Source organism: Spermophilus citellus (assembly GCF_964194105.1).
Source record: "Spermophilus citellus genome assembly, chromosome: 2".
NCBI lineage: Eukaryota > Metazoa > Chordata > Mammalia > Rodentia > Sciuridae > Spermophilus > Spermophilus citellus.
Genome location: NC_138183.1, coordinates 128,503,088 through 128,791,445, shown reverse-complemented (window position 1 = coordinate 128,791,445; position 288,358 = coordinate 128,503,088). Strand labels below are relative to the sequence as shown.

Here is a 288,358-nt window from a genome sequence, read left to right as displayed (position 1 = left end):
GTTTTTGGTTTTTTGTTGTTTGTTTTGTTTTTGTAAGTGGGGTAGTTTTCCTCGTTTCCCTTTCAGAGGATTTGTCACTGATATACAGGAATGCCTTTGATTTATAGGTGTTGATTTTGTATCCTGCTACTTTGCTGAATTCATTTACTAGTTCTAAGAGTTTTCTGGTGGAATTTTTGGGAGGGTCTTCTAGGTATAGAACTATATCATCAGCAAATAGTGCTAATTTGAGTTCTTCTCTTCCCATTTGTATCCCTTTAAGTTCTTTCATCTGTCTAATTGCTCTGGCCAGTGTTTCAAGAACTATGTTAAATAGAAGTGGTGAAAGAGGGCATCCCTGTCTTGTTCCAGTTTTTAGAGGGAATGTATTCATTTTTTCTCCATTTAGAATGATGTTGGCATGGGGCTTAGCATTGAATGCTTTTATAATATTGAGGTATGTTCCTGCTATCACTGGTTTTTCTAGTGTTTTTAGTGCTGTATTTTCTCAAATGCTTTTTCTGCATCTATTGAGATAATCACGATTCTTGTCTTTAAGTCTATTGATTTGAAGTATTATGTTTATTGATTTCCATATGTTAAACCAACCTCACATCCCTGAGATGAACCCCACTTGATCATGGTGCACTATCTTTTTAATATGTTTTTGTATGCGATTTGCCAGAATTTTTGAGAATTTTTGCATCTATGTTCATCAGGGATATTGGTGTGAAGTTTTTTTCCTTGATGTGTCTTTGTCTGATTTTGGTATCGGGGTGATACTAGCTTTATACAATGAGTTTGTAAGAGTTCCCTCCTTTTCTATTTCATGAAATAATCTGAGGAGTATCATGTTAACTATCCTTTGAAGGTCTTGTAGAACTCAGATGAGAATCTGTCTGGTCCTGGGCTTTTCTGGTTCGGTAGGCTTTTGATGGTGTTCTATTTCATTGCTTGAAATTGATCTGTTCAAATTGTGTATGTCCTCTTGATTCAGTTTGGGTAGATCATATGTCTCTAGAAATTTGTTGATGTCTTCAAGATTTTCTATTGGAATATAAATTTTCAAATTATCTTCTGTGTTTTAGTAGTGTCCCTTGTGATATTTCCTTTTTCATCACGAATTTTAGTAATTTGAGTTTTCTCTGTCTCTTCATTAATGTAGCTAAGGGTTTATCAACTTTATTTATTTTTTCCAAAGAACCAACTTTTTATTTTGTCAATTTTTTCAATTGTTTATTTTGCTTCAATTTCATTGATTTCAGCTCCTATTTTAATTATTTCCTTTCTTCTACCACTTTGGGTGTTGATTTGTCCTACTTTTTCTAGGGCTTTGAGATGTAATGTTAGGTCATTTATTTGCTAACTTTTTCTTTTAATGAATGAGCTCAATGCAATAAACTTTCCTCCTAGCACTCTGCCTTCATAGTGTCCCAGAGATTTTGATATGTTGTATCGGTGTTCTCATTTACCTCTAAGTATTTTTCTAGTACCTTTTTATTTCCTCCCTGATTTCTTCTGCTATCCATTTGTCATTCAATAATATGCTATTTAATCTCCAGGTGTTGAAGTAGGTTCTATTTTTTATTTTATCATTGATTTCTAGTTTCATTTTGTTACTACTTTACAATCTCATAGAATGCAGGGTAGTATTTCTATTTTTGTGTGTTTGCTGAGAGTTGCTTTGTGGCATAACATATGGTCTTTTTTGGAGAAGGACCCATGTGCTACTAAGAAGAACGTGTATTCACTCAGTGATGAATGAAACACTCTATATACATCCATTAAGTCTAAATTATTGATTGTACTATTTAGTTCTATAGATTCTTTGTTTAGGTTTTTTTTGGAAGATCTATCAAGTGATGAGAGAGATGTGTTAAAGTCATCCAGTATTATTGTGTTGTGGGTCTATTTGATTCTTAAAATTGAGAAAGGTTTGTTTGATGTACACAGATGCTCCATTGTTTGGGGCATATATATTTATGATTTTATGTCTTGTTGATGTATGATTCCCTTAAGCAGTATGGATGTACTTCTTTTTTTTAATTGTTGGTCGTTCAAAACATTACATAGTTCTTAATATATCATATTTCACAGATTGATTCAAGTGGGTTATGAACTCCCATTTTTACCCCGTATACAGATGGCTGTATCACATCAGTTACACTTTCATTGATTTACATATTGCCATTCTAGTGTCTGATGTATTCTGCTGTCTATCCTATTCTCTACTATCCCCCTTCCCCTCTCCTCCCCTCCCCTCCCCTTTTCTCTCTCTACCCCCTCTACTGTAAATCATTTCTTCCACTTGTATTATTTTTCTCTTACCCCTCCTTTCCTCTTATATGTAATTTTGTATAACCCTGAGGATCACCTTCCATTTCCATGCTATTTCCCTTCTCACTCCCTTTCCCTCCCACCTCTCATCCCTGTTTAATGTTAATCTTCTTCTCAAGCTCTTCGTCCCTACCCTGACCTTGGTTACTCCCCTTATATCAAAGCAGTCATTTGGCATTTGTTTTTTAAGGATTGGCTAGCTTCACTTAGCATAATCTGCTCTAATGCTATCCATTTCCCTCCAAATTCTATGATTTTATCATTTTTTAAAGCAGAGTAATACTCCATTGTGTATAAATGCCACATTTTTTTTATCCATTCATCTATTGAAGGGCATCTAGGTTGGTTCCACAGTCTTGCTATCGTGAATTGTGCTGCTATGAACATCGATGTAGCAGTGTCCCTGTAGCATGCTCTTATTAGGTCTTTAGGGAATAGACCGAGAAGGGGGATAGCTGGGTCAAATGGTGGTTCCATTCCCAGCTTTCCAAGAAATCTCCATACTGCTTTCCAAATAGGCTGCACCATATTGCAGTCCCACCAACAATGAACAAGTGTACCCTTTTCCCTGCATCCTCTCCAGCACTTGTTGTTGTTTGACTTCCTAATGGCTGCCAATCTTACTGGAGTGAGATGGTATCTTAGGGTGGTTTTGATTTGCATTTCTCTGACTGCTAGAGATGGTGATCATTTTTTCATGTACTTGTTGATTGATTGTATGTCCTCCTCTGAGAAGTGTCTGTTCAGGTCCTTGGCCCATTTGTTGATTGGGTTATTTGTTATCTTATTGTCTAATTTTTTGAGTTCTTTGTATACTCTGGATATTAGGGCTCTATCTGAAGTGTGTGGAGTAAAGATTTGTTCCCAGGATGTAGGCTCCCTGTGTATCTCTCTTATTGTTTCTTTTGCTGAGAAAAAACTTTTTAGTTTGAGTAAGTCCCATTTGTTGATTCTAGTTGTTAACTCTTGCGCTATGGGTGTCCTATTGAGGAATTTGGAGCCCGACCCCACAGTATGTAGATCATAGCCAACTTTTTCTTCAATCAGACGCCGTGTCTCTGATTTAATATCAAGCTCCTTGATCCATTTTGAGTTAACTTTTGTGCATGGTGAGAGAAAGGGATTCAGTTTCATTTTGATGCAAATGGATTTCCAGTTTTCCCAGCACCATTTGTTGAAGATGCTATCCTTCCTCCATTGCATGCTTTTAGCCCCTTTATCAAATATAAGATAGTTGTAGTTTTGTGGATTGGTTACTGTGTCCTCTATTCTGTACCATTGGTCCACCCGCCTGTTTTGGTACCAGTACCATGCTGTTTTTGTTACTATTGCTCTGTAGTATAGTTTGAAGTCTGGTATCGCTATACCGCCTGATTCACACTTCCTGCTTAGCATTGTTTTTGCTATTCTGGGTCTTTTATTATTCCATATGAATTTCATGATTGTTTTATCTATTTCTACAAGAAATGCTGTTGGGATTTTGATTGTCATAGCATTGAACTTATAGAGAACTTTTGGTAATATTGCCATTTTGATGATGTTAGTTCTGCCTATCCATGAACAGGGTATATTTTTCCATCTTCTGAGGTCTTCTTCTATATCTCTCTTTAGGGTTCTGTAGTTTTCATTGTATAGGTCTTTCACTTCTTTTGTTAGGTTGATTCCCAAGTATTTTATTTTTGGGGGGGATATTGTGAATGGAGTAGTTGTCCTCATTTCCGTTTCAGAGGATTTGTCGCTGATATACAGGAATGCATTTGATTTATGCGTGTTGATTTTACGTCCTGCCACTTTGCTGAATTCATTTATTAGTTCTAGTAGTTTTTTTGTAGACCCTTTTGGGTCTTCTAGGTATAGAATCATGTCATCTGCAAATAGTGATAATTTAAGTTCTTCTTTTCCTATTTTTATGCCTTTAATTTCTTTCGTCTGTCTAATTGCTCTGGCCAGTGTTTCGAGGACTATGTTGAACAGAAGTGGTGAGAGAGGGCATCCCTGTCTTGTACCAGATCTTAGAGGGAATGCCTTCAATTTTTCTCCATTCAGAATGATGCTGGCCTGTGGCTTATCATAGATTGCTTTTACAATGTTGAAGTATGATCCTGTTATCCCTAATTTTTCTAGAGTTTTGAACATAAAGGGATGCTGTACTTTGTCGAATGCTTTTTCTGCATCTATCAAGATGATCATATGGTTCTTATTTTTAAGTCTATTGAAGTGGTGAATAACGTTTATTGATTTCCATATATTGAACCAGCCTTGCATCCCAGGGATGAATCCTACTTGATCATGGTGTATAATTTTTTTGATATGTTTTTGAATCCGATTCACCAGAATTTTATTGAGGATTTTTGCATCTAGGTTCATTAGATATATTGGTCTGTAGTTTTCTTTCTTTGAAGTGTCTCTGTCTGGTTTAGGCATCAGGGTGATGTTGGCCTCGTAGAATGTATTTGGAAGTTCTCCCTCTTTTTCTATTTCCTGAAATAGCTTGAAAAGTATTGGTGTTAGTTCCTCTTTAAAGGTTTTGTAAAACTCTGCTGTATACCCATTCAGTCCTGGGCTTTTCTTAGTTGGTAGTCTTTTGATGGTTTCTTCTATTTCCTCTATTGTTATTGGTCTGTTTAGGTTGTCTATATCTTCCTGACTCAATCTGGGCAGATCATATGACTTAAGAAATTTATCGATGCCTTCACTATCTTCTATTTTATTGGAGTATAAGGATTCAAAATAATTTCTGATTATCTTCTGTATTTCTGATGTGTCTGTTGTGATATTGCCTTTTTCATCCCGTATGCTAGTAATTTGAGTTCTCTCTCTTCTTCTCTTCGTTAGCATGGCTAAGGGTTTGTCAATTTTATTTATTTTTTCAAAGAACCAACTTTTAGTTTTGTCAATTTTTTCAATTGTTTCTTTTGTTTCGATTTCATTAATTTCAGCTCTGATTTTAATTATTTCTTGCCTTCTACTTCTTTTGCTGTTGTTTTGCTCTTCTTTTTCTAGGATTTTGAGATGAAGTATGAGATCATTTATTTGTTGGTTTTTTTCTTTTTTTAAGGAATGAGCTCCAAGCAATGAATTTTCCTCTTAGAACTGCTTTCAATGTGTCCCATAGATTCCGATATGTTGTGTCTGTGTTTTCATTTAACTCTAAGAAGTTTTTAATTTCCTCCTTAATGTCTTCTATAACCCATTGATCATTCAGTAACCTATTTTTCATTCTCCAAGTGATGCATGATTTTTCCTTCCTTCTTTTATCGTTCATTTTCAGTTTCATTCCATTATGATCAGATAAGATGCATGGTATTATCTCTACTCCTTTATATTGTCTAAGAGTTGCCCTGTGACATAATATATGATCTATTTTTGAGAAGGATCCATGTGCTGCTGAGAAAAAAAAGTGTAACTACTTGATGTTGGGTGGTATATTCTATATATGTCAATTAAGTCTAGGTTGTTAATTGTGTTATTGAGTTCTATAGTTTCCTTATTTAACTTTTGTTTGGAAGATCTGTCCAGTGGTGAGAGAGGAGTGTTGAAGTCTCCCATGATTATTGTATGGTGGTCTATTAGACTCTTGAACTTGAGAAGAGTTTGCTTGATGAACATAGCTGCACCATTGTTTGGGGCATATATATTTATGATTGTTATGTCTTGTTGGTGTATGGTTCCCTTGAGCAGTATGCAGTGTCCCTCTTTATCCCTTTTGATTAACTTTGGCTTGAAATCTATTTTATTTGATATGAGTATGGACACTCCTGCTTGTTTCCGCAGTCCATATGAGTGGAATGATTTTTCCCAACCTTTCACCTTCAGTCTATGTATATCTTTTCCTATCAAATGCGTCTCCTGTAGGCAGCATATTGTTGGGTCTTGTTTTGTGATCCATTCAACTAGCCTGTGTCTCTTAATTGGTGAGTTTAAGCCATTAACATTTAGGGTTATTATTGAGATATGGTTTGTTCCTCCAGCCATATTTGTTTATTAATGTTACTAAACCTGATTGTTTTCCTCTTTGATTACTTTCCCCCCTTTACTGTCCTACCTCCCACTGATGGTTTTCAATGTTATTTTCGATTTCCTCTTCCTGTAATGTTTTGCCAAGGATTTTTTGAAGAGATGGTTTTCTAGCTGCGAATTCTTTTAACTTTTGTTTATCGTGGAATGTTTTAATTTCATCTTCCATCCTGAAGCTTAATTTCGCCGGATACACGATTCTTGGTTGGAACCCATTTTCTTTCAGTGTTTGAAATATGTTATTCCAGGATCTTCTAGCTTTCAGAGTCTGTGTTGAGAGATCAGCTGTTATCCTGATTGGTTTACCCCTAAATGTGATCTGCTTCCTTTCTCTTGTAGCTTTTAAAATTCTCTCCTTATTCTGTATGTTGGGCATCTTCATTATAATGTGTCTAGGTGTGGATCTCTTATGATTTTGCACTTTCGGCGTCCTGTAGGCTTCTAGGATTTGGGATTCTGTTTCATTCTTCAAGTCTGGGAAGTTTTCTTGTATTATTTCATTGAATAAATTGTTTATTCCTTTGGTTTGGAGCTCTGTGCCTTCCTGTATCCCAATGACTCTTAAGTTTGGTCTTTTAATGTTATCCCATATTTCTTGGATGTTCTGCTCATGGTTTCTTAGCAGACTTGCTGAGCTGTCTATGTTCTTTTCAAGTTGAAATACTTTGTCTTCATTGTCTGATGTTCTATCTTCTAAGTGATCTACTCTGCTGGTAGTATTCTCAATTGAGTTTTTAAGTTTGTTTATTGCTTCCTGCATTTCTAGGATTTCTATTTGTTTGTTTTTTATTACCTCTATCTCCCTGTGAAATTGATCTTTTACTTCCTGGATTTGTTTATTTAGTTCCTTGTCAAAGTGATCTTTCATTGTCTGATTTTGCTGTCTCATGGCTTCCTTGAGACTCCAGATCATCTGAAGCATGTATATCCTGAACTCTTTATCTGACATTCCTACTGTTGCAGCTATTACCTCTTCTAAAGTTGAGTTGACCTGCATTGCTTGTGGTCCTTTCTTTCCTTGTCTTTTCATACTGCTCGCATTTCTTTCTGCTTGGTGAAACTGTTGTGTTTTTGAAATTTTCCCCCTATTTATTTATATTGCTCTTGTATAGTTGGGAGATCTCTCTTGCAAGGCGGGTAGTGGCTGTGCTCCTCCTCTAATTAGGGTGATCTATTAACCACGCTGGTCTGCCCCTGCGGGCGTGGGTGGCGACTCTGCTCTGCCCCCACTCCAATTGTGGTGACCTAACTACCATGCCCTCGGGTCGTTGGTCCTGATCCGGATGTGGGCGGCAGCTCTGCTCCGCCTCTACTCCAATTGGTGTGACGTGTCTACCACGCTGGTCGGCCTTTGCCTGTTCCGCTGGTGGATCGCAGTTCTGCCTACCTTGCGGGCTCGGGCGGCAGTTCTGCTCAGCCCCACCTCCCAGTGGGGGTATCTGACTGCCTCTCCAACCGGTCGCTGGGCCTTTTCCGAACGCGGGCGGCGGCTCTGCTCCACCCCCACTCCAACCAGTGTGACGTGACTGCCTCGATGCTACTTGTCCACCACACTGGCAGGCTGCCGGGCCTGTCCTGCCAATGGGTCGCAGGTCTGCCTACCTTGCAGGCTCAGACGGCGGCTCTGCACAGCCCCCACTCCAAATGGGGTGACGTGGCTACCTCGCCGTCGGGTCGCTGGTCCTGTTCCAGGCGTGGGCGGCTACTCTCCTCGGCCCCAGCTGCAGTTGGGGTGTCGTGATACCACGCCGGCGGGTCGCTTGGCCTGCTCTGGGTGCAGGTGGCAGCTCCACTCTGTCCCCCAGGCCCCCACAGCACCCAGCAGGACCCGGACCGAGAAGCAGTCCCCACAGGTTCCCCAGCCCTGCGCCAAAGCAGCTATGGGAGCCAGAACCCGGCCTCTCCGATCCCGGCCACGCTCTGCTAGGAGCAGGCTCCACAGAGCGACCCCCGCGGGTTCCCCAGCCCCAGGCCAAAGCAGCCCCGGGAGCCCGAGCTCGGCCGCTCCAAACTCTCCCAGCTCGGTGCACGCTTCGCTAGGAGCAGGGTCAAAGACGCAGTCCACGTGGGCTCCCCAGCCCCGGGCCAAAACTGTTCTGGGAGTCAGAGCCCAGCCGCCCCTCAGTGCACGTTCCACTTGGAGCTGGCCTCAGCACGCAGTCCCCGCAGGTTCCCCAGCCCTGGGCCAAAGCAGCCCAGGGAACCAGAATCCGGCTGCTCAAAGCCAGGCGCACGCCTTACCAGGAGCGAGCCCCAAGAGGAGTATTCTCCTCAGGTTCTCCAGTCCCGAGCCTGAGCTATCTGTCTGCGAGACGCAGGCATATACCAGCCTGAAATCACCTGTTCCGTAGTTGAATGAGCTGAGATCAGTAGAAAGCAGGGATGATTACATCAGCTCTCCAAGATGGCGGCTGGTGTCCTCCTCTGTGGTCCGACCGGTGTCGAGAATCGAACTGGACCGCTTCTCTCCTCTGTCTCAAAGCCAGAACTCAGCACTAAGCACGGCCATTGCACCACTGGCCGGAGCCCCCAGAATCCGCATCGCTGTACTCCCGCTCCAGTACCTCGCCGCTACCCAGCACGCGCCCCAGACTCCATCCGTGGGGCGGTCCGCTGACCAGGCTCTGCTACCCTCCTTGCGGAGAAATCGCCCGCGACCGAGCCCCCGCAGCCGAATCCCGCGCGATGGAAATCCGTCCTCTAGATTCTGGAGCACCTCGATTTCACTGGAAATTCCCAACAAGGTAGCCTTCAGCCGTTTCACCTCGTCTTTCTCCCGCACAGTGACGCGGCGCACTGGGGTGATGCACTCCCATCGCCGCCATCTTCCGACCTTCTGGATGTACTTCTTTATCCCTTCTGACTAACTTTGTCTGATATGAGAATGGAAACCCCTGCTTATTTACACATTTCATGTGAGTGACATGTTTTTCCTCAACCTTTCACCTTCAGTCTGTGGATGTCTTTTCCTAGAAGGTGAGTCTCTTGAAGACAGCATATTTTTTGGTCTTTTTTAAAAATCCAATCTGCCAGTCTATGTCTTTTCATTGATGAGTTTAGTTCGTTAATATTTAGGATTATTATTGAGATATGATTTGTGATCCTAGTCATTTTGGTTTACTTTTGGTTTTTAACTTGACTTAGTTTCTCCTTTGATTGACCTTTCCTTTAGTGTAGTTCCTCCCTTTGCTGGTTTTTATTGTTTTTTTTTTTTCCTCCTCATGGAATATTTTGCTTAGAATGTTCTGTTGTGCAGGCTTTCTAGTTGTGAATTCTTTTGACTTTTTTTTTTAATCATGGAAGGTTTTTATTTCATCTTCAAATCTGAGGTTTAATTTTGGTTGGCATCCATTTTCTTTCATAGCTTGATACATGTTTTTCCATGATCTCCTGGCATTGAAAATCTGGGTTGAGAAATCAGTTGAAATCTGAATTGGTTTCCCCCTATATGTAATTAGATTTTTTTTAATTTAATTTAATTTTTTTTTTTTACTCTCAGGGCCTTTAAAATTCGATCCTTGGGGCTGGGGCTGGGGCTCAGCAGGAGAGCGCTTGCCTCGCACATGTGAGGCACTGGGTTTGATCCTCAGCACCATATAAAAATTTTAAAATAAATAAATAAATAAACAATTTTCTATCCTTATTCTGTGTATTGGTCATTCTTATTATAATGTGCCTTGGTGTGAGTCTGCTGTAATTTTGTACATTTGGGGTCCTGTAAGCCTCTTGTAGTTTTCCATTTCATTCTTAGATTTCGGAAATTTTCTGATGTTATGTCTTTGAAAAGATTGTGCATTTCTTTGATTTGTATCATCACACCTTCTTCTATCCTGATAAATCTTAAATTTGGTCTTTTCATGTTATCCCATATTTCTTGGAATTTCTGTTCATGGCTCTTACTATCTTTACTGTGCAGTTGACTTTATTTTTGAGGGTGTATATTTTTTCTTCCTTGCCTGAAGTGGTCTTCTAAGTGGTCTAGTCTGTTGGTGATACTTTCCATTAAATTTTTAATTTGGTTTATTGTTTCCTTCATTTCAAGGATTTCTGCTTGATTCCTTTTTATAATCTCTGCCTCTTTATTAAAGTGATATTTCACTTCCTATATTTTCTTTCCAATACCAACCTTTATGTTGAAGATCAGCCTAACTATGCACCTTCTAAACACCTTCCCTGACATTTCTTCTACTATGTTATCTATGAATTCTATTGTTGGAACTTCTTGGTTTGTTTAAAGTGCTTTGTTCCCTTGTTTTTTCATGCTGTGTGTGTGTTTTCACACCTAACAGTATGGATCTGAGGCAGTACAATTTCTACCCTGTAGTCTTATGGTGTCCCTAAAAGCTTCCAGTAACTCACCTTTAAGTGGGAGACCAATATTAACAGCACCTAATGTGTTTGCACCTTTAAACCAAATAGATCCTATTAAGGTGTCTACAGTTTGTTGCAATAAACAGAAATGATGGGTTCAATTATTGTCTACAACATAAACAGTAAGTTTGCTAAAAGTGTCTACCATTTCAAATGATGGACAATGAGGGAACAAAAGTAGTGTAAGATGTGATGTTTATGAGGGAGAAGGGAAGATGATAGAGATAAAACTTTATAGTAAGAGTTAGAGAGGAATTAATTGAGGTTGGCTGTTAGTATAAGAGAAGTGAGAAAGAGAATCCAGGCAGACAGGTGAGAGAAAAAATATGTACAGATTTTTTTTAAGGAAAAAAAGTAAAAATATAAGAATAAACAACAAAACTGTAATATACTATTCAGACATCCCATTTCTTAATAAATTGATGCATGAAAAAATATTTGGGTTCAAAGATGGTAGAGATGTGAGAGAAGGCCAAAAAAAAAAAAAAAGGAAAGTCTCAATGGAAAATTGAATAATTGCTTCCATTGGCTTTCAAAAACTTTCTCAGCTTCCCTTCTCTTCCCATAGGTGGGGTTGTCTGAAGTTTGAAGGTAGCTCCAGTCCATTGGGGCCTGACTGGTTGGGTGAGTGAGCAGATAGCAAGATGCTCTCACACCCTCTTCCAGTCTCCCTACCCATTGTATCCAGCCCCTTCCATCCCCACACACTTCAGGACTCACTGAGCTAGAGAGAGCCCAGTTTTCTCCAGTTTCTCTAACCTGTGCTCCCCCTAGGGAACTGCCCCTAGTTTCTGGCTTTCCACAGGCTTACTAGACCCAGACTGGCCCATGAAATCCTGGCTGTCATCTGGAGCTTCCATATAGGAGCTGAGTGCCCCCCCCCGCCCAGCTTTGAGCAATGGAAATGCAGAGACTGGCTTCCCTGTGCACTGAAGCAGGAGGATCCCCATCTCCGCTCAGCAGGGGAGTAAGACTTTGGAAGTAGGCTGCCTTCTTGTTCCTCTGTAATATTACCTCTTATTTTCTTTTTTTTCTCTTCCCCTCACACCATCATATATGTAATTTTGTATAACAATGAGGGTCTCCTTCCATCTTCCATGCAATTCCCCTTCTCCCTCCCATTCCCTTCCACCTCTCGTCCTTGTTAAGGGTAATTTTCTTCTCATGCTCTTCCTCCCTACTCTATTTTGAGTCACCCCCCTTACATCAAAAAAGACATTTGTCATTTGTTTTTTAGGGACTGGCTAACTTCACTTAGCATAATCTGCTCTAATGCCATCCATTTCCCTGCAAATGCCATAATTTTGTTATTTTTTAGTGCTGAGTAATATTCCATTGTGTATAAATGCCACATTTTTTTATCCATTCATCTATTGAAGGGCATCTAGGTTGGTTCCACAGTCTAGCTATTGTGTATTGTGCTGCTATGATCATTGATGTGGCAGTATCCCTATAGTATGCTCTTTTAAGATCCTCAGGGAATAGTCCGAGAAGGGCGATAGCTGGGTCAAATGGTGGATCCATTCCCAGCTTTCCAAGGAATCTCCATACTGCTTTCCAAATTGGCTGAACCAATTTGCAGTCCCACCAGCAATGTATAAGTGTACCTACTTCCCCACATCCTCACCAGCACTTGTTGTTGTTTGACTTCATAATGGCTGCCATTCTTACTGGAGTGAGACAGTGTCTTAGAGTGGTTTTAATTTGCATTTCTCTGACTGCTAGAGATGGTGAGCATTTTTTCGTGTAATTGTTGATTGATTGTATGTCCTCCTCTGAGAAGTGTCTGTTCAGGTCCTTGGCCCATTTGTTGATTGGGTTATTTGTTTTCTTGTTGTTTAATTTTTTGAGTTCTTTGTATACTCTGGAGATTAGGGCTCTATCTGAAGTGTGAGGGGTAAAGATTTGTTCCCAGGATGTAGGCTCCCTATTTACCTCACTTATTATTTCTCTTGCTGAGAAAAGAAAAAAAAAAAAACTTTTTCGTTTGAGTATGTCCCATTTGTTGATCCTTGATTTTAACTCTTGTGCTATAGGTGTCCTATTAAGGAATTTGGAGCCCAATCCCATGAGATGGAGATTAGGGCCTACTTTTTCTTCTATTAGATGCAGAGTCTCTGGTTTGATTCCTAGATCCTTGATCCATTTTGAGTTAACTTTTGTGCATGGTGAGAGAGAGGATTCAATTTCATTTTGTTGCATATGGATTTCCAGTTCTCCCAGCACCATTTTTTGAAGATGCTATCCTTTCTCCATTGCATGCTTTTAGCACCTTTGTCTAATATAAGGTAGTTGTAATTTTGTGGATTGGTCTCTGCGTCCTCTATTCTGTACCATTGGTCCACCTGCCTGTTTAGTTTTTTTGTTTTTTTTTTTTTAAGAGAGAGAGAGTTTTTTAATTTATTTTTTTCAGTTTTCAGTGGACACAACGTCTTTTTTTTGTTTTGTTGTTGTTGTTGTTGTTTTATGTGGTGCTGAGGATTGAACCCAGTGCCCCTTTTACTTTCTAAGGTGGAATATTCCGCCGAATGGTTCCCCTCAATAAATAGGGCTTCAGAACATGCTCCTCCATCTTTTTTGTCTGCCTCTCTTGCTTCCCTTGTGGGAGCTGGGGCTGAGGAGCCACGGATGAAATGCCCCAAGAAAAAGGCACTTTCTGTGTCTGTGTGATTATTTAATAGCCAGCCCAATTCAAGTGGAGTGACCCTGACTGATTTAGTCACGTGTCAAGGCAGTGGACTGGGCTTTAGCTTCCCCAGGCTCTGCCTTGCTTTAGTCCCAAGATCTCAATGCCCTTTCAACTTGCAAAGAGACAGGGATATGCTCACACAACAGAGTGGCCCTGCAAAGAAGCAGCCAGATGGTGGCCACTAGCACACCCAGCAGAAAGACCTCAGGTGCAACCAGACCTGTAGATACCTGGACCATATATCTCCAGTCCCCGGCCAGTGTTCCCAGACTGAGGCAGCCACGCCCTGAGATGGCAGCAGTGGCAGCAGCAAACTTACAGGTCCTGGCTGGTGTCCCAGGTTGGCAGCAGCCATGTGTAACCAAACCTGCGGGTACTATGACAATGAACTTCCAGGCAGCAGGGGGCAATGGGCAGTGGGCAATCTAATGGTGGTCTTTGGGCAGTCTGCAGGCTAATTGTGGGCAATCCGTGGGTAGACATGGAGCAGTGAGCCATGGGCAGGCAATGGGCAGGCAAGAGGCAGGCAAATGGCAGATGATAGGCAGGGTCAATGAGCCTATGTTGATAATCTTGATACTAAGTATAAAAATACAAAACACTCAATTATATGCTATGTATAAGAAACCCATATTTTGCTCTTGGTTTATTTTGATTTTTAATGAAGCCCAAGATAATACTTATTCTATTTTTTTTTTATTTCTGTTTGCTACTGCTATTTACTGAAAGTAAAAGAGAACTTATGTGGCTTTTCTTTTTCCATAAGCCACCTCAAGCTTTCTAAATTTGGAATATTCAATCAATCTGAAGGGAAAAGGGAGCTCTAGGGAAAAGCTCTACGGAGAAAGGGAAGGCTACTTTGATAATTGTGTCCTAGTAGGTGATTAACTACTTGTACAATTACCTCTCAGTTTTAATACATTGTGTATAGACTTTAATTAAATGTGAGAGTTCCCTTCTTAGAGCAAGTGCATGCACCGGGTGATGTCATGTTCAGAGTAAGTGAAGGGAGGGAAGCGAGAGTAGCAACCAGTTCACCTAGCAGTACTGATCCTCAGAAATCAGTCAGGGATAAAATACTTGGGTCACTGGTGACTCAGAAACTGCATTTCTAAGATTGCTGAAGAAAGCAAGTTCCATAAAGTAGTCCTCAGGTTTGTTTGTTTTTTTTCCCCAGCAAGGACTTTCTCAGCCAGCAGGTCTTGCTCATTCTAAAACAGAATCACAGCAATAGTGCACAGTCGTCTCTTATTCCAGACCCTCATGAAGAAGTTCAGAGCCTTCTGCAGGCTGTTAGGTTGTCCTCCCATATGAATGCATTGAAACTGCTGCTGACCACCATGAAGGTGATGGCACTCACTTCATTGCAGCCCTGGATCCGTTTGCTGCAGTCATCACACTGGCCACTCATATCCTCCACATGGAAGTTAGCTTTGTCTATCCATAACTTGGTCTCAAGGATCCCAGAAGTTAGTACACAGCATTAGGGTAGGTCCTGGATGCCTGGCACAGTGGGCCTACTTGCCAACTCCATCTGTCAAGGAAGAACAACAGCACAGTCAGCTGGTACTGGTTGGAGCACTAAGCAGGCACATACTCCCCATCCTCCCATACAGCCATGGCCTGCTTGTAGAATTCAGGTGTGAAAAGTCAGGCATAGTCATCATGCTCAGAATGCAGCCCACTGGGAACTGGTTCTCCACTGGGGGCATGAGCTTGTTCATAACAATCATGATGATTCAGTGCCTCTTTCAGGGTGTTTTTGATGTCCTGCTCTTTCTCAACCCTCTCACCATGACTATTGCTCCTTGCAGCCTGCAAGTCCTCTCCATGAAATCCATTAATATGCAGGATCCTCATCTGCTTCACAAGGGTTTCATTCCAGATTCTCCAGAACCCAGCAGCAGTTGGAGCCTGGATACCTGTTTGTTCCTCTGCAGCTGCTTCTCAACTTTTTGGTTGTCTTTATACTGAGCCTTTGGCTCACTGCTCTGGATTTCAGCCTTATTATTCCTAAGGCAGTCCAAGGGTAAAGTTGACCAGGCACCAGCTGGGTTTTCACCAGGAGTGTGCTAGGCATGCTGCAAGTGTGCTGGCAACATGGATCAGACAGAGGGGTATGTGCTGCTCTAGGACCCCTGAGCTGTCACCAACCAAGATATACAAGAGCAGAAGCAGAATAAGCTGCTCAAGAAATCCATTTTGAACACAAAGACACAATCATGTTAACAGAAAATGGTGGGGGAAATTCTACCATATTAACACCAGTCAAAGGAAGACTAGAATGGCTATCACCACTAGTATTTTACATTATTTTGGAATATATCTCACTAATGCTATAAGGCAAGAAAATTAAATAAATAATATAAATATAAATATAGGGAGAGACTTCTTTTTCATTGATGGTATCACAAAATTATATATATCTTAAATCCGCACTTTATCCCACTGATATGACCACACAGGCTACGACTTTAGTAACAACATTGATACTGGTACCGTTGATCTCTTCAACTAATACCTATTCAGAGGAAGTTCCTATAGTGGTTGCTGGATTCACTTTGCTTAGCACATGTTCATTACATCATCTGTCTGGTCTAATTTTTACTGCTTGATTCCTTATGATACATAGCTTAATAGCTTCCTGATTTGCTTTGATTATAATTGGAGTTGGAAATTTACCGTATCCTTCTTGGGGAAGGAGGGCAGTAACTTGAATGATTTTAATTGCTTGTTGAATAATGTCAATGTAGCTTCTCAAAATTTACAAAGAAAAAAATGTAATTTTGAAGTTCAGCAAGTTTGTTGATGAGAAATGCTGTATCTTGTTTGACACCTAGAACACCTCTTCCATTCTCCATTCCAGGGAAACACAAAGAATGTCCACTATATGTGTTTTAGCCAAGATTTCACACTCTTGCCTCATCAAGGCTTTTAACAACAGGTATTGCCTTAAAAATTACAGAATTGGCAGATTTCCTTTCTCTGTTTCTTGGTACTAATAAACCAAAGAAATTTTAAGAAGAAATAAAAACAAAAGCCAGACTGGTGCATTATTTTCTCTGAATCCTCTAATATTTAAAACATCAAATTATACCCTCTTTTTTTTTTTTTAACTTGGTACTGGGGATCGAATCCAGACAGGGGCACTTTACATTCCCAGACCGTTTTTTTTTTTTTTTTTTTATTTTGAGACAATGTCTCACTAAGTTGCTGAGGCTGGTCTCAAACTCGCAATCCTCCTGCCTCACTGAGTGAGCAAGCCTCCTGAGTCACTGGGATCATAGGCATGTACCACCACCACTCCTGGCCTTCTGCTTCATTCTCAACTTCTTTCTATTCTTCCTGCAATCAATTGTTTATTCCTCCCTTCTCATTGATAATTATATTCCTCTATTTCTAACGAACATATTTCAAATACAAAAATTCAAAAACAGCATATATATATACATATATATACACTAATGTATGAATATTTATTTTTAAATATATATGATTGTTTTGAAACTTTTACTTTAGATCTAACAGGGAACATTTGTAATATGCTTGCTCTGTGCCAAGCACAGTAGGTGCCATGTAAATATGGATATATTCTCATATAAAGTACATATATTTTAATTATCACATCAGCCCTATGTGATAGATATTATTATCATTTCCATTTTACGGATGGAGAAACTGAGATGTGTAGAAGCTTGTACTGTCACACAGCTTATAACTGGAAGATTTAAGAATAATCTACCTGCCAGAGTTCATGATTTTTACCTTTGTACTATATCCTGCCTCTGACTAATACAGAGGCTAGGAAATAAACTATTAAAGATAATAAATGCAACTGTACAGTTGTAACTAAGCCATCTTTCTTCCACTCTTTCTGTAACTGTAAACAGAAGTGCAATCACCATTTGAACCCAGGTAGAGGCAGTTGACATTCCCAGACCTATTGTGGACTTGTGTAGAAATACCCTAGAATATATTAATACTTAATTTAAATTTAAGTAATTTAACTTACTCTTCAAAGAAAATTATACCAGTCAAAATTCTCCCAGCAATGAAGGAGGGTCCTATTTTTCTTATATCTTTATATTTGGTATTATCAAACTTTTAATTTTTTTAAACCAATGTCTAGTATCTTAATACACTATACATTTTTCTAATTTCTAGTACCTCTATATAATTTTCATTTGGTTTCCTTATTTGGAAATTTCCTGTTTATATCATGTATCAAGTTTTCCATCATGTTTCTCATTGTTGATTCACAAGAGTTGCTCGTACATTCCAGCATTATTCTCTAATCAGTCTTAGATATTGTAAATATATTCTCCCAACCTATCATCTGTGTATTGACCTTAACTATGGGATTCTTAGTCTAATAGAAGCCTATAATTTGAAACAAACAAAACTTTTTTTCCATATGCTTTATTTATTTGAGATCTTAAATAGTCACAAAGATATCCTCATTATAAGCTTTTTAAAATATGTACCTTTATACCTTTAACCCACCTAAAATCGACCTCTATAAATAAGGTAGGGGCATAGTAGGAATCCAGTTTTGTTTTGTTTTGTTTTGTTTTGTTTTGGTGGGGGATGTCTTTTTAATTTACTTTACAGTAGAATGCATTTTGACGTTTAGTACACAAATGGAGCACAATTTCTCATTCTTCTAGCTGTACGTGATTCAGTCACTCTAGTAAGGAATCCAGTTTTTACTTTCCTAAACATGGTTCGTTTTTCCAGTGTAGTCTACTGAGAATTGATTTGTGGTATCACCTTTACCATAGCAAGTGTCTACAAAGAGGTGAGTCTAGCACTGAACTCTCTATTCTGTTCCATTAGGCTGTTTGTTAATCCCCATTGAATTGCCTTGGTCTAAAATCAGTTGACTGTTAACATTAGGATTCATTTCTGGACTCCCAGTTCTGTTCCACTGAGCCATAGGCCTATCCTTACACCAGTTTCATACTGTCTTGATTATTATATTAAACTTTAAAATCAAGCAGTATAAAACCTCCAACTTTTTCATATGTAATAAGGCTATCACCCAACTTTTAAAAACATTTTATGATCAAAAATTGTTAATGCACAGAAGTTAAAGAAAGTGTAAAATGGACAGACTTGGTGGGGCACACTCATAAACCCAGCAACTCAGGAGGCTATGCCTCAGTCTGGCTGGGCACAAAATAACCAAGCCGCCATGAGGCACTTGTAGGTTCAAAACAGGAACTCCTTTATTGCCCGAACTCCCACGAATGCCACCCATGCAGCCCTTCCAGGAACACCACCAACCGGAAATCCCTCCTCCGGAACTTCCCCAACAAACGAGAGAACTCCAAAGTAGCGGGAGCTGGAGGCAGACAGCAGGGGTCTAATATACAATTGAATACACAGATCAACATAACCATCATCATCTCAATGGCTCGCTGGTGTCACCTCTCAACCACTCCCTTCTGGCAAAAATGCCATGCGTCATTCCCACTCAGCTGTGGCTCTCAGCAAGGCTAAGTTGGGAGGATTGCAATTTCCGGGACAGCTTGGGCAACTTAGTGAAATCTTGTACCAAAGTAAAAAATGAAAAGGGATGGGGATGTAGCTCAATAGTAGAGCACAACTTGGGTTCAATTCCCAGCACCAAAAATAAATAAATAAATAAATAAAGGTGCAAAATGAACTTTAAATAGCCATCACCCAACTTCACCTATACTTTTCCACACCTTAACATTGCTAGTCATCATTTTCAATATGTTTAATGAGGCATAACATACATATCAGTTCACCCATTGTAAGTATACAATTTAATGAGTGTTAGTAAATTTATAAAGATGAACAACTTCACCACAAGAATTCTTTATATATATATATATATATAATAGATACAAGACATTTTAAGACATTCAACTTAAATATAGTTTATCCTAGTATATACCTTGTACAGCATTTTCACTTTATTAATGACATATTTTGAGTTTTTATTTTTGATAAAGTCCAAGTTTTTCGTTCATAGATCATGCTTTTGGTGTGGATAGTTTGGGTCCTTTCCAGTCTAGCCAATGCATTGTTATGCTCGAATTCAGGACCCCCAAAGACCACCAGAGACCCAAGATCGATGTAAGCAGCAAAGAGGTGTTTATTGCGAGCTAGCTCGGTCCTCCGCGAGCACACATAGCAACTGGTGACGCTGAGAGGCCCCGAGCCCAGGGTTTGCAGCATTTTTATACATTTTTTTGGAGAGGGCAGGGACTTCACATACATCATAGCAAATCATCACACACCGCGGGAAAATCAAATAACAACTCTAAAACATGATTAGCACATTCACTGGCGGGAACAAGTTGGGTAGGGGTGATTGGTCAGAACAAAAGGGGTGTCGCGACCCCCCTGCCCGCAAGGAAGACGCAACACCGGGAATCTTCTTACAGCTGTTTATTCAAGCTCTCGAGAGTTCTTCTAATCTCCCAGAAGCCCCTCCCAGCCTTAATAAAGTATCCAAACACCCAATGCGAAGCTGCCACGTGGAGCTTTCTCGTAGGGTGTCAAAGAACCATGTGCCAACTCTCCCAAAGAAGGAGTTGTTTATCACAGACCACCACAAGGCCAGCGCCATCTTGTAATGGCGGCTCGCCACAGTTCCCCCCTTCGTTTACTAAAAACAAAACAGGCAAGAGTAGAGGTGAATCGCCATTACTCATACGAAGCCTTCAACCAGGAACCTCATCAGACCCAAGCAGGTCAGGACGTTCCCACATGACCGTTATTGGCTGAATATGAAAACAGACACCACAAAGCTGTTAAGGCCCTGTGAGCTGGCCTCCTTGACGTGCATACAAATCAGGGCTGGATCCAAGCCCTGGGGGCCGGGGGGAATCCACTGCCAGCAGTTTTTTCCTTCTGTTTATAGCACGTCAAAGGGAATCAAGTAGCCCCTGTCTTAGGTCGTTCACTGCCCTTACATTGCTTACCCGTCTTTGGGGAGGCCCCATTCCCCTGTCTTAGGTTGCAGTGCAAGCGTGAAAGTTGCCCGTCTCTGGGTACTACAAGATCAGCTCGTTGTTGCCAAGGCGTTTAATGGTATCTACTCAGCCAGTCATGATTAGGTCTCTGAGGCTGAACTGTGGCTGTATAGAAATACAACGACAAACAAGTTGGCAACACCCTAAAAGAAAGGCACGGGTCATAGAGCGATAGAAAAGTACTAGCGTGGAAACCCATCTGTGTGCAATGGCAGTAAAGCCGGCAGAGTGCAAGGGCTTTCCAACACTAGGAGAATAACAAGGAAGGACATGTCGTTCCCAGTGCAATGTCCGTAAAACTTGGGGTGCAACGACCATGTCAAAGGTTTACTGTTTAATTTGTGCAAGCCAAACTTGAGGTGAGTTGCCAGTTTCCAAAGCTGCAAGTGCTTGTATAATCATAGCTTTATCGCGAGCATTGCGGGCCTTAAGGCGGCAGAGAAACCACAAGCAGAGAACCATACCGAAGCAACACATTGCGCCAAAAATGCCTACCCCCACCCACTCTTTAAAAAAGGAAAAGGCAGAAGATATCCAATCAGTGAATTGACCCAACGTTATGGGATCAACGTGGGTACTATTCAAGACAGCTATCTGGGTTAGTTGAGACTGGATCATGTCTTCCGCTGCCATGGACCAATTTCCGGCCAAGTATTCTCCGATGATACGGGAGGCATTCCTGGAATCATTAAATCTGACAGAGGTTATGCATAAATGTGCACGTTGATCAACACAGCCCAAAAGCACCAAATCAGCCAATTCTTCTACCTGAGCTTGGAGTAAATCTATTCTTTGGTTGGCAGCTAAGATCCCTGACAAAATATGTTGATTAATTGCATTTTGGGACTCAAGTATCATAGAAGTTTGTTGAACAACTTGATTAACGGAGGCAGCAGTCTGCACTTGATTGGCCATGGCCACTCCGGCCGCGACCGCTGCAGCAGCAGATACCGCCACGGCTGTCACTATAGCAGCTGTGATTCCAAAATCCCTGCGGACTCTAAGTAGCTCAACAATGGGGAATTTATCAGGGTCCGCAATAACTGGGATTGGAACAAAGGTTGGAATTTTCATAACCACTGCTACAGCCGAAGAACCATCCCAACATTCAGATAAGAAACAATTAACATTAAAACAATCCAGCATTTCTGACGAGGTGTCATTAGCCAAAAGGAGTAAGAACGGAGATTGAACACAAACCGCTGCAGGGGGCAATGTGGCATTATCCAACAGAGAGTTGAACGAAACAGATGTGAGTCTACTACCTCGCTCACTCTCGTAAACAGTGCCAGAAACATTAGCCAACCAACTTTTGGCTCCCAGCAATTGAGCCAGTGCAGAAATATCAGCTGAAGCCCCCTTTGTGTTGGAAATCAGCCATTGAAACCAGGACCAACCCACTCCTGTAGAGGAGTTGGCACTGTTGCTAAAGTCATAAACATACCTCTTAAGAGAGGGGGAAAGGGAGAAACCTTTAGCAACTTGACGTTTCTCCCAAGAATAATCCTGACAAGGCGTGAATGTTGGGGGGAAACCAAGATTAGGGGTACAGTAAGGAGAAGCCTTAAAATGAGTGGCATAAGGAAGTCCACTAGAATATGGGGGCATTGGAATTAGTACCTCGGAGATACTAGCCAAGGTAGTTATGGTTAAAGCAGAGCTATTTACGGAGGTTCCTGAGCCTGATTGTTCCCCTGAGACTACTTGGCCCAATACAGTACTGAGAATGCTCCCTGAGACTTGACTGGACTGCAATGGATTGTCCCAGTTAGTCAAATTCTTGGCCTTAAGACGGATACAATGAGCGTTCCCAAGGCCTAAACAAAACACTCCTGTGAGATTAACTTGAGATTGATTGTAAATGCGTTCCACGTCCCCTCTAGGAGAGGCACAGGGCGCAGACATCTCACACGAGGTAGAGAAAAGAGTGGGAAGGACACTGGAATTACCGTGAACCGGCATCGGCATTGGCCAAGCCCGTGCCACCGCCCACCATTGCATTGGTGTCGTCTGTGTCATCGGCATCAGCACCAGAGCCAGAGCACTCAGCAGAATGAAGATCCTCATCACGGGATTGCTGTGGTAATTCTTGTTGCTGAGTAGCTGGCGTCAGGACTCTTCTTGTCAGGCGTTCAGGGACCCACAATGGTTCCGTGTGATCCTGGGGAAAAACACATACGGATCCTCGTGCCCATGTCAGCACGGGGTCGGGGCCGTTCCATTGGCCCGTAAGAACATCTTTCCACTTAACATAGCCAATCACAGAGGGCTGAGGGAACACATGTCTATCGGCCGCAGAGCGACCATGAATATCCAAATTCAAAAAATTAATAGTAAAGAGAGCTAAGGACAAGCATTCTTTAGGAGTATGTCCAGCTCCTATTCCCCCCTTTTGTTTTTGTAAAGTTTCCTTTAAGGTGCGATGAGCACGCTCAACAATGCCTTGTCCTTGAGGATTGTAAGGCAGACCATGAGTAAGTTGCACTCCCATAGTAGAACAAAAGGACGTGAATTGTCTGCCAGTATAAGCAGGTCCATTGTCAGTCTTAAGGGACGTGGGCGCACCCCACGCCGCCCAGGCTTCCAGGCAATGAGTGATGACATTACGTGCCTTTTCTCCTGATAACGCAGAAGCATGAATAACTCCAGAGTACGTATCAACAGAAACATGGACATACTTGAGGTTGCCAAAGTCAGGTATATGTGTCACATCCATTTGCCAGACAACCAGTGGCTTCAACCCCCGTGGGTTCACTCCATAAGTAGGGGGATGAAGAAATGTGACACAATGGGGACAGTGCAATACTATCTGCCGAGCATCTGCTCTAGAAATGGAAAAACGCCTGCGCAGTGTTAAAGCATTAACATGGAAATTTTGGTGAAACAATTTAGCCTCTTCTAAGGAGGAAGCCAAACAGATCAACTGACCTCGAGTGGCTGAGTCCGCACAGGCATTACCCTGTGATAATGGACCAGGGAGAGAGGTGTGAGCCCGGATGTGCATTGGATAAAAGGGAGCAGTGCGGCTACAGATAAGCTGTCGAAGCTGATTAAAGTAAGCAGATACATTACGGGCATCACTAATAGCTCCCACAGCCTCTAGGATTTTTAGTGCTTGCACCACATAGATGGAGTCCGAAATGAGATTAAAAGGAAAAGAACACTGTTTAAACACCTCAATAACAATTTGCAGTTCTACCCATTGTGGATTTCCAGGAGCAAATTGATGCTGGACAGGGGGAGAATCATTAATGACATAAGCTCCCATTCCAGACTTGGAACCATCAGTAAAAATATTAACAGCCCCCGGAATTGGACTGGATGAAGTTACTTTAGGGAAAATAATAGGATGTTCCTTAACAAAATGGAGTAACGGATGAGAAGGGTAATGATTATCAATATCCTCTTGAAACGAACAACATAGAATAGCCCAGTTATCTAGAGTAGCACACAAAACATTAAGTTGAGCTTTAGTATAGGGTATAATAAGAGAAGAAGGTGATTGTCCGAAAAATTGAATGCTTTGTTGAATCCCTTTAAGTGCTAATGTTGCAACAGCATCAGGATAATATTCTAAGGATTTTCCTGGGGATACATGTGGGTGTATCCATAGCAAAGGTCCATCTTGCCATAGTACTCCAGTAGGCTGCCGCATAGTGGCAAGCACACATAATTGAAAAGGTTTATCACTCTGGAGCCTGCATAAAGTGGCATGTTGTATAGCTTCTTCTACTGTCATAAGGGCCGCTCTAGCCTCTTTGGTGAGGCTACGAGGGGAAGTAAGATCTGGATCACCTTTAAGAGTAGCATACAAAGGCTGTAGTACAACATTAGAAATATGTAAATATCCTCGTATCCAATTAATATCTCCCAGCAGTTTCTGAAAATCATTTAGAGTTTGAAGATCCTGAGTTCGTATGGTGATTTTTTGTGGTTGTAATTTGTCATACCCAATTGTTGCTCCCAAATACTTAATAGAATCTCCTGTTTGAACCTTTTCAGGTGCTATATGCAGCCCACATTGTGCTAACAACTTCACGAGGTCGTCATAGGCCTCATGAACTGTTTGTTCTGATTTAGCAGCCAATAATACATCATCCATATAATGAATGATCTTGATGGAGGAGTACTTTTGTCTGAGGGGCACAAGTGTCTTCCCTACATACATCTGACACATTGTGGGACTATTAGCCATTCCCTGCGGCAACACTATCCACTCAAACCTTTGATCTGGTTCCTCGTGGTTACACGAGGGAAGGGTAAAGGCAAAACGCTGCGAGTCTTTAGGATGTAAAGGAATAGAAAAGAAACAGTCTTTAATGTCAATAACAATAATGTGCCAGCCTTGAGGAACAGAAGAGAGCAGAGGCAGCCCTCTCTGAATGGGCCCCATAGGTTGCATTTGAGCATTAACCGCTCGTAGATCATGCAGTAGGCGCCACTTCCCTGATTTTTTCCTAATGACAAATATGGGAGTATTCCATGGAGAAGTAGAGGGTTGGATGTGACCCAAGTCAAGTTGTTCTTTAACTAGAGCATGGGCTGCTGCCAGTTTAACCGAGGGAAGAGGCCACTGAGGCACCCAAACAGGCTCCTCGGTGAGCCATGTTATGGGTATTTGAGCCTCAGCGGCCCCTAGGAAAAACCCAGACCAAATCTGTCAAGCTTTTGATGACCTTGTACAGGATGCTTACGTCCCTGTAAATGTTTTCCTAGTCCTAAACCTGGCCTATACCCCATATTGTGCATAATTTGTTGGGACACTGGGGAATAGTCATTACTAAGAGTGAACCCCATGTCTTTCATCAGGTCACGGCCCCATAAAGAGATAGGTAAATTAAGTACATAAGGCTGAAAAGTACCATGATGTCCTTCCGGGTCCTTCCAGGAAAGATGTCTACAGCTAACCTGAGGAGCCTGGGCATATCCAAGTCCTCTCAGAGATTGATCAGAAGTCTGCACTGGCCATCCCTTAGACCAGTCCTTAAGTGCAATGATGCTACGATCTGCACCTGTATCAAGTAAGCCCACAATTGATTTACCTTCTATGCTTAATTCCAAAGTAGGGCGATTACTCATATCTAGTGACAAATAAGCACAATTCCCTCCGGTGGTACCAATCTCATTCCCTGTCCGTGACTTTGAGTCTGCAGGGAAATGATCATGTAAACTAGGCAAAACCAGTAATTGAGCAATCCGATCTCCTGGGGAGATGGACACAATGCCTTTTGGAGCTTCCACCATAACCTTTACTATCCCTACAGTATCAGGACTTATGACTCCAGGGAAAACATGAAGACCTTGCAAAATGGAAGATGCACGTCCAATTAGCAAACCTACAGTGCCAGGTGGTAGAGGCCCTTTGAACTCAGTTTCCACCAATTGGACTCCCATCTTAGGTGTTAACACGAGTCTGGAGGTGGAACAGAGGTCCAATCCCGCGGCACCTGTAGTGGCTCTCCGCGTTTCATGGGATGGCGTAGAGATGGCCATGTCTCGGGTTCGGGTGTGACATTCTCCACTGCCCCATATATTTGCGGGCCCTGGGGTCGGGGGCCCCGTCGGCCGTTTTTTGGCCCAGCTGAAATAAGCTGTCCATGGATGTCCCTCACTGATGTACACTCTTTTGCCCAATGCTTCCCCCTTTTGCACCTTGGACACAATCCCGGTGATCGAAGGCCAGTGGAAGGGCCACCGTGAGGAGGTCCAGTAAAATTGACATTTTTGGGACACTCACGTCTGATATGACCGGGTTGACCACAATGGAAGCATGTTCTGGCGGCAGGATTGCCCCCTTTTGCAATCCGAAGGACAGCAGCTGCAAGACCTGCATTAGTTAAAGGCCCTCCAATCTCTCTACACACTTTCATCCATACTTCTATGCCTTTGTTCTTATAAGGAGCGATTGCTGCTTTACATTCCTTGGTGCATTGCTCAAAGACCAATTGCTTAACAAGGGGCATGGCTCTATCAGGATCCCCAAAAATCTTTCCAGCAGCATCCACCATCCTTGCTACGAAATCTGAAAAGGGTTCTGTAGGGCCTTGTAAAATCTTGGTCAAATTACCAGACACTTCTCCTCTATTTGGAAGTGACTTCCATGCCCGAATGCAAATGTTATTAATTTGATCATATACCTCAGGAGGGAATCCTGTCTGTTGATTAGCAAATCTACCTTGCCCCAAAAGCATGTCCTTATCCCAATGAGGATGTCCTGCTGCATGGTTTTGGGCGGCCTGCTCTATTGCGCCCTCTAGCATAAATGCTCTCCAGTCCAAATACTTGCCCGGAGAAACACAAGCCCGAACAAGGCTAGCCCAATCAGAGGGAGTCATACAGAATCTAGACAGACTCTCCACCTGAGTTAATGTGAAGGCGGCATCCACCCCATAAGTGCGTACAGACTCTGCCAGGGTCTTCACAATTTTGAAATCTAAAGGCTCCGAAAATCTTCCCCTATTCTCATCCTGAAAAACTGGATAAGCAAGACCCATCTCAGCGTTAACAGCCTTCCATGTTTGAGCATGGAAAGCTCTCCCCGAAACATCCCCACCATACGGCGGTGGGTCCGGAGGATCACATTTCTTGAGCCCCGGTCTATCTTCGTTCCCTTCTCCAGCAGCTAAACTCCCTAGCTGGCGAGACAGCCTCCCAAGCTCCTCCTCCTCATCCTCCTCTTCTTCTGACCCGCTTCCACATGGGGGTGTGCGCAGCGCACTGAGATCTGGATACAAGCGTTCCCTCCCCTGCTTCTCGCTCCGCACACTCCCATCCTCCTGAGATATCTCACTGCCTGCTGTCTCCGATTTCTCCTCATGTAACTTTTCTAAAACCTCCTGTCCTTTAGCAAGTGCGTCATGACATCTGCCATCTGTGAGGCAACTACGGACTATCTTCCAAAGGGGAATCACCCCACCCTCCAATATGCCCTGCTCACAAGCAAAGTCAAGATCCTTGCCCAATTTATCCCAACAAGGCATAGTAAGGCTGCCCGAATATGCAAACCACGGTGCAGCAACATCTACTTTCTGCAAAAATCTCTGTAAGATACTATGTTTCACTTTCAGGCCTTTGGAACGTAACAGGCCGTCTAGTGCCAGAAGAAGCGGGCTTGAAGATGTGACACCCATGACACAGCAACAGAACAGATACAGAGGACAAAACGAAAGTACACAGAAACAAAAGAAAAGTACACAGTGCAGCTGCAATAAAATATGAGGCTCTCTCTGTCTTTGTAGAGGAGCTGACTCCGCTTTGATTGCGGGTCCCACTAACCGGGACTATCAGGTCCCGCCCACCGGGACTATCGTGTCCCACTCACCGGGACTGTCGGGTCCCACCCACGGGGACTATGGGGTCCCACTTACCGGGACTGTTCAGTGCACCACCTCTGACGACTTGCAAGTTTTGATTTTCCCGGGTTTCGGCACCACTTGTCGCGACCCCCCTGCCCGCAAGGAAGACGCAACACCGGGAATCTTCTTACAGCTGTTTATTCAAGCTCTCGAGAGTTCTTCTAATCTCCCAGAAGCCCCTCCCAGCCTTAATAAAGTATCCAAACACCCAATGCGAAGCTGCCACGTGGAGCTTTCTCGTAGGGTGTCAAAGAACCATGTGCCAACTCTCCCAAAGAAGGAGTTGTTTATCACAGACCACCACAAGGCCAGCGCCATCTTGTAATGGCGGCTCGCCACAAAGGGGTATTGGTTTGAACTGATTGGTTTGAGCCAAGAGGGGTGTACGTGCTGAACTACATGGTTTCCCAATGTTATCAACCACCATAAACTACTGGGAGGGTCATCTGGCATCCCAGGTATTTCCCTGTCTCATGCTGATTGGTGGCTGCTAGGGGGTTGCTATGGGTCCCCACCTAGCCTGACTGAGTTATTTGTAGAGAAACAACTTAGCAGGGTGGGAATGTGCCTAGGAGTGCTCTGTGGGTTTTTCCAAGGACAAAGGTCATGTCCCTTTCTTGGACGGGCTTTGCTCTGAGGTAGAGGCTGGTTTTTCAGCATCTATGTGGAGAATTTATCAAGGCCCAATGCCTGCCTCATATTCCAAATCATATTAAACTTTTGATCAGTCTCCAGTTCATTGCTTGTACCAACAAGGTCTGTAAATTGGAGGTAGCTAAGATACTGGTTATCCCCAAGCTCAGCAATTTGGGCATTGCTGAGGATGGGTTTTTCCATGTTTCATTAAAAGTTGAGTCCTCTCTGGCAATGAAGCTGTGTGTTTTCATAGCTGGCACACTCTGGTAGAAATTCCCACTCCACAGAGGTGAGGGAAGGGAAATAGGAGTACCCCCAGAAAATATTGCAGGAGACCCCACTGCTTTTGCCTAAAGTTCAGTTTTTATTCATATCCAGTTCTAAATTGGTTATATGCCTTTAGGCAGCTTCCAGAGTTTTAGAAATGGTTGTTTTAGACAGCTCAGCCTAGCTTTATCACAAGTTTATATATGATAGAATTTCATGAGCTCTAAGCTTCACCAACCAAGAATCTCATCCACTTGCCTCCCTCTTGTCAGCTTTGTACTTTTTTCCCCAAAAATTGTCTAGTTTTATTTTTGGAACTTTGCTCTTCATGTAAATTTTTTAATGGATTTGTTTTCCTCAAAGTCAATCTAGCAAATCTAAAATGGTGGTTGGAATTGCACTGGTGTTTATGAATTAATTTGGAGATAATGGTCATCATTATAATCTTAAATCATCTTATCTATAAACATAGGGTTATCTCTCCACTTAAATCTGCTTTTAAAGTCTAAGGTATGGGGTTAAATTTTTCTCTACAAATATCTAGTAATCTAGTAATCTAGAAACCTAGTAATCTCTAGGTTTTTTAAATAATATTTTGTTGTTCTTTTGAATAGATTCTTATTTTCTATTATTTTTAAAAATAGTTAAATGAATAAATCATTCTATTTATTATTCTCACACATTATTTTGTACTTTCATTGTGTATGTATGTGTTTATAAGTTCATATATTTTATGTTTATATATTTGCATTATACTGTAAATCTGCACTTTTAACATTCATCACTTTTGAGATTGATTCATAGGGCTGGGGATGTGGCTCAAGCGGTAGCACGCTCACCTGGCATACGTGCAGCCCGGGTTGGATCCTCAGCACTGCATACAAAGATGTTGTGTCTGCCGAAAACTAAAATAAATATTAAAATTCTAAAAAAAAAGTGACATTCCAAAGAAGGAATGGCAAAAAAAAAGAGAGAGAGAGAGAGAGAGAGAGAGAGAGAGAGATTGATTCATGTTGACACATGAAAATCTGGAGCTTTCATTTTCATTCCATTTTAAATTAAAACATGGGTTATTTATTCATTTTCCTAACTGGGGACAATGAAGATATCACCATTTGGGGGCTACAGGCAAATGATGCAATGGCCATTCTTGAGTGTGCTTCCGAGGCAATTATTATTGTCACTATACTGTACCACCAGAATCCCCCACTGAGGTGTATATGCCCCCTAGCTCCTTGACAATCCTTTCCAGAAATTTCCCTCAGTGAAAGAGAGCTTCCTTGCCAATATGCTCCTTTCCCAGGAGTAGAATATATCTAATGACTATTTGAGACATAGCTATTAATTTCTAGTCTTGTCACCTCAATTCAGGACAACTCTGAATAGCAAAGCTTCAGTGATCCTCACAGGGTTGCAGATTCTTCCCTGCTTCATTTTGCATCTGTCCCTAGTCCCACAGGTGTTCCTATAAAAAAGAATTCCCTGTCTTCTCAAAGACCATTATCCATCTCAGGATCTACTTCCTGGGAAACCTGACCCATAGCAATTGGAACCAGGAGAAGTCTGAGAAGGCAGAAGGTAAGATGGAGTTTGAATCATTTACTGGCCAGTTGGCAAAAGGCTTCTGTTATGGTTTGGATCTGGAATGTCCCCCTAAATCTCATGTGTTAAAAGCATGGTTCCCAATGCCACAAGGTTAAGAGGTGGGGCCAGGCACAGCGGTGCATGCCTATAATCCCAGTGACTCTGATTCAGAGAGCTGAAGCAGGAGGATTGCAAGTTCAAGACCAGCCTGAGCAAGTAGCTCAATGGTAAAAATGTCCTTGAGTTTGATATGCAGTACCAAAAAAAAAAAAAAAAAAGTTCAGAAGTGGACTTTTTAGGCAATGGTTAGATCAAGAGGGCTCTGACCTCACCAGTGCATTAATCCATTGATAGCTGAATGGACTACTGGGAGGTGGGACCTAGTTGAAGGAAATAGGTCACTGGGGACATACCCTGCAAGAATTTATCTTCTCTGCCCTTTCCTTTATCTCCATCCCTCTCCCTTCTTGCCTCCCCTCTTTTCTCTCTGGTTCCTGGCTGCAATGAGCTGAGATGCTTTCTCCACCATTCCTTTCCACCATGATAATTTGCCACACCTCAGGCCTAAATGAAACAATGGAGTTGGCTGACAATGGATGGAATCTTCTGAAGCCATGAGTCAAAAGAAAACTTCCTTCCTCTAAGTTGTCCTTGTCAGGTGTTCTGGTCAGCTTTTTGCTGCTGTGACTCAAAGATCTGACCAGAACAATTGTAAAAGAGGAAAGTTTATTTGGAGGCTCACAGTTTCAGAAGTCTTAGTCCATGGAAGGCTGTCTCCATTCCTCAGGGCTCGAGGTGAGGCAGAACATCAGGGTGGAAGAGAAGAGTGTGACAGAGGGAAGCAGCTCAAATTGTGATTACAAAGCAGAGAGAGGGGTCTCCACTTGCCAAATACAAATTATACCCCCCAAGCCACGCCCAAATTCCCACCTCCTCCAGCCACACCCTACCATTTCAGTTACCACTCAATGAATCCCATCATGGGATTAATTCACTGATTGGGTTAATGCTGTCACAAACCAATCATTTCTCCTTTGAACCTTCTTGCATTGTCTCACACATGAGCTTTTGGGGATAGCTCATATCCAAACCATAACATTCTGCCGCTGGACCCCCAAAGCTCACATTTATCTGATAAGGCAAAATATGTTTAGTCCATTCCCAAGGGTCCCCATGGTCTCAACAGTTCCAAGATTGTTCAAAGTTAACTCCAAAGTGTTCTCTGAGGCTCAAGGCAATCTCAAATTGTGAGATCCTGTAAAATTAAAGGTAAATTACAAGTATCCAATATATAATGGTATGGAGTTAAAATTTCCATTCACAAAACTAGGGACATAGAAAGAAGGAATAGGACCAAAATAAGACTGAAATCTAGCTGGGAAAATAAGTCCTGTAGCTCTAAGTCTGGCATCTGAGGCACATGGCATTGTGATATTCTCTCCAAAGAGCTTGAGTAGCTCTGCCCTGTGTCTTTGTTGGTTGAAGCCCAAGTGGCCTTTCTGTTGGCTTGTCTCTGCTCAATTCCTGCAGCTTTTCTAGGATGATGTCTCATGTCACTGGCATTTCTTAATCTTGGGAGTCTCCACTGCAGCTTTGGCTTCCTCCTCAAATCTCCACACCTTATCTTCTCAGGGCATGCCCACAGGGACTCCAACCCTGCTGCACTTTGCCTGGTTTCCAAGACCTTCCTTTGAAATCTTGATAGAAGCCTCCATGATGCCCTAACTCCAGCATACTGTATTCCTGCAGAACCAGCACCCTGTGGTAGATGCCAAGATCTGCCACTATCTCAAGCAGTAACCAAGCTTCCAGGGACCCTGGCTGCCTCTGAATGTGTGGGTGGTTGAGCACATTGAAAAAACTTCCTAGGCCCCCTTGTGCAAGCAGGGTATCCCACTGGTCTCAAGAAAACTTTTACTCCCTTGAGCCTGAGATGGGTGTGGTCTTGACAGCTCCTGAGATGTCCCCAAGCCATCTTTTTCATTGTTTCTAGGCAACATCTTTAGCATTTCTTGTGGTAAGTAAATCTTTAACAACTGCAACTTCCTTAGCCACAGTTTTAATCCCACCTTTCAAGTCCAAGTTTTTCAAATCTTCCTGCTCTACTTTGTGCTCCTGGATATCACAATAAACTTGGCTAAAAGCCACCAGCAATATCCATGCCACTACCTGAATGCTATGCTGCCTAGGCATTTCTTCTGCCAGATTAAATAGTCCATCACTTTTTTCCCTAATTTTTTTATAGTTGTGTAAGGACAGCATGCCTTTATTTTATTTATTTTTAAGCAGTGCTGAGGATTGAACCCAATGTCTCACACATTGTCTCACATATTGTCTCACAGAGTGCTAGGCAAGCACTCTACCACTGACCTACAGCCCTGGTACCAGTCCATAACTTCTTAAATCAGCCTCACAGCAAGTCTCAGAACACAGGTAAAATGCAGACAACTTCTCAGCCAGAACATAATATGAATGACCTCTAGTCCAGTTACCAATAGTGCCCTCCTTTTCCTCTAAACCCTCTTGAGCCCTGTCTTCACTGTCCACCCTCCTATTGGCATTCTGATCTTCTGAGCTCCCACCAAAATAGGCCATTAATCTCCATTTACAACAATTTAAGACATTTCCAGCTTGCACTACTAAGCATCTCAAAATCCTTCCCACCAATTCCAAAAACACATGAACCATATGGTCAGGTTAGTCACAGCAATGACCCCACTTTTCAGTGCCAATTTCTGTTTTAGTCAGCTTTTTCACCTCTGTGACTAAAGGATCTGACCAGAGAAATTGTAGAGGAAGAAAAGTCTATTTGGAGGCTCACAGTTTCAGAAGTCTCAGTCCATATACTGCAGGCTTCATTGCTCAGGGCTCCAGGTGAGGCTGAACATCATGGTGAAAGAATATGGTGTAGGGAAGAAGCTCACATGGTGATTAGACAGCAAACAGATAGGTCTCCAGTTGCCAGATACAAATATACACCCCCAAGCCATGCCCCAATTCCCACCTCCTCCAGTCACACCCTACCACTTTAGTTACCATTCAGTTAATCCCTATCAGAGGATTAATTCACTGATTGGTTTAAGATTCTTACAACCCAATCATTTCTCCTCTGAACCTTCTTGCACTGTCTCACATATTAGCTTTTGGGAGATATCACATTTAAACCATAACCTTAGGTATTTTGGTCAAAACAACAAAAATCTGAATAACACTAGTAATATGCAGATTATGGATAATACTGAGAACAAAGTAGCAACACAGTTGTTACACTTCATTGGTAGTTAGCTGGATGTCTTAGTCTGTATTACAAAATATCTGCTGATGGGTAAATTTTTCTGCCAGGCACAGTAGTGCACACCTGAACTTCCAGCAACTCAGGAGGCTGAAGCAGGAGGATACCACGCTTGAGGCTAGCCTGAGCAATTTAGCAAGAACCTATCTCAAAAAATAAGGAGTAGAGATGTAACTCAGTGGTAGAGTTCCCCTGAGTTCAAACACAAGTACTGAAAAGAAAATTTTTAAATTATTTTTTTACTGGGGATTAAACCAGGTGTGCTCTACCCAGCCCTTTTTTTCTACCCAGCCCTTTTAATTTTTTATTTTGAGACAGGCTCTTGCTTAATTGCTAAGGTCTCATTAAGTTGCAGAGACCAGTCTTGACTTGAGATCTTCCATTCCCAACCTCCTGAGTCACTGGAATTGCAGGTGTGCATCACTGTGGCTAGCCAAATAAAATTTTTCTGCTCTGCAAAAGATGTTGTCAAAAGAATCAAAGGTCAAGCCATAGACAATGTGAAAACATTTGCAAAAGACATAACTCATTTTAAAAAACTGTTATCAAAAATATACAAGGAATTCTTAAAACTCAACAATAAGGAAACAATATGCAGTACTGGGAACTGAACTCACAGTTCACATATGCTAGGCAAGTGCTCTACCACTAACCTGCATCCCCCAGCTCTAGTCTAATTATTTAAGTAGGCCAAACACCTTGACAGATTCCTCATCAAAGGTAGATAAGTAGCAAATAATTTTGTAAACAGATGCTCTAGTATGTCCTCAGGAAAATGCAAATTAAGATAACAATGAGATATCTTTGAACTCTTATTAGAATGGTTAAGATCCTTGTCTGCATTTGTTGACAACAACAAATGCAGACAAGGATGTGGGCCAACAGTCACTTTCTGGATTATTTTTTCTAAGTTTTCTTTTAGTTTGTTAATTGGTCTATTCTTGTGCCAATTCCCACATTACCTCTGTTACTGTGAGTTCATAAAGGTGTTGATGAGTCTACTTTAGCCATTCTTACCCCTCTTACACTTTCATATTTGTCATAAAGTTGTGTTATTGTTTATCTCTTACACATGTTAGGGTCTGTAAACAAGTCAAGATGGCGCCTGGCATTTTGCCAGAGGGAGTGGTTTGTGAAGTAACGCCAGTGAGCCATTAAGTGTAGAGATACCTTATTGGTTGACTGCTGTATCTAGTTTATGTTAATTAAGATAAGCTGTGTGTAATGTATATATACCCCTCCTGTCCTACAATAAACGGCTCCCACTCCTGCTGTATCAATGTACACAAGTTGCTCATCACCCCCCCCTCCCCCCCGTTATTTTGCTGCAGCCAGACTGCGGCACACACACACACACACACACAAATCCTCTGCTAATTGATTGATATTGCATTGCATCTATACATTAGTTTGTAAAATATGAACATTGTTACCATACTGAGTCTTTCAATACATGAACATAACATATTCCTCCTTTATGTACAACTTCTTTAAACTTTCTCAATATTATTTTAGAAAATTCAGTGCAGAAATCTTCCACATTTTTTGTTGACTTACTTATTGCCTGAATCAATTCCTTGTTTCATTAGGAATAGCTGAATTGGAATTTTCTAATTCTATCATTTATTAAGCATTTATTAGCTAGAATTCTTCTATAAATAAAAACTCTCCCTCATCCTCTGAGACTATTTCATTTTCCTGATACACAGTTCATATAAGAAAGTCAAGATATGTTCCTAGTTCTTTTCCCTAATAACTAATTTTTAAACAAATAATTTGGGGCCCCAGCAACTTCCAAAAATGTCTAATTAGTTTTGTTTTGTTAATAATTATTATCTTTCTATTTTGAATACCATTATGAACTGATGGCTTTCTATGTATTCAGTATGTTCCCATAAATTGTCGGCATTTTGTTGAATTTTCAAATTGTTCCATCTTTAGACAGAATGTCCGTTCGTGCTAGCTCCTGGACTTTCTTGACAAACTCCTATCTTTACCGAGGTTTCCTTAACTCAGAGACTGAGACAGTGATTGTGTGTAGGTAGTATATTGGGGAAGGCAAGCAATGTGGGGAGTGTCAGCAGGAGGAGGAACAAACTGATCACCAGGACTTTTTTCATTTTTTCTAATACTTTTTGAGGAGCTTTTAAAAACATTCAAAATTCTCTGTCAAAGAAGACAAAAGGTTGAAGCATTTGTCCTTTGGCTACTACTTCTTACCAATCAAGATTAACCTGATAGGCCCTTATTCCCCCCAAATTCCCAATTGTACAGGATAACCCTTGAGTGGGTTCCAACCAAGTTTCTGCACTCTACACAGCTTTAGAGAAGTCTCAGGGCAGGAAGCAAGGGATCTTCAGCTCAAGCAGACAGAAGGTGCTCTCTGTACCTGGACAAAGCCTGTAAAAACTGATTAGAAATTAGAGATGGGACAGAGAAGATGCTGGAGTGTCACACAAAAGGCAATGAGTGCTGTTCACTTCAAGCTCCTCATGCCTTTATTCTGTTAACTCCACTACAGAGCTTCCTGCAGTGTAGTAGATAGACCCAGTTTCTACAAGGACTCCATGTAAGAGATTAATGGAACAAACTGCGGTCTCCAGTCCATGATTGGGATAGCCCTCATCTACCATCAACCTGGATTCCCTCACCCTCGCTCTCACTTCAGAAGTAACACACTTCTAAAAAGAACTGTCTTTCCCCGGCCCTCTTTCTGTCTACTGTCACTCCAATGGAGTAACCAAGGTTGTTTTCCATGCCTTCCTTTTATCCTTATACACATAACACATAAAAGGGAAATTAAGAAAACATGTGTGCAGTATGACCTCATTATTGTATAACAAGTGAACAAACAAAAATGAAAGAAAATATATACCAGTAGATCTGACAGGTATATATATATATATATATATATATATATATATATATATACACACACACACATATATAACATTCCATTCAAAAACAACAGAACATATATTCTTCTCAAGTGCAAATGGGACATTCTCCAGGGTAGAACTATATGTTAGCACACAAATCAAATCTCAGAAAATTTTAAAAAGGTAGATATCATAAAAGGTTCTCTGATAACAATAGAATGAAGTTAGAAACAAAGAAGGAAAACATGAAAAAAATCACAAATTTGTAAAAAAAATTAAAACATGTTTATATAATCATAATGTATGAAAGAAAGAAAAAGAGATTTTCACTCTCTGCTTGCTTCCTGGTTCCTGCTACCTCTAGACTTCTCTCACGGCCTCAGTACAGGAAGAAGGCTGAGAAGACAGAGGAGATCACTAAGGCAAAGGTCATCAATCTTGGTGGTAACATGATCTTTGTGAAGATCATCCACAAGGCAATCCCAGCCAAATCATTTTTAAGGATGACCAATGCCTTGTTTTCCATGACATTTAGCCTAAAGCACCAACATATTTTCTGGTGATACCCCAAAAGCATATATCCTAGATTTCTGCAGAAGAAAAAGATGATGCAAGTTTTCTTAAACATTTAATCATTATTGGTAAGAAATATGCTGCCAAGATGGGCCTGAAGAAGAGTTATCAAATGCTGGTTAGTGAAGGGCAGATGCAGGAAGATCTCTGTCATATTCATGTCTTGTTCTTGGAGGTCAGCAGATGAATTGTTCTCCTAGTTAAGAATGTTTGCGGAATAATTTCCCTGTCTCTAGGCAAAGATCAAGTTTGTAAGTTCCAAAGTGGTAAGTAGCACATTTATTTTTGACTATATATGGAAAGATTGGAGAAATAATTTTTTAAACCTACACATGCAAAAAAAAACATTGTTGCATGGTTAAAACAAATAAAGAGCAAGTGAAATTAGAAAATTCCTAAAGATGATGAAAGTGAGAACCCAACATACCAAAACTTATGGAATGGATCAAAAGCAGGCCTGGGATATAATTTTGTAGCTGAAAACACTTAGATTTTTTTTAAAGATTGCAAGCCAAACACTTAACTTCACAACTCAAGAAACTAGAAGAAAAAGAACTCCAGACTAGCAGAGAGAAGGAAATAATAAAGATTAGAAATAAATAAAACAGAGAAAAGAAAAACATTCGAGAAAATCAACAAAACCAAAAGTTAGTTCTTTGAAAAAGATTAATAAAAATTGACAAAATTTAGATTGACCAAGAAAAAAGAGAAAGAAGACTCAAATTCCTAAACTCAGAAATGAAAATGGAGATGTTATGATTGATTCTACATGTATAAAAAGTAATATAAAATAGTACTATAAATAGTTGTAATCCAACAATTTGGATAACTAACAACAATTGAAGAGGAGGATATACTCTGAATGTTTTGTATCTCTTCCAAAGTTTGTGCCAAAACTTAATCCCTAATGCAACAGTATTAGGAGGTGTGGCAGGTGTGATACAGACTTGCATTCCCAGCTACCCCCGAAGCTGAGGCAGAAGGATCACTTAAGCCCACAAGACCAGCCTGGACAACATAGCAAGATTGCATCTCAAAACAAAAAGAGGTGTGATCTTTAGTTGGTCATTGAGCCATGAAGACTCTGCCTCCATGAATGGGATTAGATGCTTTTATAAAAGGGCTTGAGGAAGGTAATTCATCTCTTTTCCCCATCCTTCCCTTCCACATGTGAGGTTACAGCGTCCTTTCCTCTGGAAGACACAGCAACCAAGCATCATCTTGAAAGAGAATTGGGCACCTCACTAGTCATTAAACCTACCCATATCTTGATCTTTTTAAAATTTTTTTATTAGTGCATTATAGATATACATAATATTGGGGGTATATTTTGACATAATTATACAAGCATGGAATATAATTTTTTAAGCATAGAATATAATTTTTGCTCAATTCATTCCCCAGCACTTCCCCCTTTCCTGTTCCTCTTCCTTCTGCCTGTTCCCTTTCCTCGATTCTGCTTGTCTTTTATTTTGTTTATAATTTTTTCAATTAGTGCATTATAAATTTAAATAAAGATGAAATTCACTGTGGTGTTTTCACATGTGTTCCTAGGATAATTTTGTCAGTTTCATTCTACCATTCCTCCTTTTCCTATCCTTCCTCCCTCCCCCTCATCACTTCTTCTACTCCACTGATATCTCTTCTATTTTCATGGAATTCCCCCTACTTTGGTTTTTTTTTTTTTTTTCTTATTTTGGTCTAGCTTCCACATATGAGAGAAACATTTAACTCTTGATTTTCTGGTTCTGACTTATTTCACTTAGCATGATAATCTCCAGTTTCATTCATTTACTGGCAAATGCTATAATTGCACTCTTCTTTGTGGTGGAGTAAAACTCCATTGCGTTTATATACAACTCTGTCTTTATCCATTCATCTGTTGACTAGCATCTGGGCTGATTCCATAACTTGGCTATTGTGAATTGCACTGCTATAAAGATTGATATAATTGCATCCCTATAGTATGCTGATTTTAGATATTTTGGATATATACCAAGGTATGAAATAGCTGGGTCATTTGGCGGTTCCATTCCCGTTTTTTTGTTTTGTTTTGTTTTGTTTTGTTTTAGGAACATCCACACTGCTTTCCCGAGTGACTACTAATTGCAGTCTCACAAAAAATGCTTGAGTGTACCTTCCCCCCCCCATTTTCAATAGTGTTTATTATTATTTGTATTCTTGATAATTGTCATTCTGACTGGAGTGAGATGAATTTCAATGTAGTTTTGATTTGCATCTCCCTGGTGCTAAAGGTGTGGAACTTTTTAAATGTATTTGTTGTCCACCTGTATTTCTTCTTTTGAGAAGTGTTTGTTTAGATATTTTGCTCATTTATTAATTGGGTTAGTAGTAGTAGTAGTAATAGTAGTAGCAGCAGCAGCAGTTGTTTTTATTTCTTTATATATTCTAAATATTAATCCCCTGTCTGAGAAGCAGGTGGCAAAGATTTTCTCCCATTCTTTAGGCTTTCTTTTCGTGCTCTTAATTGTTTCCTTAGCTGTGCAAAAGTTTTTAAATTGATGCCATTCCACCTTATGAATTATTGATTTTATTTCTCACACTTTAGGAGTCTTGCTAAGGAAGTTGTAGCCTGTGTCAATATGCTGGATTGTTGAATCTTCATTTTATTCTAGCAGTTACAAAGTTTATTGTCTAATTCCTAGGTCTTAACCACTTTGACTTTTGTGCAGCATGAGAGGGATAGAGTTTCATTCTTCTATACATGAATATCCAGTTTTCTCAGCACCATTTGTTTAAAATGTTATCTTTTCTCCAATGTATGTTTTGGCACCTTTGTCAAGTATCAAATGACTGTATCTGTGTAGATTTGTCTCTGTGTCTTCTATTCCATTTGTCTTCATGTCTCTGCCACGTGACCAGCACACTAGCTTCATACTAGAGGTCCTAAGCATAGAAGTTAACTAGTGAGATCAAAATAAAGACACATAAACTCAATTTACCTTTTTCTTGCCCAGTTCAGAGACGGCCCTTCCTGGCTCCTGCCTCGAGCCATCTGGTGGGGTAAGCGAGGTTTACACAAGAGACTAGCAGGAGAAAGGGGAGAGCATGCCAGAGAGTGGGCTTTTACTGGGGAACAAAAAATTCAGGGGAAAATTCCATCCAATGAAGGTCAAGGGGGACAGCATTCCAAGGTCAGGGTCAGTGATTGGTCTCAGGGTCAATGGTCAGTCACACCCCCACACGGATGGGCTCTCTCACCTAAAGAGGGTGGGGATAAGTTCTGACACAGCTGGCCAGAATGCCTCACACCCAATTAGGGAGGTGCCCAATCACGTGTGAGAACAGCTTCCCACACATGTCTTTTTGGTGCCAAACCTATGCTGTGTTTGTTACTATAGCTCTGTAGTATTGAGATCCAGTATTGTGATGCTTCCAGCATTGCTCTTCTTGCTCAGGGTTGCTTTGGCTACTCTGGATCTTTTATTCTCCCAAATGAATTTTAAAACTTTTTTTCCTAGTTCTGTAAAGAATGGCACTGGTATTTTAATGGGGACTGAATGAATCTGTATAACACTTTTGGTAGAAGAGCCATTCTGATAATACTAATTCTGCCTATTCAAGACCATGGGAGGTCTTTCGCTCTTTGAAGGTCTTCTTCAATTTCTTTCTTCAGTGTTCTATAGTTTTAATTTTAGAGTTCTTTCACCTCCTTGGTTAGACTTATTCCCAAGTTCTTGTTTTGTTTTGTTTTTTGTTTGTTTGTTGTTGTTGTTGTTGTCTGTTTTGAGGTTATTGTGAATGGGGTAGTTTTCCTTCTCATTAGAATCATCATTGGAGTATAGAAAAGTGATTTATTTATGTATGTTGATCTTGTATTCTGTCAGTTTGCTGTATTTGTTGTTAGCTCAAGAAGTCTTCTATTAAAGTTTTTTGGGTCCTCTAAGCATAGGACCATTTCATCAGCAAACGGAGATAATTTGATTTCTTCTTTTTCTATTTATGTCCCCTTAATTTCTTTCTCTTGCCTAATTTCTCTGGCTAGAGGTTCAAGGACTATGTTAAACAAGAGTAGTTAGAATGGGCATTGTTGTTCCTGCTTTTTAAAAATTTTTTTAAAATAAATGACAGTGGAATGCATTACAATTCTTATTACACATATACAGCACAATTTTTCATATCTCTGGTTGTATATAAAGTATGTTCACACCAATTTATATCTTCATACATGTACTTTGGATAGTGATATTTATCACATTCCATCATCCTTGCCAATCCCCTGCTTCCTCCCTTTCTAGAATTCATCTCCCACTCCTCTGCCCTTTCTAGAATTCATCTATTCCTCCCAGACTCCCCTTCCTTCCCCATGAAGAGTCAGCCTCCTTATATCAGAGAAAACACTCAGCATTTTTTGGGGGGTGGGGGGATTGTCTAACTTCACTTAGCATTATCTTCTCTAACTCCATCCATTTGCCTGCAAATGCCATGATTTTATTATCTTTTATTGCTGAGTAAAATTCCATTGTGTATATGGGCCACAATTTTTTTTTATCCATTCATCTACTGAAAGGCATCTAGGTTGGCTCCACAATTTAGCTATTGTGAACTGTGCTACTATAAACATTCATGTGGCTGTGTCCCTGTAGTATGCTGTTTTTAAGTCTTTTGGGTATAGACCAAGGAGAGGGATAGCTGGGTCAAATGGTGGTTCCATTCCCAGATTTCCAAGGAATCTCCATACTGCTTTCCATATGGGCTGCACCAATTTGCAGTCCCACCAGCAGTGTATAAGTACACCTTTTCCCCCACATCTTCATCAACACTTATTGTTTGTCTTCATAATAGCTGCCATTCTGACTGGAGTGAGATGATATCTTAGAGTGGTTTTGATTTGCTTTTCTCTAATTGCTAGAGATGATGAAAAATTTTTCATATATTTGTTGATTGATTGTTGATTCTCTTCTGAGAAGTGTCTGTTCAGGTCCTTGGCCCATTTGTTGATTGGGTTATTTGGTTTTTTGGTGCTTAGCTTTTTGAGTTCTTTATATACCCTAGAGATTAGTGCTCTATCTGATGTGTGAGGGGTAAAAATTTGCTCCCAGGATGTAGTCTTTCTATTCACCTTACAGATTGTTTCTTTTGCTTAGAAGAAACTTTTTAGTTTTATTCCATCCCATTTATTGATTCTTGGTTTTAATTCTTATGCTATAGGAGTCTTATTAAGGAAGCTGGGGCCTAATGCCACATGATGAATCTTCTATTAGATGCAGAGTCTCTGGTTTAATTCCTAGGTCCTTGATCCACTTTGAATTGAGTTTTGTGCATGGTGAGAGATAGGAGTTTAATTTTATTTTGTTGCATATGGATTTCCAGTTTTCCCAGCACCATTTGTTGAAGATACTATAGACACAACATATCAAAATCTCTGGGACACTATAAAAGCAGTACTAAGAGGAAAATTCATTGCATGAAGTTCATCCCTTAAAAGAAGAAAAAGTCAACAAAAAAATGATCTCATACTACATCTCAAAGCCCTAGAAAAAGATATACAAATCAGCGGCAAAAGCAGTAGATGGCAAGAAATAATTAAAATGAGAGCTGAAATCAATGAAATTAAAACAAAAGAAACAATTAAAAAAGTTGATAAAATGAAAAGTTGGTTCTTTGAAAAAATAAATAAAATTGACAGACCCTTAGCTATGCTAACAAAGAGAAGGAGAGAAAAAACTCAAATTACAAACACTACAGAAATACAGAGGATAATTAGAAATTATTTTGAAAACTTATACTACAATAAAATAGAAAACATAGAAGGCATCATCAAATTCTTAAGTCATATGATTTGCCCAAATTGACTCAGGAAGATATCCACAATTTAAACAGACCAATATCAAGTGATGAAATAGAAGATGCCATCAGAAGATTACCCACTAAGAAAAGCCCAGGACCAGATCGATACACAGCTGAGTTCTACAAGACCTTTAAAGAAGAACTAATACCAATACTCTTCAATTTATTTCAGGAAATATAAAAAGAGGCAGCACTTCCAAACTCATTCTAATGAGGCCAATATTACCCTGATCCCAAAACCAGGCAAAGACACATCAAAGAAAGAAAACTTTAGACCAATATCTCTAATGAACATAGATGCAAAAATTCTCAATAAAATTCTGGCAAATCAAATACAAAAACATATCAAAAAGATTATGCACCATGATCAAGGGGGCCCAGGGATGCAAGGTTGGTCCAATATACAGAAATCAATAAATGTAATTCATCACATCAATAGACTCAAAGATAAGAATCATATGATCATCTCAATAGATACAGAAAAAGCATTTGACAAAATACAGCACCTTTACACGTTCAAAACACTAGAAAAACTAGAGATAACAGGAACATATGTCAACATCATTCTAAATGGAGAAAAATTAAAGGTGTTCCCTCTAAAAACTGGAACAAGACAGGGATGCCTTCTTTCACCACTTCTATTCAACATGGTTCTTGACAATTAGACAGATGAAATAAATTAAAGGAATATGTACAGGAAAAGAAGAACTTAAATTAGCACTATTTGCTAACAATATGATTCTATATCTAGAAGACCCAAAAAGCTCCACCAGAAAACTTCTAGAACTAGTAAGTGAATTCAGCAAAAGTAGCAGGATATAAAATCAACACCCATAAATCAAAGGCATTTCTGTATATCAGTGACAAATTCTTTGAGAAGGAAATGAGGAAAACTATTCCATTTATAATAGCCTCAAAAAAAAGATATTGGGAATCAAATTAACAAAAGAGGTGAAAGATGTATACAATGAAAACTACAGAATCCTAAATAAAGAAATCAAAGAAGACCTTAGAAAATGGAAAGATCTACCTTGCTCTTGGATGGGCAGAATTAATATTATCAAAATGACCAAACTGCCAAAAGCATCATACAGATTTATTGAAATTTCAATGAAAATCCCAATGGTATTCCTCATAGAAATAGAAAAAGCAATCATGAAATTCATCTGGAAAAATAAGAGACCCAGAATAGCTAAAGCAATCCTTAGCAGGAATAGTGAAGCAGGTGGCATCACTATACCATACCTTAAATTATATACAGAGCAATAGTAACAAAAACAGCATGGTATTGGCACCAAAACAGACTTGTAGACCAATGGTACAGAATAGAGGACACAGAGACTAACTCACAAAATTACAATTATCTTATATTAGACAAAGGTTGTTCCTGTTTTTAGAGAAAATGTTTTCAGTTTTTTTGCATTCAGTATGATGTTGGTTTGGGACTTGCCATATATAGCCTTTACAATTTTGAGATAAGTTCTTTCTCTCCCTATCAGAACTTGATCTTAATCTTTCTAGCCTCCAGAACTATGAGTATAACTTTTTGTTCTTTATAAATTACCCAGTCTCCAGTATTTTATTATAATAGCACAAGTAAGAGCCAGGTGTTGTGGTACATGGCTGTGAGTCAGGAGGCTAAGAAAGGAGGGTTGCAAGTTTGAAGCCAGCCTGGGCAATTTAGCAAGGCCCTCAGCAACTTAGCAAGACCCTCTCTGAAAATAAAAAAATAAAGATGTGACTCAGTGGTTAAGCACCCCTGGGTTCAATCTCCAGTACCAAAAAAAAAAAAAAAAAAAAAAAAACAGCACAAATGGACTAAGAACAAAAATCTATATGAAACAGGCAAATTGCTAAAAACCTACAACCTGCCAAAACTAAATTATGAAGAAATATAAAATCTGAATAGACCATAATTGTTATGATTGAATCAGTAGAGACCACCTGATAAAGAAAAAGCCTGAACTTAATGATGTCATTGGTAACTTGCTGGCTCGGATTCCCCCTGGCCCCCGGGGCTTGGTGCCGGCCCTGGTTTCTTGTGTGCACGCCAAAGAGGCCAGCTCCCAAGGCCTTGAAAGATTTGTGGTTTCTGTTTTCATATTCAGCCTATAACAGTCATGTGGGAACGTCCTGACCTGCTTGGGTCTGATAAAGTTCCTGGTTGAAGGCTTAGTATGAGTCGACAAGAACCACTTGTCCCCCTCCGTCCTTGCTCTCGCCTACCAGTAACTTTCCATTCTATCTGCAAGAAATATATAAGGATGAGCTGAGATAATAAAGTCAGTCTCCCCCTGGATGAAGAACCTTGGTGTCCTGTGAACTCTTTTAATCCCGACGTCTCCCGCCGGACTCGGTCCATTTTGCCGGACGCGGCAGTAACTTAACCAAACAGTTAAAGAATTAATGCCAGTTCTCAAACTCTTCCCCAAAAGAATTTGAAGAGAAGGGTATGCTGCCTAACTCATTTTACGAGGCCAGCATTATTACCCTGACACCAAAGCCACATGAGGACACTACAAGTATCAACCAATATCCTTGTAAATATTAATGCAAAATCCTTACCAAAATATTAGAAAATTAAATTCAACAGCATATTAAAAGGATTATAAATTATGAATTAGTGAGATTTATTTCTGGAATCCAAGAATATTTCAATATTTAAAAATTGTTCAATATAACATAACACACTAACAGGATGAAAGGATAAATGGCACATGATCATCTCAACTGATGCAGAAAAAGCACTTGACAAAATTCAAACCCTTTCATGATAAGAACACTCAAAAAGCTAGGAATAAAACTTCAACATAATAAAGACTATATTTGAAAACAACTACAAGTAACCTCAGATTCAATGGAGAAAGCTTTTCCTCTAAGATCAAGAACAAGACGTCTATGCCTGCTTTGGCTACTTCTATACAACATAGTATTAAAATCAAATTGCTTTTCTAGAACAATTAAGCAAGAAAAGGGAGGGGGAATCTGAATTGGAAAGAGAGAAGTGAAAGGATCTTTGCTAACAGATGTCATGATTTTATGTGTCCCAAACCATAGACTGTTTAAAAAAAAAAAAACTGTTAGAAGTAATAAATAAGTTCAGTGAAGTAACAGGACCAAAATTCATCAATCAACACTCAAAAAAACACTTGTGCTTCTGTACACTAACAATTAAGAATCTGAAAAGGAAATTAAGGAAACAACCTCATTTACATTAACATCAAGAGGAATAAAATACTTAGAAATAGGCATATTTACTTTAAGGTTTAGCTCAGTGGTAGAGTACATGCTTAGAATATGAGCAATCCCCCAGTCTCTAGGAAAGAAAGGAAGAAAGAAAGAAAGAAAGGAAGGAAGGAAGGAAGGAAGGGAGGGAGGGAGGGAGGGAGGGAGGGAGGGAGGGAGGGAGGAAGGGGAAGGAAGGACAGAAAACTTATGATCAAAGAGGGAAAAGACTTGTGGAGCCAAGCCCTTGTCACAAAGCAGCAGAGCTGTGGACTAGGAGGGCTGGGGCACGGGAGGCAAGCACAGGGCCACTGCCACCCAGAGCCCATCATGCTGGTGTGGGCCTGAAGCCCAGTAGCTAGGGCACACACACCTGTGGACCCTGGTGGCCTGACACTGGCTGAATAAGCAGCAATAAAACAGGAACAGGTGCAGACCCGAGTGGTGATTGGAGAGCTAACCAATAGTGCTGGTACTTTTCCAAACACTGATTAACATAAATTTGGACCAACAGCATTGACCTGAGAGCTATTTGAACCTCTAGACTAGTACACTTAAGGAGCAACCTTCTCTCCTCCTGCCAAAATTTAAAAAAATAAAATAAAATAAAAAAGGGCTGTGGATATAGTTCAGTGATGAAGCACGCCTGGGTTAAATCCCCAGTATCAGAAAAAAAAAAAGTGCCAGCAGGTTCCATATCTGGGGAGGAGCCTGGTCTCTGATTCAAAGGTGGAGTCTTGTTGTGTGGCCATTCAATGAGGAAAGGACAGTCTTTCCAATAAATAATGCTAAAGAAACTGGATATCCACATACAAAAGAAAAAACTGAATTCTTTCCTAACACCATATACAAAAATGAACTAAACACGTGGAAAAATAAGAATTCCATTTGAATCAAATGTATGATATGTCAAGATCATTGTAACGTTTTGAGCAACTAATAAATAAAAGAACTAAAAATAGACTAAAGATCTAAATGTAAGCACTAAACCATAAGCCTCTTACAAGAAAACATAAAAGAAAAGCTTCATGATAACGGATTTTACGGTGATTTCTTGGATATAGTACCAAAAGCATAAGCAACAAAAGCAAAAATAGCAAATTGAACTTCACTAAAATTAAATATTTAAATATTTTTTACATCAATGGACACTATCAACAGAGTGAAAATGAAACTCATTGGATGGGAGAAAAGATTTGCATATTATATATCTGAATAGGAATTAATATCCAGGCTATATAAGGAACTCTTAAAACTAAACAAAAGCAAAATATCTAATTCAAAAGCAAAGAACTTGAACAGATATTTCTCCAAAGAATATATACAAATGCCCATAAAGCACATGAAATGATGCTCAACAGCATTAATTGTTAAGGCAATGTAAATCAAAACCACAGTGAGATACCACATTATACCCATTAGGATAGCTTCTCTTTAAAATAGATAGATAGATAGATAGATAGATAGATAGATAGATAGATAGATAGATAATAAAAGCTGGTGTATTGTGGAGAAATTAGAGTCCTTGTGCACTGCTTGTGGGAATGTAAAATGGTGCGGCTATTATGGAAAACAACAATAATTCCTCACAATCTTTATCATAGAATTACTATTTGATCTAGCAATTCCCCTCCTGAGAGTATCAACAAAATGACAGACTTATATATTTGTATACCAATGTTCATAGCAGCATTATTCACAGTAGCCAAAATATAGAAACAATCCAAATGACCATCAAGAAATGAATGCCTAAATGAAAAGTTGTTAAAAAAAAAACATATAATGGAATATTATCCAGCCTTGAAAAAGGGTAAAATTCTAATACATGACATTGCATGGGTGAAAACTGAAGGCATTATACTAAGTGGTAAGTCAGACATAAAGGACAAATAGTGTATGATTCACTTACGTGAAATTCATGTAGATAGGAAGAACACTGGTTGTCAGAGGCCAGGGGAGTCAGGAATGTGGAGTTATTGATTAATGGATGAGTTTCAGTATGGAATGATGAAAAAGTTCCAAATGATGATGGGGAGTGGCAATGATTGCACAACAATGTGAAGGTACTTAATGTCACTGAACTGGATGATTAAAAATAGTTAAAATTGTGAATTTTATGCTATGTATATTCTATAACAACAAAAAAGAAAACTATAACTTTTTTAACTTTAATAATACATAATATCTCTTTTTTGATCAATAATTATAAACCTAATTCATCATTTTCAATGCAATACATCATAGAAATATACAATTTGCCATTGAAAGGGCTTGCTATAATATGTTTAACTATTCCCATATTTTGAATGACATTTGGTATTATAAACAATGCTGCAATAACAATCTTTAAAATTATTACTATCTAGGGGCTAAGGCTGGGGCTCAGTGGTAGAGCACTTGTCTAGCATGTGTGAGGCACTGGGTTTGATCCCCAGCACCACATAAAAATAAACAAATAAAATAAAGGCATTCTGTCTATCTACAACTACAAAAAAAAAATTCTTATTATCTAGAGTCCCCAAATGGTGATTACTGGACCAAGTAAATGATATATTTAGATTTTTCTTTAACCCATTTTTAATTTTTGTTTGTTTATGGTGAAAAGCAGGAGGGAAGTTATTCTAAATTATTTAAGATGTGGATTTAGCTTCATGTAACAAATTTTATTCTTTGTGGAACAGATTGGAGGTAGACATTATAGGACTAATGCAGAGGCTATTGCATGAGATCATCCAATAATCCAGTCTTCTTTCATCCACATATTTTACCATTGGTCCATAATGTTTAGCCACCGTGGTCCAAGATTGGCTCGGCGCCATGCCCATATCCCTATCATGAGAGTAGAAGGGGAGAAAATGAGCACATTCCCTTCCTTTCAGGACACCCACCACAGTATCCTATCTCCCTTTTCCTCTCAGCCCATTAGTCTGAATTTAGTTATCTAACCTCTTCTAGCTAAAAGCCTGGCTGGGAAAATAGTCCTTATTTGGTCATGTGCCCAACTAGTAACATGATGGCCAAAGATAGATTGAATAATGAGCAATGATCTTCCAAAAGAACAGTCAATTATACTGGGGACTTTATGAACTAAAGCATTTCCTATTAAATTAAAAGTTGTTTACCAAGGTCTTCATAAAAGACTGTCTCTAGACACAACTTTGTTTGAATTTTATATTAAAATAGCTTGATAATAATGATTAGCTGGTATTATATTATTTTATAGTTGATTTAATAGTAATTTACCTTTTGTCAGCTACTTACTTGAAGCTGTTTGATTTGGGTTATTTTTACATATCATGTTAAAGATAGTAAAATTTATATTTTAAGTGGTTTATCCTAATACCACAATATTATAATTTGAGGCAGAAATTATTTTCTTAGTTCTAATTTTTTCCACGTTAAGAAGCATCTCTACCCACCAGTAACTATACAATTAAGACGTCACACATTTGTTTCATAATCCTAGCCTATGAGAAAAATAAAACATTAGTAAAGAGCAAGACCATAGAAGAGATCTGGTGTCAGAGAATAGCCTTGCCCAGGATGACACACACACAGGACTCTAACATATTATTCATTTCAAAATCCATAGGCATGAGCAAGTATCAGAGTTAAGCCTGGCACTTACATCAGTTTGGGAACAGATTTAATCACCATGTCTCATCTTGGCATGTTCCACCCAGGGATTTTAAAATAGATGAAAGGGTTGAGCCTTGGATGTTTGTCACCTTGGGAGAGGCTGTTCTCTGTCAGGCATCCCTCCTATGCCCTTTCTCTTCAGGAATTCAAATGATGCTCTTCTGAGAATCTCCTGGCTCTGGCACATCATGCATCTCAGATGTATGGTTTCATTATTCTTTTAACCAAAACCGCACAACTTCCTAGTCATCTTCTCCCATGAGGTCCCATTCATTCTATTTTACAGAGGAAAGATCTGCTACAGGAAATGCTCCATGGTGTCTTTCTTTACTTTATAGAAAAGAAAAGTTATTTGATCAAAAGTGGCACTTGAGCAGGGCACAGTGGCACACGCCTGTAATCCCAGTGGCTCTGGAGGCTTAGGCAGGCAAGTCAAGCCAGCCTCAGCAAAAAGCCAGGCGCTAAGCAGCTCAATGAGACCTTGTCTCTAAATAAAATACAAAATAGGGCTAGGGATGTGCCTTTGTGATCCAGTGCACCTGAGTTCAATCCCTGGTACCCCTCCTCCCCACCAAAAAAATAAATAAATAAAATAAGTAGCACTTGTTCTACTCTGCTCTTGTACATCCTTTGCCTTGCTCTACAACCAAAACACAAACATTAGTTTCCACAAAGCCCTCAACAATGGAATAAACTGGAAGGCATTTTAGAACTCTAGATCTGTGGTTCTAGACCCTGACTTCTTAGTATCACCTGAGAAGTTTTTAATAGACCTCTGCTAGCATTCCTCCCAGGGGGACTTATCAGTTGGTGTGAAATAGAGACAGCTCTCTCATTCTTTCATGTCCTCAGGAGGGGAGGAGCAACAGAGCGATGCAGAGGGAGGTTAATCTCTTAGTTCCAGATGCTACAAAGATTCGCAGCATCTTATACTACAAAGAAAGTCGTGCATACCTTCGTAGAAAGCAAGTTCCTCCCAGGGCAGAAACTCTGTCCCCTTCGAGCACACAGAACTGTGTCCGTCTGTCAGATTTGTTGTTAGAAGAGCACGTGGCAGATTTGTTGAATGAATTAATGAATGGAGTGAATGAAAGAGCGAACTATGTGACACTCAAAGTTAACTATCAAGTTTTACCCAGAAAAAGAAACTTGATTCTGGTTCTCGGCTGGCTTCCAGTGTGTTTGCAGTGGTTGCTTGTCCTGGGAAGCTGGCTTCCATACCCGCTGAGTTCTCGCTGTCTCTCAGGCTTTGTGATTCTTTTGCGTTGTAGAAGGTTACAGTCGGACACAGTCCACCCAGGAACCCGCTCCTGGTGAAACACCTTAGGGAATACCTTCGGACCAGATGGTAGGAAGGAACGGAGGGAAGTGCAGTTCCGGCGACTGGAGGTCCTATGAGCTGGCAGGTGCGGGGAAGGGCGATCAAGGGTGGAGAGAGCTCACGTCCGCGGGCGGGGCCCACAGCTGGCCGCCGGCTCCTGCACCTGCTCCGCCACCTGCCGCTGCACTTGGCTTGCGGGCGCTGGCCGCGGACGCTTCTGAGGATCTGAGCTCAGGTCAGACTCCCGTTGAGGGCAGGGAGCTCCCACTGTGAAGAGGGGCTTGGACTGGGATGAGGGTTACGGACGGGAGCTCGGGAGTGGGTCAAGAAACGGGGAAAGGAGCTCAGGGAGGGGAAAGAGCCCCCTGGGAAGGGCACTGGGACCGAGAAGTGCTCTCAAATTTGGAGAGGTCTTGCACTAGGAAGGGGCGCTGGGATGGGGAGGAGGACTCAACTCCACTACGGGAGGGGCGGGAGGATGTTGGTGTCGCCGAGGCCGAACTGAGAGCGCCTCGGGGCTGGGAAGTTTCCAGAGGTCCCACCTGTGCTCCGCGCCTCGGTCGCATGGCCGGCCCTGAAATGAATATCACTCAGGGTCCCCCAACGAATCAGGTGGACTACGCTGCGTGGTGAGAGGAAAGTATGAAGCCCCTGGCATCCATCCTGTGCCGGAGGGTCGCTCAGAGGTCACCCTGCCCACAGTGATGACAGGCACCTGAGCCAAGGGACCTGGAGCTGTTTTTAGTCAGCCCTTGTAGCTGTGGGAACTTGTATCCAACGGCCACTCCTTGTTAGCCAGGATCTACTAATACTTGAAACAGACACTGTCCTTAGTCCCAGAAGTCTGGTATCTAATAATACGGGGCGATAGATAAAGTTCTTCCAGCCGCTATTATAGAGCAATAGGTAGAAAAGCTGTCTGGAGCAGAGGGTGAATTTAACCGTGGAGGAGAGGTTTGAGTGAACACTCTCTGGGTCCAGAAAGATGAGGTAGCACCGAACGAAAGATTTTTGGCAGAACAAAAGGTTCAGCCAGCGAACCTAGCGCTTTATGAAATAGAAGTCATTTTTAAATTTTAGGGCACGTCTTTCTCCTAAAACTCACAAAAATGGCCATATCCTTTACATTCTGGTTGGTACCTGCCATTTTCTTCCTCTCCCTCCAAAACTTCCGAAATTGGCCTCCCAGGCATCTAATTGGCTCCTTCAAGTGGCACAGTCTTCTAAACCTAAAGGCTTACACCATTTTATCAGTAATTATTTTAATAAATAGTATGGTTTATTGCCCATAAGACACGTGTGCTTATTTAACCAATTGTGCGCTATATTTAGCAGAATCTGGGTATTGCACCTGCGTGCAGAGACTGAAGTGGTAAAGCACAGTACACACAGTGAAACATAGATGGGGGGCCCAGAGCCACTTCAGACTTGGCTATTCATGAGTAAGTTTCTTGGCTTAATAACAAACAGGGTGATCACTCTCTGTTCCTACAGTTTCTAGACAATATGTGGAATTGATATTAAGACGCTATTGAATATGGCCCCTTGCTTTTACCAGAGGAGGGAGTGCCTTAGATAAGTAGAGGGTGAGACATTATCTCATTATTTTTTGGTATTATAGGAGCCAAGCATTCAATTTCCTTCTTTCTAAAGAGCTTGATTTCCTCTCATTTCTTCTGTGGAAGATGGAAATAGAAGCACTACTTACTTTTCCTCAAGCCACACATTTTTCCTTATATTCTGTGGGTCCCAGCCCCACCCTTCTGCTGGATGTTGGTTGTGATGACTGAGGTGAAGCTATTAAATCTCACAAGTGGCAACAATTATTCCATTTGGAGTCTCCCTCTGCTATATCCTTATTTATGACTCTGGCTTAATTGAACTTTGAGACAGGATTTGAAGAGAGCTGGAGAGAAAAAGAGGCAAAGAGGAAGATTTCCATTTCTTATCTCTTCACCACTTCAAGATAACAGTGGCTGCCATCCTTAATTGTTCAAACTACAGATGTTGTCTATATTGGGTATAATCAAAGGACTGTCTCTTCCTCAAATGCATTTGCTTGTTGAAAATGGATGAGGGCAGTTTTATCATATGTAAAGCCACTCCCATAGCCAAAGTCCCTGCTATTACAAAGGTTTTTAACTGTAAAAAGCTGAAAACTGAGGTATCAACAAATAGGTGCATACATAGACACAGTTTATATCTATATGTTTCTACAGGCAGGTCATAAGATAAATACTAGATTATTCACATATTAGACCATACTGAATATGAACAATTAGAGACCCCAGGTAAGTACTTAATCCCCACACTTCATTTAATTTTTAAAAAATTTGTGTGTGAGTGGATAAGTGGGTTAGCGTGTGTGTGTGTGTGTGTGTGTGTGTTGCTAGGGGTTGAACATAGGGCCCCCCGTTTGGCTCTACCACAAAGTTACATCCCTAACCCCAACTTTTCTTTTTCTTTTCTTTTTTTTTTTTTTTTTTTTTTTTTTTTTTTTTTTTTTTTTTTTTGTGGTGCTGGAGACCAAACCCAGGGCTTCAGCATGCCAAGCAAAGGCTCTGTCACTGAACTACATACCCAGCTTTTTTACTTGAAATCTTAGCTTCCTCCCTTTTAAGAGCCAGCACTCTCCCCAAAACCTTCACTGGAACTAGAAACAAACAAAAAGAGATCACTTAAATTTTAGCTGTTTTTTGTTTCTTTTTACCTATTCTCTTGTGTAAAAATTAGATAGACACAAGGCCCATTATTGGGGAGGCTAGAAAGTCAAAAGATCTATCAGCCACCTACATGTGATGCATATTGAGGCCACAATCTTTCCCTTGCTAGAATCTAGATGTTATAAGCCATTATCAGTATCTTTCTGGTAGTCAAATCATAACGAGGCTTTCAGTATGCAAAGTGATTTCTATAAGCAACCCTGTAAGTTAAGAGCAAACAGAGGCATTGTGTATGTGGCCCAGGGCTGTCAAGTTTATTAAATAGCTGAGCCAGGACCCCAACTAGAATTTCTTCCAGAATACCACTGCTCCCACTAGGGTATTTTTGTTGTCAGTGTTTGCTGTTTGTCTAATTTTGTGATGGGGATTTGTGATTTGTTTCTCAACATTTAATATATTCTCTGACTTGAATTTAGAGCCTAAATTTAGAGACACTTTGGTCCATTTCATGCCCATCTTTGTTCAATGTAATCACAAAATATCTTAGAACTAGGTATACTTAAAGACTATCAAGTAAAAAAAAAATTTTTTTTCAAAAGGTGATTCCAGAAAAATTAGGTAAGTACTCCATGTTGCTTTGTTATAGGGACAAAGGAGGCAAGGCCCCGAAGATAGCAGGAAACAGTTTTATTTGGCTGCAGTCAGGTTCACAGCTTTTGCTGTAATCAATTAGTCCCCTGAACCCTGAGTTCAGGTAGTTTCAGAGTTTTATACCCAGCATGTGAGGGGAGGGGCTCGGAAGTTCACAGTCTGCAGAAGTTCACATAAAAACAGCTTTTTCTTTCACTGTTTTGGGCAAGTTAACACTTCAAGGACAACACCTGAAAAAGGGAGAGCTTCTTCTCCCCTTTCTTTTCTACCCCTGCCAGCTGTTACCATGGATCCTAATTATAACTTATCTTAAAAATATAGACATCTCTGTGAAGCCCCAGCTCAAGGCCAGAGGCCTTGTTTGCACATTTCTACAAACTACTATACTGGGATATGTTTGTGAAAAACTAGTAAGGGGTGTCCAGCACCTGGAGTGCTGGTATCTTCTCGGCCAGTGGCCAAGTAAAACAGGGCAACACAAAAATAAGAAGTTTATCTACATTGAACTCTTTTGCAGAGACTCTTTTGCTGACAGTCCTAAAATCAGTTTGGGTGAAGATTTCTGGAGAAGCCCAATTAAGTCTTTTTGGTGGAGAAAGGGGGTGCCAATTCAGCTTCCCCAAATCTAATTCGCTAAAAAGTTACAGGTAAAATCTAGGTCTCCCAGAATTCATATTATTCCTCTTTCTGGCATGTGGTCCCTTGGGAATATAAACCAAGTAACTATTTTGATTCACTCTATTTATTTAAAGTCTATTGGTTTGAGCCATAGTCTTCCTGAATCCCATGCTCCTTGACTTATGATGGAGTTATGTCATCATGAACACCTTGTAAATTGAAAAATATCATGAGTCCAAAATGTGTTTACTGGGCTGGGGATATAGCTCAGTTGGCAGAATGCTTGCCTTGCATGCACAAAGCCCTGGGTTCAATCCCTAGCACCATATACACACAAAAAAATTTTTTAAACGCATTTACTACACATAACCTCCAAACATCCTAGTTTAGCAACACAGAACAATGTAGAGCATGGTTGTTTCCTTTTGTGATCGTATGGCTGACAGGGAGCTGTGATTGGCTGCCACTGCCCAGCATCAAACAAGAAGATCATATTGCATATGACTAGTCCGGGGCAGATTAAATTAAAGAACTGAAGTATGGTTTTTACTGAATGTGTCTGACTTTTGCTCCATCATAAAGCTAAAAAAATACTAAATTAAACTATCATAAATTAGGGACATTCCCTACCTATAGATCCTTCCAACTGTTTTGTGTGCTGTGAAGTAAAGCACCTTGTCTGTGTGGCCTCCTAAGTGATTCCTAGCACAGTGCCCACTAATAGGCACTCAATAAAACATGTTGAATACATGTAAAATAAACATTTGAACAAGTATGAGATGGCACTAGAATTTCATTTAGTTATAAGAAATAGAAAATCCTTCTACAACTGGCTTAAACAAGCAAAGAGGTTTTTTTTCTTTTTCTTTTTCTTTTTTTCCCCCCCTCATATAACTAGAGATCTGGATGTGAGAAGTTGGGAGCTAGAAAAGGTATTCCAGAATGTCATACAGAACAGGTTCCTTCTTTCTTCCTTAACCACTGTTCTTTGTATGTAGCTTTCATGCTTGTCTCATTGGAGAGCTTAGCCTGCATAACAGCAGAAAGAAGGGCAGAAAGCAATGCACCAGATGAGTTGGTCCTTTTTAATATTAATTATTGTTATTAATTAGTATCTTTCCTGGAAACTCCACCCAGTAGAATTCTTATATTTCATAGACTGAAACTATGTCACATAGCCACTCCAACTGGAAGGGAAGCTGGGAAAATCTACTGTTTGGCTTGGTTGTGTCATCAGTACAGCAAAACTGGAATTCTGTCAATAAGGAAGAGGTAAATGCATATTGGGAGTGAATAACTAGCAGTATCACCATTATATACTTTATGAGTCAGAGACTCCTTGTTTCTAAATGAGTCATTTGGTTGGTTTGATTTTTGTTTGTTTGTTTTATAAAAAAGCAATAGATAATGCAGTGAGACTAGGGGAACTTTTTAAAATTGTAGAATCTGAGGTCTACCCCCAAGAAATGCTGACTACAGTCAGACCTCCACTTCTGGGGTTCCCCATGTACAGATAAAACCAACCACAGATCAAAGGTATTATAAATATACAGCAGAGTGGGGTAGAGTTCACCTGTAATCCCAGTCTCTCCTCAGGCTGAGACAGGAAGATTGTAAGTTAAAAACCATCTTGGGCAATTTAATGAGATCTGTCTCAAAATGAAAAGGGCTGAGGATGTAACTCAATGGTAAAGCACTGGATACCTGGATTCAATCCCCAGCACTGCAGAAAAATTATGTATCTATTATATATTACATATAATACATTATATATATTTATACAATTTTTAAAAGTTCCTCTAATATTATATTATACATAAATAATATTATATATAGTATCATATGTATACACACCACACACATAGTATTATACATATTGAACTGTTGTACAGGCTTTTTTTCCATGTCATTTTTCCCTGAACAAAGCAGTATAACAATTATGTGCATACTATTTGTATTGTATTAGGTTTTTAAGTAGTCTAAATATACAGGAATATGTGTATAGGTTAGACATTTTCTTCAGTTGCATAAGGTTTTGAATACCCATCACCAATTCCTGCTTAAAGTTTGACAGAATAAATAACTCTCCAATAAACATCAAGTAATCAAAGTAATCAATCACTCTGATTTTTTCTCTCGAAAACATCCCCAGTCAGTCCTCTATTCTCAGAGACTGGTTATTCTCGGGCTCCTAGTTATACTGCACTTCCCCTCACTGCCATGCTGGGAATCATGCTGAATTCCCATTTCTTAGATACCAATTCCTTGGTTTTACTGAAACATAGCTTTCTAATAAACAGCATATGGAGGCAGAGGCACGTTTACCAAGGAACTGAGAAAGCTCATGGAGCCCCTAAGAGTACTGTGAATTGCTTCCAGTTGCCCAGTGAAAGAGAAAACCAGGTTGCCATAAAGAAGCATTTTAGATAAATTTTCTAAAGAGATATTAAAAAGAAAAATCCCTCCATGGTCCTAGTTTGTTGTGATTTCTTTTCTCATTCTAAATAAATATTCACTTTATTCCTAATTTTGTATTTGTAATTTTAAGTCTTTTTTTAAAGAGGGTTCCCAAAATCATATGAGTCTCAGTCTCCCAAAGACCCAGCTGCTTTTTGAGACCTTGCACATTTAAGATGCCACTTTGCTTTCTTCACACTGGATTAATGGTTTGGGATATTAATTGGAAATAATTCTCCTTCCAAATTTTGAGCACATTTCTCCATTTTCTTCCACTTTATTGGGATGCTATTGAGAAATTTATGCCATTCTAATTCTAGATCCCTTGGACTTTGTTTGAATTCTGGAATTTTGTAGGATTTTCTTTTCTTTATTCCTCATATTCTGGTATTTAGTGATGCTGTTATTTGGTGTTGGGGCTTTTTTTTTCCATTGGTCTAGTTACTTTATAAGCATTTTCTCTTAAAATTATATTCTTCAGTCCTGAGTGGTTTTTTTCTCTCTTATATAATTTTTTCTGTTATCTCTTTCTGAAGCTTACATTACTTAGATATTGGATCTTTGATATCTTCTATTTTAAAAAATATATCTTATATTTCACTTCTAATAGAACTTCTAGTCTATTAAACTTTACTTTCCTACCATGATATTTTTAATTCCCAAGAGCTTTCATTGGTGGGGGAAGAGAGTACTCAATTTTCTTTTTATAGCATCCTGTTCTTATTTCACAAATATAGTATCATCTCTTTTTTACCTGAGAATTTTAGCTCTGTATTTTTTAAACATTTTAAGAGATTTTTTTTTTCAGTTACCTACAAAGTGTGTGGTTTCTTTCAAATACTTTTTTGGACATTGATAGACCTTTATTTAATTTATTTATTTATTTATTTATTTATTTATGCAGTGCTGAGAATCAAACCCAGTGCCTCATACATGCAAGTGCTCTATCACTTAACCACAACCCCAGCCCCATGTGTGTTTATTTTTAAAGTGACCTTTTCTATAATTTTTGGTTCTTCATTTCACATTGCAAGCTTTATTAAAATGATCATGGTTGAGAATAATGTACATGGTCTATGAACTTGGCTTGTAGATTGGTGGACTTCATGTGGTGTAATTAGACACAGCAGGGTTTTGGATGGCTTAACACTAAATGTCTCTAGCAACTCTTTAATGTAATCAGTTTTCAGTAGAAAAATCCCATCTCTAGCAGTTATTCCTGTTTGAGAAAAGGCCATTAATAACTTAAATTTATTTATTATGTAATCTACTTAATAGTAGAAGATCTTGTGAGGTGTTACCTTACTATAGCACATGTCTGAGATAATCAACTTGGGATAAGTTTATTTTGGCTCATAGATTCAGAGGTTTCATTCTGCTTAGTTGCTTTGGGCCTGTGGCAGCAAATCATGGTCAGAGCAAAACTACTTTTTTAATAGCTAAGATGTGACAGGGGCTGGGCTTCCACAATTCTCCTCAAGGGCACACCTCCAGTAACCTAAAGACCTCCCACTAGGCCCCACCTCTTAGGTTCCACTACCTTCAGTAGCACCAAGTTGGGGACCAAGCCTTGAACACACAGGCATTTAGGGAGCATTCCAGACCCAAACTATAGCAAGTGAATAAGTAGTATTCCACTACTCAAAACTGAAGTTTTGTCTTAACTCTTTTTCCACTTTAATGTTACTATGAACCCAGGGTTGTTTTACCACCAAACTACATCCCCATCCTTTTTTATTCTTTATTTTAAGATAGGATCTCACTAAGTTGCTGAAGTTTGCCTTGAATTTGCCTCAGTCACATGAGTCGCTGGGATTACAGGCATGTATATTTTCTTTCTATTGAAAAATACAAATAAAAAGCCCCAAGATTTTAAGGCAATGAGAGCTCTTTGAACACATGTACAACTAATTATTTTGCAATAACCTTTTGCAAGGTATTTACTACCCACTTACAATGATGTACTTATTAATCCTGAATAAATTAGGGCCTTCAGGGATACTCTTCATCATGTCAAGCTGTTTAGAAGAAAATTCAATTAAGATGGAAAAGTATAATATCATAGCATTTCTCTCTAAGAGATTATATTGGGAAAAAAATACTTTCCTAATACTTCTAGAGAATGTCTTGGCAATAGAATTTAGGAAAGAATTTCTGCATTTTCTGAAGGTAAAGGTAACTCTCCAAATCTGTACCACTTCTTCCTCTGTGCATTCTGACATGTGATCATTAATTATAGAACAGCTATATCACTGTTTATGCTGGTAAAGTTTTCAGCCTATGAAGGGACCAGATAATATGTACTATGGGAACAATTCCTTGCTTTGCTTTCAAAGACCTCTTAATTGGAAAGCATGTCATTAGTTACTAGATTTTCTACTATGGATTTTACCTTCTTGGGCATCTTCAAAGAGGACTATAAACTCCTGGAAATCCCAGCCCCTGGTGTTGTTATCTCTGTTCCTCAACTGTATACATTAAAGCCTTATGCGTAACAGGCACTCAATAAATACTAAACTAAATTGACCCTATTATTCATTCTAAACTAGCCATTCCTATTTGTCCCTTGCTATTTCCTGTTGTCTTTTATATCTTTTTACTTCACGTCCCCTCACTTGCTGCCTCAAATTTGATGGCATGTAACAGCCACAAAAGATTTGGAAGATCTTAAGCTAGTAGGACTCTAAATAGAATTTCTAGGGATGAAACTGTCATCACCTTACTGAATTCATAATTATTTTTCAGGTTCTCACCAAACATGTTCCTTCATTAAGCACAATTCTATTGAGACTCTTTTCTTTCCTCAGCTTACAAGCCTTAACTATAATATTTCCTTCCACTCTCTTTGGTTCAAACTGTCTCTTTGATCTGTCATAGTATTATTTTTCTGTCTCCTCCCCCTACCTTTACCTGCCATCTTGTTTATCTCGTACAAAGCACAATATTGTTCTAATTTCAGAAGAGTTACCCTGCTAATCATGAAAACACCTTTTCAGATCTAACTCAGACTCAGGATGAAAGTCCACTCTTCTGAATATTCCTGAGACCATTTCTGCCTTGGTCTCACTGGGGTTGTTTAATTTATATGGTCTGGATATAGTGCTTCTCAGTCATTGCCACTAAGAACTGTGAACATGGAGGCTTGGCTGAGAACAGCCTGGCATAAACCAAAATACCTCTCTTCTTCTCTCCACCCCTGCCCTCTCCTTTCCTCCCCTTCTCTCCCCTCTCCTCTCTTCTTCTTTCCTCTCCCTCCCTCTCTGTTACTTAAGATTGAATCTAGGGGTACTTTACCACTGAGCTACATCACTAGTTCTTTTTTATTCTTTGAGATAGGGTCTTGCTTTTAAGTTGAGGGGAGAGGGGCTAACCTATACACAAGTCTATGGAGGAATAGTACTAAATGATCAAAGGATTCATCTAGCTCTACAAATTATGTAAGTCAAAATTCTCAGATAAAAAAAGAGATGATACCATTTTTGTGAAATAAGAACAGGATACTATAAGAAGAGAAATTTTAGAATTGAGTACTCTCCTCCCTACCAATTAAAGCTCTTGGGAATTAAAAATACGATGATAGAAAAGTAAAAGTTTAATAGAAATACTGGAAATATTAGAAGTATTAGAAGTATCAGAAGTGAAATATAAGATACATTTTTAAAAATAGAGAATATCTGAGATCCAATATCTAAGTAATATAAGCTTCAGAAAGAGATAATAGAGGAAATTATATAAGAGGGGAAAACACTCAGAACTGAAGAATATAATCTTAAGATAGAAAATGCTTATAAAAGTAACTAGAACATTGAAAAAAAAGCCCCAACACCAAATAACAACATAATGAAATACCAGAATATGAAGAATAAAGAAAAAGAAATCCTACAAAATACATGATTTTAATATGACATTTGTCTGTCTTCCATTACTATAACAAAATAGCTGAAGCTGGGAAAGAAAATAGGTCTAAGAGTTGGGAATATAGCTCATCTGGTAGAACACTTTCCTAGCATATGCAAGGCCCTGGATTCAATTCCCAGCACCACAAAAAGTAAAGAGGTCTATTTAGCCCAAAATTCTGGAGGTTAAGGTCATGATGCCAGCGTGGCTCTAGTCAGGACTCCAATGACAGGACAGGAAACCAGAACGTGAGAAGGGCCCAGTAACAACAAGCCACTGGGCCCAACCCATGAAAGTTCTCACCACTCTTAACATGGCCACACCGAGGACCAATCTCCCAATGTGTGAACCCTTGAGGGACACCAAAACCCTTGGGGGACCCAAACCATATCCATGACATAATACATAGAAAGTGATAAAAATCAAGGTATGTACAAGGTACAGAGGTGGGGCATATGCCAAGTCTGGAGGTCCACAGAGGACTTTCTAGAGGAGATAAAGCCTGAGTACTGGAAACTGGATGAAAGTACCTCAGGTCAACAGAAATTTTAAAAAGGTAAATAAGGTGGAGGAAAGACATGAGCAGAGATACCCTGTAAGGTTCATGATGGGGAGAAATGGGAGTTGAGGCTGAGGAAGAGTCCTGGACATATGCAGTGCAAAGGGATGTGGGCTGCCTCCTGTGGTGGTTAGACAATGGAATATTTTACATTCTATAGTAGTAAATTCACATTGTAGATGATCACTGACAACAGGGTGGAAGGAGGACTCGGGGACAATAAGACCAGAGGCATCGTAATAGTTCAGGCAAAAGACAGGAGAGCCTAAATTAGATAATTGTTGTAGAAATTAAAAGGAAAAAGATAATACTAGAGTATTTGGATAAATGAAATAAGCAGAATTTTGAGTGTATGGGGAACTGGGACCCTGTGGGGAATAATGAGGGAAGAAGAGGAGACCAGGATGATTCTCAGGAATGTGGTTTTATGTGATGTTAAGCCATCCTGAGTTTGGGATATGGGAAGAGAAGCCAATTAATGGGGAAGGAAGATGGTAAGTTCAGTTTGGGCCCTGTTGACTTTGAAGGGTCTAAAAAACATCTATGTGTTAGTCTGTCTATAAGCAGGTAGTTGGATATATAAGTTTGAAAATTAGGGATGAAGTCAGGTCTAGAGACACAGTTATGGGAGACACTGGTGTGCAAGTGGTACTTAATCTACGGCTATGAGTTCTTGCGTGGAGAAGAGGAAATGGAAGTAAGATAATGCACATGATAAGAAGGATTGTTTGGTAAAGTAGCAGGCCTAGCTAGCACCCACCTTGTTTACTAATGTAAGTGCTAAACAAGTTCACTGATAATAGATGTAAAAGGAAGGAAGAGAGAGAGGGGGAAAGAAAGGGGGAAAAGGAGGGGAGGAGGAAGGAAGGAGTGAATATGCCTGAACTCTTTTCTAAGAATTGAAGAAGGCAGAGAGCCCATTCTTAGAGATATGTTTCTCAATGGCCTGGCATCTTAGAATTTTTACTCAAGGACTTCGGAGAGATCTTTGATTAGCATTGCTCTTAAGTCTCCAGAAAAAGAATTCTAAACTAAATGTATCTTTGGCTAAGCCAAGTGGGAGATATTGTTAATTACTAAAAAATATGTAACTTTTTCTGATTGTTCGAAAAACAAGCAACTGGTCAGTCTCCGAGAAAGGAAACCCTTTTCACTCTAATGTACACTACTGACATGTCAACTGCAATGCAGTGTGGTAGGTGATATCTATAACCTGCACTTGACTCTCCCCTTATCACAGCTGAACTTGCTCTAATTCCTACACTTCATTTTTGTGATATATTAATAAGGGGACTTTAGAACTAGAAAGGGCCATGGAAATTTTTTCTTCCAAACTACCCATTTTAAAAAATAATAATTATGCTGCAAAGGTTGTGTCTCACTAAAGGTCAAAAAGAGTTCACAATAGAACTTGGGCTAGAAACCAGATCTTATTACCAGAAGGCAGTGTTCTTTTTAGATGATGACAAACAATGGAATTTAGCCCAGCTTTGTTTTTCAGTCCATAATTTAGGATTCCAATAAGATTGCTTAATTTTCACAACAGTTTGAAAGCAGCAAGGAATGGCCCAGATCAAGCACCACCCTCTTTATGAGTCCTTCAGATTCTCCTATGAGTTATGCATTCTATTCTATGTGCCCAAGGATTGCTATAAGTAAATCTCACGACATTCAATCTCTGACAATTATACAGTTCTCTATTAGATCATGAAAAACTTTTTTTTTTGTACCAGGAATTGAACTCAGTGCCACTTCACCACTGAGCCATATCCCTAGCCATTTTTATTTTTTATTTTGAGATAAGGTCTCCGTAAGTTGCTTAGGGCCTTGCTAATTTGCTAAGGCTGGCCTTGAACTTCCAATCCTCCTGCCTCAGCCTTCCAGTTCACTGAGATTGCAGATGTGCACTACTGAGCCCGTTTTATAAACTTCTTGAGGGTAGGGTTACTTCTTATTCATTTTATTATTTTCTTGCAACCAGTATAATCAGGTATTTAATTAGAGAGAGAAAGAGAACAGGGCTGAGGCTATCTTGTACTTAGATAACAACTATTGCTCATGGTAGTTTTATTCCATATCATAGTGAAGTCATGCCCAAGCAAGGTTCAACCTTTTATTCTGGTCTTTTATTCTGACCTACTGAAGCTACTGAACAGGGCTATCTATGCCTTAGATGAAGTTCAGGACCATGACCACAGTCACATCATCCTCTGAGCAAGAGAAGACTTTCAACACTAAACTTAGGCTTCCCCTGCATTCTGTTACTAAGCAGCTAGTAGAACAGGAAATGGTATTCACTTTACTATTTTCAAGGTAACAAAAAGCTGAGTCAGGTGAGGTTGACTGTGTTCCAAAGTAAACTCAAACAGAAACCATCTGAGTGTTCCTGCTAGAAAGGACAGACTTGGAAAGTATAAAAACCATACTCTGCAGCAAAGTAATATGCTATGATCACCACATAACCTGCTTTAGCACTAACCAACACATATCCCATTCCTACCAAAAAACCCCTGCCCCCTCCAAAATTAGGTGATGTCAAATAGTCATTTTTTGCTCTCCTGAGGTCAGTGACTAAAAAGCAAAGGGTAGTAGTCTAACTTAAACAAGTATACTTCTCTGAGAATTCCAGGTTTCTTCCCCATAAACACCAGGACTAGGTACAGAGCACTAGATTTGGAAAATAAATTCCCACTTATAAAACACTCTGGTCAGCTGTTAGATATTTTCAGTTAATCCTTACAAGATCCCCTGAAGGTAGGTATTAATGTCCCTGTTTTAGAAAAACAAGTATGAGATTCAGGGAGGTTAGGGAACCAAGATTTTACCAGCAGAAATGACAAAACTAGAATTAAATTTAGGTCCGACACTCCATGGGTTGATATTCTATTATATGACTATATTTCCCCCTAAAGGAAAATTTAGGAACCCAGTTTCCTTTAGGAAAATCTAGGAAACAGAATGCACATGTACTAAAATAATACTTGATTTAACTCTTTTCTAACTCAGCCTTCCATGGGTCCAGGTGTGAATTGGTTATATCTTTCTCCAGAGACTCTTAGGCACATAGGACCCTAAGATCTGATAGATTTGACTTTTAAGTATACTCTTTTGGTCAGTCCTAATCCAACACAATTTTAAGACATAACATATGGGTAGGCCCATGGAGGATGATACAAGGTTTTTCTCAGTAAGGAAAGCAAAGTGTTATGTAAAGGAAATAGGTAATATTATCTACCCAACTCTACCGCAATTGTCTCTAGCCTTTATATATGTTATTTGCTCTTCCTGGCACTCCACCCACACTGCCTAACTACACTTGCTTGTTTTTCAAGGAAACTTTCATGACACTTTCCTGTAATCTTTGTGCTAGTTCTCCCAACTGAATAGGAACCCTCCCTCTGTTTTCATAACATTCAACAGACTCTACTAAAGTATTCATTATATATGTCATAATAGTTTATTAATTTAAGCAGGTTAAAGACAAGTTCCTTCTTTGAAGATTCATGAAATCTACTTTCAAGAGTGGAAGGGTAGATAAGGTGCCAATATAATTCACTGAGTGGGGGGTAGAAGATAAAAGAACAGTCTTTCAACAAATGGGTGAGACACTTGATATTCATCAGTAAAAGAATGAAGTTTAATCCCTACCTCACATTGTATATAAAAGTTCATTCAAAATGGATCATTGACATAAATATAAGAGAGCTAGGGCTGGGGTTGTAGCTCAGTGACAGAGCACTTGCCTCGCATGCCTGAGGCACTAGGTTAAACCCTCAGCACCACATAAAAATAAATAAATAAAATAAAGATACTGTGTCCATCTACAACTGAAAAAAATATTTTTAAAAATATATAAGAGAGCTAAAACTATAAACTCTTAGAAGAAAACATGGGAATACATTTTCATGACCTTTGGTTAAGTAATGGTTTCTTGGATGTGATACCAAAAGCATAAACAAAAGAAAAAAAACAGATAAATTGAATTTCATCAAAATTAAACATTTCTGTGCTTCAGGAACTATCAAGAAAGTAAAAAGACAATTGATGCTGGAGGTGGTTATCCACACCTGTAATCCCAGCAGCTCAGGAGGCTGAGGCAGGAGGGTTATGAGTTCAAAGCCAGCCTCAGCAATGATGAGGCACTAAGCAACTAAGACCCTGTCTCTACATAAAATACAAAATAGGCTCAGTGGCCGAGTGCCTCTGAGTTCAATCCTCAGTATCCCCCGCAAAAAAAAAAAAAAAAAGACAATTCATGCAATGAGAAAATATTTTGCAAATAATTTATCTGATAAGGGACTTGTATCTAGAATATGTAGAGAACTATTACAACTCAACAAGAAGACAAATGACTCAATTTAAAAATGGGGGCAATAGACTTAAATAGGTATTTCTCCAAAGAAGATATGGAAAAGCTCTATAAGCACACTTAAAGGATGACCAACATCACTAATCATTAGGGAAACAAAACAATCAGATTCGACTTCATACCCTCTAGGATGATTAAGATTAAAAAAAAATACAAGACATAAATGCTGGCAAGAATGTAGAGAAAACATCATACGTTGCGGTGTGTAAAATGGGATTGGAAAATGGTACAGCCACTCCGGAAAAGTCTGGCAGTTCCTCGAAATATTAAACTCTGAGTTACCATTGGCCTAATAGTACTAGGTAGATACCCATGAGAAATAAAACACATGAATACACATAAATATGCACATAACATCATTATTCATAACATATGTTCACATATAAAGAGGTTCCTATTCAGCTAGGGAAAAATAGGACAAAGATTATAGGAAAATGTTATGAAAGCTTCCTTGAAAAACAAGCAAGCGTAGTTAGGCAGTGTGGGTGGAGTGCCAGGAAGAGCAAATAACATATATAAAGGCTGTTCACATATAAATATGCACATATCATCATTATTTATAACAACCCAAATATTCATCAACAGATAAATGGATAAAATTATGATATATCCATACAATGCAATATTATTAATAAAAAGGAATAAATCATTGATGCACACTAAAATATGGATGAACCACATAAGAAGTATGTTGAATAAAAGACACTACATGTTGTGTGATTCCATATGATTGCACTTATATGAGATGTCTAGAATGGGAAAATCCACAGACAGTAAGCATACTAGTGATTTTCAAAGGCTGGAGGGTTGGTAGGAATGGGAAAATGACTGTTAATGTGTAAGAGATTTCTTTTTGTTTTGGCAAAAAATGTCCTAAATTGTTTTGTTGAAATCTTAGTTTAAAATTAGATAATGGTAATGATTGTACAACTGTGACTATACTGAAAACACTAAACTGCACACTTAAAAGATTGAATTTTATGGCATATGAATTATATGTCAATAAGAGTGATACTTTGCACTAATGAATATTATCAATGCCATTACTGCAAGAGTAGGTTTATTATCAAGGGAATGGGTTCCTTATAAAAGGATGACTATAGTGTCCTCTTGCTTGCTCCTTTTTTCTTTCACCTTGTCTTTGTCCTTCCACTCTTCTGTCATAGGATAACACAGCAATAATGCCTTTGCCAAATGCCAGCACTTTGATACTGAACTCCCCATCCTTCAAGAGTGGGAACCAAAAATTTCTGTTCATTGGGTAATTTTTAATGTCTTGCCTCAGGTGTTCTATATCGAAACACAAAATGGACTAAGGTAATTATGGACAGAATGTTGGCAGAAATATTAATGTTAAAGGTACTTCTACTGATATCTTGGATAGAAATGAGTAATGTATTATTGGAAACTGGACTAAAGGTGAGCCTTGTTTAAAGTGTCAAAGAATTTGGTTGAATTACAGTCTAGTGTTGTAGAAAGTAGAACTCATATGTAACAAACCTGAATATTTAGCAAACAAGATATCCAAGCTGAGTGTTGAAGATAATGGTCTGCTTTCTCTTAGCTGCTTATAGTAAAATGTAAGAGAAAGATAAGCTGAAGAGGGAATTTTTAATGAAAAATGAACCAAAACTTGAAGATTTGGAAAATTCTCAGCCTATTCATATGGCAAATATATATATGTATATGTATATATAGAGAGAGTGAGCGAGCGAGAGCGCGAGAGGGGGGGAAAGAGAGAGCAAGCGAGAGAGCAAATTCTGAAGAGAATATCAAGGGTGTGGCTGGATATCTAAAAAGATTGCCAATGTGATTCATGGTTACAATCAACTTTGTCAGCAAAAATCAGTTACCGGATATGTGGAAGACCCTCTTATCTAATTCTAATGGGTTAGACCTCTGTGCATTGTATGGGAGGATGGGTTAGTTTATTTTCTATTGCTATAATGGAATACCTGAGTTTAGGTAATTTTTAAAGAAGAGGTTTATTTTGGTTCACAGTTCTGAAGGCTGGGAAGCCCAAGATTAGGTAGCCACATGTGGTGAGAGCATGATGTGGCTTCACAGCTTTGGCAGAAAAGTAGAAGGGCAAGCAGGTACATTAAAGGGGTAATAACCCATTCATGAAAACGGATCAAGTCCCTCAAGAACAGGTTGCTATAAAGCAAGTCTGCCCCTTGTGCTTTCAAGCTTGCACTCACTTTTCCTTTCTGCCTTCCACTATGGGATGATGCAGCACAAAGGCTGTCACCACATGCTAATGTCTTTTTTTTAATTGGTTGTTCAAAACATTACATAGCTCATGACATATCATCTTTCATACATTTGACTCAAATGGGTTATGAACTCCCATTTTTACCCCAAATACAAATTGCAGAATCACATCGGTTACACATTCACATTTTTACATAATGGCATATTAGTGACTGTTGTATTCTACTACCGCTCCTATCCCCTAGTATCCCTCCCCCCCTCCCCTCCCATCTTCCCTCTCTACCTCATCTGCTGTTGTTCAATTCTCTCCCTTGTTTCCCCCCCCCTTCCCCTCACAACCTCATATGTAATTTTTTGTAACATTGAGGGTTTCCTACCATTTCCATACGATTTCCCTTCTCTCTCCCTTTCTCTCCCCCCACGAGTCTCTGTTTAATGTTAATCTTTTCCTCAGGCTCTTCCTCCCTGTTCTGTTCTTAGTTGCTCTCTTTATATCAAAGAAGACATTTGGCATTTGTTTTTTAAGGATTGGCTAGCTTCACTTAGCATAATCTGCTCTAATGCCATCCATTTCCCTGCAAATTCCATGATTTTGTCATTTTTCAGTGCTGCGTAATACTCCATTGTGTATAAATGCCACATTTTTTTATCCATTCATCTATTGAAGGGCATCTAGGTTGGTTCCACAGTCTAGCTATTGTGAATTGTGCTGCTATGATCATTGATGTGGCAGTATCCCTATAGTATGTTCTTTTAAGATCCTCAAGGAATAGTCCGAGAAGGGCGATAGCTGGGTCAAATGGTGGATCCATTCCCAGCTTTCCCAGGAATCTCAATACTGCTTTCCAAATTGGCCTCACCAATTTGAAGTCCCACCAGCAATGTACAAGTGTACCTTTTTCCCCACATCCTCGCCAGCACTTATTGTTGTTTGACTTCATAATGGCTGCCAATCTTACTGGAGTAAGATGGTATCTTAGTGTGATTTTGATTTGCATTTCTCTGACTGCTAGAGATGGTGAGCATTTTTTCATGTACTTGTTGTTTGATTGTATGTCCTCCTCTGAGAAGGGTCCTTGGCCCATTGTTGATTGGGTTATTTGTTATCTTATTGTTTAATTTTTTGAGTTCTTTGTATATTCTGGATACTAGGGCTCTATCTGAAGTGTGAGGGGTAAAAATTTGTTCCCAGGATGTAGGCTCTCTATTTACCTCTCTTATTGTTTCTCTTGTTGAGAAAAAACTTTTTAGTTTGAGTAAGTCCCATTTGTTGATTCTTGTTATTAACTCTTGGGCTATGGGCGTCCTATTAAGGAATTTGGAGCCCGACCCCACAATATGTAGATCGGAGCCAACTTTTTCTTCTATCAGGCACAGAGTCTCTGATTTGATATCAAGCTCTTTGATCCATTTTGAGTTAACTTTTGTGCATGGCGAGAGAAAGGGGTTCAGCTTCATTTTGTTGCATATGGATTTCCAGTTTTCCCAACACCATTTGTTGATGATGCTATCCTTCCTCCATTGCATGCTTTTAGCCCCTTTATCAAATATAAGAAAGTTGTAATTTTGTGGATTGGTCTCTGTGTCCTCTATTCTGTACCATTGGTCCACCTGCCTGTTTTGGTACCAGTACCATGCTGTTTTTGTTACTATTGCTCTGTAGTACAGTTTGAAATCTGGTATCGCTATACCTCCAGATTCACACTTCCTGCTTAGAATTGCTTTTGCTATTCTGGGTCTTTTATTTTTCCATATGAATTTCATGATTGCTTTATCTATTTCTTCAAGAAATGCCATTGGGATTTTGATTGGCATCGCATTAAACCTGTAGAGAACTTTGGGTAATATCGCCATTTTGATGATGTTAGTTCTGTCTATCCATGAACAGGGTATATTTTTCCATCTTCTAAGATCTTCTTCTATTTCTCTCTTTAGGGTTCTGTAGTTTTCATTGTATAAATCATTCACCTCTTTTGTTAGGTTAATTCCCAAGTATCTTATTTTCTTTGAGGATATTGTGAATGGAGTGGTTTTCCTCATTTCCATTTCAGAAGTTTTGTTGCTGATATACAGGAATGCCTTTGATTTATGTGTGTTGATTTTATATCCTGCCACTTTGCTGAATTCATTTATTAACTCTAGCAGTTTCTTTGTAGACCCTTTTGGGTCTGTTAGATATATTATCATATCATCCGCAAATAGTGATAATTTAAGTTCTTCTTTTCCTATTTTTATGCCTTTAATTTCTTTTGTCTAATTGCTCTGGCTAGTATTTCAAGAACTAAATTGAATAGAAGTGGTGATAGAGGGCATCCCTGTCTTGTTCCAGATTTTAGAGGGAATGCCTTAAGTTTTTCTCCATTTAGGATGATGCTAGACTGAGGTTTAGCATATATAGCTTTTACAATGTTGAGGTAAGTTGCTGTTATCCCTAGTTTTTCTAATGTTTTGAACATAAAGGGATGCTGTACTTTGTCGAATGCTTTTTCTGCATCTATCGAGATGATCATATGGTTCTTATCTTTAAGTCTATTGATGTGGTGAATAGCATTTATTGATTTCCGTATATTGAACCAGACTTGCATCCCAGGGATGAATCCTACTTGATCATGGTACACAATTTTTTTGATATGTTTTTGAATCCGATTCGCCAGGATTTTATTGAGAATTTTTGCATCCAAGTTCATTAGAGATATTGGTCTGTAGTTTTCTTTCTTTGAAGTGTCTTTGGTTTCTGGATCAGGGTGATGTTGGCCTCATAGAATGAATTTGGAAGAGCTCCTTCTTTTTCTATTTCTTGAAATAGCTTGAAAAGTATTGGTATTAATTCTTCTTTGAAGGTTTTGTAAAATTCCGCTGTATACCCATCCGGTCCTGGGCTTTTCTTGGTTGGTAGTCTTTTGATGGCTTCTTCTATTTCTTCCTTTGTTATTGGTCTGTTTAAATTGTGTGTGTCTTCCTGACTCAATCTGGGCAGATCGTATGACTTAAGAAATTTATCGATATCTTCACTATCTTCTATTTTATTGGAATATAGGGTTTCAAAATACTTTCTAATTATCATCTGTATTTCTGTAGTATCTGTTGTGATATTGCCTTTTTCATCCTGTATGTTAGTAATTTGAGTTCTCTCTCTTCTTCTCTTCGTTAGCATGGCTAAGGGCCTGTCGATCTTATTTATTTTTTCAAAGAACCAACTTTTAGTTTTATCAATTTTTTCAATGGTTTTTTTTTTGTTTCAATTTCATTGATTTCTGCTCTGATTTTAATTATTTCTTGTCTTCTACTACACTTGCTGTTGTTTTGCTCTTCCTTTTCTAGGGTTTTGAGGTGTAGTGTGAGTTCATTTATTTGTTGGTTTTTTCTTTTTTTGAGGAAAGAACTCCAGGAAATGAATTTCCCTCTTAAAACTGCTTTCATTGTGTCCCATAGATTCCGGTATGTTGTGTCTGTATTTTCATTTATCTCTAAGAATTTTATTTCCTCCTTTATGTCTTCTGTAACCCATTGATCATTCAGTAACATATTGTTCATTTTCCATGTGATGTAGGATTTTTCCTTCCTTCTTTTATCATTGATTTCCAGTTTCATTCCATTATGATCAGATATGGTGCATGGTATTATCTCCACACCTTTATATTTACTAAGAGTTGCCCTGTGGCATAATATATGGTCTATCTTTGAGTAGGATCCATGTGCTGCTGAGAACGTATATCCACTTGATGATGGTTGATATATTCTATATATGTCAGTTAAGTCTAGGTTATTGATTGTGTTATTGAGTTCTATAGTTTCTTTGTTCAGCTTTTGTCTAGAGGATCTGTCTAATGGCGAGAGTGGTGTGTTGAAGTTACCCATAATTATTGTGTTGTGGTCTATTTGACTCTTGAACTTGAGGAGAGTTTGTTTTATGAACATTGAAGCACCATTGTTTGGTGCATACAAATTGATAATTATTGTCTTGTTGGTGGATGGTTCCTTTTAACAGTATATAGTGTCCTTCCTTATCCCTTTTGATTAACTTAGGTTTGAAGTTGATTTTATTCGATATGAGTATGGCCACTCCTGCTTGCTTCCGAGGGCCATGTGAGTGGTATCATTTTTCCCAACCTTTCACCTTCAGCCTGTGTCTTTTCCTATCATATGAGTCTCCTGAAGGCAGCATATTGTTGGATTTGTTTTTTTAATCTAGGTTACTAGCCTATGTCTCTTGATTGGTGAATTTAGACCATTAACATTTAAGGTTACAATTGAAATATGGTTTGTACTTCCAGTCATGTTTATTTATTTATTTTAGTTTGGCTAGTTTTTCCTCTTTGGTTATTTTTCTCCCCCTTTACTGAGATACCTCCCACTGTTAGTTTTGGGCGCTATTTTTCAATTCCTCTTCTTGTAGTATTTTACTCAAAGTGCTTTGCAGTGCTGGGTTTCTGGCCGCGAATTCTTTTAGCTTTTGTTTATCGTGAAATATTTTAATTTCATTGTCAAATCTGAAGCTTAATTTTGCTGGGTACAGTATTCTTGGTTGGAATCCATTATTTTTCAGCGTTTGAAATACATTGTTCCAGGATCTTCTCGCTTTCAAAGTCTGTGATAAAAAATCAGTCGTTAATCTAATTGGTTTACCTCTGAATGTAATCTGCCTCCTTTCTCTCATAGCTTTTAATATTCTCTCCTTGTTCTGTGTGTTGTCTATCTTCATAATTACATGTCTTGGAGTTGGTCTATTATGGTTTTGAATGTTTGGGGTCCTGTAGGCTTCCAGGATTTGGCAATCCATTCCATCTTTCATCTCTGGGAAGTTTTCTAGAATTATTTCATTTAATATGTTGTCCATTCCTTTGGTTTGAATCTCTGTACCTTCTTCTATCCCAATGACTCTCAAGTTTGGTTTTTTTATGACATCCCATATCTCTTGAATAAATTGCTCGTGAGATTTAAGCATCCTTTCTGTGTTGACTATATTCTTTTCAAGTTGATAAACTTTGTCTTCATTATCTGATGTTCTGACTTCTACTTGATCTAGTCTATTTGTAATATTCTCGTTTGAGTTTTTAATTTGGTTTATAGTTTCCTGCATTTCTAGGATTACTGTTTGATTTTTTTTTTTAGAGATAGAGATTTAAAAAAAAAAATCAAACATGCTAATGTCTTGAGATTGACTTTCCCAGCCTCCAGAACTGTGAGCCAAATAAATTTGTATTGTTCATAAATTATCCAGTCTGTGGTATTGTTATAGGAAAGGAAAACAGATTAAGACCTTCAGATTTTAATTTAATTGCATCTTGAAAGATACTACATAAATTCAGTCACATTTGGGGTACCAACAGTTAGGGACTCAATATCTGAATTTGGATTATAATTTCTGTCATTCTTATGACACCATAAGAAGTGTTTTGGTTCATTTTTCATTAAAAATTCCCTCTTCACTTTATTAAATCCATCGCCTCTGGATTTAATAAAGATTTTCCGTACTTTTTTTCCATACATTTTTTTTCTTAACTACATAAACTTGAGTATTTTACCCCATGTTAACCTAGTATATAATTCAGAATGTTAGGTTATGCTGGATCAAAAGTAGCCCACAGTTTTCTAGCTCATTATAACTTTTGTTTCTCTCATGCCATGTATTCATCATGGTTTCCTTGGGGTTCTGCTCCATGTTTTGTCCCTCTGGAATGTGGACTGTATGAGCAGGTACCCTAGTGAACACTGACAATCAGTGTGGTAGAGAGAAGAGTGTTCCAGGGAGTCTTGAATTGACAATTGCATGCTTCAGTCCAAGATAACATGTGACAGGTCTACTGAAAGCTCAGTGACCATACTTAAGGCCCAACACCCCCACTGACCAACCATAGGGGCCAGAAAGTATAATCATACCAAATCCTGGAAAACAAGATGACTCAAGTACCATTAAATACCTTCTATACTCTTCCATATTGCTTTCTTGCTCATATAATCTCTCTCACACACACACCCTATATATACATATATAGGATGTGCCATAATGTCATATATATATATATATATATATATATATATATATATATATATGACATATATGTAATACATATTATATGTAATATTACACATAAATATATATAAATATGTACTTAATATTATGTATATATGAAGCACTGTTGTTTCATAAAATAGGATCAACAGTATTTTTTTTGTAGTGGGGATTAAATCCAGAGGTGCTTTACACTGAGCATATCCCAGTGCTTTTTCACTTTTTATTTTTATTCTTGCTAAGTTGGTTAGGGCCTAAGTTGCTGAGACTGGCCTTGAACTTGTAATCCTCATGAATCAGCCTCCCAATTTGCTAGAATTACAGGCATGAGCCACTGAACTGGGCCACAGTAGTCCTTTTTATCTTGCTTGTCTCAGCCAATACCACCTTGTGGGAAACTGTCCAAGACAGGTATACATCTTATTCTTTTCAATGGATATATATTATTACATGATGATGATGATAATAATATATAATTTATTTAGTCAAAAGTATGTTTAGAACCAAGTAGTTTTCCAGGCTCTTTGTGATATTTGATAGTCTACACATTTTGTACTCTGTCACCATAAATTGAAATAATTTGGCTTCACCTGTTTCCCTTGCAATGCAAGTCAAGTCCCTAGTTCTCAAGTGCAATTCTTCCCTTTTTCTAATACTCCCACTCATATAAACACATCTCTTCCTACTGTCCTCCTCTAAAATAAGCATAAAATCCTGCTTTACTTCTTTAAAGCACTATATCAACATGTTTTATTTTCAAATAGGAAAATGGCAGCAACCATAACTTCTCCTTTCCTCCATATACCATTTCCTCTTCTATGCTTCTCCTTCCCAGTTGTTTTTTTATTTGTTCTTTCTAGATATATACAACAGTAAAGTGTATTTTGACATATCATACTTACATAGAATAAGGAAAGCTTGTTCCAATTGGGATTCCATTATTGTGGTTGTGTATGACGTGGGGTTATGTTGGTCGTGTATTTATATATAAGGATAGGAAATATGTCTCATTCATTCTAATGTCCTTTCTATTCCCATCCCTTCTCCCTTCCCTTCATTCCCCTTTGATAGTCCAGTGAACTTCTAATTTTCCCCTCCCTTGTTGTGGGTTAACATCCACATATCAAAGAGAATTCCTCCCTTTGGTTTTTTGGGACTGGCTTACTTCACTTGGCATGATATTCTCCAGTTCCATCCATTTACCACCAAATGCCATAATTTCATTCTTCTTTATGGCTGAATAATATTCCATTGTGTATATATACCACAGTTTCTTTATACATTCATCTGTTGTGGGGCACCTAGGTTGGTTTCATAGCTTGGATAATGTGAACTGAGTCGTTCTAAACATTGAAGTGGCCACATCACTGTAGTATGCTGATTTGAAGTCCTATGGTATAAATGGAGGAGTGGGATAACTCCATTTAACAAGGGTCAAATGGTGGTTCCATTCCAAGTTTTCTAAGGAATCTCCATACTGCTTTCCAGATTAGTTGCACCAATTTGCTGTCCTAGTAGCAATGTATAAGTGAAACTTCCCCCCACCCCACATCCTCACCAACATTTACTGTTACTTGTATTCTTGATAATTGCCATTTAGACTGGGGTGAAATGGAATCTCAGTGTAGTTTTGATTTGTATTTCTCTAATTGCTAGAGATGTTAAACACTTTTTTAAAAAAATATTTTTGACCATTTATTTTTCTGTGAGATGCCTGTCCAATTCCTTAGCCCATTTATTGATTGGGTTACTTGTTATTGTCTTTTTGTTCTGTTTGTTTGGTGTTAAGTTTTTTTTGAGTTCTTTTGTTTATCCTGGGTATTACTGCTCTGAGGTGCTAGTGGTAAAGATCTCCTCCCATTTTGCAGGCTCTCTGCTCATGTTTTTGATTGTGTCCTTTCCTGTGAAGAAACTTTTTTAGTTTGATACCATCCCATTTATTGATTCTAGATTTTACTTCTTGCACTTGAGGACATAAGTTCCTAACTGACAAGGTGAAGAGTTGGACTTACATTTCCTTCTATTAGGTGCAGAGTCTCTGGTCTAATGCCTGGATACTTGGTCCACTTTTGAGTTTTATGCAGGGTGAAAGATAGAGGTGCAATTTCATTCTACTACATATGGATTTCCAGCATTCCCAGCACCATTTGTTGAAGAGGCTATCTTTTCTCTACTAGCCTTTGTCTAGTATGAGGTAACTGTATTTATATTGGTATGACTCTGTGTCTTCTATTCTGTTCCATTGGTCTCCATGTCTATTTTTGTAACTATAGTCTTGTAGTACAATTTAAGTTCTGGTATTATGATGCTTCCCGAGTCACCTTCCTCACAGAAAATTGCTTTGGCTATTCTGAGCCTCTTATTTTTCCAAATGAATTTCATGACTGCTTTTTTTTTCTTTGTAGAAAAGAACTTCATTGGAGTTTTAATAGGAACTGCACTAAATCTGTAAAGCACTTTTGGTAGTATGGCCATTTTGACAATATTAATCCAAGAACATGGGAGATCTTTCCATCTTCTAAAGTCTTCTTCAGTTTCTTTCTTTAGTGTTTTGTAGTTTTCATTGTAGAGGTGTTTAACCTCTTTTGTAAGATCATTTCTTTGTTCCCCACCTCTTTTTCTCTGACCTTCAGCCTTTTCTTCCATTCTACTTTTCACAAATAAGAGAGAATGTAGATTGGGAAAGCGGTTTAAAAACAAAGAAAATCAGGTCAAAATCTCAATAAAATTATAGTTTTGGGCTGGGGTTACGGTTCAGTAGTAGAGTGCATGCCTCAGATGTGTGAGGCACTGGGTTCGATCCCTGGCACCACATAAAAATTAAAAAATAATAAAGGTATAAAAAAGTGTTGACATTTTTAAAAATTATAGTCTTTTTCCAATGATCTTCCAAGATACATAATGAAAAGAAATAATTGGCCAAACCCTCCAGCTTTCTGGGCTGCCAGATTTACCTCCAAGTTGCTACCTCTCCAAAACATTTTACTTTCCTTTTACACTTCCATCATAACTCATATATCAAAAAAGAATAAATATATTGAAATTAGAAATTTGGGGGAACTGTCTTTGTTAAAGTATTTTCTTACTTTTTTTTCCTGTTTATGACTTTATCATGAGTGGAAGATTTTTTTTTAATTTTTTAATATTTATTTTTTAGTTTTCGGCGGACATGACATCTTTGTATGTAGTGCTGAGGATTGAACCCAGGCTGCACGCATGCCAGGCGAGCGTGCTACCACTTGAGCCACATCCCCAGCCCGAGAGTGGAAGATTTCATTGTGTATCTGTGTATATTTGCACATCATGAAGCATTTGCCATTTCCAAATATTGATTTTAAATAAATATTTAAATTATTTTTAAAGTTAGAACTTCTCAGGGCTTGACCTGTTTAGTTATCCAAAGTATTAGAAGTCTAAATTTTTCTTGTTCTATTTGAAGTTAGTTATTCCCTGGTTTTTCCTGGGAGTAAAAATGAACCATCACTGGGCTCAGTGGCATATGCCTGTAATCCCAGCAGCTCCAGAGGCTGAGGCAGGAGAATCACATGTTCAAAGCCAGACACAGCAAGAGCGAGGCACTAAGCAACTCAGTGAGACCTGTCTCTAATTAAATACAAAATAGGGCTGGGATGTGGCTCACTGGCTGAGTGCCCCTGAGTTCAATCTCCAATATCCGCCCCCCCAAAAAAAATAAAACTGAACCATCCCATATTTCTATCACCTGGTCCACAATATGGCTAATCTAATGAATTAATTTGTGAAGGGAGGACATCTACCTCCCCTACCTTTTCTCCCCAGAAAATCAGGGTACTTAGTCTTCCATGAGTTCAATCCCCAATCCCAGGGACAAAAGAAAATGTCTTTGAACTTTTAGTTAATAAAAAATACATTTGGATTTATTTTTTCTGGTTGATCTGACACAAATATTTATATTTTGCTCTACTATAAAAAGGACTGCTGTGGCCTAAATGTTTCTGTCTCTCTCATTTCAAAATCCTAACCCCCAAGGTCATTAGGCCCCACTCCAAAACAGGGGGATTTTGAGGCAGGTGATAAGATCACATGGATAGAACCCTTCTAAATAGTATCAGTGCCCTTCTAAAATGGTCTCAAGGGAGCTAATTCACCTTCCACCATGTAAGGACAGAAGGAAAAGGCACCACCTATGAACTGGTGAGCAGTCCTCACCAAAGCATCTCCTGGTGCTTTGATCTTGGATCTTCCATCTCCCAGAACTGTGACAAAAGAAAAAGAAAAACTCCCAGCCAAGAATAACTTACCAGGCAAAGATGGCCTTCAAAAACAAAGGAGATGGCTGGGGATGTGGCTCAAGCGGTAGCGCGCTCGCCTGGCATGCGTGCGGCCCGGGTTCGATCCTCAGCACCACATACCAACAAAGATGTTGTGTCCGCCGAGAACTAAAAAAATAAATATTAAAAAAAAAATTCTCTCTCTCTCTCTCTCTCTCCTCTCTCACTCTCTCTTTAAAAAAAAAAAAAAAAAAAAAAAAAAAACAAAACAAAAAAAAAAAAAACAAAGGAGAGGGGCTAGGGATGTGACTCAAGCAGTAGCTCGCTTGCCTGGCATGCGTGCGGCCCAGGTTCGATCCTCAGCACCACATACAAAGAAAGATGTTGTGTCCGCCAAATACTAAAAAATAAATATTAAAAAAAATTCTCTCTCTCTCTCACTCTCTCTTTTAAAAAAATTTTAAAAAATAAATAAAGGAGAGATAAAGATTTCTCAAGCAAAAGATGAGAGAGCTTATCGCCTCTACAACTACTTCATAAGAAATGCTAATGGGAGCTCCAAGGTCCACCTTCAGGCTAAAACAAAAGGTTGATAATAAGTAACACAAAAACATATGAAAGTATAAAACTCTCAGGTAAAAGTAAATATGTAATCAAATGCAGAATATTCTATTATTGTGATAGTGAAATATAAATCACTTATATCTCTAATGACTAAAGACAAAAATATTTAAAATAACTATAGCAAAAATAATTAGCTAATGGAAATACATAGTAAGCTGTAACATTCAAAACAAAAAGTGGGAAATAAATGTAGAATTTTCATCTGAGATGAAAGATAAATTGTTATCAGCTTAAAATGAGCTGATTTGTAAGCCTCATGGTAATGACAAAGCAAAAACCTATGGTAGATACACAAAAGGTAAGCATATAATCAAAGAACACCATTATAGAAAGCCATCAAGCCACAAAGGGATGAATAAAGGAACAAATAATCATTAAAACAGCCAGAAAACAATGAGCAAAATAGCAATAGGAAGTCCATACCTTTCACTAATTACCTTAAATGTAAATGGATTAAATTCTTCAATCAAAAAACACAAAGTAGCTGAATTAGTTTTTTAAAAAAATAAAAAAAACAAGATACTCTCTTCAGCTTTAAGGACATACATAAAATGAAAATGAAGATATTCTATACAAACAGAAACCAAAAGAAAGCAGGGTAGCTATAGTTACATCAGACAAAATAGACATTAAGTAAAAAACAAACAAAAAAATATAAAAAGTGACAAAGAAAGACATCATATAATGATAAATGGGTTAATTCATCAAGATAATATATTAATTATAAATAAGTATGCATACAATATTGGAGCACCTAAAAATATAAAGCAAATAATAATAGATATAATAGTGAAAAAAGACAGTGATATAATAACGGGGGACTTCAATACCCCACATTCAATAATGGATGAATTATTAATACAGACAAATAATAAAGAAGCACTGGACTTGAACTACACTTTAGACCAAATTGACCTAACACAGAAATTCAATTAACAGTAGAACACACATTCTTCTCAAGTACACAAGGAACATTCTCCAAGATAGTTAGCTCTCTTTATCTATGGGTTCTGTATTAGAGAATTCATTGAATTATGGATTAACAACCTTTGGAAAAAAATTGTGTTTGTACTGAACATGTAGATTTTTTCTCTTGTCAGTACTCCCAATACAGTAATAACAACTATTTACTCAATATTTACATTATGTTAGGTATTACGGGCATTCTAGAGATGATTTAAACTATTCAGGAGGACGTGTATAGGTTACTATGCCATTTTATATAAGGGACTTACATATTTTGCTATATGCAGGGGGTGCAAAGGCATGATTATAAAATATACTAATGGATAGCCTTTGTGTTGAAAAATGATAAAATTATAGACTTATTCAAATGGCTAGGAAGGGATGAAGAGCACTGGAAATGGCAAATATGTGATTAAGTATGAAAGTATACACAGACATCCTCTGACATAACAAAGGTCAGTTTAGGATTTTTCAAATTTATAATGTTGTGAAAGTTATATGCACTCAGTAGAAACCACATTTCAAATTCTGAATTTTGATGTTTTTCCTCGATAGTGTTATGTGGTGATGCTGCAGCAGCAAGCCACAACCAGCCAGCCACAAAATCCTGGCATCACCAACCAATATCCATACTCTGAATGTGCTGTGTTCAGTAAATTTCAAGAGATATGCAACATTTTCTTATAAAATAGGCTGTCTGTTAGGTGACTTTGCCAACTGTAGACTAATATAATTGTTCTGATTGTGTTTAAAGGAGGCTACATCACAGATTGTTTAGTAGCTTAGATGTATTAACTGCATTTTGAACTTACAATTTTTCATTTGTGAGGGTTTTTTGGTACGTAATTCAATTGTAAGTCTAGGAGCATTTGTATATTCATTCTTTGAAAAATACAAAATTATTTCACAGTAATAATTGCAACACTGTTGGACTGTATGTGTATGTAAGAAACTCCCTTTTCATTGGAACAGTTTAGTCCGTTCACATTAATGGTTTGTGTCTTTGTGTGTGTGTGTGTGTTTATATTTATGGTATAATTAGTTCATTACATATATGTATGTATGTGTGTGTAAGAATATATATAGGCATGAAGGGAGGGTAGAAAATGAAGCCATGTTGGAACAAAGTTGCAATTTTTAGTATTAAATAGAGTAGAATATAATAAAGATTTTTACTATAATCCCTGGAACAAGCACTAGAAAAAAATTAAATATCGCTCCAAAAAGAGGAATTTAATGGCATGTTATTATTAAATTATTTATATGTTAACTCTCAAAAGACAGCAAGAAATGAGGAACAGAGGAATAAGAAATTAAATTCCAGACATTCTAACATCAGGAAAACAGCATTGAGAGACATAGAAAATAAAATGACAGATGTGATATAACCACCTCAATAATTATATTAAATATGAACAGGCTAAAAAGAAAATAGAGATTGTTAACCAAACCATGCAAATTCTCAAAAAAAAATCTCCCTTTTATCTGTGTACATTTTTGAAGAATAATAGATAAATATTAATGGAGGTAAATCAAAAAAGGAAAGTAAATGACATCCAAGAAACAAGAGCCAAAACAGGAACAATGTGAAAGATGGTGCTGGATTCTCTAGAATAGTAATCAGCTCAGTTCTGGAGAACTTTGTCTCTAGGAATAAAAGAGAGCTGATAATGTCTAAAACTTTTATTTGGCAGACATTTGATAGATCTGTTAGTTCTATGGATAAACAAAGTGAAAAGAATAAGGGAAACTAAACAAATAAAAAACAAGGCAACTATTAACTCTGGAAAATAAAAGGTGAAGAAAACAACCCTTGATATGCTAATTGGTTAAGCAGCCATTCATTTCCTGATCACTTACTGAGTGCTCCCTGTTGCCTGGCCATGTTGTAGGCACTGGTCTGACAGCAATAACAAAATAGATCAAACTCCTTCTAAGTGACTTACATTTTAGTAAATGGACACAGATGCTTGAAAAGGAACCTGTCTGTAATATAAGTGATTCATAGGTTAAGGAAAATCTGCAAGTATATATGGATTGAAAAGTGGGACATACCTGCTATTTTCCACAGAATAGCCAGGGAATAAAGTGACACTTGAACTAAGACCCATGTAAAATGAAGGAGAACCACTGGTAGAATACCATTTTAGAAAGAACAGATAGTTCAAGGACCTAACACAGGAATGGACTGTATTCAACTGTTTGAAAGAACAGAGGGATGAAGGGTGGCAGAAGATAGCTGGGTATGATCAAAAAGTTAACCCAGGGCCTTCCTGGCCCTGATAAGGACTTTGGATTTACAGAGCCATATTAATGATAATAATGATTGAAATAACATGTATGTTGTAACCAGTATGAAAATAAAAGGATAAAAAAGAGGGAGGAAGTTGTAGGAGAACACTAGGAAATTGGTAGATAATACCTAGCAGTGATAAATTACTAGATTGCAACATGCACACAGTAGCTATATCTATGGATGTAAAACCAGAAGAAACTGCTGAAAAAGTTGAAAGTGGCTTCACTAGAGAGGCAAGGAGGGATGGAGCATGAAACTGCTACTCGTCATCTAAGTTTCTCATAATGCTTGATATTTTTAAAACTATATGCATTTTTTTTAATTGTGAAAGAGCTTAATGTTAGGGCAGGGGAGATCCCTTAATTGTCAATGTGGAAGATGTGAAAAGGTCCTGAAAATCTAGTGGGTGATAAAGGATGGGCCAACAGCTAGGGCTAGAATGGTTATTGTGTTAGTCAGCTTTCTGGTGCTGAGACAAAGACATCTAAAATAATCAACTTAAGGGAGAAAAGATTTATTTTGGCTCCCAGTTTTGGAGGTTCTAGCTCATGGTTGGTTAGTTTGTTGCTTTTGAACCTATAGCAAAACAGTATATCACTGCAGAGAACACATAGTATAGTGAAGCTGCTCACAGCATGACAGCAAAGAGGAGGAAGAGGCTGGGATCCCAATATTCCCCTACAGTGCACTCCCAGAACGACCTAACTTTGTCCCACTAAGCCCCACCTCCTGAAGGTTCCACCACTTCCCAATCGTGCCAAGTTGGGGACCAAGACTTCTGCTCATGGGACTTTGTAGGATATTCCAGATGCAAAGTATAAAAGCTGTATAGATGACGGGCACTTTATGTTCCTAGGGAATCTTTTTTTTCTGTCAGTCTTGGTCTATCTTCTACTCCTATAACATAATGCCACAAACTAGGTATTGCAGAACTTTTTTTCTTATAGTTCTGGAAGCTAAGAAGTCTAAAGATCAAGGCCTCAGCATATAGTGTCTGGTGAGGGCTGCATTCTCACATGTCAGAATGGCAAAAAGAGGGACCAACCCCATTCATCAAAATCCTTTACAAGCATACCTAATCCTATTCATGATGGAGGAACCATCATTGCCTAATCACCTCTTAAAGGCCCCAACTCTTAATATTACACATGCTGGCAAACACCTGAATTTTGGAGGGCACACTTTCAAACTATAGTAGTCACCCAAACTGTTATTTTCCTCTTAAGTTACATATTTTTTATGCCCCAGGGAAAAATAAACATTTTTCTTCTTAATAAATTCTAGCTAACACTCCTAATTTCTGTCCTATAGTCTCATGCTACTGTAAAAGAGATAAAAGCAAATCATGCCTGAAGTCTTTTTTAGAATGAGGTGATGTTTATATGATTACTTTGATGTATATAAATTTGAATCATATTGACCATATTCTTCATATGCCCAAAATCTTGTTTTCCAAATTATTTTCAAATTAGATGAAAAATGGCATTGTAATGCCATATACATATCTAATTGAGATTTGTCATCAATTTGTATTTTATGAATCATCTATTCATGTCTTTTGTTCATTCATCTTTTTTATTAATTTGTAAAAGCTCTCTAGTACAATAGCCATAGAGCTGTTACAAACCATATATACCTTATACCTGCTACAAATACCATATAGCTGCTACAAACTTTTTTAAACTGTCTTTTTGATACATAAAATGCTTATACAACTGAATTTTTCTTTTTCACTTCCCTCCTTTGTTTATACTTAGAAAGATTTCTTTACCCTGAGACCAATGAATATTTACCCATCCCCCACTGCAGTTTTTACAACCTTAGGGTTAGTAATGATCTCTTCATCACATAACTCACCTTATGAACAAGACTTCAGTGACAGAACATAAAAGCTTATTTGATAAGAAACAGCTGACCCTTCTTGATGTGGCTCATGATTTGGACTCCTTAGGCATGTAATTTATTTCTTACCAAAATATATATTAATATGTCTTGTTGAATGATCACTAACAGCTGTTCCTAATCGTTTAGGTGTCCTAGAACACTGATGGCAAACTTCAAAGGCCATGCTCTCCCGGGGAGCTTCTTCTTGATAGTTGGACTGTGGTGGTCAGTGAAGTACCCACTGAAGTACTTTCACCAGAAGGGGAAGAACAGCAGGCTCAACCATTATTACCAGCGTCTAGAGGTCATCGAGGCTGCAGTCAAGATTCTGTTTTCAGTCATTGGTAAGAGCAGGGTCATTTGGTCTGGGGAATCTTCACATCATACCAGAACCTTTAATCCATTTTCTGGGCTCTGTGAAATAGATGTTTCACTGGCAGAGACAATACAACAAGGATTTTCAAATAGCCACTAGGTTGTTTTATCATAATACCCACTGGGTATATTGTTAACAGAGTCTTAACATTGTATATAGACTATGAAAAACTACCAAATAAACTATACTCTTTGTCCTAAAAGGACACTGGTTTAGGAGGTTGTTGAAGCAAAACACATACTGTATGAAAAAGATATAAAAAAAATAGCCAAGAACTACATTAAAGCAGAGTAAACTTATGTACATGAACTAAAAAGTACTAAATTGAGTTTACAGTTAGTTTAGGAAAAATCATTTTTCCTCATTTGTCTTTCCCTCTAGAAACTCAGGGTAGTTAACTACCATCTGGTTGGCATGCCTTCCCTCCTCAAATCGCAAGCAACTATAGAGGGGGGAAGTTTGCACAGGGGGGCTAGTAAGGTAAACAGTGGGACCAGACTGAAAAAAGCCAACAAGGAATGAGCACTGACCATAGTAAGGGTTCCTCCTCAGAATCAGCCCTGCACTGCATTAAGTTAATTAAGGCTCTTATTCTGCAATTGTGCTTGGCCACTTGCCATCCTTGGCCTAGTTTTCCAGGAGGGAATGAAGCAAAGACAATAACTTCCCTTGGAGTAAGCAAAGCTCACCCAGCTTTGCTTGCTTACCTAGCTGAGATTTCCTGTTCTCAGTTCAGACATCAGAGATCTTTCTGGAGTTGAGAAATGACTGGGACCGTAATGATTTACATAGAAGAGATAGCCTCAATTTTGCCTAAATAAAGCTAGAAAAATTGTATTTGGCATCTCAGCTGGGTGAAAGTGACACGTGTTCAACAGCTATCTCTTGAGTTCTAACCATGTGTGAATGTTAGAAACACAATAAGGAACCATATTCCACTCACAAGGCTTCTATTCTGCTGTCACTGCTACTTCACACAGGTCATTTTCACCAACTTCCTGAACAGTTATAAATTAGTTCAGAAAGGGACTGTTTTGAGAAACAAAGTTTTGGGGAACAACATCCAGAAATGTTATGATGGAGGACTCCCAGGCTTCCACAAGAACATTTTGAGTATAAGACAAATCTTCTAAGAGGTGGTAAAAGTACATGGGACAGACAGGTACTGAGAGCTGTGCTGGGTTACAGCAGCAAAAACTTCTGGCCCTGCTTACTTCTTGGATACAGTATGGCAAAAAACAAACAAAAAACTGTAGCACCTTCACCCTGTCAGTGTACTCCTCCAGGGCTGGAGGAGCCTGCAGGTTACAGAGCTTGCTTGGTGCTGATATGGGAGCTGCTGCCCTCCCTTAGGTTTGTACAAGGATCTTCATCACAGTCTGTCTTTGGGGATATCTTTCACTGCTGACTTAGCAGAGGAGCCCAAAGATTAGTGATCAGCTACATTCTCACTTAAGTGGTCTGGCCTTGTGTTCACCTTAGCTTGGAACAAATACACTGGAGGCCTGTGTATGGATGCATTTCTATTGCTTATCCTTCTAGACCCACAACTCCAAAAAAGGAGAAACAAAGGCCAGTTACCAAAAAGATTACTTGGCCAATCTTATTTTATGCTGAAGGAGCTACATTCAAGGCAGCAAAGCATAGGCAACCCTCACCCACATCTAGACTTGGTTCATGCCTGTTATGGTTTGGATGTGAGATGTCCCCCAAAGGCTCCTGTGTGAGATGCAAGAAAGTTCAGAGAAGAAATGATTGGGTTGTGAGAGCCTTAACCCAATCAGTGAATTAATTCCCTGATGGGATTATCTGGTGACTGGAGGAGGTGGGCATTGGGGACATGGCTTAGAGTATATATTTTATATCTGGAGAGTGAAGTCTGCTTCTCTGCTTTCTGATTATCATGGGAGCTGGTTCCCTCTGCCACACTCTTCCAACCATGATGTCCAGCCTCACCTCATCCCCCAAGGAATGGAGCCTACTGTCTGTAAAGATTGAGACCTCTGAAACAGTGAGCCCCTAAATAAACTTTTCTTCCCCTACAGTTGTTCGTGTCAGGTCTTTCAATCACAGCAGTGAAAAAGATAACACAGAAATTGATAACAGGTGTGGGGTTCTTGCTGTGCCTAACCTAATCATGTGGTTCAGAAGCTTTTTGGAATTTGTGGGTGGAATTTTGAGATGTTTAGCAGTGCAAGATGGAAATGTTTTAAACTGTTGTAAACAAAGATTAATGGCCAATTCTAGTGGGAGCTCAGAAGACCAGAATGCCAATAGGAGGGTGGACAGTGAAGACAGGGCTCAAGAGGGTTAAGAAGAAAAGGAGGACACTATCGGTAATTGGACTAGAGGCCATCCCTGTACTGTTCTGGCTGAGAAGTTGTTTGCTTATTGTCTATGTCCTGAGACTTTCTTTGAGGCTGATTTTAAAAGTGATGGAGTTCTTAATCTAGCAAAAGAAACGTCTAGGCAACACAGCATTCAGGAAGTCTCATGGGTGTTACTGGCAGCTTTTAGCCAAGTTTATTGTGATATTCGGGAGTAGAAATGTTTAAAGAACTTGAAAGGCAGGAGTAAAACTAGGGCTAAGGAAGTTGCAATTGTTATAAGACTTTACTGACACTAAAGAAATGCTGAAGACTATCCAGAGGCAATAAGAAAGATGGCTTGAGGTTATCTCATGAGCTGGCAAGCCCACACCCACCTCAAACTCAGAGGAAATAAAAGTAAAAATTCTCTTGAGACCAGTAGGGCACCCTTCTTGCACAAGGGGGCCTAGGAAGTTTTTTCAACATGCTCAGCAATGCAGACATTCACATGCTGCTTCAGCAAGGGTCCCTGCAGACTTGGCTACTGCTCAAGATGGTGACAGTCTTGGTGTCAACCATGTGGTGCTGGTTCTGCAGGAATTCAGAATGCTGGAGTTATGGGGTCATGGAGGCTTCCACCAAGATTTCAAAGGAATGTCTTGGAAACCAGGCAAAGTGCAGCAGGGTCAGAGTCCCTGTGGGCATGCCCTGAGAAGATAAGGTGTGGAGATTTGAGGAGGAAGCCAAAGCTGCAGTGGAGACCCCCAAGATTAAGAAATGCCAGTAACATGGGACATCAACCTAGAAAAGCTGTAGGAATTGAGCAGAAACAAGCCAACACAAAGGCCACTTGGGCTGCAACCAACAAAGCCACAGGGATGTAGCTACACAAGACCTTTGGAGAGGACATTATGCCATGTGCTCCAGATGCTGGACACATAACTATATAGGCGCTGTTTGCCCAGCTGGATTTCAGTCTTGCTTTGGTCCCATTACTTTTTTTCTGTGCCCCTATTTTTGTAAATGGAAATGTTTACTCAGTATTTTTATACAATGGATACCTGTAAATTGCTTCTAACTTTAGAAGCTCACAATGCCAGATTGCCTTGAGCCTCAGAGAAGACTTTGGACTTGAACTTTGAGCAATCTTGGAACTGTTGAGACTATAAGGACTCTTGGGAATGGACTAAACATAATTTGCATTGTCTGATGAATGTGAGCTTTTGGAGGCCAGAGGTGGAATGTTATGGTTTGGATATGAGAAGTCCCCCCAAAGCTTATACATGAGACAATGCAAGAAAGTTCAAAGAAGAAATGATTGGGTCATGACAGCATTAACCCAATCAGTGAATTAATCCTCCTGATGAAATTAACTGAGTGGTAACTTAAGTGGTAGGGTGTGACTGGAGGAGGTGGGAATTGGGGTGGTGACTTGGAAGTATATATTTGTATCTGGCAAGTGAAGGCCTCTCTGCTTTCTGATCACCATTTGAGCTGCTTCCCTCTGCCACACCATGATGTCCTGGCTCAACTTGAGCCCCCAGGAATGAAGCCTGCTGTCTGTGGATTGAGACCTCTGAAATCACGAACCCCTAAATTCTTCCTCCTCTACAGTTGTTCTGGTTGGGTCTTGTAGTCACAGCAGTGACAAAGCTAACTAAAACAATGCCTTTCAGCTATTTTTTATTATTTAAATTGTCTTGGAGCTACTCTCTCTACTCACTTACCCCTCTCATTTCTGGCAGGGATCCTGGCAGAGCAGTTTGTTCCTGATGGGCCCCACCTACACCTCTACCATGAAAACCACTGGATGAAGCTAATGAACTGGCAGCACTGCACCATGTACCTATTCTTTGCAGTCTCAGGAATCATTGACATGCTCACCTATCTTGCCTCCCATGTCCCCTTGGGGGTAGACAGATTGGTTTTGGCTATGGCAGTATTCACTGAAGGTAACTTAGTAAAATGGATGGAGAAAAGGGAGGAGAGTCAGACAAGTTAAATTTATAAGATCAAAACATAAATGACCAAAAATATTGCAAATTCAACTCAGGACTCCCAAATCTTGAATAGGACTTTGTCCTATGCTCTGGATGATCCCGAATGCATATTCCATAAAGCATCTCATGAAAGCTTAAGGCCTTAAGGCAGTTCTCAAAGGTTCTGGCTAACACTGCACAGAGCCTCCCTGCCTTCCCACTGCCACCAATACTGCACTCATACATGTGCATACTCCTATGCACGGGTGCACACATGCACTTATATTCACATAGATACAATGCTTCAGGACTGACTGCTACTATATATGGGGTAAATCCTTTTGGTTAAGGAAGAGACACTGCACCCCACTTCACCTCTTGGGGTGTTATTGTGTTGGCCTCCATTACAAGTCTCAAGAGACACACTGCATTAGTCAACTTTCTACCACTATTATTAAACACCTGACATAAGCTACTTAATGAAGGTCAGTTGGGCTCACAGTTTTGAAGTTTCAAGTCCAAGACTGAGTGGCCCTGTCTGACCTCAAATCATGAAGATTGCACATCAAAGCAAGAGCATATGTAAGAGCAAAATGGTCACATTTTGAACCAGGAACAAAGAGAAGGAGAGATTGGGTTTCCCCTTGAAAAGCAACCCTTCCCCATGACCTAAAGACCTCAAACTAAGCCCCTCCTCTTAAAAGATCCACAGCAACTCCCTATACCAGCACCCTGAGGGCCAAGCCTTTACATATTGACCTTTGAGAGACACTCAAACATAGCACCCACCCAACTGCTCAGGGGAAAGTGGTAGAATCCCAATATACCTCACATTAACTGAAGCATGAAGAAAGCATTTTGTAACCAATCACTTCTACCTCAGCAGAGTTGAAACAGAAGGTTGAAGAAGGGAAAAACTGAATTTCAAGTATACATACTCACAGCTTGTTATAAAGCAGCACTATGTATCACTTATCCATTCTGTATAGAACCTTACTGTGGATTCTGGAGAGTTATCTTTTTAATACATCTTTCTTGACACTCTTACCATACCTACGAAATTAACTTAATCTGCACCTGTTTGTTGTCCTGGAACACTTCCTAAAAGAAGAAGCTATCTTTGAGACAGATCTAAGAGAAAATTCCAATAACAGGAAAAGCCCAGGGTGAATTCTCTTAAGTATTAACAAGCAAGTCTCTGATGGCTGTCATTTGGTTTGTGGCAGGTTTTCTCTTCTACTACCATGTTCATAACCGACCTCCACTGGACCAGCATATCCACTCACTCCTGCTGTATGCTTTGTTTGGAGGCAGTATCAGTATCTCCGTGGAGGTGATCTTTCGGGACAATATTGTGCTGGAACTTTTCCGAACCGGTCTGGTTATTCTTCAGGGAACTTGGTTCTGGCAGGTGATTATTCACACCAACATTCTTTATATGGTCTAGATTGAGGAGTCCTCTCAAGTGTGCCCAAGAAAATCCTGAAGGCAAAATGTCTGAAAACGCAGCATACACCCCACAGAAATGTTTTCAAATGGCCCCTTTCTCCCTAGGCCCATACCCTGACCTATGTGCTTTTTCTGTTACTATCCTGTTGCTGCATTAACCTGTGGCAAGACTTCCCTAGTACTGGCAGGCAATGGTACCTTCTACAAGTCCCACTTCCTAACTTTCCCACAATTAACATTCCTGTATGAAAAGGCCTGAGATAGTGGGTAGCTTAAGCAAACCTGGTGGCCACTGGGGAAGGCTGGCTTCTCAGGACAACTAACCAAAAGACCAATTTCTTCTTCATCTAACCCACCAGATTGGGTTTGTGCTGTTCCCACCTTTTGGGACACCTGCATGGGACCAGAATGATGAGGCCAACATCATGTTCATCACCATGTGCTTCTGCTGGCACTACTTGGTTGCCCTCTGCATTGTGGCCATCAACTATTCTCTTGTTTACTGGTATGTTCTTTTTTGACAAGTGCTAATCCCTAGGCAGTGCTGATTAACTTCTACTTGTGTTAATAGGTGCCAACTATATGCCAAATCCTAGGTAAGGCACTCGATACTTCAGAATAGGTATTACAACTCTCATTTTACCAATGATGATAAAGGCTTTTTGATGTTAAATGACCTGACTAGGTCATAGTACCCTGACAGACCAAAGTCTCACATACAGCTCTGATATTAAGGCTGTAGTACAATGGGGAAAACTCTGAACTAGGGATCAGTACTAGGTTGTAGACCCTGCTGTTACTGGTTCATCTGGGACCCCTCTTCTATTTCTGGTCTTGTTTTGCCTACTTGCTAGAAATGTTATCAAAACATATGCCGAGGCAGAAAGTGCTCTCTAGAGTGCTTCTTAGCAGTACACAGACTATAACAGCTATTAACTCCCACGTAATCATTGTGTCACAGGCATAGATAACTCTCAACACTGTATTACCCCCACTTTGCTCTATAGCTTTATGATGAACTGTTAATGTTTTACAGATGGGGAAATCAAAGTTTCAAGACTGAGTAACTTGACCAAGGTCATCCAACCAGTAAATGTCGGTGCCTTGCAGTACAAGGATGACTTACAGCATATGGTTTTACAGTTCTACGGCTGTTGTAGCTGCCCCTCCTTTTTTCCTAGGTGCTTATTTCCCTAGACCCAAAGCAAACACACTACACCCAGAAGAGTCCATAACAGACCAAACAGAAAGGAGTTATAGTCATGGTTACCATCAGTCTACTCCCTGGTCAGTGAAACAGCTGAATCTGAGCTCAATTATGACATTTCAGTCACACTGAGTATTCTCTGAGGTGTCAGATATACAAACACATATCACAATATTTAATAGAGATGTGAAGAAAATGCTTTAAGAACCAATAGGTATTTTTAAATCCTCAGATGAGGAAGGATCTTTTTCTGCCTAATCTAATTGGACCTCATTGTTTTTTCTATTACAGCCTTCTGACACGGATAAAGAAACATGGAGGAGAAATTATTGGGATTCAGACACTGAAGTCCAATCACACTTACCAGACTGCACTTTTGAGTGGCTCAGATGAGGAACGAGATTAGGCCATGGACTTTAGGAGACCTCCTATCCCTTTGAGCCCCCAAGGAGTGAATATAGCTTATTCCCTCATTTTGAGGCTTACCTTGGTCTGCTCCTAAGGCTCCATACATTTGTACCTCCTCATTTAATACAAGGCTGGAGGCTTTAGTACAGGAAATTAGGCCTCTGATGTTTTGTGTATTTTGCTGTTTGGATTCTTAAACATAAGGTAACAGTCTGTGTTAGTGTAATATCCTTCATAAAGAGAAATGAGGTAATACCTATAAGTAACAAGCCTGTGCATCTGTATAGAGAAATCAAAGACTGAACACCTAAAACAGGAAATGACCTTGTGAATGAAATATGAGTCCAGCAAGACATCATGCTGCTTTTCCTTCAAAAAAACAGGTATTTTCTTATTGGAAAAACATCAGGACACATGTGAATGACAGTACTTTTACTTTAAAGCTATAATTCTAACTTGTATTTTTTTTTTAAGTAAAGCAATTTACAAGCAAATTTTAAATATTACTTGTTAAACATTTTCTAACTAATCTTAACAGAGCGCTGCAATGCCTCCATTGATAAGGGACAAAATTAGGCCAAAGATATATATATATATATATATATATATATATATATATTCTTTTAAAACAGGAAGTTAATTAGTAGCCCAGCAAGGCTTGTGGAACTCAGCTGTTTTGACTTCTAAAGTCACCCAAAAGAGGGTGCCAAAAGGAAATCTGTACAGTGAGGTACAGAGAAAAACATCAGGTTATGGAACGCCTTGAATTTCAACACAGCTGAAAGCAAAAGACATGAATTCTGAATTAGTAATATAAAATCTTGATATTATATAATCTTGGTTCCAGATCTTTTTTTTCCTTTAAAAAAAAAATTCTTTCAACAGATGTCTACTTTGCACCAGATCTGAAATGGTTGTCCCAAGTAATGAAATATGTGTTCAGCAAGGAGCTGACAGTCTAGTGTTAGGCATTTACACAGTGTGGTGGGGCTTTGAGAGGTAAACACGAACCATGATAGAGGAAGCAAGAGAGTTGTTTCTATAGGGAGTCTGTCCTACAAAGAGCTTACTCCAGGTACAGAAAGTGCAAAGGCAATGAAAAGGAGGAAAGAACATAGATAATTAAGTATATGAAGTTGAACAGGCAGATAAAAGTGAACTAGCATAAAGCTGAAGGGTCTTAAGAGACCACCTAACACCTTTTATTTGTACAGCATTTTCTGGATGAGATGCATTCTCTCATTTGGTTCTCACAGCTGTCTTTCAAACTTGACGCCAAAACTTAGGGATTAAAAATGAGCTACTAAAAACATTGATTTAGTTATTATAGAGAGCTGGATCCCCTTTTACCATCTACCTTGGTGTTGCCAGCTGAATGGGAACTCAAACATTCAACAAACAGTGCCAGGCACAGTGGTGCAAGTCTGTAATCCCAGCAGCTCAGGAGGATTACAAGTTTGAGGCCAGCCCCAGCAACTTAGTGAGGCCCTAAGCAACTTAGTTAAGATCCTGTCTCAGAATAAAATATTAAAAAGGACTGGGGATATTGCTCAATGGTAAAGCATCTCTGGTAACCCCCATCCAAAAATCAAAGTATTGAAGGACTCATTATTAGCAATTAATGTAAAATATGCATTTTTCATAGGGACTAGAGGTGGGAAGAACTTAGTTTCTGTTTTATTTTCACAGGAAAGATATACATTTGGGGTTTTATTGTTGTTGTTTTAAGGGGTAGACTAAGAAATGTAATACTCTCTAGAGTGAGTAGTTGAAGTGTGAAAATCGGATAGGAGATATTAAAATTTATTTTGATGCAAGCCCCACATCATGGTTTGGAACACCTTAATGGAAGTGATCAACCCTGGCATAAACATTCTTAGATATGATACTAAAGTACAAATGGATCATGATGTTGTTCATCAACTCCTCTCTTGGATATGTTGTCTGAATAATTTTACCAATCTCTGTCAACCAGCTTAATGGCTGTCGCCAGATTTCAAGAACTGTTCCCCATCACAGCTGCCCCATCACCTGGAGTCCTGAAGTCTACATGTGAAGGAAGCATATATGGTACAAATACTGGTGCTCTCACCATGAACAACTCTCACTCTATGCTATTCCACCATCAGGCTGAATAGTGCCAATATTAGATCTCCCAGGGAGTCAAGCCACACTGACATCCTGAAATAGGCCTGTGTTTCACATCCCTGCTCTCTAGAACATACACATCTGTAGCACAAAGCAGTTAGATAACTTCAGTAGATTAACATGTAGGATAGGGCTTCGGCTGAATGCCAGCGCTACTTTTATGGCATCATTTGTTAAGTAAATTCAGAAGAGGTTTGTTTTTAACCAGCAATAAATATCTCAGAATATCTCAAATTTCTCTTTTTCTCTTTCGTGCCACATGTCACATGGCTTCCTATGTGAAAAGTAACTTAGAATGATCTCTATATTATAAAACACAGATGAACTCTCCCTCACTCAAGTAAAGTACCCTGTTGTTCCCTCCCTCTAAGTCTCTACCTCTCACCATTTCCAGTCTTATTTCTGTGCCAGTCTTCCATACACCCATCAAGAGTTCTATCTTACCTATCTCCTCTGCCCTCTGGAATTTAGGGTTCCCACCTTCCAACTCTGATTGTCCCCAACGCCCATCATGATACATCCTAGCCATCCTCCCCTTAAGAATGCAGCAGAGAAGGAATCTTAAGATCAGAAGTCTGAGTTTTCACCTTGGTTCTGTTTTTAATCTTCAGTCATACTCATCTTCTCACAGCTAAAAGGGGGCTGATACATCTATTTTACAGAACTGCTATAGGAAATTATAAAACCATTGGGTAACCAACAAGTCACTCTAACCTTTTTCTCTTTCTCAGCACCTTGCCTAATGCCCACCTGCAACATAGCTACCATCTAAACCAGGCCACTTCCATTCTGTGTCCTCCAGCTCTACTTCCCCACCCAGATCCTATATAAGACCACCACTAACAGTCCACAGGTTCAAGATAAATTTTTTAATAATATGAATAACTTCTAAGAGAGATAGGGAAGCCCTATCACTGCAAAAAAGCATTCCTACCACCCCTGCCCCATGATAGGTGAGGCATATGTTATAAATGACCTGTTCCTTAAGTACTTAGGACATTTTAAAATACCATTCTGAGTTCCACTTAGAGCTGAAAGTGGCTGAGGACTGCAATAACCAGGAATAAATAAATTGAAATCCAGACTAACCTCTTCTGAAGCTGGTAGTGCCCAACCCTGCACACTGCCAACTTTCTACCTGCTGTTTCTCCTGCCAGAGATCAACATACTTTTTCTTAAAGGGTTATAAAAGTATATCACTTCAGGCTTGAGGGCACACAGTCTCTATGATATCTACTCGATTCTGCCTGCTAACTTGAAAGCAGCCATAGATATTACATAAACAAATGGGTGTGGGCTATGTTCCAATAAAACTTTATTTACAAAAACTGGTGGTTGGGCCCAAGAGCCTGGGGTTTGTGACTCCAACTCTAGAACAAAACAGAATGCACAATCTCTGAAATGCAACAAAGTTGGTGCTGCAAAGTCTCCGTCACTGTACTCTGCCCACTGGGCAGACGAAGGTATGGACCACAATCAAGACCCCAATAAAGAGGTGATGCCAGAACAATCCCATTTTGGGGAATCCACACTACCTAACTTCTATTTTTTTTTTTTTTTTTTTTTTTTTTTATCTCATAGACTCTCAACTACAATGTAGTTATCAAATCAGCCACCAACTGGCTAGGATTCTCATTCTGGTCAAAAAAACAAGTGGTCATTTTAGAGGGGAGCTAAAGCCCACATTTCTATTTGATGAAGAGTGCAATAGGCTCTTTAAAAAAATAAGTTACACAAAATTTTCAGAACACAAAACTCATATCTAGACCACAAGTCACAAAGAAAACCAGAAACTAAAAAATACAACCCTTAGAACAAGGCTTACACACTGCCTGCCCACTCTAAATAGTAAGCCTTCCCTGGGCGTCCTACTCTCAGGAGAGAACTTTGGCTTGAATGATGGAATCATGACCTTCCACGACTGTTGACAGAATCTTCTCCTAGATTGGTAGAGAGCAGACTCAGGAACCTGGAGTAAAACATTCTTAGGGCTCCAGTATGGTGTATGGCAGCAGAATCAAGGCCGTTTCTATCCTCCCCACTAGCCTGCCTTTAACAGACAAGCTTGGAGGAATAATGAAACCTCCTTGCTCCCTTTCTTTGAGCCAAGGCAGACCAGGAGTGATCGTTTATGGAAGCCACCTCTGTCACAATCACTGCTGTTCAGGTGCCTGTTTAGGAGATGGAGCTGTGGTCACAACAACAGTGGAGACTGCTTTGGAGGAACCAGAAGCTGTGCCCTGCTGGAGATGAGATGCGGGGACAGTCTGGATGCGCACCTGTTTGCAAAGAGAAGGTCTGGTCAGTGGACTACAAGTAGGTGCATCAGTTAAGAACAGTAAAGGAAACAGAAAAGTCTGATGTGGCCAAGAGTCTGCCTTGGACCTTACCTGTGTGGCCTGACCTTGCTGCTGAAGTTGCTGCAACTGCTGGGCAGTGAGGAAACTAACAGGCTTATTGCCAGCAATGAGCTTAGTACCTGCTGGCATGGTGGTGAGGATGATATTGCGGCCCAAGCCACTCAGGCTGTGGAGGGAAAGCAGGAGTAAGGTATAACTATATCATGGAATATTGTCTCTGCCCTGGATTTAGGTTGTGCACTGAAGGAAAACAGGCAGGTCTGGTGTTCAGTCAAAACTCCAGCATTCCGGATTCACATAGACACAAGCTGCTGCTAAGACCCCACCCTTCTTCCAGCTTCTATGCTTCCCATGGCAGAAAAGGGTGAGCACAGAAGGCCTTAGCACTCTGGATAAAATGGTCCTAGACTCTATATCTATACCCTAACCAGGAGGAAGACACAGCCCAGAAGGGTGTGTGCTCCTGATAAAAACACCTCCTGAGCCAGATGTGGTGTTGTGCACCACAGTCCCAGCTATTCAGGAGGCTGAGACAGGAGGACCACTGGAATCCAGACATTCAGAGTCAGCCTGGGCAACATAGCAAAACCTCAACTCTTAAAACAAGAAAACGAGCTGGGCATGGTGGCACATGCCTATAATCCCAACAGCTTGGGAGGGTAAGGCAGAACTGCAGGTTCAATGCCAGACTCAGCAACTTAGTGAGGCTGTAAGCAACCTAGCGAGATGCTACCTCAAAATAAAAATAAAAATAAAAAGGGCTGGGAATGCGGCTCAGTGGTAAAATGCCCCTGGGTTCAATCCCTGGTTCCCAGAAAAAAAGAAAAAGAAAATGAAGCCCTCCCTCAAATAGCCATGTCACATAAGCTGGTTTGATAGTGGTAGACTTGATTTCATCCTGCCCTTTATCTTGATTAAGTCAGGGCCACAGGAAGTCATCATCCTCCGAACTGTCCTAGGTTCAGAGCACAAATGTCAAAGGCAGGTGCCTCACACTCCTCTTCTATCACTTGATGCATTAGGTTTTTTTTTTAAATTATTCCTCACCCCATCCTGCAATCTATGTTTGAAAACAGTACAGATTTTTGTCTATTTTAATTAGAGTACCTAAAACAGTACTACATGTTCAATAAATATTGTTGATGAACATGGCAATTATTGATGAGCATTGGTGTGGGGGACACAGAAATATCAGCTGCCATCCCATTCTGTGACAAGGACTGACATTATATTCCATCCCTACCTCCACCCCTGAGGATGTTCCTTCACTACAAACAGACTCACTTGGCTCCCAGGTTGCCTTTGATGATAGGGGCTGTGACCACACTCTTGCCCTTCATTGGCTGGCTAATCACAGACAGTGGAACTGTGATCCGTGTAGGTAGCTTCCCCTGCAGAGAAAAAGAAATTGGCTTTTGAGGAATAGAAGAAAGGAAGACCACCAAGCATCATTACAGGGAAAAAGAAGTGAGGAGCACTTTCAGTCCCTATTTTTTAACCACAGTCCAAATATTCTGAGGTCAGGGCCCAGGCAACCCTATATAAAAGGGTTCACACTGGTAGTAAGGTGTCAACTGGCCTGTTATCATCTTACAATCTTCTTTCATGGGTATAAAACCTGTACCTGAACTACATAGTAAAGTGTGTGTTCATTCACTACAGTCCTAGGTTTTGAGCCCCTAGGAGGAGAGGCTTAAGCATCTCAGTATCCCCCAACATATGGTAGAGTGCTGGGGACCTAGTAACTAAGAGGTGGAACACACATGAGGAAGGAGCAAGAAGCCCAAGAGTTAACAGAGAAAGGACACAGCTACCCCCTCACTGGAATGCAGGCTCACTGAGGGGGAACAAACAGCCAGGCATGCAGGATAAAGAACAAGCCACATTCTCCAAGTGCTTTCTGTTTTTCCAAGATAAGAGAGGTCAGTTAGGGGACACCAATAATAAACTCAACCAAGTGAAAAGTCCACTAAACTTACCAGCTAAGTCCCAAGAAGAACCTAGATGAAAAAAAGGGTAAAGGCCAATATATTAAGGGTTCTGGGAGGGATTAATGGTCACCGGTTCCCAAACTGCCTGGTTTCTAATGCATGTTTAATAATACAATTTGTTTTGGGCAGTGCTGGGGATGGAACCCAAGGCCTCATGCACATTCCACTGAGCTATACTCCCCAGCCCAGTAATACAATTTCTATGTAGTAAAATCTTAGGTAAATTAAATCTAATTTTTTAAAAAAAATCAAGAGGGGTGGTTGTGTCAGGAGTGGTGGTGGTGTAATCCCAGCAACTCCAGAGACTGAGGCAGGAAGATACCAGGTTCAAGGCCAGCCTGGGCAACTTAGCAATTTATTTCAAAATAAAACACAAAAAGGACCAGGGATGTAGTTCAGTGGTAGAACAATGCCCTGGGTTCAATCTCCAGAACCACCACCACCAAAAAAAAGAGGGGACAGTTGATAAGAAGCTAAGCAAAGACATAGATGGGCATGCATATAATTCTAACTATTTCAGTAGCTAAGGCTGGATTAGCCAGTTATATTTACCTAGACTGAATGTCTGAGTGACACAGGGAGTTGCCACTGGGTAGGACCTCTTGGTGTCAGGAGGAAGATTCAAGAGGGCAGAGGTAGATTGGGTAAGCACGGTTTCCTCACTTCCTTAACTTTACACTTTGTGATTTGGAAACTTATATAATTATTTTCCCTTAACCACATTGTAAGGTTTTTTTGGTGTTGTTGTTTAAGAACATGTATATCCGTCTTCCTTCATCACCCTGGCTTTTATCCCAAATTATTAAACTTTTCCTATGTAGCTTGCTTAGAAAAATAAAAACATGTTTTATATCCTCCATACACTAGAACGGTGCTCCTTACTCCAAGATCAAAGAAAACACACATCTAGAAACACGTTGAGGTTGATATAGGGAGTTAGTTCATAATAAACAAATCATTTCAAGTTGGTGAGAAAAGGATAAACTGGTTGATGATTTGGGGATAATTTGAAAATATGAAATGAGATCCCTACTTCATGATACAGAATTATGTTTTAAATGGACAATCACTTATACTTTTTTAAACTCATAATTTTATAAAAATAAAATTCTTAGTTATCTTTATAACCCTGGAGAAAGGTAGGCATAGGCACAAAACCTAGAATACGTAAAATGTTAATAAGATTTAATCAATAATATTGTAAATACCTATAAAGTGAGAGGTACCAAATGCAAGGATGAAAGATGACAGACTGAAATATATTCTATACACATAAAAAGGGCCACCTCAAACAATATAAAAAAAGTCAAATACCTCCCTTCCCTCAAAAACAAGCAAAAATTTCTTTTCCACTAAAGAGCACATTCCAATCTCTATACAATGTATGCTCAACCTCACTCATGATCAGGGAAACAAAACTGAAAAGGAACGCCCTTTCCACTAGTACTAGTAAGACAGGAACATAAAGTTAAACAGCCTTCTAACTTGAACCAGCTAGCTCTGGTTAGGGTTGGAGACTTGCTGATGAGAAAGATTGTGTGGCCTTTCTGACAGCACGAGTGTCAAAGCCTCCAATTGTGCCTCATTGTGCCTCCTCCTCACAATCTCCACCCTAAATACAAACAACCCAGAAATACATACATATTCAAACACATACACCACAACATTCACAGTGGTACTGGGAAAGTGGAAACTGTATTCTTTTTTTTGGTACTGGGGATTGCATCCAGGGGCACTCAACCACTGAGCCACATCCCCAGTCCCTTTTTATATTTTACTTAGAGAAAGGGTCTCACTGAGTTGCTAAACACCCCACTAAGTTGGTGAGACTGATGAGACTGACTGAACTCATGATCCTCTTGCCTCAGGCTCCTGAGCCACTGGGATTACAGGTGTGTGCCACATCCTCTGGCTTGGATATATATTAACACAATCCCTTCTATGAATTGCTACATCATCAGAAAGGATGTAGCCAGTATCTCTCTCTGTGGTATAGAATCTCTAAGACTTCTTTAAAAAAAAAAAAAAAAAAAAAGAGTAAGGGCTCTTGTAGATTTTTTTTCCTTAAATTATGTGTATATATATGAAAATGCACAGGAAAAGGACTCATAGGATAAATGCTGTGTTACTAATAATAATTAGCAGTTATAAACGAAGAACTGGTAGGGGGATGAAAGAAATTTTTCATTTTACTCTATACTGTTAGCACCATTCTTACAATTTTGTGTAAGAACGTATGCATGAACTATACCATTATAAAATGTGGTTCATAAAAATACATAAATCCATTTGGATCAAAGAAAAGAATACAGACAGGACTTCTAATTTCCACACCTACAAAGACATTTCTTTGGTCCTAGTGAGTCTCCTGAGGGATGGGGAGCTAACAACCTTAAGAGATTTCCTGAAGAGAGGGATACTCTTTACCACTGACATTACTCACAGCCTGGGACGTGGACACAACCGTGGTGCTGACGGGGACCTGCCGCACAGTGGGGGCTCCTGTCCCGATGCTGATGGGTGTGTTTGCAGCCCCAGAAGCTACAGCCACAGTCTTGGACACAGCAGCATTCATACTGGGCAAGGATACTGCTGAAGAATGGACAGTTCCAGACCCACTGGCCACTGAGGCCCCTTGCTTGGCATGGGCTGCAACAGTGATGGTCTGGCCTGCTTTGGGAGGCATTACTCCCAGGCCCTGCACGATGCGAATTGTGGCAGCTGGCTTCGCTTCTGAAGAGGCCACTGTATTTTTTCCCTTCTGATCTGCCACACTCACACCAAGGGCTGGCATCAAGCGAAAAGCTGAACTGGAGGGCTCTGCTGGCTTGAGGTCGGGAGTCACTTTGACCACAGTGGTGCCTGCTGGAGCAGATGAAGGAGCATTGGCTGAACTGGCCTTGGCAGGGCTATCAGTTGCATGGACTGGATTGGAAGTGACATGTAAGGTGGCAGAGATGCCTTTGCCTGCAGTACCACCTCCTGTCCCGAAGAGGTCCTGAGTCAATTTTACTGTGGTAACCTGGGACTTAGCCAATGTGGCCATCATGTCCGGTGTGATTCGAAGAACCGTCTGGCCCTTGGCATCTGTGGTGATGGAAGAGGGCGGCAGTCGCAGTACATCCTTACCCTGAATTCGGAAGTTTGTGGCTGTGAGTGGGATGCTGTTGCCTGTCTGGGGCTTCACACCAAGCTGCCCAGTGATGGCCACCTGTATGGGGGAGACACAGCATGATGCTGACTGATCACACAATAAAATTAAGCAAACCTCTATTTCATGTATGTTTCATATATCTTTACCTTTTTATTTTGAAAATAATAAACAGGCACAAAAGTAGAGAAGAGCACAGCATACACCCTTCTCCCACCTTGGGGAGAGAAGGGTAGAAGAGAGGAACTGTAATTTTTTGGGGGGAGTAGACATTGGGGTTTAAACCCAGGGCCTTATCACTAAGCCACACTTACATCCTCAGCCCCTAGGAACTGGAATATTTTAAAGTCTATCCAAGATTGATCATTTTACTAATCAAGACTTATCTATAGGGCGGGGGTTGTGGTTCAGTGGTACAGTGCTTGCCTGGCATGTTGTGAGGCACTGGGTTCAATTCTCAGCATCACATATAAATAAATAAACTAAATAACAGTTCATCAACAACTAAATATACTAAAACAAACAAACAAAAAAAGACTTATCTATACAGAAATTCAATAGATTAGACCAAGAGGAATGAAGGGAAGGAAGGGAGAATAGGGAAGACAGTGGAATGAATCTGACATAATTTCCTGTGTACGTGTGTGTGTGTGTGTGTGTGTGTGTGTGTGTGTGTGTATATATATATATATATATATATGAATATACCACAGTGAATCTCAATATTGTGTATATCCACAAGACTGGGATCCTAATTAGAGTAAGATATATTCCATGTTTGTATAAATGTATCAAAATAGATTCCATTGTCATATATAACTAAAAAGAACAATAAAAAATTTTAAAAAGACTTATCTATATATCCCTAACCTAGGAAAGGACTTCAAAAAAAAATTAAAAAAAAAAATCACAATGCTATCATTACTATTCACCATAATTACATCTGTATATAACAGTATTTCCCCATTAGTCTCAAGTACATTTTAATCTATTTATGGTTGGATCACCTTTATTATGACAGTAGTAGTGTGGCGAGGTATCTGGCTCTAGAGCCAGACTCCGTGGGTTCATATCAACTCAAAAAGAAAGTCAAATGCTCCACGAGAACCTTCCTCTCTATGGCCCCTCTACTGGACCATTGCCACACAGACATGCCATGACACTGGACATCCTAAATACAAACAACCCTGGCTCTACTCCATATTGCCCTCCTTGCTTCACTCAATTCCCCTTCACATTCCACTCCAGCCCAGTTCTCAGAAAAGCAAAATTCCTCTAAAAATTACTTATACTCACTAACTCTGCTTCATCATCTTACACTCTTTTGAAGCCATTCCCAAAAAGCCCCTGGAACTCGTCGCATTTATTCAACTATATACAATGAGTCTCTTCTTACACTCTTCACCACACCCAATATAAGCACTGCTTTCTCCTGCATGAGCACACTTTTCTGTCTGCCTTGCAGTCCCTACACCTCAGTTTTCTTGCATCTTGGTAAATGAGACCACTATCTATCCAGTCACTGCAACCAAAGCCCATGGGGGCCATTTTCAACTCCCTTTTCTTAAGCCACCATGCTTGAGCCATATGTTCATGCTTGCTCACTTGTAAACCAGTTACAATGGCTTTCCTGCTGTTTCTCAAATGTATTCACTTTCCATGCCTAAGTCTGGAATGCTTTATCTCCTAGTCATCATCGTAACCATAGCACACCAACTTCATTTGTCTCCCTCAAATTTCATCTCCTCATAGAGGCCAACTCTCATCATCGTGGATGAAATTAGCACACTACCATTCTCCAACACTGCCCTGTCTACTGAGCCTCACAGCATCTCTCTTTTGTGTGTGTGTGTGTGTGTGTGTGTGTGTGTGTGTGTGTATGATGCTGGGGATTGAACCCATGGCCTTGTGCTACCAACTGAGCTATATCCCAAGCCCCTCACAGCATCTCTTATTCTCTGACACTGATGTACTTATCTGTCTCCTTGCCCTCCGAGAACACAAATTCCACAAAGGCAGGGCTCAGTCTACTTAACAGACTACTAAATCCCCAATCCTTCACATAGTGCCTGTCACAAGAGACAGTGAACAACTGCTGAATGAAAAGGCTACTTCATTGTTATATAACTCCACTTCATTTATAAAATGAGAATAACAGAAGTATCTATCACCCTCCAGTGCTTGAGAAACAGACCACTAACATCTATAAAATGCAAGGCATGGTACAGATACACAGGAAGCACTCCTGTCAATATTTCTACTAGTCTGCCAATACAAATGTATTCTACCATTACTGGTGTAAACTGAAAAGCCAATTAGAATATGGCCATGGGAATTTAAATAAGTCCTTGGAGAGTCTCACTAAATCCATAAACTACTACCAAATGCTAAATTATATGGAAAGAAATGGAAGACATCCCTTGAGCATCCACAGAAATTGCAACTGTCTTAAACGGAAACATACCTGAAGAACCTATAAACAAAGAGCCCAAGATGACAAATCTTTTTTCCACAGACATCTGTCTGTTCAGGACCTCCACCCTGAGGTTTCTGTTTTGGGACAAAAAAAAAAAAGAGAACCACCTGGAGGATTCCACGTACCTGCTTGATGATGTTCTGTCCTGTAACATTTTGAATGACTGCAGTTGTAGAGGCACTTGGAGCCGAGCTCCCAGGGGAACTTGTGGCTGGCTTGCTCACAGGGCTGGCTGCAGCAGGGAGACTTGTCACCGTAAGCCCTGTCTGCATGGGTCCAGGCCGCTGTACACTGGGTGCCCCAGTTTGCGCTTTGATTGGAACAGTGGCCATGACTGCCTGTTCAAGGTGTGAGGCAGAGAGGTCAATTAGACCCTGAGATGGAAATCAGCACTCCAAGACAGGATCTCCCCATGTGTCACCACCCAAAAATGTTCTTCTAAAAGTCCTACTACTCTCTCAGTGTTCAAGGCTCAACACTCTCTGAAACAGACACTGCAAATTTCCTGTATTTGTATAAAACACTTTAATTTTCAGAACATCTTTACATTTAGCATCTGGTTATTCCTACATATTCAGAGCATATATTCTCCTTTTATATACAATAAGAGAAAAATGAAGTAAAGAGGATAAAAATCTTCTGTAAAATCATACAGATAGTCATTGGGATACCCAAGACACATGGCTAAGGCACAATGGAAGGAGCCTGAGATTTAAACTAAAAGGTTTATTAGATTTATATCCCACCTCTACAAGGGTACTATTGTTTGAAAGATGGGAAAATTACTGAACCTCTCTGAAGGTCTGATTTCCAACATGTAAAACAGAGTATCTAAAAATGCTTACATGGTTTTAAACATAAAATGAGTTATCTTAGTGAACTTTATCCTCAGGAACAACAATCTATGATCCCCTGGTCCTTCTCCAGACTTTGACCATTTGACTCATCAGCCTACCTCAGTCAGTCCACAGTCCTGTTTCCCAGTGACCTACAGTTTCCATTTACCTGGGGTACTACTTTGGTCTGTGTGGCAGTGGCTGGCACCCGGATCTGTGGTCCTGGTGGCATCTGTGGCAGTGTCTGTGCTGGTCCTGCTGACTGCTGTGGGACAGCAGGAAGGCTAGGTTGAGCCACCACCCGCACCTGGGGCAGTCCAGCTGAGCCAGAGTGGCTTACAACCCGGGCAGCAGCCTGTGAACTGGGTGGAGTCTGGCTGGAAGCTGGGGATAGCATTGTTCCTAGCTGTGGCATTGTTGGTGAGGACACCAGAAGAACCCTGTGAGGAACATCAGGGAAACAAAAATAAGAATTTAAGTGGTGGCACACACTTGTAATTCCAGCTACTCAGGAAGCTGAGACAGGAGGATGAAAAGTTTGAGTCTAGCATGGGCAACTCAGCAATACCCTACCTCAAAAACAAAAGTTTTCAAAAAGGGGTGGGGATATAGCTCATATAATGCTCCTGAATTCTACCTCCAATAGCCCCAAACACACACACACACACAAAGAAAACAACCTTAGAACATGCATACAAGAGGATTTTGGAGGGGAAAATATAGAAACAAAACAGAGGCACTTACCCTGAACTAGACTTAGCTGGTTCTGAGACAGAAGTAGAGCCACTTTTGTTCACTGATGACACAGGCGGAGGGGAAATTGGGGTGGTAGGCAATGCTGGTGTGGTGGGGGTTACAGGAGTTACTGGGGTGGGTGGCATACTAGAGTCACTGAGGCTCATCTGGCTTTGCTCAGAAGGTCCACTGCTGAGGACTTTTAATGAAGTCTCCTTGCTATTGGACTTCTAGAAAAGATGAGAAAGGGAAATTTACCACAGGTGTCATAAAGGCTCCAGAAAGGAAGGCGTGGGTGGACTCTTCGGCTCCTGATGCACAGTGTTAAGTACCTAGACCTAGCCCAGGATTCTCAAGAGGGTTCTTCATGAGATCACTTACCACCTTGGATGGGGGCTTGGGTTTTTGCTGAAGGGCTTTTCTGGCTTTAGCCGCAGCTGCTTGTGCTTGGTGAATCCGCTCTATAAACAAAAGTGTGAAGCTTCAGCAAGATTTGGATCTTAGTATATTAAGGGGGTAGGAGTGGGGGGGGGCAGTTTGCTAAAACCCAAGGCCTTGCTGGTGGTAAGACCCTGCCTCCATAATCCTATTCTACCTGAATGCCAATGGAAAGAATGATGGAACTGGGACAGAAAGTCAGAATCATCACTGGTCTACTTGGACACACTCCCCAGAAGCCTCACACACCAAACTCTTCTTCGCTCCGGTCCCGATGCAGGTAGATCCACAGCTTCCGTCCAATGTCATATTTCACACAAGGATCTTTTTCATAATGTAGTCGATCCAGGGCACCACTCACTACTGTGTTGACCTGAGAACAGAGAAAAGGGAAGTAAGGGTCAGGCCAGAGCCAGATAATAGAAGCTGTTTGGAATCCAGAGAAAAATCCCTAGATGATTCATAGCTGACGATATAACAGACTATATCTCAGTCTAGCTATGTCTTCTTAGTGGCTCACCAAATCACCTGGCAAAACAAAAAATGCTATAAATTCCTGAGACAGTAATGTTTTCACTGTAAGAATATTTTGAATTCTGACTATAGCAACTTTTCTTTTACTATAAGCTAAAGGAAAACCTAGAGCTGCTTTTGTGCTTCACTGACAGGGGTTTTGGTCATCACTGTGTACATTTTTCAAGTTCTTTTTTTTTTCCTTTCTTCATTTAGTTGTGTTTTTGCTTTTGAGACAGGTTCTCACTGTGTTGTCCAGGCTGGCCTCAAACTCACAATCCTCCTGCCTCAGCCTCGTGATTAGTTGGGATTATAGGTACACCACTGCACCTGTTTTTCTTCATTTTCCGGGGGGGGGGGGGGGAGGTAATAATCAGGGATTGAACTCAGAGGTGCTTAACCACTGAACCACATCCCCAGCCCATTTTTATTTTTTACTTTGAGATAGGGTCTCACTAAGTTGCTTAGGGCCTCTCTGAGTTGCTGAGGCTGGCTCTGAACTTAGTGATCCTCCTATGTTTCCTAATAAGTTTTCCTTCTTTTTTTTAAAATATTTTTTAGTTATAGATGGACACAATAGCTTTGTTTATTTATTTTCATGTGGTGCTAAGCATAGAACCCAGTGCCTCACACGTGCTGAGGCAAATGATCTACCACTGAGTCACAACCCCAGCCCTCTAACAAGTTTTCTGAAATCCATTCTGAAAGAAAGCAAAGCAAAGTTGTTTCTCCAACTTACCTGAGTGCTGGTAACATCTGGTGCAAGAAACTGGGAGTCCTTGAGCAGTTCGCAGATCTCTGCCCGTGTGCCTTCTCCATTAGGCAGCCGAGCTGCTGCATCCCGAACTGATAACATTAGGAAATGCAAAGCCCAAGAATCAAGCAATATCCCCCTACTTGCTCTAGTGGGGTGATGCTCCCTGCAGTTAGTGCTCTTCAGCCTCCCAACTCAGCATCGGGCACACTGACCCCTAGTGGCTGAAAGCTCTGCCACTGGTGTTTCCTACACACTTTCACAGAGGCAAGAATAAAGTCCACAGATACCTTAGAATTCAGTGGGTCCATGAATTCAGGTAAGAAAAATTTATCTTTCACTGAAATTTAGAATCTCCTTTGATTATAAATACAAGGTAATAAACCATGTATTGGCAGTGCTGCGATGTTGTAAGAGAAATCAAATATTTTCATATTATAAATGTCAAACACATCTCCATATCTGGAAGTTACAGATATATTTATAAGACCTGTTGCTAGATCCTGTCAATTAAAATAAAAACTCATATTTCTACACATTGTTTTAATTGTTTTGATAACTATTTCAATATGATTGGCTTCTTTATAACTCTAAGCATTTAATGTATATTTAGAATTAGTATAATTCTGGGAAGGGATCCATGAGTTTCACCAGACTGCCAAATCTTTAAGGAAGCAAAGTGATATAGTTAAACCTATTCAGCTGGCCTCTGAGCACTTCCTAAATGAACATAAATAATAGCACACCATCAGAAAAGAACAGTGATTCTTGCCACCAATCTCTAAGAGCAGAATCCCCCCTTCATTTCCCAATTCAAAGCTTCCAAATGCTATGCCTGACTCACCCCAGGGTGGAGGAGGCAGGTGGGGGGTATGCAGGGAGGACAGAGATGACTTGAGGAAAGATTCAGAATGAAAAAATAAATCACCACATACCAAGAGACAGGATGGTGACATAGGCAGGCCGGTCAGAGCGCAGAAGGGAATGTTCCCGAGCTTTGTTGAGGGAAGTCTCCTTGTCAAACACACCCTTCACTGGCCCCACCACAGACTCAAAGCCATGCATGCGAAAGGTGAATGCCTTATGGGGTTGGCTGTATCTGTAACGCTCCTACACAGAGAAAAGGGAGAAGGCTTCTGAGTCAGAATCAGTGGAGTTCACTCTAGATCCACATGGGGAGATTAAAATGGGAATGGCATGAAAAATTCCCCCATGGATGACGAGCCAACTACAGTGAGAAAAGGATGGTCCTCAGAACTGGTTATTGAGCAAAGGATGAAGAAATAAAATGCGTTTTGCTAAAGAAATCATCAAAGTAGTTTGTTTCTTTCTCTCTCTCTCTCTCTCTCTCTATATATATATATATATATATATATATATTTTTTTTTTTTCCCTCCTTAGGTATATTAGGCAGGTGAGAATCAGCAAATTCTTATGATCTCTCAGGCCCATTATAGCTCTAACAGACTAAAACTTTCCCCACATCACTTCTGCCGCCCCCACGCTCCCCCACAATCAATCCCAACCAACAGAATATCCATAGTGAAGGTATGAATTTCCTCCATGAAGGTAGACTCAAGGGTCAGGCTCAGCACTTCAATCTACAGGGCCTCACAGAGACGGACTTTCTCTATCTTCTCCATATTTCTTACCTGCTCCTGAAAAACCCGTTTCTCCTCCCCAGTGCTGGGCCGCACCACATAGTCAGTTCTTCTGAAACATAAAGAATTTTGTCTTAACTCTGACTTACTAGCAGATGGGTCACAGATCCATCTCCTTTCTTTAACACCCAGAACCATTCTCTTTGAAACACACCAAAAAAATGTCCCTTCGGAAAAGTCCCTTTAGATGTACTCAACTCTTACAAACTCCACTTTCCAGCTCCTACCAAGTAACTCTTGATGGTATTTCCAAAAATTACTTGATACTTAGAAATCCAGAAAAGTACTGGGCAGGTGGAAATTAAGCTGATATCTTGCTGCTAAATCAAATTTAATGGCAACGAAAAATGTTAGATAGCAAGGGTATATTTCCTGGCTCACAGGAAACTTACAAATGCTTGTACTACCCCCACTTCTACTAAATGCACAGGCTTAGGGTACAGCTCATGGGTAGAGTACTGGCCTAAGATGCATGAGGCCCTAGGTTCAATCCTCCATGCTGCAAAAAAAAAAAAAAAAATCTAACTGCAGAACCACACCAGACAGGAAAGAGCAATATGAGAGGAGTCACTCATGGGATGTAAATTCTAGTGAATTCCTGTCACTAACCCTCAACAAATAATGTAATCTCATAACCCAACTTCTTTACAGAAATGAGGAGGTTGGGGGGCTGAGGTTGTGGCTCAATGGTAGAGTGCTCGCCTAGCATGCTTGCGGCACTGGGTTTGATTCTTAGCACCACATAAATGTAAAATAAAAGATATTGTGTCCACCTAAAACTAAAAACTAAATATTAAAAAAAATTTTAAAAAAAAGAAAAGAAATGAGGAAGATGGGTTAGATAACTCATTCTCAAATGGGAAACCCAGGAGGACAACATGTGGAAAATAGTATGTTCACACATAAAGTAGATCAAATCCCCTCAGACTCTACTGCACATCCCCTCCTAGCATCAAGAACTCCTGGGGCTGAGGTTGGGGCTCGGTGATAGAGTACTTGCCTGGCACATGTGAGGCACTGGGTTCGATCCTCAGCACCACATAAAAATAAATAAATAAAACAAAGGTCTTATATCCATCCACAACTAAAATAAACATTTAAAAAAGAAAGAACTCCTTCCACAGGGAGCCATTCATATCAATGGATATATATTGCCCTCGTTAGGTATATTAGGCAGGTGAGAATCAGCAAATTCTTATGATCTCTCAGGCCCATTACAGCTCTAACAGACTAAGACATGTAAGTACCAGGAATCATAGTTTCATGGGACACCACCCACCATTAGAGTGCTATACTCACACCCGAGGGACAGGTGTTGTAGCATCTGAGCTGTCTTCATTTTCTTGCTGGAGAAAAGGAAAACATTAACAGGTAAATGGACTGGAGAATTTTCACTAATTTGAGAGTTCTAGAAACCAAAAGGGGAAGAGTTGGTATTTTGAAAAATTATACCTTACAAAAGGCCTGGTCTTTGGTCTCTAGCCACAGCTGGAAGAGCGCAGCTAATTCCTTTTCATTATCTTGAGACTGGCCTATAAGAAAGTGGGGAAAAGAAGACAAAATCTAAGGTGTAACCCAGAATCCCCCTTTCTCTTTACCTTCTTAACCTATGACAAAGAGAGAATACATCAGGACTGAAGCCAAGATCCTTAGCACTGCCTTTCCCTTCACAGACTATACCATCACTGCTACATGTCACCTCCTTAGACAATTCACTCAACAGGTATTTGCTGAGTAACCACTGTGTGCCAGGTACTACCTGTGGAAAAGCTGGGGTCATCCAGTGAATTCAGTCTCTGCCCTCAAGAAGTTTATAGTAAAGTGAGAAAAGAGCATATATTAAATAAACCCAATATGGAAAGTGGTAGGCATCACATGTTATGAAAACTTACAACAGGGAATGGCTAGTGAGCCACAAAGGCATTCTACACACTGGCACAGCAATCAGAAGCCTAAGACAGGGGAAGAAAAAAAAAAAAAGGACTCCTCCTGGTCTGCCTAGAAAAGAAAATCACTCTGTCGGTGCCCTTCTCTCATTTGTTCAGAGTCCTCCTGAAGCTCTTGACACATAATGTACCTAAATCTCTTAACCAGGCTAGACTAGAAGTCACCATTAATCAGCATCATCCAGGTCTGCTTGTGAGAGAATGTCCCTGTGCTTCCCAAAAAGGTCACATCCACCAAGATGCTTCTCTTTGATTTCAGTAGTTGGCATACAATACCACCAATACCCATCTCCAGGAACCCTTGTGCTTCCAGAAATGCTACTGCAAAACCAGGTAGTTCTATCGCCCATCTTTTTCTCCTGTTTGGTGGTTCTTATATATTTTAGATATTAGCCTTTTATCACATATATGGTTTTCAGGTATTTTCTGAGAGAAAATTGGTTCTCCCATGATTCTTAACTATAGGGAGGCTAACTGCTCATTCTCTCATAGCCATGTCCTTCAATGAAGTCAGGAGACAGAGGTGAGATTCTTCAAAGATTTCAGACATTTCTCCTAGTTCTTTTTTTTAATTTTTTTTTTTTTTAGTTGTAGATGGACACAATATCTTTCATTTTATTTATTTATTTTTATGTGATGCTGAGGATCAAACCCTGGGTTTTGTACATGCTAGGCGAGCAAGCCCTCTCCTAGTTCTTTTTAGAAAAATAAGAACAAAAGCCTGTTCCTAAAACACAGAACCCAGAAATAAACCCACGCATATAGTCAATTCACTTTTGGCCAGGGTGTTAAGAACATTCAATGAGGTAAAGACAGTCTGCAAAAAGCAGTGTTGGGGAAACTGGATATCCACATTTAAAAGAATGAAATTAGATTCTTCCATCATACTATATGCAAAAACCAATGGTTTAATCATTTAAACATGTGGCCTGAAACTATAAAACTCCTATGAGAAAACAGCAGAAAGCTCCATGAGATTAGTCTTGACCTTTTTGATATGATACCAAAAGCATAGGCAACAAAAGCAAAAACAAGTAAATGGGATTACAGGAAACTAGAAAGCTTCTGCATAGCATAGAAATAATCAACAGAGGGAAAAGCCAAGCTACAGAATAGAAGGGGAATAACTGCAAATGATATATGTGATAAAGGGCTAAAACATCTAAATTATATAAGGAATATCTACAAATCAATGATAAGAAAATCACCAACATGATTTAAAAAGGAACAAAGAACCTGAATAGACAATTCTTATATTTCTATTCCAAAGAAGAAATATGAATGGCCAACAGGTACATGAAAAGGTGCTCAATATCACTAATCATCAAGGAACTTCAAATCAAAAGTACTACTGAGATATCACCTCACACTTATTAGGATGGCTACTGTTAAAAAAGACAAGAAAAGAAAAAGATAAAGTAGAGGGAAGAATATGGAGAAAAGAGAAACCTTATGCACTGTTGGTAGGAATGTAAAATGGTGCAGTAACCATGAAAAATAGTATAGAAGCTCCTCAAAAAAATTAAAAACAGACCTACCATATGGTCAAGCAATCCCATTTCTAATTATAAGGGAAAAAAAAAACAACCCTGAAATCAGGATCTCAAACACATATCTGCACTCCAATGTTCACTGCAGCATTATTCACAATAGCCAAGATATGAAAACAACCCAAATGTCCATCAGTGGATGAATGAATAAATATGCTATAACATAAAATGGAGTACTATTCAGTCTTAGAAAATAGGATTTCCTAACGGACACTATGTTAAGTGAAATAAATTAAAGGACAAATTTATTTCACTTAACACTTATACAGGGTGTCTCAAATGCTCAAAGTCACAGAAACAGAGAACAGAATTGATAGTTACCAGGAGCAGGAGTAGTAAAATCAAAGTAGGGGAATAGCTGCTCCAAAGGTATGAAGTTTCCATTATGAAATGTCAAGATGAATAAGTTCTAGAGACCTGCTAGAGGACTTAGTTGTGTACTTAATGAAACTGTACTGTGCCACTTCAAAATTTATTAAGATGATGAATGTCATGTTAATGTTCTTGCCAGAAAAAGGGGGAAGGGAGATATAGAAGTTTGAAAGGTCTATCTTGACTGTGGGGATGGTTCCCAGGTGTATGCGTGTATGTCCAAACTCATCAAATTACATACATTAAATAAGCAGTTTTTAATATATCAATTACACATCAATAAAGCTGGGGGGAAGCCTGTTCCCTGAGGCTTTTGCTCTCCACCTGTACACCCCAATCCCCACTCTTGCGGTTTTGCATCTAGTCCTTTCTCCTCACAGGAACTGGCTCACCCTCTCTCACTACTCCACACCCTGCCACTATGAGGAAGACCCACATCCACATGAGCAGTATATCCAATATCCTAACCTCTCAGTTGGTGAAATCTCCTCTATCATAACCTCCTCCCTCCACTCCACTCCACTCCACTCAATCATTCCCACAAGCACAATTGGACTCTGCCAGTTCCTAAAGCTGCTCTATTTTCAAAATGCCTACTTCAGTGTTTCTCAACTGGGGTTGCATTTTGAAGAATTACCTGGAAACTTTTGAAAATATCAAAGTTCAGACCCCATCCCAACCATTTAATCAGAATCCCTGTGGTAAGGTCCAGGAATAGATATTTTTTTAAAAAATTCCACTGACCATAGTACACAGCCAGTCAGGATGAAGAACCCACACTCTGCTTTCTAAACATAATGGCCTGGATTTCACCTTGCCCGTTTACTCCCATGAAAGCTTCACTTAGACCCAGCAGGACAGTTCCCAATGACACCTCTACTTCTCAGCTGCCACAGGCCCAGATCTCCCTCTCTTTTCTCTCCATTCAGTGCAGATTCCTGGTCCACTGTTTCAGTAATATGCTTCCCAACAGAGTAATACCTTTACCTCTGCCCTTTGATTTTCTGCATCATTTCAATCTAGCAAAATTCAAATTCTGAACTATCCACATTCTCCATGCTTCAAAGTAAGCAGCTGAGGACTGCTAGAGGAAAAAGTGCACAAACAGGCAGAAGAAGGCCAAAGAGGTGAACAATGAGCAGCCTCCCCTGGCAGCACTCATGACTTCCTAGCTATCCTATGTCATCTGTGGTCACACTGCTTCACACAATGACCATCTCCTACTCTCCTCAGACTTCCCTTCTAATCAGCAACAATCTCACCTCTCTCACCTTCTACTTTACACTGAAAATGTCAACAGACCAAACTTCCTACAAAGACCAATCAGCCCACTGCTATATATCCATTATTTCCTTCTTTCCTCCTGCTAGTTAGGAAGAAATGTGCTAGCTCCTGCCATACAGAGCTCACCGTCTTCCCACTTCCCAGGAATATATGTGATGCATTTTCCCTTCTCTCTTTCATGTTCAATCTTCTCCTCAAGGTCCACAGTACCCTTCCCATCAACATTTAAACTTACTCAAGGTTTCTCCCATTTAAAATTCCTCTATTGGCCACAAATCTCCCTTACTATCCTGCCCTTGCCCAGCTAAATCTCTAGAAATTCACTGGCTCTTTAATCAGTGATGTGCTGGTAAATTTTTAACTGGTTATAGGAAAGGGGGCCCTGACTGGTCACATTTACAGATTCCCATGGTGTACACCAATACATGGCAAACTAGCCACCTGCTTTTGTAAATATATTTTTGTAGAAAACATCCCCACGTATTCATTCCCCTACTGTCTGGAAGCTGAGCATTATAATGGCAGAGTTGAGGGGTAATAACAGAAAGCATCTATTCCACAAGCTTAAAGTACTTATTATCTGGTCTTATAAGGACAGTTTGCAGAGCCAGTGTAAATATTATCACTATGGTTGACTCCAGCCACCACCTGAAGACCATAGGCACAGCAGCACCATGAATCACCTTCAACTCACACTGTCCCCAACCCTCATCCTTTCACTAAGGATTCACTATTCACTAAAAATTTTGCAATCTGTTCCATATTTACAATCTCTTATATTTACCCTAACTGAATCTTTTAATCACTTGGCTCCCAAGAGTCAACAATCTCAGAATTTTCTTCCTGTCTCTGTAGCCATGTCCTCTCTACATGAGCTGCACTCAGCTGTCTCTACTGTGGAGTTTCTCAAGGCTTAGTCCTCAACCCTCTTTTTTCCTCACTTGACACTTCCTCCCTAGATGACAGGCTCATCTGTGTCCTTCTGATATAGACAGCAAACCCTTTGGGAATTTCAGTAGAAAATCAATACTGAATTAAATTATTCTCTTATCACCATCACCAGGTAACAGCCAATAGAGTAAGGAGAACTTTATAAATTTAAAATAAAAGGACACTGTTCTTTAGAAACTGCTTTACTTGGGGCAGTCCTATATCTCACTGCACATCATCCTTAATAAAAAAAAAAAGCCCATTTTTAATAAATAAAAATAACTATAGTACAAATGAATCCCACACCATTGGTATGCTTAATATAAATGCTGATGCTACTATAAAATACAACAGCAGATTTGAATGTCACCATCCACAGGCTATATCATAATAAAAAGACTATTCCATATTACTCAGCAATAAAAGAGAATAAACTCATGGCATTTGCAGGTAAATGGATGGAGTTAGAGAAGATAATGCTAAGTGAAGTTAGCCAATCCCAAAAAACCAAACGCCAAATGTTTTCTTTGATATAAAGAGGCTGATTCATAATGGGATAGGGAACGGGAGCATGGGAGGAATAGATGAACTCTAGATAGAGCAGACAGGTTGGAGGGGAAGGGAGGGGGCATGGGGTAATTAATAACGGTGGAATGTGATGATCATTATTTTCCAAAATACAGGTATGAAGACACGAATTGGTGTGAATATACTATGTATACAACCAGAAATATGAAAAATTATGCTCTATATTTGTAATAAGAATTGTAATGCATTTTGCAGTCATATATAAATAAAAATAATAATAAAAATTTAAAAAAATAAAAAGACTATTCCATTTCAGCTTTGGGAGCAAAGTCCAAATGGGAGTGGTGATGAAACCTATACTTTAAGAGTACAGGGGTCTTAAAGAATTCCTTCACAGACAAAAATAAAGTTGAATATTGCCCTTTTGCCAATCTCTTGCACTATATTGACTAGAATACATAAGAAGCTGGAGAGGACAGGAGAAAGGTAGGTAATACAAATTACTTACCAAGCAATTTCCACTGCTGGGTTTTCTCTTTGAATTCAACAAATGGAGAGAAACTGGAAGGAACAGCTGCAAGAAATAAATCACATGAACCAACCACACAGGTCATAGAATGTGTTAAACTCAGGACAAAAGGCTACATATCCCTGAGCTCTGAAAGATTCTGAGAACTTTATGGTGTAGCAAAAGACATGGTATGATGCAAAGGCAAAATAGACCAAACAAGAATTTAGACAAAAATTTCTCTACGAATTTTGTCTAAGAATTTAGACAAAAAAAAAAGAAAAACAGTGACCCTTCAAAAAAATGACCTTACCGCGGCTTTCTCCAGCAAGATACTGGAGGGCAGGCAATACCAACTCAGCCCAGTTGGGGGCTGCAGAGAACCAGCTGTTGAGGGAGCTGGCTGGAGATGACTGCCAATCCAAAACTCTTTCCTCCAGCTGGCGGGGAGAAAAGGAAGACAGAAGCCAGTTAAATTCTCTCTATATCAGCAATTCAAGACATGCTAGTGCAAGCTGGGTCCATTTGCTCAAGTTACCCAAGTCCCAGAGCAAGCTGGCTACAGAGCTTTGGGAGGAATCCCCTCAAGCTAGGGATTCCAATAATTTCAAAACTTTAGTGTATAGGACTGGGGTAATGGCTCAGTGGTAGAGCACTTGCCTAGCACGTGTGAGACACTGGGTTCAATCCTCAGCACCACATAAAAATAAACGAAATAAAGGTATTTTGTCCATCTACCAAAAAAAAAAAAAAAAAATCTTTGATGTACATCTGACTTTTCCAAAACTCTTACCATAGGAAGGCTAGCTTGATTCTCCAGAAGCAAGATCTCTAATAGAAGAGAGAAAAAACTGGAAGAAATCTCATTGATTCCAAGGCAAGGCTTGAGGTCTTCCAGGGGCCTAATGAGAGAAGAAAAATATAAGAACAACCACAAAGACCAAAAACACATTCTAAATTTGTTCAAGTCCCCCAAACTTCCTAGCAGTTATAAAAGCTCAAGAAAGGGACACACAATACATTTTCCTAACAGGATCCCTGACACTCAGAGCCAACTCACACACGCCTCAAAGGAACAGTTATAGCCTCCAGCTTAATCTCCAAACTTAAACCTTAACACCATGTAATCTATTGCTCACTTACTCTTCCTTGATAGAAGGTATTGCCAGTGGAGATGGGGCCTGTGAGAGAGGTGGGACCCCTTCAGTGTTGCTCAAAGTTTCAGCCAGATCCTCTGCCTCTGATTTAATCAGCTTTATTTTCTTCTTTTTCTTTTCCTCTTTTTCCTTCACCTTTTTTTTAAGGACAGCCAAGTCATATAAGGCTGGGAAGAATAAGGAACATAAGTCACTGAACTGCTTCTTCTATATTAAGAAATTAGGGGTCTTTATCTGCGTATTTCCTCAAACCCAACAAAGAAAAGTCTTAGTAATTTACTAAGATATTTAGATGTTTTTAAGACAAAATGGAATGAGTGATTTACAGCTTAATTTTAACATCTAATGATACTTTGTATTAATTTTGAATTCCTAAGGGCAGTAACAAAGCAAAAGGTATCAGCATGAAAGATGTGGATTCATTTATTTTTGCCACATGTAGACAGACTCATACAATTTAACACCAAAGTCAGGTGAAAACCATCTGGAGGAAGAGACCTATAGTCCTTTACCTGCTAGTGAGCCCTTCCTGCCAGCATTTACTCGAGTCATGATGTCACTGAGGGTCAGGTCCCCTGTCAAAAGGTCCGGGTGATCCTAGATGTGATATTCAGAGATTTGGTTATGGCCCAGAAAGGAAGCAAAAACTGATGGTGACTGTGCCAATTTACCTAACAACCAGATGTCCCAGACACCTGAGGAGATCATGTTGAATTAAAACTACACAGAGATAAAAACAATTGCTCTTCATAATAGTACACAGGGGAAACTTTGGTGTTCTGTTGCACAGCATTTACAATTCATACAGCTCTTCTGCATTCCTTATCTCATGTGCTCTTCAAGCAGTCTTCCTAATATTGTTAGTGTTTAAAATGTCTGAAAAAAGCATTCTGAGGAGTTAAGGGATCTGCTCAATGTTCTGACTTCCAATGTAGGACTCTTCTTATCTCACTGCTCTGCCCAGACTACCCTCTTTTCTCCATCGTACTCTCTGGCTTGATTTAATTGAGTGGAATAACCGAAATAGTAAAAAGTACGGAGAGAAAAGGGTCTGGCTCTCAGCTCTAGCACTTACTGGCTGTTTGACTGAAGACAAACTCCTTAACCTTGCTGAGCGCTGAAGACATGGAGACAATTCATTCACATACCAAACAGTGCCGTGGCAAAGCTTGAAGCTTGCCTTATAAAGCCAAAACACCTGTCATCACCTCTTATCTCTGATGCTAATTAGCCTCTCTAATTGCTCCCATCCTCTAACAATAACAGAGAAGCACAAAAGAGGTGGTGACTACCAGCATCCTCCTCGGGATAACCATGCCAAAGAGAGTCAACTGAAAACCACAACTGGCCACATCCATCCCAATCTTACTGGTTGATGTTTCCGCTTCTCATGGTGCTTCTTTAACATTATCTTCAGGTCACTGTCCCCCAGTTCTATTTTATCTGAGAGAAAATGAACCAAACCACATGGACTAGGTCATTCACTACAACAGTGCTCTAATTTAAATCTTCCTGGTCACTTGTGACATTCAAAAGTAAGATAATCCTCTGAGTTTCCCTTTTGATTCCTGTGTACTACAAGTACCAAAAACCTTTATTCAGTCACCGTCAGCACTTCTCCTTTCCTTTTTTTTTTTAAAATGATTTTGTTATTTGGCTGGTCCAAAAGCACATTTAAGCTTCATAACATTTTTGATTCCTATTCCAAATTCAAATTCTTCTCCAATTTCAGAGACATTCAAAGGAATTGCTAAAGCTCTGGTTATCTCTTTTGTGCTATGACTGAATTATTATTTCAAAATTCTGCTTTCTATATCCCAAAACACCAGCTGATCAGCTCTGGACAATTGTTTTTTGTTTTTAAATGAAAGAAGGTCTACCTCTAGATATAAAAAAAGCAGAATGATACAAAAACTTATCCCCATCACCTTCATTTAAGGAGCACTGCTTGTTTGGGGGCAGGCGGGAATCTAGACACTACCTCCCTTTAAGGAGTTCTCACTTCTGCACTGTGATTTCCTAGGATAGCAATGGCATCAGCTCAGTTCTCACCTGTAGTTTTCATATCCGTGGTGGAAAGCGTGGGCACCACCCTCAGGGGCACCGCAGGACTAGGAGAACGCGCTGGAGAGCTCGGAAGCCATGAGCTGAGATCTTCAAAAGAAAATTTTTCTTGTAAATCCAACGTGGCTGTGGACTCCAATAGGGGAGATTGGGTAAGTGGCCATTTGGGTTCAACAGGGCTAAGCCAACAACATGGAGGCCAGGGTTCCACATTCCTTTCTGACCCTTCCCCAGATGAGCTGGAGCACACTTAGGTCATTTAAACGGCTCTTCCAGGAAGAGAGACTTCAACAGAGTGATGGGGTCGCATTGCAGCAGGCCAACAGTCACTACTACTCTCCTGTAAGGGGAAAAGCAGTTCTCTCAAGTGGCACAATGGCACCAGAAGGCCTACTGTGGAGAGACCCTGCCCTGCAGGGATTAATTAATCCAAGAGGTTCTCACTAACTCAAGTGCCACATAAGCACAGAGTAAAAAGGGCATGGAGTCACTCCCACCTGATAGCAGTGTCTCAGTGACTCAAAGACCAAGGGCTAATGAGTCCCACTATCCACCCCCCGAGACAAGACAACTCATAAAGGACTTCTTTACCAAGGGGATAAATGGGCTACCACTGGCTCCAATGCCCCAGCTAACCCAAGTGCCCAAAGACACTCACCCTCTTCATCAGAGGACGGGGCAGTGTCGCCACACTCCTCCTTCACTTCCCTCAAGACCTTCAAGTAGCGCTGCTGGGTCCGCCACTCCCGCTCCTCAGGGCTTCGGGATGGTGAAGGACGCTTCTGCCTGAAGGGAAGGGTTGGGCCACTCCTTCGGGCCATCTCCAGTAAGTCCTAGGCAGAAAATCAAATGGGAATACATGTGATCATCAAATCTTTAACATACACCGTATACTCGTAAGGCTACATTTAAAGTTTAATTCCCCACTCCATCATAGAGAAAGATGCAGATACATGAACATGTTCAAATAAAAATGACCCATATTAATTACAGGTTGAGCATTCCTAATCCAAAATCCATAATCCAAAGTGCTCCAAAATCAAAACTTTATGAGTGCATGACACTACAAGTGGAAAATTCTATACCTGACCTCATATAACAGGCTGAAGTCAAAACAAAAGTGTACTAAAAATAGTATATAAATTACCTTTAAGCTATGTACATAAGGTATATTTGAAATGGATGAATTCATGTTTAGACTTGGGTCCCATACCCAAGATATCAATATGTGTATGCAAATATTCCAAAATCCAAAAAAAGTAAATAAAATCTGAAATCCAAAACACATCTAGTTCCAAGGACTTCAGATAAGGATTACTCAACCTATATTAATGAAAAAAATCCCAAATCTGAACACCTAATTGTTCCACAGAAAATGAATACTTATGCTACATCCAAATATTTCTATACTTAAGTTCAAAAAACCACTTAAAGAACTCAGAACAACTTTGCCTCTGAGAATTACCTGGCTGGAAAAGACCCAGAGGCCACTGAGCTTTATGTTCTACAGGTCCATCACAGCAGAGGCCTTGTGTACACTTGCACATCAATTCCAGAGCATCCTAGTTTTCCTCAATAACCCATGATGAATCTGAAATCCATTTGTTTATCTTAGTAAATATGGAAGCTACTATATTTCATTAATTTTAGGAAGCACTTACTGTTTCATGTTTTAACATCTCTGAAATCAAAACACATTATAAAACTGATAAGGAAAAAAAAGACATAGCTGGGAAGGGAAAAGGGAAAATAAAAAGACACAACTTAAATGTATTGTAGCTTAACTGGTAGCATTTTTTTCTTAGTGGTTATCATCTGTGTTTTGCCTCTGAACCATTTCTTGATACCTGTGCATATACTGCCCATATTTTATATTGAGTTCCCAGCATTACTTACGCTCCGGGAAGCAAGAATCTGCTTTAGCAGTCGATGGAAATACTGCTGCTGAGAGTTGAGGTATCGCTTGTACTGTGACTTGAAGCATAGCTGTCGATACTTGACCACCTCAGGGTTAAAGTGTCCATCTTAAAAAAAAATAGAGATACAACTATATACATACCAGTCAACACATTTAATGGGTGTTTAAGATGTAGTTGTAGCACAGAACTAAAGGGCATTCAAGAGAATCAGACAAGAGAACAAGAAGTAAAAGAATGCAGAAAACGATAGCTCAGTTAAGACTGATAATCGCAAAAACCATGCAACACAACTGAAATCAGCAAAACCAGCACACTGAAACATGTCACTACTTAAGACTAAAATAGAGAGAAATGTCTGCCCTGACATCCCTGTGTCCTTATCAGACTACCCCACTATTTGGAGGAAGCATATCATCCTTATATAACCTCTCTAAATCAACCAAGTTTCTCTCCCTCTATTCTACAGGAGAGGACAATGTACTTCTACTTGAGACTCCAGCTTCAGTAAAGAAAACCTCTGCCAACCACAGAGGGGAAATCCTTTTTAAGTTAATAATGTGATGGGAGGGAATATGCCCAGGAGTGAAGTATGCCTATGGTCCCAGCTACCTGGGAGACTAAGATGAGAGGATCACCTGAGCGCAGAAGTTCTGGGCCAGTCTGGGCAACATAGCAAGCAAGACTCTGTCTCAAAAAATAATAGGGGTCTGGGGGTATGCCTCAGAAGTAGAGCACTTGCCTAGCACATGTGAGGCCTTGGATTCAATCCCTGACACCATAAAAACAAACAAGATGAGGAAATGCTAATTTTAAATCCTTAAGATAATGAAATATTTGAAATTATAAGCCTGTTCTCTGTAGTTTTAGCAACTGTCAAGTTAACCAATTTAACACAACTCAGGGAGATCTGCTGCCCTTTCAGGGCATCCTGCCAAAACAAAATCACCCCATAAGTGAAGGGGGAAGTTTCTTTTGCTCCTCTCCATAGACCACAGGGCAAACTGTGACTTAAGCATGGCCCCCATTTTGAAAACCTCTGAAGTAATAGTTTACTTGGTCAAGAATCAGAAATGAAATAAATAGTAGGTAAAAGAAAGGCTTTAAAGATATATAAAATTATCATATGATCCCAAAATACCACCCCACACATGGCCTTTTAATTACAAAGGATAAAAGGTGCCTTTATAATCAGAGGCTAGACAGACACCACTTAACAAAGTGACCATACATCGCACTACCAACAATGAAAAAGTAATACCAATGTGCCTCCTGAGATGATGCGATAGGAAGGACATTTCCCATACAGGGTTTCTATCAAAAGCATTTGACACAAATCTAATCTTGAAGTAATAAGATGACAAATTCCCAGAGAGCAGGACTTTCACAATCCAAGTGTCCCAGGTCCTTCAAAAATGCCAATGTCACTGGGTGTGGTACACATTTCTGTAATCCCAGCAACTCAGGAGGATAAGAAAGATAGCAAGTTTCAAGGGTAGCCTTGGCAATTTAGTGAGGCCTGAGGCAACTTAGTGAGGCCCTGTCTCAAAAATATAAAAATAAACAAGTTGGGGATGTGGCTCAGCAGTCAAAAAACAAATACCAATGTCTTACAAAGACAACAAAAAAGGGCAAAGAATTTTCAAGTCAAAGAACTGAAGTGACACAAGACTCAAAAGCATGAACCCTGAACAGATCCTGGATTTAAACAGCAACTTACAGAAGACATTTAAGGACAATTTTTAAAAATCTGAACATGCACTATTCTATATTACTTGCTCAATATAAAATTTCTTGGGTCAGATAACAGGACTATGATTATGTGGGAAAAAGTCCATGTTAAGAGAGATACATGATAAAGTGCTTAGTAGTAAAATGTCATATTTTCTAAGGGAATAAAAAGCAAATGGCAAATTGGGGGGGGGGGAGGGGTAACCAGGGATTGAACTGAAAACTCAACCACTAAACCAAATCTCCAGCCCTATTTTGTATTTTATTTAGAGATGGGTCTCACAGAGTTGCTCAGTGCCTCACTGTTGCTAAGGCTGGCTTTGAACTTATGATCCTCCTGTCTCAGCCTCCAGAGCTGCTGGGATTATAGGCATGTGCCACCATGCCTGACTGGCAGATTGTTTCTTAAAAAAAACTTAAAGCCTGGTCATAGAGAGCACCTCTGGGATGCTGGTAATATTTCTTTCTTTCTTTTTTTTTTTTTTTTTTGGTAGAATTTTTTTAATTATACATGGGTACAATATCTTTATTTTGTTTGTTTATTTTTATGTGGTGCTGAGGATTGAACCCAGTGTCTCACATATGCGAGGCAAGTGCTCGTCACTGAGCCACAACCTCAGCCCTTTATTTCTTGTTCTGGGTGGTGGTTACAGAGCTAAATTCCTATTATGTATTCCCTGTATGTGTCAACAAAATTTTATTTTAAAAATATAGCATAGGCAGCACACTATTACACAATGCAATTCTCCACTGGGTCATTTCCTATAAATTAAAATAAACAGAATAAACCAAAGACAGAGCAGGGTGTAGTGGTACACACCTGTATACCCCATCTGCTCAGGAGGCTGAAGCAGGAGGATCACAAATTTGAGGCCAGCCTAGGCAACTTTGCAAGACCCTGTCTCAAAATAAAAATAAAAAGGGATAGTATATAGCACAGTAGCAGAGTACTTGCTTAATACAAGTAGGAATATGGATTTAATCCTTGTTACTGGAGGGAGGGGGGAAATGAAGGCATAACTGCAAAAGTGAACAACCCGTCCCCCCACTCCACCCTATCAAAAATAGAATGCTGAGTTACAGACCTCGGAAAAGCTTCTGAGCAATGTGCAAAGGGTTTCCAAAGCGAAAGTTCTCCCCACTGAACAGAGCTAGGATGAGTTCATTCTGCTGCTCCACACTGTCTGCAGGAAAATGAGGCAGAAACTGCTGGAGGTGTTCCCGCTGAGAGTCGCTTAATACTTCCTGCCATGTTGAGAGACTGACGACATCAAAGAATATCTCAGGCTAGGAGAATTTAGGGGAAAAGTAAACAACAAAAAAAATAAGCTTATGTGTACGTAGTAAAATAAATGTAACATGAAACATCATTTTTTAGTGTACAGTGTAGTGGTTTTAAGTACACTCACATTTGACTCTGGGATTTTAATTTTTATTTTCTCTTTTGTTTTGGTTTTCTCTCTATTCTAGTTCATTCACAATTGTTATGCAACCCTCATTACCATCCAAGTTTTTTGTTTTGATTTGGTTTGGTTTTTGGTGGTACTGGGGTTTAAACCCAGGGCCTCTTGAATTAGGCAAGTATAGTACCATTGAGTTATATCCCCAGCAATTTAATTTTATTTTGAGATAGGTTCTCACTAGGTTGTCTAGTGTGGCCTCTAATTTTTGAGTTCAAGTCATCTCCCGCTTCAGCCTACCAAGTAGCTGAACTACAAGCATGAGCCATCACACCTGGCTTATAGCATGTTTTATTACTGCTTAACTATATTTTATATACTCTTCTTATATGTGATGCATTTCATCTTTTTTTAATCAATTTTTTTTCAGGCAATGTCTAGCTAGATAAAGTAAGGATGAGGAAGGTGGGGAAGGAAATAGAAGACAGAAGTAAATAACTTATAAACCTATTAGGTAGTTACGACTTTATTCCAAGGACAAAAAATAGCCATGTAGGGTTTAAGGAAGAGACAACCAAGCAAACCAACTATATACCAGGCATTTTTGCTCAAATGTATCAAAAGCATCTCAGACTTAATGTTGAAGATCTTTCCCTTCTGCATACCATTTTATTTCAAGCACCTAACTCAGTGTCTGGCCCAGAGCAGGTACTAATAAAATAATTGCTTGCTGAATCAATAATGACACAAAGAGATTGCCTTGAAAGAGTACATAAAGAAAATACAGATGTGACTGGGCAACATACTTAGACCTCATTTCAAAAAAAAAAAAAGTATGGGAACTATATATACCAACTTCAATACAGTTGCTACTGCAACTAGAAAGGAGGATCAGAAAAGAGCACAATAATGGTTCTCATTTTCTCTACAATGTCTGAATATTAATAAAGAAAAATATGGAACAAGTACAACTAAATGAAATGATGTTCTAAAACTGACGCACAGGTACATATTTGCATATATGCTTATTGTACTACACATCTACATGTTCGAAATGTTTAAATGAATGTCTTCACATACATAGGTCTTGCACATAAGCACTTTATAAATGGTAACCACATTAATGATAATGATACATCTTACCTGTGAAAGTGATTAAGGGTACGCTGACATCCTATCCCAGGACATGTACTCTTACTTGACTAGAGGATTAGCATATAGACAGAGATAATACGTCTGGGTTTTGTTTAGTGATTCCCAACACAATAACCATTTTAATGTAAGCACATATACAATTCTGCTCTTAAAATATAAACCTTTATTAATTAACAAAAATTATCTTATTAAAAATAAGGCTTATACTACCAAATTATTCTGACGTTATTAAGCACACAGAATGTATATAATCTTCCTTAATCAGCATACTAAATAGACTTCACATTGAAAAAAAAAAAAAGCACAGAGATCACTCTGTCTGCAATGTAGAAAATAAAATGAATGGGAGCACAAAAACCGAAAACTTAGGAATAGAAAATGTTCAGAATAGCTGATATGGGGAAGCTGATAAGAGGGGAAATGCTTGCAATGATGTTACTACTTACATCCTCCAGAAGGTCCTCAGGTAGACTAACCCTGGTGCCTCCCAAGAGGCAGTCTTCCATAATTCGTGTACCATGGCCATCTCCACATGGACCTAGTTCCAGGGGATCTGTCAGCATATGGTCCAAGGAATCCATTGTTTCTTCTCCAGAAGTATTCTAGGCAAATAGATGCCCCTTAAGGAAGAAAAACAGAAAGCCCAGGAATCTAACCCTCTTCCAGAAAATATTTATTCTCAATTCTGTTCTTGTGTTGTCCTTTCCCCCTAATTACAGCTAAACAGCTATTCTCCCTCCCTTCCATCACAGTATTCCCACTGGAATTTTCATGTGCTACCAGGTAGGACTCTCTGTTCAAAATGCTTCTACAGTAATTACTAAATTCACAAGTTTTTTATACTTTCATTTTATAAAAGAATAAAATGATTCAGAGATTAAATGATAATAAGATCCACAATTTAGAGTTTCCAGGTCAACAATCTAACACAACATAATTTAATAATTGTTTAACAATTAATTCTTCTGCTGCTAGAAAATTCACAGGAAAGCCACATACACTAGGAAAGCTGAGACACTAACAAAATAAGTAACTTTCCCAATTCCTAATGCAGTACTGAAATTTGCATGCCTGCAAATCCATATTCCTTTTTTTTTTTTTTTTTTTTTTTTGTGGTGCTGGGGATTGAATCCAGGGCCTTGTGCATGGTAAGCAAGCACTCTACCAACTGAGCTATATCCCCAGTTCCCCCATGTTCTTAATACTATAAACAATTCCTCTTCCATAAACTCTCAACTTAAATCATGAAAAGAAAGCTTTTTGATATGATTTTATTGGTCTCCATCAACTCCTGCAGCTCCAAGCACCTGACCATGACAACCAGTTAAGTAGGTGGCCAATCGACTTTTATTTGGTCCACCTGATCTTTATAACCACATAAATTAATGCTATTTTTTCTCCTTCCTACAATAACTGAACCTTGCTGACCATCTTTGGAAAAGTACATACCAAAACATTTTCAGAGCATCTCATAAAGCTGATGGCTGGAATCATGAATAAAGTTGAGGCAACAGGGACCACACGGAGTTTGAACTCACTCTACATTGATTAAATCCATTCTCTCTAGCTCCTACCCTACCAAATGGGCTAACAAGTACACTAAAATGAAAAGAAAAAATGGACTTAGTCAAAACACAAGATTTCTAGCTTAGATCTACCACTAATTCTCAGTGACATCCCACAACTCTTACCTCACCAGGTGTCAATTTCCTAATCAATAAAATAAAGAAGAGTTGGACCAGATCTTACCTACTGTTACTTCCAATCTTGGAATCTTGCAATGAATGATCTCCAGCTAAGTAAGTTTATATCACTAATGTAGGGACTTCTCATTTCCAAAACTCTTATATGATAAAGGGCAGACCTGTAATGCTACATATAAAATAATGCACCTTCCCACTAGATTATCTCAAGTTCTCCTGAAGTAATTTCAGATTATGTAAAGATATAGCATTAAGATTCGTGTTAGCAAGGCAGCTGGGTGGTCCCCAAGCAATTGTGCCCCCACACCCCCTCACCCTTCAGCACACTTTGAAAGTAAGACATCCTGAACATACCTGGTGCTCAAGTAACTGAGGCAGATAAGAAAGAAAGCCCATGGCACATTGTTGAACAAAATTTTAAAATAAAGGGAAAATGTAAAAGCAACCTGATGCTTACAATAAGTCCTCTTAACATAACTGGCACACAACAGTCACAAATGCAAAGTCAGTATCCTGGCTGACATTTATGTACTTACTTACAAAACTTGCTTACAAGTTTCTTCAATTATGGTGGATATTTAGCTAAATTTTATATATTCCAGTGACAACCTTTGCCTCGTCACTATTCCGAACAGGATCTCAAAACATAAAAAGCAGCAGCTACAGGAGAGGTGAAATCCCGGAAGCCATCGATTTCTGACTTGGGAGAGCCCCGGACTTCTTCACTAGACCAAAAGGCCTCTCCTCTGCACCTGAGCTAACCTTCCCTCCTAGACCCTCCCCAAGCAGAAGTTAAACCCTTCGCTCCTTCCGGAGCAACGGCCAGTTCCAAATCCGCGGACCCCAACAGCAAACCGCACCCTACCCAAACCTACCCAAGGCCAAGGCCCAAGTCCTGCCAGTCTAAACTGCGGTCCTCGCCCCCCCACCCCTCCCCCACACCGTGCCTAACCCTAACCCTCACTCACCCGGGCCGCCTCGCTCCCCACGCCTAGCTGCCTTGCCCCAACTCACGGGTAAGACGACCTCTGAAACCCACCTCCTTCCTCCGCCCGCCGGCTACACTTCAACCCTCTCGCCGCCCCCAAACCGTCCTCACCTGAACTGCAGGCACAGGTCTCCCAGCCTGTGGCCCTCCTCCAGCCCCGGACTCCCGAACGCGCTCGCTCCCGCAAAGCGTCTGGGTGCGTGCACGCTCCAGGCCCCAGCGGCGGAAGGGGCGGGCCTTAAGGGGCGGGGCCGTGGAGGGCGGGGCGGGGGCCGTGGAGGGCGGGGCGGGGGCCGTGGAGGGCGGGGCGGGGGCCGTGGAGGGCGGGGCGGGGGCCGTGGAGGGCGGGGCGGGGGCCGGGGAGGGCGGGACGGGGGCCGGGGAGGGCGGGACGAGGCCTGGAGCCGCGCTAAGGACAGCGCAGGCCTGGCTGGATTTCACCCCCTATGGCCGTCTTCGGGATGCTAGTTTCAGACTGCGTGTGAGACTCACCGGTTTCGGAGGTTCCGGAGGGCTGAGACTGTATGGGTTGTTTTTGATTTGGGTTTTTTGTTTGTTTTTTTTGCCTGGCCACAAATCAAGACTTTGGAAGCTAATGTATGAAAAGCATACCCTGCTCCCTCCACCGCACCATGCTAACCACTTTCCAACTACTATCTCTGTACTGAAACAGTAAGCTCTATACACTAATAGTGCCCGTTTGAAAGTGAAGGAAATCGTAGTTTCTCCAGGTTCAATGAGATGCGGACCTCGACCTGTGCCTCCGGGCAGTCCCTGGGCTCCCAACTAGCGGAAAATAAAAACATCGAAAAAATACCTTTCAAATTAAGGTCTATAATGCTCTTCTTATTTAAATATGGAGGTTCTTTCCCTTTTATTAACTGGATTTTATTTAGAACGACTTCAAATTACTTATTCCACAGCTACTCTCACTAGTTCCTGTAGAGACCATGCTCAGTATGGAAATGTCAGAGAAAGGGGAGGGGGCGGGCAAGCTAATGTTCCTCCCTTGATGGAAAACAGAGCCTTCCAAAAACACAGATCTCTGCTTTTCTACTGGCTCCACTGATGCCCATAATTCCTGTTAGACTTGGAAGTTTCTTGAATTAGAAGCCACCAGGTATAAAATGACAGTGGGACATCGTTCCATAATTGTCATCAATATTTCCCTTTCCTTGGGACCAGACCAGAGATAGAGTGCAAGTCAAAACATTATAAATTGTAATTTTAAGTAGAATTTTTAGAGCAGTTTTAAGTTCACAGCAAAACTTAACAGATCAGAGATTTCCCATATTCCAAATATTTCCAGATTACCCTAATTCCAAACCTGCATACTCTGCCATTACCAAAATACCCCACCAGAGTGATACATTTCTTACAACTGGTGAGCCTACCTGACTTACCATTATAATATATATAATATAGTTTCGCTATTGTAAAAATCATCTGTGCTTCACCTATGCATTCCTTCCTCTCCCCTACCCTAGGAAACAAGAACTTATTGTTCTCTCTTAAACTATGGTTTTTGCATTTTGGTATGTCTTATAATTTTTTTGATAGCTGGAAAGTTTTTTTTGATAGTATATTGATTTCAAAGCATTTCTGTAAGTGAGCCTTTAATAATGTAATAAGAAGTAGAGGAGGGGAAATTTTCTACAGCCCTATTATTGGCCTTAGTCTTCTAGTGAACCTGTGTCTCTGGACATTGACCTTCACACATGCTTCTCAGTTTTCCCCTTAGGCAGCAAAGAATGGCTACCAATAGCTGGAGATGGGTATTTCCCTTTCCCCAAGTCAGGTTGGCTCTGATAAAACCCCTGAAGGTTAAGCTCTGGTTTCTTGGTTTCTCCTGAGAACAGGCCTTCTTAAGAAGGAGTGCTCTGGGAGCAGCTGCAGGCAGCGTGGGGCGGCAGCGGGTGGTCGCGCAGCCCAGCGAAGGCAGAGGCGGCGGGAGACCACAGCTGGAGGCAAAGCTGGAAAGGACTGTGGGAAGGCCAAGGCCAAGGCCAAGGCAGTGTCTCGCTCACAAAGAGCTGGACTACAGTTTCCTGTGGGCCGCATCCACAGACACTTGAAGACTCGCACCACAAGCCATGGACGGGTGGGTGCCACTGCTGCGGTATATAGTGCTGCGATTCTGGAGTACCTCACTGCTGAGGTGCTGGAGCTGGCAGGTAATGCTTCCAAGGATCTTCAAGTAAAGCCTATTACTCCACGTCACTTGCAGCTTGCAATCCGTGGTGATGAAGAGTTGGATTCTCTTATCAAGGCTGGGGGTGTGTGATCCCTCATATCCACAAATCTCTGATTGGAAAGAAGGAACAGCAGAAAAATGCTTAGAGGGTTGTTTTAACCAACCCTCTTCCTCCCCATCATTGTACTGTAACTGGGACAGAAGATAACAGTGGGGATATGTGGAATTTTTAAAAACAGTTAAATGGAAAGGCATAGACAATTACTGTAGACATGCTAAAAGAAACATTTGTATGTTCTTAGACTCGAAGTTTGATAAAGTACCTTTTCATGTGGTGACAGTGTGTGTTGATTGGCTAGGTTCCTCCCTTATGTTTTATACAAAATGGAATTGATAAACCATTTTTTTACAAAATTATTATCTCAAAATTGTTCTGTTCATGATGTATTGAAAATATTTGGCTCAGCTTTTGAAATTTTTTTAAATCATAATCACCATTCAGAATAGTCTTAAAGTAGAAATTGGGAATATAGCTTTATCATGATTGATATTCCACGTTATATTGAATGTTAGATGCTATCAATTTGTTATAATGCTCCATTATCTTATTATATACCACTAAGGAAGGAAAACTCCTTAAATTAATGCCATTAATTATAGGATACATCTCAATTCCAGAGATGTTAGAATATGTAAAAATGTGCATTTAAGACCAAAATGGGGTAGTAAATTTACTGGAATCCTTTACTGTGTACTTACCACGTGCTAGGCCCTGTGGTCAGTGCTTTCTAATCAAGAAATCTTATCCTCACATTATAGACATGGTTCCTGAGGTTCACAGAAATTAAATGATCTGCCAAAAAATATCTAGGACTAACAGAACAGAGCTAGAATACACACCTAGATCTTAATGACTCTAGAGCCCACACCCTTACCTAGATTTAATGTTAGATTTATTAAACCTTTCTGCTTTTGGGTTAAAATTCCAACTTTTGGTGGTCTTTTATTGATATAGTAACAGTAATTTGTACAATATTTTAAAAATTATTTTTCGTTGTCAGTTTCTAAATAACTGTTAGAAGATTTAAGTTAATGTACTAATTAATGGTCCATCAGAAAATTCTATTTTTCTGTCAGGAAATCTTCATAAAGAAGGAAATTTTTGATGTTTTATAGTATAACACTATCAAAACAAAACTCAATTTTAAAAGTATTTTATTATGGAAATCCTCACAAATACACAAAAATAAAGAGAACAGTATGATTAAGCCCATCTTCCAAAAAAAAAAAAGTAATGCTCTGGGGCTGGGGTTGTGGCTCAGTGCTAGAGTGCTTGCCCAACATGCTTGAGGCACTGAGTTTTGATCCTCAGTACTACATAAATTTTTTTTAAAAAGGTACTGTGTCCATCTATAACTAAAAAAAAAAAAAAAAAAAAAAGTAGTGCTCTGCTATATTTCAAAAGAGTTCCTTCTTCCCTACCTCTCCAGGATCTTGAGGGAATTTTTCTCCAATATTCACTGGGAGAACCTAGTCAAGTTTATGGAGGTAAAACTCAAAAAATGTGGATTCCCTTTCTCTTCCAATGACAGGGTTCCCTTGGAGCTTTTGTGTCTCAGGCTTGTACACAGTGAGCTTTCAGCAATTCATTGATTACACTTCAGGATTTCCTACCCTGGCACTGGTTCCCTTAGAGGCTCATATTCCTTTTTGTTTGTGGATTTCTGCTGATTTTAGTTTGATATTCTACATTCTCTTGTCAATCTCTCCAATTTTGAGGGTGGCAGTTTGTTCTGTTACCTCACTTTCTGATGGATCTAAGAAGAGTTGTTGAGTCTTATGTAATGGAACATGGTTATATTCCCAGTTACACAGGAGGCTGAAGCAGGAGGATCACAAGTTTGAGGCCAGTCTCAGCAACTTAGAGAGATTCTATCTCAAAAGAAAAAAGTAAAAAGGGCTGTGTGTATAGCTCAGTGGCAGAACACCCCTGAGATCAATACCCGTTCTAAAAAAATAAATTTAAAAAGTTGTTGATTTTTCAGTTTCTTCAACTTTTTACTTGTTGGTAGGATGGAGTAGCAACTTTCAAGCTTCTTAAATGCTGATTGGGAACCAGAAATTACATTGTAAAATTTAAAAGGAAAAAAAAAAGAGTTTAATCATCTCAGTAGCTCTTATAGCTTTAGATATACAACCAAGAAACATGTTTATTAAAAAAAATATTTATTAATTTTTACACCTGCTGCATAGCACAAGACTATTAACACTATAACTCACTGAATGTACAAGAAATGTTCACATTTAAATAATAGGATAGGGTCAACATATTCAACCAATGGGTAAGCTTTAGCATCTCATGAAGTGCTTTTTAGCCCTAGCTATCTTAAGACTTTTCTGAAAGGATAATTCCAAGTCAGAAAATAATTCAAGATCAAAACAAAAACTTTTTCCAGAAGAACAGAAATTTTACATGATGAAATGTCTATTTGGGTATAAATCAAACAATAAAAATGTAAAATTTATATCCACCCTACTCCAAAATATCACTCTGCACTGAATAAAGTCTACAGTGTCAGTGTGTTTTGGGAGTGGCCACAAAACAAACATTGGCTACATAAGTGTTTCCCAAATTAGGTCTTCAGAGGAATTATAGTCTGCTATCTCTTCAAATCCAAGTCCTTTTGAAAATATTGCCTTCGAATTAATGTGCACAATACCTGATCCTAAAGCAATGTTGTTTGGCTTTAGTGCCACCTGCATCTCTGGTTGATAACGTTAGTTTTAGAGTCTTAATTTATTCCACATAAGGAATAAAAAAGACAAAGGAAAAACTTAGAAGGGAAAGAGACAAAGTTCTTCAACAAGATCTTCCTCTGTGTATTTTAAAACTTAAAATAACTGGCATAAAACGAACATTCTATTCAGTGATAATTTTTTATTTTAATCAATAAGTTATTCCTGAGAAGAGGGAGATTCCTTGCTGGATCAAATTAAAAAGAACCCAACAGAGCCAAATATAAGTTACAAAAACCCAAACTGGACCTTTGGAAAAGTCTAGTATTCTCCTCCTAACAAGTCTTTCTCGAGGGCAATAGGCTACTTACAATCATTACATTATGGAACTTTGGGAACTAGAGTCTGCGTTTTGTGACTCAAGATCAATATTTTCTGTTGAAAATATTGATGTTACTTCTTTGTTACCAAAGATAGAAAGTCCATTTTCAGTTTCCAAACATTTTTGAAGAATCTTTTTCAAGTCCTCTTAGTGCCCAAATTTTCAGAGATAGCTATGTGAATGAGGTCTCAAAAATAAAGTGCAAGATCTACATATTAGTAAAGTTAGTAGAAAAGAATTCTTTTTACTTTTCAGAAAGATACCTTTACCATAAAGAAGCTACTATGCTTCTTAATTCATAGAACCAGTTTTCACTCAGAAATATAAATAAAATAATTAGTTGACTTAATTTTAAACGTATTTAGGTCTTCTTGATCTGGATTGATAAATTCACTATACAATAATTATTCTAAAAATGCATGTCACAAAATGTTGTTAAAATATGTACTGACTGAAATGTTTCACAGGTACAATTGGAATGTACAGTAAAAAGAGGGTAAATACTTTTCCCCACTGAATTCATAGCACACAAGACTCCTACTAAACAGGAACACATATAAGACAAACCATTTCCTCTCCCACCTGACAGTATAATATTCATAAAGAGACAATTTCTTCCAGATCCTTTATATTATCCTCATATATTATAAATGGTCCCTGCATTTTAATTTTCCCCCTAAGTGTGAAGTTGGTCATCTCAAAAAAAGGTCCAGATGAGTTGCAATATGTTTAAAATTAAAAGTCTTTAGAAATAAGGAAGGCCACCTTTCCATCCAACTTTAAAGAATGTTCATTTTAAGACAGCATTGAAAGTATTAAAATATACTGAATGCTGTGAACAAGAGTTAAATGTAGGGGCTCGAGGTGTAATTCAGTTATTAGAGCACCTGCCAAGCATGCTTGAGGCCCTGGGTTTAAGCCCAGCACCACACACACACACACACACACACACACACACACACACACACCAAAAAAAAAAAAAAAAAAAAAAGAGTGGTGGGGGGAGTTAAATGTATACTTGGTAAGAACAAGGAATTCAACTTTTACCAATTAATGGTAAATGGATGCTGCAAGGCAGGACAGTGTTTCAGGTCCCCCTCTCTACCCCCCCCCCGCCCCCACAGGATAGTTTTAATTTGGGTAAATTCTCTTGGTACCAATATGCCCTTAATACAACTGCAACCAGAGAATGGAAGGCAAAAGTTTCATGTAGGGGCTTAAATTCTGCTAACATCAAGAAGTCTTTTCTATTTTGGGGAGTCCACCCACCGTTGTGAAATAATAAAGAAAGAACTATCAGGACATGAGGTTCTGCCTTAATCTGCTGAGGACCAAGATCTGTGAAAAGTATTATCAACCACTAACCATAGTCTTTTAATATATGAAAATTTAAAAAAAAATCATGGTGGCCTGCCTGTAATCCCAGCTACTCAGGAAGCTGAGGCAGGAGGATCACTTGAGCCCAGGAGTTCAGGACCAGCCTAACCAACATAGCAACACCCCTATCTAAAAAAAGAAAAAAGAAAAGAAAGTCAGCAATAAGAAAATTTTAAATGACAGTTTTCCCTTCAGAACACCACTGTCAAACTTTTGTCTCATCATTTTTATTTTCTTATCCAGTAAGCTCCCTTTGTTAAATTACTGAAAACTCAAACTTACAAGTCCTGATTTAAATCACACCTGTGAGATGCCCGTTCTCCTTTGGTGCCATGGCTTGGAATTCAGAAGTCCAATGACCATGGACTTGGCACAGCCTGTCTCCACCTTTGGTATGAACACAAATATGCCACTTAATATTTCCATGAAGGAAAGTAAGGCTTATCAGTGTGGTAAAAAACCAACTCGAGCAAGACAAAGTTTCTCCATCTGAAATCTACTTTCCCCTGAAAGATCTCCATTTCGTGGCAGAAGCTCTGAGGGCTTGAAGAGTCAATTTGGTAATGAAGACCTTGACAAAATAATCCCCACATATGTGTGTGTGTGTGTGTGTGTGTGTGTGTGCGCGCCAAAATTGTAGTCTTCAAATTCTTTGAGTGAATACTAAATCTTAAAAAAGAGGTCTGGGTATCAGAAGCTTCAGACTTATGAATGAGAAAATACATGATGTGAATGCTCCACGCTAGCTCCACGGTGAAAACTAGGGTTTAGTGATGTGCACTTCACTGCTTCCATTCCCATTGGTCGTGGTGGTAATGATGTACTGTGTGGTCTGCTGTTGGCTGGTGGTTTGGGAATCCAGAGAGTCACTGTGTGCAGATGTCTGAACCTGGACACCACTGGAAAGGGCAGAAGTTTGCTTTTCCTCCAATTCTGTTTGACCGTCTGATAACACATAATGACCCTAAAGCAGAAAAAGAAGGATCTTTAGAAACTTAGAGCCTATGAGGGAGGAATAGGAGCTACCAGAGGAGAGGAGAGGGAAACATGCAAAGAAATGATACAGGGGATCCAAAATAGACACCTATAAGAGATGCTTTACCTATATCCTTTAGAGAGGATAGGGCAGTCACAGTAACTGAATACAATGATAATTCAAGGAAGTACTTGAATTACCTTTGTTGTTACCAAATGATACAATGAAGAACTTCAGATATAGAAATTTGCACGTGGTAGTAACCTATCTGGCAAAGAAAATATGCACTTTTGTACTGTTCCTAAGAACTTAGAATTTCAGAAAAAATATTGCCGTCAATCAAATGTTAAGATTAATGCAAAATGGATCAAAGAAGTGATAAAGTCTCCTTAAAGAAGCAGACTGCCCCCCACAGTCAAGATCAGTGGTTCCCAGATTTTAAGCCTTCAAAAAACAGCAAAATTAAAAAAAATAATATTACTAGTCGCAAAATTTTGTTTTTCCTAGTAAGGACATTTAAAATGTCCTTATATCCTACCATCAAATATTCACTTTAACATTAAGAGTATAGGAAGGGGTAACTCAGAAGGATTACAAATTTAAAGCCAGTCTAATGCAAGATCTGTGAAAAGTATTATCAACCAGTAAAAAGACTGTCTCAAAATTAAAAAAAAAAAAAATTAAAGGGCTTTTGCATGTAGCTCAGTGGTAAAATGCCCCTGGATTTAATCCCCAGTACTACAAAAAATAAAAATAAAATATCACGATGTTGAGATAACTAGACAACCATACCACCCTCTTGGGAAATAATCTTCCCTTGGGGACTATCCCAATGTCCCTAAGCCACTGAAGAGTATTGTTCTTTTTTTCTCCCAGCATCTTAAAGGTATAAAAGAAAAATAAAATTATATATATTTATGGTATATAACATGATTTTTTGTTTTTTTTAAATATTTCTTTTAGTTGTACACAATACCTTTGTTTTTATTTATTTATTTTTTATGTGGTGCTGAGGATCGAACCCAGGGGCTCACACTCACTAGGCAAGCGCTCTACTGCTGAGCCACAACCCCAGTCTTGATGTTTTGATATATGTATCAAAATTGTGAAATAATTAAGTCAAGCTAACATAAATGAAAAAACAAAATCAAGCTAGTATAACCATCAACATATGTTTACCTTTTTGTGTGTATGTGGTGATAACATTTAAAATCTACTCTCAGTAATTTTCAACTATAGAATGCATTACTATAAGCTATAGTCACCATTCTAGATCTGTACTCTGTACCCTAGATCTCCAGAACTTATTAATCCAAGACTAATTTTTTTTTTTTTTTGGAGCTGGGGATCAAACCCAGGGTCTCGCACATGCTAAGCATGCCGTCTACCATCAAGCTACACTCAGCCCAAGAATATTTTTCTTAATTTAAATTTGTGTACTGTCTTTCTAAAATTTAAGAAGCATACCAGAACAAACACATGAAGAACAAAAGGAATAGATACAATCAATATTGTACCTGCCAAAGTTAAATATTATGGCAATGTTTTTCACCTTCGAATGGGTAAATTATTTAAAATAGCTCCATAATTGATTCATTATATTATTCTCTCCCAGCCCAGTTGAAGACCAATAGTTTTGAGGACTTGCAATATTTCCAATAAGTGTATAAAAAAAAAGTGATCATATGGATGGGTCTAGGAGGCTCATTATAGTTATTAGTTAAGCATTTGCTATAGTTTAGCTTCCAGAGCAAGGCAGAGGATTAAGTGATAGACACAGCTTTCAAGAAATCATCTACTGAGAAACTATAGAATAAAGCAATAAATAAAGACCAAATTGTGACAAGTGTTCTGGACAGGGTAGCTTACCGGAGTAACTGCCTTCACTTGGCCAGAAGTGACAGGAGTTGCTACACCACTGTCTGTAATCACAAACTGACCTGGGGGAAGTGTCATCATTTGAATCTCAGATGCTGAAAATAGGAAATATACAAACTTTTAATACAAGTTCCAGAAATAAATACAGATGCTCCTTTATTTAGATGATGGGGGTCACATCCCAATAAACCTATCCCACATTGAAAACATCATAAATCATATATGCATTTAATACACCTAACCCATGTATCACAGCTTAGCCTTGCCTAACTTAAACTTTCTCAGAAAATTTATAACAGCCTAAAATTGAGCAAAAATCATCTAACACAAGATCAATTTTATAACAAAGTGTTGACTATCTCATGTAAATTGGAGAATACTGCATTGATAGTGAAAAACAGAATACAGCCAAGCATAGTGGTGTAGTCCCACCTCTCAGGAGGCTGGGGCAGGAAGATCTCTTGGGCCAGGAGTTTGAAATCAGCCTAGGCAATACAGCAAGACATCATATCTCAAAAATAAAAACAAAACTCACAGAATGGTTATATGGTTATGCTTCTACGTCATCATTAAGGTGAAAATCCTAAGTTGAACCATGGTAGTTGAACCATCTGTACCTAACCAGTGGTCATAGTCCTCACTGAGCTATTTCCCACAGATCTCCTTGCTGTGAGAGTCTTGGGATGCAGTGATTTCTTGATAGAGTGAAAGTATCTCTGATAAGAATAAATAATATCATAAGGCACTACTAAAGAGCTACTAAAAATCAGAGACAATTAATGCGTCTCCACTCAAGTGTGGCTTCCAAATATCCACAAATACAAATATTTACCTATTTTTTAAATCTGGAAATATATTACAAAGGCTTATCTTTTAGCTCAAAATTTTTAGCTTTTAGATTCATGTCTGAATTTATGGCACAAATGTATCCACAGTAATCACAACTAAATAGTAATCACAACTAAATCCAACTTGAATTATTGTCATTAAAGAAAATCAAAAGCAAAGTTTACCCTAGCACCCTGTTGATAGTCTCTGAATAATATTTTCTGCTAAAAGGAATTAGGTATTCTCGGGAAAATGGATGATTCCAGCTCTGAGCAGAAGATGGGTGAGATAAGCCTGGAACATCATGTTTTGGGCTTATACAGTCATATGAGAAAGATGCAGGAGACAGTTTGAAGAGACTCCTGCTAGGCAAAAATGAAATAATCTGAACATCAATAAGGAAAATACTGCAATAGGTTCAAATATGTCATGTGTTGTAATTCATGAGTACAAAATGACACTAAGACACATATACATATCCTTCATTCGTCACCTTGCAAAACACTAGAAAACCCACTCATTATTTTGAAAACTGCTAAATGAAGGTGATTAATTGTGTATCAAAAGCATTTATCCTCCCTTTCCTACACAATCTGTACTCAAGAGTCATCTGGTTAATTAGGATAAAATGTTTTTCCAACTAATTAATGAAGAAGAATTATAGAATCCAAATATCACTACTTTATAAGCCCTAATAAAACAATGAAGCTAAGGAATAAACATCAATGACTCCTTACATCACAAAAAGAGAGACAACCAAACATTGTATGCCTCCTGATGAAAGGATCACACCAGGTGTGGTGTGAACCTGAACTTAGTCAAGCCTCTAGATCTAATGGCCAGTCTACAGGAAATAAAAGAGACAGAAGAAAGTATATTAAACAACAACAATATGCTAGGCTGGTGATGCACATCCATAATCCCAGTGACTTGGGAGGCTGAGGCAGGAGAATCACAAGTTCAAGGCCAGCCTCAGCAACTTGGGGAGATACTCTCTCAAAATAAAAATTAAAAAGATCTGGGAATGTAGCTCAGTTGTAAAGCACCTCTGGATTCAATCCCTAATACCAAGGGAAAAAAAAAAAACAATGACAAAGTCTGGTTCTCCTCTGACCCAATTTGAACAAACCAAAAGATTTTTTTTTTTTTTAATTTCTGAGACCATCAAAGAAATAGGAATACTGACTGGATATCTGAAGTAAATTTGAGGGGATTAAAGAATTATTGTCATTCATTTTTAGGTGTGATAATGTTGTATTATGATAATGTTATATTTTTTTAAATGGTCTTTTTTAAAATGGGATATAGCTCAGTTATAGAGCACATGCTAAGTATGTGCAAGGCCCCAGGTTCAATCCTTAGCACAAACCGCACCCCCCCCAACACACACACGCAAACAACAACAAATAACAAAAACACCAGACTTTTTAATTTTAGGGTTTTTTTCCCTTTTCTTTTGGTAATAGGGATTGAACCCAGGGTCATGTTACCACTGAGTTACATCTCCAGATTTTTCTATTTTTACTTAGAAACAGGGCCTCTTTAAATTGCTGAGGCTGGCCTTGAACTTAAATCCTCCTGCCTCAGTCTTCTGAGTCACTGGGATTTCAGGTATGTACTACCATGTCCAGTCAACTTTTCAATTTTAGAGATATATACTAAACTATGTATAGATGAAATGATACAATGGATTATTATTGAGTTGGAGGATGGGAGAGAAGGATGGGATAGAGATGAAGCTGGATATGACTTGGTAACTACTAAAGCTAAAGGATGAGTACAGGGGGTTCATTATAGCATTTTACCCAAGCATAATATTGGAATTTTTTTATAATAAAAAATTTCAGTTCCAGAATCTTATCTTCATATTAGAATGTTAATTTATACTTTATAACCATAGATAGCTGGATATCTTTATCATTTACTATGTTTCAAAGGAATTAAACTAACCATAAACATCAGTCTATTTCCTAGGATTCTACTGGTATTTACTCTGGAGTCAGAGTGTCTTTCTATGACCATAAACTAGATTTGGCCCTCATTGGAACCACCAGTATTTAATAAACAGATTTTCAAAATAACTAAATGGCAGAGCTCAAATCTGACTCTACAGCAAATCTATGTTATATAGCCAAGGATCATCCATAACAGTGATGGGCCCCTCAAAAAAAGACATCAATAGTAGAAGAAAGATCAACAATACTTCCCTGCTTCTTAGGGCTCAGAATTCCTACTTGCTTCTATTAAGGTCTGTTATCTCTCTTCCTGTTCCTTCCACATTTTCCATAATAAAATCTCATATACTTCTAGCCCACACCCAAAGTTTTCATCCCAACCTTGATTTCTACCTATTCTGACTTCAGGCAGCTAACCTGATACTCTTCCATAACACTAATGTCAGGGTTTTATAATATATTACATATATATTTTTTTTCCTTTGCTAGATGATTATCTCTCTCTTTCTTTTGGTACCAAAGATTGAACACAGGAGCATTTTACCACTGAGCTAATCCCCAGACGTTTTTATTTTTTATTTTGAGACAGGGTCTTACTCAGTTGCTGAGGGTCTCACTAGGTTGCTAAGGCTGGTCTCAAACTTGATATCCTCCTGCATCAGCCTCCCAAGTAGACAGGATTACAGGTGTGTGCCACCCTGCCCAGCAGATGATGATCCCTTTGACCCAAAGACTATTTTATTAGGAGAAACAGCACAGCAGGATAATTTAGAGTATAAGATTTGGAGCCAGACAGCATGGGTTCTAGTTCTCCAGTGACTAGTTATGTCTCTTAGATAAGTTGTTGTGTCTAAATACAGTATAAACTGCCTTATCAGTAAAATGCAATTAACAATTGTATTTATCTTGTAGGTTGCTGTCAATACTGAATGTGATATACATAATTTAGAATCATTCTCAGCATACACTAAGAGCTTAATGAAAGTTGGCTTACAGCTAGGTATGGTGGCACATGCCTATAATCCCAGCAGTTTGGGAGACTGAGGCAAGAGAGTCACAAGTTCAAAGTCAGCCTCAGCCACTTAGCAGGGCCCTAAGAAACCTAGTGAAACCCTGTCTCAAAACAAAAAATAAAAAGAACTAGGATGTAGCTCAGTGGTAAAGTTAAAGTCAAGTCCCTGGGTTATATCCCCAGTACCAAATCAAAATTTTAAAAATTATTGTTGGGGGCTGGGGATGTGGCTCAAGCGGTAGCGCGCTCGCCTGGCATGCGTGCGGCCCGGGTTCGATCCTCAGCACCACATACCAACAAAGATGTTGTGTCCGCCGAGAACTAAAAAATAAATATTAAAAATTCTATCTCTCTCTCTCTCTCTCTCTCTCTCTCTCTCTCCTCTCTCACTCTCTCTTTAAAAAAAAAGAGAGAGAAAAAAAAAGAAAAAAAAATTATAGTTGACATTGACATTATTGTGTAGCATTACTGATATTAATGTCAACATTAATCTTTGTATACCCAGAGTCTAGCACACTGATTAATATATAGATATTTAATAATTATTGATGGAAGGGATGAAGCATTACCATTGACATATTCTCTCTTCATCTATTCTATTTAAGTCACCTACCTATACTTTCTTTATCAACATACCTAATGTCTCTGAAAACATTATATCCAACTGGCTTTCTGAGATCAAAATGCTGCCTTGAATTTTGTCATGAAACTCATTCAAATATGTATATACCATAGAGTGAAAAAAATGCCCAATTGATATTTTAATCCGAAAACCTATTATAAAGCTGATGAGATGGAAACATGGATGGAGAATCAGCCCATGAACTATACAACACTGTACCCATTTTTCTCACTCACAGTAGCCTCGGAAAGAATTCCAAGCATTGGGAAGGTACGTGTGTTGCACAGAGGAGTTTTGCTGCTGCTGCTGCTGCTGCAGAGTCTGCCCCTGTGTGGAAGAACTGCCTTGTATATGGGAGGGGCTGAGCCCCTGCTGAGGCTGCTGAGCCGAAGGGCTCAGTGGCTGCCCAGCCACCTGGGGAGAAGGAGAAAACAAAAGCAGGAAATTATGAAATTTCTATAGATCTAAGACCTGCAAATAACTGAAGGAAATAAAGCAGAATAATATGAATTTTATAAGCCAAAGTATATCACTGCTAAAGTACTAATATTTTTAACTAAGAATGGAATGAACAAAAAAGCAATCAAAACCCTGAAATTCTAATTTGTTTTCAGAAGATAATCTACAGAAGTATCCAAAAAATTAATTTCCATAAACTTTCTAGCTAAATGAATGAAAGCATAATTGCATATGTTATATAAGATTAAAAGAAATGAGAAGTAAAATAATTTGCCTATGTCACAAAACTAATCTGGGATCCAAATGAAAATATAACCTACAGATCACAATTTCCATTAAATTGTGCTAAATAATCCCACCCTGGTTGTGGAATGAAGCACAGGGACGCATTCAGACATCTGGTGTAGAGGCTTACTCCTATCAGATAGGAACATTCTCTATCATCTGCCATTCAAGGTCCTCCAGAATCCAGCTCCAAGCTACTTTTCCTACTTTCTTTCCAAACATCATTTCCTATTCCTAAATAGAATCACTCAGTTTCCTCTAATATACCACAATTTCACAACTCTGTATTCTTACTCACAACTTGAGCTTATGCAGATCACAATGCTCCCATACCCCCTCAAGACCTAATTCAAAGACCACATCCACACATAATTTCTACATAGTCTGCTATAACTTCCCTCTCCTCTTTACTCCCATGCTTACTTAATATCTCAGTGACAGACTCAATCATGCCAGCACAATACAGAGTAGTACTCCACAAAGTCATTGTTCCAAATCATAGAAGCAATTTAGCGATGCCATTTAAAATGAGAAGAAAAGCTAGTGCTGTTTCTAGGATATCATATCACAGGGTTCCACAGGGACAGGGGAAGTTAATAACTTAATGCAACTGGATACACCTTACTAAAATAAAAATTGGAGGCAAAGGTAAGACTTATTAATTAAGGCCCAAAAATAACAACATAATCTCAGTAGTGGTGGATAATGTCTTTACTGTTCCTCTTATGGTCCTTGAGGCCACATTAACTCCTCTGAACAGTCCATAGAGAAGATACCTGGGATGATGACGGGGCTGAGGTTGTGGGCTCAGTGACTTGGATGTGCTGCACCTGGATAGCATGTTGTGTGTAGGTCTGAGGATCATGGAGCTGTCCAACATCCACAGTGGACTGCTGAGACTGGTGAGGGGAAGTGGCCTAGTGAGAGAAAAAAACAGACCCAGAAACCAAATATATATCACTTGAGGTTAAGGGAAATCTTACCAGAGAAAAAGTTCAGTTAAAAATAATGTCCCAATAGAAGAATAAGTGATACTTCAGAATCTAATGCTGCACACTGCACTCCCAGAGGGCACACACCTCTAAGCCAAGCTGTCCAGGATTAAAATTCTAAAAATGCTTCTAAAATATAAGGTACTAAAATTCTGGAAGACAAGGAGAAAGAAAATATGGTTCCTAATAATAACCTACATGACAGTTGGGTACAGTGGTACACACCTGTAATCCCAACTACTCAACAAGGAGCAAGTTTGAGGCCAGTCTCAAAATTTGGCAAGAGCTTCTCTCAAAATAAAGAAGTGAAAAGAGCTGGGGATGTAGTTCAGTAGTAGAGTAACCCTGGGTTTAATCACCAGTGCTATAATATAATAACTATGATGATGATGATAATATCAGTAATAAACTGCATGAGAATCTCTCAGAAACCAACAATGTTTTTCCTTTAAATTTCGTTAATTTAGTGACCTATCAGTTAAAAGAGACCAAGGAAGAGAACTTGCTTTTAGTTTATCACTACCTGGTATATGCTATCACTAGGTATTCTTGTGACTATATCTATAAAACCAATATAAAAAGTATTATTCCAAGAGTAAAACAAAAAATTATAAGAAATTCCACATTTTTTAAATTGTTGATAGACCTTTATTTTATCCATTTATTTATATGTGGTGCTGAGAATTGAACCCAGTGCCTCACATATGTGAGGCAAGTGCTCTACCACTTAGCCACAACCCCAGCCCAAGAAATCCCACATTTTATGAGCAGTTATACACAAACTATTATAGTGTCTTGAGAGAAGTGCCTCTTAATCATAATAAATTCATCAGTATAAAATGTATACTAAAGCTTTAGTGAAAAATTATATATTTTATACTGATACTGTCTCCCTTTAAAATTAAATGTTGCCAACCTACTGTGTGATTCTGGGTACAAAATTATACGTGAAATCCTTGGCTATTCATTAAAAAAGAATTACTTTAAAAGATCTGCCAATAATCATTTCCAAATGTGGGTGCCCATTTTAATAGTAGTCTTAATTAGAACAGTTGAAAAATGAAGATAACAGTAGTGCTTTTATGTTCAAACCCACTAAAACAGTGGTCCCTGACCTTTTACATATCACAAACATGTTTGAAAAGCTAGCCAAAGTATTGCTGGCCCCTTTTTCCAGAGTCAATATATATACATATCATGGGAATGTTTGTAGTTGTTGTTCTTTTCCTTTGTTTTGTGATACTGGTGATTAAACCTGAGAATGCTCTATTACTGACCTATATCCCCAGCCCTTTTTAAGTTTTTATTTTGATACAGGATCTCACTAAGTTGCTGAGGATAGTCTCAAATTTGCAATTCTCCTGCCTCAGCCTTTTTAGTCACTGAGATTATAGGCATGCACCACCTCACCTTTCTTCACATCATATTTAACACAAAACTACAGGGCCTCATAGATTCTTAGCATAAAGCCAAGAACTGTTCCATATGGGGGGAAAAAGAGTAAAGAATCGTTGCCAGGCACAGTGACACATGCCTGTAATCCTAGCCCTAGCTACTTTGGAGGCCGAAACAGAAGAATTCCAAATTTAAGGCCAGTCTAGGCAATTTAGTGAGATCCTGTCTCAAAGTAAAATTTAAAAAGCTAAGCATGTAGCTCAGTGGTACAGCACTTGCCTAATATGCATGAGGCGCTGGGTTCCATCCCCAGTGCTGCAAAAGCAAAAAAGAATAGTGAATGACAGTGGTAACTTCCATGTTGGTTTTAAATTTTCAAAACCAACTGATTTCAAAGCAACAAGTTCATTTGTGTTTTGAATATACATTCTCACAGCATAAACGAAGGAAAGAGCCAGGCACAGTGGTGCCTTCCTGTAATACCAGCAACTCAGGAAGCCGAGGCAGAAGGATTATAAGTTTAAAGCCAGCCTCAGCAACTTACCAAGGCCCTCAGCAACCTAGCAAGACTTTTGTCTCAAAAAATAAAAGGCTGAGGATGTAGCTCAATGGTAAAGCACCCAATTTCAATCCTCACTACCAAAACAAACACACAAATAAATAAACAATAGTTCTGAGAGGATTTCTTCTTTTTGCTCCCTAATGAGTAAGAATGAGCTATTCATTATCTAGTAGAAAGAACATAGTTATAATTCTATACTAAAAAGATACTAATAAATAGTCATAGACTGAGTCAAAATTATATTTTACAACCTCTCAAATGATACAAGCCATTTGATACCCAAATAGGGATTATTCAAACTAGTGCATTATCAAGTAGTCAACCTGGATGCTACAGCACAAAGATTCATAAGAGGCTAGGTGTCATTAGTACCTGCACACTATGTATGCTAGAGCCTAAAATGTCATGACTAGGATAGAAAGAAATCTTTTACACTGCCAAGTCCAGAGCCTGCATCACCCTGGGAAGGACGGTAGCAATAGTGTTTTACAAATTCCCCAGATCCAGAATTTCCATGCAGAAGCACATTATGTAGAGCCTATGTCCATTTCTGAGACCTGGGTGCTTTCATTGACTCTAGCTACCATCTTGGCTAATAGCAATATAATGCTTATAAAGATAAACAGAAGTAAATGTCACACAGTACCGGGGCCACCTGTACCACTTGAAGCTGTATATGCTGAGGTTGCTGGAGCCCAGATGCAGACTGGGACACAGGGATGTACTGAATCCTCTGGTAGTCTCCCTGTGGTGTTCGGTAATCAGTTGTTAAGGTCTGAGACAATTCTGTCATCGCTTGGGTTAGCAGGTCTGTTGTCTAGAAAAATCACACAGAACACTTTAGTTGATAAACTACTGATTGTAGCTCTTTCAGTGCTTTTAAATCCTGTTAAAATTTAATTAATCATGCCAATGGATCATGGAAATACAAAATAATCCTGAGTGCCTATCTCTTGCTCAACGGAGCTACCCTAGAGGTTCTGATAATAGTGCAGTGAAGGAGTAGCACTGAGAATTCCTTGCTACTTCTTTGACAGAGAGCTTTGGAAAACACTGACTAGGAGACCCAATCACAAACATAATGCCTTATATAGCAAACTGAATGATAATGGGCTCTATTTGCAGCCAATTAAAATAACAAGATGAGTATTTATAAATATGATGGGCATCAAAGGAAGTTAAACGCTCTCCTAGTCATAAACTTACCACCACAGTCTCTCCAGTGGCACTATCTGTCGTCAGAACAGCTGGGGTGGCACTGATCACAGCTGTGGTCAGGGGCGTCTGGATGGTGTTGGGAAGCTGAGCATACTCTGGATGTTTCTTTCGAATATGTTGGACCATCTTGGTCTGAAAAATTTAAGAAAAAATCAAGAATAATTACTAAAATGAGTTGTTTTTAATCCTTTTCATATGCAAACCATCCAACGTTTCTTAAGGTCTTTTATTTTGTGCCCTTGCAAAATAAAAAATCAGACAGGCTCCATGGCATACTCCTGTAGTCCCAGATACTTGGGTGGATGAGACAGGAGGATCCCTTGAGCTTAGGAGATTGAGGCTAGCTTAAGCAACATAGTTAACCCCATCTTTCAAGTTAATTAAGTAATTAAAATAAAATGAAAAATCAGAGCAACACCAACTCTATGCCTGCATTTCCAAAAGTAATATAAGGATATGAAAGCAAAAGAAAAAAAGTAGGTGGAAAAGTAAAAACTTACATGATCCTACACCATCCGGCAAGTCCAAAATCTTCACAGCATCTCTTACCCACTTAATATCCATAACAATCAGTCACAATCCCCATCACCAGCACAAATGACCCCCTTTTCAAGAACCACCATTTCAGTTCCTACATAATGCTTCCATAAGCCTAAGCTTATAAACTATGAGTGCAGAATATTCAAATCTGAGACCCTCAGCAGGCCAAGGGCAGAAGAGAACAGTCAAGTGTTCAGGCACTAACTCTAAGGAGTCTACAACATTCTCCTCCCACTCATCACTGCGGGAGCTACCCTAGAGGTTCTGATAATATTGCAGTGAAGGAGTAGCACTGAGAATTCAGTGCTTACAGGGACTAGAATGACGTCTCTTTCAATCCCCCATCAATTAGAAAGGAGACCTCTCGGCCACCTGGATGAGTAGTCACCTTCTGTTAAGACATGAAAACCTCATGTAGAGGTTTTGCTGTCAGATGTGGTCAGAAGGTGGTGCCATACCTTGCTGCTGTACTGCTTGGAGCAGTGAGGGCAGCAGACAGGAGGGGTGGCAATGGTGCCCGTCAGTTGGGTGTGGGTGCTCAGCATGGGGTCTGGCTCTCCAGGACCAGCAGGACGAAGTTTCCGAATGCTTGGTGGGAGCTCAGCTCCTGGATGGTTCTTCAGAATATGGGCTTTACGCTTGCTGGCACTTTTATAAACCTGTAAGTTCAAATACTTTGCCATGAAAGCAGTGTACAATTCCTTTTTCTTGCTTAAAGCAAACTAACAATTTCACTCTAAGGAAATTAAAAAAAAATGATAATGCCCCAAAGAAAATATATTAACAGATCTTCTGAAGAATAATATACATAAATACACAGAATAAAACAAGAACATACTAAAGATATGCCAGGCATCTTCCTTGAATTTTTCTGTATATATCTAAGATTTTAACTGTAAAAATATCCTTTACCTGAAAGCTCAAAAGGAGGACATAAAGAAATAGAGATTCGTTTTTAAGGCCAGTACATCCTTTAGTCTATCTGTAAAAGCTCTCATATGATGTATGTGACCAACTACTAGGAACCAAAGAATCTTCAAATGGCAAGTTTAATAGCAACTAGTAGCTTTGGTAGGGACTCTATATTTAAATCATGTTCTTTACTTTTAATCTGACATAACTACATTCTACAAGGCTATATTATACACACTATTATAATAAACAGTATGTTCTCTTTCTGTCTTTTTTGTAACTGCACAAAAATTAAGAATGAAATAGTATAAGTAGAGTACTCTACCATCACAAACTTTTTCACATTCCACTCAGTCCTCTAGAAATGCTAGATCTACCACATATTTACAAGTAAGATGATAAATACTCTCATGTTAAGAACTTAGGAATAAAATGAATTCAAATTCTAGGCTCTTGGTAACAAGCCTCTTCTTTTGTAACAAAAGTCATAGAGAGAAGACACAATAAGAAAAACAAATTCTTAAGAAAAAAAATTGGCTAAAAATGAAACTACATTTGTAGCCCTTTCTGGTCTGAATGGAAAACTACTAAGAAGCAGGGAACCATCTGTTAAGAGTAACTAGTATATATTTACACACATAGACACACTTGGCTCTGAGCAGGGCTCCCACAGTGGCACAGCAGGAAGGATATTTTGCTCTCACCTTATCACAATACTGGCAAAAGTAATCCCGGTTTGGTTTTATGATGGGTAGAGTTAACTCTGGCACTTCTTCTATCTTCATGTCTGGATGCCTCTTTGATAAGTGATTTACCTAAAGTGGAAAAAAAAAAAAAAGAAAAGAAAAGAAAGAAAGAACAAATGAGAAAGAGACCCCATTACAGACAAAAGCTAAATAAATGCCTCTGATGATGAGTGCTAGAAGTTAAAATTCTCTGACACAATGCCTCAAAATAATAAGGTATTTGCCCAGAACCAACATCATCAGACCCATATGATACCAAAGCATGTTAATAGTTGCTAATAGCTTGGCAAACAACTGAGGGGGAAATGGGTCACTCCAGGTCCCATCAATAGTCTCTAGCTAAAAGAAATACTGTTAGAAAAAGGAAAATCACATGAACATGAATTTCTTCCATGAATTCTCCTGATACAAACCTGTCTTTCATTGGAATTTAGTTGCTCTAGCTTTACTGAGAACACTGAATGAATTGATACAAAGTAAGGTTCTGAATTTTAAATATTGTCCTATGACTCTCTAGCTCTTGCAGAAATATATTCTGCAATATACAGAGTCAAAATAAGTTGAGAGAAATGAAATGACTATCCTGATATTGACTCTAGTCTGGGACCACATACCCTGCTTTGATGGAGAGTTTTCTCCTATTGCTGCAGTTCCCTAGCTGGTAAAAAAGAAGCAAAAATGGGGGACAGTTGGGGAGGAGGCAAAAATCCTGCCAAAAATAATATTCAGGAACATAAAAGAGAAGGATGGAAATAAAACAGGACAAGAGCAAAAGGATTAAGAAGGGTTAAAAAAACAAAACTGGTAATGAAAAGTGGTAGAGGGCTGGGTGTGTGGCTCAATGGCAGAGCACAAGTTCAATATACATGAGGATTTGGGTTCAAACCCTAGTGCACCAAAAAAAAAAAAAAAAAAAAAAAATGGTGGCAGAAAAAGACCTCTTTTAAAGGTCACCCAAAAGAGGAACAGTTGTCCATACCTATAATCCCAGTTACTCAGAAGGCAAAAGGATCACAAGTTTGAGGCCATCCTCAGCAACTTAGCTAGACCCTGTCTCAACATAAAAATTAAAAAGGGCTGACAATGTATCTCAGTGGTAGAGCAATCCTGGGTTCAATCCCCAGTACCACAAAAAAAAAAAAAAAAAAAAAAGAGGAAGAGGTGTCACCTAAGAAGTGGTACTGAAGGGCAAAGGCAGATTGGAAAGAAGAAAACTCCAAATTGGGAACTATTAACCTGTTTCTTCCCCTAGCTATTGATAAAAGCTACTGACAAACATAACTTAGTACAGAATAAAAATACCAAAGCAGGGCTGGGGATGTGGCTCAAGCGGTAGCGCGCTCGCCTGGCATGCGTGTGGCCGGGGTTCGATCCTCAGCACCCACGTACAAAAAAAAAAAAAAAAAAAGTTAAAAATTATAATAAAAAAATTAAAAAAAAATACCAAAGCCATCAACATTGACAAAAATAAGGTTTGGAGGCAGGAACCTGCCTCCATCTGGCACTAACCAGCATGCCCCGTCGCCGGAAGCCCATCATGCATAACCGGCACTTGAAGGTAAAGCTGTCGTAGTCCGTGGATGTGATTCGAGGTTTGAAGGTCTTGGAGCGGCTGATACGGTCAGCTTTCTTGGCTTCCCTCTCAGGATTATGCATCCTTTGCATGTGTTCCCGTAGTTTGTCTTTTCGCTATTTGAAAAGAAGTTTTGGAAAAGGAATAAGAGTGAGGGTAAAACATTTTTATTTGAAGGAATAATAGAAAATATCGATACAAATCATCAATCACCACAACTCACTCAGAGGCATCTGAGTGTCTACAGTGTTGGGACAAAAGTGACTGGGAATCTGTTCACCAGCAAATTAGTGTCTTCTAATGAGCCTTGGTTTAAAGTGGCCACCAAATATGTATCATACTGATACCTGAGAAGAAAGATTTCACATTTATGTAGAGACAAAGGGTACATGGAGTAAGTTAGGTATTAAGAACTATAAGACAAGTTGGGTGCAGTGCTGCACATCTGTAATCCCATCAACTCTGGTGGCTGAGGCAGGAGGATCACAGGTTTAAGGCCAGAATTGCCAACTTATCAAGACCCTACCTCAAAAAGAACTGGGAATATCATTCAGTGCTAGAGCACTGGGTTCAATCTCCAGTACCACAAAACAAAACTTATAGTTTTGATAACGAAGGATAGCCAATACTGGATTTACAAAAGCCATACATTTCAACAAACATAATGACTTCCTTCTAAATCGCAAATGAACTTAGGTAAGAAATCTCTCCATTTGTGGACTTAGAAGTTCAAGTGTACTGTCCACTACAGGTAGACATCAAGCTGATATGAGGCCAAAGAGAGATAATTAGCTGAACACATCCTGAATAAAAACAAATTCAACAACTGCCAAGTCCCTTATCCAGTAGGGCTCTCTGCTCTTTAAAATATCATTAAACTGTTATTAGTCTTGTAAAGATTTTCAATCTTCCTATAAAACTAGTACTTCTGGGGCTGAGGCTGTGGCTCAGTGGTAGCACACTTGCCTGCTATGTGTGAGGCACTGGGTTTGATTCTCATCACCACATATAAATAAATAAATAAAATAAAGGTCTGTCAATAACTAAAAATATATTTTTTTAAAAAAAAAACAGTATTTCTGCTGGGCTTAATAGTGAATGCCTATAATCCCAGCAATTCAGAAGGCCAAAGCAGGAGGATCACAAGTTCCAGGGCAGCCTCAGCAACTTAGTAAGACCCTGTTTCAAAATAAAGAATAAAAAGAACTGGGGATATAGCTCAATGGTAGAGAGCCCCTGGGTTCAATCTCTAGTACAAAAAAAAAAAAAAAAAAAAGAAAGAAAAGAAAAATAATTCTTCCCGTCTTTTGGAACAGGGAATTTTTTTAACACTTCATTTTTCCAGCACATTTATTCCACAAATATTCTGGGAGTGCCTACCAAGCATCAGGAATCATGCTAGATGCTGAGTTCCAATGTGAGGTACCCTTCACTTCTTCTATTATGGATATAACTGCTCTTCTTCCTGTTCTACCACCTCTCATTCCTAGAACACCCAGGAGAGAATATTCAGAGTTTCTTAGTCTGCAGTAAAATTTGGGTTAAGGTTGGTTGTAGTGGTGCACATCTGTTAATTTCAGACTCAAGAGGCTGAAGTAGGAGGATTGCAAGTTTGAAGCCAGCCTCAGCAACTAAGCAAGGCCTAAGCAACTTGGCAAGACCCTGTCTCAAAATAAAAAATAAAAATAGCTGGAGATGTAGCTCAGTGGTAAAGCACCCCTGGGTTAAATACTCAGGAAAAAAAAATGGGTTAAAGACACTGCTTTAAATAACAATATTTCTCTCATTACAGATACAATGATAAAGAACCATTACCTTTCCACTTTTTCCTGACCATCAGTCTCAAATGTTTCTCCCATCTATTCCCTTTAACAGACCAATTCCCCTTAACCAAATAATTTCCTAAATCTCAAAGCTAATACTATATCATATCATAAATCATATCATATTAATACTATATCATGCCATGTTTATAGTGACGAGATTTGAATATCAAATCTCCATGGCTCCTTTCCAGCCCCAAATCTCCAAAACCAGATTTGTTATCTCCCCACTCTCTCTCCTTCCCATATGTACCTCCTTGGTATCCACCCTCCCTCCTTCACCCTCACCCAGACCCCAGGTCCTGGGAGTTCTCCTTCCAATGTCTGCCTTCAGTATGGACTCTCTTCTTCCTGTCCACAGCCTCTGCCTGAGATTAAGCTCTACTCCAAAAAGTCTCTGGCTCCCTTCACCAAAACTTTGGTTACTCAGCATAATAAACTGGCTTAACTTACCTCTCTGGCTTCATCCCACCACTAGGCTCTTCCCATGCGCCTCACCCACTCTACCTTTCACCATCTCATCTCCTTAGTCCCTGCTGCTCCCTCTGCTCTGCACGTCTTCATTCCTCCCTTGTTCCTCATCCACTTCCCTTCTTCAGCTGGCAAACTCTTCCCCATCCTTTAGTGAATCCAAAAGTGTCACTTTGGGCTGGTGGTGTAGGTCAGTGCAGAATGCTTGCCTAGCATGTACGAAACCCACAGTTCCATCCCCAGTACTGGAAAGTAAAAAATATCAGCTCATCTATGAACTCCCCTCAGCACTTTGTCCTTTCTTTTATTGTAATATCAAATACACACACACACACACACACACACACACACACACACTCTCTCTCTCTCTCTCTCTCTCTCTCTCTCTCTCTCTCTCTTTTTTTTTTTTGGCTACCAGAGATTGAACTCAGAACTCAGGGGCTCTTGGCCACTGAACCACATCTTGCCCTTTTTTGTATTTTATTTAGAGACAGGGTCTCACTGAATTGCTTAGCACCTTGTTTTCGCTGAGGCTTGCTTTGAACTCACAATCCTCCTGCCTCAGCCTCCCGAGCAGCTGGGATTATAGGCGTGCACCACTGCGCCTGGCATCAATAATATTTTTAATGTCTGACTTTACAATTAAGGTAAAAGTCAGAAAGTCCTACCTTATCTTTATATATATGCTGCCCCCTTGGAAATTACTGTTAGCAGGACAGACCGTTGCAATACACAAGTATTAGGGACACCACGAAAAGGTCTTATGGGAATACATAGAAGAAACACTTAACCCAGGGACCAAGAAATGTCTCAAATGAAGTGACACTAGCCAGGTGAAATGGTAAGAGTCTGAAAGTTTATTTAAAGCCAGGGGTTGTGAGGGGTAACAAAGTAAGGGCCCAAGGAAAGACAGTACCCCATGATGAAGCGGATCCAACTAATTCATAAAGTCAGAGTGCAAAGTAAAGTGGAAACTGGAGAAACAGTGAGAAAACAGATCTTATACTTCCTTTTAGGTGGCAAGAGCTCTGGGATCCATATGTATGAGTAGCTATTAAAGGATTTTTCAGAAGGGTCATGACATCAGATTGGTTCAGAAAAATTATGCCAGTTATAATCTGAAAAAATATAGTATAGGTATATGGTGGCTTCGCAGTGTGTCAACTTGACTAAGATGAACTGTGTTTAAATGGAATCCCCTTCCAAGCATTGTTCCAGGTTAGAATTAGCCAAAAGAAACACTGGCACCAGATTGGGAGGTAGGAACAAAGCCATCTGGAGGTGGTATTGGTATGGAGGTGCCAATGGATTCCCACTAATCCTCTCTCCCTCCCACTCAGCCACCAGCTCTCTTCCTGACCCTGCTGGTCAATTCCATGCAGGCTGCCAGATGCAGCCACAATGGACTTCCATGGACTGTGCCAACTCTCCTTTTTGAGCCCACCTTGCAGTTTGAGGTGCCTGAGTACCCAGATTCCCAGGTAAGCTGCCATTTGTCCACTCACAGCAGTGCTTCAGAGGTTATGCTGGAGACTTCTCTGATTCCTCAAATTCTCCCTTCAGACCCTTAACTCCTCTAACCTCTCCTATAATTAATTTTTTTATCCTTTAAGAAAATTCCTTATTCTATAAAATTATGGTAGTTTTACCTTGCTGATTGAACCCTATCTAATATAGTGTGTGAAATTAAAGGAGAAAATTAAAACAGAAAGTTTTGTTTTATATTTATAGGTATTAAAATGAATCTAGCATGAAAAGGGTAACCAGCACCATAAATATATAAGAAAGCAGATAAAACCCAGACCACTTTTATTTTTCACATTAGAGTCCCCTACACAGTTCTAAACTATGTTATTAATATATTGAAGGTCATCACAATTATGTTTGGTAATACACATACCTCAAGACATAGCTTTGAAAGTATTTCCTGTTTCTCTTTGTCTTCAAATCCTATACAAATATAACCTGAGTTTTCCCTTCCTAAATATCCACTACTGATTATTTTCCAATTTCTATGATACTGTGATCAACAATCATATTCAATAGTGTCTCTCAATAACATTTCTGTAGAATTGCCTGATTTCTGCATGCATGTGTGTGTGTATATATATATATATATATATATATATATATATATATATATATATATATATCTGCATATATATATATATATATATATATCTGCATATATATATATATATAATTTTTATTATTTTCACATTTATTTATGCAACTCTTATCTCTGAGCCTCCTGCTAGCTTTTCTTTGTTGTCTTCTAAATTCCAGGAGATTAGTGATACTTATTATTTTTTACTTTAATCATTAACATTCTCCAAAGTAGCTTTCACCTTCTCAATGTTCTTCACATTTCCTACCTGCTAGATGAGAGTACTACTACCTGTGAGCTCAATTACAGGCTCTTAATACTTAATAAGTGTTCAATAAAAATCTCTTGATTTGAGTGGTATGTAAATATATTGATCTCAGGAATTCCTCAAGAGCAATTTAGTATACATTTGCTCTTAAAATCAATATACAATTGGATTCTTTCAGGATATGCATTATTAGTCTATTTGAGGACTTGAATTAGTTATTTTGAAAAAAATAAAGGTAAGCTTTTTCCTTAATATAAATAGGGTATATTTGTATAGGATGTGAAGAGAAAGAGAAAGTACTTTTCAAAGCTTATATCTTGTTGTATATGTGTTACCAAACATAATTGTGATGACCTTCAATATTATAAACAACTAAGTCAAACATGAAGCCCAAAATTCATCCCAAGCCCAGTATTTCAAAAGTGAGTGGTAAACTGGTGAAATTAATAGGCTTTTTTTTTTTTTTTTTTTGGCAGTACTAGAGATAGAACTCAGGGCCTCACATATGCTAGACAAGCATTCCACCATGGAGCAATATCCTCACCCCTTAGCTACAGGCATGTATCCTTAGCTTAACATAATTCCATTGCCTGGGAGTACCACACTTCAAACTGTTTGTTGGCTTCATACCTTAAACTGCTTCCCACAGGTAGAACATAGGAAATCTTTTCGGTCTGAATGCCGGAGCATGTGGAGTCGCAGTTTGTCAGGGCGGCAGAAGGCTTTGTCACACTCTGTACACTGGTAGATCTTTTCTGAGTGGAAGCTGCGCACATGTTTTTTCACCTGGCAGTAAAAACCGGGAAAACTCAGGGACTCTGACACCAAAAGAAATGATCAAAGGTAGCTATCAACGCTAGAGGGAGCCAAAGCATTACCATGGATTTCATCAACCTGGCCATGACTTCCAATCAGATGTGATAATTGGCCTCAATACCACATACTGTCCCTGTCACAAAGAAACAAAACAAGAAGCCAGAAAACCTTTCAAATCTTAACCTCCCAGATGACCTGAAGAGTAGAACAAAATGTTGCCCATGTTCTTTTTCTTTTTTTAAGACTAAGCAGGGTTCCTTTAGGTTTGATTAAATCTTGCTAATATAATCTATGAGAAGACAAAAAATAATTCTTCCTCATTTTTTTTCTGCCTTCAACACATATTGAAGCAATTTAGCCCCTTTTAGTAAATGATCCTTTTACATCTCCCTATAAATCAGGTTCTGGGTAGGGCTGGGGATATATAGTTCAAATGGTGGAGCACTTGCCTAGCATGTATGAGGCCCCAAGCACTGAAACAAACAAACAAAAATATTAATTTCTGAAAAATTAAATACATGAATTAGATAACGAAGAAAACATTACCTATATATGATTACAGCATTGGGGTCATTTCTCCTAAATTTGGATTTATTCTCTTTGCTTTTAGATAACCTTAATTAAAGAATATAGCTTCATCCTCAATTCAATTCCCAGCATACCCTCACCCCTCAAAAAAGAATATAGCTTCTGAACTTACAGCCATCAAAATCACATGAGAAAGAACTATGGGTATAACTAAGTCGTGAGTCAGATGAAACTATTCCTATAAGACATTTTGCTTCATTATTTTTGGAGTTTCAATTCTGCCTTAGCAAACTTTATAATTGTTCGTGTGAAGTATGAAAATTTCCAAGACGAAACACTAGTAGAACTATAATTAAATCCTAGTCTACTTGTGCTTTGGAAATTTCATTAAGTGTATTTTTACAAGTTATTTAATTATTCACTGACTAGCATATAAAAATATAAACATTTAAAGTCCAAATGGAATAATGAATATTTTGGAATTTATCTTCACCTATTTTGTTCCAACAGACAATATATACTACAGGGAAGCAGTCAGTGCTTGAAAAAAATTATTAAGTACTAATATATTTTCTCTTATTTCCCTTCCAAAATGCATAACCTTATAAAGTAAGATAAGAAACCACAATGTAGGAAGATGTTTCCAGAAAATGGGAGTATATCTTTTATAGATTCTCTGTAATATATGAGAAATGGATATTAACAAGGTTATAATAGACATTTTAAAAATTATAACCAGATCTGGATGTTTTTTACTTGCAATATGACTTGAATGTTTAAATACCAATGACTGATCTGAATAATTGTTATAATACTATTGTTTATCAAAAGTAGTTTAAGGGGCTGGGGATGTGGCTCAAGCGGTAGCGCGCTCGCCTGGGTTCGATCCTCAGCACCACATACCAACAAAGATGTTGTGTCCGCTGAGAACTAAAAAGTAGTTTAAAAAAATATTGTTCTCAATTATAAAGCTGTTTCAAAGAAATTATGAAAATGCAGGTGCTAGGCATTTAAAAAAAAAATCAGTTTCTTTTACCAAAAGAAGGAAGCAGACAGAAATCTCAGTAGCAGACACTCACCTGGATAAAATCTGGGAACCGTTTCTTACAAGTTGGGCAGGTGAAGTAGCCATCATTAATATGAATGGCCACATGATCTTTCAACAAATCAAGGCGGTCAAAGGATTCTGGGCAAAAAATGCAAGAGTAAGTCTTCTGGTCCGAATGGAGCTTCATGTGGCTCTCCAAGGAGGCGCTGCTGATGAAGCCCTTGTTACAGAGATCACAGGTCAATGGGCAATTCCCCTCCCGCCCATGGAAGCGCAAGTGTTGGTCCAGTTTGTCCTTTTCCCGGAAGGCCTTCCCACACTGCAAACACTTAAAAGGCCGGAAGGACTTCCGAATAAACAGATGCTGAAGAGCTGCATTCTGAAAGACATACACAAATACAATTATGTAGTGAGGAAATGAGTATGTATGTGGATCACACTTCCACAGGGAAACAAAGGATGATCCCTGCAGGACATTCACAGTAGAAAGATTTTTCTGGTGAAAATGCTGAAAATGAATCCCTCCCCAAAAAAAGTTTATCTTAAAAAGAAAAAAAATTGTGGTTTATGTCTGTGTATACGTGTTTTTGTTGCTGTTGTTGTTGTTTTGGTTTTGGTTTTTTTTTTTTTTTTTTTTAAGATTGAGATGGCATTCAAAAAAGCATTCCCAACAAAGACTTGCATAAGAAAATAAACTCCAGAGTGGAAAAAGACAAAATTTGGATATTTGGAAAAAAGGACTCGGGGTAAATGACACATGCATGAATGAGGTTGTAGCACATTAGTCAAGAATTATTTCCTGAAGCCCTTGATAGGAAAGAATTTGAAGAGTAATTAAAACATCTAGCAAAAAAAAAAAGATAATAAAAAGAATCAAAGGGTAGTTAGTTCTTACCAGGAGTTGGAGAAATGGATTTGGGTAATAAAAATGATCTGGAATTATAGTGATGATTTGAGATAAATTGATAAAGATAAGGATAGATAGATAGATAGATGTAGGTATAGTGATGATAGCTATACAGCTTTAGGAACATTCTAAAAACTACTTTAAAAGGGTGAATTTTAGCTGGGTGCGATGGTACATGCCTGTAATTCCAGTGTTTTGGGTGACTGAGGCAGGAGTTTTGTAAGTTAGAGGCCAGCCTCAGCAATTTAGCAAAACTCTGACTCAAAATAAAAATAAAAAGAGCTAGGCGCAATGGTGAACACCTGTAATTGAAACTGCTTGGAAGGCTAAAGCAGAAGGATCATGAGTTCAAAGCCAGCCTCACAAAGCGAGGCACTAAGCAACTCAGTGAGACCCTGTCTCTAAATAAAATACAAAAGAGAGCTGGGGGTGTGGCTCAGCGGTTGAGTGCTCCTGAGTTCAACCCCCAGTACCCAAAAATAAATAAAGCAAAAAGGGTTGGATATGTAGCTCTGTTGAAGAGTACCACTGGGTAAAATACCCCTAAAGAAAAAAAAAATAGTAATAATATAAAATAATAAAAGAATGGATTTTAAGGCTGAAAGCATAACTCAGTGGTAGAGTATTTGTCTATTATATGAGAGGCCCTAGGTTTTAGCCCCAGCACAAAAAAATGTTTTTTAAAAAATATACACACACACACACATACACATATATGTATGTATACATACATACATAAAAATTTTTATATATGTGTATGTATGTATATACACACACATACATGGACACACAGTGAATTTTATGCTATGTAATGTCAGATCTCAATTTAAAAAGAAAGAACTGAAAGGGGGATGAAGAATTCAGATTTATGTGGATGTGTCTGTTCATGAGGCATGACACGTAAGGACACGTCATAAATAGAATATATGCATTGCATTACTTCCTTCTTAGAAAATGCAGAGGACAAATTCCTGGGGTAGCCAGTTAGGTCTACTGGTTAGAATGCCATGCTAACAAAGTTAAACTTATTGCTGTATTTCCTGTCTAACTAGGGCAATTTTTCCTCCTCCCTCTCTTACCCCACCCCCGCCTTTGGCAGTCACAGATTGCACTTCTAATGCTGATTAGCCATCTTGTAAACTCATGCAGTTGTTACAGGGGATTCAAATAAGAGAAGATGGATATTCAGAGCAAATCCATCACGATTGCTAGAGAAACATCCATGCTCCACTGGGAGCAGATCTACAGAATCATCTTCCACACACAGAATACAGAATATTTAGTTGTGCTATTATGAAGACTCATTCATAAGTTCCTCAAAAACACTAATGGAAAGCTGTAGATAGCTATAAGGGAGAAAAATCCCTCAAAAAGTACACCTGTTGAGTGAGTATGTCTGTTAGCTATAAAGGAGTAGTAATTGAAGGATTAATGAGATCTTTGTGCTATGAAGAAATTACAGTGAACACTACTTTAACTCTTAATTACTTATCAGCAACTTCTACATTAATGTGAAATAATCATTTGGGAGGAAAGCAAAATATTTATATTTAATTTATTAAAATTTCTAAACATACTTCATTCCATATAACAGAAAATTGCCTTCTCTAGCTTTCTCTAATAGGGTTAGGAGAGATGTTTAAAGATGCTACCTACTCATTTATCTTGAGTAGGTAAATAGCAATTCTGCTGTCTTTCCAAGCAGACTGGGGCTGCTAAGGGGAGGGGGAGGACATCATACTTTATTCATTTATTAAAGGATTAGCTTAGCTCATAAGATACATCCAATAGTAGTTTGAAAATTAATAAAATATATTTCAAATAAAACTCAAAAAATTATTTCTAGTTTTTTTCTACAGTATCCATGAAGATCTTTACAAACAGACCTTTTCAAATCAGCCACAGAGCTTGCTTTCACTTCCTCATAATGCTTAGCTGTCACCTCATCTTTTTACTCTATCTGGACACATTTTTATATTACATAAAAGTTCTTACTATTTTCTCTACTTTCAAAACTTTATGGAAAGATGCCATATAAAACAGATGCTATTCTTAGGTTGAGAGAAGATTCAAGATTTAGAGCATGTCTGCCATGGAAGAATAATTTCCTTTATCCAACTTTGGTCAAGTTTCCAAGGACAGACACAATGCACAACAGTTGACAATGGTCCCACTGAGGATTCCATTTCTCCTTGGGTGCCAAATACAGAGCTAAGTTTTGCTTTGGTCCATTATGCTAATCAGTCTTCTGTCATTTCTGATTAGCATGAATACCTTCAGACACTTGATTTAAACTGAGCAGCCTCTTGACTCCACTTCCTTAGCTCTATTGACAACTCTTATCATCCCTTTGATTTCCATGGAGCCCAGAACACTGTCTAAATACTCAAGAACTAGCCTGTATTTCTGAGCTAATGATACTTATGTGATCCCCATATTACAAGGTAGTAAAAGTGCTGAAACATTTCCCATCCTTTGACCCATTTGCAGGCCAGCTCTGCTCTAAGGTAACTTCTATAGTGTAGAGCCACAACTGGTCCACTTTCTAGAAGAAATCATGGCAACTGAAGCACATAGATGTATCAGGATCTTCTGATCCCTGAGCACCTGTCAGTCAACCACATCACAATGTATGGCACATCTGCTGCTCTAAGGATGCCAAAACACTATTTTTGTTAAGTTCTGTGAATCACATTGCAATGAATTCTGATACAAGATTCTTTGTTTCTAAAATGTTCCTAAAGTTTGATATTAATAGCTAATGGAGTGTCTGGTATGGTGGCACAGCCCTGTAATTCCAGTGGTTCCAGAGGCTGAGGCAGGAAGATTACAAGTTCAAAGCCAATCTCAACAATTTAGTGAAGCCATCAGCAACTTAGTGAGACCCTGTCTCAAAATTTAAAAAAAAAAGAGCTAGGTGCTGAGGATATAGCTCAGTTGGTAGAGTGCTTGCCTCACATGCACAAGGATCTGGGTTCAATCCCCAGCACCCCCCAAAAAAAGAGGGGGCGGCTACGGATGTGGCTCAGTTGGTAAGTACCCCTAGGTTTAATTTCCAGAAACAAACAAAAAAAGCTAAAGGAATCTACATTATTGACCAATTTTTGTACTATTTTAATCCTGAGCCTAAAAAGAAATAAAATCATCACGCTTGTTTCTTGGTTGTTTGTTTTTAACAACTTTTCCTTGGACTATTTTTGGATTTTAAAGCCTTTGGTGGACTAGACTTGCTGAATATACCTCATTTTCCACTATCCTTCACTTACCACCTACTCTAGGGTCAAGCTACTGTTTGCACTGTCCTATAACTACACCAAGCACATTCCTGTGTCTGGGATTCTAATTTGATGGCTCCCCTCCTCTGGGATGATTTACCTTCTAGAAGAGACTCTCTGTTTCAAGGACTCAGTCTATGTCTCCCCTCATTTATTAATTATTCCCTGCCTCCTCCACCTTCCTTTAGTCTTTCACTCCTCCAAGTTCCTAGAGCAATTATAAGCTGTACTTTTACATTTCACATATAACTGTAAACAATCTAATGCTATTTTTAGACTGTCAGCTCCTAGATACAGAGCTCAAGGGAAAGTTCTGTCAGATACCTAGACAGTTAGAACTCAGTACCACTCCATAAGTAATTCAAATTATTTTAGAGCTGGAAGGGACCTTGGAGATCACTTAGTCCTAACCTCCATTTCATACAGGAAGAATATGCAGCCCATAATTTACTCATTAATCTATTTGCAAATGAATTATAATTATTCATTAATATGCATTTATTGGAGCAACCAAATTGTGCTTTTCATCAGGATTTAGTAAATAAAGGTTGCAATGAACAGCAGGTCAGGCAAACACTTAAATAACATTCTGTTATGTGAAACAGGAAACAAACCTACCTGCAGCTCCAACTGAGCAGGCAGCATTAGAGGAGAGAAAAATAGTTACATTACCAATTGGATTGGAAGACTTCCCTTCAGTTGGTCATTACCAATCTGGATAAAAAAGATGAAAAAATACATAGCCCTGCTTTTTAGAATATGTAAGAGGAAAAAACAAGATAGGTCAACTAAGACTGACTTCTAAAAGCCATATGCCTGTGGCTTTTGTTGTGACACAAGGAAACTTATACAGAACCAGTACCCCAACTTCTTCAAGAACAAGTACAGAATAGACTATGCTTATACATCTACAGCTTCACTACATGTGTAAGCTTAAAGTCTTTTCCTTCAAAGAAAAAATAAAATAAAATCTAGCAAGCATTTCTCTGGACTTAGTAAAATATCAGAATAGCCAAAGCAGAAAAGATAGTAATTGAAAAGAGAAAAAAGTGAAGATTGGGAAATAAAGTAGAACAATGGATGAGAAGATATTCATAGCTTTTTGTTTTTCTGGCCTATATTTACATGTTTATCGATCCTTTTGAAGTAGTACACACTGAGACACAGTTGTATGTGTTTCAGTTTATAGGACCCTCATAAAGGGTACTGAGATAAAGAGTTCTTAAGAGCCCCTCAAAGCTGTCATGTACCTATGAACGTTTAAAAGTATTTTTACATGAAGGCCTGGACTATTTTTCAAGGTCCCTTCTAGCCTATAGGCAAATAAGAAAACCAAAAGAGGTAGCTGAACCCAATTTCTCTTACCCACAGCAAGATCCCTTCGCAATGTTATCTGTACCTACTACCATGGACCCTCTGAATACAGTCTAACTTATCATCTTTAAAAAAAAAAAAAAAAGAAGAAGAAGACCAAAAGAAACATAATCTAAACCAATCATCCATTTAAAATTTGTAAAGCCTGGGAAGTTGTGTAAAAAATCTTTTTCATCTAAAGTCAAGTACAAATCAAAGTCTTCAGCTGGCCACAAACATGGGTTTTATGTCACTGCTTTTTGTCTGCATAGACATCACACAAAACCATACTGTTTTCTACAATGCAATCCCTGCAGTTACTGAGACTCAAATGCTGACTGTGAAATAGTAAGAGAAACACACATCTTAACTGGAAATCATGGAAGCCCTGTAGTCTCATGATCTAAGGCCAAGACACAGGTCACATAAGTGAGATGTTAGTTAGCTCCTGACATACAACTTTACTTCATGCTGTCCCAAGTGTGTGGACTATGCCTGTCATATCAATTTGAACACAGTTCCTCTTGCATTGACAAATAGTAGTGACACTTGCCAGTCTCCCCTTGGAAATAGTAGATAACCAACTTTAGTTACCCACAATTAACTTGAGAGCTATGATTAGAAACAGACAGGCCTGGCTTAAAATAATTAACATAAATAATTAGGGCTAGGGATATAGCTCAGTGGAATAGTGCTTGCCTAGCATGCAGGAAGCCCTAGGTTCCATCCCTAGCACAAAAAAGAAATAAAAGAAGAAATATATATAATAATTATAATTAAGTATACTTATTTCTCCATTTCTAATCTATGAACTTTGAGATGTGAAGAGCTATCTTATTTTCACTATACTAATCCAGGAGCTGCCAAAATCCAGGCTGATAAAATCTAGGACCAGCCATGCCAGCCTGCCATAGGATACAGAAACATTAAGAAAGAGAACTTTCTTGCAAGTATGTGATAGGCTAGATACAAGATTTCAAAGTGGATGGTGAACAGGCTGGAACACCAAGCGTTGAGGGGGAAAAGGAGACCAGCTGTAAGAATGAGCATCCCACTTACTCGGATGCGTTTGGCCCTGCGCATGTCATCTGCGGTCAAAGTGCTCTGGGTGGGTACCACGCTCTCTTCATGCTGTGGCTGTAGGTGAAGGGTGTGAGTTTCTGGTTCTTGTTCCAGAGACGACCGAGTTTCCTGTGGCAGCTGAGGGATTGGGATAGTGGTCTGTTCTGGTTGATCCAGCCCATTCAGAGTAGCTGGTTCAGCCTCATCAAACTGCTCCTTTGTGGGAAAATGTAGCAAGTCCTGAAATTGCAATAACCAAGAATTATATACTTACCTAGATAGAGATCAGTGCTAGAAGGTCTTCCGGCTCAGATTTAGAATTGCTGCTTTTTAAAAAATTTTTCTTAAGAGACAGCAGCTTGCTATATTACCTGGGCAGGGCCTGAAATCCTGTACTCAAGTGATCCTCCCCACTCAGCCTCTCAAGTAGCTAGCCACTGTGCCCAGCTATTGCTTATTTTTAAATGACCAGATTCATAATACTCAGAGAAAAAAAAAATACTCTCCCTCCAGGAAAATTAATTAAATACACACAAAATACAAAAATCACGAGATATTTCAGACCACTGAATGGGGAGGATCATGATATGAACCTTCACAAATATCAAATTTTGTAATAGTTTAAATTAATAAAACAAAATTGCCTCTTTAATATCTCTGGCCAATTTCAAATTTTGGGGGGCAACAAAGTTGAGTTTTTTAATAACTGTGAATAATTGTGAATAACACTTGAAAATACATGCTTTCTGCCCTTCTCCAATCCCACTTAAGTTAATAAGCAGCAAAGCTCTGATTCTTTGATAGGACTATTAACATCTGAAAGGTGCTTGTGTTTAAATCCAGCCAGAGTTCTGAAAGTTATCTAAACAAACATTTAAGAAGGAGTTCTTTCCCAATTCCCAGTACCTGTGTCCCATCATCACTTTTCTCTCCATTTTCACTGGTTATTTCCAAGCGGATAAATTTTGGAGGACGCCCTGGCCTTCGACCTGGACCAAATCGTCTCTTGCCTCGTCCCCTCCCTCTGCCTCTTGTTCTGGGGACAAAAGATTGGGTTACGGATAGTTATAGTTACACCATACTCCATAAAATGTTTCCCTAAATGGTCTGTACTAACCCCAGATTTTGAGTTCCCCTCACTTGATTAATTTCCCTGATTCTTTTCTCTAATGGAAACACTTTCTAAAGTTCTTATCTTTGCCCTCTCTAAAGCACAAAGAGGTGTCTTCAAATTATTCTGGGGGAAAAAAAGAGCTATGTAAACACAAAGTGCTGACAACATTTTGCTTCTGAAAGGAGGTGAGAAATGCAGACAGAACATGCTAAGCCTAGTGTGTTTTGAGGACATGTTATCTTAGACAAGATTCCAGCCTTCCTCTCTTAACCTCAGTTCAAGATTTCTTCCACAAAATGTGGCTAAATGCAAAGTATTTTGTTTTACCAAAATCTTCAGGAGGGTTAATACAAATTTCTAATTCAACTATTCCAAACACCAAATTGTTTTATTTTATTTTATCTTGTTGTTGACATTGTAACTAGCACAACCCTTTTGTTTCCACATTTTTTTATTAATGCATTATAGTTGCATATAATGGTGGGATCTGTTGTGACATATTCATTCACGCACACAATATAATATAATTTGGCCAATATCATTCTCCAGCATTTCCCCTTTCCCTCCTATCCTTCCTTTCCTTGGTCCCTTCCCCCTACTGATTGCCCTTCCATTTTCATGAGATCCCTCCCACCTTTCCTTTTTCCTCTCCAGCTTCCACATGAGAGAAAGTATATGACCCTTGACCTTCTAAGTTTGGTTTATTTTGCTTAACATAATGTTCTCAAGTTTCATCCTTTTTCCTGCAACTAACAATTTCATTATTCTTTATGGCTAAATAAAACTCCATTGTGTACATATACCCATTTTCTTTATCCATTCATCCATTGATGAACACCTACTTTGGTTCCACAGTTTGGCTAAGATACTGAATAAATTTTACCTCCTTTAATGAATGACTAACATACAAAAATTCCTTATTAAGATATTTCAAAAGTACATCACAAAACATCTTTTAGATATTTTGTGAATATCCATCATATCAAACTCTTCTACATAGCTATTTAACAAAATTTTTCTTTTCTTTTTTTTTCTTTTCTTTTTCTTTTTCTTTTTTTTTTTTTTTTTTTCCAATGTTGCCCAGGCTAGTCTCAAATTCCTGAGCTCAAATTCCTGCCTTGGATATAAAATCAACACGCATAAATCAAAGGCATTCCTGTATATCAGCGACAGACCCTCTGAAATGGAAATGAGGACAACCACTCCATTCACAATATCCTCAAAAACAATAAAATACTTGGGAATCAACCTAACAAAAGAGGTAAAAGACTTATACAATGAAAACTACAGAACCCTAAAGAGAGAAATTGAAGAAGATCTTAGAAGATGGAAAAATATACCCTGTTCATGGATAGGCAGAACTAACATCATCAAAATGGCGATATTACCAAAAGTTCTCTATAGGTTTAATGCAATACCAATCAAAATCCCAATGGCATTTCTTGTAGAAATAGAGAAAGCAATCATGAAATTCATATGGAAAAATAAAAGACCCAGAATAGCAAAAACAATGCTAAGCAGGAAGTGTGAATCAGGTGGTATAGCGATACCAGACTTCAAACTATACTACAGAGCAATAGTAACAAAAACAGCATGGTATTGGTACCAAAACAGGCAGGTGGACCAATGGTACAGAATAGAGGACACAGAAACCAACCCACAAAAATACAACTTTCTTATATTTGATAAAGGGGCTAAAAGCATGCAATGGAGGAAGGATAGCATCTTCAACACATGATGCTGGGAAAACTGGAAATCCATATGCAACAAAATGAAACTGAATCCCTTTCTCTCGCCATGCACAAAAGTTAACTCAAAATGGATCAAGGAGCTTGATATCAAACCAGAGACAAGGCATCTGATAGAAGAAAAAGTTGGCTACAACCTACACACTGTGGGGTCGGGCTCCAAATTCCTCAATAGGACACCCATAGCACAAGAATTAATATCTAGAATCAACAAATGGGACTTGCTCAAACTAAAAAGTTTTTTCTCAGCAAAAGAAACAATAAGAGAGGTAAATAGGGAGCCTACATCCTGGGAACAAATCTTTACTCCTCACACTTCAGATAGAGCCCTAATATCCAGAGTATACAAAGAACTCAAAAAATTAGACAATAAGATAACAAATAACCCAATCAACAAATGGGCCAAGGACCTGAACAGACACTTCTCAGAGGAGGACATACAATCAATCAACAAGTACATGAAAAAATGCTCACCATCGCTAGCAGTCAGAGAAATGCAAATCAAAACCACCCTAAGATATCATCTCACTCCAGTAAGATTGGCAGCCATTAGGAAGTCAAACAACAACAAGTGCTGGCGAGGATGTGGGGAAAAGGGTACACTTGTACATTGTTGGTGGGACTGCAAATTGGTGCAACCAATTTGGAAAGCAGTATGGAGATTTCTTGGAAAGGTGGGAATGGAACCACCATTTGACCCAGCTATTCCCCTTCTGGGTCTATTCCCTAAAGACCTAAAAAGAGCATGCTACAGGGACACTGCTACATCGATGTTCATAGCAGTACAATTCACAATAGCAAGACTGTGGAAGCAACCTAGATGCCCTTCAATAGACGAATGGATAAAAAAAAATGTGGCATTTATACACAATGGAGTATTACTCTGCATTAAAAAATGACAAAATTATAGAATTTGGAGGGAAATGGATGGCATTAGAGCAGATTATGCTAAGTGAAGCTAGCCAATCCCTAAAAAACAAATGCCAAATGTCTTCTTTGATATAAGGAGAGTAACTAAGAACAGAGTAGGGAAGAAGAGCATGAGAAGATGACTAGCATTAAACAGGGATGAGAGGTGGGAGGGACAGGGAGAGAGAAGGGAAATTGCTTGGAAATGGAAGGAGACCCTTAGGGTTATACAAAATTACATACAAGAGGAAGTGAGGGGAAAGGGAAAAATAATACAAGGGGGAAAAATGAATTACAGTAGAGGGGGTAGAGAGAGAAGAGGGGAGGGGAGGGGAGGGGAGGGGGGATAGTAGAGGATAGGAAAGGCAGCAGAATACAACAGACATGAGTATGTCAATATGTAAATCAGTGGAAGTGTAACTGATGTGACTCTGCAATCTGTATACGGGGTAAAAATGGGAGTTCATAACCCACTTGAATCAAAGTGTGAAATATGATATATCAAGAACTATGTAATGTTTTGAACAACCAATAAAAAAAATTAAAAAAAAAATTCCTGCCTTAGTCTGCCAGGTAGCGGGAACTACAGGCACATGCTCTCTACTCACTCTTAAGTATGGAAAATTCTAAACACACACAATACCATTATCACACCTAAAAAAAAAATCAGGTAATTGCTCAATATTATTATATCTAGTCAAAATTCAGATTTTCCTCATTTGTCTCAAATTTCTTTTATCAGATAGAAAGTGAACACTTTACTATGTGTCATACACTATGCTTGGCACTAAAGATATCAAGTTAAAGGTGATCTTATCCTCAGAATTTAGCAGAGGCAGCAGGCGTGTAAGTCAAAAATCCTAATATAATATAAAAAATGATACAATAGAACCATGAAAAGTGGGAAAACCTAGGAGTAAATATCTTGAATCTCATTGCATCCATCACCTTCAGATATTTATCCCCAAGGTCATATCTCAGACCTGTCATCCTCAATACAATCCCACTGCCCCTGTTTCCACAAAGGCCCATTCTGACACACTATCTCCTACCTCTCCAGCTCACTCTCTCCAATACCCAATTTCAATAACCCTTCCACCCCCATCATCCCCCAGTCCAATCCTTCCTTTGTCCATAGCACACCTCCAAGGTCATTCACTGCAATCAATACCTTGTATTTTCTCTGATCCCCATCCCAGTTGCTGCTTCTTTGTTGTCACTGTGTTGGATGCTCTCAGCAAAACCACATTTTTTTGTAACCCAGTTCCCTGCCTGCACTGCAGCAGCTGGATGGGGCTCGAAAACAACATACAGTCTTGCTTGTAGTCTCTCATTTTATGACTATGAACCTCATATGGACATTCAGTGTTGCAGGCAACTGTACAGTACTTCCCTAGAATATTCTCTTTCCCACTTTCCTAAGTGAGGTTTCACACCATCTTGTATCTTTCCAAATTCTTTAAGTGGACAATCCTACATCTGTCCCATCTAATCTAAAGAACACTCTTTCCTCACCTAAACTGTTGCAATAGTTCTGACTGAACTCTGGGTCTTTACTCTTACTCCAATATGCCCTTACCCTGATGTTTAAATGCTATCTGAAGGATTCCTATTTCATAATCTCTAGTTAAGGGAGACTTAACTGAAGTAAGGGGATTTTCCATTGTTGGGTATTGGTTATGCTAGAAAAGCAATAAACAGTAAATAAGGAAGGGGTTAGTTATGAAAGACAATCCTCAATAGCTACCTAACTGGTTACCTGTGTAAGCATACACACTCATTAGTCTATGTACAAAAATGATTCCAAACCTGATTTGTGAGCCTTTGTCCTCATACATACCTGCTAAACACATCCAGTTTCTCATCATGAGAATTGAGATGCTGCTGCAATTGCTCTGAGCTTATAAACCGGCGGTTACATTCATAGCAGGGCCAATTCTTCTCTTGCTCTCGAAGAACTACAGTCACAGGAGAGAAATCATGAAAGCTGATGATCAACAGACACCAGGAAAACTCAGATGCCTGTTATCTCTGCCATTCTTATCTTCCTGCAGACAGTATCTGCTATTTGTATGACTTTCTTGTTATAAAATCAAAGACTAGAATTTGGCACAGAGGTGAGTTATAGGCTCTTATTTTCTGACACATTCATGCAGGACATCAAAGGAACAACACACTCACACCACTCTACACACACACACCCTTCACCCAGAAAGAGAGAAAGCACTGTAAGGAGATCTGTATTTAGATAATCCAGTGATTCAGATCCAAGTTTCATAATATTCCTTTTCTTTTATGGTACTGGAGATTGAATCCAGGGGCAAGTTTTACCACTAACCTATATTCTAGCCCTTTTTATTTTCATTTTCAAACAGGGTCTCTAAGTTGCTGAGGGTCTTGCTAAATTGCCCAGGATAGATAGATTTAAAGGTGCAATTCTCCTGCCCCAGCTTTCTGAGTCACCAGAAATACAGGTATGCACCACTATGTCCCGCCCAAGTCTCATAATTTAAGGGTATATTTTATCACAAATAACTTAAAAATCAAAGTCCAATATAATGACTTCAGTAAAATGTTTGGAAGTAACTCCTAAAGCTGAATATATGCATAACATAGGACCCTGTAATTCCACCCCTAGATGTACACCTAAAGGAAATGTGCACACGTGTTCACCAAAGACATGTACAAAAACAGTCAGAGCAGGCACTTTTTAAACAGCCCAAAACTACGAACAATCCTGATATAAGATAAAGAATCTGGCCAACCTTAGTCTCTGGCTCCTGGGAGGAAAGCTCTTAGTAGCTGGAATTTCCTGAGTGACAGAAGTGCCTTTGTTATCATCATGACCCCTCCTCCTACCTGAGTTTATGCTAAGGAAATGACTCAGAGTCAGGGGTAGCAGTGTCAGAAAGTTCAACCTTGTGATTAGGTTGGTGCTTTGCCAGGTGCTTGGCACACACCTGTAATCCCAACCACTTTAGAGGCTAAGAAGAGAAAATCACAAGTTCAAGGCCAGTCTGAGCAACTCAATGAGACCTTGTCTCAAAATAAAAAATAAAAAGGACTGGGATAGAGCTCAGTGGTAGAGCACCCCTGGCTTCAATCCCCAGTACCACACACACACACAAAAAAAAAGGGTTGGTGCTTTGAAACAGTTAATACCAGCCCTACCTCCCAGAGGAGAATGAGAGCTAGAAATTGAGTCCAATCACATGACCACTAATTCAGTCATGCCTATATAATAATGTCTCAATAAAAACTCTGAACGGCAAAGCTTAAATGAGTTTCTATGATTGGCAATGATATATCAATGTGCCAGGAGAATGATATATCCTGAGAGGACACAGAAGCTTCATTGGGGACCCTCCTAGACCTCACCCTAGTTCTCTTCATTTGGCTAATCCTGATATATATATCCTTTATAAAAAACTGTGATCATTAAATAAAGTGTTTTCCTAGGTTTTATTGAGTCATTCTAGTTAATTATCAAACCTGAAGAGCAATAGAGAGCTCCCTAAATTATAGCTAGTAGTATAGGTAGGTTGGGAACCACGGAGCTTGCATCTGATATCTGAAGCGAGGGGACTCTTAATGAAAACTGTGCCCTTAACCTGTGAAATTTGACCTAATTCTGGGTAGTTACTATGATAATTGCATTGTACAATCAAATCTACAGCATAATAGATAAATAAATGGTTATACATTTATACAACAGAATACCAAACAACAATAAAATGAATAAATTGCAAGCATATCCAATAATATGGATGAACCTCACAATACTGAGTAAGATGCCCAGACACAAAAAGTGTATATATCATTCTATTTATGTGCAATTCAATAACAAGTAAATCTTATGTGTGGTATTGAAAGTCAGGAGAGTAATCACATTTGGGAACTTACATGTGTTCACTGTAAAAATTCATCAAGCAGTATACATAATAATTTGTTCACCTTTTTATATAGAGATGGCATTTCAGTTAATATTTACATTAAAGATAAAGTGAATGCCTGCTTTACCATGTCCTCAAAGATGTTCAAGTCCAGATAAGAATTGTCCTCTGATCTAGGTTCTAATTTAGTATTTGCAGGCTTTTATTATATTAAATACTATTTTCTAGCACCCATGAAAGAAATGTAAATATGTCATTGTAATTTGATCCTACAGTTAGATGGAGGTGTGTAGCTCTAAGAACCTGGAATATCTTCTGAAATACACTGAAATGAAAAAATTAGAGGTTGCATGAAGATGTAACATATACAACTTAGAATTCATGTAGAAAATATACAATATAAAAGTCCAACCACCTTTCCTTTCTTCCTCAGAAATGTCATGAATTTTCTGGTTCACAAACTCAGCATAGGATGCAGCATACCACACCTGCAAGAACCAAGGACATCAAGAATTAAGGAACATCACCAGATGTGCTTTGCATGCTTACATTATTTCTCCTGTTAAATGAAACAATTCAGGCTTTTTCACAGCCCATTTAAAAAAAAAAAATCACACTGTGAGCCTGGCTCCCCAACACCCATCTGGCAGATCATCTGTCAGGAAGTCAAGACACATTGCTTGTTTTTTTTTCCCTTTTTAAAAATTTTGTGTTTTTTTTTAAATTAGAATAACTCCATAAAAACTTTATTCATAGTCTCTTCATCTAGATAAAACAGCCTCTTCTGATTTGTAAAATAATAATAATAATAATAATAATAATAATAATAATAAAGCTATATTTAAACACAGATTTGAATACAGCTGCAATCATAGTGGCTGCCACCAAATAGCTCACACTGTGATCACAAATGGGACTGTACCAAACACTTCCACATTCTCCCAGGGCTCTTCTCTCCTACACCAATGATAGCTGTTTCTCTCCTACCCCAATGGCTGCTTCTGCTCACTCACCTTAGCTGGCTCCTCTTCCACCTAACCTCCCAATATTAGTGCTCCTCAAAGCTTAATTCAAGTCCTGAGCCTTCTTATTTTTCCCTCCACTGATCACATCAATTTCTAACCACTCTATACTAATGATACCCAAATTAATATCTTCATCCCAGATGCCCCTTCTCTGATCACTCCAAGTGTATTCTATTTCTGATCTGATATTTGGGATATTTCACAAACAGCTTAAATTTAACATGCCCAGAATGGAATTCTTGATGCTTCCCAACTCATATCTCCACCTCTACCTATCTTCTCATTTCAATTGCCTCACCTTCCCCCCAAGTGCTCAGACTTAAAACCTAAAAGGTATCTTTGGTTTCTCCATTTGCTTCTGTAATCCTTCAGTAGAACTGTCACTTCCTCAGGTGTTCTCCATCTCTGCTTCTTCCACCTGGAGGCATGCCACCACCATCTCTTGCCTTCAAACTAGCCTCCCTTTTTCCTTGCAATCCACACAGGAGCCAAAGTCTTCTTAAAATAATTGTCTTCTTAAAACACAATTGAATTTGTTTTACCAGAAATGGCTTATTTCATAATAAACCTGAAATGTTCATGATAATCCTCCAAGGGCTCCATGATCTCCTCTATCTTACTAAGAAACCTCAGCTCCTCTTTGCCCGCCTTTAGGCCAAGATGGCCTACACTCAGCAACTCAAACATGCCCAGTGCCTTCCCATCCAAGTCTTTGCCCTTGTTGGCTCACCCCCTGGAGTGCAAGGTTCTTCTCCTTTGCTCTTCTTATAACCCTCTGCAGGACTGGTCTCTTCTCATTCCCAGTCCTCAGCCTATCACCTCTTAAGCAAGGCTTTTTCTACGAAGCACATCTAAATTGGTCCCTTTCCCGTTATTTGCTCTTTCTGCACCATGAAACTTAACTCCTATTGGATATTATTTGTTTGTTTACATCTTTCCGTCCACTTCCCCCCTAGAATGCAAGTTCCCTGAACACAGGGAAACAAGCTTGTTTTTTTCCTACTGTCTGAAACACAGTAGGATTTCAACTTATTAATCACTAAATGACTTAATCATATGTAACTTTTATAGAACATTAATTTAAATATAAGGGAATATTTATAAAGGCAGACTTCATTTTGAATGGTGGAGTAATATTATGTAGAATCTGTATTCCATAATTGACTCAACTGTGCCCCTATGGTTGTACTTTCAGGTGGTTTATATTTTGCTATTACAAACACACACTAATCCATCAATTCCAAGATGTACCTTTTTTTCATATTTAACATCTCAGAAATCAGAAAGCATCTCCCACTCTGGCTGGCACCCTACAATTGCTGCCATGATGCAGCACTCAGAACCTGCACAACACTCCTGCACAAGTCTGGCCCAGCTCTCTGCACTGTTCTTACCTCATTCAGTTATAAGCCCCCTTTGGGTTCCATGACTTGTTGACACCTGCCAAGCACTGCAAATGAAGGCCAAAAAAACTGCCATTTCCCTCAGAATAAGAAAAAATTTCAAAGTGGTTAAGAGACTGGTTAGCATTCTACAGGCCTCTCATTAAGGCTTCATTCAGTCAGAACTGTCAGAAACTTCCTACTGACTTGATCAAAAAACACTTCGCTTCCAAGGGCCCGTGATTCAATTTAGGAAAAAGACACAGATGAATTCAAATGAATGTGAAAGCACAATATTCAAACTTGATAGGGGTATGGCTCAGTGGTACAGCACAAGTGTCAGGCCCAATTCCAACCACCATGCATACAAAAAGTTATGTGGTATGGAACAAGATCCCAGAGGCAATGGTGGAATATTTTTTTTTATTACCTTTATTTTTTTTATTTTGATGTGGTGCTGAGGATTGAACCCAGTGCCTGACACATGCCAGGTAAGCACTCTACTACTGAGCAACGTCCCCTGCCCTGGACTATTTATTTTTAAAAGATTGTGAGGAGTTGGGATATGGCTCAGTAGTAGAACAAAATCCTACCGCATGTGAGGTCCTGGGTTTGATCCCAGGCGCAAAATATATATGTAAATATACATATAATAATATCAAAGACTGGAAATATACATATAACAATATCAAGGACTGGGGATGTGGCTCAGGGGTAGAGTATTTTCACAGCATGCATAAGTACCACACACACACAAAAAATATATCATCAATATCATCTTAATGGAACAGAAGATGGCAGAAGACAGAAAAGCAAAAACATGAGGCCTATACTTATAATCCCAGGTACTTAGGAGGATTACAAGTTTGAGGCCAGCCTATGTGACTTAGTGAGACCTTGTTTCAAAATAAAAATACAAAAAGGGCTGAGGAGGTAGGTCAGTGGAAGAGCATTTACCTCAGATGCAAGAAGCCCGGAGTTCAATCCCCAGTACTGCCCCCCAAAATCACAGACATCATGATGTAAACCAGTGATTGAAAGGGGAAAAAGTGACAATGCATAAAAAGCAGTTTTATATCTTAACTTTTTACCTAAGTATGCATTTTCATGCATGCACAAGGATGATATGATTTAAAAATTATTTCTAATTAAATCTAAAATAGCTCTTTTGATAAGTATAAAGTAACCATGTTTATCAATTTAAAAAATGCAGGCAGGGTAAGTGGCTGGACCAGCAGAGGTGGGTACAAGGCCAATTCTGGGTGCTTGGGATCCCCATTATGAATAAAAGGAGAATACGGCTGCGAGAAATAGCAGGAGAAAACAAGCTGGAAGATGGTGGGAAGAATAATAGTAGCCATGTAAAGACCGTTTTTGTTTTGTTTTGTTTTGTTTTGTTTTGTTTTTTAAAGCTGACTGGATGTCTGCCAAAATGTTCAAGTCCACCAAAAGAGAGGCACTGTTGTGACACTAATGAGAGATCATGACACAGCTGTCCTTGGTTGGATTTCTTTTTAATAATGTGTGACCTTCATCTTTGATCCCCTGATCTGCATTACATTAGATAACATTTCATGTTTTAATTTAATCCCATTTTTAAATTTTTGGTGTATATTTTGGAACATCTCATTTCTCAAAGCTTAGCACATTGATTTCCTTTAAGTGATAATGAATTTGCAAACTGTCGTCTTCATGTTCTACATTATAAATCATTTTAGTTTTAAATACACACACACACATAGATAAATAAAAGTTTAAGCATTTAAAAATAGTTTAATTGGGGACATTTTTTTTCTTTTCTCTTTTGTCCATTCTGGATATGAAACCCAGGGTCTCATACATGCTCACTCTACCTTTGAGCTATAACCCCAGCTGCACCAAACCCTCATGCTCTATTGGGGAATGAACTTTACCACTAAGCTACATTTCCAGCACCTTTCCTTATTATTTTGAAATAGAATCTCATTATGTTGCCCAGGCTTATCTCAAACTTTCAGTCCTCCTGCCTCAGCTTCTTAAGTCACTAGGATTACAGGCATGCATCACCACACCTGGATTAAGGGTTAATTTTTTTTTTTAACATTTCTTTTCCTTTTTTAAATAGAGTCTATTCTTGGTATTTGTTCATTTGTCCATCTGGATGTAGTTAAGTTGAAGATATACAACTCTTTGTCTCAGTCAACATACTTAAAATCTTTTACCCTGTATTACAAATACTTCCCCATTTTCTTATTCCTTCTATCTGTTGTTTTGGTTGTTTTATTATACTCAACTATTAAATTCCTATTTAATTATTTCTATTCATCCTAACCTCTACAGTTACACTTACTTTTTTACAAGAGAAAACAGAGCTAGAGTAAGTTAGTTCAGTGGTGCAGCACTGGAATAGATGGCATGAGATGTTAATCTCCTTTGACATTCTTTTTACATATTTTCTTCATGGCTGGTGGATTATCTAGCTGATGGTTTCCAAGACAGAGGTTTTGCACCTTTTGAATAAAATCCAGGACTTTGTTCTCCCACTAAAGAGGAGCAATCAGTTTCTAACATTGACACACTATGCAATTCAGTGTTCATGTACTGATATAATCATTTCTCATCTATTTTGTTATTTACCTCAGGAAGTTAAAGAGTACTTTGGCCCCCCTCTTTTGTCCATGTTCCTAATATATGCTAAAGAAGGAAGGAAGGAATCTTGGGCAGGAAGAGTTGCTTATTGATCAAGCACTTGCCTAATGTGTAAAGCCCTGGGTTCTATCCCTAGTAGCATAGAAAAGAAAAAAAAAAAAGAATTTTTCTTTTGGAATCATACCAAAATTTCATTATGTCATCAAATGTCAATATTTAGACAAATTCTAACAGGGTTACCCCAAAAATACTTATTTCTGAAATCAGAAGTCAAAGAATTCTTTGAATAAAATGAAGTATTCAGATAAAGAAAAGGAATCTTGCCCATCCATCTGAATTTTATTTTATAAAATCCCACATTTCACAACACATTCTTCTTTAGTTATGTATAAATGACATTATGTGATACTATCTTTAATTACCCCCTCACAAATATCAGTCAGCTCCCCATACAATCACTTTCTTATCCCCAGACCTAATGCCTTTCTGTTGGCTCTTGATGAGAACAGAGCCCATCTACTTCTCATTGTTTTATTTACAAGACTATTACCAATCTGTAGTACATAGTACAGTCAGCCCTCTATATCCATGGATTCCCCCAACTGCTGATCGAAAATACTGTCCAAAAAAATTACATCTGTACTTAATATACAAAGTTTTTCTTGTCATTAGCCCCTAAACAATACAGTATAAAAACATTTATATTGCACTTATATTTTATTAGGTACTATAAATAATCTAGAAATAATTTAAAATACATGGGAGAATGCGTAAGTTCTATGCAAATATTACACCATTTTACATAAGGATCTTAGGGGAATCCCGGAACCAATTTCCCCTAGGGATGGCTCCAGAGGTAAATAAATTACCAGTAAAGAACCATTTTAGTAAGAATCATACTTACTAGAAGGAAAAAATTAGGATATGTTCTTTTTTAGCAGAGAGCCCTCCAGATCCAGCACTATACCTTCAGTTCCTGCTTGGGTTCCACATTCTTTATCGTTGTATAATATACATGGTGGCCATATTGGTAAGCCACCAGGTTCTGCTCCAGGTGGTTTTGGGCTGGACGTACAAACATCATCCAGTTACACAGGGTCTCATCAGACAACTCAAACCATAGGTCTTCATGTAAATCCCTGTCTTTTCTGTCCCCTTTATCAAGAGAAACCTGCAACCAAAGAAAAGGTAAAGACCCACACCAAAAAACAAAACCTTCAATATACTATTAGCAATAATATACAAAATATTTCTCCTTAAATTAACCATATATCTTCCCTTTGTATCTAGAAAGATACTAGAATTGTGACTTACCAAACATAAAGAGAAAGAAAGGATACTTCCTGAAACCACTCTTACCTATAGGAGAATTACATGGCAAAATCTAAAAGTTCACCATAAAACTATATAGCTTTAGTTAATATCTCACAAAACTAGCACAACCAAAAATGCTGTAAATAAAAATCAAGCATAATACTCTCCACTTCATTATAATTTGCATCCTTTGGAGATTCAACTGTATCCATTTATAATATTCAGCCTAAAGACAGGTAATATTCTTGCTTGGAGATCTTGAGCATTAGTTTAAAAGAAATCCTCCCTACAACAGCAGCTAATTTCTCCAAAATACATTTCAGATATTCTCCCCTTCTTACTGCCCTTTCTTAGTGCTTCAGAGTAGCTATTCAAAACAGCAGATAGTAAAGAGGGTTGGATAGAAGCAAAATCATTAAAAGTAAAGAATGCAGATCAAAATAAATATTCTTCAACATACAGCAAACTTATTTTTTGTTGTTTTGGGGTAGGTTTCTTGTTTGTTTTTTGTTTTTGTTTTTGCAATGCTGGGGATCAAACCCAGGGTTTTGCACATGCTAGGTAAGAGCTCTACTACTGAGTAACAGCCTAGCCCCAGTGAACAATTATTTAACAGAAAAAATTCAAACCGAACCTGTTTTAATATTGAAAAGTGGGCTATTTTGCAAACATTAATGGCACACAGCAGATTACATACATCAATGTAATTTTCTGTATTCCAAAGTACTGTGTTTTGGGGGTGGGGTATCGCTCAGTTGATAAAGTACTTACCTTGCATGCACAGGGCCTGGGTTCCATCCCCAGCATCAAAAAAAAAAAAAAGTATCCAAAGTATTTTGTTTTTGTTTTCCTTTGTTTGTGGTACTAGAGATTGAACCCAGGGGCACTATAACACTGAGCTATATCTCAGCACGCTTTTTTATATTTTTTATTTTGAGGCAGGATTTTGCTAAGTTGCCCAGTCTATCCTCCAACTTGAGATCCTCCTGCCTCAGCTTCCCTAGTTGCTGGGATCACATGTGTATACCACCATGCCCAGCCACATTCCAAAGTTCATTTTAAAAAAAGAAAGAAAAAAAAAACACCAATTTCTCTGTTTTGTGTTGAATTTTGTGTCCCTCAACCTCTAAGTCATGTGGGGACCCTGTAAACCCCCAGTACTTCAGAATGTGACGCATTTGGAGACAGAACCTTTAAAGAGGTAATGAAGTGAACATAACATAATTAGGGTACACCCTAATCTAATATGACTGGTCCATTTAATAAGAGGAGATTAGAAAAGATGCACATAAGTACAGAGGAAAGACCCTGTAAGTGCACAGTAAGAAGACAGTCATGTGCAGGTCAAGGAGAAACCTGCCAACACATTAATGTTAGATTTCTAACTCCAGAGCTGTGAAAAAAGAAATTTCCATTGCTGAAGCCTCCTAGTCTATAGCATTTTATTATGTCAATTCTAGCATATTACTATAGACCCTAAAAACCACACTTCTCAGAATTATTCACAGGGGTCTAAAATTATGACCTCCATTTTATTGGGGCGGGGAGTAATGTTTCCATTTAAAATTAAGCATAAAAAGAAAAATACTAGCAAATGACTGTTATGAAATGAAAACAAAAAACTCAGCAAAAGAAATGAATGCCCCTTGAAAAACTGTTAAATAAAGGAGTGAAATAGGAAAAAGTATAAATTACCTTTAGATGAATGTAACAGTCTTTCAGTTCAGACCCCCTGACAAGGGGTCCCTCCACAGGGCCAAACTGGGTACGCTTGGGAATGCGCCTTTTTGAAAACACTCCTCCAAGGAACCTGTCTATGTAGAGGACCAGGGGGAGACTTGCTCTTGCCCGAGTGAGCACAGGCCGATTGGGGATGGGATGCAAGGGGCCATGCTTGGGGCACACTGAAGAATGGGCATTATTACATTCCTCACACCCTGCAAAAGAAAAAAACCTTGAAGAATAGTCAAGTTTCTTGACATCATTTTACTCTCAGGTAAAATGCATGCATTTCTAGCTCATTCTAAAAAACTCAGCACCAAGCCAGTCACATTTCTTGTTTGCCAATAGCATCCATGTATACATTATCCACCAGAATAAGATGTGCATCACCATAAAGCAGGGGAACAGTGGCTGGACCATACAGTATTCACATTCATGTTTCACCATTTCACCTCCTTCAGCAATGTGGTAATCTGGTTTAGATATTTTTAATTCCTATAATTCTCAAATAATGGAGAACAACTTTGTATTAATATTTATTAGTAAAGTGGCTTTCTGTGCATTTGACTTAGGAGTTACCCTGAAAACTTGTGAGTTCAAGGGAAAATTAAACAAGTAAATTTTCTGTTGGGTAATAATTAAGTACAGGGCTAAACACTGGCCCCCTAGAGAGAGAGCTTACCAGCACCACATGGATGGCCCAGGAGAGGTAGTGTAAGGCCACAAAGCTCTGAACAATCTCATTCACTCAAATGAACGAGGTCATAACTTTGCTATATGTGCGTGAAGATCCACAGATAAAACAATGATTTGGTAATGGAAACTCTTAATTTTTTTGTTTTGTTTTGTTTTTTTTAGTACGAGGGATTGAACCCAGGAATACTTTACCCTTGAGCTTCACTCCCAGCCCTTTTTATTTTGAGACAAGGTCTCACTTAATTGCTGAGGATCTTGCTAAATTGCTGAGGGTCTTCCTAAATTGTTGAGGCTAGCCTTGAACTTATGATCCTCTTGTCTCAGCATTCTGAGCCACTGGAATTACAGATGTGTACCACTGCACCTGGCTGGGAAGCTCTTCTTGTGAAGAAAGTGACAAAGAAAATTTGTTAGAACTGATATGGCTGAATAGTCCAGGACTAGGTCAACTACAATAGAAGGCTGGTATCAAGAGTGACCAGACTCGGATGCCTCATCAGCCATTTACCCCATGTCACCCAGAGCAGTTGCCTAACCTCTTTTGGGCTTGTTTCCTCATCAGGAAAATTGGAAAACAAATACAAGTGTCATGACTCCTTCCCAGGGCTGCTGTGAAGATGAAGTGGGATGATGCACACAGAGCATGTGGCACAATGTGTGGGATGTGGGAAGGATTCAGTGCAAATGAGCCATGTTCACATTCACACACACTCATGAAAAAGAGCATGTGGCTTCCTTTGAGAGTTCAGTGACTGCACTTACACAAGTCATGGGGGTCAAAGGGCCGGGGTGGGTCTGGCTCCCAGTCATCCAAATCTGTGTCTTCACCATCTTCTTCCTCCTCTTCTTCAGTATCCTCATCCTCCTCCTCCTCCTCTTCTTCTTTTGCCTCCAGTCTAGCTATTGGATTCTGCAGAGTTGCCAAAGGGTCAGAACCATCCACACTTTCAATGGAAGGCAGTACCTGGTTATGCACAGGTAATGAGGCCTGGAGGGAAGTTTAAGGTGGAAAATAAGCAGACATCTGGTTTCAGTCAGTTGGCACACATGCATACACAGAGGATAGGCTGTGGTGGAATACATTCTTTAAACTAGTGGAAAATGGAAAAATGGTTTCTACCTGTAGGCTGTAAGAAATAGTCTGACTCTTTCAGATGTCTGATGCTCACAGCTTTTAAGCTCAGCTCTCTTTCCTCCCATTCTGCCTGTTATCTGAAAGGCTAAGAAGAAAGTCTGGGTCTCTCTCCTCTGATTCCAGAAGGAGATTCAAACCTAACAAGGCCCTAATCTTAAGCATCTAACCCCATCCCTTAGACCCAGTGATGCCAAGGCTCTACTCCTTGAATTGCACCCACAAGCCAATTCACACCTGCTCTAGAGGACCACCATGCTTCCTCAGAGACTTCCAGAAAATGCAACATCTTTTCATCATCTCTTGGGGTATGGGGGATCCTCAGTCTTCACAGTATAAACTAAATCTGGGGTGAGGGTCCCACCTGCCCTTTCAGGATACCACCACACAAAAGAGAGAATGACTTGGCCACTCTTCAACCACTTTGTTTTTGTTTTTGTTTGTGCTGGGGATTGAATCCAGGGATATTTTACCACTAAGCTACATTCCCAGCCCTTTCTATTTTTTTATTTTGAGATAGGGTCTCACTAAGTTGCTGAGGCCAGCCTTGAACTTGTAATCCTCCTGCCTTAGCCTCCCGAGTTGCTGGGATTATAAAACTGAACCATAGCACCTGGCTCTTTTTTTTTTTTTCCTCAAGAGATGGGATCTTGCTATGTTCCCCAAGCCGGCCCCAAACTCCTGGGCTCAAGTGATATCCTGCTTTAGCATCCTGAGTAGCTGGAACTATAGGTGTGCATCCAGTCTGCTTCACTTCCACCACTATTTTTTCCCCCAGTTTTGAGGATAGAACTTAGGGTCTCCCTATGCTAGGATGCTGGGCATGTGCTCTACCACTAATCTATATCCCCAGCCCCTACCTACTTCACTTTTAAATCCAAACATGGTGCAATACATGGTTGGTTTAATTCTATGGTTCACAAGTCTCCTTTCAAACACTTCAGAGAGCTAAGGTTTTCAGGAAGGAACAAAGGAGGTACCTATTAGCTTCCTGATGTTGAAGTCAGGCTCTTGCAAATAAAACAAGATTTGGGTGACATATTGGATTAATATTATATCATCAAATACATGGGTAGAAAATAAATGGCACCTTAAGAAGTTCTCCTAAAAAATAAAAATTTTTAAAAAAAGAAGTTCTCCTGCTTCTCATGTGTTATGGAGTTATATTATACCCTAGATTCCTTTTATTCAGTATTATCTCTCCTGCCCAATTAGTTCATAGGTCATATTCATGTCATGTACGCTCCCCTATTCAATGAATCAAGCATCTAAATATATCTACTCCCTTTTCCTTCTTCTTCTCATATACCATTTTCTTCTCCTAGAATGTTCTTCCCTCACCAATCTTCTAAATCAAATTATGTTTCAGTTTCCCAATGAGCCCTATATGTTGCTTCTAGGCCTCTCTGACTAAACCCCCTATGTTCCAAATTCCTATAGCATTTAAGAGTCACAGAATCCAGATCTCCACAACCCTGAGCCTCATTTCCTTACCAGGCAGCCCAGATCATTCTGGGATAGCCCTGACAGCTTCTGCTTAGTCCAAATCTCCCCACACACATCTTCCATTCATTGGTCAGGGCCTAGGACTTTCCTCTGGAATTAGGTAGAATAGGTCTAATCCTTCAGCAAAGTGAACTAAACACTTGTGGACCAAAACCCCCTAATTCATTCAATCATTCCTCACATGGCTGAACTCCCAGGTCTCTGATCCTCTTGCCTTCATTTATTTCTCAATGGATTCCATATTTTTATGAATATAGCATCAAACAGTATTAGCATCTATGACATCTACTCTTCCAGCATGAACTGAACCTGAACTTGCCAATAATTAAAATTAATTGTCAAGTCCTTTTTTCCCCCTCATAGAGTTTATTAAACCATCTTTTCCCTCCTCAGGACTTAAATAGCTGCTTTTTTACTTAAAAGGGGGATTTTGCATTTATCTCCAGTAAATTTCATTACTCCTGTTATTCCAGTCTGCTAAGATCTTTGAGAATCTTGATTCTGACATCTCACACATTAGCCATTCCTCATAGCCTTGTATCCATTGCCAACCACCATCTGCTTTGTCCCTGAGTATTCACTTCCACAAGTCCATCTTGGCTGTCCAACTATGCCTTAGATAGTAAACCATGGTCTCAGAAATCAGACAGATTTAGAAAGAGTCCTGACCCCACTACTTAGCAAGTTATTAAATTTCTCTGAACCTCGGTTTCATCATTTGTCAAATGGACACATGAATATATACCAAAATGGTTATTGTGAGGATAAAGTGAAACAATATACATGTAAGGGCAGTAACAGAATCGTTGGCACTTAGTACTCAGAATTATTATTATAATTATAATCTTAACTTCATTAAGGACCAAGGTGACATCATACACTTCCTCTATAACTTTAAAAGACAATATTGCTGAGCATAGAGTACTTGTTCAACTAAGACTGTTTGAATATAGTTTGTTGAACTATATGTGGCCCTTTGGGAAATGACTTCAATCCCTTCAGGCAACTAGAAAAACTCTTTGCTACTATTCACAGAGACATTCTTTTGTTATTGTTGTTGTTATGCATCTAAATCTATGAAGAAACAGTATTGAATGTATTTATAGAACACAGCCTGTTGTGATAGTTTAAAGACCACTGCTCAATATTTGAAACACTCTGGCTCCAAAAATCACATAAAATCAGCTACCTCAAATAGAATACATGTTTTATTTTCACTATTTTTAATTTTTTAAAACACTTTTATTAAAAGATGAGGTCTCACAGCTTGGGAAGCTAAGACAGGAGGATTACGAGTTCAAAGCCAGCCTCAGCAATGGCGAGGCACTAAGCAACTCAGTGAGACCCTGTCTCTAAATAAAATACAAAATTGGGCTGGGAATATGGTTCAATGATTGAGTTCCCCTGAGTTCAGTCCCCAGTACCTCAAAAAAAAAAAAAAAAAAAAAGAGAGAGAGAGAGAGATGAGGTCTCAGCCAGGCACAGTGTTGTATGCCTGTAATCCCAGTGGCTCAGGAAGCTGAGGCAGGAGGACCATGAGTTCAAAGCCAACCTCAGCATCTTAGCAAGGCCCTAAGCAACTCAGCAAGAGTTGCTTAAAGAGTCTTAAAAGAGTCTCTCTAAATAAAATATAAAAAGGTCTGGGGAGGGATCCAACATGGCCGCCGGCGAGGAAGCAGCGATTCCAATGTCTCCACATTAACGGGATCAGAAAGACCCATTGGAACAGCGGCAGTCTACCTACTGAGGAACTTCTAGCAAAATTCCGTTAAGAGGGGACCTGCCGGGAATTGGTAGGTTTATTAGAAGTGTCAGTTTGTCCCAGACAAGTGGATCTTGGCCAGCCACACGGGCGCGGAGGTCCAGTCCCGCAGCCACCAGCCGCGTCTGCAAGTGACCAGCGGCCCAGAGCGGCGCGGCCCGCCCGAACCCGCAGACGGCACCCGCCATACCGCCGTCCCGGGGAGGCCCTGCTCTTGCTCTGCGAACGGCCACCACGTCTGCCAGGCTCATAGCCACGCGGCCGCAGCTGCCCAACTCTACAGGCGGCCCCCCGGCAGGTGCAGAGGTACAATCCCGCGGCCACCAGCAGCTTCAGAAAGCGGCCGGCGGCCCCGAGCGGCGCGGCCCGCCCGAACCCGCAGACGGCACACGCCACTTCGCCGTTCCCGGGGAGGCCCTGCTCTCACTCAGCGAACAGCCACCCCACCCGCCCGGATCTTAGCCACGCGGCCACGGCTGCCTGGCTCTACAGGCAGCCCCTGGCGGCCCGGCCCAGCGAGAAGTGTCCCCGCCTGGCCCAGCAGACAGCCGGTGCCCTCCCGGCTCTACTAACAGCCCCGCCCACCCGGCGAACGGCTCCCCCCCCCCCCAGACAGCGTGAAGGGAATCTAACCAACCCTTTACGAAATAGTGAACTGGGAACTAAAACCAGAGATTGTGTCAGACCAGAGACAAGCCAGTTCCACCCCTCCCTTCGGACACTCCGGCAAGGAGCCAGGGGCCCGCCATAGCAGAGAGGGGAAGTCACCAAAGTTCGGCCAAAGAGATTCCTTCCCAGCGGAATCTACTTTAGCAGGTGTGTGACTCCCACCCACATCAGATACAAACAACCGGGAAACTTCAAAATCTCTCCGTGGGCGTGACCCTAAGGGCCAAAGGACTCTCGACCCCCAACTCCCCCTACTGTCAGTGACGAGGGCGTGACTGCACGGGCAGAGGGAAGCAGAGAAGACTCCCCACCCCCAAATCCCCCAACCGCGAACTGAGAGGGTGTGACGGTAGGGGCGGAGAAAACAGAGGACACTCCAGACCCCCAACTCCTCCTACCGCCAGCAGTGTGGTTGTGACTGTAGGGGCTGAGGGAAGTAGAGGGGATCCTCGACCCCCAACTCCTATTACCACCAGCAGCGACACCAATGGTCTTAGCTGCCAGATTCCGAAGGTGTGCCCACCAAAGGGGTCCGGAAAAATTAAACAATTGACTCCCAGACTACAGCTCCACAGCACTGGGGCTTAGATGAATGACAGCAAGAGTGCTCAGTAGTTAGGGAAATAGAGCACTCGGTGGGGCTGAAAGTGTAACCAAATCCTTGGGGAACTGCCTCCGGTGAGCAGGACCTGGCTGGCTGGCAGGAGGAAGGGGAGAAGGAGCCGTAGAAGTGAAACGGCTCTGGACCAACAGGATTGAGAGACTCCCAGGAACCGCCTTACAAGGATTGCTGTTGACACATTGAGGGCAAAACTCAGCCCGGAGGGCACAGCTTTGCCTACGGGAAGAGAAGAAAATGGATCTTTAAGACCTAATTTTATTTCCTATTTCACTATAATTTTTTCTCTCCCTTTTCCCTCTCTCTCTCCCCTTCCAAGGTTTACTGCTCTTTCCATTCTCCTCTATGCTATCTATCTCCCTCTCCTTCTTTCTTTTCAAGAGCACCTATCTTCCCCTTCCCCCCAACTTTCATCCCAAGCATTACGTCCTCCATTTCGAGTAACTGTCTAAATACAAATAGGTGTGCGCCCTCCCCCTGCGCCTGCAAGGTAGCCGGACCTGCAACCCACCAGCAGGTCAGGCCCAGCAACCTGGGAGTGGCAGAGCTGCCCCACGCGCCTGCAAGGTAGGCGCACCTGCTACCAACCAGCAGAACAGGCCCAGCAGCCTGCCGATGTGGTAGGCACTGTGCCCCAATTGGAGGAGGAGCAGAGCCCCTGTCCGCGCCTGCGCGGGAGACTCTGCAACTATACAAGAGTAATACAAATATATAGGGGGAAAATTCAACAACACAAAAGTCTCAGTAAGCAGAAAGAAACGCGAACAGTATGAAGAGACAAGGAAAGAAAGGACCACAAGCAATGCAGGTCAACTCAACGTTAGAAGAGGTAATATCTGCAGCAGATGGAATGTCAGATAAAGAATTCAGGAGATACATGCTTCAAATGATCTGGAGTATCAAGGAAGACATTAGACAACAAAATCAGACAATGAAAGATCTCTTCAACAATGAAATACATAAACAAATCCAGGAAGCAAAAGATCAACTATACAGGGAGATAGAAGTTATAAGAAACAAACAAACAGAAATCCTAGAAATGCAGGAAGCAATAAACCAACTTAAAAACTCAATTGAGAATACTACCAGCAGAGTAGAACACTTAGAAGATAGAACATCAGACAATGAAGACAAAGTATTTCAACTTGAAAAGAACACAGCAAGACTGTTAAGAAACCATGAGCAGAACATCCAAGAAATATGGGATAACATTAAAAGACCAAACTTAAGAGTCATTGAGATACAGGAAGGCACAGAGCTCCAAACCAAAGGAATGAGAAATCTATTCAATGAAATAATTCGAGAAAACTTCCCAGACTTGAAAAATGAAACAGAATCCCAAATCCTAGAAGCCTACAGGACGCCGAATGTGCATAATCATAAGAGATCCACACCTAAACACATTATAATGAAGATGCCCAACATACAGAATAAGGAGAGAATCTTAAAAGCTACAAGAGAAAGGAAGCAGATCACATTTAGGGGTAAACCAATCAGGGTAACAGCTGATCTTTCAACACAGACTCTGAAAGCTAGAAGATCCTGGAATAACATATTTCAAACACTGAAAGAAAATGGGTTCCAACCAAGAATTGTGTATCCGGCGAAATTAAGCTTCAGGATGGAAGATGAAATTAAAACCTTCCACGATAAACAAAAGTTAAAAGAATTTGCAGCTAGAAAACCATCTCTCCAAAAAATCCTCAGCAAAACATTACAGGAAGAGGAAATGGAAAATAACAATGAAAACCAACAGTGGGAGGTAGGACAGTAAAGGGGGGGAAATAATCAAAGAGGAAAACAAACCATATTCAGTAACATAAATAAACAAATATGGCTGGAAGGATAACCCATATCTCAATAATAACCCTAAATGTTAATGGCTTAAACTCACCAATTAAGAGACACAAGCTAGTAGAATGGATCACAAAACATGACCCAACAATATGCTGCCTACAGGAGACGCATTTGATAGGAAACGATATACATAGACTGAAGATGAAAGGTTGGGAAAAATCATATCACTCATATGGACTTCGGAAACAAGCAGGAGTGTCCATACTCATATCAAATAAAATAGATTTCAAGCCAAAGTTAATCAAAAGGGATAAAGAGGCACACTACATACTGCTCAAGGGAAACATACACCAACAAGACATAACAATCATAAATATATATGCCCCAAACAATGGTGCAGCTATATTCATCAAACAAACTCTTCTCAAGTTCAAGAGTCTAATAGACCACTATACAATAATCATGGGAGACTTCAACACACCTCTCTCACCACTGGACAGATCTTCCAAACAAAAGTTGAATAAGGAAACTATAGAACTCAATAACACAATTAACAACCTAGACTTAATTGACATATATAGAATATACCACCCAACATCAAGCAGTTACACTTTTTTCTCAGCAGCACATGGATCCTTCTCAAAAACAGATCATATATTATGTCACAGGGCAACTCTTAGACAATATAAAGGAGTAGAGGTAATACCATGCATCTTATCTGACCATAATGGATTGAAACTGAAAATCAATGATAAAAGAAGAAAGGAAAAATCATGCATCACTTGGAGAATGAACAATAGGTTACTGAATGATCAATGGGTTATAGAAGACATTAAGGAGGAAATTAAAAAATTCTTAGAGATAAATGAAAACACAGACACAACATATCAGAATCTATGGGACACATTGAAAGCAGTTCTAAGAGGAAAATTCATTGCATGGAGTTCATTCCTTAAAAAAAGAAAAAACCAACAAATAAATGATCTCATACTTCATCTCAAAATCCTAGAAAAAGAAGAGCAAAAAAACAGCAAAAGTAGTAGAAGGCAAGAAATAATTAAAATCAGAGCTGAAATTAATGAAACAGAAACAAAAGAAACAATTGAGAAAATTGATAAAACTAAAAGTTGGTTCTTTGAAAAAATAAATAAGATCGACAGACCCTTAGCCATGCTAACGAAGAGAAGAAGAGACAGAACTCAAATTACTAGCATACAGGATGAAAAAGGCAATATCACAACAGACACTTCAGAAATACAGAAGATAATCAGAAATTATTTTGAATCCTTATACTCCAATAAAATAGAAGATAGTGAAGGCATCGATAAATTTCTTAAATCATATGATCTGCCCAGATTGAGACAGGAGGATATAGACAACCTAAACAGACCAATATCAATTGAGGAAATAGAAGAAACCATGAAAAGATTACCAACTAAGAAAAGCCCAGGACCGGATGGGTATACAGCAGAGTTTTACAAAACCTTTAAAGAGGAACTAATACCAATACTTTTCAAGCTATTTCAGGAAATAGAAAAAGAGGGAGAACTTCCAAATTCATTCTACGAGGCCAACATCACACTGATTCCTAAACCAGACAAAGATGCTTCAAAGAAAGAAAACTACAGACCTATATCTCTAATGAACCTAGACGCAAAAATCCTCAATAAAATTCTGGCGAATCGAATACAAAATCATATTAAAAAAATTGTACACCATGATCAAGTAGGATTCATCCCTGGGATGCAAGGCTGGTTCAATATACGGAAATCAATAAATGTTATTCACCACAACAATAGACTTAAAAATAAGAACCATATGATCATCTCGATAGATGCGGAAAAAGCATTCGACAAGTACAGCATCCCTTTTTGTTCAAAACTCTCGAAAAAATAGGGATAACAGGAACATACCTCAACATTGTAAAAGCAATCTACGCTAAGCCCCAGGCTAGCATCATTCTGAATGGAGAAAAATTGAAGGCATTCCCTCTAAAATCTGGAACAAGACAGGGATGCCCTCTCTCACCACTTCTGTTCAACATAGTTCTCGAAACACTGGCCAGAGCAAATAGACAGGCGAAAGAAATTAAAGGCATAAAAATAGGAAAAGAAGAACTTAAACTATCACTATTTGCAGATGACATGATTCTATACCTAGCAGACCCAAAAGGGTCTACAAAGAAACTATTAGAGCTAATAAATGAATTCAGCAAAGTGGCAGGATATAAAATCAACACGCATAAATCAAAGGCATTCCTGTATATCAGCGACAAACCCGCTGAAATGGAAATGAGGACAACCACTCCATTCACAATATCCTCAAAAATAATAAAATACTTGGGAATCAACCTAACAAAAGAGGTAAAAGACTTATACAATGAAAACTACAGAACCTTAAAGAGAGAAATTGAAGAAGATCTTAGAAGATGGAAAAATATACCCTGTTCATGGATAGGCAGAACTAACATCATCAAAATGGCGATATTACCAAAAGTTCTCTATAGGTTTAATGCAATACCAATCAAAATCCCAATGGCATTTCTTGTAGAAATAGAGAAAGCAATCATGAAATTCATATGGAAAAATAAAAGACCCAGAATAGCAAAAACAATGCTAAGCAGGAAGTGTGAATCAGGTGGTATAGCGATACCAGACTTCAAACTATACTACAGAGCAATAGTAACAAAAACAGCATGGTATTGGTACCAAAACAGGCAGGTGGACCAATGGTACAGAATAGAGGACACAGAAACCAACCCACAAAAATACAACTTTCTTATATTTGATAAAGGGGCTAAAAGCATGCAATGGAGGAAGGATAGCATCTTCAACACATGGTGCTGGGAAAACTGGAAATCCATATGCAACAAAATGAAACTGAATCCCTTTCTCTCGCCATGCACAAAAGTTAACTCAAAATGGATCAAGGAGCTTGATATCAAACCAGAGACAAGGCATCTGATAGAAGAAAAAGTTGGCTACAACCTACACACTGTGGGGTCGGGCTCCAAATTCCTCAATAGGACACCCATAGCACAAGAATTAATATCTAGAATCAACAAATGGGACTTGCTCAAACTAAAAAGTTTTTTCTCAGCAAAAGAAACAATAAGAGAGGTAAATAGGGAGCCTACATCCTGGGAACAAATCTTTACTCCTCACACTTCAGATAGAGCCCTAATATCCAGAGTATACAAAGAACTCAAAAAATTAGACAATAAGATAACAAATAACCCAATCAACAAATGGGCCAAGGACCTGAACAGACACTTCTCAGAGGAGGACATACAATCAATCAACAAGTACATGAAAAAATGCTCACCATCGCTAGCAGTCAGAGAAATGCAAATCAAAACCACCCTAAGATATCATCTCACTCCAGTAAGATTGGCAGCCATTAGGAAGTCAAACAACAACAAGTGCTGGCGAGGATGTGGGGAAAAGGGTACACTTGTACATTGTTGGTGGGACTGCAAATTGGTGCAACCAATTTGGAAAGCAGTATGGAGATTTCTTGGAAAGGTGGGAATAGAACCACCATTTGACCCAGCTATTCCCCTTCTGGGTCTATTCCCTAAAGACCTAAAAAGAGCATGCTACAGGGACACTGCTACATCGATGTTCATAGCAGTACAATTCACAATAGCAAGACTGTGGAAGCAACCTAGATGCCCTTCAATAGACGAATGGATAAAAAAAATGTGGCATTTATACACAATGGAGTATTACTCTGCATTAAAAAATGATAAAATTATAGAATTTGGAGGGAAATGGATGGCATTAGAGCAGATTATGCTAAGTGAAGCTAGCCAATCCCTAAAAAACAAATGCCAAATGTCTTCTTTGATATAAGGAAAGTAACTAAGAACAGAGTAGGGAAGAAGAGCATGAGAAGATGACTAACATTAAACAGGGATGAGAGGTGGGAGGGATAGGGAGACAGAAGGGAAATTGCTTGGAAATGGAAGGAGACCCTTAGGGTTATACAAAATTACATACAAGAGGAAGTGAGGGGAAAGGGAAAAATAATACAAGGGGGAGAAATGAATTACAGTAGAGGGGGTAGAGAGAGAAGAGGGGAGGGGAGGGGAGGGGAGGGGGAATAGTAGAGGATAGGAAAGGCAGCAGAATACAACAGACATGAGTATGTCAATATGTAAATCAGTGGAAGTGTAACTGATGTGACTCTGCAATCTGTATACGGGGTAAAAATGGGAGTTCATAACCCACTTGAATCAAAGTGTGAAATATGATATATCAAGAACTATGTAATGTTTTGAACAACCAATAAAAAAAATAACAAAAAAATAAATAAAAGAATATCATGTAAAAAAAAAAAAAAAAAAAAAGGGTCTGGGGACAAGTCACGACTCCCAGCCTGCCTCAGCTTCAATAGAAACAGAAGAAAATACTGCCTGAGGGTGAGAACAAGGGGACATGGAGACAAAAAGAGGACAGGGGACTTCTGGCAATGCAATGGCTTTGGCCTCCTCATCACATCCTACAAGAAAGCTACTTCATTCTCACCATTTCAGAGCACAGTTTACTCTGTCACCTTTTATTCTAAACCACTTAAATTTCATGCCAGCATTAATGATGAATGTTATCACACACTAAACAAACCAAAGCATACAAACACCTCTGCTCCTCATAAATTCTTTATCTCTCTGCCAGGACATCCGGGAAGAATGAATTCAGCAATTCAGAGTTATTCTAGAAAAGCTAAGATGATATATATTTTGTTCCCAATAAATGCTGTCAGGACTCTCATTCAGTAAGGTAGCTGTTGGTTTCTTGCCAGTGCTGAGAAAGCTGACACCAAAATATCACCAACAATCTTCACCTCCCCCATGCTGGGATACTCCCAAAAGACTGTCAAAGGAAAGACTTGAATACTTCCACATTATCTTTTAAGGACTCATGCTAAAGCAGTTGAATGTACACCAGAACCAAGAAAACTACTGTTGAAGGGCTGGGGCGGTTGGTGATCATGTCTAGATAAGAGCTATGTATTTCTAGCGAGTATAGACCTGAACACACAGTAGGATGCACTGCAAATTTGTCTGATTCAAATTCAACTGACATTTACTGAGTGCCAGGCATATATTTAAATTCCTTTGAGTCCAAGTGTTATCACACAGCTCCTAAGTGGCAGAGTGAAATTCAAATTTTGCCTCTGCCCTGCTTTTTCTACTTCATCACAATGGCCCCCAGGGAATTCAGAATTTGGAATTCAATCTATCCAACCAGGGCAGCAAAGGTAAACTTGGATGCCAGGGCAACACACATGCTCACTGCCAGGCAGTGAGTTGGTAAGCAACATGTACCTATTTTATTTACAGGAAAAGAATAAGAAATGAAATTATTTTAGTGTCTTTATGTGTTGTCATGTACAATCAAATACAGTAAAAGGAAAAGGGATTGTTTTAAATTTTGGTATTCTTTCTTCTTCCATTTAATGCCACTCTATAATTATTTCTGAAGCTACACAATGTATTTTAGGATACAATTTATCTGAGAAGTGGAATATGAAACGCCACTGGACAGCAGCAAACACGACAGAAGGCTTCTTGGTTCCTACTGAGACCAATTATCAGTGCAGCATATTTTCTTCTCAGTGTGTGGGGAGTCACACATGTTCATTTTCAGAAACAAAGTGGAGACTGTGCTTTCACATCTAGAGACTATGCATGCTTTTCTTAAGGACAAGGGAAGGCACATATGAAAAGGGCTTTAAACAGATTTTGCTACCACTAAAAACAATTGGAAATAGAAACCTTTTCACTAAGGCAACAATAACAAATGCAAACATCATCTGTGTTAAAGCCTCATCCCAATTTTCTATCCAGAATTTACCCAGGTCACCACGTAGAATAACAACTGCCGAGGTATGAAAACCAGAAATAAAAGCTGTGCTGATTGAAAGGAAACTACAATAAAGAAAGATGCTGGGGCTAAGGGTGTAGTTCAGAGGTAGAGCATGTGTATAGCATGCACTAAGCCCTGAGTTCCATTCTCAGCATCAAAAAAAAAAAAAAAGGAAAAGGAAAAGAAAGATGCTAAGACAACAGTTACACTGCCTTTACAATGCCAGGATTCATGGGGCTAAGAGCAACTTTCCTTTTGTACAAAACATGAAGTAAGCAGATTGTTTCTGGAGATTGGAAAAGATGAAGAGTGCTTTGAAGTGCAAACAGCAACAAGTCCTTTAATTAAATCTATGCCTTAATATTAAAATCCTCTGACCAACAAATCTGCCAATCTGATATTGCTTATCAGATTGGCAAAATTTGAAAAGAATGTAAATAACCAATGTGGCAAGGCAGCATGAAAACTGGCATACTCATATATTTTGGGTAAAAATATACATTTTTAAAATATTTTTTAGTTTTAAGTGGACACAAGATCTTTATTTTACATTTATGTAGTGGCGTGATCGAACTCAGCACCTCAATCATGCAAGGTGAGCACTCTACCACTGAGCCACAACCCTAGCCCCAAGAATATACATTTTTTTCAGTATCCAAAAGCAACTTAAAGTCTTATCAAAATAGTTTTTTCCATTTGTAAGAACAAATTTCAAAAATATATCAAATAGAGAATATTATGATAAACCTAATGCACTTGCCATTCTACTTCAATAATTATCAACTCATAGCCCATCTTTTTTTTAATTTATATATGGCAGCAGAATGCATTACAATTCTTATTACACATATAGAGCACAATTTTCCATATCTCTGGTTGTATACATAGTATATTCACACCAATTTGTGTCTTCATACATGTACTTTTGGATAATAATGATCATCACATTCCACCATCATTAATAACCCCATGCTCCCTCCCTTCCCCTCCAATCCCTCTCCCCTATCTAGAGTTCGTCTATTCCTCCCATGCCCCCGCTCCCTATTCCACTATGAATCAGCCTCTTTATATCAAAGAAAACATTCAGCATTTGGTTTTTTGAGATTGGCTAACTTCACTTAGCATTTCTTCTCTAACCCATCCATTTACCTGCAAATGCCACGATTTTATTCTCTTTTATGGCTGAGTAATATTCCATTGTGTATATATGCCACATTTTTTTATCCATTCATCTATTGAAGGGCATCTAGGTTGGCTCCACAGTTTAGTTATTGTGAATTGTTCTGCTATAAACATTCATGTGGCTGTGTCCCTGTAGTATGCTGTTTTTAAGTCCTTTGGGTATAGACCGAGGAGAGTGATAGCTGGGTCATATGGTGGTTCCATTTCCAATTTTCCAAGAAATCTCCATCCTGCTTTCCATATTGGCTGCACCAATTTGCAGTTCCACCAGCAGTGTATGAGTGTACCTTTTTCCCCACATCCTCACCAACACTTATTGTTATTTGTATGAATAGCTGCCATTCTGACTGGAGTGAAATGAAATCTTAGAGTGGTTTTGATTTGCATTTATCTAATTGCTAGAGATGATGAACATTTTTTCATGCATTTGTTGACTGATTGTACATCATCTTCTGAGAAGTTTCATAGCCCATCTTACATCTAACTAATCTCCTACACTTTCTTCCTCTCTAGATTATTTTGAAGCAAACCTAGATGTTATACATTTTCATTTGTAAATAGTTTAATATATACCTACAAAATTATTTTACATTTCACATATTATATCTAAAAAATTGTCTTAGTATTATCAAATATCCAGTTAGTAATACTATTTCCCCAATTGTCTCATAAATATTTTTACCTTCAGTTTGTTCAAATCAGTTTCCAAACAAGGACCATATATTGCGTCTAACTAATAATGTTCCTGAAGTCTCTTAATCTGTTAGCTCTCTTACCTCCTCTTTTTGCTTGTGTTTTATTTGTAGGGGAAAAAAGTCAAGGACTAAGGGTGTAGCTTAGAGACAGAGCACTTCTTTAACATATATTAAGCACTGGGTTCCATCCCCAGCAAAAGAACAAATGAATAAATAAGCCAGACCATTTATTCTAGAGTTTCCCACAGGTTAGATTTTGCTAATTACAATCTTGTGTGTCTTTTTAACTTCATTAGTGAACAATGCTTCCTATAATCTGGCAGCTGAATCTAGAGACTCAATCAGATTCAGGTTTGATTTTTGGGGGATGAATACTTCACACATGGTATACAGTAATTTCAGAAGTACCCAACACCAGGAGGCATGTAATGAATGGTTTTCTCTCTTCTAGCAATACTAAGAAGGGTCAGAGGTTTAAGTTGCTATTATTCTGATCTATTATAAAATTCCTCACTAAAACCAACTTTTCTTGGTGGTTTTAGTATGCTGTTGATAATCATTTCCTAGATTCATATGTCATTAGGGAATACAAAGGGTGCTATATTTATTAGTTGGAATGCTTCTATAAAGAAATTTCCACCATGGGCTGGGGTTGTGGCTTAGCGGTAAAGCGCTTGCTTAGCACGTGCAAGGCCCTGGGTTCGATCCTCAGCTCCACATAAAAATAAATAAAGGTATTGTGTCCAACTACAACTAAAAAATAAATATTAAGAAGGAAAAAATATTTCCACCAGTAAAACTACACATCATGTAAAACCACAAGAATGGGATCCTAATTAGAATAAGTTATACTCCATGTACATAAAATATGTCAAAATATACTCTACTGTCATGTATATCTGAAAAGAACAAATAAAAGAGAAAGAGAAAGAGGCAGGGGAGGGAGGAAGGGAGGAAGGGAAGAAGGAAGAAAGGAAGGAAGGAACAAAGGAACGAAGGAATGAAGGAACGAAGGAAGGAAGGTCCTTCATATGAAGTAACTGGTTACTTGAATACTTCCAGAAAGTACTTCATTCCCTTCATTTACCAGTTTTCAGGATAATGTGGTGATCCCTAGCATCATGAAAAAAGTGACCAATGAGTTATTTCTTTCAATATCAAAATGAATATGCAGACTATAAGTATATTTAAGTACTTTTAATCAATTATAGATATTAGCCTTTCTGACAGGTCAATTGTCCTATTTTGGCCCCTGCAAATTACATCTTGAGTTGCTTCCGTAGGACACCAGAAGTTTTTAACAACTCCTTTGCATTCTGAGAAGATGAGATGCTCCAAATTCATCTTGTATATTCCTTCCCCTAGTTTTGAAATCTGACATTTCTTCAAGAAGCTCTAATTCCTTTTACTGGAGATCTGTACTTAGAGACCACACTGAGGGGTGTTAGGGATGCTCGGTAATACGAGACTGATCCTTTGTTTCTCTACACCTCTGCAGTGACCAGAACTACAGAACATTTTTTGCAGTGCTGGGGATCAAATCCAGGTCTCATACATGCAATGCATATGCTTTCCCACTGAGCTACACCCCAGTCCTGATAACATGTTTTTGTTTTTTTGTTTTTGTTTTTATTTTTTTGGAAGAGAAAATATATCTTGATTTCATATTGATATTCCAATTCAAATTTGGGATTCTAGGCCTTTATTTGATTTTTATTCCTGTATTTTTATGCACTTTCAAACAAAACCTTGGTTCTTATTTCTTTTTATTTTCAATGCTGAGGATCCAAACCAGAATCCTGTATATGCTAAGCAAGCACTCTATCACTGAGCTACACCCCCTAGCCCAAACTTGGTTCTTAAATAACTTAAAATGTGAATATCTTTTGTCTCTACCATTCCTCCTTGGGAAACTTAGCCAAAGGAAATAATCTAATATGACATCCATGATAGTGTTCTTTACAGTATTAAAAAAGAAGAGAAAATCAAGAAGAATTTCAGTTTTTCAGAAGCCAGAATGAGGAAGGCTATCACCAAATTGAAATATAATTTAAGCTAATATTTCTTCAGTATTTGAAAATAGAACAAGTACAAAAACATTTCCAAAAAAAAAAGAAAGACACATTAAAAACTCATCATTAGCAGGGGGCAAGGGGGTGCACATCTGTAATCCCAGTTTTTGGAAAAGCTGAGGCAGGAAGTATGCAAGTTGAAATCCAACTTTGGCAATTTAATGAGACCCTGTCTAAAAATAAAAAGGGTAGGGGATATAGCTCAACGGCAATGCACTTGCCCAGCATGTTAGACCCTGAGTTAAATCCCTAGTACGAAAAGAAAAAAGTTTCATGATTATTCTTTGGAGCATGAACCAATGTACTGCTTATATCCTTTTTTGGTTTTTAGAGATGGGGGTTTCACTATGTTGCCCAGACTGATCTCAAACTATTGGGCTCAAGTGATTCTGCCTCTGCCTCTCCAGTATATGTTTTTGTTGTTGTTGTTGTTGTTGTTAAAAAAAAAAAAAAAACTTCTCTGACAAATCACTTTTTATTACCAGCCATTCTAATATTTACTGACTGGAGTGTGTTAGTATTATGTTACGTTTTGCTTTATTTCCATGAAAAGAAGCTCTCAGAGAATGTTCTTAGTATTTAAGAAAAAAAAAATATTCAGAAATAGCACCAGGCAGAGGATTAGAGGAAAATTCCAGGGAACTGACAGTCACAGTATTATCCACAAACAACAAAAAGGTAAGTCATTACCTGCTGAGCTGTAGTATCCTGTTGGACATAAGCTACCTGGCCTGGGTCTGTAAACAGAGTCTAGACCAAAAAGAAAAAGAAAAAATTATCAATAGATCTTTAGACATTTGTCTACACAGGAAAAATTATACTACTGGTAAGCACCAATGCTTAGGAGAGTTATCTACCATCATAGCTGATAATTCTTCATTAATAAAGAAGATATAGATAGCAATCTTACATTTGGCTAAAGAAAGCTTTTCATTCAGATGGCTCCAATGAGATGGTATGTCCAACGATCTCACATGGCTATAACATGTTTCACTATTTTACTTTTAACCAAAGTCTATCGTGAGGTTGAATGTCATACCTAATTAAAATGGTATGTCATGAAAATATACAAGACATGCTATGAACAAGGTTATATATATTCACATAACATCATTCACTGGAACAGATTTGTGATTCAAAGAAAATGGAAGGGGGCTGGGGATGTGACTCAAGCGGTAGCGCGCTAGCCTAGTGTGCGTGCGGGCGGCCCGGGTTGGATCCTCAGCACCACATACAAACGAAAATGTTGTGTCCGCCGAGAACTAAAAAAAAATAAATAAATATTAAAATTCTCTCTCTCTCTGTCCCCCTCTCTCTCTCACTCTCTCTTTAAAAAAAAAAAAAAAAAAAAAGAAAATGGAAGGAGATATATAGACAGAGAAGATTATCATAAAAACAGGGTTTTCAATGCTATCAAATACAAACTCATGTTTATTATCAGAAGAGAAGTAGAAGTAATATAAATTGAACTTAATGTCCCATAGGTTTGGAAAAAGCCAGTAAAGTCACAATACAAGTTAAGAAAAAGTGATCACAATTAGTGGGGTCATACTGCAGCAAAGTAAGAAGAGAAAGAAAATCTTCAAGACTATATCATAGCCAAGGCACCATGGTTAACATCCTGACCCCCAAAAATATGCTCTCTTCTAAAGCTTTTAAAAGATTTTAATTTGCCCAAGATTTTAACAAACTTATGGGAATAAGAACTATGATTAAATCTTTTTTTAATTTTTTTTTAGTTGTAGATGGACACAATACCTTTATTTATGTATTTTTATGTGGTGCTAAAGATCAAACTAAGTGCTTCACATGTGCTAGGCAAGCACTCTACCACTGAGCCACAACTCCAGCATCCTATGGTTAAATTTTAATCCCAGAGAAATGTAAAGAACAGTTTCAGGCAGTATCAGATTTCTCATATTTGATTTTTTTAAATTATCAAAATTTAGATGTTTAGGGGCTAGGGTTGTGGCTTAGTGGTAGAGCGCTTGCCTAGCATGTGCAAGGCCCTGAGTTCAATCCTCAGCACAGCATAAAAATAAATAAATAAAATAAAGGTATTGCGTCCAACTACAACTAAAAAAATAAATATTTTTTAAAAACTTTAGATGTTTAGTAACATCATAATAAACTATAGTTGGGCACAGGACATTCTTTTCATAAATTATGTGGTCTTATTTTAATAGAGTTAGAGGACTAAACCTAAGCAGAGGAATTCCAAAAGTACCATCAAAGTATTTGGCAATTTCATCATTATATAGATTAGAAAAGTATTAACTAGGTGAGCCTCTTGATTAAATATTGTATGAGGGGCGAATTTTATTATCAGGATCCTACCACAAAGTATATAATTTGTTTTTTAAAAACATGTGTTTGGCAATTGAAAATAGGCTCATGGTAAAGCATGTGCTTAGCAAGCACAAGGCCCTAGGTTCAACATCAACACATAAAAACAATGTTTAAAGGTACTTTACACATTGTAAAGTATGAACAATAGAAAAATAACATTTGTAAACTAGGGAATATTTGTGTCATATCTTTGGGAAGTTCAAGCCACTGGGAAAAAAATTAAAGTAGCTACAATTGTACAGCTTTTACCAGTAAACACAATGGCTTCTGTTATAGACTAAGAATCAGTAGGTTATTAATAAAGGGTATTTAATAAGCTATTAGAACTTTTTGCTTATACATTTAACTGAAATAAACCATACATTTTCACTGAACCATCTATGATTAAGCTATACAGAACTAAATGCCTGGTTACTGATACTCAAAAAAAGTAACAAATTCACAATCTAGTCACTAGAGAGAAGAACTGATATAAGGCTAGTGCTCTAAATACTTATTAGCCTTAATTTAAATTAAATGAACGATCTCTTCTCTGATGAGTTGGTTATGAGCTCCTTGAGAACACAAATCTTATCTGAACATTACCTGCTTCACCAGTACCTAGCACAATGACTGGCATAGAATAAATATAAGTAATTGCTGAATTAATTAATTAATTAACAAATTAAAAAACATTAATTCTTCACATGCCTGTGCAGCTTCCACAGGATGGATGTATACCAGTGTGTGCTCGGGACCATCCACTGAAGTGTAGGAGGCACCATCTGCCGTGTACACCACCTGCTGGGGTGGACGGACCTGGTCATCAGTGTAGACAATCTGAGCCACAGTTCCAGCATCTGGAACAAAGTGCACCTGGTGCAAAAAAACAGACAAGTATGTAGCAATTATTCTTGTAAAAAGAAATCAATCTCACAAAGGTACATAGCCAACCAAGCACATTTGCACTCCTAAAATATCCCCAATGAAAGAAGAATGAGAATTTCGGCAGTTCCATCCAGGAGACAAGGAGACAGAGTGTAAGAACTGTGTCATAGATTTATCACTTAATGTGAGAGAATGACTTAAATTCCTCTGCCTCAAATGTCCAATGCAGATAACTCCTTTGGGGAGTCATAGGTGGTAGGGGGTTAATTGATCCTGGAAAAGTGACTGCAGATTCCTCTTTGACAACACCAAAAAAATATAAAACAAATTATTCTGCAATGTGAACAAATATGTCAAGACCTCAAAAGCCAATTGCTCTCAGCATATCACAAAAAAATCTATTTTATAACAGTTCCTTTAAGTTAGTTATTAAAATAAGGCCATATTAGGAGCTGGAGTTGTGACTCAGTGGTACAGCACTCACCTAGCACATGCGAGGCACTGGGTTCGATCCTTAGCATTACATAAAAGATAAATAAGTAAAATAAAGGTATAATGTCCAATTACAACTAAAAAAAAATTTTTTTAAATAAGTCCATATTCTTTACTATAAGTTCTTCACACTAAAAGAACATACTGGAGGCATATCAGTCAGCAGAATCAATAAATGAATAACAAAACTCTTCTTTGCCAGCGAGGTAAACACACAGAAAATCCTTATTAAAAAACTTTTAAGGGATTCTAGACAAATATTTAGTTGTCACCAGGGTAAACAATTTTCTATCTTCCAAAACCTAAAGAACTAAAAGCAAAAACTTGAGTTTTATAAAATACTTTCTGAATGGTCAGCATGTAGGACTGCATTTATGAGGGCTACAGCTTGGAATGTGGCCTAATGCCCAAGATTGAAGGTCTAGAAACAGATGCTTGAAGTACACATTTAGGAGAGAGATCATTTATGTACTGATGTGGAAATCACACTTTCAGGTTAGGACCCTTACCATTTCACTGCCTTGGCAGTGGACCTAACATTTTTGTCAGTTTTCTCCAGTGGGGAAATGGATTCCAAAGCGGATATAAACTAACTTAATCCCCAGAAAGAAACCCAGAAGCCAAATGTAAATTAAACATCACAAGAATACAGCAAACTTCCACTTCTATACTAAATGATTAGTCTGTCTTCTATGTAAATTTGATTTATCCATGAAGATAAAGTTTATACAGATTTGTTCATTAACAAAGCTTTGAACTAGGTCCAGTGCTTAAAGAAGGAAAAAACATTTCCCAAAAAGATGAGCCATCTAAGATATAAACTTGTCTGCTTGGTCTTCCTCACTCAGATTCTGCCAATCAGAATTTGAAGAATTAAAAAAAAAAAAAAAAAACACCAGAATCAATTTCCTAGCCAAGAGCATGAATGACTAGGAAAAAAAAATATATATAAGGGGCCAGGTGAGGTGGCCCTCAGCTTGGAAGGCTGAGGCAGGAGAATCATGAGTTCAAAGCCAGCCTCAGCAACTTATTGAGGCCCTAAGCAACTCAGTAAGCCCCTATCTCTAAATAAAATAGAAAAAAGGGCTGGGGATGTGGCTCAGTAGTGGAGTGCCCCTGAGTTCAATCCCCAGTACAAAAAAAAAAAAGAGAGAGAGAGAGACAGAGAGAGAATGCAATGGAGGATTCCTGGCCTTAGCTATCTGTTATTTGGTTATCCAGAGATAGGGACTCTGGTTATATACCACATCACAACCATATTCACCTTTGTTTTGCTTTTTGATAAGCAAAATATATGAGAACACTATGAAATTGTCTCTTTTTTTTTCTTTTTTCTTTTCTTTCTTTTTTTTTTTTTTTTTTGTACTGGGGTTTGAACCCAGGGTGCTTTACCCTGAGCTATGAGCTACACCCCCAGTCTTTTTTATTTTTCATTTTGAAACAGGTTCTTGCTAAGTTGCTGATGCTGGGCTTGAACTTGTGACCTTCCTGCCTCAGCCTCCCAAGTCTTAGGATTGCAGGCATGTGCCACTGCACCCAGCTACAACTGCTTTTTTTTAAGTTTTCAGACTGAGACTTTTAATTCATAGCAGATGATCAGTTTTACATATTATAATATAAATGATATTGCTTAAATTAAATAAGACTTACCTATTTGAATGTTTCAATGTTGACTTCCTGATTTTTATGATAGTACTGTGGTTATGTGATTGAATAAAAATTTGAACAAAAACTTCACATTTATCCTAATGTATAAAAATTAAGTTTTATACTTTGGTCACAAATAAAACTTGGCTCCCTAGTACTGCTGACCCATTCCAAATTCAAATCCACACCAATAATAATAATAATAATAATAATGCAGAGATGTGCCTCTACCAAGAAGTCAAAAGAACATGCAGGTGAAGCCAGGTGGTTGTGGCACGAGCCTATAGTCCCAGATACTCAGGAGGCTAAGGCACACAGATTGCTTGAGCTCAGGAGTTTGAGATCAGCTTCAGCAACATATGAGTCCCCTTTGCAAAGAAAAAGAAAATGCAGCTGGTTCCACCAGCAAGTCAAAAGGTAGAGATCAGCCAGGCAGCAACTCAGGAAATAGCTGAGGCAGGACAGCAAGCTGGAGGCCAGCCTCAGGCAATCTCACAAGACCCTGTCTCAAAATAAAATAAAAGTCTGGGGATTGAGGCTGGAGTTGTGGTTCAATAGTAGAGCACTTGCCTAGCATGTGTGAGGTACTGGGTTCAATTCTCAGCACCACATATAAATAAATGAATAAAATAAAGGTCCATCAACATCTAAAAATGTTTTTTTAAAACATTTTAAAAGGCTGGGGATATAGCTCAGTGGTAAAGTGCCCCTGGGATAAAGAAAGAAAGAGAGAGGTGGGGGGTGGGGGAGAGGGAGGGAGAGAGAGAAAGAGAGAGAAAGCTAACAGAAAAGAAAAAGCCAGAGATTATCAATGACAACAGCATTTGAATAAATGACTAACCAAAATTTGTGACTCATAATGGCACAATTTGCATTTAGAAGTTTACATTTTAAATTTAAAAGAAAAGGCCACTCACTTTATAAACATACATTGTATCTTATAATTCACATAGAATCAAAACCTTATACTGAATGGCATAATAGAAACAACAGTTTGAGGCTTTCAACACCAAAAATGAAAAATAAAGTAGGGTCTAAAAACTGAAACTAAGTTTCAAATAAGGCAGAGAAGCCTGGGGCAGGGAACCAAGATTGTGGGGGAGTGGATATGGGTTTTTCTAAATCACAGTGAAACATGGCAATGGAGCATTCAGAGTGCTATGCACAAGTTCTTCCTGTCAACTCCCTCCCAACTATTCATTACTATAAAGTAGCTATTGTTTCTTTAGCTATCAGCAAAGTGAACCCAACAAAAACACTACTATCATTAGCCAGCTGGAAGAGAACACCCTTCACCTGTGTGGCATTCTGTTCATGCTCTGCAGACGTCGGCCACACGTGTGAGCTTTCATCTTTGGAATCCATACTTTCCTGCTGGACAGCTCCAAGTCTGGGCCACCTACAGCAGCACAGGGCAGAGGACAATCATCTGTCCAGCATCTGTACGCTCAGGAAGGACAGAAAGGTCTCTCTGCAGTGTGTCTGAGAAAAGATAATGTATTTTAATTAATTACTTTTTAATCAAAGGAGGGGGAGAAAAAGCTTTGTTAAAAGGCAACACACCGGGCTCAGGTTGTAGCTCAGTAGTAGAGCGCTTGCCTAGCATGTATGAGGCACTGGGTTCGATTCTCAACACCAAATATAAATAAATATAATTAAATTAAATAAAGGTCCATCAACATCTTTAAAAAAATTTTTTTAAAAAGGCAACACACCTATAATCCCAGTGGCTCGGGAGTCTGAGACAGGGTGATTGCGAGTGCAAAGCCAGCCTCAGCAACTTCGAGGCACTAAGCAATTCAGTGAGACCCTGTCTCAAAACAAACTACAAAATAGCGGATGAAGCTCAGTGGTCAAGTGGCCCTAAGTTCTAATTCCCCATACCCCACCAAAAAAAAAAAAAAAAAAAGACAATACACCTGAGCAAATGCAGAAATCGTTTAGAATAATAATACCATGTATCGTGTGTTTGGTGTGTTCTAGGCACTCGTCAGGAAAAGTGTAAATGTATATACACTGTATATATACTGTAACCATCATTAAAAATGCTGAAGGTAGGGCTGGGGATGTGGCTCAAGCGGTAGCGCGCTCGCCTGGCATGAGTGCGGCCCGGGTTCGATCCTCAGCACCACATACCAACAAAGATGTTGTGTCCACCAAAAACTAAAAAATAAATATTAAAAATTCTCTCTCTCTCTCTCTCTCTCTCTCTCTCTCTCTCTCCCTCTCTCTCTCCTCTCTCACTCTCTCTTTAAAAAAAAAAAAAATGCTGAAGGTAATTTTAGTTATCTTGAAAACAGTTTTCCAGACATTAAACACAGGCAAATTATAAGTTCATAACCTAATCTGATCACTGTGTAGCCCAAGCTTTTTTCTGGTAGACACTACCTGCCTATACCCTCTCTCCTTAATATGAATAGAATAATAATAGCAGACATAAAACAAGGGGGAAAATGACAGGTATAGAAAACTAGATTTTCTGGGTCACAATTTGTGAGTGGAAATATAAATTTTGTTTCCCATTTGGTCAGTACAGGAGTGATCAATGACCAAATCAAGTTTTACTAAGCATCAGTATGCATAAAATCCACATCTTAAAGTCTTATTTATTTCCAAATAGACTTTTAAAGCAATAATCTTCCTATTTAACAATAAGTCATTGACATTTTAGATATCACATAAGAAATGCTGTGTTAACATGGCAGCAGCCAACCTGATAGTTCTTCCCAATCTCCCAGTAAAGTAGCAGACGTAGACAGGAAAAGGTAAGATGATCAGAACACCAATAAAGTCAGATAAGAAAGACTATGAGCCAATAGCCAGTCAGAATGTTCTCCATTATTAATTGCACATTTTTAGACCACACATCCTCTAATCTCTGAACCAAAATATATCCCCAAAAAGAAAGATACTAGAACACCCTATGTCTGTGCCTAGCTCTGGAATACAGGAACTGCTGTGTCCAAATTGCATGGGAACCATCTTCTGAGTCACTCAGGAGCCTGTTCCTGCCATCCTCACCCCTCCTACACCATCCCCCACACTCACTCACCTGGCATACACCTTACTCTTCCTTTCCCCATTCAAAGAGTACTTAACTCCCATGTCCACCAAAAATTGAATGTATAAACAAAGGGGCATGAAAGAACTTTCTGGAGAAATGGGAATATCTTTTATCTTGAATCTGGATTGGAGTGATGGTTACATAGAGAATATATGTATCAAAAGTCATCAATTAGGGCTGTGGCTGTAGCTCAGTATAGAGCGCTTACCTAGCATGTGTGAGGCACTAAGTTCAATCCTCAGCACCACATAAAAATAAATAAATAAAATAGAGGTATTGTGTCCATCTATAACTTAAAAAAAAAAATTTAAAATCAACTAGGCCAGGCATGATGGGGTATGTCTGTAATTACAGCAGTTCAGGAAGCTGAGGCAGGAGGATCAAATAGGTCAAGGTCACCCTCAGCAATTTAGCAAGACTATAAGCAACTGACAAGACCCTGTCTTTAAAACAATATAAAAATAGGCTGGGGAAATGGCTCAGTGGTTAAGTTCCTATGGGTTCAATCCCCCCGTACCAAAAAAAAAAAAAAAAAAAAAAAAAAGTTATCAACTAGCCAGGTTTAGTAGTGTACATCTATAATCTGAGCAACTCATAAACTTGAGGTAGGATTACAAATTTAAGGCCAGCCTGGGCAACTTGGTGAGATTCTGTCTCAAAATAAAAATAAAAAAGAGGGCTGGGGATGTGGCTCAAGCGGTAGCGCGCTCGCCTGGCATGCGTGCGGCCCGGGTTCGATCCTCAGCACCACATACAAACAAAGATGTTGTGTCCGCCGAGAACTAAAAAATAAATATTAAAAATTCTCTCTCTCTCTCTCTCCTCTCCTCTCTCACTCTCTCTTTAAAAAAAAAATAAAAAAAATAAAAAAAATAAAAATAAAAAAGAGTGGGGATATAGCTCAGTTTCAGACTGTTAGCGTAGCATATATGAGGCCCTGGTTTTTTGTTGTTTTGTTTGTTTTGTGGTGCTGCGGATTGAACTTGAGACAATGGTTTTAATCCCCAGTACTGACAGAAAAGAAAGAAAAAAGTCATCAACCTCTTCAATCAAAATATGTGAATTTTATCATATGTAAATTATACCCTTATAAAGTTGATTTTTAGAAAAATGCCTCCCTTATATAGTGGCACTATTTAAAAATCAATGTAAAAAGATCTTCAGGATGAATTGCACATGGTATGTAATTAGACCTCGACAAAGTTGTTATTTAAAAAAACAAAAATATTAAGAAACCTAGGGAAAAAATGTCACCAGTAATATAAATATCTATAAAAAGAGCCAATCATGGTGTTACACACCTGAAATCCCAGCTACTCGAGAGGCTGAGGCAGGAGGATCCCAAGTTCAAGGGTGAGATGTAGCTCAGTGATGGGGTGTCTCCAAGTGCAAAAGCCTGGATACAATCCCTAGTACTACAAAAGAAAAAAAAAGTTTTTATTTTGAAACAATTTCAGACAGAGAAGTTACAAAACTAGTACAAAGAATTATTGTATTTTTCAAATACTAACATTTTACCATGTTTGCTTTATTATTATTCTTTCTCTTTTTTTCCCCCTACCTGAACCATTTGAGAGTACGTTGCAGACCCAATGCCCTTGTACCCCTAAATTCTTAAGTGCCTCACTCCTAAAAACAAAAACATTTTCTTATAATTCCAGTAGTATCATCAAAATCCAGAAATTAACATTAAATTTGATCAGCTCAATTATCTAATTTATAGACCTTATTCAAATATAGTCAACTGTATAATTAATGTCCTTTATAGCCAAAGAAACATTTTTCCTTCTGGCCCCAATCCAATCTGGCATCCTACACAGTGTATTCAATTGTCATGTTCCTTCAGTCTCCCTCAATCCAATAGTCTTCTGCTCTCTTAAGTCATTTATGACCTTGACATTTTTGAAATGCACAGGCCATTTATCTTTCAGAATGTACTTCAATTTCAGTTTGTCTGATGTTTCTTCATGGTTAGATTTAGGATGCATATTTTTAGCAGGAATAACACAAAAGAGTTGAGTCCTTCGAATAAGGGAATTTGCGATTTTCTTTTTTTTCAACTTGGTTCCTTGACTGCACAAATACTGAGTGCACACTAAGCTAGGCACAAAGCAACTGTGAGAATCAGGCAGGCATAGCCTATGACCTCACAAAATACATAGCCCAGATAGAGTGTCTTACTGCCTTCATTTTTCCAATCACAAAGAGAAACACGCTCTTAGGGCTCCAGTATATCTCAGTAGTAGAGCTCATGTTTTAAGTGCAGGAGGTCCTGGGTTCAATCCCCAATACCAAAAGAAAGAAACATAACTACTGATTCCTTATAAAGTCCCTTTTCTTTTATACCTTGTTCATTCCATATAACATCATGCTTTTTATATCGTTGCATATCTGTATATATTTTCCTCATTATTTGTTATAGCTGCACAATTTCATTGTATGAATATATCATGATTTTTTTTAACCAATTTTGTATTGAAAAACATTTAGGTTCTTTCTAATCTCTTGCTATTACCTGCAATACCATGATGAGTAACTCAATATACATTGTTTTACCTGTGTTGCACTGTATGTGTTAGTATACTGTGTCCTTTTGGAAACTTTTTTCTTTGGGGGTGGGGGTATTGGGGATCTACCACAGAGCTACATCCCCAAACACTTTTATTTTTTGAGACAAGGTCTTACTAAGTTGCTTAGGGCCTCTCTATATTGTTAAGGCTGGCCTTGAACTTATGATCCTCCTGTCTCAGCCTCCTGAGTTGCTGGGATTACAGCTATGTGCCACCATGCTCAGCTCCTTTTGGAATCTCTAAGGGAAGACACTGAAGCAGTTAAAGTGGTTGTATGAAAATTGAAGTCATTATTAGTTTCCAAATACCTACACTGGCACTATTCTTTGAATAGTGCTTGAGACCACCTGAGACACAGAACAAGTGCACTGATGCATGTAGGGGCAAGAGACAGAGTGGGGAAGGACAGGAGCTCTGGATCTGGATTTGGGTAGCTATTCTGAGGCTTAACTGACCTTGGTTGGGGTAGAGCACAGAAGTCTTCTATATTTCTCTTCCTTCTCTGTAAAATAAGGATCATAAGATTATTGAGAGAATGACACAAAATAATGAACACAAAGTGCATAACACAATGCTTGCTACATAGTAATCAGTTTTTGAAAGTTATTCAATCATGTTGCATTTTCTTATCTACCTGTCTGCCTCCTCTATATTCCTTAAGGTCAAGGAGTTATGTTTTGTTAACTCCTGGCTTGTGATAGACCTAGATGATTTTGTTGAGTGATTTAAAGATATCATAATGTGCAGTGGGAACACAGGAAAGGATATCTACTCCAAATAGGGGTGATCAGAGATGACTTCTTGGAATAGGTGAGTAGGAGGAAAAGAGCAGGAACACAAAGGATAGGACAACTATTCCAGACTGAAGGATCTCTTCTAATCTTACCAGTATAAGGAAATAATACATGACATAAAATACTGGCAAACTAGGCAAAGATTTTGAAGGAAGTGGTAGGGAATAACTACTTAGCAGATAGGATCAAACAAAAAAAAGTGGGGGGGGGGGGACAAATAATACCAAGGAAAACATACCAATAAAATTTAATAATGTGAATTACAGCCCATAATGGCCCCTCCCAATAAATTTTAAATACTGCTAGCAAATAAAGCCCAATGTGATTGATATAAAACACACATTTGGTCTTTGTCTCCTTTACCTGATGTACAAGTCCTAAAATTCTTGGATCTTCAAAGGGATAAATCTCTTTGACATGACATGATCAATGGCTTCAGATGAAAACTGGTCACCAGAAAGACCAAGGCAGGATTAGAGGGTTAGGACTTTTAGCCTGGACCCCCAATCTGGGGTTAGGAATGGAGGAAAGGGGAGGTCTGGAGGGGAGGGGGGGGCTGAAAAGGTTAACCTGATCACTAAAGGCCAGTGATTCAATCAAGCATGCTATGCAGTGACCCTGGTTGGGGTAGAAGCCTCCCAAAAAACCCTAAAGGACAGAGTTTTGGAAAATTTCAGATAGCTAAGATCATGGAGGTTCCTGGAAGGTGGAACACCCAGAAAGTGTCCGTCTCCCCTACTTGCCCTATGCATCTTTTCATTTGGTATTCATTAATATCCTTTGTGATGTGCCAGTAAATGCAACTAAAGGTTTCCCTGAGTTCTATGAACCACTCTAATAAATTAATTGAATCTGAGAAGGGGAATGTGAACCCAGATTTATACAGGTCAGTCAGAAGCACATGGAAAACAACCTGGTGCCTTTGATTGGCATCTGAAGGGGGGGTAGTCTTGGGGGCTGAGTCTTAAACCTGGAAGACATGAGCTATCTCCAGACAAATAGGGTCACAGCTGAAATGGATTAGAGAATACCCCACTGGTGCAGAATTGATTGCTTGCTTGATAGAAGGTTGGGAGCCCCTACACAAGTGGCCAGAGAAGTTTTCTATGCTGATTGTTCAATGAGAGTATAGGAGGAAAGTTGTTTTTCTTTTTTTATTTTCCCAAGATGGTGAAAACACTTTAATTAAAAAACTGTCTGGGGTGTCACTCAGTGGTAGAATGTTTGCCTAACATGCATGATGCCCTGGGTTCCAACACCAGCATACAATAAAAAAGAGTTTGGAATCCAAATGTAGTGACACCAGATATCCAGTTAGTAGTTCTTGTTCTTTAAGATATGGCTATAAGACACATGGAGTTTCTATAACTACTAAACTATTTGAAACACCAGTATAATCTTCTGCCATTATGTATTATTTAATACATTTTTTTAAAGATAGAGTGAGAGGTGAGAGAGAGAGAGAGAGAGAGAGAGAGAGAGAGAGAGAGAGAGAGAGAATTTTTAATATTTATTTTTTAGTTCTCGGTGGACACAACATCTTTGTTGGTATGTGGTGCTGAGGATCGAACCCGGGCCGCACGCATGCCAGGCGAGCGCGCTACCACTTGAGCCACATCCCCAGCCCATATTTAATACATTTTTCAGAAAACTGAACTCTAGGCATGACTCCACTAACCAAGTAAATCACCTTAAATCCTCTGGACATTTGCAAAACAAGAGCATAAAATGGTTTCTAAAGTCTACTCTAGGGTCTGGGGATGTAGCTCAATGGTAGAGCACTTGCCTAGCATTTACAAGTCCCTGAATTCAATGCCCAGTATTGCAAAAAACAAAAACCGGTTTATCAGAGGGCTGGGGTTGTGGCTCAGTGGTAGAGCACTTGCCTAGGATGTGTGAGGCACTGGGTTCAATTCTCAGCACCACACAAAAATAAATAAATAAAGGTTCATCCACAACTAAAATATATATATATATATATATATATATATATATATAGTTTAAAAATTTTTAAAAAACAGTTTATCACATCTCACATTGGTCAAATCTCTGAAACTCAACACCATCATATGTAAAATGGAGATAATAATTCCTAAAGTAATTCTAGGCACAGGTCTAGCACATCATAGATTCTCAAATGTATCAACTTTCAAAATTTGTAGACAAAGTATACAGTGCTTCTGTATTTTCAAAACATATTCTTTTAAAAACTAACAATTCTTAGTCCATCCCTATTTAAGAACTTCTTTTGTAATGAGTCTGTATATAAGACTTGTCATGTTTATTTTCCTTTTTTTATTTATTTTTAATATATTATTTGCTTGTTTATTTATTTATTTTTTCAGAGCTGGGTATTGATCCCAGGGCCTCAGGCATACAAAGAAAGTGCTCTACCACTGAACCCACATTTATTTTATTTTTAGCTGCACAATTTATAGAGCTCATTGATGATTTATAGGAAACACAGGAAGAACCCCAGGAGCCATGTCCAGCAGGCAGGTGCTGATGGGCATGAACTTCCTTCTACTCCTCCACTTTATTTATCTCCTACAGATCTGAGAGAACAGGAGAACCACACCTACACCTTGTCTAAAAGGAGGCATCTTTTTCTCTCCTTTCCCCATTGTCCAAAAAGAGAGACTTCAACTAGATGTGGTAGCACATGCTTTTAGTTCCCGGGGGTTAAAGAGGCTGAGGCAGGAGGATCACAAGTTCAAAGTCAGTCTCAAAAAATTAACAAGACCCTAAGCAACTTAGTAAGACCCTATCTCAAAATTAAAAATAAAAGGGTTGGAAATGTTGCTCAGTGGTTAGGCACCGCTGAGTTCAAACCCTAGTACAAAAAGAGAGAGCAAGAAAGAGTTAATGGCTTCATTCCCAGGAAAAAGACAAGCTTCAAGCTTGCATTTCTACCTCCTAATGATCAACTTTACTCAACAATATTTATTAAGTACTTTGTATGTGCCAATCATTGTTCTCAGTCTGTAAAAAAAACCAATGTAAGGGCTAGGAGTGTAGCTCAGTGAGTTCAAGCTCCACAAAAACAAAAACATCAGTATATCAAGGAAGGGAAGGGAAGGGAAGGGGAGGGGAGGGGAGGGGATGGGGAGGGGAGGGGAGGGGAGGGGAGAGGGGAGGGAAGGGAAGGGAAGGGGGGACAGTGGGGGAGGAAGGGGGAGGAGGAGGAGGAGGAGGAGGAGGAGGAACAACAAGTGCAGGGCACATGCCTGTAGTCTCAGCTATTTGGAAAGCTAAGGCAAGAGAATCACTTGAGCCCAGGAGTTCGATGCCTGCCTGGGCAATACAGCAAGATCTTATCTCAAAAGAAAAAACTCTACCCTCCTAAAACTTTACTTTTTGAATATGTTGTATAGTATAGAATGTGAGCTTTAGAATCAGACAAATCTGAAGACTAAGCCCTCAAATCTACCAAGTACTTGATAGATGAGATCTTAGTAGTCACACGCTCTGATATTTTATATCTTCTTTGGAAAATTCAAATTATCAGCCCTGCATGGTTACTTTAAGAATTACAGATTTGTAAAATTAACAGTCTATACATATTTCATCAAATCTATGATGCACTTTCCCCCACATTTTAACATTGTTGAAATAGGAAACTATTTCACATTCAATGGTATGGCGCAGTCACTATCATCCAGATGCAATCAGGAAGTAGGGTCACTGCTGGCCCATTAGTGGCCTCCTTGTTCATTGTAATTCATTATGAGTCTGGCCTCACTTCAACTGAGACAGGTATATTGTTGATACTGGACACAATGAATCTTAAGTGCTTTTTTTAAAAAAAATATTTATTTATTTTAGTTTTCGGCGGACACAACATCTTTGTTTGTATGTGGTGCTGAGGATCGAACCCGGGTTGCACGCATGCCAGGCAAGCGCGCTACCACTTGAGCCACATCCCCAGCCCCTTTTTTTTTTTTTAAATATTTATTTTTAAGTGCTTTTTTTTTTTTTTAACTTTTTTGTTTTCGGCAGTACTGGGGATTAAACCCAGGTACTCATGTCCAACTGAGCTACATATCTAGTTCACTTTTTTTTTTTTTTTTTTTTTTTTTTTGAGACAGGGTCTCGCTAAATTGCCCAGCTAGGCATTGAACTTGTGATCATCCTGCCTCAGACTCGCAAATGACTGGGATTATAGGCAAGCGCCACCATGCTTAGCTCTAACTGCCATTTTAAATGTCCTCAAAAAGATCACACTATAACTTGATATTGAAACTGAAAGTCATGAAAACAATAGCAAGGCACAAATTTGATTACAGAAAGAAATATTCACCATTAGAATAATGACCTGAACAATCAAGGTCTTTATAGGACCTAGATAGAAAAGATAGCCCACGTGGATAAAACTATAGGAAGTTTGATATTACTGAGATTTGTGGGGAAGAATGGCCAGTTACAGGCTGAATAAGAAAACCCCAGGATCAAAACTTACAGAACATTATACACTCATCATATTCCTGGAGATGGTGGTGTGCCCTCTTAAGAAATGCCACATCACTCACATTCTTGTTAGCACAGAAAACAACACTATGTGGGAAACTACCATATCACAAACTACAAGTCAAAAAGATTCTCAAAAATCAGACTCTTAGAGTGAAGAAATCTTAGGAATACTTTAATCAATTTATCTTACTTATATTTTCCCTTTCATGTACGCACATGATATGATTTAAAAATCTAAAGGTAAATAAATTTCAAAGAGCTCTTTCAATAAGTATATAACAGGGCTGGGGACAGCAGTTGAGCTCAAGGGGAGAGCACTTGCCCAGCATGCACAAAGTCCTGGGTTTGATCTCTAGCACTATAATGACAACAGAAAGTACATAACAAACATTCTAAATTTAAAAAACAAAACAAAACAAAAAAGCACTGGAGTCTGAATTTAATTAACAAGGGTTTTTTCTTTCTTACTGATACATCTTACCATCAGCATGTTAGATTGCATAAAACATGGCAACATTTGTAATCTTGTTCAGTTTAATGATGAACATTCAAGAAATGGTAGCAATGAGCAGGGCAAGGTGGCACACACCTGTAATCCCAACAGCTCGGAAGGCTGAAGCAGGAGCATTATGAGTTCAAAATCAACCTCAGCAACTTAGTGAAGCACTAAACACCGAGACTCTGTTTCTAAATAAAATACAAACAAGGGCTGGGGATGTGTCTCAGTGATTTGAGTGCCCCTAAGTTCAATCCCTGTTACCCCACTCTCCCCACCACCAAAAAAAAAAAAAAAGAAAAAGAAAAGAAAAGAAATGATAGCAATGAAAAAATGGTAGCAATTTTCTCTTGCCTGATAACATCAAACACATTAGTACGTGGAAAGCACTGGGGATTTAAACAACAATAACAACAACAACAAAAAAAAAAAAAGCAAAAACCCTGCTTCCATGGAACTCATCATCTAGTAAGAAAGATGACAGCCTACTTCCCAGCTCCCCATAGGTGATACTTATAGGGTAGCACTGATGGTAATAGAGAGTAAGGAAAAGAAAGAAGAAAAAAAAAAACTCCCAATTATCATAGGGCCCCAGAGAATGGAGTTCCCATCCTACTACCCATCCCACAGCCCTACCCACTCTTATCATCCACCAGCACTGTACCCACCCATCACAAGGTCCTTCTCTGCTAAAGCCACTACTCCAATAGTTCCTATATGAAGAAGAGGAAAAGACCCAGCTCCATCTTCAAAGGTAGATGGGTGCCAGGATTCCAGGTTGAACCATAAATACAATTTTCACTTTAAAAATATTATGATACAGCCAGGCACAGTGATACACGCCTGTAATCTCAGTAGCTTGAGAAACTGAGGGCAGAAGGATCACAAGTTCCAGGCCAGCCTCAATAACTTAGTAAGACCCTGCCTTAAAATAAAAAACAAAAAGGGGCTGGGGACATAGCTTAGTGGTAAAACATCTCTGGGTTCAATCCCCAGTACCCTCTCAAAAAAACAAAACAAAACATGTTATGATACATAGTGGTTACATTCCCCAAAATTGTTAATACATTATTAACTGAGAAAAACATTAACCATCAACAGAGGTCAGGCACAGTGGCACACACCTGTAATCCCAGCAGATTGGGAGGCTGAGAGAGGAGGATTATGAGTTCAAAGCCAGCCTCAGCAACAGTGAGGCACAAAGCAACTCAGTGAGACCCTGCCTTTAAATAAAATACAAAAAAGGGCTGGTGATGTGGCTCAGTGGTTGAGTGCACCTGAGTTCAATCCCAGTACCCAAAACAACAACAAAAAAAATTACCAATAGAGGTTTCTATACTGCTGGCTCCCTCCTGAAAGCCAACATTAGACATAAAGTACTGGGAAAGTGATGAACCTGAAAAATGATCATAAAAATGGACAAGTTGAGTCTCAGTCCGATTAGAAGCTGCAGATGGACCCAAGAAGCAGCCCAGGAATCACAGAAGCGGGAGGTGGAGGCAGAATTTATCTGTTGTTCTCTCCATGGTATAACTTTAAATGCCCACTGCTCACACCTGCACTCATCAGCACTGCAAAGCCAGGTAATGCCCAGCAGTGGGGAAGCCTCAAGGAGGCACAAGAAGATACCAAATGCTAAGAGAATGGCTAGCTGCTGGGCATTCTCTTCTGCCACACACTGCCTCCCCCAACACTAGGGAATAAAGGTTTGTCTAGGGTAAATAGGAAGCAGCCAAGCCCAGAGACTCTCTAGCCTAATGAACAAGCAATTGCTTATTTTAATTTTTCACATTTCTTTCAATGAATATGTTCCAAAAAAAATGGCTACATAGTGACTTTTGCAGACTGAAGCATCAAAGGAACATTCTTCTGGAATACTTACATAGAAATTAGTCTCTATTTAAAGGAATGATGCCTGAATTTGTTTTAAATAAATGACCACACATACTACAGTCACTGGATTAGGAATTTGGATTTGCACATACTGATATTAGAGCAGGCTTTGGAATCAAGACAGTGTGTCTTAAAATTTTGGATGTGTCATTGACAGCTTTTGGCAATTTGCTTGATCACTGAGCTCCAGTTTCTTCATCTATAAGAAAAAAATAACCTAAAAATATTATATATTTAACAAATAAATAACATTTGTAGCTAATGTATGTATATAACACAAAAACACCATGATAAGAAACAGGAATCCCTTGTGAACTCATATTTAAAATCAAATTACATTTGGTAACTGAAAAAAAAGTGTTTTCCCTCTAGGTTACAGAGAAAATACTTCTTCACAACACTGAGTTATAAAAAGGGGGAAAGATAACAGGAAATCCAATTCTATAGCATAGAATAACAAAACTGGTTTCAGTATTAGAAGAGAAATTCCAGGCCCATGATTCTCAATTACATTCAGATGACAGAGCCCCTGAAATTATGATACCATGAAATATTAATATATATGTTTACATCACATAATAAGAATAGCTAACACTGTATAGCACTATGTACCAAGCATGTACTGGTTCATTTAATCCTCATAATAATCTATGAAGTTGGTACATTTTGTCTCCTATTTACCTTGGCAGGCTGCCTAGTGTGGGGTTTGATTGACAGTGATTTTCTTCATCATTACTCTGGCTCAAACTTTTCTTTGATGTGAAGGTGAGGGACTAAGAGGGAGATTAAGTGACTTGTTCAGGGTCACAGAACTAGGACACAGTGGAGCTGCAATGCAAGCCAGGCTTTGGCTGCAAGTCCACATATTTAGCCAGCATCTATACAACTTCTCATCCCATACTAAGAACCCTTGGCCTGTGTATAAAGGACTCCATTGATGATCTACATAAAAATCACATCCAGGTCAGGGGGCATAGCTCAGTTGGTAGAGTGCTTGCCTCGCATGCACAAGGCCCTGGGTTCAATCCCCAGCACCACCACCAAAAAAAAAAAAAAGAAAGAAAAGAAAAAAAAATCACATCCAACCTTACTATCCTATTTTTTAAAATGTTAGTTTAAGCAAAATTAGGTATTCCCAAATTTCCCACTTTTTGCTACTTGTTCATTTATTACATCCTTGAGCTGGCCAAGATGATAAGCAGCAATAGCAACAAAAAGTTAAGGTGACCCAGGCACAATGGCAACATGCCTGTAACCCCAGCAACTTGGAGGTTGAGGCAGGAGGTTCCCAAGTTTCAGGCTAGCCTCCATAACTTAGTGAGACCCTGTCTCAAAATAAAAAATAAAACAGGCTGGAGATTTACCTGAGTGGTAAATCTCCCCTAGGTTCAATCCCCAGTATCACAAAATTTAAAAATAAAAAGTTAAGGTCAAAGGAGCTGGTTGCCAACACAGTCCCTTTTGAAATTCCTGAGAGCCAATCAGCAACTCTATTAGAAGGGTGGTCACAATATCGAATCTTCAAGAAGCTTGGCACAAAGTAAGCAAACAATAAATAGCAGTGACTTCCAATAGTGCTCATGCCCTATCAAACTTAACCTCAGTATCACTCTCTCACTTCCTAAGCTGTTGTGTTTAGTTGTACTAGAGGTGGGGTCATGGGGAAAAGGCAGTGATATTTGGTCTTATATAATACATTATCTACATAGGTACCTCTAAGACACTTTGGGGGGTGGGCAGGACAGAGGGGGAAGAGAGAGAGAGACAGAGAAAGAGAAAGACAGACAGACAGACTGGAGAGGCTGCAAAGAATGCCTTATGAAGTTCACAGATGAATCAGCACAGCCCTATGGACCTATATGAAGAGCTTCTTTTCCCCACGTCCTGGGTTTCCTAATTCATAAATTCTCAATTTCCGGTTTGAGGTTTCAATTTTGAATTTCTGACTTCTGACCTAATTCACATGCTTTATATGCAGGTGTTGAGCGCCACAGTTTAGTCGGAATGACGCCTGGCATTTTGCTAGAGGGAATGGTTGAAAGGTGACCCTGCTCTGGGATTAGGACGGCTCCGGGATTAGGGCGGATCCTGCTGCCTTTGGAGTTCCCATTGGGTTCTGAGAGAACTGACGTGCGGAGCCCGGTAGAGGGAGTGTGTTCCCTGGAAGTGTGTATAGAGTGCCTGTGAGAGTTCGGGAATAAAGAGTTGCTGTTTGAACCTCCAAGGCTTTGTAGTGGCACGGTTATTCTGTGCCCAGACAGACTGTGTGCGGCATACAGGATTTGGGGAAATTCTCCAATGCACCAGCCACACTAGAAACTACAAATGTAGGACTTTAATCTGACCCTACTCTGGCCCACCCCAGGGCAAGGTGAGGGGAAGGAAGACAATGGGTTCAGGGCCAATCACAGGGACAGAACATGAGGACAGCTCACACACACTGAGAGCTTACCATGTGCTATACTGGCCCAAGCAGTTCACTCTTATCAATTGATTTAATTAGTTAATACCCACACCAACTCAAAACTCATGAATAGAAAACATATAATCTATACTAAATAATAAACTAGTGCTGTACTCTGAGCAGCTAGTTTAAAACAGTTAAACTTGAGAATCATAAAATGAGACCAAGTACAAAGAAAATAAAGAGCTTCTAGTGCATTCATTCATTTGCAATCAGAAGTACAGATTTTACATTTAATTGATATCTGGAACAAATAGTTTAGAACTCAGAAGAAATGAAAAAATACTGAAACGGGTTGAGGTGGTACATGCCTATAATCCCAGTGACTCAGGTGGTTAAGGCAGGAGGATCACAAATTGGTGGCCAGCCTCAGCAATTTAGCAAAACCTGTCTCAAAAAATAAAAAGGGCTGAGGGGCTGGGGATGTGGCTCAAGCGGTAGCGAGTTCGCCTGGCATGCGCATGGCGCTGGGTTCGATCCTCAGCACCATATGAAAATAAAATAAAGATGTTGTGTCCACCGAAAACTAAAAAATAAACATTAAAAAATTCTCTCGAAAAAAAAATAATACTAAATAATAAATAAATAAATAAATAGGGCTGAGGATGTAGCTCAGTGATAAAATGCCCCTGGGTTCAATCCCCCATACAAAAACAAAAACTGGGTGAGTAGACAATGGAAGAAAAACTTTAAAAGAGTAGCACTCTTTGATGTTACTAGACTGAACTATCTGATGCAACCAAAAAACAGGTATATAATACATCCTAAAAAAAATTTGTTCCTGCTAGGCAGGAATACATACACACCTGAGACAGAAAGCTGAGACAGGAGGATTACACAAGTTTGAGGCCAGCCTCAGTAACTCAGTGAGACTCTGTCTCAAAATAATTTTTAAAAGGCTGGGGATATAATTCAGTGGTAAAGCACTTGCCTATCATGCAAGGCCCTGGATTCAATGCCCAGCACTGATAAAAAGAAAAAGGTAAAAGAAATGTTCCTCCTTTGTTTCTAGACATCATTTGGAAATATACTGTGGGGGCTGGGGGCATAGCTCAGTGGTAGAGTACTGGTCTATCATGCAAAAAGCCCTGGGTTCCATCCCAGCACTGCAAAAAAGAGAACAAAACACACACACACACACACACACACACACACACACACACACACCGTGTAGCCGAAGAAAACTGAACCAAGATTTGAAAACAAAACAACCAAGAAGACCCCACTAGACTGGAAAACTGGACAACAAAAGCAAGCACAGAAGTGAAGCAAATTAAGCAGACCTGACCGTCCCTTCAGGGGCACAGGTCCTTCTGTCCCTAAAGCCAGGTAGTAACTCCTCCTACTTTTCCTGTGTGCACAAAGGGCTTCAGGGAGTATCACCTAAGGGTGTTTTTTTTTCTATGAAAGAAGGTTCTTTTTTCTAGTCAAGATTGTAGCACTCCTTTCGTCATGCTTCAAAAGAGACATGCAATTAAATCTTTCTTCATATTAACACAAGAAATGCGGACTTTTTTTTTTTTTTTTTTTTGCCCTAGTTCAGATAAGAACTTTTCACGTACCAAAAAACAAAGACAGATCCTCCCATCCATTGTGATGGTTCATGATGCATCAGGGCCCATCAAGTCCTTCAAAAGAATCCTTACCATTCACTCAAAGAAAAGAAAAACCCAGGCTGAGAGACTTGGGGGTCTGAGCCTGACAATCCTACATGAAAATTCTTGTGAGTTCAAAAGGAACCAAGAGATAGGAAAGGTAGCAGAATACAACAATTACTAATAGGGCATTATGTAAAATTGTGGATGTGTAACCAACGTGATTCTGCAATCTGCATTTGGGGTAAAATTGGGGGTTCATAACCCACTTCAATCTAATGTATGAAATATGATATGTCAAGAGCTTTGTAATGTTGTGAACAACCAATAAAAAAAAAAAAGAAAAAAAAAAAGGAACCAAGAGTCAGTATGAGTTCTAAGGAATGACAAACCTTGATGTTTGCTTTTTCCTCTATAAAGAATGGCTGGTTGGCTGATAAAATGTGAAGACAATTTCAAAGAGAAATCTGTCAGGGATCCTCCAGTTTACTCTCACAAGATGTTAGGTGGAAACCTCAAAGTAGCTCAGTGTATCCCATGCCTACAAAAAACTGCACAAATCATAAACATCCAACTTGGGACATACATCTGCCTCATGGAACAGACCACCATACCCAGAAATATCCAGATGCCCTTCAGGAAGGGCACCCACCATCTTTGTCCCAGAGCCACCCTTTGGCAGGCTGCAGAGTAGAGGGCAAAGCACTGAGCTGACTTGAGTTTCATCTCTACTCTCTGTTTGCCCCACAATCTGACCTTCCAAAGCTCCAAGGAAAATTCTGCAGTGTACATTAGAGCACCTCTTCCTTAGTGGGCCTCAGACCACACTTTCTGTCTCTTCAGCACCAGGAAACTACAAAACCCCTGCCTCTTCTATGCAGCTATGTTTTAACTTCTTTCCTTCTGACCAGCTCTGACAACTTAGTTAGCAAATACCTCCAAGGAAAACCAGCTTCATGTCCCTGAACCTCCCTTCTCTAGGTGTTGACTCTGGGTTCTCATTGCCTTAACAGCCCTTCTACTCACAAATTCGTTATCTCCCCAGTTCCATAAGATTGCCTAAAGCTTTCAAGCTTCTCTCTCACCAGCACTTCTGATAGGCTCCCCAGCCGTTCCTCCTATCTCAAGGATAAGAAAATGCCCCAGGATGAAAAAGCAGGTGCAGAAGTTACATTTATTTCCCTAAGTATACCCTCTCTACAGGGTCTGACCAAGACCTGGCTGCCTTGATAGGAAACTGAGGGCAATCCCAAAGGTGTAAGACTATAAAAATAAATATAAAAATACTTCTTTTTACTTTATGACTATGTTTATCAAAAATTTGAAAACTTGTGGACACTAGTGTGGGCAGACTGTGGTAAGAAAAATACATCCTGCTGGGCGCAGTGGCACATACCTATAATTCCAGCAATTCAGGAGGCTGAGGAAGGAGGATCGTGGGTTCAAAGTCAGCCTCAGCAAAAGCAAGGTGTTAAGCAACTGATGAGACCCTGTCTCTAAATAAAATATAATAGAGCTTGGGATGTGGTTCAGTGGTTGAGTGCCCTTGAGTTCAATCCTCAATAGTACCCCCCCCAAAAAAAGAAAAGAAAAACCAGGGTCCTATGGTATATCTGACATGACAAAGTAAATCTTGCAATCAAGAAACAACCACAGGGAGTAGGGAAGATGGCGGCGAAGGGAGTGCATCACCCCCGTGTACCGCGTCACTGTTCAGGAGAATGATGAGTTTGAACAGCTAATAACTATCTTGTTAGGAATTTCTAGCAAAACTGGGGTGCTCCAAAACCTAGTGGAAGGATTTTCATCGCACGAGGATCAGCTACAGGAGCTCAAACGCGACCGATTTGTCCGCACGGAGGGTCACGCTGCTTATTCAGCAAATCGCCCCGCGGCTAGAATCTGCGGCACACGCTGGAAAGCAACGAGATAACAACACAAAGATACAGCGCTGCGGATTCTGTGGGATCCTGCCAGCTGTGCAATCACTGTACACAGTGCTGAATTCTGGGTTTGAGACAGGGGAAGGAAGCGGTCCAGTTCGGTTCTCCACACCGGTCAGACTACAGAGGAGGCCAGCAGCCACCATCTTGGAGAGCTGACGTCATCATCCCTGTTTTCGACTGATCGCAGCTCATTCAGCTATAGAACAGGTAATTTCAAACTGCCATTCGCCTGCGTCTCGCAGACAAATTACTCAGGCTCAGTGCTAAAGAATCTGCAGAAACTGCTTCTTGGAGCCTGCTCCTATCAGAACATACACCGAGCCGGAGCGGCCGAATTCTGGCTCCCGGAACTGCTCTGGCCCAGGGCTAAAGAATCCACAGAAACTGCTTATCGGTCTGGATCCTGCTGAATACTGTGGAGGCCAGAAGGGCAGAGCAGAGCCGCCGCACGCACGCACCCAGAATAGCCCCAGTGACCCGCCGGCGTGGTATCACTTCACCCCAACTGCAGTAGGGGCCAAGCAGAGCCGCCACCCAAGCCCGCAAGGTAGGCAGACCTGCGACCGATCAGCGGAACAGGCCCAGCGGCCTGCCGGCGTGGTAGACATGTCACACCAACTGGAGTAGGGGCAGAGCAGAGCCACTGCCCGCGCCCGGAACAGGCCTAGCGACCCGCCGGCGTGGTATCACTTCACCCCAACTGCAGTAGGGGCCAAGCAGAGCTGCGGCCCGAGCCCACAAGGTAGGCAGACCTGCGACCGACCGGCGGAACAGGCCCAGCGGCCCGACGGCGTGGTAGTCACGTCACCCCAATTGGAGTACGGGCAGAGCAGAGCCATCACCCGCGCCCTCAAGATAGGCAGGCCTGTGACCAACCAGCGGAACAGGCCCAGAGGCCTACCGGCGCGGCAGACACGTCACCCCATTTGGACTAGGGGCAGAGCAGAGCCACCACCCGTGCCAACAAGGTGGGCAGACCTGCGACGAACCGGAGGAACAGGCCCAGCGGTCTGCCGGCATGGTAGAGACGTCACCCCAATTGGAGTAGGGACAGAGCAGAGCTGCCGCCCGCGCCCGGGACAGGCCCAGAGGCCCGCCGGCGTGGTAGTCACGTCACCCCAATTGGAGAAGGGGTACAGCAGAGCCGCGGCCCACGCCCAGAACAGGCCCAGCGACCCACCAGCGTGGTAGACACATCACCCCAATTGGAGTAAGGGCAGAGCAGAGCCGCCGCCCGCGCCTACAAGGTAGGCAGACCTGTGACCAACCAGCACAACAGGCCCAGGGGTCCGCGGGCGTGGTAGACACGTCACACCAACTGGAGGAGGTGCAGAGCAGAGCCGCCGCCCGCGTCTGCAAGGTAGGTAGACCTGCGACCGACCGGCAGAACAGACCCAGCGGCCCACCAGCGTGGTAGACAGATCACCCCAATTGGAGGAGGAGCACAGCCGCTGCCCGCCCTGCAAGGGAGACTTCTCAACTATACAAGAACAATATAAATAAATAGGGGGAAAATTTCAAAAACACAACAGTTTCACCAAGCAGAAAGAAACGCGAGCAGTATGAAACGACAAGGAAAGAAAGGACCACAAGCAATGCAGGTCAACTCAACTTTAGAAGAGGTAATAGCTGCAGGAGTGCCGCAGTCTTGGCTGGGCACAGAATCACGAGCCAATCAAGCAGGAACAAAACTTTATTTTGAAAAAGCCGCTAACACTCTCAGCGCCAGCAAGTCAAAAACCGGTCCTCCCACGAGGGTGTCCGACCGGAACCGCGCGCCGACCGGAACCCCCCCGTCTCCTCCCACCTCCTCCGGAATTCCCTCCTACTATCCTTCCCCAACCAATGGGAACTCTCCAGCAGTCCCGTAAAGTCCCGTAACTTGAGTCCGGTAGCAGGCCAAGGTGAACAGCGGGAGTCCAGTTTGCATATGAATGTAAATTTTAACATAATCATCTCAGTGGCTAGCTGGCGTCACTTTACAACCAAAGGTGCCATACATCGTATATATGCTTGTGGCTCCTAGCATCTGCCCCCTTCTGTTTAATTAAGCAACAAGCAATGTGGCTAGGGACCGTGCCTGGTAGGTTGTCCAATTTAACATATGGTTCTTACCCGTCATGGGAGAACTGACCTTTAGGCGTCAGCTTCCTGTCTTAGGTTGAATCCACTGTAATCAGAGCAACCCGTCGCTGACTACCGGTCCAGCATTCAGCCATGCTTGTGGATAGGCCTATGCACCAGTGGGGGGGTGAGGTTCTTGCCTCACCTCTGTTGGCCCCCAAATTTAGCCTTGGTGCCAGTGGGGGGGTGAGGTTCTTTGCCTCACCTCTGTTGGCCCCCAAATTTAGACCATCACTAGTAGAAGGGAGGAGGATACAGAAATGCCACGACACCAAGCCAATTGACGGCTCCTTTGGAAAAATTGCGTCACTGGTGACACCATCAGCAAAGATATGCCAGTATTACCACAATAAACATGGGGTGAGCTGGCAAGGAAATTGCATCACTGGTGACACCATCAGCAAAAATATGCCAGCAGTACCACAATTCGGTGCACCAGATGATATTTCACAATGTATGCAACTGATATATAGTCCAGGCAAGTTCTGCAAGCAGTTCAAATTGGAGGAGTCTATCAATATGTCCATATCCTCCCAAAGTAAATCAAGTCCTTGATAGCATTACTTGTTGAGTTATATTCATTGATGCATCAGTTTATACAGTTTACTGTGATAGCTATCATAGAAGCTGTAGTTTGGTTTTATCTCAGTCTTCACTGGAATTGGGATGGAGATGGAAATTCTGGCAATGATGGTAAAGAGACATTATCCTGAACAGAATTATTAAATATAATAAAAAGAAAAGGTGAAAGTAAACAAACAGATCTGTTAAACTCCTTTAAAAACAATCCTTAACAGCCGTTTACCAAATTTAAATTAGTAAACAAACAGATCTGTTAACCATCTTTAACAACAATCATAAACAGCTGTTCACCTAATTTAAATTAAACCATATAAATCACGTGAATAAAGAAAAAATTCGGATCCATTTTTTCATGAGCGCTCCTCATATAAGAAATATGGACATACACACATACAGACATACAACACAAAACAGAAGTGTGCACACAACATACAACACATAAGACAATAGTAAATAAAGGCCTTGTAACTATACTTAGGTGAAATCTCCATTGCAATGTTTAAAAACTCCACAGTCAAAAAATAAATAAATAAATAAATAAATAAATAAATAAATAAAACACAGTCAAAAAATAAAACTGATCAGAAAAACATTAACCTAGGTTTGTATGAGCTCAAAAATAAAATAGAACTTTATGATGTGGAAAAATGCAATAATAAAATAGATACTGAAAAAAAAAAAAACCTTGGTTAATCACTGTCGCAGATGTAAGAATAGCCAAGCTGGAGCTCTGGATGTCAGCTGTTATGGATTTGAGTCAAATCATCTTCTTTTTCTGTAGAAATTGTTTTAGTTAATCTCTCTGGAATCCAAATCGGTTGCTGTTCATCCTGTGGGAAAACACAGACAGCGCCCCGATTCCAGACTATCACTGGATCCGGGCCTTTCCATTGTCCTGTTAGAATATCTTTCCAAAGTACCTTAGGCTTATGTACATTTTTGGGGTACAAATGTCTTTCCGCAGCACTAAGTCCCGATGAATCTAAATTTAAAAAGTTTAGAGTAAAAAGGGTTATTTTAAGTTTATCTTTGGGGGATATATACCCCTTTCCAATTCCCTCCTTTTGTTTTAATAAGTACATTTTAATAGTTTGATGAGCTCTTTCAACTATGCCTTGTCCTTGTGGATTGTATGGAATTCCTGTTATGTGAGTAATACCAAATGATGAGCAAAATTGTTTAAAAGAGGAGGAAGTATAACCAGGACCGTTGTCCGTTTTTAACTGTTTTGGAACGCCCACAGTGGCAAAATTTTGTAAGCAATGAGCTATAACATCTTTAGTTTTTTCTCCGGCATGAAGGGAGCCCATCAAAAATCCGGAAGAGGTATCAACTGTAACATGTAAATATTTTAATTTTCCAAATTCTGGCAAGTGTGTGACGTCCATCTGCCAAATATGGTTAGGTATTAGTCCTCTAGGATTGACTCCAAGATTAACTTGTGGTAAAAATGTCACACAATTTTGACATTGTTTTATTATATGTCTGGCCTGTTCTTTAGTTATTTTAAAACGCTTTTGTAAAGTATTAGCATTGACATGGAACCTTTTATGAAAATTTATAGCTTCTTCTATTGTGGAGAAAATATGTATGTCATGTGTAGATTTATCTGCTAGTTCATTGCCCATACTAAGGGCTCCAGGCAATCCTGTATGTGCCCTGATATGACCTATGAAGAATGGATCTTTTCGGTCCCAGATTAGACTTTGTATATCGGAAAACAAAGAGAAAACAGTAGAGGAAGGGGAAATCCTACCAGCATCTTCAAGGGAATTAATAGCATTAACTACATACTGACTATCAGAAAATAAATTAAATACAGAATCTTTAAACATCATAAAAGCTTGTAATACTGCATTAAGCTCTACCTTTTGAGCTGATTGTTTGGGTACTAAAAATGTAAAAGTTTGATCAGGAGTAACTACTGCTGCTGTACCATTGTTTGACCCATCAGTGAATATATTTGGAGCATTTATGATAGGGGTTTTTCTTGTCATTTTTGGAAAAACTACAGGATGCTTAGACCAAAAAGACAACAAAGGATTAGATGGTAAGTGATTATCAAATGAAACACTAGTTTTACACAGGATTATTGCCCAAGTATTTAACTCATTAGCTAACTCATCAATTTGATCCATAGTATATGGAGTAATAATTTTATTGGGAGAAATCCCAAACACTCCCTTAGCTGCTTTTATTCCTTTGAGTATTAATTGTCCTACAGCCTCAGGATATCTAGTAAGAATAGTGTTAGGGGAATAAGATAAATGTATCCACAATAATGGACCTTCTTGCCAAAATACTCCTGTAGGAATATTTTTTGTTGGTAGTACAATAAATAATAAAGGCAAACTTATATCAATTCTATCCAAATGCATATTTTCCATATATGTTTCAATGATTTTTAATACTTTTCTTGCTTCAGGCGTTAACATGCGGGGTGAATTTGGATCTGATGGACCTTTTAGAATATCAAATAAAGGTCCTAACTCTCCTGTTGGTATGCCTAGATAAGGCCTTATCCAATTTATGTCTCCCAATAACTTTTGAAAGTCATTAAGTGATTTGAGTTGATCTACTCGTATTTGAATTTTTGGTGGACGGACCATGGTTGAGGATAATAGAACTCCTAAATAATTAATTGGAAGATTTAATTGTACTTTATCTATTGCTATCTCTAGATTATAATTTTTCAATAAATTTGTAAGTGTGGCATAACATTCTAGTAATGTGTTTTTATCTTTATGTGCCAGTAACACATCATCCATATAGTGAAATATTTGTAGTTCAGGATTTTGGTTTCTAAGTGGCTGGATTGCTTTATTAACATAAATTTGACACATAGTTGGGCTGTTAGCCATCCCTTGAGGGAGTACTTTCCATTCATATCTCTGATCAGGACCTTCATGATTCAGTGCAGGGATAGTAAATGCAAAATGTGGACTATCCTCGGGATGAATTGGAATTGAAAAGAAACAATCTTTAATATCTATAACTAAAACATGCCAGGTTTTTGGTAAAGCAGACAATTGAGGAATCCCTGATTGAGCAGGCCCCATAATAACCATCTCATTATTAATGGCTCTTAAATCTTGTAATAATCTCCATTTACCAGATTTCTTTTTAATGACAAAAATGGGAGTATTATAGGGGGATACGGAAGGTTGTATATGTCCTTCCGCTAACTGTTGTCTGACCAAGTCATGGGCTACTTGTATCTTTTCTTTAGTCAAGGGCCACTGAGGAACCCACACTGGTCTTTCTGATTTCCAAGTAATTTTGATTGTCTCAGTGGCCCTTTCTGAAAACCCAATTCATGTCTATTTATTTCTTGATCTATTTGAATAGGTGCTGTCATACCTTGTTCTTGTTCTCTTAATCTTTTTTCTTTCCTAAAGCCTTGTTTAGCCCTAGTAGTGGGCGCGTTAGGATTGATGTTATTTGTTAATGTCAATCCTAATTGATCTAGGACATCTCGTCCCCATAAATTTACAGGAAGATGATCCAATACATAGGGCTGTATAGTTCCTTCACATCCTTCAGGATCCCTCCAATCTAATACCATAGCACTTCTATGGGGATTTGTTGCCACTCCTAGGCCTCGAAGCGTTTGAGTGGCTTGTTGTAATGGCCAATATTTTGGCCATTCTTGACGAGAGATGACACTAAGGTCAGCTCCTGTGTCCAGCAGCCCATTAAAGTCATGTCCTTGAATATTTAATTTTAGCATTGGGCGAGAATCTAAATTCAAAGACAGCATAGCCCAATCTACACCTGTGGAGCCTAATCCCTTGGAACCTCTTTCTACATTACAACTGGAAAATTTATCATGCAGGCTGGGTATTATTAATAACTGTGCTATTCTATCTCCTGGTGAAATTACTGATATACCTCTTGGAGAACTAGCTATAATTTTTATTTCACCTTCATAATCGGGATCAATTACCCCAGGACTTATCATAAGTCCTTTTAGTGTAGAAGAACTGCGTCCCAATAATAAGCCTACTGTTCCCTGGGGAAGAGGTCCTTTTACTCCTGTGGGAATGATTTGAATTCCCATCTCTGGGGTTAGTACTGCTCTGGCAGAGGCGCAGATGTCCAGCCCTGCGCTCCCTCTAGTTTGTCTGATGAGGGATTTAATGGATAATGCGTCCTGGGCACTACCTTGATGGGGCTGTTGGGTTCCTCCATTGCCCCATATATTTGTGGTTTGGGGCCCCGGGGCATTGGGCCCTCTAGTCCGTTTTTTGGCAATGGAGCTTGATACCTTTCTCCACGATATCGTGGGTAAACACTTGGTCCTTGTTCGTTTTTTGATAACGGAATACCCTCTATGGTGGTTTGAGAACGGCATTCATTAGCCCAATGTCTCCCTCTACGGCATCGTGGGCAAATACCTGGTATTCTATTCCTTTGATATCCAGCTTTGTTAAACCCTCCTCTTATGGGGCAACTCCTTTTAAAATGTCCTGTTTGATTACAATTATAGCATGTTCTTGGCCTGGCATCTAAAGCCTGTTGTACTGCTGCTAAGACTTGCCCCTGTTCATTAATGTCTCTACATAATTTAATATATGTGTTTAAATCCTCATGTCTCCATGGTCTAATGACCTCTCTGCAGCAACGATTTGCTTGGTCATAAGCCAGTTGTTTTATAAATGGCATTACCTGTTCTGTATTTCCAAATATCCTAGAGGCTGACTGAATAAGTCTATCTACAAATTCAGCATAAGGTTCATTAGTTCCTTGTATTACCTTAGATAATTGACCTTGTAAGTCTCCATGCCCCTGTAAAGTTTTCCATGCCCTAACTGCATCTACAGCAATTTGTGCGTACACACCAGGGTCATATTCAATTTGTTGTCTTTGACCCTCATAAGGTCCCTTCCCCAAAAGCATGTCCATATTTCTTTGAGGGTACCCAGCTTCTGCATTTCGCCTAGCTGTCTCCATGCAAAATTCCTCATTGGCAACCTTCCATAACAAATATTGTCCTCCGTTTAGCACAGATCGACACATGTTAGCCCAATCTGCTGGTGTCATGTCCAAGTTGGTAACAGATTCAACCATGCTTATTGTGAAGGGAGCTTGCGGCCCATAGGTCGTTACAGCCTCCTTTAATTGCTTTATTGTTTTGAAATCTAAAGCACGGTGAATTCGTTGCCCTCCTGCCTGCTCAAGTACAGGGCATGCTAATCTTTGGGGTCCTGCCTCAGAATTCCGTCCATCAACTACGGGAGTTGAGGGCCGCTCAGCGGTAGATGGAGCTGTTGGCTGAGTTACGCCCTCTGGTGATAGAACGGAGTTGGTAGCAACCTCCTGTTGTAATTCTCCACCTGATGGCTGCTTGTCCTCTAAGCTTGCTTTCTTTAAATTCTCCTCTGTCTGACTAGCTTGAGAGACCTTCTCTTTTGCTTGACCTAGCGTTTTTTCTACCATAGTCTGGACCTCTAACAATTTACTTAACAGTTTTTCGGTTTGTTTTTTATTGGATTCTAATCTACTATAACCTAACCCAATAAGGTAGGATAAAACAAAGCCGAAGCAGAATGAAACAAAGACGGAGCAGACAATGGTTGTATCAATTTTCTCTTTCTCAGGGCTGAATAACTTCAAACCTTGAGCCAACCATTTTTTCCAGTTCGCCTGAGAAAATTCTAGGGCTAGGGAGCTCGAAATGAAAACAAAATAAATCAAAACAAGAACACATTGTTTTCTGAGAAGGTCATCCATCCTGTCGCCTTCCCTCAGGGGCGAGCAATTTACTCACCTCTAAGCTTCAGGCGTTCCCCGCACGGGCCGCCAAATGCCGCAGTCTTGGCTGGGCACAGAATCACGAGCCAATCAAGCAGGAACAAAACTTTATTTTGAAAAAGCCGCTAACACTCTCAGCGCCAGCAAGTCAAAAACCGGTCCTCCCACGAGGGTGTCCGACCGGAACCGCGCGCCGACCGGAACCCCCCCGTCTCCTCCCACCTCCTCCGGAATTCCCTCCTACTATCCTTCCCCAACCAATGGGAACTCTCCAGCAGTCCCGTAAAGTCCCGTAACTTGAGTCCGGTAGCAGGCCAAGGTGAACAGCGGGAGTCCAGTTTGCATATGAATGTAAATTTTAACATAATCATCTCAGTGGCTAGCTGGCGTCACTTTACAACCAAAGGTGCCATACATCGTATATATGCTTGTGGCTCCTAGCACAGGAGATGGAATGTCAGATAAAGAATTAAGGATGTACATGCTTCAGATGATCCGGAGTCACAAGGAAGACATTAGACAGCAAAATCAGACAATGAAAGATCACTTCGACAATGAATTACATAAACAAATCCAAGAAGCAAAAGATCAACTATACAGGAAGATAGAGGTAATAAAAAACAAACAGAAATCCTAGAAATGCAGGAAGCAATAAACCAACTTAAAAACTCAATTGAGAATACTACCAGCAGAGTAGAACACTTAGAAGATAGAACATCAGACAATGAAGACAAAGTATTTCAACTTGAAAAGAACATGAAGAGCTCAGCAAGACTGTTAAGGAACCATGAGCAGAACATCCAAGAAATATGGGATAACATAAAGAGACCAAACTTAAGAGTCATTGGGATACAGGAAGGTATAGAGCTCCAAACCAAAGGAATGAGCAATCTATTCAATGAAATAATACAAGAAAACTTCCCAGACTTGAAGAATGGGACAGAATCCCAAATCCTAGAAGCCTACAGGACGCCGAATGTGCAAAATCATAAGAGATCCACACCTAGACACATTATAATGAAGATGCCCAGCATACAAAATAAGGAGAGAATTTTAAAAGCTACAAGAGAAAGGAAAGAGATCACATTAAGGGGTAAACCAATCAGGATAACAGCTGATCTTTCAACACAGACTCTGAAAGCTAGAAGATCCCGGAATAACATATTTCAAACACTGAAAGAAAATGGGTTCCAACCAAGAATCCTGTATCCGGCGAAATTAAGCTTCAGGATGGAAGATGAAATTAAAACCTTCCACGATAAACAAAAGTTAAAAGAATTTGCAGCTAGAAAACCATCTCTTCAAAACATCCTTGGCAAAACATTACAGGAATAGGAAATGGAAAATAACAATGAAAACCAACAGTGGGAGGTAGGACAGTAGAGAGGGGAAAATAATCAAAGAGGAAAACAAACCATGTTTAGTAACATAAATAAACAAACATGGCTGGAAGAACAAACCATATCTCAATAATAACCCTAAATGTTAATGGCTTAAACTCACCAATTAAGAGACACAGGCTAGTAGAATGGATCACAAAAGAAGACCCAACAATATGCTGCCTACAGGAGACGCATTTGATAGGAAACGATATACATAGACTGAAGGTGAAAGGCTGGGAAAAATCATATCACTCATATGGACTTCGGAAACAAGCAGGAGTGTCCATACTCATATCAAATAAAATAGATTTCAAGCCAAAGTTAATCAAAAGGGATAAAGAGGCACACTACATACTGCTCAAGGGAACCATACACCAACAAGACATAACAATCATAAATATATATGCCCCAAACAACGGTGCAGCTATGTTCATCAAGCAAACTCTTCTCAAGTTCAAGAGTCTAATAGACCACCATACAATAATCATGGGAGACTTCAACACACCTCTCTCACCACTGGACAGATCCTCCAAACAAAAGTTGAATAAAGAAACTATAGAACTCAATAACACAATAACCTAGACTTAATTGACATATATAGAATATACCACCCAACATCAAGCAGTTACACTTTTTTCTCACCAGCACATGGATCCTTCTCAAAAATAGATCATATATTATGTCACAGGGCAACTCTTAGACAATATAAAGGAGTAGAGATAATACCATGCATCTTATCTGATCATAATGGAATGAAACTGAAAATCAACGATAAAAGAAGGAAGGAAAAATCATGCATCACTTGGAGAATGAACAATAGGTTACTGAATGATTAATGGGTTATAGAAGACATCAAGGAGGAAATTAAAAAATTCTTAGAGATAAATGAAAACACAGACACAACATATCGGAATCTATGGGACACATTGAAAGCAGTTCTAAGAGGAAAATTCATTTCTTGGAGTTCATTCCTTAAAAAAAGAAAAAAACAACAAATAAATGATCTCATACTTCATCTCAAAATCCTAGAAAAAGAAGAGCAAAACAACAGCAAAAGAAGTAGAAGGCAAGAAATAATTAAAATCAGAGCTGAAATTAATCGAAACAAAAGAAACAATTGAAAAAATTGACAAAACTAAAAGTTGGTTCTTTGAAAAAATAAATAAGATCGACAGACCCTTAGCCATGCTAACGAAGAGAAGAAGAGAGAGAACTCAAATTACTAGCATATGGGATGAAAAAGGCAATATCACAACAGACACTTCAGAAATACAGAAGACAATCAGAAATTATTTTGAATCCTTATACTCCAATAAAATAGAAGATAGTGAAGTCATCGATAAATTTCTTAAATCATATGATCTGCCCAGATTGAGACAGGAGGATATAGACAACCTAAACAGATCAACATCAATTGAGGAAATAGAAGAAACCATCAAAAGACTACCAACTAAGAAAAGCCCAGGACCAAATGTGTATACAGCAGAGTTTTACAAAACCTTTAAAGAGGAACTAATACCAACACTTTTCAAGCGATTTCAGGAAATAGAAAAAGAGGGAGAACTTCCAAATTCATTCTACGAGGCCAACATCACACTGATTCCTAAACCAGACAAAGACACTTCAAAGAAAGAAAACTACAGACCTATATCTCTAATGAACCTAGATGCAAAAATCCTCAATAAAATTCTGACGAATCGGATTCAAAAACATATCAAAAAAATTGTGCACCATGATCAAGTAGGATTCATCCCTGGGATGCAAGGCTGGTTCAATATACAGAAATCAATAAATGTTATTCACCACAACAATAGACTCATAAGAACCATATGATCATCTCGATAGATGCAGAAAAAGCATTCGACAAAGTACAGCATCCCTTTATGTTCAAAACTCTAGAAAAACTAGGGATAACAGGAACATACCTCAACATTGTAAAAGCAGTCTATGCTAAGCCTCAGGCTAGCATCATTCTGAATGGAGAAAAATTGAAGGCATTCCCTCTAAAATCTGGAACAAGACAGGGATGCCCTCTCTCACCACTTCCGTTCAACATAGTTCTCGAAACACTGGCCAGAGCAATTAGACAGACGAATGATATTAAAGGCATAAAAATAGGAAAAGAAGAACTTAAATTATCACTATTTGCAGATGACATGATTCTATACCTAGCAGACCCAAAAGGGTCTACAAAGAAACTATTAGAGCTAATAAATGAATTCAGCAAAGTGGCAGGATATAAAATCAACACGCATAAATCAAAGGCATTCCTGTATATCAGTGACAAATCCTCTGAAATGGAAATGAGGAAAAACACTCCATTCACAATATCCTCAAAAAAAATAAAATACTTGGGAATCAACCTAACAAAAGAGGTGAAAGACTTATACAATGAAAACTACAGAACCCTAAAGAGAGAAATAGAAGAAGATCTTAGAAGATGGAAAAATATACCCTGTTCATGGATAGGCAGAACTAACATCATCAAAATGGCGATATTACCAAAAGTTCTCTATAGGTTTAATGCAATGCCAATCAAAATCCCAACGGCATTTCTTGTAGAAATAGAGAAAGCAATCATGAAATTCATATGGAAAAATAAAAGACCCAGAATAGCAAAAACAATGTTAAGCAGGAAGTGTGAATCAGGCGGTATAGCGATACCAGACTTCAAACTATACTACAGAGCAATAGTAACAAAAACAGCATGGTATTGGTACCAAAACAGGCGGGTGGACCAATGGTACAGAATAGAGGACACAGAAACCAATCCACAAAACTACAACTATCTTATATTTGATAAAGGGGCTAAAAGCATGCAATGGAGAAAGGATAGCATCTTCAACAAATGGTGCTGGGAAAACTGGAAATCCATATGCATCAAAATGAAACTGAATCCCTTTTTCTCGCCATGCACAAAAGTTAACTCAAAATGGATCAAGGAGCTTGATATCAAATCAGACACACGGCGTCTGATAGAAGAAAAAGTTGGCTACGATCTACATACTGTGGGGTTGGGCTCCAAATTCCTCAATAGGACACCCATAGCACAAGAGTTAACAACTAGAATCAACAAATGGGACTTACTCAAACTAAAAAGTTTTTTCTCAGCAAAAGAAACAATAAGAGAGGTAAATAGGGAGCCTACATCCTGGGAACAAATCTTTACTCCTCACACTTCAGATAGAGCCCTAATATCCAGAGTATACAAAGAACTCAAAAAATTAGACAATAAGATAACAAATAACCCAATCAACAAATGGGCCAAGGACCTGAACAGACACTTCTCAGAGGAGGACATACAATCAATCAACAAGTACATGAAAAAATGCTCAACATCGCTAGCAGTCAGAGAAATGCAAATCAAAACCACCCTAAGATACCATCTCACTCCAGTAAGATTGGCAGCCATTAGGAAGTCAAACAACAACAAGTGCTGGCGAGGATGTGGGGAAAAGGGTACACTTGTTCATTGTTGGTGGGACTGCAAATTGGTGCAGCCAATTTGGAAAGCAGTATGGAGATTTCTTGGAAAGCTGGGAATGGAACCACCCTTGACCCAGCTATTCCCCTTCTGGGTCTATTCCCTAAAGACCTAAAAAGAGCATGCTACGGGGACACTGCTACATCGATGTTCATAGCAGCACAATTCACAATAGCAAGACTGTGGAACCAACCTAGATGCCCTTCAATAGACGAATGGATTAAAAAAAATGTGGCATTTATCCACAATGGAGTATTACTCTGCATTAAAAAATGACAAAATCATAGAATTTGGAGGGAAATGGATGGCATTAGAGCAGATTATGCTAAGTGAAGCCAGCCAATCCCTAAAAAACAAATGCCAAATGTCTTCTTTGATATAAGGAGAGTAACTAAGAACAGAGTAGGGACGAAGAGCATGAGAAGAAGATTAACATTAAACAGGGATGAGAGGTCGGAGGGAAAGCAAGAGAGAAGGGAAATTGCATGGAAATGGAAGGAGACCCTTAGGGTTATACAAAATTACATACAAGAGGAAGTGAGGGGAAAGGGAAAAATAATACAAGGGGGAGAAATGAATTACAGTAGATGGGGTAGAGAGAGAAGAGGGGAGGGGAGGGGAGGGGAGGGGGGATAGTAGAGGATAGGAAAGTCAGCAGAATACAACAGACACTAGTATGGCAATATGTAAATCAATGGAAGTGTAACTGATGTGATTCTGCAATCTGTATACGGGGTAAAAATGGGAGTTCATAACCCACTTGAATCAAAGTGTGAAATATGATATGTCAAGAACTAATGTTTTGAACAACCAACAATAAAAAAAAAGAAAGAAAGAAACAACCACAATCACTGAATATGTCTCAAGAGGCACACAAGTGATGAGAAAGTTTTAGAATATAAGCAGTATGTAAAATTTTTCTGTTGTTATTAAAATATAATTCTACTGTTTGAGATTAAATACCACGTGCACTATTTTTTAAATATTTTTTAATTGTTGATGGACTTTTATTTTTATTTATATGTATGTGGTGCTGAGAACTGAACCCAGTGCCTCATGCATGCTAGGCAAGCATGCTACCACTGAGCCACAACCCCAGCCCTGCCATGTGCACTTTTTTCTACATATTATTTGTGTGGGGGGGGGAGGGGAATACTAGGGATTGAACCCAGGGGCACTTAACCACTGAGCCACATCTCTAGCCCCCTTTTTTTTTTAATTTTTTTAGTTGTAGATGGACACAATTCCTTTATTTTATTTGTTTATTTGTTTATGTGGTGCCAGGGATGGAATGCATGCTAGGCAAGTGCTCTACTACTGAGCCATAACCTCAGCACCCGCCAGGATCTCGCTAAATTACTTAGGGCCTTGCTAAATTGCTGAGGCTGGCTTTGAACTTGCAATCCTCCTATGTGCAAGCCTCCCAAATTGCTGGGATTACAGGGATGTGCCACAGCGCCCAGCCCAAAGCTTTTTTTTTTTTCTTTTCTTTTCTTTTCCTTGGTACTGGGGATTGAACTTAGGGGCACTAAACCAGGGAACCATATCCCCAGCCCTTTTTTGTATTTTATTTAGAGACAGGGTCTCACTGAGTTCCTTGGGGCCTTGCTAATTGCTGAGGCTGGATTTGAACTCATGATCCTCCTGTCTCAGCCTCCCAAACTGCTGGGTCTAAAAGTGTGCACCACCACACCCAGCTAAAGCATACTTTCTTTTTTAATACCTTTAGTTGCAGATGGACACAATACCTTTATTTTATTTATTTTTATGTGGTGCTGAGGATCAAACCCAGTGCCTTCCACATGCAAGGTTCTATCACTCTACCACTGAGCTACCCTAGCACGTTCCCCCGTTTGTATTTTTTAATACAAACTTTCTTGAAAGCAATTTGGAAACAAACATCAAGAAATTTTACATATCTTAAGCTATACTACAGAGCAATAGTAACCAAAACAGCACGGTATTAGCACCAAAATAGTAGACCAATGGTACAAAATAGAAAAAACAGAGACAAAACCACATAAATACTGTTATCTCATACTAGACAAAGGCACCAAAAACAACCATTGGAGAAAGATACCCTATTCAACAAAAGGTGCTGGGAAAACTGGAAATCCACATGTAGTAAAATGAAATTAAACCTCTATCTCTCACCCTGCACAAAAATCAACTCAAAGTGGATCAAAGACTTGGGCACTAGGACAGAGACCCTCAACCTAATAGAAGAAAAAATAGGCCCAAATCTTCAGGCTTACAACCTGACTTCCTTAACAAGACTCCTAAAGCAAAAGAAGTAAAATGAACAATCAATAAATAGGATGGATTCAAACTAAAAAGCTTCTTCTCAGCAAAGGAAACAATGGATAACGTGAAAAGATAGCCTACAGAATGGGAGAAAATCTTTACCACACGCACCTCAGATAGAGCACTAATCTCCAGGATATATAAAGAACTCAAAAAACTCATCACTAAAAAAACAACCCAATCAATAAATGGGCTAAGGAACTAAACAGACACTTCATGGAAGAAATACAATCGATCAATAAACATATGAAAAAAATGTTCATCATCTCTAGCAATTAGAGAAATGCAAATCAAAACTACTCTAAGACTTCATCTCGCTCCAATCAGAATAGCAATTATCAAGAGTACAAGCAATAAGGGCTGGGGCCATAGCTCAGTTGGTAGAGTGCTTGCCTCACATGCACAAGGCCCTAGGTTCAATCCCCAGCACCAAAAAAAAAAAAAAAAAAAAAGAATACAAGCAATAATAAGTGTTGGCAAGGATGTGGGGAAAAGAGTACACTCATACATTGCTGGTGGGACTGCACATTGATGCAACCACTAAGTAGCATGGCAATTCCTCAGAAAACTTGGAACCACTATTTGACCCAGTTATCCCACTCCTCGGTTTATACCCAAAGGACACAGCCACATCAATGTTTATAGCAGCTCAATTCACAATAGCTAAAGTATAGAACCAACCTACAAGCCCTTCAACTGATGAATGGATAAAGAAAATGCGCTACATATATACACAATGGAATATTACTCAGCCTTAAAGAAGAATGAAATTATGGTATTTGCAGGTAAATGACTGGAGCTGGAGAATATCATGCTAAGCGAAATAACCCAAACCCCAAACCAAAGGCCAAATGTTTTCTCTGATAAGCAAATGCTGATCCATAATAGGGAAAAGGGAATGAAGGAACTTTGGATTGTGCATAGAGGAATGAGGGGAAGGGAGAGGGTATATGGATGGGAAGAACAGTGGAATGGAACAGATATTATTACCCTATATACATGTATGATTACACTACCAGTGTGACTCTGCACCATGTACAGCCAGAGGAAGAAGTTGTGTTCCATTTGTGTACAATGTATCAAAATGCATTCATTCTACTGTCAAGAATAACTAATTAGAACAAATTAAAAAATAAAAAGAAGAGACTTTACATATATAGAGAAGGGGAAGGGGTATATAATATTTGCCGTTAGAGCAAACATGAGTGCATTTTTTTAACAATGAATTTTTTTTTTTAGTTGTAGTTGGACACAATACCTTCATATTATTTATTTATTTTTATGTGGTGCTGAGGATCGAACCCAGCGCCTCACACATGCTAGGCAAGCACTCTACTGCTAAGCCACAACCCCAGCCCCCAATGAGTGCATTTTTAACAAGTTTTTTGAGAAAGTTCCAGGGCAAGAAATTAAGGATATGCTTAGGGACTAGTGACTATGAGAGAGAAAAGCCTCAAACAGTTAGGATGGATCTAAAAAGGTCTACAAAGGCCACAAGTGCAAGGTGAAGAATTTAAACTTTATTCAATTAGCCTACAGTTTATAAAGTTTGTAGACTAGTTTTACTAGGATCAAAAAGGGAGTTAGTTGAAAAACAAACTCCAGAATCTCACCCCTGAAGATGGTAATGCAATTAATTACAGGGGTAGAAGGAAACACAAAAATGTTTATAAACTTCCCCAAGTTATCCTTAAATGAGCCAAATCTGGCTTAACTCCTGCACAGCAGGGAAAGAAAAATACTTCATCATAGCAGTGACAATTTGGGAAATCACTCTAGAAGTAACATGAAGGCCTGATTACAATGAAGCCAGACCACCTTTGGTAAGCACTGGACAAAGACTAAAGCTCTGAATTCCTACTCTGACTTACTAACATTAATAAATATTCTTACACAAACTATCAATGGCCAAAGTCACCACCTTTAAAAAAAAATTTTTATTGGTAAAAAAAACTTAGTAAGAACTTGTATATCTTCTTTCAAAACAACAAAGCAAGTCAGGCACAGTTGCATACATCTGTAACCCCAGCAATTTAAGAAGCTGAGGCTGGAGGATCCCAAGTTTGAAGCCAGCCTCAGTGCTTAGCAAGGCTCTAAGCAACTTAGTAAGACCCTGACTCAAAATAAAAATAAAAAAAGCTGGGGATGTAGCTTAGTGGCAAAACACTCTTGGGTTCAATTTCTAGTACCAAAAGAAAAAAACTAAAAACAAAATTTACAAATCACCATCTTCCCTAATATCTGTATGATCTTTATATCTTAGAACTTAGAGAAGGCTGGGGTCCAATTATGGTGAACATAATTGTTTTCTTTGCCAACCAGACTGCTCTCATGGGGATTATCTCCTAGCTTCCCTTTACCACATAGTTACAGGCAAATTTACACCTGAATGTAAACACAGATTTGCAGAGGACATTTGAAAACTGAGAGATTGCTGCAGATGACTCACTAAATAATACTGAACATTCATGTTTTTCACTATGGATACTAGACTTGCAAAAGCTCCAAGAACATGCCCAGGTCCCTTCTCAATAGCAGCTTTCATTCACAAAACAACTGGTAGGGAGATAGATAGCATCTATGGCTCTGGTTTACCTCTGCATGGAAAGTATCTGCCCCACATATCTTAAGTTCTTCTGTTGAAGTAGCAGTTGCAGTAACTAGGAGACTCCCAGGTGGGTCGTCTATGGCCTAAAAAGCCTTCCTTACTGGTGATTCTGGGTAGTAACTATGACTTAAGTCACAAACCCAAGTCCTTAGGATAAAATCCTGCATTATGTAAAAAGAGGCACAGTCTTAAGTGTTAATCTGTTTCCTTGATAAATTCAAGTGTTTCAAAATATTCTAAGAAAAAAAAGTAAATATTATAATTGCTTAGAAGAAAAGTATTTTAGAGCATAGTTTTCCTAATTAACATAAGAAAAAAACAATTTAATTACTATTCACTCTTCCTCAACTCCTGAAAAATACAGTCATTAGTTCAAAGAGACTGAAACATAACTCTGACCCAAGGTAAAGAAGCAAAAAGATATTAGTCTGAAGTAATTCCCTTTAATATCTAATTCCTACCTGTTGTAAAGAGGTTAATGTGGCCTGATTTTCATTTTCAAATTCCCATTCCTCATCCTCAGTCCCTTGTTAGCAAAGCTAAATGTGAAATGCAGAAGAGTTTAAAAAGTTTTTTAATTAAAATTTTTTAAAAATACAAGTATTTGATTAACAACATGGTGAACCCAAGTAGAAGACATATTAAGGCAGGTATTGACATCATAAAAACTTAATCTTGGGTTGGAGATGTGACTCATGGTAAAGCACTAGCATATAAGAGGACCGGCATTTTATCCCCAGCACTGCAAAACAGTGGGAGGGAAAATCTTAGGCAGGGGCTCAGTGGTACAGTGTGTACTTTGCTATGAAGCTATAGGTTCAATCCCCAATACAAAACAAAGCAAAAAAAAAAAAAAAAGGCCAAGACTGTTGGCTCTCCCCTATCATACCAGTGACTCGGGAGGCTAAGGCAGGAGGATCACAAGTTTGAGGCCAGCCTCAGCAACTTAGCCCAAGCAACTTAGCAAAACCCTGTTTCAAAATGAAATTTAAAAAAGGGCTGGGGATGTAGCTCAGTGGCTTTTTCCCAGCTTGTTTTTTTGGTATCAAAATAGTATATTCTAAAAAAGAAGCCATTCTGATTGGGACAAGGTGAAAAACTCAATGTAGTTTTATTTTGCATTTCCATGATGGGTAAAGATGTTGACTATTTTGAAAGTCTTTTTTTATTTCCATTATTAAACAATTGACTTGGGAATAAACATCTCTTGACTATAAGCATGGGTTCGCTCTCACCCAATATATTTCACCAGAAAATATATTTCGAATTCAAATTGATAGACTTTTCAAACTATGGTAATTAGCATTTTTTTCCTACATTGAGAGTCAAAATAGAAGCTTTCAGGTTTAGAGCACTCAGCAGTAAGTATTCTTTGCAAATACATAACTAGATCATTTCATTCAGGTATAATGTAGGACATGCTAGATTCCTTTGCAAATTCATTGAAGGAGTTAAATGAAATTACAAAATTGTAATCTCTTAACAAATGTAGCTCTTTTAAAAAAAAAAATCAGCATAATTGGGCTGGGGCTGTAGCTCAGTAGCAGATCACTTGCCTTGCACATGTGAGTAACTGGGTTCCATCCTCAGCACCACATAAAAGTGAATAAGTAAAACAGAGGTATGCTGTCCATCTACAACTACAAAAAAAAAATCAGCATAATCATAGGCCATTTGATTCAAAATGTACACTGTAGAAAGGCAGCTACTTAAGTTAAACAACTAGTGAATAGTAACAATTACAGCTGATGCCATTTACTGAGCACCTATAAGGTACAGGCACTGTGAGATGTCCTTTAAATATTAGCTTTCAAAACAATTCTCACCACAACCAAGAATGGTTACTTGACCATGGTCGTAGCACTAAGTGGGATCTAACCCAAGATATTTATTACTACAGAGTTTGGACCTCTTTTCCTTTCCCCAGAAACAGCTTTCACCCTAGGCAAAGCTGCCAAGAACCCCAAGAGGAAATGGAATCGCTACTGTCTCCTGTCTCCCACTAGATGATGTAATCAGGAGGCTAGACTTCATCTCAAGGAAACTAGAGGAGGTTGTAATTTACTAAACCCACACAAGCAGATTTAATTGAGCAAATTGCTCAACAGCCCAGGAGCTGGGCAAAATTATAAACCTATAGTGAAAGGTTCCCATTGTAAAAAATTGAATAATACTTTTTAAAAACACAGTATTTATCAAATGCCTGTTCTATGTACAGCATTGTCTTAGGAAAACGGAAGAACACACTGAATGGAATATTTTGTGAAAATATTCAGCAGTAAAAAACAATATTCAGTAGAGGAGGAGAATATAAATAGCATTTATCCACTGCTATGTGTACAGATCATAGAAACCCTCAAATATTAATTGAATCAATTCAGATCATAAAAATAAATTACTCCAAGTATTTTTTTTCTGGTTCTCAAGAGCATATATTTCTCTAATAATGGATATGTTAGGTTTACAGCAGGCTTTTTATTTTCTTGATAATGCTGAATTGTCTTTCAAAGTAGTTACACTAATTTATACTCTTTCTAACCATGTATGAGGGTCTATACTGCTCAACATCCTCAGGATTTGGTATTGCCTACCTTAACTTAGGTGTACAGTGTTAAGGCATTTACATTGTGGGTGTAATTTGCATTTCCTTTGCTACTATTAAAATGGAAAATCTTTTCATATATTTATTAGAAATGTGAATTCAATTCTCAGCATCACAAATACATACATATATATTTATATTTACATATATGTAAATATAAACAAATATTTACATATATGTACACACATATATATGAGATTTATAACAGTTAAAAACCGCTGACTTGAGCCCAGTGTGGAAGCACACACCTGTAATCCCAATGACTTGGGAAATGAGGCAGGAGGATGGTGAGTTTGAAGACAAGATCCTGTATCAAAGCAAAAAATAATATGGGCTGGGGGTATGGTAGTGCACCCCTTGGTTTGAAAGAAAAAAAGGGAGAGAAAGAAAGAAAGCCAGCCACTCAGTCATGGATCTGAACAAAAGTATTATTTTTTAAATGATATATGAAAAGATATAATTGGGGGGGGGTGGAATTACCAAGTGGCATGGTTTGGGTGTCTCCCAAAAGTCCATGTAGTAAAGGCCTGATCCCCAGCTTGGTACTATTAGGAGGTAGTAGAAATTTTAAAAGGTGGTGAGGTCTCCAGGTAACTAGGAGCATGTCCTCAAGGGGGGGGACTGTGGGACCCTAGTCTCTTCATCTTTTTACTTCCCAGCTATGAGGAGAGCAATTTTGCCCCTCTAACATGCTCCTGCCATGATTTTGCTGCCTTATTACAGGATCAAAAGCAATGGGGTCAATTAAACATGGATTGGAAATCTGCAAAACTGAGCCAAATAAACCTTTTCTCTTTACAAGCTGATTATCTTGGGTATTTAGAAAGCTAACCAACACATACAGAGTACACAGGATGAATATATATAAATATGAATGTAAAATTCCTTAAAATTTTTAAATGAAACAAAATTCATCAAAATATAATGGCTGCTGCCAGGTATGGTGGCACATGCCTGTAATCCCAGCAGTTTAGGAGGCTGAGACAGAAGAATCACGAGTTCAAAGCCAGCCTCAGCAACTGCAAGGCGCTAAGCAACTCAGTGAGACTCTGTCCCTAAATAAAAAACAAAATAGGGCTGGGGATGTAGCTCAGTGGTCAAGTACCCCTGAGTTCAGTCCCTGGTACAAAAAAAAAAAAAAAAAAGCAATGGCTGCTACATAATTTCATGTTAATTCTTAAACTATAAATACAATTATATAATATAGTTATATCGTAGTTATATCTCACTTCAGCAGGTTTAAAATACTTGAGATAACCTGCATGTCACATAAACAAGTGTCTTAAACATTACTCTTTGTAAGTTCTTACATTTATCAAATGATGAACTATTTAAAATCCAGAGACTGGATGGCTAAGGATGTAACTCAGTGATATAGAGCTTGCATAGTGTGCTCTAAGCCTTGGGTTCAATCCCCAGTACAAAAAAAAAAAAATCTGTTTTCAAAATCCAGGGACAGGTGTGGGGGTAACAGTCCAGTGGTCAAGTGCTTGGCTGGTTTGTCCAGGCCTTGAATTTAGTCCCATCACTGTATAAATAAATAAATAATACAGAGTAATTTTGAACTCATCAACTTCAATGGAATAAAGGAAGAGATGAACAAATAAAGACAAAGAGATTGAAACCTCATTAATACATGTACCATTGCTTGAGACTGAGAACCCAGCCCTTTGTTCCTATTGGCTATCTCCCCACTCTTGTCTAATTCACTAAACTTCTGTCATCTTTTTCTCATTTGTAAAATTGAACATTTCTATCAATGTCACATGTTAAGAACTAAATATAAACAAACAGGTGCCTTGGAAAGGATACTTCAAAAATTAGTCAAACACAAAGCAATAGTTAGTCAAAGGAATTATAGCTTATAGCTATTCCCCTACCAGAAGAACATTATATTACGAGTGCCTATAATCATGGTTGTTGCAACACTGAAAATAACCCCTAACAAACTGCCTTCAAAATCTTCAAGGAATGGTAGGATTTGCTTTTTAAAAGAATTTTTGGTCTTGCCATGTGATACCCTCTCCCATGTTGGGATATAGCAAGAAGGCCCTCACCAGGAGCCAGCACCACGCTCTTACACTTCCAGCCTCAGGAACAATTAGTTAAATAAAATTCTATCCTTTGTAAGTCATTTTAAAAAAAATTTTTTTCAGAAGAAAAAGACATCTGAAACCATTTCTAATGTCTTAATGAATTCACTTCTGCCAGGTGTGGTGGTGCACACCTATAATCCCAGGGACTCAAGAGGCTGATGCAGGAGGATCACAAGATTGAAACCAGCCTTAGCAACTCCGTGAGACCCTGTCTCAAAAATTGAAGAGGGCTGGGGATGTAGCACAGTGGTAGAGCAACCATGGGTTCAATCCCCAGTGCTGGGGGGTGGGGGGGAATAGAAATAGGTGAAATTAATTGTAATAATATATTTTATCTAAATCAAACCAATATATTAGCTTTTCACCATGTAATCAATATTTTAGATACTGAGGTATATTTTTTCATACTAAATCTAAAAATCTGTTGTTATATATTTCACACATACAACATTAGCCACATTCAAATGTTTAAGAGCCACAGGTAGTCTAGTGCCTACAGTACTGGACACGACAGATCTAAGGGATAGCTCTTCTAAAGATCACAGCAAGTAACAGACTGTGAATTGTAACATCAGAGTCAGACTGTAAAAGTGGGCAAAAACCAGGGGTACTTAGTTCTAATATTATGGAATTAAATAGCTTAATGCCAGATAGGGAAAAGGAAAGCATTTTCAGTATGGACCAAAATAATGAAGAGCTCTCCACTAACCCTCTGTTCCTTTCCAAATTCCAGAATCAGGGCAGGACCATTGTGGAAAATGTCCTCCCTTTTTTTGTGTTTTTTTGTTGTTGCTGGTGGTGGTGACGGTGGTGATAATGGAGGTGGTAGTACTGATACTGAGGGCTGAACTCAGGGCCTCCCATATGCTAAGTACACACTCTACCACTGAGCTATACCCTAGTCCCCCGATTTTTTTCTAACTCACTAGCCAAATTCTCTTCATTAATTTATTAAAGTACCTACAACAAATTGTCTTATTTTTTAGGGGGGAATAGTACATGCCATACCCCAGTGGCAATTTACCACTGAGCTCCATCCTCAGCCCTTTTTTTGAGACAGGGTCTCATTAAGTTGCTGAGGCTGGCCTCAAATTTGTAATCCTCCTACTTCAGCCTCCCAAATTGCTGGGATTACAGGTGGGGCTCATGCCCAGCTCCAGGACAAATTTAAACAATAACTTCTGCTTGTGAAAAATAAATTGCTGAACTGGGTGTGTTTATACTCTTCCAGGTGGGGTTGAGAGAAGACTGTGTATTTTAGTGGCAATAGGTCAAAGTGCATCAGCTTTCTAGTTTAAAACAAACTCTGTCTAAAACGACAAGGAGAGTTAATATTTGTTTTTCCCAAATCATTTTTACCAAGTTTAAATTATCTAGATACCTTCTATTTACCAGTGCTTAATATGTAAATTTATTGAAGAAACTAAAATTACAGCTCAGTAGTTTCAGCTCTGATTAATTCTGCTTGTTATCCAAAAACCTATCACTATCAATTAGGTGAAGCTTTTAAAAGGTAAAATGTATTAAAATATTATTCTCGCAGCAGGTCAGGAGTCTGAGGCAGGAGGATTGCAAGTTCAAAGCCAGCCTCAGTAATTTAGCAAAGTCCTAAGCAACTTAGTGAAACCCTGTCTCAAAGTAAAAATTTTTAAAAAGGGCTGGAGATGTGGCTCAGTGGTGCAGTGCCCTGGTTCCAAATAAAATATTCTTTTAATGCAAAGAACTTCATGATGCCCCCTTTTCAAATAATGGGATAAACTACTAAAAAAGTGGCAAATCATCAGTGAAATCTTTAGGAACCTATTAAAACAAAATAGATACTACACTTAAATGCTACATTTGTGCAAATATTTTATGCACAAACACAAAGATTAAAAACACTTTAAAATATCAGGATTATCTCTAATTATAATTTAGGGTTTTTAATGGTCTTTCTATATTTTCTATGTTTTCTACCATGGATGTATTATTGTTAGAAGAAAAACAAGCAAGTGGAAGCTGAAGCAATGCCAACCAATTTGGGATTACATTGGATTGACATACCATAATTTCTAAAAGCATCCAAGGACCTTGCCTTATACATTATACATCCTCACCTACATTTAGATTTACAACATAGAATGCACACATTATGTAGTAAAGCTGTAAAACATTAGAGAAAATGGCTTTTTTGGAAGAACAGAACAATTCAGCACCCTTGCAAAATAAATACATAGCTAAAACTGAGTGCTTACAGAATCAGAGGATTCACAAGCCGGGTTTTGCCCCACCCCCCCCACCCCCCAGCTCTGGAGTACAGAAAACAGGAGGGGTTCTCTGAATCACACCCCTAGCCCTACAGATCTGAGACAGTGGCTCAAGAAATTGCAGAGGCTGGCCTTGAATTTGGGATCCTCCGCCCTCAGTGTCCCTAGTCACTGGGATTACAGGCAAGCACCACCACCACCCCTGCTGGCAGGAAAAAAATGTCTCCAAAGTACAAAATGTAAACCTTCTACTAAATGCCACTGGATTATTCACTTTAAAATGGTTCATTTTACGTTGATTTCACAATTATTTGGGAAAAGTAAACACATCAAAAGTTAACTTGATTAATACACCAGACTATATAAACACTTTGCTTTGCCCCCCAAACAATACTAATTTTCTTTTTAATCTTGTTTTCTTCATTCTAGAGCAACAAATAAACATGTCCAATGTAAAAGCTACTGTGATACTGGCGGTGGAATGGTTAATTCCAAAGAATACAGTGTAACACTGTATATCCTCCTGCCTTCAAGAAGCTTACAGCCGTGGAGTTATTACATCAAAGAGGGATACAGGTCAGAAAAAGAAGCCACAAAACAGGAGTGATGTTTTAATGAAGGTAAGTACTGCTGAGTTAAAAAAAAAAAAAAAAAAAAGAACCTAGGGATGATTAGCAGTCAAAACTTGGAACAGGTGAACGAGACGAATCAGGACACGGGACTCGGTTGAGTGATGTTTAATCCTAGATGACAGCACAAAGCCACCCCTCCTCTTCCTCTAAGTGTACACAAATATTGATTGAAAAATGGGTTAAAATCTAACTATTCTAAGTAGCAAAACCAAAAGAACAAAGCAAAACCCAAAACCGCCTTCATGTGCCTGGAGGGCAGACGGTGACTATTCCATTTCATTTAAAACCTAATACCTGGCTACACACTTAAGTCTTTACTTAATAAAAGCTGACAGTCTGCTGGACTGTCAACCCGCTCCCGAACACCGACGGGCCTCGCCGGCCTTGGCACTGCTCCGTGGGCGCAGGCTGTCAGGAGCAAGGCCGGGAGCACGACCTTGGCCTCCGACCTACCCACCCGAACCCGGCTTTCACAGGACAGTCCCACAGGGCCGTCCCAAACAACTGAAAGCGGCTTCCCTAGTCCAGGCCACGCCAACTGGAAATAAAGGTTGGAGGACCAGCTATCCATGGCAGGTGGGCGGCTCGGCCTCGCCAAACAAAGCTGGGGCCCCATCCTACAGACCTCGGCCGTGCACGCCCGCTGCCCGCCCGCCGCGGGCCCGCCAGCCAGCCCCGAAGCCCAGATCGCGCCACCACCCCCCGCGACGGCCATGGGAGCCCAGCCGATGGAGACTGGCCGCCGGAGACAGGCCGCCGCACCCCGCGCGCCCGCACAACCGCCGCTGCCGGAACGCGCAGGCAGCCCAACCGCCGTCCCGGCCCAACCAACGCGGGCAGGGGAGGAGAGGTGCGCGCGGCCGGCAGAGCGTGCTAGCCACTCGGGGGTCGCAGGGGGGAGACTGAGCGCGGGGAAGGAAGGGGCGAGGAGGCGCTGAAGCCATCGCTGAATGCAGCGCCAGGAGGGCCTCCCGGAGGAGGTTTTGCCCTTTTCCCCTTAGAAGGTGTAGATGGTTTGACCCCCCACCCCGAGAGAGGTGCCTTGTCCCAGCCCCGGCTGGACTGTACCATCGGGCGGTGCCGCCGGGATTTCTCCCCCCCACCACCATCAATTCCCCCCCCACACCCGGGTCCGCGGTCGGTTGGCCCCGGCCGGGCTCTGAGACGCGGAAAGAGCTGGGCGCCATTTTGGGTGGGACTAAGCAAAGACGAAACACCCTCCCAGACTATGGGGTACTCTGGACCCTGGCTTATCCAGTTCCCTTACTCCTTTAGGTACTTACACGACGTTGGATGAGGGGAGCTGGAAGATCAGCGGGTCCCCGATCCTCTCTCCCTAGGGATGATGGAAATCAAACCCCCCCGCCACCTCCAGGTGGTTCTTCCCGCCGCAGAGTGGGAGCAGCATAAAAGGCGGGGCCTTATTAGCATAATCTGCCTGGCAACCTGATCTCGACGTTATATGATTGGTTACACTCTGTAAACTCCATGCCGTGCCTAGAGACGAGAAACGCTGGGGCGAACTGACAGGCCCAGATTTAAGAGTCATGACGAAGATCCTGAGACGCTTATTCAGTCGGCACAGAAGCCAAAAGGAGATTCACACAATGGCCCAATGACTGAAGGCCTCTTTATTTCGTGCTCTACTGTTCACGTAAAATCCAATCGAAGAGCGGGTCTCAGGCGGCGCTCGCCTGCGTTTGTACTCTAAGCCAATCAGAAAGCTCGACTCTTTGCATTCAGGGTCAAGCCCCCTCTGGGGCCTGGAAACCGTGGAAGAAAATATCCAGCGGTGTGTCCACAATAAGAGGACTGACTGTGCGCGGGGATTCCCAGCCCATATTCCCGCACGCCTGAGAGGCTCAAGAGTTCTGGGGAGCACACCAGGGCTGTGGCGGGACAGGCGTCAGCTGGGGCCTTCCCGCCCCACCAGGAGTTTTCATCCCAAGGGGCCTGCCAGCCTAGCGCGGGCGAAAACCAAACACTACCACAACGCTTCCAGGCTCAGCGCGCCCAGGACACGCCTCCGTCTTAAGTCTTTCAGTGTGCGCCCCGCTGACCCAGGCGCAGCCCATCCACCTTTCAGTCCTTGGGCACCTATCTGCGCTCAGTCCCTGTCAAACCAGAAAACGTCTACACTGCATCTCTCCTCTCCCCTTTACCATTCTGAAAATTAAATTGAGTTCCATAAACACTGAGAAGCATTAGTTAACTCTGGTTAAACAAGTGATTTAAGCCATTCATTTCTTAACCTCAGACTTCCACATCTTATCCTCTCTTAAAGTTGCCTTCTCAAAGGGCAACAAAGTAGATAGGAGCTCAGGCTTTGGAATACAAACCTCAATTCTAACTACCCGCTGGCAATAGGGAAGGCAACTAGATTTCAAAGACCTTGGACCTTTGTACTTTCAGGGAATAGTTTTCTCATCCACGTTTTGAAGATTAAATGAGATCTCTCTTTAAAATACTGAGTAAAGTGCTTTCCTTAGTACACTGCCCAGAGCTTAAACAGAATGCTGATGATAAAACCTACAAACTGGCTAAACTATTATCTAACAAAAAAAAAAAAAAGGAAAAAATGGGGGGGAGTGGACACTTGAGAACAGAAAATATCTACAAGGGGGAAAAACTAAAATTCATTTGAATTCTCTTTACTGATTTGTTTAAATAATTGAAAATAGTGGAAAGAAGAGGAGAGTGTTCTGTTTTTAAAAATTCAAAAACAGCTGGGCACAGTGAGGCAGGCTGTGATCCCAGGAGACTGAGGCAGGAGAATCATAAATCCAAGGCCAGTCTCAGCAATTTAGTGAGGCCTTAAGCAACTTAGCGAGGCCCTGTCTCAAAAATAAAAATAAATAATGCATTCTGCCATCATGTATAACAAATTAGAATAAATAAATTTAAAATAAAAATAAAAAGGGCTGGGGGTGTGGCTCAGTTGTTAAGTGCCCCTAGGTTCAATCCTTAGTACCAAAAAATAAATAAATAAAGGTTAAGAGTAATAAACCTTGCTGAATTTAATTGAAAAAATATATAAAGGGGGCTGGGGATGTGGCTCAAGCGGTAGCGCGCTCGCCTGGCATGCGTGCGGCCCAGGTTCGATCCTCAGCACCACATACAAAGAAAGATGTTGTGTGTCCGCCGATAACTAAAAAATAAATATTAAAAAAATTCTCTCTCGGGCTGGGGATGTGGCTCAAGCGGTAGCGCGCTCGCCTGGCATGCGTGCGGCCTGGGTTCGATCCTCAGCACCACATACCAACAAAGATGTTGTGTCCGCCGAGAACTAAAAAATAAATATTAAAAAATAAAAAAAATAAAAAAAAAATTCTCTCTCTCTCTCTCTCTCTCTCTCTCTCTCTCTCTCTCTCTCTCCCCTCTCTCACTCTATCTTTAAAAAAAATAAAAAAAATAAAAATATATAAAGGGATTTGATGAGGTAAACTTTAACATTTTTGGTGAGAAGTGAATAATATATTCATTATTCACTCTTTACTGAGTATGTGGACATGGAAGTCATTTGCCTTAAGAATGAATATATTGGCTAAGAGAGTCGTTAAAATGATCTCTTTTTAGTGTTGTGAGTGACATATTATGCCAAAGGTTGGACAAAAGCTCCCACGCCTTATAACCCTTGGCCTCTGAGGAGAATTCCTTTTGAGATTCATTAGAATTGGAAGTCTCTGAGGTCTGCTAACCAGAAATGACACAAGAAACCAAAAGAACATTCATCATGAGATGTGGGCCTGTTTGAACCAGAGTGTCCCAGTTATCCTCACGAACTTAAAGAAATGTTCTAAAACTTAGAAGTACACAAATATTACAAGTAGACAACATCCCACAGCTTGTTTTTATTAAAGATTGTCTGAAATGAATCTTAGGAATCTGCTTTTTATGTGGCTTTAAAATAGTTTCTTAAAATTTGCACAGTATAGGGCTGGGGTTGTGGCTCATGAGAGGCGCTGGGTTCAATCCTCAGCACCACATAAAAACAAATAAATAAAATAAAGGTACAAAAAAATTTTACAAAGTATAAGCCATTTATTGTGGTGTACAGAAAATATTTATCATATATGTACTGTGTACCAGTCACTGTTCTACACAATGAGGATAGAAGAGGGAACAACAACAACAACAAAATAACTCCCTGCTCTCATGGAGTTTCCAGTCCCAGGGGAGCCACCTAAGAAAATTCATAAATAATTTTAGGTGATAGCCAGACACAGTAGCACACTGTAATCCCATCAACTCAGGAGGCTGAGGCAGGTGGGTTATAAATTCAAAGCCAGCTTCATCAACTGGCCCTAAGCAACTTAGCAAGACCCTGTCTCAAAATAAAAATAAAAATGACTATGGATGTAATTCAGTGCAAAAGTGCCCCGGGTTACATTCCTAGTACCTAATAATAATAATATATCATAATAAACATAATAATAATTTCTCTATTATAATTGATATAATGTGTTATAATACACATAATAATTATCATTATTCCAGGTGATTATAAATGCTGGGAAGAAAATAAAGCAAGAAATACAAAAAGGTGGGAATGCTGACAATTCAAACAGGGGGTCAGACAACTCCTTTCTAAAAGATACTAACGTGGGCTGAGAGTTAAATGATTGGGGGGTGGGGGGGGGGTAGCCAGTCATGCTAAGATCTTGGAGAACATTCCAGTCTGAGAGAACAGCAAATGGAAAAGCCATGAGACTTTTTTTTTCAAAGTAGTGTGGTGTGCACAAATTCATTCTATTTTCCATTGAAAAGTATTAATTGGGTGCTTACTGTATGCCAGGCATATATTAGGTTCTTTAGGATTCATCAATTAACAGACCAAAGGAAAAAAATACAAAAATTTGTGCCTTTATGGTACTTTCACTCTGATACACTTGAAGAAGAAGGAGAAGGAGAAGAAGAAGAAAAAGAAAATGAAAGGACCAGAGTTGCTGAACACAGGACAAAGGGCATAGTGATACAAGACAACTTGGGAAACCAGGGGACAGATCATATAAGACTTTGTGGTATTGGAGTTGTTTTAAGTTCATTTTAAGCAAAGGAATGAAACAATTTTTTTTCTAAGATAACTCTAGCCACTCTGGTGCTTATTTTGTTGGTGGAGGGTGCAAGTTACTAGAGGCAAGGAATATATATTTCAGTGTGCTCTAAGTAGAAAATGATGGTGATCTTAACCAAAACAGGAGCATGAATGAGGGGACATGTGTAAGCACAGATATATTTTGGAGATGAAACCAGAGAACTTGCAAATGGATAAGATATGGGATGTTTGCTGATAATGACAAGAGAATGATCAAAAATTACTTAAAAAATTGAGACTTGAGCCCCTCGTGGTGGCACACACCTACAATCCCAGCAGCTAGGGAAGCTGATATAGGAGAATCATGAATTCAAAGTCAGCCTCAGCAATGGTGAGGTGTTAAGCAACTCAGTGAGACCCTGTCTCTAAATAAAATACAAAATAGGGTTGGGGATGTGGCTCAATGGTTGAGTGCCCCTGAGTTCAATGCCTGGTACTCCCCCTACCAAAAAAAATTGAGACTTGACCAAGTAAATGCTGGTATCTTAACTGAGACTAGAAAGAATGGGAGAAATATGGTTAGATAATTGTAAGTAGTCATATTAAGTTTGAAGTATCTTTTGGGGCCTCCTAATACTTACCTAAGGCTATGTTCTTATACTAACTATATAGAAAGATGAGAGTATGCCAATTGTACACCTCAGCTCAAGCCCTGTGCCTGGTCTGTATTGTGAATGGGGAGACATAGAGGAGAAAGAAAGGGAGGGAGGGAGGGAAGGAGGGGAAAGAAAGAGAGAGAAAGAAAGATTTTTTTTCAGAAATCCAAAAAGACACACTATAAGGGCAGCTGGGTTTCAAGGAAGGAAATAGGGGCTGGAAATAAAATTTTGAAATCACCAAATTTAAGCTTTATTTAGCTACATAGACTTAGAGCTGGGATGTAGTTCAGAGTTGGAGCATTGCCCAAATACATATTAGCTGAGGTCTAATTAGTTGCAGCCATCTAATGATGATTAGAGAAGAAACAGAAGCCTGACATGACTATAAATCTAGCTACCTTGGAGGATTTCAAGTTCAAGGCCAGTTTGGGCAATCTAGCCAAACTCTGTCAAATAAAATAACATAAAATAAAATAATGGCGGGGGATGTAACTCAGTGGTAGAGTACTTGCCTGGCGTGTGTGAAGTCCTGGGTTCTATCACTGTTATGGTTTGGATATTAGGTGTCCCCCAAAAGCTCATGTGTGAGACAATGCAAAAAAAGTTTAAAGATGAAATGATTGGATTATGAAAGGTTTTACCTAATCAGTACATTAATCCTCTGACAGGCAAGTAGGGTGTGGCTGGAGGAGGTGGGTTTCTAATTGTGTGCCTTTGGGGTTTATATTTTGTCCTTGTTCTCTCTTTCTCAGATTCTTGGTGCTATGTCCTAAGCCACTTCTTCCACCACACTCTTCCCTATGATGTTCTATCTCATCTCCAGCCCCAAGGAATGGGGCCAGCCTTTTGACTAAGACCTCTGAAACTGTGAGCCCCAAAATAATATTTTCCTCTTTTAATTGTTCTTCTCAGGTCTTTTTGGCCACAGCAACAAAAAATCTGGCTGAAAACAATCCCCAATACTGAAAAAAAGAGAAAGATAATATATATAGAAAAGACAAGAGTTCTAGGACTAACTAAGTTCTTTGGAGCTGCTGAATTTTAGAGATAAGTGACAGGAGGATAGCCATCAAAAGCTGAACAGAACCAGGCCTGGTGGTATATGCAGGTAGTCCCAGCTGCTTGAGATTTGGGAGTCAGAGGCAGGAGGATCACTTGGGCAGCAGTTGGAGGCCAGCCTTGGCAACATAACAAAAGAAAACAAACAAAAAGCACCAAAGTTATTGGGGAAGAAAAAAAAACTCATCATTACAGAGAAAACCAAAAGGAATGCTGGAGAAAAAAAAATCATATGACAGCAACCATATCATTATTAAATTTTTTCAAGCAAGAATTATTCATGGATACTAAATATAACTGGTGAATTTCAATATCAATATGTTCTCAAAATATCTCCCCAAAACAGCCAAGCATGGTGCACATAATCCCTGTGACTGGGGAGGTGGAGGCAGGAGGATAAGAAGTTCAAGGCCAGCTTCAGCATCTCAGAGACCCTTAGCAATTTAGTAAGCACTTGTCTCATAAAGGGGGCGGGGTATGGCTCAGTGGGAAAGCTCCCCTGGGTTCAACCTCCAGTACCCCCAAAAAAAATTCCCCAGAAAGAACCCCCCCACACACACGGTGCTAAGTTTAGAATTTATAGCCTAGGCAAGCACTTGACCACTCATCTACAACCCCAGCAGCCCCACAGAGATACTTATTAATTACAAAGAGAAAAGCAATAACCTCACAGAGGAAAAGTCTGCAGATAATTATCTTAGCCTGTTGATCAAAACTAATATTCTCACAGCTTGGTATACTCACTGCCTCAGCCTCCCCAGTAACTGGAACTACAGGTGTGCAACATCACACTCAGTGATGATTGAGTTTTAATGTCCCGTGAAATGTGCCTCCCACAAGACTTGCTATGATGTGGGCACATCTGATGTGAAAAAAAGTAACAAAAAAAAAAATTATGAAACACAAACAAAGCCCAAAAAACTGTTGCAGACTAAAGGAGCCTAAAAAGTATTGAGTAAATGCATGCCCTGATTAGATCAGACCTGGGGGGGGGGGGGGGACTGAGTTTGTTTATTTGTTTTGTTTTTGTTTGGTATTAGGGATTGAATCCAGAGGTGCTCAATAACTGAGCTACATTCTCCAGCCCTTTTTATTTATTTATTGTTTTATTTTTGAGACAAGGTCTTGCTGAGCTGCTTAGGGCCTCACTAAATTGCTGAGGATAGCTTGGAACTTGTGATCCTCCTGCCCCAGCCTCTCAAATCGCTGGAATTACAGGCTTGAACACAGAACCTGGGAAACACATTTTTTAAAAAATAAATTTATGAGCGATGTTAGTGGGACAATTGGTACAACTTAGAACAGCATTGTACATGGAAGTAAGATCTATATATTAGACAATAATCCCATATGAATGATAATTTTCTGATTTGACCATTGTGGATACATAAAAAAAGTATCCTTCCTTTTAGGAAATATATCTTGAATCACTTATACTCAATTCAGAAAAGAGAAAATACATACATTTATATGCAGAGAGTGAGAATGAAAAATCATGCATATGGGATTTCTTTTCTGGGTAGGCATGAGATAGAGATTGAACCCATGGCCTTGCACACACTACCACTGAACTATACCTAGCAAAATATGAAAATTCTTGTATTGTTTTTACAACTTTTCTGTAAGTTCGAAATAAAACAAGATACTATAAAAAAAGAAAAAAGCAAGTGGGGCATAATGGCAGTTTGAGGCCAGCCTGGACAACTTAGTGAGAACCTATCTTGAAATTTTAAAAAATTTAAAAAGCTGGGGATGTGATTTAGCGATAGAGTGCCTGCTTGGCATGCACAATACCCTGGATTAAATCCCCAGTCCCACAAAACAAAGGAACAAAAAATGCCAATCATCTGGTTACAGGCCTGCGTGGTGAGGTCAGGCAATGACAGCAGTAAACAACTTTTGTGGCAACCTGGTGGGCTGCAGAGAAAGAACCAAGGAGTTTGTGTCCCAACCAGCATTGTTCAGAGCTTCAAATTTAGGATAAAAAGATTCAAAAGTAAAAGAGGGGCTGAAGATACAGCTTAGTTGGTAGAATGCATGCCTCTCAGGCACAAGGCCCTGGGTTCAATACCCAGCACCGCCAAAAAAGATTTTTTTTTTTTTTTAAAGAGAGAGAGAGAGATAATTTTATTTATTTATTAGTTTTTTCGGTGGACACAACATCTTTGTTGGTATGTGGTGCTGAGGATCAAACCCGGGCCGCACGCATGCCAGGCCAGCGCGCTACCGCTTGAGCCACATCTCCAGCCCCCCAATTTTTTTTTTAAATGGGTAAAAGAGGCCAAAGAGATGTAGGTATGGGTGACCATGAATGTAACTGAGAATTCAAAATTTATGCCGAAAGCCCAGCAACAGCCAACTCAAGGAGGAAGGAAAGGGAAAGGGAACGAGGCCTGCCCACAACTTGGATTTTGGACATCTAACTTCTAGAACTGAGAAAGAATATCTTTCTGTTGTTTTAAGCCACCCAATCTATTGTACTTGTTAATGACAGTCATAGAAAACTAATCCGATATTATAAAGGGAATAAAACTATGTGGTACAAGACTGCAGGTGGGGAGGAGAAAGCAATTATCTGAATGTAAACAGCTGGGATTTTGAGCCATCAACAATGTATGTTTGTTTCTATTTGTACTGGGGATTGAACCCAGGGGCACTTTGTCAGTGAGCTACATCCCAGCCCTTTTTTGGTGAGATTACAAGGATTACAGGCATGTGCCACCATGCTCAGCACAACAGCTCTTTATATATTTATTCATTTTTGTTGTTGTTGATTATGATCATATTGTTCTTTTTGTTTGGGGGATTTTTTGCAGTGCTGGGGATTGACCCCAGAGCCTGGTACATGCTGGGCAAATGCTTTACCATTGATCTACATCATCCCTACCCCCCCTTTTTGTGTGTGTGTGTGTGTGTGTGTGTGTGTGTGTGTGTGTCTGTTACTGGGCATTGAACCCCAAACCATATCTCCAGCACCGTCACCCCCTTTTAAAAATTTTGATACAGAATCTTGCTAAGTTTCTCAGACTGATCTCAAACTTGAAATCCTCTTTCTCAACTTCCCAAGTAGCTGGGATTATAGAAATGGGCCACCATGCTCAGCTTGGAGGTGATTTAATATGAAAGATTTGGACCTTAATTTAGATTTTGAAATGAAGGAAGCTGTTCCTATGTATGCTAATAAGTTTCCTGGGAGTTGGAAGCCACTAGGTAGCTTCAGGATGGCAGCCAAGGCTAGATTAGAGGGTTAGGACTTCTAGCCCCACTACCCCCAAAGGTTAGGTTGATCACCAATGGCTAAGGATTTAATCAAACATGCATATGTAATGTGATTTTCATAAAAACCCAAAAGGACGGGGTTTGGAGAATTCAGGTTAGCTGAGCATGTGGGAGTTCCTGGAGAGTGGTATACTCAGAGAGGGCATGGATGCTATTATGGTTTAGATATGAGTTGTCCTCCCAAAACTGATATGTAAGACAATCCAAGAATGCTGGGAAGTGAAATGATTAGATTATGAGAGCTGTATCCTAATCTGAGGATTAATCCCCTTGAATAGATTAACTGGGTGGTAACTAAAGTCGGGTGTGGTTAGAGGAAATAAGTCAGTGGGTGTGTGCCTTTGGTGTTTATATTTTGTTCCTGGCAAGCTGAGCTCACACTGCTTCCAGGCTGTCATTAACTGAGAAGTTTCCTTCTCCACCATAATATTCTTGCCTCATCTGGGACCAAGCCATGAAGTTGACCACCCATGGACTGAACCTCTGAAACAGTGAGCCAAAATCATATTGTCCTTCTCTAAGTTGTTTTTGTCAGGTGTATTGGTCACAGTGATTCAAAACTGACTAAAACAGATGTTTTGTATCCCTTTCTCATAACTTGCCCTATGCATCTCTTCATCCAGTGTTTATCAATATCCTTTATAATATCTTTATAAAAAACTTTAAACATTAAACGTTTCCCTGAATTCTGTGACCTGCTCTAGCAGATTAATGGAACCAAAGGAGGGTGTTGTGAGAAGAACCTGGGATTTAGAGTTGGCATCTAAAGTGGGGGACAGTCTTGGAGACTGAGCCCTCAATCTGTCGAATCTGACACTTTCCAGGTAGACTGCTTCACAACTGAATTGGATAAGAGGATACCCAGCTGGAGTCTAGTGCTGTAAAGTTGATTCCTTTCTTGATGTAGGGAGAGGGGACTCCCATATCTTCGGTCAGAGAAGTCTTCTGTATTAATTGTCGTGTGGAAATATAATAGGAGAAACCAAGTTTGTTATTTTCCCTCAATGTATCCTCAGAGCTATGTTCATCCTATTTGTAGTAGTTTTCTTTATGGGCAATCATTTTGAGGAGTCTTTTCCCAGAATTAAGTTAATAGGCACCTGAGAACGGTACAAAAGACAAACCATAGCATTTAAGAAATGTTGGAAAGCATCCAGTCAAAATAAAATCTTCAGCATTCAAAAAAAAAAAAAAGAATGTAATGAATATAGACAAACCTTTAGCCTGAAGCAATACTTCATAGATATTGAGCAAATGCATATTGGAGAGAAATAATATGCATATGCCCAATGTAGTCAAGAATTTTCCTCTTCCCCCAAATGATATCCACCCCCACCTTTCTTGTGGTGCTGAGACTGAACCTAGGGCCTCTGGCATGCTAGGCAAATGTTCTATCACTGAGCTCCATCCCCATCCCCACAAATGTTCTCTTAAGGCTAGGGGTGGAGCTTAGTGGTAGAGCATGTATCTTGCATGCTTAAGGACCTGAGTTCAAGCCCCAGTGCCAAAAGAAAAGGAAAAAAAAAAAAAGAAGAAGAAGAAAAGCCACAAATGTTGGGGCTGGGATCTGTGGCTCAGTGGTAGAGCGCTCGCCTAGCATGTACAGGGCCCTGGGTTTGATCCCCAGCACCACATAAAAATAAATGAATGGAATAAGGTATTGTGTCCAATTACAACTAAAAAAATAAATATTTTTTTAAAAGAAAAGCCACAAATGTTCTCTTGAATCCTATCCCTCTTTTTTTTTTTTTTTTTTTTTAATTTATACCAGAGATTGAACCAAGGGCAACTTAGCTACTAAGCCATATGGACAGTCCTTTTAAAATTTATATTTTTGAGGCAGGGTCTCACTAGGTTGCTTACAGCCTCACTAAGTTTGTTGAGGCTGGCTTCAAACCTGTGATCCTCCTGCCTCAGCCTTCTGAGCCACTGGGATTACAAGCATGTGCCACCATGCCTAGTCCCATCTCTTGTTTTACATTTAAGAAGCTTTGTATAAGTGATGAATGTCGAAAAGCCTTCAGCTATAATTGAAAACTTCACACTCAACATTCTAGGAACAAGCCTTATGAAAATGGGAAAGCTTCTAGTAAAATGTCAAGCCTCGTTAGACACCAAGGACATGCTGGGAAAAACCCCTATGCATGTAAGAAAAGTGGGAAAGCCCTCTGTAGCACATCAAATCTCACAGAACATGAGAAAATGCACATAGGAAAGTATCAGTGTAGAAGTGACTTTAGCTTGAAACAACACCTGATCCGAATGTTCACACTGTAAAGAAACACTATGAATGTAATGAATGTGGGAAATCTTCAGTCAGAAGAAAATTTCGTTATTCATCAGATAATCCATACAAAGTAGAAATTGTTTGGATACAGTAACATGAGAAAGCTTTTAGAAAGAATCCAGGCCTCATTAGGAACAGAGAATTTATACTGGCAATAAACTGTACTACACATGTAAAAAAGGCGAGAAAGCACTCAGTGGTAAATCAAATTTTACTGGGTATGAAAAAATTCATATTTGAGGGATACCCTATAAAGACAATGAATGTGCCACAATCTTCATGCAGAAGCTGTACCTCACTAAATATTATAATATTCCTCCGGTAGAGAGACCCCTGAATGTTGGAAAAGGATGTCTTTCCAATCACATTGCTTATTGTTCATGTGAGAACCCATACAGGTGGTTGTAGTGTAGATCTGGAATGTCCCCCAAAGGCTCCTGGGATGAAAACTTGGTTCCTAATGCAGCAGTGTTCAGAAGTGGGGCTTTGGGGGAGTAATTGGATCATGAAAGCTCTAATCTCGTCAGTGGATTAGTCCATGGATAGAGCCATAGCTGAATGGACTTTTAAGAGGTGGTAGAAACTATTAGGGGTGGGATCTAGTTGAAGGGAATAGATCCTTTGGAACATGCTTTGGAGGACTATATCTTGCCCCAGGTCCCTTCCTCTCTTTTCTTGCTTCTCAGACACCATGAGACAAGCAACTTTGCTTTATCATTCCCTTCCTCTATGATGTTACTGTGTCACCAAAGGCCTAGAAACAATGGAGCCAACTGGCCATAGACTGAAACCTCTAAATCCATGCATCAAAATACATCTTCTCTCCTCAAAGTTGATTTTCTTTCTTTCCTTTTTTTTTTTAAGGACGTCTGCTCTCTCTACTCTTTTTTTTCTTTTTTTTTTAATTGATTTTTTAAAAATAAATGACAGCGGGAATGCATTACAATTCTTTTTTTGTCATTTTAATTTTTTTTCATGTTTTTTTTTATTGTTGGTTGTTCAAAACATTACAAAGTTCTTGACATATCATATTTCACACTTTGATTCAAGTGGGAACTCCCATTTTTACCCCGTATACAGACTGCAATCTGTATACAATTCTTTAAAGTTGATTTTCATAGGTATTTTGTCTCCATGACAAAAAGCTCACTGACACACAGGCCATATACAATGTAAGATGTGCGATAAAGTCTTCCCTCAATTTTTACATAATGCTCTACTTGTGAGCACTGATCCTAACGGGGGGGGGGGGGGGGGGGGGGGGGACTATTACAGTCGACATGGAATAACTCTCAAACAGAAGTCATGCCACATTAGAAACCAGTGAATTCATATTCTTAGAATCTTATGAAAAAGCTTCATCAGGAATTCATATTTTATAGCACATCAGATAATTCATTATAGCAGTAGGAGAAACCTTAAGCAGCAACTTAATTTTACAAAATACCAAAAATTTTTAATAAGGAAAAGTTTCATCAGATAATGGAAATTGGGTCTAGAATGCTATCATAGCAAACCTTAATACCAAGTTTTAAAAACATTCTATTTGAATGTTAGTAGCAAGTGATGGATGCTATTACCCTACTGCTAATTTGCATGGTCCTAGAGAGAGTAAGTAGTACAATTTCTTTATATGTTTACAGACATATGAACAAAAAGACTAAATTAAAGACTTAAATATAACAACAAAATAGTAAAAATTCTACAAAACAATATAGGATGTGCTATCTTTTCACAGACAACAAAGACTTTTTTCGCCAAAATTTGAAACCAAGGAGTTATAATGTAAAAGGTTAAAAAAATTTTAAAGCTACAATGGAGACAATAGGCATATTTTAATTAGCTGTAAATAAACATTTTGGCAATATATCTCATAAACAATTTCAATAAACAATAAGTGAATTTTTTTGCCATACAGAGAACAAAGAGCCATTCTATTTCTTTTGTCTATGTTTTTGTGGTGACAGTGTTTGAACCCAGGGCCTTGCACATTCTAAGTACATGCTTTAACAATGGAGCTACATCCACAGTCTCAGTAATTTCTTTCTTTTTTTTTTTATTATTAGTTGTGAGCAGATTATGCTAAGTGAAGCTAGCCAACCCCTTAAAAATAAATGCCAAATGTCTTCTTTGATATAAGGAGAGCAACTCAGTAATTTCTTAAAATTTTATAAGAGGGGGCTGTGGGTATGGTGGTGCATACCTGCAATTCCAGGTATTTTGGAGGCTGAGGCAAGAGGATCACAGGTTCAAGACCAAATAGTTTAGGGAATGGAGCTCAGTGGTAGAGCGTTTTCTACCATGAGTCAATCCTTGTACTGAAAAAAAAAAAAAAAAAGGAAGAGGCAAAACAACCCAATGGTAAAATAAACAAAGAGAATTAAAATTTCAGGGAGAAGGAGGGCTAGGAATATGACCCAGTGGTAAAGCACTTTCGAGGGTTTGATCTCTAGCATCTCAAAAAGAAAAAGGGGTAGAGAGCAAACTTCAGTAACAGATGAATCCAAATGCCCAAAATCATATTTAGAGATGCTCAAGCCAGGCTTGGTGGCTCAGGTTTGTAATCCCAGCAACTCAGGAAGCTGAAGCAGAAGGATCTTAAGTTCAAGGCCAGCCTGGACAACTTAACAAGACCATGTCTCAAAATGAAAATTAAAGTGTTGGTTCAATTCCAAGTAGTGTGGCGGGGAGCTAAAACTTAAGGTATCGTGAAAATTAATTATTAGATATCACTCATATTCTTCAGAGAGAAAAAACTTTTAAAAAGCAATAGCATCTTTTTTTAGAGTACTTGCATATAATATTGGTGGCAGTATGACTTGTTCCAGTATGACTTGGGATGCAAGGTCATAATATCAATTAAAATTAAATACATTTATAGGTATTTAGATATTGCAGATTATATCTATGATGAAGTTCAACAAATGAACTTCCCAAAATATGACTGTCTAGTGTGTCAATTATTTTATTTATTTTTGGTACTGGGAATTGAACTCAGGGGTACTTTACCTCTAGAGCTATATCCCCAGTCATTTTTATTTTTTGAGATAGGGTCTTACTGAGTTGCTGACGTTTTCACTAAATTGCTGAGGCTGGCTTCAAATTTGCAATCTTCCTGTTTCAGACTCCAGAGTTACTAGTATTATAGACATGTGCCACCTGGCTTGATTGTTTAAATTATAAGCACTTGAAGAACAGCAGTTGCTGAAAGAGGCTTTATTCTGACATTTATTTATCTGTTTAAAGACCAGACAGACCTTCTGAAGAATAAGACAAAAGTACCTTTGGTCCCTCCTTAAGTATTTATTAACCAAACTCTTATCTTTAAGGAGGGAGATTAAAGAATGTAATCATACTTGACAGATTTTGTCACAAGATATTGGCCATCTCCTGGACCCATTAAATTCCCAAAGAAAATAATTTACTATTGTCTAATCATTGAGTCCCCTCATTCACCTGAAATAATTCACTGCTCCTCAAAATGGTCACCTTCCTACCTTCCTCTGTGAAAAACAGTATATAAGCATCTGGACCCCCACTGGATTATTAGGTAACAACAGTCCTATGATTGTTCCCTAAGCACATTAATAATTGTGCATATTTTTTTCTTTATTTATCTGTCCATTTTTTTGTTTATCCCAGAAAATGTTCAGAGGAGGTAGGAGAAGCTTTCCTTCTGCTTCTATATTTATACGATGCTTTAACTCAGCAGTCCCCATTCTGAGATTCTATCTGGAAGAAAGAAAATCACCAATACAAGGCGTTTGATGCAGCATTCTTCATAATAAAAAGAAATTGGAAATAGTCAAATAATAATGGTATATTATGACATAAAATAGTATGTAGTAGTGAAAGATAATGAACTAGAGCTTTATCAGTGGACTTGGAGTAATTTCTGAGAAATACTGATGAATAAAAAAGGCAAAGTAAAAAAAAGCATACCGTATCAGTCAGGGCTCAAATAGAAAAGCAGAACTAGTAGGAATTTATTACAGGAAGTTAGCTTACAGGATTGTAGGGAAATTCTAGGCAAATCTGAGATCTGTAGGCTGGGCAGTCAGGCAGGCAGCAGGCACTCTGCACAGATGAATCAGCTGGAATTTCTTCTTCCTAGAAGGCTCAGTCATGTTCCTAAGGCATATTTCTTTCTTTCTTTAATCTTTATTTTATTTTTATGTGGTGCTGAGGATTGAACCCAGGGCTTCACACGTGCTAGGCATACACTCTACCACTGACCCACAACCCCAGCCCTCTTTCTTTTCTTTTTTCTCTCTGTTTAGTGGCTAGGAATAGAACCCAGGGCCCTGTGCATGCTGGGCAAGCTCTCCACCACTGGGCTACACTCCCATTCCATGTGAAGGCCTTTCAAATGACTGAATGAGGCCCCCTCAGATCATCTAGGATAATCTTCTTTCCTTAAAGTCAATTGATTATGGACTTTAATCAATACAAAAATACCTAACCAGCAACACTTAGATTAGTAATTGTTGGAACAAGCAAATCAACACATAAAACTGACCATCTCAGGTGTAATATTTCATTTTATTTCTACATTTGATCTTAGCCAAAAGGCCAAGAATCAATGAGATGTTTAATTCTTGTAAAGCAATGAGAAAAACCTGCGTGGTACTTTCCCTTTATTCATAGTTTCATTTTCCACAGTTTCAATAACTGTAATCAACTGGACAGCAAAACTAGCATGAATTTCTTCTTCTTTCTTCAGTTTGACAGATTTGTTTGCTGTAGATCTTAGCAACATCTATTAAATTCTTTCCTTAACAACTTAAGAATTTTCACCTTTTCACTTAAAGAAAGCAGTTTAAAGCATATTCAAATAATCAGAATCACTATTATTGTGCTTTTGGGCCATTACTGGATTGCTGAGAGCCATAGCCCAGTCAGAATGACGCATGGCATTTCTGCCAAAATGGAGTGGTTGAGAGGTGACAACAGTGAGTTCCCGTTGAGTTCCGCTTGAGCTCTCTCGGGGATTCCTGGAGAGTTCCCATTGGTTGGGAAAGTTCCCGAGGAGGGATATTTCCAGTTGCTGGTTCCTGGAGAGCCGCGTGATTCCAGAGAGTTCCCGGGGAGCGTGTGTGGAGTATGCTGGTGGAGTTCAGAAATAAAGTTTGTTCCTGCTTGAGTGGCTCGTGATTTATGCCCAGCCAGACTGCAGCACTGGATAAAATCAAGTTTAGTTGAATACAATCATTTCAATTCCCCCCAAAGTTGATCTGACAACTAAGGTAGTATTTTGAGAGACAGAGCAGTCATATTCATATAACTTTTATTTACAGTATATTGTTATAATTGTTCCATTTTATTATTGCTAATCCCTTACTACCCATTTGTAAATTAAACTTTACATGGGATGTTATGTATGTATAGGAAAAAAAAACATGATACACACACACACACTATATACACACACATATATGATTCCAGATATGCATTTGGAACATCTTAGAGCATATAGATAAGGGGGGATGACTATATATATATATATATATAGATGTGTATATTTATATATTTTCAAATATTTGAATATTTGTAAATATATATATTCAAATATCTGAATATTTGTAAATATATATATATAACCTATATATTGTACATATGGTTGAGCTTGAAGAAAAAAATATTGTACAGTTACCAAGGTATGTGGGTTAGAGTGATATAGGCAGATAGGCAGAGGACTAGGAGAACCAAGTTTAAAAAAAAAAAAAAGGAAGAGAAGAAAAAAAGACTGCAATATGGAAAACATAAAATCCAGATATATAATATTATCACATTTATGAATTTATGTAAAATAATCTATGTACATATAAAAAAAATGGGGGCTGGGATGTGGCTCAATGGCAAAGCACTTGCCTAGCACACATGAGGCACTTGGTTTGATCCTCAACATCACATACAAAAAATAAGCAAATAAAGACACGCTGTCCATCTACAACTACAAAAAAAATTTTTTTAAATATTTTTATTTGTAGATGGATACAATACCTTAATTTAAAAAAAAAAAATCTTTTTATTTGTTTATTTATGTGGTGCTGAGAATCAAACCCTGTGCTTCACACATGCTAGGCAAGTGCTCTACCACCAAGCCACAACCCCAGCCTCTGCAAAAAAATTTTTTTTTAAAGAGAGAGAATTTTAATATTTATTTTTTAGTTTTCAGCAGACACAACATCTTTATATGTGGTGCTGAGGATCGAACCCAGGCCGCACGCATGCCAGGCAAGCATGCTACCTCTTGAGCCACATCCCCAGCCCTGCAACATTTTTTTTTTAAAAGAGAGAGTGAGAGAGGAGAGAGGAGAGAGAGAGAGAGAATTTTTAATATTTATTTTCTAGTTCTCGGCGGACACAACATCTTTGTTGGTACGTGGTGCTGAGGATCGAACCCGGGCCGCACGCATGCCAGGCGAGCGCGCTACCGCTTGAGCCACATCCCCAGCCCCCCAAATTTTTTTTTAATTAAAAAAATGATGTACATACACTTGAATATAATTCACTAAATTATAAAAAGTCTTTGGTTAAAAAATATTCATTGCTTGGGGCTGGGGTTATGGCTCAGTGGTAGAGCACTTGCCTAGCCTGTGTGAGGCACTGGATTCGATTCTCAGCAGTGGATATAAATAAATGGATAAAATAAAGGTCCACCAACATCTAAAAATTTTTTTAAAAAGTAATCTTTCTTATTAATTTTTATTTTCTTTTTAACTTTTATTTTATTTTTGCTTTTTCGTAGTTCTAGGGATGGAACTCAGTTGTGCTCTACTATTGAGCTACATCAAAGAGAAGTGAAAGTGTTTTTATTAAATATTTATTTTAATTTTAATTTAATTTAATTTTTAAGAATGAAAAGAGTAGGGCTGGGGTTGTAGCTCAGTGGTGGAGCCCTTGCCTAGCACATGTGAGCCACTGGGTTCCATCCTCAGCACCACATAAAAAATGAATTATAAAGTAAAGGTATTGTGTCCATCTACAACTTAAAAAAAAAAGAATGAAAGGAGTAGGATTTATTCAAGTGTGAAAAATAGAACCAGAACTACTTCAGAGGCGAGAGGATACCCATAGGGGTTGCTTAGATACCTATTTTGGGAGAGGGGAAAGGACTTACCAGGGTTTGAACTCAGGGGCACTCGACCACTGAGGCACATCCCAACCCTTATTTTGTATTTTATTTGGAGACAGGGTCTTACTGAGTTGCTAAGCACCTTGCTTTTGCTGAGGCAGGCTTTGAACTCATGATCCTCCTACAACCAAAAGCTTGGTCCTTATCCTTGAGGTCAATTCAATAAGGAAGACAAGGTATTGAGAAAAAGGAAAAAGAAGGTTTATTGCTTTGCTAGCAAAGGAGAAACACAGGGGACTCCTGTCCCAAAGGCTGTGATCTGCCTATCTGTAGGAACAGGGGGCTTTTAGAGGTGATTCAGAAAAAATGAGATTAGGGAGGAAGATCAGGAAGGATGTTAGGGAAAAGAAGATCAGGGAGAAGTTTAGGGAAAAGAAGATTGGGAAAAAGAAAAAAAAAGATATAAGTTTCAAAGCCACAAGGGATATAGTCAAAGCATCAAGTAAACCCCTGTGACACTCCTGCCTCAGCCTCAAGCCACTGGGATTACAGGCATAGACCACCATGCCCAGCTAAATACCTATTTTAAAACACAACAGTATTGGGAGTGAGGGGTCTGTGTCTTGGCAGTATAGTGCTCACCTAGCACATGCGAGGCCCGGGGTTCGATCCTCAGCATCACATAAAATAAAATATATTATGTCCAACTACAACTAAAAAATAAATAATAACAAAAACACACTAGTATCTATATCTATACTAATCTCCTAGGAACAGATTACCATAAACTAGAAGACTTGAAATAACAGACATTTGTTTCTCAGAGGTCTGGAATCTAGATGTCAAATCAATGTATTGACAAGCTGAATTCCTTCCGAAGACTCTGGGGAAAAATCCTTCTTCCCTTTTCCTAACTTCTAAGGCTGCCAGCATTCTTTGGCATTCCTTGGCTTGTCACTTCATCACTCCAATTTCTGCCTCTGTCTTCACATGGCTCTCCTCCCTACCTGTGTGTCTCCAAATACCCTCTCCTCACAAGGACAACCACCCTTGGATTTAAAGTCTCTTCTGAATTTAATTGCATCTTAAAGGACCCTATTCCCCCAAAAAAGCCACATTCCCAAGTGAAGAATGGAGTTAGAACCTGAAAACATCTTTTGGGGGGAATATGGTCAAATCCACTATAATATTTTACCCAGGAAAATTAACTTAAGCATTCCTTTTAGAAGGATACAATGGGATAGTTCATGTGCAAGGCCTAGGTTCAATTCCTAGCATGGGGGGAGGCAAAAATATGCCATATTTATTGCAATTACTTAACACTGCCCTGGAAGTTCAAACCAATGCAATAAAATATAAAACAAAAATGAGATAATTATTAGAAAAGAGAAAATAAGCATCATCATATGCAGGAATCCAAAGACGTGTTGGTACAGCTGAGTGTATAAGATTTTGAACGCTGGGCTCTGAGTTCAATACCCAATATAGGGTGGGGAGGTAGGTTTGACTGTTGACCAGACACAGAATAATTAAATATAAATTAATAGTTTTCCCTAAACAGTAACAAAAAACATAGGACATGCCATAGAATAATATGTTTATAGCGAGTCTACTATGCACTTTGGTGCTTTAAGAAATAAGATATGTGAGATGATTCAGTTATGAAGAGTGACTTCTAGAGGGTTGACATCTCTGCTCCAGTCATGCTCAACCTGCTTCACCATTTTGTCTGTGGTCTGTTCACTTGCCAAGGTTACCTATGTCCTCTTTGCAGCCCTCACTGACAGCTGAAAACACAGCTAAACAATCTGTGCTTCTCTTTCCTCTGATCACACTGGTTGGTCCCCAAACAGTTCCTATGTAGCAACCAGGGGCCCATCCTTATGCTTTTGCTTTAGGGTAAAGAATAACTGGATTTCTGGTTGTTTACTGGAGCAGGTCATGTTCTAGCCAAGTACTTTCTAGCCAAGAGCTGTTAAATACAGACTGTTTAAAAAAAAAAAAACCTGAACTTTTGCCTACTTTGCCCTTTTTTTTATGATTCAGATTCAGTTCTAGGGAACAATGATGGGGGAAATGACAGAAGGGAACAATAGGGAAGGATGGAATAAGACAATTGCTGATTTTTTTTTTTTTTTTTTTTGGTACCAGGGATTGAACTCAGGGGCACTGGACCACTGAGCCACATCCCCAGCCCTATTTTGTATTTTATTTAGAGACAGGTCTCACTGAGTTGCTAAGTGCCTTACTGTTGCTAAGGTAGCTTCAATCTTGTGATCCTTCTGCCTCAGCTTCCCAAGGCGTTGAGATTACAGGAACTAGCACCGACCCCACAACTGTTGATTTTGAGCCAGTAGTTTACTTGTTATCCTTACAAATAAGAGCAGAAAGGTAGTACTGGGTAAAACAAGAACAACAACAACAAAAGACTTATGAGTAAGCTAAAAAGATATGAATGACTATTTTTCAAAAAGATGACTGCCAGAGAACGTTGAAGAAAACACTTTCTAAGAATTGTCACCAACTAAGCATACAAACATCTTTTTTTGGTTTACTTAAATTTTAAGTTTTAAAACCCAATGCACGGCAAGGTATTTCTGTTTTGAGTAACTCTCCTGTTTTTTGTATAATGCTCTACAACTTGCCTCGCCTTTCCTATGTATAGCCCCATTTGAGCCAAGTGAGATTACAAATATAGTGGCTGACCAAATGTTAAACTAGGGTGAATTGTATGCTGAATGTGGAGAAAAGAAATGGAAAATTTTTTAGAAAATGAAACTCTAAGCCAAATATAGCAAAGATTAAGATCCATGGGAACATGGCTCTGAATATTTATGGGTAATCCATGAATAATCCTTAGAAATAGATATTGCTGATGCAAATCAGATGAAAAAATTTGGATGGATTTTTCCATCACATATGGCTATAAAGCCTATGAGAAGACTAAAAAGGCAGTGATATTGTTATGAGGGCTAGGGATGCATAATTTTAAAGACAAAGTACCACTGGTTAGAGAAATAATCCTTCTCTGCTAGTAAAGAGAACATTTCTCTAATGATTAAAAGTAGAAGACAGAGCTGGGTGTGTAGACCAGTGGTAGAGGATTTGCCTATCATGCATAGAAGGCCTGCATTTGATCCCTAGAACCACAAAAAAAGACAAAGAAAAAAGAAGGAGGAAAGAGAGAGAGGGAGGGAGGGAGAAGAGTAGGAGATAGGAAGAAATGAGGGTGTAAAAATTATTTGTATTTTAATGCCTGACTTGATATTTTTTGTGTTAAGTTGCTCAAGCTTTCACTTCTTCTCAGCAACATAACAAGAAACAGACCTTGCATAGATTTAAATTTAAGTTAAGACCTTCCCTCCTTAACAACATTTTTAAAATTTACTTACTCTACTCTCATGGTCATGGAATGTAAATATTAACCACCTTTCCTTATCACATTACAATAACCCTAAGAGCTTGAGAACTAAGTAAGATACTTTGTTCTCAAATCTTAATATTCCAATGTAGCATCCAACAGCTTTTCATTGCCATCAAGACCAAATGTAATTTAAGTTTAATTATTTAAATTTCCTCACCAGAAAGAAACATTAATCACTATTACCTAAAGTGCAATCATTGCTGTTGACCAGATTTATAGAGAAAATAATTTTAGCTTTATTTTAAAAAATAAAACTTTCCTTCTCAGAAAGAGACATACACATATGTAAACATCTGGACAATTCATGTTGTGCTCATGACCCAATCACTTAGTCCTTTCATAAGCAATTTGTTTAAAAGCATTCCTCCAAGTTAGGGAACAAAATAAGCTCCTAGGTTTAATCTTAAATCTATGAATCCCTCTGAATACTGTGTTTGAATTCATATGTGTATTTATTCTAAGGAGAGATTTTATAGTCTCTAGCACATTCCTCAAGGAGTTCAAGACCCATAATAACTAAAAATTGTTTGCCTTATAGTTGCTGAAAACCAAGGGACTTCTATGTTGACTTCACAGATTTCTTAATTGGCTACAGCAGTACTTCCCAAATTTTTATTCAAATAGGATCATCTGGGGATTCTGTTTAAAATGCAGATTATGATTCAGAAGTTCTGGGGGTGGGATGTAGAATTCTGAATTCTGCATTTTAAATAAATTCCAAGCAATGTTGTTTCTGCTAGTCCATGGATCACGCTTTGAGAGGTAGCAAAAATATATCATACACGTAAAGAATGTGAGCAGGGTTCAGAAAATTTCACCCATTAAGAATATTCTACTACTGTATTCATCAACACACCCTAATGTCTGGTAAAGACAGGACAGTAAGCAATTACCAGCATTGACTTTTGCCAACTTGGAATAAACAAACATGGAATATATTCATGGGATGGAAAGTTATACCACTTACCACTAGTTAAAGGCCTGAATTGGATTTTTGCAGATGTCATACATCAAGGACGTTCTCTGAATTCTCTAGATTTGATTTTATAGGAGTTTAATAAAATGCTGTCTTTTCCCCACGTACAGACATAAATAGAAATTGATTATGCTCTTGGTCATATTTTATATTAGTGCATTACAGTTGTACATAACAGTGGGGCCACTGTTGTGTATTTTTAAAAAATAATAAAATCAATAAAAAAAACAGTGGGGTTCAGTTTAACATATTCATAAATGCATATAAGATAGTTTGCTCCATTTTAATCCCCAGTTGGTCATTACTGTTAGTCATTGTTGCCTTGTCTTCAATACTGTGAAATACTGTCTTTTTATTCTCAGGCATATAAAGCCTTGTTATTAACTATTTTAGGAGTAGGTAAAACTGCTGGGGGTATAACTCAGTGGTAGAGCACTTACCTCACATGTACAAGGTCCTGTGTTCAAACCCAGCACCATGAAGAAAAAGAAAAGTAAAATAATATATTGTATCACTCCAATAGGGACAACATCATCTCTTCCTTACGCATTCATCTTATTTTCTTCTCATCTGCTCGTTGTGATTGATTTACCCAAGATTATCAATACCTATCTGGAAGTTTTGTCAATATCTGAAGGCTAACACAAATACGTAAACCAATAATTTCCATTTCTTATGATTATATAGGTTCCTTGGTACAAACAACAACTTTGTGATCAAAATTTCAATTTTTTACTCTGTTAAACTCCACAATTAACTGTTTATCAAATCCTATTAAATCATCCTCTCCGTTTTTTTCTAGAGTTATCCAGAATTTCAAATGGTAAAGAAAATAAAGAATTATATCAGTTTTCTCCCCTACAGCCACAATAAAACATGCAGCCTCCCCTCTGAGATCTGAGTGGAAAAGACAGCCATGAGAATAAGTTACAAGGAATGGAAATGGGGTTCGCAGGATGGCAGCAGCCTTTAACCCCAGAGACTTCAGAGGCTGAGGCAGGAAGATGACAAGTTTGAAGCCAGCCTCAGCAAGTTAGCAAGATAAGTTATCTTATCTGTCTCAAAATAAAGAGGATTGGAGATATAGCTTGTGGTAGAATGCCTCTGAGTTCAATTCTCAATACAAGAAAAAAAAAAAGGTAACACAGAGCTTAGCATATAGTAAGCATATAATAAATGTTAGTAGTTATCATTGCCATTGTTACCACTGGCTTCTTCATTCCCCACCTCTGGGCCTCAGGACCCTAGGTTCTCAAACATACTAGGAACATGCTCTACCACTGAGTGGAAACTCCAGCCCCTCTCCTATCTTGAGCACAAGCTGTTTCTATTCTACTTCATTTCCACACCATTCAGTCAAATTGAGGTACTCATTCATTATATTAACACTGGATATGATCAACCCATAGAGTATTTTAGTTATATCTTGAAAGATAAATTATTTTAGAAAGGCAGATAGAAAAGGATGAGGGTTTTATCAGTAAGGGAGAAGAAAATGATGTCAACACAGGTAGGAAGATAGGACAGCAGAATATAGCAGAAATTCCATGCTTTTATGGAGGATTAGTGGGAGATACCATAGAAAGCTGGGTTGGAGCTGGATTATTAAGGGGTTTCTGTGACCAGCAAAGAGCAAGCCAAGGAATGTGGAGTGCCTTTCTCATGGAAAAACATTTCCAGTACTGGGGATTGAACCCAGGGTCTAGGCAAATGCTCTCCCACTGAGCTTTGTCCCAGCCCTTTTCATTTTATTTGTTTTAATTTTATTTTTAGGTTGTGATACTGGGGATTGAAACTAGGGCCTTGCACATGCAACTTTTTAAAAAAATTTATTTGGGGACAGTATCTCACTAACCTGTCCAGGTTAGCCTTGAACTTGTGATTCTCTTGTCTCAGCCTCCAGAATATCTGGAATTACAGGTATGACCCTGTACCTGGCCTGAAAAAAATATTTATTTTTTAAAAGGAAAATAAGATGATCAATTCATTTTTCCCATTGTTCCAGCTATAAAAACTTACATAATATGTAATATAATTATATAATATATACTATATTAATAAGTAACAATAGTAATACTACTTTTTCTTGTATGTGTGGTGCTGGGGATTGAACCCAGGACCTGTGCAAGCAAGGTAAACCCTCTACCAGCTGAGCTATAGCCCCATGATAGTTACATAATTTTTTATAACTTGAGTTTTTCAGTGCCGGGGTTTGAACCCAGGGCCTCATACATGTTAAGAGTTCTACCACTGAGCTACATCCCAAGCCCTTTTTTTCTTTTGAGCAGAGTCTTAATATTTGTCCAGGCTGTCCTCATATTTGAGATCATCCTGTCACAGCCTCATGCTTGGCTGTGATTACAGGCATGCACCAGCATGCCCTGTCCCAAATTTGGTTTTTGTGTTTTGGGGGTTTGGGTACTGGGAATTGAACCCAGGGGTCCTTTACCATTGAGCTATATCACCAGTCCTTTTTATTTTTATTTTGAGACAGGGTCTCACTAATTGCTTAGGTCCTTGCTAAATTGCTGAGGCTGACCTCAAACTTGCCATCCTCCCGTCTCAGCCTCCCAAGTCTCTGGAATTATAGATGTGCACCACCACATCTGGCTCCTAAATTTGCCTCTTAACTGACACATAAAAACATGGAAATTACTGGGCACAGTAGCACATGCCTGTAATCCCAGCGGCTCTGGAGACTGAGGCAGGAGAATCATGAATTCAAAGCCAGCCTCAGCAATGGTGGGGCAGTAAGCAACTCAGTGAGACCATTTCTCTAAACAAAATTCAAAATAGGGCTGGGGATGTGGCTCAGTGGTTGAGTGCTCCTGAGTGCCCCCCCCCAAAAAAAAACATGAAAATTGTAGGGTACCATGTGATGTTTTGATACATGTATACACTGTGTGATGTTTTGTTTCATGTTTTGTTGTTGTTATTATTGTTTGGTATTGAGGATTAAACCCTGGAGGGAGGAGGGAGGTTTTACTGCTGAGCTACATCCCAGCTCTTTTATTTTTTATTTTGAGAGAGTCTAAGTTGCTGAGGTCAGCCTCAAACTTTTGATTCTTCTGCCTCAGTTTCTTGAGTTGCTGAGATTACAGGCATGTACCACCATGCCTGGCTCACTATGTGATGTTTAAATCAGGAAATGCCTTTCTCAAACATTCATCATTTCTTTATGGTGAAAACATTCAAAGTTATTTCTACTACATAATATTTTAAAGTTGTCACAAATTACTTAAAACATACCAAAAGAACAGCCCAACATCCCCAATGAATTTAAAATTCACTGGAGCTGGAGATGTACCTCAGGGTGAGAACATGTGCCTAGCATGCACAAGGCCCTGGATTTAATCCCCAGAACCAAAAAAAAAAAAAAAAAAAAGGGGGGGGGGCGGGGGGAAGAAAGAAAACATTACCAATGTAATTCATACCCTCTTTGGAATCCTCCTTATTTGCAGCTTTCTCCCTCTTTAACGTTATGTAACCACTTTCTGAAACTTATGATTAGCCAACCCATGCATTTCTTTATTTTTATCAAGTATATATGTATCCATGGGGACAGAGTTACTAGGGATTGAACACAAGGGTACTCTATTCTACTGAGATATATCTCCAGCCATTTTTGGAATTTTGAGACAGGTTCTCACTAAATTGCCTAGGCTGACCTCAAACTTGCAATCCTTCTGTCTCAGCCTCCCCAGTTGGTGGGATTACAGGTGTATACCACCATGCCTGGCTTATATGTATCCTTAAGAAATATGTAATATATTTGCATGCTATAAGCTTTATATAATTAGTGTCACACAGTATATATTCTACAACTTTCTTTTATTTTTTCTCAATATTATGTTCATAGGAGTTGTCTATATCAAGTCATATTTGTTATTTCATATTTCATTAAATAAATATACTATAATTTCTCTTGTGTTCTTCCATTGCTCAATATTAAAGAGGTGTGCAACTACAAATAAAGTTTTGACAGATATCCTTTGGCAAATTCTATTTATTTTTTCCTCATTTAGGATATTCCCTAGGTATAGATCCCAGAAGTGAAATCACCCAAGAGCATGAACATTTTTAAGATCCTTGCACATTTTGCCACACTGCCTTTCAGAAGGAGCATACAACTTCTATATGGCCACTAGATATGTATTAGTTTCTTGTTTTATCACATACTCACAAGATATGCATGATACTACTAATATTTTCTTGAATTTTAGTTAATTTGCTCAGCAAAAACTGACATTTTGGGGTTGGGTCTGTGGCTCAGCAGTAAACACTTGTCTGGCATGTGTGAGACACTGGGTTCGATTCTCAGCACTGCGTAAAAAAAAATAAATTAAATAAAGATCCATCGACAAAATATTTTTTAAAAATATTTTTTAAAAACCTGATATTTTTATTTCTGGTGAACTTGAAATTGAAAAACTTTTCTATTTACCTATTAATCATATTCTTTTGTGTTCTGTCTTTTTATGCTTTTTGCCTAACAAAACTATTGAAGACAGTGTCTTTATCTCATTTTAATAGCTTTTTATGTAACAATATATTGACTCTGCCAAATTTGCTGCAATTTTTTTCTAGATTTTTTTTTTTACAGTAGTTTGTTTGTTTGTTTGTTTATGGTACTAGGGATTGAATCCATGGGTGTTTTACATCCCCAGCCTCTTTAATTTTTTTTTTTTTTTTATTTTGAGACAAGTTCTCGCTTATGAGTTGCTCAGGCTGACCTCTAACTTGCAATCCTCCTATCTCAGCCTCTTGAGTTACTGGGATTACAGATGTGCATTACCACTCCTGGCTCATGGTTTAGTTTTTAAATAATGGCCATAAGATGTAATCAAACATCTTATAATTTTGTGAACTTGCTTATATGACTGGTCATTCAATAACAGAAGTGAACAACATGACTTTAAAATTATTAATATATAATTAAAATTGGCAAATATGTCAGCTAATATGAGATTGGCTAAATCTTGTAATTCTCCTGGTAATTTTAATTCACCCATTTTCCAGAGTAGCACTGATGGACTGTTCAATGTTTACTTCCCTGTAGTTTGTAAATTATAGATAACCTATGATATCCAATGGAAATCTTTCATTTGTACTTTCTTTGTCTCTTTTGTACTGCTATAACAAAACACCTGACACTGAAATTTTATAAGGAAAAGATGTTTATTTTGGCTCACACATTTAAAAGCTAAAAAGTCTAAACTTGGGTGTCACATCTGGTGAGGGACTCATGTTGCCTCATAATATGACAGATTACATTACATAGTGGGAAGAAGGTACCAAAGAAGAGGTGTGGCCTTTTTTTATAACAATCCTCTCTCATAGTAACCATTCTCTCAAGATCTAACCTACTCCCCAGAGATAAGCATGAATCCCTTCTGAGAGCACACCCCAATGACCTAATTACCTCTCATTAGCCCTCACCTTTTAAAGATCTCAGTACTTTTACACTGGGGACCAAGTCTCCAGCACATGAACCTTTGAAGGTTTTGATATATGTCAAAACCATAACACTTTCCTCATGCAATCTGGGCATTTGGTTCACCATTGAGTTACCTTCCTAGTTCCCTCCTTTATTTTCATGTTTTCTTAAGAAAATAACTAGCCGTTCAGGTTTAAATTACCATTAAAAATTTTTAAATTACATTTCATTAGATTAGCTAATATTGGGAAATTGGCTATTTATATATCTTTCTTTTTATTTGCTATTTCTTTATGATTTATACTACTTTTAAAGGTGAACTCTTCTATGATTTTAAAATGAAGATTAGGACTCAGAGTATAACTCAGTGGTAGAGCACTAGTCTAGTATATGTTAGGTCCTGGGTTCCATGCCTAGCAGTTGAGGGAAAAAAAGTTTTGGCCTTCAAAAAAATTTAATACATAGGTTGAACTAATCAGTTATCAGTGATTGCACTCTAAGGAGAAAAGTAAAAATATACAGTAATTATTTCCAATTCTTTTTTTTAAATATTTTTTTAGTTGTAGATGGATACAATACTTTTATTTTATTTATTTTTATGTAGTGCTGAGGATCTAATTCAGTGCCTCACACATGCAAGGCGAGGGCTCTACCACTGAGCCACAACCTCAACCCCTATTTCCAATTCTTATACCTCTTGTGTTATGAAGAAAGACATAGAAATTGGTAGAAGCTTCCTTTGAAGACTTACAGAATTAATATAGCTCTTGACAGGTCAAAACAGCATTACTGAACAATTGCTTTATGTTCAAGTCTGAGCAAATGCTAAAAAATATAGAGAGTGAATAAATAGCCTTTTCAAATAGAGAAAACAGGAATAGTAAGAAATTACATTGCCAAATCAGATTGTAGATGGTCTCTTATGATTTGCTAAAGAAATATGGATTTCATTCTCTAGCAATTGACAACATTGAAATATGATCACTTATTTTGCTCATCCCATAAGTCAGCAGGCATCTTCAGTTTTTAAAATTTATTTATTTATAATTTAAATTTATATATAATTTTAAATTTATTTATTTATTTATTTACTTCCTTACTTACTTATTTACTGGAGTTGAACCCCAGGCCACTTTACCACTGAGCTACATCCCTAGACCGTTTTTTCTTTCCTTTCTTTTTTTAAATTTTGAGATAGGATCTAGCTAAGGTGTTGAAGCTGTCCTCAAACTTCTGATTCTCCTGCCTCAGTCTCCTAAGTCGTTGGAATTACACGTGTGAACCACAATTCTGGGCTCAGTAGGCACCTTTAAAATACATAGACAAGGCTTGGGATATGTTTGTGTGTGTGTGTGATTTGTCTCTCATGCTCAAGTCCCTGGGTCTTATTTCTAGCCGTGCAAAAATAAACAAATACATCAAATACAGAAACACATTTGGAACTACCTGGACCTATTGCAATACCATAAATCTACTTAAATAATAAAATTCTGTTTTCCCTTGAATTAAAAACAAAAGTGTATTACAAAGATAATGCAAGAGGCAGTGTAAGAAATGGCCTGGATAGGAGAGTGGCTGTTGGGAGACTGATTGATTGCCACAGTCCAGGTGAGACATGAAGAAGGTCTGATGTTACAAGACATCATGCCATGCACTGCAGGGAAGACTAAGCTGAACAAGACATGGCTCCTGCTGTCAAGGATAAAGGAACGAGATGGCCAAACTCTATGCTTGTTTACCCTAACATAATGTCCCTGGAGGCAGTCATGTAGAAAGACACAAATAAGAAAAGATATAGTTTTTAGAAAATCTTGCTGAAGAGAAAGATTATAGAAAGCAATGGTTTTTGCTCCATCCTTTCAATTTGACTAAGCATTTCCTGTGTATTTATATAATCAGTCTATATACTCTGCTGTTGGTGTTTTGACCAACAATACATAAGAATGCAATGGGAACAATGTAGTCAGCTGTTGCCTGGACTTGTTAGCAGATGTCATTTCAGTAACTATTTGCTGATTCAGAGACAAGAAGAAAGTCAAAAATCTCTCCCAGCCCCATGGCTAAGAGATTACAGGAGTGTCGAAATCCACAGTAGTGAAAACCTTTTTGACAGTGGCTTGCTTATTCATGTGTTGTGTCACTAGTTAGTCTGGACTGGAAGTCTAGTCTAAACTTAAAGAAATAAATGAGTCATGTAAATGATTTCCAGGGCTTGGTATCCTGGACCTTGTGACAAAAAGACTAGTCATTCCATCCTTCTTCCCTGGCCTGGGGCATCATTATTCACCTTTCTCTTGTGTGGATTCACAGGCTCAGCTGAGCTACCGTAATATACCTGTTAAGGAAATACCCAGAAAGGGATCATTCCTTAATAAAAAAAGGATGAATTTGGAAGCAGATAGAGTTGAAAATGGGTCTTCTCAATGGAGAATGACTTGCTGTGAGTTAGTTTACCTCTCTTGCAGTCACAGTTTTCTTACTTCAAAAACTATGCAACCACACATACCATATACCAATTTAAAATAATAGATATGCAGTACCTTGCACCCTCGTTCTTTACTAGTAGGAATGTAAAATGGGGCAGCCACTTTGGAAAACAATTTGGCAATTTCTTAAAAAGTTAAACATAAATGTACCATACAACCCAGCAATTCTACCCTTTGACTTGGTAGTACAAAGTAAGTTCCTGAACTTTGTTTTTATTGTTGTTGTTGTTGTGTGTGTGTGTGTGTGTGTGTGTGTGTGTGTGTGTGGTGTTGGGGATCCGAACCCAGGGCCCCATGCATGATAAGCAAATGTTCTATCAGCGAGCTACTTCAATGCCCCCCTCCTTTTTTATTTTTTATGGTACTGGGAATTGAATCTAGATATGCTCTATCAGTGCCACATCCCCAGCTCTTTCAATTTTTGAGACAGAGTATCAAAAAGTTGCCCAGGCTGGCCTCAAACTTGGGATCTTCCTGCAGTCTTTAGGATTACAGTAGGCGATACCATGCTCTGCTGGTTTTTTGTTTGTTTGTTTGTTTGTTTTGGTGGTGGTGTTTTTTTGTTTTGTTTTGTTTTATTTTTGAGAAATGGGTCTTGCTCTATTTCCCAAACTGTCCTCAAGTGATCCTCCTGCTCTTGCCTCAGTTTCCAAGTGACTACAGGTATAGACCTCTGTTCCCAGCCAAGGCCCTGAACTTGAAAGTTTTCTTATCTAAAATGAAAATACATAACATAAAGTTATTATTTTTTTTGATGATGATGATGATGATGATGATGATGATGATGCTGCTGCTGCTGCTTGAGAGTGAACCCATGGCCTTCTGCATTTTTGGCAAATATTCTACCGCTGAGCTACATCCCTAGCCCCACCATAGGGTTCTGTAAAAATGTTTCCTTTTATTATTGTGGTGGTGGTTTTTGATAGAGTACTTTTTAGAAATTGTTTTTCTTATTTGTGTATCCTGGACCATATATGTGTATCTGTTTCAACTTTTCTCAGAAACATAAAATTAAAAGAAAAGAGCAGTTTGTAAAATCACATGCAATATGATTCATTGTGAATTTTAAAACTAAAACATGTGTTTTACATATGGTTCATGAATATGTGCATATATAAAAAAAGTACTTAAAATGGGTGGGAAAAGACTAAATTCATGATTATGGTTACTTACGAGGAGAAAGGAGCCAGGAGACTGGGAAGGATACACAGGGAATGTTGGTGCTGCTGGTGGCTTTTTTTTGTTTTTGTAGTGCTTGGAATCAAACCTAGGACCTCGTATATGCTAGACAAGTGCTCTACCACCGAGCTATACTTCCAACCTTTTATTTCTTAAAAAAGAAGGAGGAGGGGCTGGGGATGTGGCTCAAGCGGTAGCACGCTCGCCTGGCATGAGTGCAGCCCGGGTTCGATCCTCAGCACCACATACCAACAAAGATGTTGTGTCCACCGAGAACTAAAAAATAAATATTAAAAATTCTCTCTCTCTCTCTCTCTCTCTCTCTCTCTCCTCTCTCACTCTCTCTAAAAAAAAAAAGAAGAAGGAGGAGGAGAAGAAATATGCAAAGCAAACATAACAAATTATGAACAACTTTCCAGTCTGAGTATTAGTGTTTACTATATTATTCCCTGTGCGCTTCTCCTTTAAAAAAAAAATAAAATAGGGCTGGGGCTATAGCCCAGTAGTAGAGTCCTTGCGTAGCATGTGTGAGGCACTGGGTTCGCTCCTTAGCACCATATAAAAAAATAAATAAATACAGTAATGGCATGTTGTCCACTTACAAATATTAAAAAAAATTTAAAAATCTTCTTAAAAATGTTTCAGTTTAATGCTGAAATCTAGAGAAAACATAAAAGAATAAAGAAAATAATAACGATGATAACTTTCACAGAAATAACCACTATCAACATATTTTGGCATATGTACCTCTCATCTTTTTCATTCAGTTATATGTACAAAACTTAAAAACGACTGGATAACTTTATTTTGGTATACTTAAGTCGCCTGCTGTCAGCTGAGTTGGATTGCCTTTGGCCTAGGTGTCAAATGGCAGGTCTTACATAAACAAGACTATTCCCACCCCCTTTTATTATTAAAGCTTCTGGTTTATAAACTTGCCTTTTACAAAAGATCTGTTGTGTAGCATGTAAATATTTAATATGATCCACATCACTTAGGCCTGCCTGATGTTTGTTTTTCATTTATATTTCACTGTATTGCATAATACCAAATTCATCTGCCAATTCACTCCATTCCATTTATTAAAAAGAAAAGAAAACTAACCAAAATTGTTTGCCAGTTTTTTGTAGATACCAACTGTCCAGGTGATCAATTACATTTTTTCTTTTTTAGCTACTTGGTTTGGAATTATATATGTGTCTTCCTTCTACCTTAATAATGATAACATTTTTTTCATCCCTATCCTTTCACTTCTTAACTACTTTTTTCCTTGACTTTGAGTATAACTAAAGAACTGACTAAGGTTAAGTTTTCAATTGTAAACCAGTCAAGAAATCTGGATTTGGTGTCTAATAACATAGAAAAGCCCCTGAGAGTCTAGAACTGCACTGTCCAAAATAGTAGCCACTAGTTACTTATGACTATTTTAGTTTAAATTCATTAAAACTAAGTAAAAATTGAAACTCATTTACTTAGTTATGCTAGGTACATCTCTCCTTTTTTTCATTTTGGGGATTCACCCCAGGGTTTCTTGCACGCTAGATATGAGGTTTCTATACCTTCAGCTCACACTAGGCACATTCAAGGTCTCAATAGTCACATGTGCCTAGCAGGTATGGTACTGGTTGCACAGATAGAGAACATGTCCTCATCTCTATTGAGTAGTGCTGATCTGGAATTAGGTGGCAGCAGGCAGCTATGGTCATTTCCTGCACTTTCCAAATTTTCCACTTCCATTTTCTTAGCTTTGGAAACTTCTGTAGGTGCAATTGTGAATAAGCAAACTGCAGGGATACATGAATGATAAAGACAGAGCTTATCAGAGGCAACTCTGCCCTTCCTTAGAGACTGCTACTCTGCTTTTTTTTTTTTTTAATGCTGGGGATTGAACCCAGGGTCTTTAGCATACTAACTAGTCAGTAGCTTTACCACTCAGCCCACTGAGACTGCTATTTCTGGTAAGCCTCTCAGGCTCTGTCCCAGCCCACACCTTCGAGATTTTCAGATAAAGACCTTACCAAGAGACAGAAGTAGATTCATCCATCTAAGCCTCCTTGTTATGTTCACTTGTGATAGAGTTTAAGAATTTGAAGCAAACATATCAAAGAATTCAATTTCATCTTCAGAAAAACGTCTAGTTTCTGGATCTATCCATAGACAATCCCTGACTTATTGATGGTTTGATTTATGATTTTTAAAATTTTACAATGGCGCAAAATGATAAAAATGATAAACATTTAGTAGAAATCATACTTTTATTTATTTGCAGTGCTGAGGATTGAACACGTGGCCTCAAACACACTAGGCAAGCTCTCTATAGTGAGTTACATCCCCAGTTCTATATTTTGAATTTAGTATTTTGATTTTCCCCCTTAGGCTAACAATACATGGTATGATCCTCTCTTGTAATTCTGAATAGTGGCTGTGAGCCACAACTCCCAGTAATCCCTGAGGTCAGGAGGGAAAACCACCAATACTCTGTAGCTTACTGTGTTGCTAAGCTAGGATGTTCTGTAGGTTAGGTGTATTGAATACATATTTATTTATTTATTTTTTCAGGTGCTAAGGATGGAACTGAAGGTCTCAATCATGCTAGACCAGTGCTCTACCACTGACTGAGCTAAACCCCCAGCCTTGACTTTGAGGAGTATCTGTACTTCCTTCTAGGAAAGAAAAAAAAAAAAAAAAACTAATAGTAATTTGTAAAAGTGGGGTATGGAAAGCAGGAAATTGGCAAATAGGTATGAGATGAGTCCAAAAGGCCAATAAGTGGTCACAGCTAAGAGTAACTCCTACTTTTATAAAGGACACACTCTGCTTTTAAAAGATAGGGCAAAGAGATAAGTTAACACCTCCTAATCATTGCATCAAGGAAAAACAATTAGCAAATGAAATTTCTGATGAAAATAACTTTCAAAACTTAGGAGGGGCTGAGGATATAGCTCAGTGACAGGGCATGTGCTTAACATGCATGAGTTCAGTTTAACATCCAGCACCTGCACTATCCCCCCACTTCCCCACAAAAACATGAGATTCTCTTACAATTCTTTCCACTGTTTCTGAGATCTCACCTAGTGGACTATATTTAATCTTTCATTGGTTTCATTTTCTCTATTGATTTTTTCATTTTGCTTTTCCAGAGATAGGTTCTACTGCTATTCTAGAATGACTCAATATACCATTCAAACCTGAAATCACCACATTTTATTAGATTACCTACAAAGCATTTATTATTTCAATTAATAAAAATATGTCCTTTGCAATAATTGCCTTCGGCCATAAGCACAAAGTTGAAAAACACTCAGTAAGTTATGTAAAACTATAAAAGTCCTCAGCAGATGACAAATGTGTGCTTTAGGCATTAAGCCATTTCAAGTAATTTTAAAGCTGCTTTCACAAAATACTCTTGAGTGGAGAGGCCAGCTGAGGAAAGAAAAATGTTGGCCCAAACTCTGAAAGAAGCCAAGTTGGAGGCTTTACCAGGATTGCAGTGAGTGGGGAGGAACTTATGTAAATAAGGGTTGTTCATGGAGAGGCCTGTGCAGTTCATCTCCTCTTCTGTAAATGGAACTTGGGAACTGCAAGTAGATGTGGCCAACCAGATCTCAAATGGCTGTAGCACTGCAGAGGGAAAAGACAGTCTCTGGGTAACCAAATCCCAGACCACTTAAGTCTTTAATAGACATGGTCAACACTTACCAATTCTCCTTTGAAGCAAATAGGCAGCTTGTCTAGGTCCCTCAAGACATTAATCTCCTATTTTCAGAGTTTTGGAGGTAAAGGAAATAAATCTGATTCATCTTTATTTAATCTTGTATCTTCCTCTGAAAGCTGAGCAAATATTAGCAAGGTACGCGGCCACCATTGGCTCCTCCTCAACTCACTAGGGGCTAATCATCTCTTCCAGCTACTCATCTGTGCCTCTTTGTATTAGCAATAATGAGTTCGGAAAGAGGATCTGAGAAGGCTCTTTGATTTTAATCAGCCTCACAGACTTACTTGTTACAAACAATCTCACTTGTTGTTGAATATGTTATTTAGGGCAATGCTCAGATTCCCTGAATAAGAATAGTTACATGCTTATGAAAAAAGCATATTCCTGAGCTCCACTTCCAATGCATCACCATCTTTGGAGAGAAGTGCTAGGAATCTGCATGTTAATAAGCTTTCTTTGTGATTCTTAGGCACATTAAATTAAAGATTGAGGACTGGGGTTGTGGCTCAGCAATAGAGCTGCTTGCCTAACACATGCCCTGGGTTCGATCCTCAGCACCACATAATAATAAATAAATAAAATAAAGGTATTGCATCCATCTAAAAAAAAAATTAAGATTGAGTGGATAAGCCAGTGCAGTGGGACACACTTGTAATCCCAGTGACTTTGGAGACTGAAGCAGGAGATTTGCAAGTTCAAGACCAGGCTTGACAATTTGGAGAGACCCTGTCTCAAAATAAAAAAAATAAAAAGGCTAATGATACAGCTCAATGGTAAGGTGCCCCAAGTTCAATCTCTAATAGTACAAAAAAGAGAGGAAGAAAGAAAAAAAATTGAATAGATGAAAGAAGAAAAAAAAGGTTTTATATACCTTTTACCATGAAGAAACAAGACAATTCAGAAACTGAGCTAAATCTCTGGCTTAATAAATAAAAATTAATAATTTTGAAATAACTCAAAGTCAAAAGCAGAAGTAGGAGAATTTTGTAGTTTACTTCTAAGGAGTCCTATGACTTAGCAAACAGTGATGATATAGGCCTCTCATTTTTCAAGCTAGTCTTAATCTCAAATATTGTGTTGTAGGTGCTGGGGTGTAGCTCAGTGATAGAGCATTTGTCTAGTATGTACGAGGCCCTGGGTTTATTCCCAGCCTTGAAAAAAATTGGGCATTAGTTGTTAAAACCATCAGCAAGTGTTTATCTCCTCTTTATTTCCATTTCTCATTTGAAAAATAGAATTTTCTATTCCATAAACTACATAATCTTTTATTTTTTTAAATTTTTATTATAGATAGACACAATACTTTTATTTTATTTATTTGTTTATTATGTAGTGCTGAGTGCCGAACCCAGTGCCTCATATGTGCTAGGCAAGCACTCTACCACTAAGTCACATACCCAGCCCTACATAATGTTTTTTGTTTTGTTTTGTTGTTGTTGTTTGTTTGTTTGTTTTTGTGGTGCTGGGGATCAAACCCAGGGCCTTGTACATGGGAGGCAAACACTCTACCAACTGAGCTATATATCCAGCCCGTGAGTAATGTTTTAATAAACATGGATCAAATGAGATAAGATGTATGAAAGCAATTTGCAAACGATAGAGTGCTTTACAACCATTATTAAATCCAGGGAATAGTGAATTGTATTATTGTTTCATTGACTAATTCTATGTCATTTTGAAAAAAATCAACTACTAATTCAATATTTTCATTTGTGAATTAGGGCCATGTCTTTGAATCATGAGTGAGCTATATTGTGGCACAATGAATCCACTCATTGTTTGTCTTTGCAAATTGAGTTACCCATGTGGTAATTTATTATTTTGGAGATATTCAGCTAAGATGTGTAGTTTAGGGTTCTTTGTTTTAGTTGTAGATGGACACAATACCTTCATTTTATTTATTTATTTATTTTAATGTGGTGCTGAGGATCAAACCCCGTGCTTCACATGTACCAGGCAAGTGCTCTACCACTGAGTTACAGCCCCAGCCCTTAGGGTTCTTCTTAACTGCAAACACAATTGAAATCCTCATCCCTCTCACATTTATTCTTTTTTTAAAAAAAATATTTATTTATTTATTTTTATTTTTTGGCGGACACAACATCTTTCTTTGTGTGTGGTGCTGAGGATCGAACCCAGGCCGCACGCATGCCAGGCGAGCACGCTACCGCTTGAGCCACATCCCCAGCCCCTCACATTTAGTCTTCATATTGTTTATCTTCTTTTTGTTGTTTGTTTCACTTTTATTACTGATTTGGTTTTTTTTAAGTAAATAATGCATTTGAAAAAAAATAAAAAAATAGCTGGGCACAGTGGTGCTTGCCTGTAATTCCAGCGTCTCAGGAGGCTGAGGCAGGATGATTGGAAATTCAAAGCCAGTCTCAGCAACTTAATGAGCCCCTGTCTCAAAATAAAAATAGAAAGCGCTAGAGATGTGCTAAGTAGAGTGTCTCTGGGTTCTTTCGCTAGTACTTCCAAACACACACATACATACATATACACAAAGCTATAAAATAAAACATTTCTTTCTCCCACTACTACCCATTCCATACATCTATTTCCCACCTACCCTTTACAGGAAATCACTATCATTGACTTCATGTGTATACTTTAAAATTTATTTTTATTTATATGCAAGTATATAAATATATATCATTCCTATTTGTTTGTTTGTTTGTTTATTTATTTTTATGTTGCTGGGATGAAACCCAGATGTAGCCCCTTGTTTTACTTTTTAGCATACTACATACACAGTTCTGCACCTTGCTTGCTTCACTTAACA

General features: G+C 39.1%; 3 protein-coding genes and 1 pseudogene across 9 annotated transcripts; 2 read left to right on the top strand and 2 right to left on the bottom strand.

Annotated features, from left to right (window-relative positions):
• Positions 1 to 81,960: 81,960 nt before the first annotated feature.
• TMEM45B (transmembrane protein 45B) lies at positions 81,961 to 93,048 on the top strand. The gene is made up of 5 exons (XM_081280059.1): positions 81,961 to 84,787; positions 88,874 to 89,080; positions 90,334 to 90,518; positions 90,916 to 91,061; positions 92,055 to 93,048. The coding sequence occupies exons 1-5, from the start codon at positions 84,607 to 84,609 to the stop codon at positions 92,167 to 92,169; spliced, it is 834 nt and encodes a 277-aa protein (XP_081136185.1). The 5' UTR covers positions 81,961 to 84,606; the 3' UTR covers positions 92,170 to 93,048.
• A 965-nt stretch (positions 93,049 to 94,013) lies between these two features.
• NFRKB (nuclear factor related to kappaB binding protein) lies at positions 94,014 to 128,680 on the bottom strand. Of its 6 annotated transcripts, none has more exons than XM_081280053.1 (26): positions 128,578 to 128,680; positions 126,222 to 126,395; positions 124,306 to 124,507; positions 121,470 to 121,597; positions 120,232 to 120,406; positions 119,562 to 119,699; positions 118,879 to 118,952; positions 118,022 to 118,106; positions 117,496 to 117,676; positions 117,146 to 117,254; positions 116,666 to 116,792; positions 116,353 to 116,418; positions 110,687 to 110,766; positions 110,534 to 110,580; positions 109,226 to 109,286; positions 108,509 to 108,683; positions 107,559 to 107,665; positions 106,556 to 106,679; positions 106,250 to 106,329; positions 105,878 to 106,098; positions 105,303 to 105,573; positions 104,423 to 104,635; positions 101,114 to 101,881; positions 97,964 to 98,070; positions 96,710 to 96,845; positions 94,026 to 96,598 (listed from the first exon to the last, which is right to left on the bottom strand). In XM_081280053.1, the coding sequence occupies exons 2-26, from the start codon at positions 126,354 to 126,356 to the stop codon at positions 96,473 to 96,475; spliced, it is 3,936 nt and encodes a 1,311-aa protein (XP_081136179.1). In that variant the 5' UTR covers positions 126,357 to 126,395; positions 128,578 to 128,680; the 3' UTR covers positions 94,026 to 96,472. The 6 variants fall into 6 exon arrangements, with proteins under 6 accessions (XP_081136178.1, XP_081136179.1, XP_081136180.1 ...); XM_081280054.1 differs by having other exon boundaries at positions 109,226 to 109,283; XM_081280055.1 differs by having other exon boundaries at positions 119,562 to 119,663.
• A 232-nt stretch (positions 128,681 to 128,912) lies between these two features.
• LOC308641563 (histone H2A.V-like) lies at positions 128,913 to 131,159 on the top strand (annotated as a pseudogene). Its single transcript has 2 exons — positions 128,913 to 128,947; positions 130,321 to 131,159. The product of its transcript is annotated as a histone H2A.V-like (transcript).
• A 1,749-nt stretch (positions 131,160 to 132,908) lies between these two features.
• Positions 132,909 to 251,120, bottom strand: PRDM10 (PR/SET domain 10). Its single transcript, XM_081280058.1, has 24 exons — positions 250,246 to 251,120; positions 209,946 to 209,992; positions 208,222 to 208,335; positions 205,153 to 205,338; positions 201,541 to 201,705; positions 199,192 to 199,251; positions 181,960 to 182,185; positions 180,475 to 180,716; positions 178,433 to 178,636; positions 172,846 to 172,918; positions 170,378 to 170,495; positions 165,673 to 165,802; positions 164,764 to 165,006; positions 158,201 to 158,548; positions 156,408 to 156,563; positions 151,045 to 151,224; positions 149,494 to 149,604; positions 148,336 to 148,536; positions 147,326 to 147,469; positions 146,766 to 146,936; positions 143,947 to 144,087; positions 142,663 to 142,840; positions 138,001 to 138,104; positions 132,909 to 136,119 (listed from the first exon to the last, which is right to left on the bottom strand). The coding sequence occupies exons 4-24, from the start codon at positions 205,219 to 205,221 to the stop codon at positions 135,916 to 135,918; spliced, it is 3,468 nt and encodes a 1,155-aa protein (XP_081136184.1). The 5' UTR covers positions 205,222 to 205,338; positions 208,222 to 208,335; positions 209,946 to 209,992; positions 250,246 to 251,120; the 3' UTR covers positions 132,909 to 135,915.
• Positions 251,121 to 288,358: the final 37,238 nt, after the last annotated feature.

What these genes read in the sequence shown, in the direction of transcription:
- TMEM45B (XM_081280059.1), top strand. Translation starts at nt 84,607, where the DNA reads ATGGCAAACTTCAAAGGCCATGCTCTCCCGGGGAGCTTCTTCTTGATA. An exon ending in GATTCTGTTTTCAGTCATTG is followed by an intron (nt 84,788 to 88,873) that starts GTAAGAGCAGGG and finishes CATTTCTGGCAG; the next exon opens with GGATCCTGGCAGAGCAGTTT. An exon ending in AACTATTCTCTTGTTTACTG is followed by an intron (nt 91,062 to 92,054) that starts GTATGTTCTTTT and finishes TTTCTATTACAG; the next exon opens with CCTTCTGACACGGATAAAGA.
- PRDM10 (XM_081280058.1), bottom strand. Translation starts at nt 205,221, where the DNA reads ATGGATTCCAAAGATGAAAGCTCACACGTGTGGCCGACGTCTGCAGAG. An exon ending in CTTTGACCCCCATGACTTGT is followed by an intron (nt 180,717 to 181,959) that starts GTAAGTGCAGTC and finishes TTTCTTTTGCAG; the next exon opens with GGTGTGAGGAATGTAATAAT. An exon ending in AAGTGGTACAGGTGGCCCCG is followed by an intron (nt 144,088 to 146,765) that starts GTACTGTGTGAC and finishes TTCTCTCACTAG; the next exon opens with GCCACTTCCCCTCACCAGTC.
- NFRKB (XM_081280052.1), bottom strand. Translation starts at nt 126,356, where the DNA reads ATGGATTCCTTGGACCATATGCTGACAGATCCCCTGGAACTAGGTCCA. An exon ending in AGATTCTTGCTTCCCGGAGC is followed by an intron (nt 120,407 to 121,469) that starts GTAAGTAATGCT and finishes TTTTCTGCCTAG; the next exon opens with GACTTACTGGAGATGGCCCG. An exon ending in AAAGGCAACCTGGGAGCCAA is followed by an intron (nt 96,846 to 97,963) that starts GTGAGTCTGTTT and finishes TTCCCTCCACAG; the next exon opens with CCTGAGTGGCTTGGGCCGCA.